At 37.1% G+C, this 247,120-nt stretch overlaps 3 protein-coding genes, 1 long non-coding RNA gene and 1 pseudogene across 6 annotated transcripts; 2 read left to right on the top strand and 3 right to left on the bottom strand.

Moving 5' to 3' along the window:
- Positions 1 to 1,538: 1,538 nt before the first annotated feature.
- Positions 1,539 to 151,301, bottom strand: Cftr (CF transmembrane conductance regulator). 3 transcript variants are annotated; one of them, XR_013049668.1, is made up of 29 exons: positions 148,392 to 151,301; positions 147,971 to 148,133; positions 122,882 to 122,992; positions 113,133 to 113,241; positions 103,294 to 103,509; positions 97,467 to 97,556; positions 96,451 to 96,614; positions 95,582 to 95,707; positions 91,504 to 91,750; positions 89,726 to 89,818; positions 86,369 to 86,551; positions 82,934 to 83,125; positions 61,439 to 61,533; positions 58,833 to 58,919; positions 55,354 to 56,062; positions 53,475 to 53,603; positions 50,190 to 50,227; positions 49,159 to 49,409; positions 45,864 to 45,943; positions 43,285 to 43,435; positions 41,777 to 42,004; positions 39,538 to 39,638; positions 27,295 to 27,546; positions 20,314 to 20,469; positions 10,694 to 10,783; positions 5,717 to 5,889; positions 4,588 to 4,693; positions 2,665 to 3,530; positions 1,539 to 1,684 (listed from the first exon to the last, which is right to left on the bottom strand). XR_013049668.1 is itself a non-coding variant. In XM_006991234.4 (28 exons), exons 1-28 carry the CDS (start codon positions 148,984 to 148,986, stop codon positions 3,330 to 3,332), a joined length of 5,136 nt encoding a protein of 1,711 aa, XP_006991296.3. In that variant the 5' UTR covers positions 148,987 to 151,301; the 3' UTR covers positions 1,539 to 3,329. The 3 variants fall into 3 exon arrangements, 2 of the variants coding, with proteins under 2 accessions (XP_006991296.3, XP_076422285.1); XM_006991234.4 differs by having other exon boundaries at positions 1,539 to 3,530; XM_076566170.1 differs by lacking the exon at positions 97,467 to 97,556 and having other exon boundaries at positions 1,539 to 3,530.
- Positions 151,302 to 156,564: 5,263 nt separating this feature from the next.
- LOC143272264 (uncharacterized) lies at positions 156,565 to 159,450 on the top strand. The gene is made up of 2 exons (XR_013049669.1): positions 156,565 to 156,690; positions 159,306 to 159,450. It is a non-coding gene; the product is annotated as an uncharacterized LOC143272264 (long non-coding RNA).
- A 13,921-nt stretch (positions 159,451 to 173,371) lies between these two features.
- Positions 173,372 to 174,329, bottom strand: LOC102924688 (glyceraldehyde-3-phosphate dehydrogenase pseudogene; annotated as a pseudogene).
- Positions 174,330 to 184,075: 9,746 nt separating this feature from the next.
- Positions 184,076 to 189,635, bottom strand: LOC143272263 (uncharacterized). Its single transcript, XM_076566171.1, has 2 exons — positions 189,088 to 189,635; positions 184,076 to 184,131 (listed from the first exon to the last, which is right to left on the bottom strand). Exons 1-2 carry the CDS (start codon positions 189,475 to 189,477, stop codon positions 184,123 to 184,125), a joined length of 399 nt encoding a protein of 132 aa, XP_076422286.1. The 5' UTR covers positions 189,478 to 189,635; the 3' UTR covers positions 184,076 to 184,122.
- On the top strand, positions 189,159 to 230,274 carry Asz1 (ankyrin repeat, SAM and basic leucine zipper domain containing 1). Its single transcript, XM_006991231.4, has 13 exons — positions 189,159 to 189,851; positions 190,263 to 190,362; positions 194,802 to 194,924; positions 196,787 to 196,898; positions 212,953 to 213,064; positions 213,555 to 213,689; positions 214,346 to 214,470; positions 215,330 to 215,405; positions 216,317 to 216,373; positions 217,251 to 217,360; positions 225,804 to 225,909; positions 226,685 to 226,798; positions 229,835 to 230,274. Exons 1-13 carry the CDS (start codon positions 189,747 to 189,749, stop codon positions 229,985 to 229,987), a joined length of 1,428 nt encoding a protein of 475 aa, XP_006991293.1. The 5' UTR covers positions 189,159 to 189,746; the 3' UTR covers positions 229,988 to 230,274.
- The last annotated feature ends 16,846 nt before the right edge of the window (positions 230,275 to 247,120 follow it).

The raw sequence follows: 247,120 nt of genomic DNA on the forward strand, positions 1-247,120 counted from the left end.
ACTCTTTGCAATGAACACTTACAAGTAAAGATATATGGACAAAGGGGTTTACTGCATGACTCACACTACAGCTTTCATGATGAGACTATTCCTTTTTTTAAATTTTCTTTTTTTCTCTCTTAATTTTATTTTATCTTGAGGGGGCTTGCAAGGGAAAAGGGTGGATACAAAGGTACAGGGAAATTAATGGGATAGAGATGCATGATGTGAAAGACAGAAATAAAAAAAAAGAAAGCTTAAAAAATAAAAGGGGGGTTGGAGATTTAGCTCAGTGGTAGAGTGCTTGCCTACAAGGCCCTGGGTTCGGTCCTCAGCTCTGGAGGGAAAAAAAAAGAGGAAAAAATAAAAGGATGAGCTCTGTTGTAAATTGTCCTGGATAGGTTTCTATTGTTGTGATAAAACACCAACTAAAAGCAACCTGGGAAGGAAAGGATTTACTTCAGCTTACAGTTTATAGTCCATAATGGAGGGGGGAATCAAGGCAGGAGCTGAAGCAGAGGCCATGAAGAGAGCTGCGGACTGGCTTGTTCCCCAAGGCTTGCTCAGCCTGACTTTTTATACCATCGAGGACCATCTGTCTAGGGGTTGCACCACTCACAGTGAGCTAGACATTCCCACATCAATCATCAGTCAAGAAAATGAACTACAGACTTGCCTGTAGACAACCTGATAGAGGCATTTCTCACCTGAGGTTCTCACCCCAGATAATTCAAGGTTGTGTCAAGTTGACAAACAACTAGCCAACCCATACACCATTCTCATTGTGGATAATGATGTATCAATGTAGACTCATTGGTAGTAAAAAAAAAAAAAAAGTAATGCATTTTTTTATATAAATCTTTTGTGTTCTCTATGCCTCTATTTAATATAAAAGTTTACTGAGTTTTGAAGAGATGTTTGTATACTCATGTTCACAGATGTATTTACCATATCAAAAATGTGGAATTAACTTGAGCCATTTGTAGATGAATGGCTATGCAAAATATTATATAATACATATTACATAAAGTATATAATTATATACAATGCCTATCATTTAACCTTGAATAGGAAGAAAATTTTGTCATATGATACAATGTGTCTGAGTTTTCAAGACATATGTTAAGTAAAAGAAGCTAAATACAAAGGGACTAATATTGAGATTGCATTCCTACAAGATATACTCAAAATCATAGACCAAACATGGAATTTGTGGATTCATGGGTGGGAGGGAAAGAGTTATTATCTAATAAATAAAGACAGTTTTTCGAGATGAAAAAAAATCAACTATAAATGAATAGATCAATAGTGGTGATAATTATACAGCTATGTGGATTTACAAAATTCCATTGAACTATTATTTAAAATGTTGAATATGGTAAACTTACTATGAATATTTTATTGAAATTTAAAGAGACTACTTGATGATTTGTACTCTAATTCATTTGGGATTCTTAAAGAGATTATATCTAAAAGGGAGATTTGTGTCCCACGAAGCTTACAGACTAGAGCTAAGGGTTCCAAAGACACACCCAATGAACACATCTGAAAAGACAGGGTTCACACAAATAAAAGGATTTTATTGACACATGATATTCTATTACAGTAATAAATATAGTACATTCTTCTAAGGCTTAGTTTGCAGTTCAGAAGCTGATGTGCCCATAACTGGACCATCCTGACTTTTGGTACCATCTTTTCAAAGCTGCATTAAAATGGAACATGTGTTGTCTGAGAACCACACACGTGTTCAAGATTTGCATCAGTCCCTATGCTTCACACCATGAAGGTGACTGGTCCTCATCATCCTTATTATCCTCACTCCCCTTTTTAAAAAACAGCTAATGCCATAAAAATTCAACATTTCAAATAAAAAATTATTTTATACAAATATAATTCATTATGTAATCATTCTTAAAATACAGCATTGTAATATATGAGTTTGAAACATTATTACTAAAATAAATACTTCCCAGTGAAAATTTCATTCGCATCACAAATTATAAAACAGAGCATATAAAAGTAATTAATGATTAAGTCTTTTTCAGTGTCTCCCCTACAACTGTGTGGAGACAGTATGCAGTACACACAGCTAGCTGAGAGCACATGAACATCCTACACATTTCCATGAGCATCTACCCACACTACTCCTGGGCCTGGCACTGTGCTGTGTTAGTTTGCACCACACAAGCCTCCTTTACTTCAGAAGTCTTAAAGGTCTGTTGCTTTCTGGGAATATACATGTGTCGATTTCCACATTAAGGAAATTATCCTGGCCCCTTCATGGGACTGTAACAGTTCTTTTCCTAGGTCAGGGACACATTGATGAAAAGGATGTTTAGATGTGTGGGAGTAGGGCTGAATGGTCTTAACCTTAATTCCCAAGATTTGAGAATGCTTATTACTGAAGGTAATTCAATCACCAGATGCTGGGTGGGGCATCTTTCATTACCACCCAGTGCTTCCATACTATTCTAGCATTTGCTTGGAGTGGGACACACAGACTGTGTAGCAGGTAGTACAGCCATGTGTCTAAATACCTAGGATAGAAGAAAGGTGGGATATGGGCTATAGAAGCCACTGTTTCCAGTTCTCATTACTTCATTCTATCTATAAGCATGGTGACTTAAGTTCTTCAATAATGCAAATTCACCACTGCACTGAAAAATAAGCTGAATAACTAACCTGGTTGGCATTTATGGCTGCCTTTCCAGCTATTCCTAAGGGCAAATGTTTTCAGGAAAACATGGTTTGTGAAACACAAGTGGTCCGTTGTCAAGTATCTGAAGTGACTTTCCAACAATCTGACTGCTGCTAGAGAGCCAGTTACCCAGACCCAGATGAACACTCTTGATTTTTCTTCCAAAACAGTCTCTTAAAAAGCAGGGATGTGGACTTCACCCTGTTTTCGAAGGCACAGACAGTGGGGTTCTCCTCCTCCGAGTCCATGAACAGAGGTCTCTCACGTCATCATTTGCAATCATTTGTACTTCTTTCTAGAGTCTGATTTTCTATCTTTTCCTTTTTCCTTTGTTCTTCTGTGTGTATGTCCATTAGTGTGTGTGTGTGTGTGTGTGTGTGTGTGTGTGTGTGTGTGTGTGTGTACACGTGTGTGTATGTTCATTTTTGTATACGTGCGAGAGGATAGCCTCAGGTATTGTCCCTCAGGTGCCTGGCCTGGAACTCTCTATGTGGGCTAGGATAACTTGTCGCAGAGCCCCAAGGATCCATCTGTCCCCGTGTCCCCAGTACTGGGGTTAGCAGCTTGGGGCATGCCTGGCTTTTTCATTTTGCACGGGTTCTGGGAATGGACTCGGGTTCACTGAGCTGCTTCTGCAGCATCCCAGCCACTAGAGACGGGTTTCTTGCACTTCTTCTTCTGTCTCCTCTTTCAGAGCAGTAATTTGTGGCCGAGGCTTCTGCCTGCTGGAGTGGCGGCTCTGGAAGAGCTTTATCTTCTCCGAGGAGCTGATGGCCTGCTGGAAGATACTCTTCTCGCTCAGAAGTGCCTGAACGGAGTCATATTGCCACACGTTGCCCTCTTCTATGACCTAGGGAAAAGGCCGTTAGTGAGACCTCATAGAGAGTAAAGATCAAGCCAGTGCAGGGACAGAAACTGACCTAGGCCCAAAGGAGAATAAAAGTCCAAAGAAAACACAGGATTCAGAGCCATGTATATCTACTTAATTTTCACATCTGTGAAAGTAGCAATTGGAACTTTAAAAATTCATCTAATACCAGCTGTTACACTCTGTCAGGGAACTGTAGGACAATTGAAGAGCTTTGGAAACCTAAATAATCCATAATCCATCTCTTATAGACTCTTAAGATGAGCTATGTACACAGCACCATCAACTTTGAACTTCTTCAAAACTGAGTCTGAGGCCTAACAATTACAAATTGGCTATGTATGACTGAGTATAATGCCTACAATGCATGCTAAAGTTTTGCAAGCTTGAGGCCAGAGAATAGAGAGCTTGACCCAGTCCCTGAATTTGACCACAGGAGAACAAGAGATGAATCTACTGTCTAGTCACTTACAGCCAAGTAATGACAATAGAATAAAAATGCTTCAGTAAGAAAAGCATTTACCTCCAGAACATTAAAAAGCCTTGGGAAAGTGAAAATGCTCTATGTTCCTTGACCTCCTTTGTGATTAAACAGGAAGGAATTTGTAAAGACCACCTGAAGGAGCCGTGACAAGTGGGAAAGAAAATGAGAAGGTGGCTGACAAGGACGCTAACCTGACTTCCAGTAGTAATGAGGTCAACGAAACAGGCTTCTCTCCTACTTCATTAAAACCACTAGAGTAACACCCATTCCGTGCTTTCCCCAGGGGAAGCTTTGTTATGGAAAGAAACAGGTTTCTTTTTGTTATGGAAAGAAACAGTCCATGATGCCAGCTGGTAATACGCTAGCACCGGAGGTGTGCTAGATTTCAACACCGTGCCTAGCTCAAGGTACAGGAAGAGGACTCATGCAGCCACCCCAAGGGGAGTGTGACATATGGATGAAGGAAGGGTACATGACTATAGTTTATAGTAACTGTTGTGCAAGATTGCTAACAGAAATGGGCAATGAAACGGGGGAGAAGTTTAAAAGACTCACCAGAAACCGCTGGCAGTCCAGCATGGCCTCTATCCTGTGCTCGCAGAGGATCACGGTGCAGCCGCGGAAGGCATGTTTCAGAGCTCTTCGGATGACTTGGTACGTCCTAGCAAAGCAAGAAACCACCACGTAAGACATTACAGAGTAAGAATATCTGCCTTTATCTTTGACAATATGCAGTGACCTATAGATTTAGTATTTTTTACTAAAAAATACTTTTGGCATTATATTGATACAGAATTACCCACAGTCAGCTTTCTAAGCAAGGGCTACATTCTAAGTATTTAATACATTAATAAGACAAATGTTAATAAGAAAATTTCATGAAAAAATGAACTTTCTAACCAAGGGCTACATTCTAAGTATTTAATACATTAATAAGACAAATGTTAATAAGAAAATTTCATAAAAAAATGGAACTTCAAGTCAGGTGGTGGTGGTGCACGCCTTTAATCCCAGCACTCAGAAGGCAGAGGCAGGCGGATCTCTGTGAGTTCGAGGCCAACCTGGTCTCCAAAGCAAGTTCCAGGAAAGGCGCAAAGCTACACAGAGAAACCCTGTCTCGAAAAACCAAAAAAAAAAAAAAAAAGAAAAAGAAACTTCATTTTATGTAGATTCATCATCAGTTCTTGTTTTTTTTTTTTTGTTTTTTTTTTTGTTTGTTTGTTTTTCAAGACAGGAACTCACTTGGTAGCCCAGGCTCTGCCTCCCGAGTGCTGGGATTAAAGGCGTGCGCCACCACCGCCCGGCTATTTTGTTTGTTTGTTTGTTTTTGTTTTTTTTTTCATCATCAGTTCTTTATTCTGTACTATTAATGTATTTACAATATAAACAGGATCCAGAGGGAAACTATAATATGCACACATAACTAAATATTTCATCACATGTTGATGAGGTTGAAAAGTTTATATGAAATTCCAAACTCCAGTCAGGAGAGTAAACAGGGCTCTTATTGAATGAAATAAGTTCTTGTGCCCATGTTAAATAGTGACTTTCTCCTGGACAATTATTTGGTAGCCCCTACTTGCAGGCATGGCAGCTGAATGGGAATTTGTATCAATATGAAGTAACAACATTCAATACCTCTAATCCTATTATGTTTTTACATAACAGAATTTCTGGAACTCACTTGGGGTCCAGATGGGCACTAGGCTCATCAAGCAGTAAGACCCTGGCCTTACTGAGAACAGATCGGGCCAAGCACATTAATTGCTTGTGGCCATGGCTTAGCACATAACCCCCATCCACAAGGGTAAAGTTGAGCTGCCCAGGAAACTGCTCTATCACAGATTTGAGTCCAACCTGAAAAAAATAAAGAAAAACGCTGTGCTTAGAAGGGGCACTTGAGATACCACAGAACTAAAATTACTCAAGAGGCTGACATTCTAAAAATACACATGAGTTTGTACAGATTAAATTTCACCCTCAACTTCCAACTCCAACTCCCACTTAGTTTCATTAAGCAAAAGTCTGTTTACAGTACTGGTAGCCCTAAGCTGATTGGAGGATTTCTTTCAGCCCCATACTTCATTCAGGAGTCATTCAGTGTGCATCTGTTAAGTGCCAAGTTCCCCAACAGACAGTGACACACAATGATACCTGCTTCCCGAAGGCTCTGGATTGACAAAGATGTATATAATAATATATGATTAGAACGTGATTTAATATGTGGGTTAAAGATAATAGATACAGACGAGTTATTCACACCATCAGGACATCCTATGTATATTGTATATGGCAAATGGTTCACAAGCAGAATGGTTAGAAGACATGACATGACATGATATAATATGTTTACCTTCTATCTGTAATAAGGGATGAGAAACATCATTAAAGAACCAACTGGTGAAGTTTTAAAAATTAAATGACAGTTTAACAGTCATCTCTTTCACTTACAAAAACTGAGAAATTGATAACTTTCTCATGAAGTGCAAAATTAGTAAAAAATGGAAAACCACTAAAGTTTAAAGTTTCTTAGGTGTCGGGGTAGAATACAGAGATTCATTTAGAGTTAATGGCTTATATTTTTAAACTGCAATTTTAAAAGATTTATAAAGTAAAAGATGAAAAAAATCTGTCAAGAATAAAGCATAATTATAGATGTCTTGTTGGTTATTCAAATACATGTGCATTATGTATTCTTGCTAAGAACCACTGAAATGTAGATATGACTGTCTCTTGCCCTTCAGGAATCTGGAGTTTAGTATGTGCAGGTAAGATATATACCCACATAACTCTAACATAGGCAGATTTAGATAATGGCCTTCAGAAAGATCTCATGATCTTAGAGAGGAATTCAGAAATGGCTCACATCACAGTTTATGCCAGGCTCCTATGTGCTAATTATGGATAGTTCAAATAAGTGGCTTCTTAGAAGTACCTTTTATGTAAACATGTTAAGATTTAAAGGTGTCTGAGATAGGAGGGAAGGTAGGCACATTAGACAAGAAAGACTGTCCTGATGCATCCAAGGAGACTTCATAGAACACTTCATCCCTTGTACATGAAGTTTCAACCCCAACTCCAACTTGCCTACTGTCTCCAGAGTTTGGCTATTTACATAGGATCGATGTCTACCATTAAGCTGATGCTTTAAAATGCCTATCTCTAGCCTAGAATTTCTCCCAGTTATTTCTGAAACCTTTCTCTTTGTCAGTTATGGCATAATGAACCTTGTCTGGACTCTTGTCATTTCGTAAGCATCATACTACAAGTATCAATGAGTCAAATTATCAATCCATCACAGAAACATTTAAGAGATCTCCCTAAAATGCTGATCTGAGATTAGATTATTTCTCTGTTTTAAATCCTATGGTAGCTCTTTTCCTGGATGAATAAAATATAAGTATTCTCATGGGGCACAAAAGACATCCTGAACCACCCCCTCCTCACCACACACACACCTACTTTACACATCTCAACATTCCCATGGTTTATCCTACTGCTCAAGTCTGAATACCTCCATTGTCCCTAGGACAGCCAGGCATCCTGTATTGTTGAATTGTATGTTTCCCTACATTTCTTGAAAGTGAATATGTGTTCTTCATTTAAGAACACTCTCAACCTCAACATTCATTCATTCATTCATTCATTCATTCATTCATTCATTCATTCATTCATTCACTACTCTGATCCTCCAATGCTGTAGCCAAACAAAGCAGTCTTTATGCATTACAACTTAAGGAAAAATGAATTACTGTTAGGTTTAGTTCTGACATTATATACAGTACTCTATAATTCTTCAAGACTCTACAATCCCCCCTGTATCAAATTACAAAGTTAAATGTTTCCAAATATGGTTAGATAAATCAGTACCCTATAACAAACTATTTAGTAGTGTTTGCAGGTTTTTTGTTTTATTTTGTATAATATTTTTTAAAAAGTTAAAAATGTGTATTGTGCTTTTCCTGCAAGTCCACTAGTGGGCAGTTTAAAAATAAATATCCTTAGCTCCTTTTGCTTAAATTCTGCAAGTTTCCCAGGGCAAATTTCCCACTTAAAAGGCCACTGTTGTTTCTATAACAGTTCACTTGACTATTAATGTATAAAGATGGCAACTTCTAAAAATAATGTAACAAGCAAAAAGAAAGAGCTGCTGTTCTATTTGGCATCGTGGAAAGGCTATTCATTACCGAAAGGAAGATGACAATACCTATTATGCATCAAGCATGAGGATATTTTCATGACACATTTTACATGAGGTAAATGAATCCTTCATTTATTCCATCATTCAATCAGAACGTATCAAACACCACTCATGAGTTCAACTACTTCAGGCATGACAGATATCACAGAGAGCAGGGTATGATGCCATAATCCTCGTGAACTTACAGTTACATAGGAAATATGGAGTGGTCACTAGGTGAATTTTGATCCAGTGCAGGGAATTTTGAGGGACTGGAGGCATGGGATATACCTAGGAAAGTCTCTTTTCTCAAAGCTGGAGGGTCAGGATGGGTTTCATAAAGAAGAAATGTGTAGCAAAAGGCTTGAATGATAAGGAACAGGAGTGGTGGACTGGGGGGGGGGGTTCCCGGGTACAGAGGGAACAACAACTACTACCCCCAGTCCCTACTATAGAGAGAATTCTGTGCTTTAAAGAAAACTGAAATTCACAGTAGCTGAATCACAGGACACAGGGGAGGTCGGAGGCTGAGAGTAGAGTGGAAAGACCAGATCACCAAAGCCCTTGAAGCAATGTCCAGCAGGTGTCCAGCAGACAATAGAGAGGCACAGGGAGGGTGGGAAGCAGAGGAGATGCAGGCTTTAGAAAGCTCTCCAGAGCCAGGTGGTGGTGGTGCATGCCTTTAATCCCAGCACTCGGAAGGCAGAGGCAGGCATTTCTCTGTGAGTTCGAGGCCAGCCTGGTCTCCAAAGTGAGTTCTAGGAAAGGCACAAAGCTACACAGAGAAACCCTGTCTCAAAAAACAAAAAACAAAAAAAAAAAAAAAAAAAAGAAAGAAAGAAAGAAAGAAAGAGAGAGAGAGAGAGAGAGAGAGAGAAAGAGAGAAAGCAAGCAAGCAAGCAAGCTCTCCAGAGCTGCATAGGGAGGGCACTACCCTGAACCAGCCCAGGAAGGTTGGACTTTTGTCCCAGTGTCTTAGTAGGTTGACACACCCCCCCAACATGTCCCTGTTTGCATCCACCATAAAGGATTAAAGCCTAGGATTTGTGCCTTTTAACCCACATCTCCTTTCTGCTGCTGTAGGCTAGGGCTTGGTGCTTCTGTTTCTTTGTGGCCTCTTCAACAAAAAACTTGTCACTCTTACTCAAACCATGGGACATTTAGTTTGGAACAGAAGCAACATCTTTATGATTATACATTTAAAAGGAAGATCAGTGTAGCTAGAGTTTTCCTGCCTTGCTACAGATCAGTGAAAAGATACATCTAAATATGGACTGACAGCCAAAATCTAACCATGTGACTTTCTGTATTATATTGGAATCCAAAGTCTTAACCATATCTTCTAACATTTTAGATGATTTTATGATCCTGCTTTCCTGCAAATTTTATGGGGACTTGGCAATAGGTGCAGGTTTTATAAAGCCTAATACCTTCTTTCCCAAGTTCTCTCTAGCACATTGTATTCTTACAGTTCACTCTGTAAAATCACATCAAGGATCTTACAGCATGCCACTTGCAATTTAGTTAATGTTTTCTTTAAAAACTTTGCATTTGCTGGGTAATAAAGAAACCTTGATAATGAAAAACAGTTAATCTCAGTGCATTTTATTAGGGGGAGGTTAGGGTTGGTTACTCAAGGGGTTAGCATTTAGCACTCAGAGGCTTCAAAGTTCCTGGTAAGATCTGCTCTGGAGGAAGGCAGAAAAGGGAAACACAGCAAGAGAGCAGCAATGACCAAGGGGCAGGAAATGCTGGAATGCCAGTACGACAAATCCAAAGCCCAAGGACTCATGGATCTGGCTGAGTTGAGACTGTGGAATTTCCAGCTGCAAACTGATACTGGATGATACTGGAATGGCTTTGGGGTTGTTGAGATGGAATAATATCTTTTCATAAGAACAAGGCATGACTTTGGAGTGGAGTAAAGGAGGGAGGTCTAGGTCTACACATGTAAATCCTTCAGAAACTCACGTTAAAATCTTAACACCCCAGGTAGTGCTAGTGAGAGATAAGCCATGGGGTCTGAGTCCCCCACCGATGGGATTGGCCCTATAGTAAAAAGAGCCTCCTGAGAGTTCATTCACCACTTCTACACAGTAAGAAGTCCATCTGTGAACCGACAGGAAGTAGGGCCTCAGCAGACAACAAGTAGTGTCTCCTGCCTCTAGACTTCTCAGTCTGCAAAGTGAGAGATAAACACACCTTGTCTATGAACAGACGAGTCGATGGAACTTTATTAAAGCAGCATGAACAGACTACACAGTAAGGCCCGACTGCCCTGAGGAGATGGATCTGTCTAATTCAAAACATGACTGTGCTAGGTAAATTAGAGCACTGCGCTTACAAAGTATGTACACATCCACACATGCGTCCACACACATACACACACAGGCAGATGTGTAAAACTGTATTATCACCTATGGCAACCACACTTGTGTGTATGATCTGCCTCTTCAAAACTATTACATTTAGCATTCTTACCTCATCTGCAACTTCCCATATTTCTTCATCTCTCCATTTCCCATTGGGATCCAGGTTTTGTCTGAATGTTCCAGAAAAGATAAATACTTTCTATAACAATAAAGAAAATTAGAAAGTATGAAAACTTATACATCTTTTTATTTTTTCCTCTTTGTTCCAAAATATTTCAAGTAAGACATGAAACAAAACAAACACCCATGTATTCACTATCTATTTTTCTTAAATTGTAAGAAATTGTACTTTTATATCACTTTTAAAGTAAAAATGTAGCAGCGTTTGAAATTCTCTTTGACTTTTTTTTTTTTCTAATTTCAATGTCTTTGGGATAAGGAAATTGAGGCCACTGTAAACCGTGGAGAATGGACTATTTTCTTTTACTTATATTCTTCATTATAAAAAATGTAGAATCAGAAAAATTAAAAACAACATGTGTATGAGTTAGAATTAAATTTCCATAACAAAGTCCTATTTTTAAATGTATCTTCCTTGGATTTCACTGATGAAGTAGTTCCCTAAGTTAACACACAGAAACTTATTCAAGCATACATGCTCATTTAGTTTATAGACTTGTGCAGCATCTTACTTAAATAAACAGAGAGTACCAGAAGGCAGGACAACTTAGGAACTCCTAAATGATCACAGACCAGCCATTTGTTCAAAGGCACTTGTGCCGGGGAGGAGGCAGATGCTCCAGGTGTGGAAACAGCCCTGCAAGGCCACGGCCGAAATGCTCCAGGTGCAGTGCCACTTCCCCTTAGGTGGGCCATGCACATAAAAGAAACCCAATCTTAACAAGGAATCAGGCAATAAGGAATGTTTTAAAAATAATATTTAGTACTCTCTGTGCCATAGAAGACTGGCAAAATAATTTTGATGTTAACGTCTAAAATAACTTTCTTGCCTTTTCTTCTCCTGGTTGCCTCTCTGTAACTTTGAAAGAGCGATATATTCAGCTGAAGTACACAATAGGAATGTTTACTTTGGCCAAAGAGAATAATGCCATTATTCTGGAAGACTGAAAGGAGTGGATAAGATGTTTTATTTTCAAAACAGACAGTCACTAAAGGAAATGTGACTTGCAAAGATGCCTTGGTAGTTTGGTTCTGGTTGGGTAGGTCTGGCTACAAACAGGAGCTCAGTCTCTTTCATTTCCATGCTTTGTAAAACAAAGCAAGTGCATCCCACTTCATTCTCCCTGTGTCTCCATCTCAGAGCATGGCATCTTCACTTTTTCAGTTTAAGAACTGAGAGGCATTCCTGATTTACCTCACTCCTCAGCCTACCTAACTGAAATGAGCCACCAGTCATTTATTTTACCCCCAAACTATATGTCAAATCAATTTATTTCTCAATTTCTGTTCCTACTGAGTGCTCCACACCATCGCTAGCTCTCTCTGTGTCACTGAGAGAGTTTCCTAATTGGTTTCTTTCTTTATACTCCTGCTTCTCTTACAATGTACTCAAGTAATTCATGATGAATGGAAATGGGTCGTTTCATTAACCTTTTAGAAAACTTGAACTGATTTTCCATTTCACTTAGGGCACACAGTCCTCTCGATGGCCACAAGATCTTATGGCCCCTTTCCACTTCATCCTAGTCTAACCACATAGACTTTCTTAACTTCTTCACATAACTTATTCTTCTCAACTAGAAATATCATCTTCCATGTTCTTCACATGGCAAGCTCCCGTTTTCATTTTCAAATCAAATTTCATTTCCTAGGGGCACTGTTCATTATCATCAAACCAAATAAGCTCCCCCAATTATTTTGTATATTTTCATTCCTTAAATAATGCTAAGCTTATGTGCTGGAGATGTTGCTCAGCTGGTAAAAATGCTTACTTAATTTGCAAGAGGCTTGGGTCTGATCCCACAAGCATATAAACTGGGCACAGTCACATGTGCCCATAATTCCAACACTCAGAAGGTAGAAAACAAGAAGATAAAGGTTTCAAGATTACCTTCATTACATGGGAAGCCAGAGGCCAACACAGGTTGCATGTCTCAAAGAAAACAACTATGATTATGTACACATCTATGAATGCTTGGTTTCCAGTGTTCTTCTCTCCTGAAGACCATGTCTTTACTTTATATTGTAGACACTAGCTTTGTATAAGTTCAAAAGATGTTGCCTGAATGAGTGTGCTCATATGGAGAAGTAAAAGTACAAAATAATCACAATCGGAGTAAATGTTACTTTTCCTCAATTGTGAAGGTAAACTTCTATCAGCTACTGTCTGGCTAATAAAGGTGTGTGTGTGTGTGTGTGTGTGTGTGTGTGTGTGTGTGTGTGTGTGAGAGAGAGAGAGAGAGAGAGAGAGAGAGAGAGAGATCTACTAAATATGACCCAACCTGCAAGTATCCCAGTTCCTTAAAGTCTAACATTAGCAACCCACTGAACCTGTGAAGATTCATCATAGCTGCTTCAGAAATAGAACGCCGAATTTTTATTCATAATAGTCTATAATATACATTTAGCTTATTAAATTTATGACATTTTAATTTATTTTAAACATACACATTCAAAGTTATGAAGGAAGGAAGTTTTCTTTTAGGAATCTAAAAGCTTTAGCTGTGGTAGATTTATTACAATTCAGAAATCTGGCAAGCCTTTTGTTCATAATTTCTTGTCTAGTGAAAGGTAATGAACTACACATTCAATTTTAAAGAAAAATTGACTGGACAAACTGGTTCGGTTAGAATTCAATTGTATGCAATCAATCAGACATTCCATTCCTGTAATTCAAAGAGAACCTGGCAGTCACTCGCTCTCGCGGTGCCAGCAGATGTCTTGCTTATGTTTCCTAAATGGTTTGGACACCCCACAAACCCCTCTGTATAACTGAAAGGTCCCTGGAGCTCAACCTAAGCTCCTTCTCTCTGGTTTACAAGTTCAACAGTCACAGCCCTGGGAAGTGGTATGGTTTGGCCAACATGGCACTCTCAGATCCATGCACCAAAGAAATGCACCTGGAACTTTCAATCACAGGATCCCCTACTGGTCTTGTAACAAACTACTCACTAATGAGAAAGTTAGGGCAAGCAAATATTTGATATTTATTTAATGTCATGTATGGTATAAAGGGCAATTCGTGAGACTCTAGGCAGAATAAAGAGATTGCCATTGTTCACCCCATGACTAATCTCTTCCCTGAAACTGACTCCTACATTCCTCAACTCTGTGGAAGCAGCTGAACCTACATGGACTTCTCATGGCTGGTCTACCATTGTAACAGACACTATGCTTTAGTACTAGATGTCAAACGAAAACAAAAGGGCAATTCAGCTTATGTGACGACTGAATTTAGTATAAAGTAAATGATGGGAGAAGTGAATGTGGCCCAAATGCTTGGCGATATTAATGTGGTAGTTGAAGTTTCTTATCATTTCTGTAGCAGCTTCTGTACAGTAAAAACCCATCCAGGAAGAACCATCACGATTCTCAGTTGCATTAGAATGCTTAAAATTAATCATTGTTTTGCTATAAAGAACATCCATCAGCCAAAAAATTATGAAGAATATATTTCTATTCAGAACTATTAACAGTTTATAACAAATATAGATTGTCATACCATCAGTGTGTATGCCATTTATTTAAATATAGAAAAATGCATATAAGATAGTGGAAGTATAATTTCCTGGAAATCCATTCAGTGAGTCATAACATTTTCTATACTACAAAGTTTTAGTATAAACCTTTTTAAAGACAGATAAAATGTTTTTCTTTCCTTTTTATTAAATATTTTTATTTTATAATTAACTTAATTTCACATATTGACCACAGAATCCCCCGTCCTCCCTTCTCCCACCCCCAGCTCTCCCTCCTAATCCACCCCCCATTCCCACCTCCTCCAAGGCCAGGTCTCCCATGAGGAGTCAGCCCAGCCTGGTAGATTCAGTTGAGGCAGGTCCAGTCCCCTCCTCCTCACACCAAGGCTGAGCAAAGTGTCCCAGCATAGGCCCCAGGCTCCAAAAAACAGCCCACACATCAAGGACAGGTCCCGTCTCCACTGCCTGGGGGCCTTCCAAATAGTTCAAACTAATCAACTGTCTCATTTATCCAGAGGGCCTGGTCCAGTTCCATGGGGGCTTCTCAGCCATTGGTTCACAATCCATGTGTTTCCACTAGTTTGGCTATTTGTCCCTGTGCTTTTTCCAATCATAGTCTCAATATCTTTTGCTCATACAATCCCTCCTCTCTCTCTTGCCAATTGGACTCCTGGAGCCCCACCTGGGCTCAGCCATGGATCTCTGCATCTGCTTCCATCGGATACTGGATGAGAGTTCTATCATGACAGCCAGGGCGTTTGGCCATCTGATCACCAGAGCAGGTCAGCTCAGGCACCCTATTGACCATTGCCAGTAGTCTATAGTGGAGGAATCTTTGTGGATTCCTGGGGACCTCTCTAGCAATCGACTTCTTCCTATTCCCATGGGGTCTTCATTTATCATAGTATCTCCCTCCCCATTTTCCCACTCTGCTCTTGATCTAGCTGGTACCTCCCGTTCCCCTAAGCTCTCTTTCTCCCAACACTTGCTCTCCATTATCTCCCCACCCCCAGGTTGCTCATGTAGATCTCATCCACTTCTCTGTCGTTGGGGAATCCCTGTGTCTTTCTTAGGGTCCTCTTTACTAGGTAGCCTCCCTGGAGTTGTGAGTTGCAGTCTGGTTATCCTTTGCTTTACATCTAGTATCCACTTTGAGTGAGTACGTGCCAATTAATAAATGGGACCTCTTGAAACTGAAAAGCTTTTGTAGGGCAAAAGACACAGTCAACGAGACAAAATGACAGCCTACAGAATGGGAAAAGATCTTCACCAACCCCACATCTGACAGAGGCATGATACCCAGAACATATAAAGAACTCAAGAAATTAGACATCAAAATACCCAACAGTCCAATTAAAAAATGGGCTATAGAGCTAAACAGAGAATTCTCAAGAGAAGAAGCTCAAATGGCTGAAAGACATTTAAGGAATTGTTCAACATCCTTAGTCATCAGGGAAATGCAAATCAAAATGACTCTGAGATACCATCTGACACCTGTCAGTACGGCTAAGATCAAAAACACTGAAGACAGCCTATGTTGGAGAGGATGTGAACATGGGGAACACTCCTTCACTGTTGGTGGGAATGCAAACTTGTACAGCCACTTTGGAAATCAATATGGTGCTTTCTTAGAAAATTGGGAATCAACCTCCCTCAAGACCCAGCTATACCACTCTTGGGTGTGTACCCAAGGAATGCTCAATGATACCACAAGGACACATGCTCAACTATGTTCATAGCATTATTTGTAATAGCCAGAAGCTGGAAACAACCTAGACGCCCTTCACCGGAAGAATGGATATATAAAATGTGGTACATATATACAATGGAGTACTACTCAGCAGAGAAAAACAATGACATCATGAGGTTTGCAGGCAAATGGATGGAACTAGAAAAAAACCATCCTGAGTGAGGTAACCCAGACTCAGAAAAAAAATTTTTTTTTCTAATTAAAGTATATAATCAAAGGTTTTGAATTTTAGGCTCAGAAATAGCTAAATTGTGTTGTATTTATTTGAAAATAGGACACATCAGTTATTTTTATGCCCTCCCTTGAATTCTGCACTGTGTCTATCTATATCAGTAAGTTCTAATTAATCACATCACAGTGTGATCATCTGAGGGTCCATCATGTATGTACCAATGCTCAATATACCTTCTCCAGGCCCTTCCTTACTCCAGGAGAATCAGTCCCTAGCTGCTAGACCATGCCATGACTTCTTCTAATACTCCCTAATCTGTGATTGCCTCTGAGACTTCTTTTTTTCCTCTTCATATTGACCTGTCTTGTTCAGAGTCTCCCTGCCTAGAACCCCATGTACACAATCTTTCTAAACCTATAAACTTTATGACACTTTCTGACGTGTGTTCTTTACAACTTTCTTTGTGAAACTGTCTACACTCATTTATTCATACTTATAGAACATACCTCAGTCCAATAACAGACAAAGGAGGCATGACTATTTTCTTTATAGAATTACAAATGATAATAATAGCCATCACATACAGAATAATGCTAAAGCAATGTGGATAGGAGGAATCTAAACACTTTTCATTTGGTTCTCACAAAAGTACAAGGAATTGTTATTATCACTATACTCATTTTACAAATAAGGAGACTATGACACAGAGAAATAAAACAAGTGGCCTAAGATTATACAGATTAGAGCCCAAACGCTGACAGAGCCACAAATGTGAGACAGCAGCATTTAGTGATTCAGCATGGAACAATGTATTTTGAATTCCACTCATGCAAGGTGTTATGTTACACATCTTATACAGAGGGAAAATTTCAGAAGAAAATTATTTTATTTAGTATTTCTATCATTCTTTTTGTAATTTTGCTACAAATTTTTTGATCATTGTGTTTAAATCTTGCATTTTAACTAGAACATCTACAATGTGTTCAAATTTTAAACATAACTTAAATGAACATGCAGATAATTTGAAAATAAGACCTATCAGAAGTACAAGAAGAAAGTCATAAACAAGGTTTGAGACCCCATCTGGGTGTGGACAGTAAAAGCAGAGCATTTGCATTGGAGAAAAAAATCCTCAATTATTAGTCTGACTAGGAAACAGTTACATGTTTGCTGCAGACAGATGACAAGGAAAGAAAGGAGACAAGCAGCAGGGAAGGAGGCTGTGACAGCAGCTTTGGGGTCTGCTCATTTGTCACTGTCCACACACTGGCCCAAACCTCGACAGACGGCTCTGTTCAATTAACATTTTCAGTTTCTCCCTTTGGTCTCAGTTGTTTCTTTAATCCCCGTCATATGACAATGAGCATCATTCTGAGTTTCTCATTAGAAGTTTACAGGCTGGACTGGAACTCGGTGGCATAACAAGGACAAGTGGTATCTCTACATTTGATATAACTAAAAAGTCCGTAATATAGCTACAAGCACAAAGTTTAGTAATTTTATATGGCACATTTTAAGCCGTCACCTGTTGCCCTAGCAACTTCATTGTTTATATCCACACATGCTATCTGATAGCTTCCAAAGTGAAAGATTCCCCCACTCTGTCTGTGGTAAGAATGATGGGTGGATGTTGGGTATTTTCAAACCACTAAGAAAAGAAGCCAGCGAGATGGCTCAGCGGATAAAAACATTTGCCATACAAGCCTCATGACCTGAATCCAAATTCCACATTCCATGGTGGGAGGAGAGAACCGATCCTGAAAGTTGTGCTCTGACCTCTGCAAGTGTTTCAAATCGTATATACAGCCACACATTCTCCTTTCCTCTCATACACATACCATGTACAATAAAAATAAATGAAAACAAAAAATAAAAGTTCTCGTCATTTACTCAGAAGAACTTCCAGTCTTCCAAATTTGTAACTGCAGCTTTAAAACAACGGTTTTTCACTAATTTTCCTGCTTAACAAGGTCCACAGTTCGTGAACATTTTCATCTTGGTATTCTAATTGTTTAAGCCAATGAGATGCCAACTATGAGCTTCAGTGTCTTCTCTTCTTGACTCGAAACTCAGAGCCAAAATAGAACAAATGGAAGAGGCTCTGCTTTGGAATGTCCGTGACAGCCTGTCTTCTGGGCTGCAGGTATTCCGAGATTGCTTTCTAGATGCTAAACTGTGACAACAAACCAAACAAACAAAAACAAAACACCTGCCAGGAACTACTCTAACCACTGGCAGCTTGGGACTCCACAGCTAATGCTTCAGGATCCCTTGTATGAGAGAGGGGATGTTTTTCACGTGTCCGAAAACCAGTGGCCAATGAGCCTAGCGTATTACACTAGCTCAAAGTAGAGTGATCTTCAGAAGCATGCCCTTGTAAGAAGAGTCACAGGAGAAAGGAAAAAATGTAAAAGCAAACAAAATTAGTTCTCCTTGGATATTCGGTACTCTCTTGAGTCTTTGTGTCTGTCTAAAAATCAAACTCCAGGAAAGGAAAAGCATGTTAGGAAAAGTAAAGTAGCCCTTAGTTTAGATGTCAAGTATGTGAGGACGTTGTCCTCTTCTCTTTCTTAGGTATTTCCATGATGTTCAAAATGTGTCATTGAGACAATGTTAACCATGCGGGCAGATGTCCTTGAGACACTGAGCAAAACTACTCTATGGTCCTCATCAGCATCTCTGGAGGAGCCTCTGAGTACATTTTCCCATGTTTTATGTAAACCTTGATGCTCTAAAAGAGCAGAAATGAAAAGAGGCAAGTCTGAAGATTCACTTACGCAGAAAGGCAAGACAAATTTCCCTAACTCCGGCCCATTCTGTTGTCTTCTGGGTCTTGTTTCTGTAACTTCCTAAGCAGAACTAGCAAGGAGTAGAGAGTCCTTCTATTGTGTGCCAGGCACAATGAAGGGCAAGAGGAGTGACCTTTAAGAGTCGGCTTTTCTAGTGGGTAGTTGTGTGTGAACAGGGACAACAGAGGCAAAGATGTCACTGTGTTCTTTAGAACTGGGAGCAGAAGACTTAGGGAAACTCCATGGCAATGCTTCTCTGACAACCACACTGGCCTCCACTGTTCTCAGCATTTTTACTTGCCTAGTTCTATCACCTCAGGAAACCTGCCTGCCTAATGTTTCTTTATCTTTAGACAGTCTGACAATCCCTTTTGTCTTTTTAAGGAAAAAAGGATGTTTCCACAACTCCAGCCAGGATGCAGCTTCTGGAGAAACGGCAAACTATAGAAATGAATTGAAAGCATCAGTTTGGCAGTTACAATATTTAGTGCCTCACCACGTGAAAGGAGCAAATGTTTTGGGAAGACCATTTGTCAAGAATACAAGCATTTTCTTGGTCTAGATTTGCAGTTGGTCTACCTGGTGATGCTTCTGGCATGCTAATTTTGTGTTAAAAGTACAGGGGTGCTTAAAAGAACCGTCTTAGTGGAGTGGGTTCTGTGCTTAGCAGAACAAAAGGAGGAAAAGTATTGGAGAAAGGGCAAACAGCAGCCCCAACACTGCCAATGTGTTCTGGCTTTGGTCTCAGTAAAGATCTCTTGGTTTGCATTTGGGGCACTTTGGCAAATGTTGCTGTTCTCTTCTGTACAGGAAGGATGTCAGCTTGTGCAGTAACACACACAGAACGACACTGTACAGTGAGAGGAAAGACCCTGCATGACCCAAATCAAGGGTGGAAATTTACAGGCTATAGATTAATCTGACATAGTTCTTCCTATTCCAACTCCAAAGGACAATCACTGCACTTTTGATTTCCATTTCCACTGTGTTATGTCAAGAGCTCGTGATTTCAGAAGCATTTTTCACATCTTGCAAAGCATTTACCCATGGGCTGCTATTGCTCACTTGGAGCTCTGAACACTGACACAGGACTATGAAACCAGTCATAACAACGCCCCAGGCTGCTGCTACAGACTGTGCTTTAGGAAAAAAAATAAAAGCACTACCAAAACATTTCAACAAATATACATCACACAGAATTCCAAACTTTGCGAGGTGTTTTTATGCCTTATTGTACATTTTTCTTCCACAACAGGAGAGATAGCAGAACCCACCAAATATATTTTGCAGAGTGATAAGAATTTCTTAAGTACATCAAACAATGATAAAAATGTTGTGTTTTTACATTTTTGTGCTCACCTGTGGAATTACTCCAAAAGCTTTCCTCCATTCCTGTAAGGTCATGGAGTTCCACGAGACGCCATCGATCTGTATATCGCCTTGAACGTTCAACAAGCGTAAAAACGCTGACAGCAGAGTACTCTTCCCTGAGCCAGTTCTTCCTAAGAGGCCCACCTAAGGTGTAAGTGATGGGGTTACTCCTGAGATAAGGAAAGCACACAGCAGATTCCACTCAGGACTGCTCCTCAGTTAAAACCAGCAGGACCGTTTCTCTGGCTACCCAGTCATTTAAACCTTTTACACACTCCCAGTTCTCATCATTAGCAATACAGGAAAAATAATCAGGAACAGAAATCAGAAACTGGCCATCAGGGATTGTATTCCTGATGCTGGCTTCATTGGCCACTGATGAGAACAAGGTGAAAAGTGCCCATTTTTACATCAAGAAAAGGTGAAAATAGCCTATCTAGATGTACATCAACTCTACAGATGAGCTCAAACTAAAACCAGGGACCTACAGCTAGATGTACTTTTGAACATGGATAAAAACTTGAAAACTGACTCAAAACAGGCCTAACATTTATTTATTGCCCCCGGACAAGGGAGTGTGGCTCATTAGTTGAGCCACACTTTCTAGCATGTACAAGGCCCTGGGCTTGGGCCCCAGCATTGAAAGGGGGAAGAAAGATTCTACCCCTAAGAAATTAAACAGTGTCAAGTTTAGACCTGATGATAAAATAAGATAAAGATAAAATATGTTCAGGAAAGTATATATTCTCATAGAATGCAGGTTGATCTGAGGTTTCAATATAGCTTAGCTCTGGCAATGTTCAAATCAAGTGCTAATATATGACCCTAGTGGCAAGAAGGGAACTTCAAGAAGCTGAAAAGGAACTATTATTAAAGAAACTATTCTCACTATCCAAAGACCAAGGCTACATGAGGACAGCATTGGATCAAGGCTTCCTCCAATTACATGAGGAGATCAGCAGTCTAGGCAGCCCTCAAAACTCACACACTTTGTTCTGATAGAGGCTTGGCTCCCTAAGATCGTTAACTGACCAAAGAAAAACCTGCTGAATATCTGTAGCACTTAAAATGTGTTTCATCCTGTTCACATCGCCCCTTCTTTTCTTATGATCTGACCTCTTTAGAGAGAAAGTGTCATCTATAAAAGTGCTCTTCACATAAATTCACTGCAAATTAGTACTTTAAATATATTATAAAATGAACTTCTAATTATTTGAAGATCCTGTACTTATTTCATCATAGGCTAGTAATAACTTATAAACCCAAACCATGGCATGGGGCTCAATAAATGAAAATAATAAAAGTAACTTACAAGGTATTTATTAGTAACTTGGTAACAATGTAGGCCTTTGTGATAAGCTGATAAAGAGTAATAACAATAATCACTGCCTTCCTAAGCAACAGAAGAACTCTGTAAGGTAATTTTCATAAATCTCTTTTCTTGGGAAAATATGACCAAGCAAATATTATGCAGAAGTTGGCAATTATTTATGTTCTCTATTCCTTGTGTTTATATAAAAAATATATATTCAACAAAGGTTGCATAATTTACCTATTTTTTCTGTTTCTCCATCAGGGATAATGTGGTCTTACACAAGATCCTCAATAAATACTTACTTGAACTGAACGAGGGATAATTAGTTTGGAGGATAAAGGATGAAAAAATGGATGGATGCAAGAGTGGATGAATAATGGACCAATGTGCAATTGGTTTACAAAAGGTGCTCAATAAAGACTAGGGTTGGCTAAGACAGATAGATGAGCCAATGAATGAGCGGATATATATTTATTTGACCTTACAAATAAATAATAGACTTATTTAATTTTGTTCAATTACTAGATCAAATCTTAATTTTAAAACTTTGAGGAATTCCATGTGTACGTTTCTATTTCTGCACTAGCCCATGTTGAACATGTACATGTACATATTTGCCATATGTTCTAATTTTTCCAACACTGCAGTGAAGCATTACATAAGAAATCAGAATGTATCAGTGCAGGTGATATACAGGAGAAAAAAAAATAAAGTGAAATTCAACAAATGAAAGTGATATTTGGTAGAAAGAACCTTGAAGTACAAATCCCTAGTAGGGTAAATGACCATGCTGCATTTCTTCCAAAAGGAAATTCTGAAATATTCAGATAATTCAAATAACTCAGTTCTTATGTTGGGATAATACTGGGCTGAGAGGCAATTAATAAATATTTTCTTTAGCTTTAAACCCTCCAGCTATTGCTCTGGTTTCCTCACGTCAAAGTGCTGACATGTATTATGTCTGACCAGTTTTTCAACAGCAAGGAGCCTAATTAGTTTATACCCTAACAAAGTCGTCTTGTTGAATAATTGTCACATAATAATTATCTTATTTGTAAGAGTACTCCCTGCAAATAAGCTCTTAAGATGTATCCTAAGCTCAATTCAATGTTCTTTAGTAACTTCAATGTACCTCATCTCTGGAAATTTTGGATCAAGATAAATCAAACTATGATGTGGAGAGCTAAGCAGTTCTGAACTGAGTATTAACAGGAGTTGCACTGTGTTCTGAGTACAGCAGTTGTGGTGTGGTCCCTTTAAAGCACTGTACCTGCACTTAACAGGCGGCAGAGGGAAATGCACTGTAATTATCTCATTTCTTTGTGGTCTACGGAAACCAAGACAGCCAATCAAATGCAATGTAGATTCACAGGTGATTATAACTGAGACCCTGTTTCGTATTAGTAAGACACATGGGCTACTCAAATGATTGACTGACTCAGCAGCTTCACTCCAGATTTCATAAAGACAGAATGAGGTGTATGCTTAACAAATCAAACACATATTTAGGTGTGTTGATTTGATCAGAACACAGATATTCTAATGAACAATTTTTTTGTATTGCAGTATTTTGAATAGACTACAAATGGAGACAGCAGCTAAAGTTATCAAAAATAGATCCTGAAGGAATAGATCCCTAAGAAGGATTAAACATCTAATTACAGGACTATTCAGTACTATAATATAATGCAATGTGCTAGCTGAAGAATTTGGTAAGTACAGAATTATCTATTAGGACAGATCTAACTCACAATTAAAACCCCTGTCTTTATTTTGTGTGAATATAGGGGCCCATGTGAGACACTTAGATAGATAGATGATAGGTAGATAGGTAGGTAGGTAGGTAGGCAGATGATTGATAGATAGATAGATAGATAGATAGATAGATAGATAGATAGATAGATAGATATAGATGATAGATAGATAAACAGATAGACAGACAGACAGACAGACAGACAGACAGACAGATAGATAGATGGAGATAGAGAGATAGATGATGGACGGACGGATGGACAGACAGACAGATTGATTGAATCCACTTCAGAAAAGTAATCTGGCTGTTAAAAGTTTAGGTTAAAATAATCAAATGCTTTTAAGGAAAAGTTTGAGATTAAAAAGGAAAAAAGATTTCTGTGTTTGTGTGTGTTGTTGGGGACTGAAGCCAGGGTGTCAGTTTGCAGGGTAAGCAGTCTACCAACTCAGCTATGCACCAAGCCACAAATGTATTTTTAAGGAAAAAATTGTAAATTAGTTGTTATATTCTTCATGCATTGAAAATGAACAACAAAAAATAAATTTTGTGAGATATTTGATTAAGAGCTAATAAAAGAAAACATTTTCACCGGGCGGTGGTGGCGCACACCTTTAATCCCAGCACTCGGGAGGCAGAGCCAGGTGGATCTCTGTGAGTTTGAGGCCGGCCTGGGCTACCAAGTGAGTTCCAGGAAAGGTGCAAGGCTACACAGAGAAACCCTGTCTCGAAAAACCAAAAAAACAAAACAAAACAAAACAAAACAAAAAAAAACATTTTCTCCTGAAGTAACTTTCATAAACAAAGTAGTTTAATACCAAGATTGAATAATTTTTCTACACAAAATATTTACTTTTTCATATAGCTAAGAACACTAAATTCATTAAAAATCAAAAGATTAATATTTAAGCCCAATTTTCAACTGCCTTTTAAATAAGCAATTTGCCTGAAATTGACTGTGCATAATGTTTTGCAATATCAAAAATATTCAAACATATTTGAATGTATTCCTTCATTCAATTCAGCATATGAGAAATATGTTTGAAACATCCTTTTATAATTTAAAGGCAAGGCTGTAGAATTGATATTCTGGAGACAACTGTTCAGAATGCTGTTTTAATAGTCAATTCCAATTCTAAGGAAGAATGTGACCTACTAGTAAGATTAAGTCATTTATTCATGTGGAGCTTGGAAATAAATCACTCTGGTTTTTCCTTTGTGTTTTTTTGAAACAAGGTTTCTCTGTATAACATCCTTGGTTGTCCTGGAACTTGCTTTGTAGATGAGGTTAGCCTTGAACTCTCAGAGTTCACCAGCCTCTGCCTACTGAGTGCTGGGATTAAAGGCGTGCGCCACAACTGCCAGGCAAGTCATACCACCTTAATTAAAAAGACTGAACAGCAGATTTTCTGTCAGGGAGGTAAAGCCACAGAGCAAAGGACTGTGCCCTAGAACTAGAGAGAAAGATAAGCAGATACAGTCACACTTGACAAGCAGAAATCAGCAAGGAGAAACCTCGAGGGAGCCAGTACCAAAAGTCTACTGAAAAATGGCCCTGGCTAACTGTGGACTATGGAGAGGGAAGCCATCTCCAGCACCCTCCAGTGACCACTCTGGAAGACTAGAGGAAGTTCCCTTAGGTTTCAAGCAACCACAGGAGAGAGGGATCATTCTGAGATAGGTCAGAACATTATCTTCCTTTTAAGACCCGCTCTTGAGTGACTCTATTTTATCATATCTACTTCCTGGAGATTTGTTTCCAGAGCCCAGCCTAACTTTAGGAAACAGAAACATTTAGTGCCAGTCCACTCTAACTGTCCTGCACTATCAAAAGGGGGTGAACAAGCTGTTGGCACTTTCACATTCACAGCTGAAGGCATAATTTCTCCAACCTACTAAGATGTAATCACAGAGCTACAGAACTCTACATGCTAACATGAATCCAGTCAATTACTAACAGCCTATTATTACAGTCCATTACCCAAGCAGATCACATATGTTTAGCTTTCATGAGAACAATTACTAAACATGGTAAAAAGAAAAAAAAGTAAATAATAAGCAATATTAGGAAAGAAGAAAGTCAGATGTGACAAAGACACATAATTAACATACTAGGAATGGAAAACAACTATGATTAATGTGATAAGGGTTTTATGGGAAAGTTAGCATATAGAAACAGATAGATCATTAGTAAAAAGGGGTCATTCCAAGACAGAATCAAAAGAATTCTAAAACTATAACAAAAAAATTGCTCCAACAAAGATGAAGAATGCCTTGGTGAGGTCATCAATAGTTTAGATATGTCTGAGGAAGGAACCTTTGAGTGTGAGGATGTCAATAAAAGCAGCCAACATCAAAAATGCCTCAGGAAAAAAATAACAGGATAGCCAAGAAACATGAAAAACTAGAAAAAAAGTGTAACATGTACATAATGTAAATTCCAAAGAAAGAAAGAAGGCAAAAAAGGAAGGAGGAAGGGAAGGAGAAAAACAGGAGGCTAGAAATAAAGGACTGAGGGGATTATTTCAAACACAGCAAGAATCCCACCCCTCACAATCAGTGTCATCTACTCCACACATAGAGAAAAACATGCAGAATGTTGTTCAAAGCCAAAGAGTCATACCACAGCAATCATCTTGAAACTACAAAAATTACGAAAGAAAACCTTTTGAAGAAAGCCCAGAGGAAAAACTCATTATTTACCAAAAAAAAAAATTGTGATAAGAATTACTTAGAACTTTATGAACACCATAAAATCAGGAAATTAATGGAGTGAAAGAGAAAAAGAAAATCCACCACCGTAGGATTACATAGCTTGTCACACTGTCTTTCAACAGTGTAGGTGATATAAGAAGCTACCAAACAAACCTACAGGCAATGTGCTGTCAACAGACTTATCTTGCTAAGAGAACTTCTTCAGAGAAGAGGAAAGATGCAACTTAGATCAACAAGAGACTGCAGACTTGGACCTCAATGAATAAAGGAAGCACTTTAGAAAGTAAAAGAAGTGGCAGCAAAATGAGAAATCTTACTTTTCTCTTAGTGGAACATTTTAACATGCATTTGCTCACGTAGAATATGTAAATAAATGAAACGAAGCATTAAAATAATGTAAAACACAGGAGGGAGAAACTGAGACGATAAGGTATGATGCTACTTATGTTATTACACATTTTTAAATGGACCTGGATTCATTGTAAATATATACTGTCAACTCTAGAGAAAACTTTAAAAGTTCACAAAAGTAGAATTACTATGATAAGAAAAGAGAAAGACTTGGCATCATAAAATACTAACCACAACAGAAAGAAAAGGATTGAAAATAAAAAGAGGAATAAAGAGCAAGAGTACAGAACAAAAAGCAGAAATGAGCTGGAAGTACAAATGTGATGTGCCTGCCCCTCTGGATGTACAGGGTCTAAATGCACCACTTGAGAGACAGAGGTCGGTAGGGGGCCCAAAGAACTAAGACATACCTACACATAGTCCAAAGAAAGTCAAGTTTAAAGTTTCATATAAATTAATTAAGGCATGGATAAAGTTACACTGTGCTGATTAACCTATTTGTTGCTACCTTTTATAGTGATGGTTATATTTTTGGTACATGTTACGTGTTTAATGGCATCTACAGTTGGAAAATCAGTAATTAATTACATATTTAGCAAGAACACTCATGTTCAAGTACAGTCACATTTATAATAAGCTATTGTATAGATTCAGGACTATGCAATTTAAATTTCCTAAGAAACATAATGACTTCCCACAGCAACACATTCAACTATGTATACAGAATACTGATTCTATAATTATGTTACTATTGGGTTTTACTAACATGGCAATGGTTGTTGGGACTCACTGAACATATTGAAACTCACTAACAAAGCAAGTAATGTTGAAATCTTACCCTTTGGCCAGGACTTATTGAAAAAGAAATGTTCTCTAATATGGGATTCCCATCATCCCCGTATTTCACAGTGAGGTCTTTGACAACCATTTCACCCCCAGAGGGCCAGATATCAGTTTTCTTCACATGTTCATTCTCAATAACTAAAACTTTAGATGGGTCTTCAGGACGTAGTCCTTTCATTATCTTGGTACACTCACTTTCTTCTTTAGGTATATCAATAAACTTAAAGACTCTGCTCACAGATCGCATCTGAAATGAAAATAACAGCATTTTTGTTTGGTTGAGAACTGTAGACAGTACCATACTTAGAGTTTGGTGTAGCCTAAAAAAAAAAAAAAACAACTTCAAAATTATGACGCAAGTTACACCCAGCACTTGGTTATTTGTCAGGGTTTTCAGTGAAGTATCAGGAAATAATTAGATATAATTAAAAGCTTAAGCAGAGAATCAACTAAGACTTATATAATTGGGTTCTGTAGAAACCTGTTTATTTTTGAGATTGCTTAAATCTCAGTTACAAAGTCCACACACAAATAACCAAAATATTCTCAAGGACGTAGATGATGTCAAAGAGAAATATTACCCCCCTTATGACAGTACTGAACAACACTGTACAGTTAGTATGTTGTAATAAAATGTATCATATTTTTAAACCTCTGCAGAGAGTTCTGTATTTCTCTACCTACAATTTTATATGTTGACTCAGTTATGAATAGATGCTTGATGCTTAGTCAATTTTTAATGAGTCCACACTGCTCAAATTTAAGTCATTGCACAGACAGGAAGTTAAAATTTTATACTGTTAATAAGTTACTTAAAAATAAATTTCCATCATCAGCAAAATGTGACTATATATAAAGGTTATATTTTCAAGTAAATATGCATCTATAGTTATTCCTACTATAACATGATTATTCCATCCCCTTAAAGTAGAAATATCCTTGGGTCTGGTGGCCACATGGTAAAATAAGCAGAATAATATACACTGACAGCTAGGTCAATGTAATTGTGATAGAGCTTTTGACACTCCCTAGAAGGGAGGAGAGGAGAGTCCTGGACCCTCACCTGGGATTCCAACCATCAGTCCCTCTTGCTTCCCCTCTGCAGTAGTTTGAATGTAATTGGCCTCCACAAGCCCATAGGGAGTGGCACTATTAAGAGGTGTGGCCTTGTTAAGTTGGTGTGGCCTTGTTGGCGAAAGTGTGTCACTCTGGGGGCAGGCTTTGAAGTCTCCTATGCTCAAGCTATGCCTAGTTCAGTTCACTTCCTGTTGCCTGTGGATTAAGATACAGGACTCTTCTCACCTTCTTCTCCAGCACCATGTCTGCCTGCACACCACCATGTCCTGCCATGATAATAATGGACTAAACCTCTGAACTGTAAGCAAGCCTAATTAAATGTTTTCCTTTATTAGAGTTACAGTGGTCATGGTGTCACTTCACAGCAATATAAACCTTAATTAAAACACTCTCCCTTTTCAGCTGCCTATGATCTTGGGAGACCCTAGAGTATTTAGGAAAAAAGGAAGTGGGAAGTTAAACAAGAGGAAGACTTGTTGGGGCAGCTTTTATGAGGTCATAATCCATGATGGAGTTGAAATTTGTGGTAATGAAATTGTTTTACATTCACCTATGGTCTATAAGTAACTTGTCATCTAGGTTTACTGTAAGGCTAGTAAAGTAACTCACTGTTCACCAAGTCAGACTTTATCTTACTTTTGTCTGTCTTCAGTGTCTAGTTGGGGATAAAAAGATATGCTCACATATCCTCAGGAAAAGGATTAATTAATGCAACAATTTGACTTATAAATCCTTTAATACAATATTCAATAACATGTATATATAATGTACACAGAAATAAATGAACTTTACTACTTTTAAGTGTAGTCAAGATTTTTAACAAAAAATACTGCTCTAAATAATTATGATTACTTTCTACTCAATACTTTTGAAACACACTGACATACAATATATACTATCTGTTTGAGTGATAGTAATTGGTCCTATTTGAATGAAGACATGAATGAATATATGAATGAGTAAATACAAGCAAATAAATACCTAAATCTTGGTAGTTTTGAAATGTAATATACATTTTTTGGCACAAGCACTATAACTTACATTCTCCATCAGTAACAGGCACCATTAAGGACAAATCCAGAACATCTAGCATTAAATGTGCAAAATGGGACATACTTATCAGGTGTTAAAAGTGAAAGTTTGTAGCTTGTTTCTTACAGTCTAGATACTTAAAATTACTCTAAAGTATGACTATTCCCTAATCAAAAACACTTTATTTCTATAACAGTGAGCACCCTCCATAACATAAAGCAAAGTCTAGTTCTATTCATTATCATGGAACATTTTCTTACAGTCAGATAAAGTAGCAGGTGCAGGAACTTTCTACACTGTCAGTTTTATTACTATTGAAATGCCATAATGGAATTGGTCAGTCACTAACCAATTCTTTGAACCATAGGGCTGTCAGCATGTTGATTGCCTCTAGAAAGAGAACTCACATCAGAACCAAAGCAGAAAATTCAATGATGGTCTTTCAAGTTTCAAAATTTGGCTTTTCAAAGTTAAGACATAATGAGAGTTTGACGTTTTCAGTCATATGAACATTGGCTTTTAAGATCTCAAAGGCCAAGGCCCAAGTAAGGTATATCACTGTAGGTATTCATGGCTTCCAAGCAACTGACCATTTGAGCTCAGGCTCTGGTGTCAGAAGCATGAGTTCAAGTCCTACACAAATGAAAATCACTAGCCTAAAACACTGAAGACAAAGTGTTTTTGCAAAAGTGTGGCCTGAGACGAACTTAGAATGGCTGGTAAACAGCCTTCTCATCCTACAATATGAGGCAAAAAGAGGCTACCCATGAATAAGGGCAACTTGGAAGCCTTAAATACTATGGTGTTGCCCTAAAAAGTGTCCTGTCATGTAACCAAACTTCAGTATCCCAAGGGGCATGGAAGAAACCAAGAAAAAGCTCAGCAAAATAAACATGACATAACAGGATTAAGTCTCCCAGACAATTCTTCTAGACAACCTAGGAACATTTGTGAATCAGAGACAGAAAGCCTCGACTCTACTTGGAACCTGGCTAGATCTCTGAATTAGCCAGAATTCTTCCCTCCACTCAGAAAAAAAAAGGCATGTTCAAATAGTAAATAACTTTAACTACAGCAAAGTTGAAGCCATTGTATACTTTACTGTATGCTTAATTTCGTTGTATGCTTGATTTCATTGTCAGGGAGTCACATCTTCTATAAAAATGGATCTCAGGTTTGTGGAAAGCTCAAGCAATTTGGTAGATCTTTCTTAAGAAAAAGAATTCAAATTATACATATCAAATTAAATATAGAGCTGTTAATGTCAAACCATAAAGTGGGGGGGCCCATCCTTCTTGGAAACAAAACTTCCAGATCCAAGACTAGAGGCAGCCCCTGTCATGCTAATGACCCTCTCACTATCTGAAGGAAGATTCAACTGATGCCTCTCTTGAAGCCACCCTTTCCCTAAACCTAGTAGTTATGAACTGGATTGTAAATGCCCCTCAAAGCTAAAGTCTTGGTCCCAAGATGATGGAGTTTTGGGGACATAGTAGAAATAATGGGAGGTAAAGCACAATTGGGAGATGCAGGGCCCTGTGGGTTCATCCTTGAGGGGATCTTTACCATCCTAACTCCCTCCTCCAACTTCCTGGCTTCCATGAGGTAAGCAGCCTTCTCTGCCACATATACCTGTTGCCATGATATTCTGCCTCACCAAAGGCCTAAAGTAGAGGCAGTTAATCCTGTACTGAGACATCTGAGACTGTGAGCCAAAACAAATGCTTCATCTTTCCATGTTGTTTGTATTAGGAATTTTGTCACAGCTACAGAAATCTGACTAATTCCAGGGCCTCTGAAAGGGCTTATGCAAATGAGAAGACCTGAAGTTTATATTTCCTGGTTTGGTGATTAATCCATTCTACTATTATAGTAATTGTTCACAGTATTTCTTGTTTTACTATAATAATGGAATATTCAGACCATCTAGTGTTTAACACCTTTTATATCTTTGTTCCTAATGAATAAGGCCATTGTTTTCTCTCCTATGCAGTGATAATGGGAGTACTGGGAGAATGTCAAGGTATGTCTTCAAGCCTGGGGATTTATAGCTCAGCCTCTCAATCTAAGAGTAAACACTGCTGATTGGATTAGACAGAGGTTACAACATACCAGACTAGTTTTAGTTTCCCCTATTTGCTTTCATGGAACTTTTAAAATTCACTTAATTCTTTTTAAAAGAATGTCTATTATACATTTCTATGTGATATATAAGAACCATGGAGTCATAGTGCTGGAAGGTGGCTCAGAGTTGGCAGTTATCATAAGAGCTGTAGACTGACATACTCCCCAGTATCAAGCTGTGTTTCCTATGCATAGAAGGGTTAAGAGGGAAGTAGTATGGGCAGCCCTGCCCAGGAAGGTAAGTCAGCCAAGGACAGGAAAAGTCTCTCTGTGGCTACAGTTTAATTACAATGAGGTTAGACAAGGGATTAGCACCTTTTGCTCTCATACTTTGAAGGTAAAAGACAACATAAGAGCCAGGTGCTAAAACACTAAATATATTCATTATCAATGGCAAGGAAAACTTAACATAACATAGATTCTATATGATTCTATAAAATTAGAATTTAGCCAAGATGAAGTGAGAATTCTGCTTGAGATTCATGTACTTCAAGTAATGTCGGTACATTACTTAATTTCATTAAGAGCTAAAACTTTCCACTGAATATCTTGAGGAGGAGTTGATCCATAAAACTGAATGTCATTATCTTTATAATAATGTCTAAAGGTACTAATCTAAGCATCGGGATAATAATGATGATGGCAATAACAAAAAGTCATTCAATAGCTTCCTCTCAATGCTACTTTAAGAAGGAAGCATTTCAGTCAAATGAAAACAACTCTAGATTTTCCTGCTCATCCTTTGTTGCTAATTATAGAAATCATCACAGCCTGTTCAGGAATCCAGAAACACATCATAAAAATATTTGCTATATTTACTTCAATTGTTTAGAAGCCAGGACAACAAAATTATGTTTCAATGACCAAACACTCCAAAATCCATGGCAACAGAGACATTACTTCCCATGCTTGAAATGTTCATCAATACTAGACAAAAATGCCATGACTGAATTTAGAAAGACTGTGAGGAGAATGGAGTGATGTCTCAGTAATAAAGAGCATTGGGTGCTCTTCCCGAGTACCTTGGTTTTGATTCCCAATATCCACAGAGCAGCTAGCAACTGTGTAACCCAAGTTCCAGGGGATCTAACACCTCTCCTGGCTTCCATAGATATCAGGTATGCATGTGGTGAATCGATGCAGGCAAAACAGCCATACACATAAAAAATAAGATCAGCAGTATCATCCAGCTAAAAATCCTACAACTGCAACAGAGACCTGCCTGCAAGATACATTGGTGCAATAGTGGCACTGGGCTTATGGACTAACCAACCATTGTGTGGTTGGAGTTAAGGCCTATTCCATGTGATAGAATCCATACTTAACACTGCTAAAGGGGACAAGAACCTAAGCCTGGATAGGTCATGGGCCATAGAGGAAAGCCTACTGCTATTATTTACCTAAAAAAAATATAGCACTAAAATGGCTCCTAATGACATATTGCTGTACCCATAGACCAGCACCCCAATCAGCCCTCATCAGAGAAAGCTGTGGGATCTATAAGAAGGGGAGGCAGCAAGATATAAGAGACAGAGGTGGCAGATGACACCAAGGAAACCCTGTCATCCAGATAAAACCGAGCTGACACACATGTAAACTCACAGAGACTCTGACAACATGCACAAGACCTGCACATGTCCAGACCAGACAAAAATTCAAGCATGAGAGAAGCACAAATGTCTCACTCCTGACCAAGAAATTATTTGCAACTGATGACTGCTGGGAAAGGGAAAAATCAGTTTTCTTCAAATCTACCACACTCCAAAGCAGGCCTCATGCACAGGAGTAGTTGGCCAAGACAATATATAAGCATAAGGAGCAGAAGATGGCATATTGGCCATATTTCTGCTGACCCTTGGTCTAAGGGTATAATTACTAGTAGATGGAAGAACCACTAGCAAATCGTTCTTGTCCTCTGTCAACAATGTGTACATAAATATCTTCACTATATACAAAGGATAATGCTGACTGACAGAAGACTTTGGAGACATTATAATATTTAAAATCTAGATATTAGAAAAAAACTATTGAAATTTTGATAACATATTTTGATTTGCTGCTTTAGATTTTTTATTAAAACAATAGATATATTTTCATACAATATATTTGACCATATTCTTTCCTCTCCCCCACCTCCCTACCCACCCAACTTCATATTCCCTCTTTCTCTTTTCAAACCAAAACCAAAATAAAATAAAAATACAAAAATTACCAAAGAGAAATGAAGCACACACACACACACACACACACACACACACACACACACACACACACACACACACACTTGTGGCCTTGTCTACAAAGGTTGGGGTGAGTTGCTGTCATAAACCCATAAGCTTACAAAGCTAAACCTATTTCCTATTTCACCCTTAATAGAAAAAGTTTGCTGATGCTTATGATATGACTCACAGAAAATCAAAGCAAAAATGAATCTGCACAATCACCTCATCCAGTGACTCAAAAGCCCAGACACACATTAGGAAACACAGACAACAGGTCCTGTCACCTTGCCCCAGGAGAACTAAGTTCACTGGTCTCTGTGAACGTCAAGAAGCTTTATTCTAGCATTTTTTTCATGTTCAGCAGACTGAGAGCCCATGATCTAATCCATTCTTTCATTGTACAAATGAGAAAATCTAAACCAGGAAGTAAAGTGGCAGGGACAAAGCCCTCCCTAACCATTTTCCAAGCTTACCACACATTTTTGTACACTCCAGCAATTCCTGAGGGAGCTAGGTTCATGTACTAATTCAAGGCATGAGAACATCAGCCTATGTCTTTGTTGGCTGCAGTAACACACTGAGTTAAAGTTTTTAGATCAGCTATAGTAACTGCAGCTATAGTAACAGTCAATGGATTTCAGCATTCAGGATGGGTTGGTATGTGGTTTGGGTAAGATCTGGAATAATGCCTATATACACCTTAAGAGTTGCCACTTTCATGTGAAATGGTTCAGAAGACAGAGAGTGTCAGAGCTGCCAGCAACCTGAACAAATTTGTAACCATACCATTGCATTTCCCAGAAGAAGAAAATAAGGCTCTGGAAATGGGGAACAATGACTAGCCTAAAGGCACTCGACTTTTACGTGTCTGGGCCAGAATGAAATACAAGGCTCTCTGTGGGTGGATGGGTACGTGCCTTGAAAAATCCACTACAGAGATTTGTAAGAACAACAACAAACCACAATAAAGCTAGCATCAACAGGAGGCAAAAGACAAAGAGGCTAAATGAATTCCTTGGTCAGATCCTTCTAACAGAAACTGCTTTCAATACAAGGGCATCCTGTATCAGCAGCCATGAAGAAAAGAAAAACTTCCTCTTTCTCCTCCCACCACACTTCACATTGCTCCTTCTACAATTACTGGAGCTTCAGTGGAACCCAAAATAAACACAGGTGAGCAAAGGACAAAGGAGAGACACAGAGAGTTCGTATTGACAGAAAACTCTTCTCAGATTGCACCAACCATTCAAGAACGTTCTGGATCTTCATTAATGGGGATCTAAACAGAAGCCTTGTAAGTTCATTGTCCTTAACCTAGTGGCTTCCTCCCTTTTACTAGGCACAAACAGTTCAGTTCAATAGTGTGGTGATATACTGTGTACACTAATAAATTTGCCTAAAGATCAGAGAGACAGAGAATGAGCTACCTCTTACCTCTAGGACTCCTCAGCCTGAAAAGCTTTCCTTAGCCAAAAGACTTTAGTTCCTGTCTCCTCACACCTTATATACTTTTCTCCACCCACTCATATCATTTCCTGTCTCAGCTTTCCTAGTGCTGGGATTAAAGGCATGTGACTCCCAAGTATTGGGATTAAAGGTATGTGCCAGCACTGCCTGGCTTCTATGTTTAATCTAGTGGCTTGCTCTGTTCTCTGATCTTCAGGCAAATTTTATCAGGGTACACAATATATATCACGACACCATAGAATAATCATCTAGTGGAAACAGGGATGTTTAACTGTTGGTCTTCCTAGAAAACTGAGGCAGAACCATCACATATTAAGATGGTTCACTTCTTGTTCCCTCTGTGGTAGATAGTTCTGGAAGGATATGAGTTATCAAATGAAGAAATGTGTGAGCAACCCCTTAGTCACCAGGTGGTGTAATAGTGCTAAGTTTAAAACATTGCCTATTACACCCTTGCCAGTTCTTTTGAATTTATTTAGTCTCCCAGACAAAGGGAGTAGAACCTTTGTTTCATTTTAATGGTCCCTTAAGATTCTGTGAGTATTGGGGGGAGATGTATAGGAACCCATACCCTAGCATGGGTCAAATCTACTAGAAAATAATCTAGCTGTGTGTTTTATAGATGCATGGAGGTGTCAAGATGGTAGCTGGATATGTTTAGAGGGCAAGAGAGAGGTATACACTAAACACAGGCATCTCTGATTCATCAAGAGACAGCTTCTGAAGCATGGGCTTAGATAACAATAGCTAGAGAGAATGCAGATAGAAGACAGCTGTAATACAGGTGATGTTTAAAAAGGTACAAGAGATGACGGGCCAGGAAATGACAGGAAAATGAAGAAGTATAAGGATTCACCCATGGAAAATGCTTCTCAGCAAATACAAGAGACAAAGATGTGGCTTTGTGCATGACATGGTGTTTATTTTGAGTCAAGTCGGTGATGAAAATAAAATAAACTGTGTGAAGAACAGAACATGTAACAGAGAAAGGCAATTCCTTGGGAAATTTTGCTGTAAACAGGCCAAAGAAGTAGGGTAGGAACTGGAGACCAAAAAAAGACTATTCACTGATAAGACAAGGCTCACAAAGGGCAGGGAACTATACAGTGTTGGCCTGTATATAGGAGCAAGGACATGAGGGGGAAGGGTACATATAATTGGAGGGGCTATAAGCTATAAGAACTCATGCTCTGAGATGGTATGTCCACTGGAAGATAATTTAGCAGTGTGAGGCATTAAGAAAGAGATGGTAGAGGACAGTGAAGGAATTATTTCTGTGAGACATGTAGCAAGGTCACTGGCTGGGAGTTCAGGGAATTATTAGGATATCAAAAAGGGCACAGGAATAAAGGAAAGAGCTATCTTTGGGAATAACGAAGGAATTTATTATGGAAACATAATAGATGGGTTGATGGATAGCTGGGTATCAGTATTCCAAATATGTAATCATAAATACAACATAACTTGAGTAGCAGTTGTGTAGTTATGATATTGGATTTAACAGTTGAAAACTGAAGGAAGCTAGGGGCCTGTTGGGTAACAGTAGAGAATGAAAACCAAGTTACACAGCCATATTTACAACTTCATAGTTCAATTAACTTTGCATTCATGTTTACATTGGGGCAGATGAGTAAATAAAGTCATTGTTCCAACTCTGAAGACTCTTTCCTGAGTAGCCCTGCACATAGTTTTAAAATGAAGTGTGTGGCACAGAAAACATTGTGTTTGTTCCATTTTAAACTCAGATCACTCTGAATGCAGTTAAGAACACAGTAAGGAAAAATGACATCACACTGAGTTTTTGCTTGGTGGTTGCATCAGGTGGCCATGAATCTGAAGGCATTGTTCAGTCTTTCTCCCCTCTGCCTCCCAAAGGAAGAGGTGAAAATAAAAGCACTATTAGCTAGTTTTGGCAGCACTGTAGGTGAGAGGAGCATGATGGGAGTTAATAGCAGACAGGGACCACAAACAGCCAGGAAGGCCCACCAGCAGTGCTGTCGGGGAAATGACAACACACATATGGTCTTTGTTATCAAACCAAAGAGCATAACCTTTAAAATGAAATCAAATGCAAATATTGATACTTTTCATAGACCATATCATAGATACAATAGGTCCTTGTAAAGGTCCTTTCATACACCATGAAAGATACAATGTCGAAGAATACAATACAAAGTCCAACATACCCATGGAAAAATCTGGAAAAGTAAAATGCTTTAAAGTGTCTCTCATAGACACTAGACATGTGGAGTAGAAATTTATTGAGCAAAGGTTTTGACATTCAATGTATAGGCTATTCTGACAGGGGTGTCTAAACTGCAGTTCAGAGGCCACATCCAGCTGCATGTGGACAAACAGAGCTGTACAAGAAGCCCAACATAAAACTATAAACTTACTAAAAACCATATGTTGTATGTGTGTGATTTTGTTTGGAAGCTCAATTGTAGAGATCATGAGTGTGAACTCTGTAGATGACAACATTGTGTCACAAGGTCAAAAGTTTGGTTACGTCATTAAGCCAAAAAAATTAATGTTGCAAAGAGAATTGTGAATGTACAATGTAAAGAGATGTTTTTATGTAAAGAAATAGGTTATGTGCACAAGTGGTTTGAATTATAAAGTCACAGTTGTAAGAAATTAAGGAAATAAATGGAAATACAGCATTTATATAATATTCTCCAGCTTCTTCTAACAGATACATATTTCTTTGTAAGAGCTCTCAAAATACAAAATACAAAAATATAACCAAGCAGAAGTGTGGAGAAGAAATGAGGAACTTGTCTGACTTCAAAACCAAGGAAACTGTATTTCAAGGAATTATTAAGATATCTCAGAAAACTATGAAGACATATAGACAAGAATAATATTTAAAAGATATTTTATGTTTTGCCCTTGAGATATAGTTATGACTTTTGAGAGATTTGATTATAAAAATTTTACAATCACATGAGTGTGTGTCTGAAAATCTAAGTTGTATAATGATTTTTAACTGGCGGTTATAGACTCCCCAGGAATGAAGTAATGAATGAATGAGTGTAGTTCAAAAGCCTAAGAGTCAATGAAGGGTCAGTGAAGATGACTCAGCAGGTAAGGACACTTGACTTAGGTCCCTAGGACCCATGGTGAAAAGAGGGAACTGACCCCAATGAAGTGCCCTTTGACCTCCACATTCATGTTGTGGCATGGACATCACCCACATAAGTACATGTAATAAAAATTTTAAAAAGAAATCAGTGCTGAAGTTCTTAGACCAACTCTAAAGTGTAACTGAAAACATATCTTTTATTAAACTATAAATAGGGACATGTGTAGCTTCCTTTCATTTCTCACCCTGGCCATCATACAGTTAAGAGTCCTGGACACCACTTTAGCACATAAATATCACTTCGGGCTCTCAGTCTATGGCAGAAGGCACAATAAAGCCAAAATATGGTCTTTGGACACACAAAGAACACGAACGCAAGACAACATCAGTCAAGTAAAAAGGAGAGGAGCATGATAAATGCTTAGAAGGGAACAGTCACTAAGACTAGACATTTTAAAAATAAGACAAGAATATTATGAAAAGCATCAGGCTGCTAAATGTAAAAACCTAACATATAGAAGAATTTCTTAAACAGGAACCAAATGCATAAGCCATACAGGAAAAAAACTAATAAATTAGTCTCTATCAAACTTAATGTTTCCTTTCATCAAGAGATACTATGGCTCAAGAGCCATTTAAGTGTATAGAACTGATAACTGATCTAGGATTCATAAACACTTACAAATCAAGCGAGAAAAACAAACAAATACAAGCACAAACCCATCTAGTTGAAAAGCAAACAAACAACATAAACAAGCACTTAATAGAAAGAAAAAACAAACAAACAAAAATGGTCAACAAAAAACAGGCATTAAGTTATCCTGACATTTCAGTAGTTCCTTCACACTCCTCAGAACGGCAAAGTTACAAAGATCTGAACAAGAATACTGTTGGAAACATTCACATACTCACTTAGTGGCGGTATATACTAGCACAACAGACCCCAGAGTCATTTGGCATCAGCTAGTTAAAGCTGAACTTGGGGAAATTCTATTCCCAGCAGTTCCTTCCACTTCTAGGATTTTCTTTGGAAGAGACATGTGCAAGAGTGTTCACACTGACAACTCATGAGGATGAAACATAAATGATGTCACTGTTTAATGCATGATAAAGAATGTCTTTATGTTTGCCTGAACATTGTATTTCTTAAACTGGCAGATTATATATACATATTACCTACTCTTTTTGTTTTTTTCCTCAACTTTTCATAAAATTAAAAGCAGTAACTTACCAAGCTATCCACATCAATGCTGGTGTTTACAGCCCATTGCAAAGTACTCATGATATTCATAGCTAAAGTTAGAATAATACCAGCCGATCCTTGTCCTTCACCTAGACATGGAAAAAGGGTTTGAACAAGTGCATGTCATTTCTCTCTTCTGTGAATTACTTTACTCATAACTCTCTCATCACACGTCATTTCATTCAAATTTGAATTTAATGCTGATGTTAGTGACTCCTAGGAACAATAATGCCCTCATAGAAAAAGCTTTCAGCCAAGTTTTAAAATCAACAGTGACTGAATATTGGAAAATTGTTACACTTTTAAATGCTGTTTATGTCCTGAAGGTAATGTTGGTATCGGGTATACAATACATTTGTCTCTTCTACTATTATTCTGTATGTAACAATAAAAAGCAAATACTAGATTGAACACCAGAAAAAAAAAGGCCCTGAGTCCAAATGAGCTCCTCTACAGAAAGTCAGAGGGATGCATACATTTGAGTAGCATGGGCAGACAGGCTTAGCACCTTTGCAATGGTCACTGTTTCTGCTAATCAGAGGTTATCCAGAAGAAAGCAGACTTTGTGTGTTACCAGGCAGTCAGAAAACTAATGTCAGCTTTTTCTCAAGAGAGAAGTTTGCCTATTATAATAAAAGAAAGAAGAAAAAAGACTAACATGCTTGAAAGATAGTGCTAAGATGTTTTGAAGTAAATTTCTTTTAGGATTAGGAAGGACAACTAAATAAAATTTTTAAAAAATTCAGAATTATGACCATAAAAATTTTCTAAGATAAATGTTCATCAATTATTATTAATTCAGGTTATTATGTCCCAACTGATAGTGCTTGAATCTAGCACTAAATAACTATCATAAGGTTAAACACAGAGATGAATAAGCCATAGTATTATTGACTGAAAACTTTCATGTCTACATTTTCTCCAATTTAGCACAGAGGATCTCTACTGTTAATTCAAGCCACATGGAGTTCATGAGGTTGTGATACTTGTAAATGAAGACAACTAATCTTAAGGGAGTAAAGGAGAGAGGAGAGGAAGAGGGAGGGAGGGAGAGAGAGACACAGGCAGGAAGGGAGGAAGGAAGGAAGGAAGGAAGGAAGGAAGGAAGGAAGGGAGGGAGGGAGGGAGGGAGGGGAGAGGGAGGGAGGGAGGGAGGGAGGGAGGGAGGGAGGAAGGAACAAGGAAGACCCAAGAGTGGACTGGAGTGTCCACAGGAGGAACTGACCCCAGGCCAGCATCTGTCTGAGGACAGAATCATGCCTACGCCCGACTCTCCAGCTACCCCAGTGTGACATCCACCCGGAAGCTGTGTGAGGCCTTCTGTTAACTCATCAAATGGTGCTTCCTCTGGGGGTCAGCAATTCTGTTCTTATAATCAAATAATGTTGCAAATATGGCACTGGCATGGCATTCACTCTGAACTTCTGTCATATATAAAATAATATGTAGTGTTTTATACATAATAAAATGTTATATATAAAACATACAGCTTTTTGACTCAGAAATCCAACACCTTAAAATAGAGGTACTCATTTATCTGCATAGATTTTTATTTTCTTATTGTAACATACATTATGTCACATACTTTGTCTTTTTTTGCTCAAAAATCTTAAATTCCAGACCTATGTCTTTGAAAAATGATGCAGCTTTATCTACATTATTTTACTTCTGTGGCAATTTTTACTCATTCAAAATTCATATAAAACAAAAAAATTTACAAATAAACAGTTGTTAAAAGAAAAAAATTTACAGGAAGGGTGAAAGGAGGAGAGAGAGAACGTGTGTGTGTGTTTGTGTGTGTGTGTGTGTGTGTGTGTGTGTGTGTGTATGTGTGTGTGTGTGTGTGTGTGTGTGTGTGTGTGTGTATTCTCTTCTCCCATTCAGATAATTCTTTCATAAAGAAATCTATTAACTCTGGAGTTAGGGCCCTTTGTCAACATTACCATGAAAAGATATTTTTCCTGTCAATCACATTTATGTTGTCTGAATCAGTATCTCATCATTTTTAAAACAGTGGAACTAGGGAAAATACCATATAAACCTTTAAACCAAGTAAATTATTTGGACAAAAAACAACAAGATTGCAAAGAAATTGCTTGTACTGGTTAATAAGCTCCACAAGTCTATTTTAAAATATCTAAAATTTTAATTTAAAAATATGGCATTTTAGTCATTGACAAAAATTTTACTTAAATGCTCAGCAAAGTTGTTAATAAGTTCACAGTACCTGTTGTTAAAATGGAAATGAAGGTAACAACAATGAAGAAGAGGACAAAGATCATGTCTATTCTCATCTGGAACCAGCGTAAGGTTGACAGATACATAAACCAGTTGGCAGTGTGCAAATTCAGAGCTTTGTGGAACAGAGTTTCAAAGTAAGGTTGGCGTCCAAAGGCACGAAGCGTCCACAGTCCTTTTAAGCTTGTAACAAGGTGGGTGAAAATTGGACTCCTGCCTGTGAATCATCCCAGAGGAGATAATGTGAAGCTTGTAATACAGAATAGACTTTCACAGTACCATGTTTGTGACAAAGATTAACTCAGGGTTGGAGGGGCTCTCACCCCAGATGATAGCTTACTTCTATAATGCATGGCCGTTCGCCGTTCGCTTTTACCTGCCAACCATGGGTAATAACAGTACAAATTTCTCCTCTATAACTCACATTTCTTGGCAAACAATGGTCATTATTCTTGGCTAATCCCAAATTACTAGTGGCTGAGAAAATAGGTTTTGTCCTTAAGTCATTTTTCTAAATTTCTCAATGAAAAATTTCTTTGAATTGATTTAGCTTTTAAGTTTCAAAGAAGGGGGAGGTTGGTGGGGCAGGAGAAGGAAAGAGTGGGACCTTTTATTGGTATGAAAAATGCATAAAATTTTTTCTTAATTAAAAAGAGCACAATTTAAAAAAAAAATCACTCTTTCTGAAAGACATGCTCCCTGAAGAACTCAAGCAAAGAATAACCAAAAGGAGCCAGGACATCAAGGAAAGGGAAGAATTCTGTCTGATTTCCCTTGAGACCTTGTAGAAACTGAGGAACAGCAGTATTACTGTTTTTACTTTGACCAATGGAAAAAATTATGAATGTCTATGCATAACCATCGTAAGGTTATATATTTGTTTGAAGGCCAAAACAAAGTCATATTGATTGGCAAAATTAATCCATACTTTATAAGTATGTACCTTATAAGTTCATTACACATCTCAAAAATCATTGTTGGGCTGGGGAGAGTTCAGTAGAAAGTATCCTTGCTACACATGCGTGATGACCTCAGGTTATGAAACATTGGGTCTGGCACTGAATTCTGTAATGCTAGAGGTCAATACAGGTGACTCCCAGGGCTTCCTGGCCAGTCATTCCAGCTGAAACAGCAAGTTTCAGGTCTGTGAGAGACTCACTCACTCACTCACTCACTCACTCACTCACTCACTCACTCACTCACTCAGAGAGAGAGAGAGAGAGAGAGAGAGAGAGAGAGAGAGAGAGAGAGAGAGGAGAGAAAAGAAAAAAAGTAGAAAAGCAATTGACAAAGATTTCTTGACATCAGCCTTGAGTTTCCACACATGCCTGCATGGGCAAGCACACACACACACACACACACACACACACACACACACAACTGTTATATAATATTAGAGTTGGTGTTTTTTTTTGAAAGTAGGATAATGGTAGTGAGTCACAAAAACGCCCTGTGGCTCCCCTAAGCCCAGGGGAACCCTGCATATCCATGCTGTACCTTCAGATTCCAGTTGTTTGAGTTGTTGGGAGGTATGAAGGAAATATGCCCTCAGTAAGATAAAGGCCGCTAACCCAGGCACGGTTGCCAGGAAGATGTAGGGCTGTAAAGCCGAAACCACTATTATAGCTCCAACCACAATGAACAGCAACTGTGGGGTCAAGGAAAGCATGGTGGTGAGTGCAGATTTTCACTTCATAAAGTACACAGGGTGTACTGGTGACTTATATCTACACATGTTCTTGCACTTGCTCCATTCTTAATAAGAAAACAGTGCATTCTCTGAAGAGAATGCTATCTCAAAGGCAGTTTCTTCAGTTTACATGGAAACAATTTTTATAATTGTTTAGTTTGCTGATACTTAAATTGTTGAAGTTTTACATGGTGCTTTCTGATCTTGGGATATTTTTATTTAGGAGATATAAATTGTATAATGAGTAAATTTTACATGAATATGATTTTCTTTATCCAAACCTTTGAAAAAATGAAGCTTTTGAAATAATTTAAGTATAAATGTTATATTCTGTGATTTTGTTAAGAGAGTTCTTTAAAATGGAGAATTATTCACAGAGCATTTTGAGTGACAAATATCTTATTAAACATAGGTTTAGTCATGTAGGCAAGCTCACTTTTCTGACCCAAGTTTTTCATATTTAATATTGAAAGGAGAATTATTTAATGTTTTACTCCCTTCTCAAAACTCACCTATTCCCTTGTAATAACTGGAGATACTCCAATAACTCAAAAAGATTATGAGATGGTGGATTTAATTTGAAATTAAGCATTTTTCCTATTCATACCTTCAAAATGAGTTTTGTCTACCAACACAGACATCTCTCTATATTACCTCCTAGAAAATTAGGATGCTGTTTGCAATATTGGTACATGTTTACCAGATTGATGGTCTACAAGTTATCAAGCACCCATTATTTTTAAAAGATAAAACATCTCCTAATATTTATTTCACTATGTCTCATTTGAATATGCTAACCATAAATAATAATCATTTTAAAACCAACCTAGTGTAACTTCCATATGCTAATGAGTGAGCCAATTCTTCATTTGTTTCTATGGGTTTACTAGCTGATGCCTTGCTGGGAAATGGTCAGGGTGGATCTCAGATCTCTGGAAACCTTTCAGTTGTTTGCTACTTCATGAAGCCTTAGCAGCTCTAGGACTTGAGCTGAAACTGTTCAAGCTGCATAAGACTTGAAAGCCAAAAGAAATATAAAAATCTTTAATTTGTAAGTTAAGTATTTGAAAATTATCTCTCCCAGATTTCTGAGGTGAAATTTAAATTGACAGAAGACACTCAGTAGACAATCAAAAAAAGTAAATATTTATCACACAGCACCATTTTTAATACTTTAGCATACAGATCCAGATAGACGTCCACATTCCAGTGAATGTCTAATTATATTATATTGCATTGTGTTATACTGTATTTTATTAGTATGCTCATATTATACACCTATGATTTATTCTTCTGGAATGCAGAACTAATGTCTAGTGTTAAAGACACACAAAATGACACTTTTGAGCATCTGAATCAAAACACGGGTTAAAAAATTCCAGCAGGTGCTGCTACTGCTAAGTTATGTCTTTAAACACAGTAATGAAGGAAATCCAAAACACATTTCACTTAGAACAGTAAGTGCATTTGATTATGTCAGTCATTTCAGAAGAGGTCAGCCAATAGCTGTTTTTTTTTTTCTTTTCTGTCTACTGTTGTTGCTATTGTATACACCTGAGGGTGATAGTCCCTATTTTTTTATTCAAGTTCTTTCAATATAGTACTGTTTTGCAGAGAAGAGAAGGGGACAAGATATAAGAATGAGTCATCCCAATAAGGGCAGTGTTGTGTTCCAACTATTTCTCCAAGTGCATTTGCTCTCTGATGCATCAGGAAGCCATCAGGGAGCTCAGAAGGCTGTGCCTGGTTCAGCAGGCAAGGATATCAGCTTACAACTCCCCTATGTCCTGTGACCTTGGAGTCCTGATGTGGCTAAAGGTCACTTTCATTAACTGACAGTCAACCTTGCAGCATGGTTATCCTGGAGGTCTAGTAACACCTGCCACTGAGGGATAGCCCTCCTAGAGTCGGAATATTTCTTTTCCTTCATGTTTTCATCTTCTTTCTGTCCCTCCATTGAGTCCCATTTTGTGGGGAAACTTGTTTACCCAATTTGTACTGCTCATGGGTAAGGCAGGACTGGAATATAGCCTATCCAGGGACTCCATCTTCATTTTAGTGTGGGACTTAAGAAATGGAGGGTGCTGTCAAACAGGTTTTATACCCAATGATTGGTGGAAAATGTCTTTTTGAGCCCTTCATATCAATCCAAGCAGATAGTATTATATCTAAAGGTGGGCCTGCCTGAAATAAACAGACCTGACTAGTTACTGAGTTTGTTAAATTTGTGACTTTTAAAGACTGCTCTCTAAGAAACTTAGCCATTATCCAGGACTTCAACTATTATAGGAAAAAATTAGCAAAAATTCATTTGCTTCTGTTTGAAACTATTGAGAAAACTTTACGGCAAATGGAAAACTCTTCATTATAGGTATTCTGTACAAACCTGGATGAAGTCAAATATGGTAAGAGGCAGAAAGTCATCCAAAATTGCTATATCTTTGGAGAATCTGTTAATTATCCCACCTGTGATACAAATGAAAATTCTCAAAGTTATCACTTTTAAAAGGACACCAATATATTCCATACTAAATTTGAACTACAGCAAAAGCATTTAAAACAAGAATTATTATCTAATCAGAAAATTAAGGACTTATCAAATATTAGATTTGCTCAAAATTCTGACTACGTACTCAAGTTATTGTCTCCGACTTTTGACCTTTTATAAAACACAGAGCCCTCTAATAGTCAGCTCAAACCAATGTCTTTAATCAGGTTCTTATAACTAAGGTTAGGTATGACTGGTCATCCTACTGCTCAGACCTCACTTCTGCCACTCTGAGTTTCAAGGTACATTAATGGATGTGTTTTTATCCTCTCTTTATGTTCATCTCTACCACATAGGGCAAACACACCCTCCCTTCTGAAGTCCGTACCCTCCAGATGCAACTCTCCAGAATCCACAGCTGTCTTTCAGTACATGCCAGATGGGATTCCTTTTTTTTTTCTTCCCTATCTTCTTCACATGTATTCTAAATTCCAGACTCACCATCTAAGTCTTGAGTATTTGTTACCTCGGTGAACTAAAAATCCCATGTCTACTACATGCCTGGGACAATGCTGGGTACAGAGATTACAGAGGTGATTAACTCACTCTCCCTGGCCTTGAGGGATTCATTGTCTAAAAAGGAGCTAAACAAACAATTTGATAAAGTGTACCATAACGCTATGACAACATTGTAATAGTTAACCTTATCACTTACTATTAACTGCAGGATAAAGTCCAAAATTCTTTGTTTAATATTTAAAATATTTAATACTTTCCCTTAATTTGTCCTTAAGTAACCTAGATTCCTCTATTCAAATACATGGATTCAGGGAAATGTGTCTATTTTTTAGATAGTCTACCCTTTTCTACTTTTTTAGTTTGCTTATGTGTTATTTCCTTCTATCTAAAACTCTTTCTCCTCATCTCCTCTTGTCAAATTTGTACCTCCTTCCTAGCTCAACCCAAATGCCCTATTTTCAAGACAGATTTGGTATTTGCTGCATCTAGAAACAATCTCTTCCTTTCCTTATCTGCAGGCCTGAGTTGCAGAGACTACATACATGCTGTATATCATAGTTGCTTGTATGTGTACATATCTTATCTTTTTTCCCACATGGTAGAATTTTGAGGTGAATAGTATTATTCCATGTTTATTTTATATGACCCAAGACCAAGGCAAAAATCCATATGTAGACAGATGATATATATTACTTAACATATTCTTTAGCATATTCATTAAAAAATATTGGTATATCCTTCCATAAGTAACCCAGAAAAGGAATGTACAACCCCATGATATTTAATTGCCATTTAGAAACTGAAAGTCCACTTTGGCAAAAGAGTATCATCAAAATGATATTTCTATTTCAAATTTTATTTCAGTCAGTACTGTTCTATCTAATATAGCCACACTTCACTGAGGAGCGATATTATTTGCTATATGGGCACAAAGTCATTTGAGTGTGACAAGGTGAGGAAAAGTAACAAAAGAAAGTCAAAGAGTCAGAGGAAATTAAGGTCAAGGAAAATCAAGGTCAGTGTACAATTTTGAAGAGCACATCTAGGATAAATTCCAAGTAGTTACTGCCAAGTATAACAGAATAACTAGGTAACAGAAGGAGAATCATAAACCATGAATCTAATAGCATTTTTCAATGGAAAGCAAAATTCTTATGTACAACAACAACAACAAATGAGAGCAAGCCAAAGGGAGGTGTTCTAAGATCAACTGGCTCTTTTAGTTATCAGGAGTGAATAAGGAGGACACAAAGATCACAAGGGTGATTAGGAATTAACCTAAAAGCAGATGGAAGCTTGGGAAAACAAGTGAGAAAAGAAGAGTGTGTGCTGATCAGTAAAACGTGAAACAGAGAAGGCTGAGAACGCACTGTAGGGGGTGTTAGGGGAGGGGCAGTGAAAAATGCGCTTCCTTTGGTAGCCACACCCCACAGAGAAATGGCAAAAAGAAGCTGATGTTTATTTCACATAGGCTGTTAACAGCCATAATAACCATCCCTATGTGGCCAAACCCAACCTCAGATGTTTGTCCTTCTCCCTCTGCTTCATGGCCCATGTTTCAGGATGCCAGAAACTGGGGTAACCCTACCCACTTGGGGTCTCAGAATTCTATAACAGCAAACTCACAAGATTGGGTGAATGGCCATTCCCTTAGTTCTGAAGGTCTCAGAACAAAGGAGGATAGCCAGGAGAATGTGCGAATGCGGCAGACCTTTGGAGAGACATAGAAAGGCTCCAGAACAAGATAATTATCTTTCTGGTACACCAACACTTGACTTTTGTCACCTTGAAAAACTGATGTGCATTTATTTTGAGGGTTTTAAGAAACATGCTAAAAATTCTCAATTCTGCAGCTTATTCTACATTTAGTGTAACTTCTATGCCTGACATCTCTCCTTGCTTGTGGGCACCTCTGGGGCAAGAATGAAATCTTATTCATGCTATGTGCCTGGCTTTCCCTGGCTGAGCACCATGGAGAAGGATCTCCAACTACTACCGTCGGCGCACCTAGGAGACTCATCATCTCACAGTCTTTAAATGTGAGCTTATCCATAGACAAAGCCACGCAACACATTTCAAAGACCCTTATTACCGCAGGTTGAATCAAACGTTGGGTTCTTTTTCCCAATTCTCTTACTTCCTGTGACTGCAACTACAATGATGTCAAATGCATGATACCAAGTACCATGTGCTAGAGTTGTCTCAAAATATATTTAAAATCTTCCCCTGCCCCCAAAAACCTTTAGTACATTCTTATGACCACTCTTGAAGTGTCTCAGAAACAGTTATTATCCCCTCATCAAGATACTTTTCATAGTAGACTTTAATATTTTTTCATGACAACTTCAAATTTCTTCCTCCTGTGAACAGTATTATAGATGACAACATGATGTATGGGAAAAAGCTAGACCAAGTATGTGAAAAGAAAAATGCCAAGTTATCCAAAAGAGGCTGCGGCTACTGAGGCTATTGCATCAGAATCACATTATGACAAAATGAGTTATCCTGTTAGGCTGACAAACACTGGGAACCACAGGTCTGCTTGCTTGCAATACCTGAGATATATGGGACAGGGCGGCTGACTACAGGGCAGATGTCTGTGTTCAAGCCCATGCTGCTGGTAGAACTGCTGCTAGTGAGCGGCAGTTCCATTTTTACACCTAGTCAACAGTACCTGCTTTCAGCGTGCTGATAATTGACATTGGTGCATGAAGAATAGAATGTAACATTTTCTGGTGTAAAATTCTTGATGCTGTGATTAGTGTGTGCACCAGTGGCAAACCTCGGAACAAGCCCAAGGCAAGCAATGTGTCAGCCACTCCCACGTAAATGTAAAAAATGTAATAGAAGCTGGTACTGGTGATAATCACAACGTAGCTGTTGTTTGAACTTTTAGTATCATTTTTTCCATCATGAGTAGGGTTGCTGTAAAACAAAAGAAAAGTGTTATTTTACAACCAAACTTGTCAACAGAATCATAATAAAAGTAGTAAGAAGCACGAATTATTGGCTTAAAAGAGACTACTCCTTTAGTTTTAAAAATTTTGTCTTGCAAAACAGTTTTAAGTTTTCTTATAACTGAAACAGATGTAATTGATACTTATTTGAGCAAAATACCTAGTAGAAATGATTAAATATAAAATGTTTCTTATGTATTTTATTGCATGTCATGAAAACTGAAAACAACTCGTATTTTTTTTTTTTAGAAATAAGTAAAGAGCTAAAGACACCAAACAGCTTTCAACTTGAACAAATATAGTAAACTTTACGGATCTTCTGAGTATCCATGGATTCAGCTACTAGTGGATTAAGGAAATGGTTCTTAAAATTGTATCTTTACTGAACATGCACATACATACTTTCCTTGTCATCATTTCCCTAAATGATTCATTAATAGCCACTTAGATAAAACTTACACTGCACCAGGCACCATGCAAATCTGGAGCTATTTTAAAGCATATGTGATGACATGTATAGGCTACATGCAATTATTACATAATTTTACATATGGGACTTGAGTGCAGAATTTAGTATCTTTGTCCTGGAACCCACTCTATTCATAAACAAAACAAGTAAAACTTGATTTTCTCCTCTCACAATTTGGAGGAATGTGGTGGATACAATGAAACATAGTAAATATGGAAATATTTTATAATCTCCTAATGGAAACAAAACAAAATCCACAATAATGTGTAGAATACTCACTTTTTAAGCAACCACAGCACAAATAAAGACGCAGCCACCTGGAAGGGAATAATCCAGAGTTGATTTTTTATACATCTTTATCTATGCTTCCCACACTCATTTCTATATCAACATGACCAACATCAAATCCCAGAAATACATACTTATGAATGGAACAACAAATGACTTTTCTAAAGAATGGGCCTAGATCCTAATGTAAAATTATTTTCTAGCTGTCACATGAATTAATCAATCCAAACTGTTTCTATTGACTATAGTAAAAACATTTTCAAAGTCTTGGTAGGAGGCCTTTAGGAAAAATATTTGAGGGTTAAAGAAACAGTGGAGTAACTCTATCATTTCACTCCAGAATGCTTCAAGGATATAAAATTTATATGATTTTTGAAATAGGGACACTCCTTGATGATTAAGATATAGCAGCAACAAAATAAATAGTAGACATTTTCCATTTCTAAACATGATGCCATATCAAATGGAATGCAGTATAATTTAATTCACAGATTTTTCACGTATTTCATGTGACAAATCATTCTCTAAAATACACATCCACCAAAAAAGTAGTATTATGGGAACACTCTTTTTCTATTTTATTACTGATGCAAAGTCACTCAGGGACTCCTGATTAACAAACAAACAAACAAACAAACAAACAAACAACAGCAGCTCTCTGATGCACACTTAAAGACCATAAGACAAAACAGTGAACAGGATCTTCAGATGCTGCACTCAAAAAACAATCTGGTTATTGTAAAAGAAACAGGAAACATCCCTTAATCCATTGTTTACATTTTCCCTTTCTAGTGCATGATACACTGCCAAGAAGGGCCACTAGAAAGCATAGCATAATAGAAATATTAGTCTCTGTGTTTAGTGTTACTAAGAACTATAAAAGACATTGCTTTTTAGACAAAATATATAAAATATACACTTTTTCAAAATGACACATGACTGAAAAATGTTAGCAAATTAAATATTCTTTTTTGTTCTGGTTTAACAACTGTGAAGAAATAGGAAAAGACTGGTTGGGATGCTAAATTTATTTCTTATTTTAAAAAAAACACACTGAATGAATGCTACAAAATCCTAAATATAAATGAAAATACAGTCCTTGTTTTTGTTTTGTTTTGTTTTGGTTTGTTTGTTTTTGTTTTTTCAAGACAGGATTTCTCTGTGTAGCTTTTAGAGCCTGTCCTGGAACTCACTCTGTAAACCAGGCTGTCCTCGAACTCAGAGATCTGCCTCCTTCTGCCTCCCGAGTGCTGGGATTAAAGGCCTGTGCAACCACTGCCCAGCTTGAAATATAGTCTTTATTAAAGCTTAAAATAGGTAAACCACTTTGACAGAGGAGGATATGAGTCTTGGTGTTTCTGTGGTTATTTTTTATCTTTAAATATAAGGATTTATCAGTGCTTATAAAAATTGAACACCATTGTATTGACACCTGTTCCATAACGGAATGTACCAGGAAACACTTCAATAGTTAAAAGAAATACACGAATTGATAGAAAGAAGTTTAGTCTAAAGAAAAATATATGTAAATTTTGATTGAAAAAACACAAGTGTAGACATTAGCAAATATGTTGTTTAGTTGTACAATTGTACAAATCATTTAAAAATTACTATATTTCTATTATTGCTTTTCTTGTTATTCAGCACTTTGAGAGCTATTTAATTGGCCAATGCCTATAAGATATTGGGAGAAAAATCATGTCATTAGACTGTTTCCTGTCCCCAAGAGGGCAAAATCACTGATGTTTGTCCATCGTGACTTTTCCCTTCCCTTCCCCTCCCTTCCCTTCTTCCCTCCCTTTCCCTTCTCTCCTCTCCCTCCCCTCCCCTCCCCTTCCCTTCTTTTCCTCGCTCCCTCCCTCCCTCTTTTCTTTTTTCTTTCTTTTTTTCAGTAATAGTGACAGCTCAGTGAATAATGGGTAGTTACATGGCTTTGCTTTCTCTTCAATATTTAATTTCTTGACCAATGACAAGATGTGTTTTCTTCTTAGGTGAATGTTGATGGTTGGGATATAAAACGGCCAATGGGCTCATGTGTTTGAATACTTGGTCTCAAACTCCTGTACCATTTAGGAAGGCTGTGGAATCTTTAGGTTCTTGAGCTTTGATGGAGAGTGTAGATCTCCGGGTACAGGCCTTCAGGGTGGTTCTACTTCCTGTCGTCATTTACTTTCAGAGTACTCATACAATATGACCCACCACCCAACCATCTCTGCTGCCGTGCCTTCCCAGCCTCCAGGAACAGATCCCCTCAAGCACAAAGCCAAAATTAACCCTCCTTTCCTTAACTTATTGGGTGCTTTATCACAGCAACCGGAAAAGTAATAGAGAGAAGTAATACTACTGCATACTTGTGTAGTAAGTAGGTCAACATACAATGAAACAATGACGTCATTGTGAAAGGCATTCAAGCCTCCCTCAATGGAAGCTTCCTGAGACAAAGGTGCCACAGATGAACAAGAACGACCACCACTATGAGTCAGTACCTGCATAGTTAGTAACTAGACTAATATCTAGAATTCTTTTCAGTGCTTAATTTCAATTAACATTCAATTTCAATTAATACTCCTTATAGCCTGAACTTTCGGATCTAGTAAAAACTAAGTATATGGAAGATATAGTGAATGACATGAGAATTATAGGTAATAAAACTATACTGTACTTGGGATTCATGCTAGCTGTGTGGATTTTAGTGGCTCTTATCACAAAAACAAATGTTTTTTGAGATGACAGTTGTGTTATTAGCTTTGTTATAGTAACCTTTTCACAATATGTATGAATCTTTAAATATGCTGAACATATTAAATATGCCCAATAAAATTTATTTTATGACAATTCTTCATATACAGTATTGGTATTAGAGTATATTATGTTATGTCTGAAATACTAAAGTATCAATAGTAATTCTAATTATGAATTTTTTTAAAAATTATTTTACTTTTATGTGCATAGGTGTTTTGCCTACATATATGTCTTGTACCACATATATGATACACACAGAGGCCAGAGAACAGCATCAGATTCCCTGGGACTGGAGTTACAGATGACTGTGAACTACCATGTGGGTGCTGGGAATCTAACACAGTCCTCTGGAGAAGTAGCCAGTGCCCTTAACCACTGGGCCAACACTCCAGCTCCTGTTGGCTTTCAGAAGCTATGAACTATCCAGACAACTACCATTGCACAGATACATGTGTGCATTTATATGTATGTGCCCATACCATTGTAATCCTTGATTTAAAGTCACAGTAACAGTTTACAACCAAACATTCTTACCTCAACCAGAAAAACAACCAAGCACCAAATCAGCACTACAAGCAATCTTTTATGGAGAGTAAAGTATCGGAGGTATGTGTTCCATGTCGTCACCGGGGGTATCTTCACCATATCGTCAAAAAAACACTCCTGAGAAAAGAAGTGTGATTCTGAAACAAACCTATTCCATGTCACCACTGAGGTATTATTTTTAATTCAGGGAATAAAGGAATACTTGCGGCAAAGTGGCTTTTAACAAATATAGATTATTAGAAAAGCCATGTGTGATGGTCATAGCAAGCAGGATGTCTGCTGGAGCAATGGAGTTTTGAAAAGTAAGAAACGCAGTGACTCGTGTAGAATGATGTTAGCATGTGAACACTTCATAGCACCACGTGTTCTGTCATACGAGTGGGGCCACCAGACTGAAGTCCTCAAACTCTCCTTGACTTAACTTGTTTCAGTGATCCATGGACAAGTTTGGAACTTGCTAGCTACTAAGTTTTTATTTTAAAAAGCTGGCTTGTATTTGCATATTCCTTAGGCATTATGTTTTTTTTTTTTAGTTATTACTTAAATTATAAAATTCTAATCCTAAATATATTCCGTTATAAGCCTTTGTCTTTTGGAAGTTATATTTTTAAAATGTGAAAAAAAAAGATTCCTTATATATTCTAAAGGAAAAAGATGGGACTATTCCTCATAAAAATCCATGAAGTTCCTAAGTGGTGTTAGATTCACGGAGGAGTCCTGTTAACCTGGAGTAAGATTCACTGATTAGAAATTAAAGATTGTGGGACTGGATTGGCTTTATTTGAATTCAAAGCCTACAAGTAACATCCTAAGATGCTTGAACGGGTATCTGGTGCTGCATTTCTCAGAACTTTATTTTTTTTTCTGCAAATAGGGGCAATGATATGACCTTTTATCACAGTTAAGGGGATAAAGTGCGTTGCCTGGAAGGTGAAGTAATTGATGACCTAGTAACATAATTAGTCAAATAAATCATTTGTTACAATGCAGACTGACTAAAATTTATAGACTTTAATTTGGAGTTTCACTTAGATGGACATTAAATCATATAGATAAATTATATTTTAGCAAACCATTTTAAGAAATAAATGTATATTTGGAGGAATTACTTATCCCTTTATTTCACAACACACTGAACTCTGACCCAGAGATATGAAATGACTTGTGATTGGCCAAAAGGTAACTTTCTATTAAAGACTGGCCCTTTAAACATGTCCATCTACTAGGACTGCTTTTCACTCCATCTCAGCCACAGGCATTGTTTAGTAAACAACAGCCCTCCTGGTTTGCACTGCTTTCTATTTTAAGAAGTTCTTTTGCTTTTTAACACTCAGTCTGAATATTGGCAGATATATGTTGAGCTTCACATATCTTCGTTAAAAGAAACCCTTTCAAAAATGTAACATAGAAAAGAAATCTGAAAGATTGAAAGGTACACATTAACTAAATTCAGGCATGAATGTGAATCAGTCTGGTCAAGGAGCCGGGTATTTGTAATCCTTGTCGAGGCCATGCCTGTTTAGAAACACTTCTTGATGTCTACATAAACGCAACCATTTGTTTACTCCATTATGTTCTAAGAAACCACTAAGTCTGACAATTACTAATTTATAATAATGAATCTCATATCATGGGCCTAGTAAAGGGACTCAGTACTAAGCCCCTGTTTGGCTTACAGCTTTTGTGGGGAAGTGACATTTCAATTACAATCAGAAATAGTTATTTTATATTTTGAAGTTGCTTACATGCTTTGTACCCTTGAACCCAGAGACTGCAATGGAATTCTATGCAATATGTAATATGTATCAAAACTTATTGAAATTATGGAATTAGGATGAGGGCATCTTAAGACATAGAGGGGTCATACCTTTAAATCGTCTTCATTAACTTCTTCAGTGATGTTCAAGGCACTGTCTTCAGATAGCCGTCTTGAATATATATCTACTTCATTTAAGCTTATCTGAGGGGCTAAGGAGATTTTTCGAATGGAAGTCCTTGTCCTCTGGAGGCTGCTGAAGCCCGGGCTAGGTGTGTATGTCATGAGGTCCAAAACAGACTGTCTCCTTCTTCCTGGAAGTGTGGGGCCAGAGGGGATAACGTTGCTGCGAGGCAGGACTGCCTCTCCCTGTTCAGAATCTGGGGCTAGGGAGAGTCTCCTTTCTTGGGGCTCATCAGAATCTCCTTCTGTGCCTAAAGGAGTCCTTTGTGCAATGGAGAATTTCCTCATAGCGCTGAATGAATTTAGAATAGAGCTCTTCCTTTTCTCTCCGTACTCTCCAGTCTGTTTAAATGACTGTTTGGTTTTGGTCCAGGCAACCGAGGAATCATCTACTGAGAACCTGCGTAAGGTCTCAGTTAGAATTGAACTTCTTCTATCCTCAGTAAACTGGTCAAAAGTATCATACCCCATGAGTTTCGAACTGAAGTCTGGACGCAGACTCTGTAATTCCGAAAATGTCCCATAGAAATAGGTGCTGCCCTCATGCAAAATTAGTATTTTGTCAGCTTTCTTTAAGTGCTCCATCTTAGAAGTAACCAAAATCCTGGTTTTGTTGGCCATCAATTTACAGACACAGCTTTGGGAATATAAAAATATATAACATTTTACTTCATACATAGTGGTGTATATTTAATTTTAGCATCTTATTAATGTTTCACTGCATAATATCTCTACCATGGTATCTTGTTACTTTACTTAATATGGTTATATGGATATACACTCCACAGTAACTATTAGGTACCTCTTGAATTGCAACATGAAGGTGAATACTAGTACACATAGAATGAAATTCAATTTTTGATAATCAATAATTACATGATTTCAACCAAATCATTATCTCTTAGGTCTTGGCTTATTTCTCTAGAAAATAAAGGAATTGTTAGATGATCTTTAATGTTCCTGGAAGTTTGTATTTCCATATATCTTCTAAATGTCAGAGATTTTCTGTCTTTAATTTTTATATTTTCTCTTGAATTGTATGTTGACTAATTTGTTTCTTAAAACATAACAACTGAGAAATATGTAATCAATTTAACTCTTTTCCAATAAAATTTTCCTATACTTTAAAAGTAAATCTTGAAGTGTATTTTCTAAGGGAAATCAGTTTCTTTTATCTATTAACTCTCAAAAATAAGAGCCATCACTACATCCTTAAATATAAATAGCTAATTTTATGAGAGTAAGACATTAGCTATTACAGTCACAACATCATAAATATAGTATTGGTGGAGTATTAAATTTAATGGAATTTTCTCTCTCTGTCTTAAACTACAGAGGCCTGTTGAGAACAGACTTCTAAAAGGCAAAAACATGTTGGAAGGCTGTGGTACAAGCCCATATTGCTGACACTAATCGAGGTCCCAGAACCAAAGGACCATCCAAGCTCTTAAAATCAAAGCTGTTTTTCCCCCAGAGTGAAGCTAAATTCTATTGTATGTAAAACAAAACAAACAACTGAACAAAAAAAAAAAAAAAAAAAAAAAAACAGCACAATGACTCCTGGAAGAGTTGAACAAGCAATCTAGGCAAAGGTAACTGGTGCCCCGACCCAAGAGAATGGTTCACATGAAGTTCTGGAGCAACCTTCCTGCTGAGGCATCACACAGAACCTGTATCATTCTGTAATACTCAAGAGTTTGTGCTCTTGTATTTGTATTTTTATTAATGGTTTAGAAAATGTTTGTCTTAAGCTGAGTATATTTGCTTAACATAGTCATTGGCCATTACAGAGCAACTTTTTTTTTTCTTCGAGACAGGGTTTCTCTGTGTAGCTTTGCGCCTTTCCTGGAGCTCACTTGGTAGCCTGCCAGGCTGGCCTCGAACTCACAGAGATCCGCCTGGCTCTGCCTCCCAAGTGCTGGGATTAAAGGCGTGCGCCACCACTGCCCAGCCAGAGCAACTTTAGAGATTCAAGATAACAGGTATGTTAATGCAAGGCTGTATTGAAGAAGATGATGCTTTAAGGGAAGTAGAAATATAACTAGGGCCTTCTATAGTCTTTTTCATTAGATTAAAATTAAGTAAGAAAAGATTGAAGCAAACTATTAAGATGCCTTATCATGTATGTACTTCTTCACTATAAATTAGTTCAGAAACTGATGAGCAAAACTGGGATTGGGAAGTATGGAGTGCAGATGTGTTGATGGGACTTGGCATTTCATTCAGAGATCAGGGATGACATGTTTTTGGGATTGTGACTAGATAAACCATGTTAATACATTCCATTTAACTAAGACATAAACTGAAAATGTCAAAACAGTGCAACATTATTCTACCCCCAAATCAAAGTAGCTTCAGACAGGGGGCTTCTGTTGGCTTCATGTATTAAATGTAGTGAAGTCCAGAATTAAAATACATTACTTAATATATCATACAAGAAAATAAGCAGGAATCTAGACTATTTCAACCACTGGCAATGTTCTAAAGTAAAACTTTGAAATAAACCAATAAATAATGAAATCATTTAACACACACAAACCATAGCCTACCACTTTAAAAAAATCCTTTGTTTCTAGAGCACTATAAAGTCTATTCTAATAAACTACTTTGTTGTCCATAAAGTTATTTTTAAAATTTGAAATCAAGTCATATGGCTAACTGCATCTCTTAGGGACTTCACACCCATTGGGCTCTGCTAAGTACTTCATGGAAGTATATATCCAAGTTCTCTGTGACCCGGGTGGGGCTGAGTCCAAGAAAAGACTAAGGCAGATGTACCAGGATAGGCATTCACCATTTTAGACAACTCACTAATTTTTATCAACAATATAGAATAAAATACTAATATAGAAAGATAAATGAAATTTTAAAAATATAACTATTTAAAATACTGGAAGACATGTCTCAAGATAGCAATAATGTAAAAAGTATTTAAATATCAATTGTTATAACAGGACAGCAATCAAAGAAATTGGCTTTACAAGTGATCATCATAAAAGGTTTGAATAGAACCTTGGCCATGAAGGGGAGGCCAGAACTGAATAGTGTTATAGTCTTCTGTTCTGAGTCATAAAAATGGTGAGCATATTGCTCTAGCCTAGTGGATCTCAACCTTCTTAATGCTGTGACCCTTTAATACAGTTCATGTTGTGGTGACCTCCAACCATAAAATTTTCGTTGTTACTTCATAACTGTAATTTTGCTACTGTTCTGAATCATAATGTAAATATCTGATATGTGGGATATCTGATATGTGACCCCTGTGAGAGGGTTGCTTACTCTCCAAAGGGGTCATGATTCACAGGTTGAGAACCACTGTTCTAGAGCTAATATGCAGCCTATGATGATACAGACATTTTGTTATATTTTAGCATGAGCATTATACATAACTCAATCAAAGAACATACTTTTCAAATATTTGTTCTTCAGTTAAAACATCTAGATATCCAAAAGGAGAATCCAAGAGGTACAAATCAGCATCTTTATATACTGCTCTGTAAACAAAGTAGAAATGAAGTTAGGGTTGCATTTCATTTAGAACTGATATTTTAAACCCCCGACATTTGTTACAGAATTGTCATCAGATCCCTGCACTGAAATGCACTTTTCACAACTGTTAGTGACTTCTTCCATCCCTATGCTATTAATAGTGCAAACTGTATTAAGTGAGGAATAATGATACTTACTTTGCATCTGCTCCTTATAGTCTGTCCCTGAACCCCTTTCATGACTGTTACACACAGGGAATAGAAAACAGTACATATGCTATTTAACTTTCTTTTTAAATTTTTCCTGTGTTTGAATGTTTTGCCTGCATATGTGTGTACCACGTGTGTACAGTGTGTGCTCAGGCAAAAAAAAAAAAAAAAAGTATCAGGTCCCCTGAACTGAGTTACAGATAACTGTGAAGCAGTAATGTTAATGCTGGGAATTAAATATGGATTCTCTGGAAGAGCAGCCAGTGCTCTTAACCACTGAGATATCTCCCCAGCCTTTTTCTTAACTTTAAATTAAAAATAAAAAACTGTAAGCAATTTTATTCGACTTACAATAGTAAAAACATAAAGATATATTTTCCAAACTAACAATCTACTGTAAGTTTCTGTAAGAAGACAGAAACCTTACTCCAACAGTGGTGCTTGGAGGTGGGACCTTTGGAAAGTGCCTAGGATTTAGGAAGATCATCAAGGTGGAGTTTCATGATTGGATAATTGTGGCTTTATGAAGAGAGGGATACCAGAGAACACTCTCCCCTCTTCTCTCTCTCCTTTTTACTTTACATGTGATTTTCCATGCTGTCTTAAGACTCTACCAATGAGATACTATCACCAGACTTGACTTCTTAACATTAGACAATAAGTGGAAACAAAAATAAAGTGATTTTCTATAAATTTTACTCAGTATGTATTGGTGGATTATTAGCACTACAGGCTAAACACTCCCCTTCACATGTACGACCAGTTTCTCAAGATTAAAATGTGTGTGTGTGTTTGTGTGTGTGTGTGTGTTTGTGTGTTTATGTGTTTGTGTTCATCACACAGAAAGTGACATATTGCACATTTGGATGAGAGTAACAGTAAACAACTGTTTTCAGTAGTACTATACATTGTACATGGCAAGTATGACTAAATCTTGAACTAGTACAAATAAATACTACGTTGAAGTCACATACCATATTTAACTTAAATCTCAAATGTGATGCTTCAGATATGATCATTTGCTCACAGATAAGGGAATTAACTTCCAAGTGATTATGAAGCCATCATCTCACCTGTGAATTTTCTATATCAAGTGAACTGATTTTCCAGTGTATTCTCAAGATCAGGGCACAGTTGAATATAAGGAGTCAAGATGACCTGGATTAAATAGTGACTGTACCATTTCCTTGTGGCTTTTGGCAAGTTAATGTCTGACTACCTCAATTATCTTGTGATTTCTTCCAGAAAATGAAGAGAACAATTTCTGCTTGTAGGGTTGTGGGGTAGTGTGGGGCTTGAGATCACACACACACACACACACACACACACACACACACACACACACACACACACACACGAGAGAGAGAGAGAGAGAGAGAGAGAGAGAGAGAGAGAGAGAGAGAGAGAGAGAGAGAGATGGTATCAAGATATCAGTTGTGGGTACTCAGTGTTTACTTTTCCAGGTTTGGGAAGGAAAAGAAAGAAAAAAGGCCAAGATGCTACTGAGTCAATGTAATTTCTCATTAACAACTTTGGTAACTTAATAAAAAGAATTTTGTTTGAAGAAAACTAGAGAACATATGAAATCCCATATCACCAATTGTCTTTGAACAGGGATACATTTAAATAAGATGTTTTCTTCCTGACAAGAACTGTATATGCTTCTTTTTGACAGCTTCTCATTTTTCAGAGTACTTTCCAAGTATTCACACGGCCCTGAAGACAATCAGAATCCTGAATAAAGGCATGTGCTCAGTATATATCACAGCTGGGTGTGACGGCATATACCTATAATCCTAGTACTCAGAAGCAAACACAGGAAGATCATGAGTTCCACATAGGGAGACCTTGCCCCTTGTCTCAAAACAAACAAGAAATCTTAGTCCTAGTGACATCATTTGCCTTATTACTTTTGTTACAAAATCATAAATTATATTCTAAAATTTAAAAAACAGAAAATGTATATTGTCAAAACTGAGAAGCATTGAGTGAAGGAATCTGGGGACAGGGAGAGGAAGGAAATGCATGATGGAATTAACAGAAGTTCATAATTCTCCTCCTGTCCTTTTCAGAACTCTATAGTTTTCTGTTCATAACAATATATGCAACATAACAAACAAGTATGAACAATAAAAATACAAGTATGTATTTTGAAAAAAGCTACCATCTTTACCAAATCTGAATATTATGCTGTCTTTAGTTCTTAAAAGAAATCCCAGAGACAAAACATGAAGCATTAGAGAAATGCAAATATATAATTGTATATGCATGGCATTTACAGCAAATGCTCACTGGAGCAACAGGTAATTGTTCACCTTGCTAAAGAAATCCTTGCACGTTGACCTCCACTCAGTGTGACTCCACCTTCTCCGAGAACTGTGTGGTCTTTTCCTGCAAACTTGGAGATGTCCTATTATCAAAAGCATGACACCAGAAAGGAAATTTAATACAGTCAATCTGAAATTGAAAAGCACATTTTCCTTCAGATGCAATTGTATGGGAGATTCCTGCTTCAACTATTCAAATGTTTGAATACTGCGTCTTAATTATTTCAAATGCAATGCACTCAGGTGGTTAAAATAACATGGCCAAAATTTTGGACATACAACTTTTTTTTCATTTATTCATGATCATTAAATAAGATTTGGAAAATATAAGGAGTAAAATGCATGTGTATTTGTGGAATATTTATGTATGGAGACTATCCATAAGCTTATCATAAAAACTCAAATCCTATTCAAATGTTAAAATGCACTTTCAATTTCAATTTAAATTTAAATCACTCTTTAAAAAAAAATCTCAATTTTTTTTAAATAAGTGTGTTAATAAGAGAAGCTAAAACTATTCACACCCCAGCAATACATAGGCATATTCAGTGGCTGTGAAGGGAGAAAACAAGTTATTTCCACATTTCTCTCACTCACCTTCCCAACAACAGCACAAATATCCTTATCCATATCTATTATTCCTGTGTCCTCACCCACTCACGCTACCTCTTCTGTCACCTTCCTGCCTCACGTGTCATTGGTCCCCCCATAATGAGTGTCTCTGTGGCAACAATCATGAAGGCACAGTAAAAGAAGTTTCTAAGACATGGTCCAGGACTCCAGACAGTGTAAACCTCATTAAGAAAGTAAGCTATAATCCTGGAGGGAGAATTAACCTAAACATAAAACAGACCATTTTACAGCTGATTAGAAGATAGTACATAATTAATTGGCAAGTTAACTGTTTAGCTAATAGAAGTGACCACAGAGCTGACAGAAAATATTAGAAGCCTTTCATAAGAGTTTTCACCTCAGATGTGAATGATGATAAGCGTTAGGTACGGATCTTCAGTTTCCTCTTTCCCCCGGCCCCATCTCTTCTTTTCTACCACCTCCTCATCTTCTCACTGTACTTTCTTACATACTTCTTACATACTTTCTTACATACTTCTGACATACTTACATACTTTGCTTCCTTTGCTTTTGCAAGTCAGAATAATCTATCAACATTTTATTTTCCATAAACATTCCACATTTTTTTCATTTATTTTAGCTAATATATGAAATTAAGCAGAACTCCATATGCAAAACTATAAACAGAAAGCATATAAACTAAAAAAGTAATCACTTTCATTAAAAGCTATTGAAAGGTCCTGGTAGGCTAAAGCTACGCTATTGACCGTTACCAAAGAACCCTTTCTGACAGCATTCCTGACATGGAGTGACCAAAGACTGGCGATAAAACATTAACTTTCCAAATACTACCATCGCAGAGAGGGTGTCTTAGTTAGGGTTTCTATTACTGTGCTAACACATAACCAAAAGCAACTTGGGGAGGCAAGGGTTTATTTCATCTTACAACTTTTATGTCCATCACTGAGGGGAGCCAGGGCAGGAGCTCAGAGCAGGAACCTGAAGAAAGGAACTGGAACAGAGGCCATGGAGGAGTACTGCTTACTGATTTGCTTCCTATGGCTTCTTCAGCCTGCTTTCTTATAGCACCCAGGACCACCAGCCCAGGGGTGGCACCGCCCATGGTAGACTGGACCCTCCCACATCAATCATTAATCAAGAAAATGTCTCATAGGCTTGCCCACAGGCCCATCTGGTGGGGGCATTTTCTCAATTGAATTTCCCTTTTCCAAAATGATTCTTGCTTGTGTCAATAAAACTCTAGCTTATGACATAAAAAGTAGCTAGCACAGATGGCTGGAGAATTTTATTTCACAAGGATAAATTAGGTAATTATATTTCCATTTTCTCTATTATCCTATTACTTACAGAAAAAAGAAAAAAAAGGAGAGGATGCAGTATCACTCCCAGAATTTTTCTAAAACAAACCCAACACCTCTTCCTGTTCATAAGATGACTAATAATTGATAGAAAATTTCCATTGGAACAAAGTGTTTTCAATCCTCACACTCTCTGCTAACTGAGTAACATACTGTGAGATGAAACACATACTAAATAAATGCTCTAGTGCTCACACATAGTGACCACAGAATACCATGAGAAAGTAGGTACATGCAAGCTGCCTTCAGGCAGTTCTATGAGGTCATTTGTTGCTTTTTGTTTGTGGTCCAGACTAGATTAAATTGTGAGATGTGCAATTTTTCCCTGGCATTTGCTCCCACTTCCCTACAAAACCTACCATTAATATCATCAAATATATTTATGCTTTTGTGATTTGTAGCTGGAAGACATAGACTCAAAAGTGGGATAACTGTATCAAAAACATATGTTCTATTTTTACAAGTTACTGCTACATTGCTTTACAAAGCATTTTACCACTAAATAATTACATTTTACAAAAAAGAGAATTATATTTACCACTAAGTTTTAATAATACCATTATATTTATGATTAAACTAATTTTTGCTAATTTTCTCTTTTACTTTACATTTTTCTTAATCTCAAAGATTTTAAATATTTATTTGCTATGTTGCTTTCTCTTCCTTGAAATGTCTATTATTTTTCATGTAATGGATTTTAGCAACTTTCTACATATCAAGAACATTTTTCCTTTTCTCTTATTTTCATTACACATATCAATTATATGTAAAAATTTAATTTTTGTGAAATCAATTTATCTACTGACTACATGCTGGTTTTATGTATTATCTTGAATTTTCTTTTCTTTTTTAAATAATTTATTTAATTTTATTTTATGTGCATTGGTGTAAGGGTGTCAGATTCCCCAGAACTGTAGTTACAGACAGTTGTGAGCTGCCATTTGGGCTCTGGAATTTAACCTGGGTCCTCTGAAGAGCAGCCAGTGCTCCTAACCACTGAGCCATCTCTCCAGCCCCTTGAATTTTATTTTCAAAATAAAACTTTTAAAACACTTAAGGCACAATTTTATATTTATCTAACCTTATTTTAATTGTTTAAGAGGCAACAATACTCATCAAATGAATAATGTTTAAATGTTTATCATCTGTCATAGTTCATATTTTAGGGTTGTCTTGTTTTTCTTGTCTATTTTTTTCCTATATTAATACCATTCTGGAATTTGGATATCGTGATTTTTAATGGATTTACATACTATTTAATCCTTGATAAGGCATAATCCTTACTTGTAAAATAATTGGCTTTTATTGGTTACTATCCTTTGACATAATAACCATATCAACTATTAAAACAATACATGCCATCAGACAAGGAGCTGACCCAGTCTCAGGTGTTGACTTGAGCATGTTCTTCTTCCTCACTAACATATCAAATACAAGGAAGATTAATACCATGGTATCAAGGACATAGGTGATGAAGCCACAATTCCAGCCAAAGCAATTCATCCATACAATAAGTGCTTCTAACATTTTATATTAAGTTTAGTTTAAGATAACCTCGTTAGAAATTATTTGCAACTTTAAAACACAATACATTTACATAGAATTCTAGTTTGCAACACTAAATTTAATTTTAAAATGTCTTTCTCTTGACTCAGATGTTATATTAAATAATTCAATAAGATTTAAAATTTTCTTCAGATTCTGTCATGTAAATGTCATACCTATCACTATCACTAAACATTTTAAGGTTTGCCACTATTGTGAACTGAATAGTTGTTCTCATTTATATTTTTAGATGATTGTGTTTCTATGAAGAAGAACTAGTTATCTTACACATCTGTCTACAATTTGCTAATTTGATCATAGAAATAATATGCTAAGTCAATTTTTTTCATGAGAAACAGCAATAAATTAATATTTCTGAAACAGAAGATATAAAATCTGCAAAACTACTTTGAATATGATGAAGAGGTATGATATTAAGGGAGTTTATGCACATAAACATATATCATAAAATTTTAACAAAACTTTAGATATCATTAATGGAACCTAAAAATATTTGGTTACCTTGTTGGGACAAATTTAGTATCCGAGGTTTTGTTTTCTTTTGATTTTAAAATCATTTCAAAAGATCTATTAGGATAATGAAGATACTGAAGCTTTAGGCAATTCTCTACCTTTCACATTGCTTTCCTAAGTAGCAAATGTGACTGTGAGCATGCCTGAAGCCCAAGTAAACAGATGCTGGTTAATGTCACGATATAAATGAGTATTTATGTATTTTTGCATATGTATGTAACAATAAGAAAAAGAGCCCATCAATTTGAGAAGGAGAGGGAGACATGAGGAAGTTAGAGGGAGGGGACATGGGAAAGAATGTAGAGCACAAAGGGAAGGGAGGAAGAACATAATTATATTTTAATTAAAATTTTAAAATGTGAAAAACAAAGCTTCACCTCTAATTAACGCCATATAATTCTAATGATCTATATGCTTAATAAATGAAAACGTAATACTATTAGGACAGAATGTCTTTGGGCTAAAAAGGGTATCTTTAAAAGAAGGCACAAAAGTCAAAACATAAAATTACATTGAGACAAAACTGACTACATAAAAATTATAACAAAAGATATCACTGTAGATGATGAGAATGTATTGTATATAGCTGCTGGGGAGGTCTTTCTGTTTGCTGTGAATGTGTTGCTCTGATTGATTGATAAAACGCTGATTGGCCAGTAGCCAGGTATGAAGTATAGTATAGGCAGGATAAGAAGAGAGGAGAATTCTGGGAGGTGGAAGCCTGAGTCAGGAGATGCTGCCAGACCCCACCGCCATGAGAAGCAAGATGTGAAGGCAGAACTGGAAAAAGGTACCAAGCCATGTGGCTAAACATAAATAAGAATTATGGGTTAATTTAAGTGTAAAATCTAGCAAGCAAGAAGCCTGAGCTACTAGGCCAAACAGTTTTAATTAATATAAGCATCTATGTGTTTATTTGCGTCTGAGTGTCTGCAAGCCAGGTGGGACCAGGAAAACTCCAACTACATATAGCTATTAGTCTAGATTCTCCAAACAGATAACAACATGGTATTAAATATCCAAGAGTTTTATTAGGAGAAAATACTGTGGAAAACCAAACACACAGGGAAGGCAGAAGGCTGAAGAACTCAGTGCAAATCTACCTAAGCAGAAGGATAGGTGGCTGGTAGAGAAGAATCTTACACCACTATATCCAAGGCAGGATTTGGCAAAGCAGCCTGGGAGTCTGCAAGTCAAAAATCAGCTACCAAGTTTCGTGTTTTCAAAAGAGAGATCTACTTTAGGAATCCTGCCCAAAACATTCAGTTCCTATAGAGAAACATGTAGAAGTAGTCTCAAGACAAACTCAGTAAAGGACTTCAAAGCACAACTTGGTGTCTTCATTAAACTATGCTTCGTATAGCAATAATCTATACAACATGTATCATGTTCACCCTAATAACTTACAAGAAATGGCAAAGAGTAAGGGGTAGGAAAACCAGATGGTTAATAAACATGAAAATATGTTTATAATTGCTTACATAACCATGTAACTGTAAGTTAGAATGATAGAGATAGAACAAGAAACATTTTGATTTATAAATCAGAATAAGCAAAAATATTAAAGTCAGTAGCAAGAGTTTTCATGATGTGAGTAAATGCAAATTTTCATTAGTGGCTGACAAGGTTAAAGATTGGTACTGCTACTTCAAAGTTTAAGTTGGCAACATCTAGGGAAAATTTAAATATGTGTATTTATCTTACGGCCTTGCAAATCAACTGTTAGATATCTTCTGAGACAGCAAAAGGCATGCCTGTATGCAAAGGAGAAGTATTCAGAAATATTCATTATGTATACAGCACAGCAGTAAAAAAGGTCAGCAGGTAGAGGTCTCTGCAACCAAGGAGAGAACTGACTCCTGCAAAGCTCCATATGAGCCCTCTGCTGCACAGCCACACTCTTTCCTCTCTAAATAAATGAATAAATGATATTCATTTATTCATAGATATTGCCATGCATTAAAAAAAAGTAACAGGAACCACATAAGTCAGAGAAAGATGTGTGCAATTTATATTACTATGTAGATTTTAAAGCTAAATAATTATCCTATAAAATACGGTTCACAGGTAAGCACATGCATATATGGGTATACATTATTTTAAGTGAATTGGAAAAGTACATATTTCATCATTCTAATTGCTGGAGCTTCAGGTTTTGTAGCAGACCTGTGATAATGGGGAAAAAGGCCTACTAAGACGTTGTCTAGGTTTCTAACAATGCACATAATAGGGATACTGACACACGAGTATTCTCTTCTAAAACACACATTAGTTGTATGAATTAACTTTCAATGGTATGAAAATAAAGCATTTGATGTGCTGAGCCAGGTGTGGAGCCTCCTTTTATGGACTGAAACCACTTGTGAAAAGAAATGTGGATAACAATCACTTAGTGAAGATCTCCAACTCCATGGTTATCATGAAGCTGGTGAGACTGAAATGAACACACGCAGTAGAGGTATACTGACAACCGAGACTAGGCTCATTAAAACCTAATGCACCAGCATCACCAATGTCCTTCTATTACTGGAAGTACTTGGTGTGATTGCTCAATTTATGCCTCATCCATTTGCAGATTTATGAGTACTTGACACTCTATTTGATTTGATACAAAGCGCTCTGTTTTGTATGCATTATTAAACATTGATCTTTGCTACCTACTAAGGACACTCAAATCTGGTAATATATTTATCTTAAGGGTGTTGTTGGTCTCAAACTTCATAGTAGATTTTCCCCATCTGTGAAAGTTACAACTCAAAAACTGCTATACTACTCCTAGCTATCATGATGGTTTTATTGTTTTTTTGTTTTGTTTTGTTTTGTTTTATTTTGTTTTGAGACAGGGTTTCTCTGTGTAGCTTTGCACCTTTCCTGGAACTCACTCTGTAGACCAGGCTGGCCTTGTCAAACTCACAGAGATCCACCTGCCTCTGCCTCCCGAGTGCTGGGATTAAAGGCATGTGCCACCACCACCCGGCTTATTGTTTTGTTTTTTAATCTTTTGTTTTTATTTTGGAGATTATAATATACTTACAACAGTTATCTGTTCCTTTTCCTCCCTTCAAACCCTCTCAGATGGCCGTTCTTACTCTCTTTCAAATTCACAGCTTCTTTTTTCACTAATTGCTATTGCATGCACACACATGTATGTATATGCACATATATTCTTAAATATAGACTGTTCGGTCACATAATGTTACTTGTATGTATGTTTTCAGGGTTAACTGTTTGGCACTGGACAACTAATTGGTATGCTCTTCCCTGGAGAAGACTATGGCTCCCTCTCCTAGCTTTCCCTGGTTGCCTATAGTTCTTTGTGAAGAGTTGAGGTGTCTTTGGCTTTTACTAGTTCATTTTGGCATGTCAATTGGTGCTATCCTTGTTCACTTCACGTTTGGGTAGTCATATTGGGGAGGGTTCCTTTGGAATAGTATTTTTCTTTTTGAAAATTCCATACATTAATACAATGTATTTTGTTCATATCTATCCACAACTACCTCCCTCTAGGTCCCTTTAGTGTTCCCCCTTCTCGCTCAACCTTTGTCTTTTTATTTTTATTGTTATTAAGAGCCGCCTTAGTTCAGTCAGTGGTGCTCGATGCACACATGGCTCTGTGGTCGTCCATTGGAGCATACTGTGTGCTCTTCAGATGCCACACGAGCACATGTGACTTTTAGAGCCATGCTGGCGCAGGGCACAGCCTCGACTCTACCGAGATGGAAATCCTCTGCCTTTTCTTTGGACTGATCCACAAAACTGGAGGAAAACCATCCACTAGACAAGGGTCCTAGATAAGGGCATTAAATCATATTTGACTATATATAAAATTAGCTACTGAATTTTTTTTAATGTTGGTGTTATGGATGAAATACAGGCCCTTGCACATGCTAAGTGCCTAGTAGATGGTTCTTTAGTTAAAGAAAACTATTCTAAAATATAAATGTGTTAGATCAATCAATATTCTTATTGAAGGAGAATATTAGAAACTTCTTTCAAACTCTTCTCTACTGCCATTTTAATCTAATTTTTAATCCTTTATTTTGAGTTTTTTAAAATAAAATTTTAATTAAAGTAGAATTAGCTCACTTTCCCCTCCCTTCCCTTTCCTCTGTCCAGCTCAGTGTAGATTATCCACAAGTAACATCAAATGCTACAATTGCCAAAAATACCCAGGTATTTTGTTAAAGTTGCTACATCTGTGATTCAGAGGCATTTGGAAGGGACCTAGGAATCTGTATTTCAGCCCACAACAGTGGTGCTTAGCAGTGCTTGAGATCCTCATCTGACGCTTGGTCTTTTGGTTGACTTCCTTTATTACAGGCTAGTCAGAAAGGCAAATGTCAACTTCAAAGCAGTCTGTGCACACAACACAATGTGTGTGTTTGAGGTTGTAAAACACTTGAAAATGCTGAGATAAGCACACTGGAGAGGGTCAAAGTAATATTATAATAAGTGTGTGATAAAGATTAACTTATTTTATTATTAAGGAGTGGAGAACATGCGCATTGTAGTATATTCCACTTACTAACATTTACCACTTGACTTGTTTAAAAAAGTTAAAATTTATCATCTCAGCTTCATTCAACTATATCAAACAAACCAGAAGTTATTCAGGAAACTTGTTAATATGAAGCTCATTTGCTCTGAATTGATTACACAATAGAGCCATAAAGATACAGGCTATTCTACTGAGAAAGAAAGAGGAAAGAGAAGGAGGGAAGAGGGGGTGTTTTACAGAAGAAAGGGTGGAGTGTTACATTTAATAGTCTTGTGTAATTTAGCAATATTTGCTGAGTACATTTGAGCTTCCTGTAGCTTTGAAGATAGGAAAATACCATAAACTGATTTTATGGCTGGCTTATCGCTTTTGGAACAACCTTGACAATACAGATGCTTGTGGGAAGGAGAGGGTGAGAAGCTAGGGCTAAAGGAACATTAACTTCAGAGTAATGCCGCTCTATAAAGCATATCTTTAACTGTGAATCACTGGGTGATTAATACCATTGTTATTAATGTTTAAAAATCACTAAACACTGCCTTGCTTTATGCATACAGAAATGAAGCAATGGAAGAGATATGTAAGTTAAAGGCAGAAGAAAACAGGTAGAAAGAAGTCTAGGTAGAAGAATGTGAGACAGCCAAGAAAGTGCTGGAAGGAGAGAGAAATCTAGCAAACATCTCAGAGCCAATTGTACATGGGAGTGTATATTAGCCAGCCACCCCATTGTCTATAATACAGATCAACAAAGCTATGCTTCATAACAGAAAGCAGACACTAAGGAGTTCATAAGTTTAGTTATGACTACTAGATAAGACAGGCTGTTGATCTAAGGCAAACTTTTACAAATAGCTACACGTGGAAATACTGGCAAAAGACTAAGTCCTGCTAGAAAGCAGAGGATATAAGAATTTTCATCAATTTTAAAGATCAAAGAATATACCGTCACTAGTACATACTTACCAAGTTTATAGCTGAAAACTCAAACTCAACAGTTGATATATTCTTTATCAGAACCAAGAAAAATATACAAATCAATGTTGTAGTATTTATCAACACTACAGGCTTGGGTCTGGGTGGGAAGATGGTTTGTGAATCATGCCGGATCCCCACATGAAAACTAGACATAGTACCTCAAGTGTCTGTAATCCAATGCTGCTCGCACTGGAAGATGAGAAGTAGAGTCAGGAGAACTGCCCGAGGCTCAGGAGCTCACAAGCCAGCTAGGCTGGCATATGCAGCAACAAAAACAAGAGAAACTCTGCCTCAAACATGGTACAAAGTGAAGCTCAGTCCCCAAGGTTGCCCTCTGACCCCCACACATTTGCCACCATATGCACACACTCACACACAGGAGAGCACAGACCTACAGCTATCATAGACATAAACACACAAACTAAATTCTTGTTTTATAACCACTTATTATATTGTGTGACCCTGTGAGTATAAATATAACTACTAATATGTGTGTACTTCTTTGGTGTATAAGTCTGTGTTTATATTCAGAATGGATAGCTCACGCATTCCTAAGAGAACTGAAAAGTACAGTGATTTAATGTGTGCGTGTGTGTTGAGGGGGTGGTCTCTAGGAAGAGAAGTGCTGGGATTCCTGAACTCCCCAACAGCTAGAGAATGGTATGAAAAGTGGATTTCACTGGCTTTTATAAAGGGAAACCAACCAACTGCAAACATTCCCTTCAAATGCCATATATTTAGACTCATTTAGTCACAAACTTCTGGGTAGCACATTTCAAAACCTCCTGAATTATCCTTAAAACTAGATTCAGGAAAAATTCTCTGGATAATTCTTACCTAATTGGCCTTGTAGACATTTAAGTAGTACTAATTCCTTATCTTCTCCTCTAGCTAGGCCCACCTCTAATGCTCAGGACAAATCTAATATTTCAAGTAGAATATCCTGTGTTACCTTGAATTTGTTCCTGCTCTGAATTTCCCCAAAATGTTTTCTGGTCCCTACCACTAAACCTCTTGTCACTCAGTCCTGAGAAGGGCTTCAAACCCACCACCTCTGAAGTTCCTATCTAACCTTTTGTCACTCAATACCTGACTACAGTTGACTTTTGTATCTACTAAAGTCTAAGTCGAGTAGAATTTAAATATCTAAAAGCAGAGACCCTTGTCTAAGTATGCCCTTAGTTCCTAGAATGATGTCTAAGTATGCCCTTAGTTCCTAGAATGATGCCACAAAGCTGCTCAGTAAATATTTTTAGATAAATATGAACTCCTTCAACTTCCCACTACAATCTTATATTTCACATGTAGTATCTTAGATTTGTTCTCTTAATTCTCCGAAGGAATTGGAGACCCATCACTTCCTGGGTCTCAGACTCAACATGCTCTATGGATTTGGTCTTCTTATTGTAAGTCATCTCTACTCTTCTGTACTGAGCGTTCGGTTACTCCTTCTCCTTGGACTGTCTCCTACTGCCACTCAGCCATGCTCATTTTCTTAATTATGAACTAGCTTCAATAATATTTACATGTTCAGTTATTTTAGATATTTTAAATATTCTGCTTGTAAGCCCTGCCCACTTTTTGCCCTTATTAAGTTGTATACATTGCAACAGAACTAACAAAATTAATAAGTTCTTATTCATCTTATTGGATCTTTCCAAAGGAGATGCCATTACTGAGTAATGTCTATTAAACATGCTCTGCTCTTTGCTTTCCCCAGCACTACATTCTTTTACGTTTATATTACTTTCTGTCCATTTATTGTGTTCTTTACCTTTAAGTCCCTTTCCCTTTGTTATTTCTTAAGTATTGATATTCTATCCTCATTAAATATTTTGTCAATATTTAATGTGTTGGTATCATCGTAGACTTCTGTGTCTTCATTCATAACCTACAGGCTGAGGACTCCCTTATGTCCATCTCTAACCAACAACCTCCCCAGCAAGGTCCCCTTCAAAGTTCCACATCACTTTCAGACTTCCATGAGGCACAATGCTTTCATCTTACCAACTTGTCTCCCCAAATAGTACCATCACCTACCTGGCTGCCCACGATAGAAGTTTGTCATGGAGAGGAGAGAGGAACAGGGAAGTATTGTGTAGCATGGTGGCTACAGTCAATACTACATCATATACTTGAATATAGCTCAATCAATAGATGTTCATTTTTTGGTGGTTTTTATTTGTTTTACTGTTTTTAACAAGCATCACTGTGTAGCCTTAGCTTGCCTGGAACTCACTACACAGACAAGGATGATCTTGAAACTGGAGAATCCTTTTGCCTCTGTGTCCTAGTAATGAGATTACAAGTGTGGTTGACGATGCCTGACCTAGAGAGTAGAACCTAAATGTTCTCACTACACAAATGCAAATGACAGCTATAGAATTGATAGATGCATTTCATATCACACTGTACATAGCATATACATATAAATTAAATGTGCAAATTATGCCTTAATACACTTTTAAAATTCTTTTTTAAACTATTTTAAAATGTAAAAACTTGGCACCATCTTGATTAATCCCACTTCCTTATCCCGTATATCAAATAGTGGCTACTGTACTCAGTTTTATAACAAGAAATGCTTTGCTTTCTCTTCCTCCTCCCTAGTAGGTCAACATTATTTGCCATTTGAATCATCAAAACCACCTTCCAAGTTATCAACCTGCCACCAGCTTTGCTGCCCACTGTATTCAGAGTATGGGTGTTCACACTATAGCTCAAAACATCTTTGTAAAAGGTACATCTGATGGTATCACCTTCTAATTTAAAACTCTTCTGTGAATCTCATGAACCTTACATAAAGTCCAAGTTCCTGAATGTAGCACATAAGGCTCTTCAGAATACAACTACCCTTTCCCAGTTCACCTCTCATCACACAGTCCTTCCTTTCCAGACCCCCATGCTTACTACACTACATACACATAGCTCTCCAAGTGGCCAAAGGGTCCATACTTATTTCGAGTTGTAGTGCAGTGACATACAACCGACTTGAGCTCCCTGGTACAATATCTTCTTTCGGTTCTCGGCCCTTGTCCATTCCTTTCCCTTTCAGAAATCGTCTTCTGCTTCTTCATTCAGCTCTCTCTTTGGATGTCACTTCCTTGGGGAAAACTTCCATGATCTTTTAGGCCACATTGTTACTTCCTTTACTTATGTAAAAATGCTAAGAAACATAGAATGTATTAACCTATGCTAGTCTTTAATTGCTCATCCTCTCTTCTAGAATAAAAAACTCTGAGAACAAGAAGTTTGTCTTGCTCATCAATGTAATTCCCAGAGTTTGGTGTAACTATTAGTTCAATGTTCATACTCATGTTTACTGAATGAATGTATGTAAATTTATCTATACATTTCTGTAGCCAAAATGTCACTATAGACAACTTCCTTGCTCTACCTGCAGACATCATCTGGGGTGCTTAGCTCAGTGTTGTGTTTAAGTAGGAACTCAACAAAAAGTTGCTGAGATCAATTTCTTTTTAATTCATCAATCTGAACCAAGAAGAGCTAAACAATATCATAAAAAATACTTACCCAACATTATGGAATTAATTCTAAACAATGACAATGGTGGTCCATTCTGCCTGTCTAGAGAAGACTTTGCACTCATTTTAGGAAACACAATGACTCCCTCCCTAGGAAAGCTTCTATGATCATCTCTATCTATAGAGTTGCAAGTCTGGTAAGATGTTGAAATCTTGCTGCAGATAGGAAATTTAGCCAGGGACTTCTGAGGGTCATCCTGGATCTAAAATTATATTTTAAAAACTTTTCTTGGTTTATAATGAAATTATTCACCACCCAAATATGGCAAATTCTGAATCTATATTCTTGCTCCTTTAAAAAGGTTGAAAACAGAAAATACATAAGGATTTCATAAAATGATTTTTATCTTTGGAAAATTTACTGTTTTAGTTAAATGTTCTGTTTTAAACATGAAGGCCAGGCTTAAAAGTCCTAATTTCACTATTTATTCATGGGGTAGTTTGTTCTCAGACAGTTGTAATTATGTTCATACACTACTGTTCTGTTGACCTGACCAAATCTCACTAGGAGTGGCAATCCCAGGGCTATTTTGGTTTTAGAGACGTAAGAACTCTGATTTGTTAACCTGATAATTACCGCCACTGTTGTGGTGGTAGTCCCGAAACTTTAGGCTTTTAGGACCTGAAGCCTAGTTTGCACTCTGAAATCAGTCCATTTCCACCCTGACTGCAAACTCTTGCTAAAGTTGTCACTAAATAAATCGGAAGTTCGTGTTAGTGCTTAGCACAGTGCTGCCATGTATGCTCTTTTCCTGGGTATTAGCTAGTATTTACTTCTTAAGTTCCAGGACTCAAATGAAGTGAAATAACAGTGAAGTCCATAAATCACTATGGCATTCCCATTTAGTTCTGGTTCAGTAGTTATATAAAGTAGTCCTGGCTTCACATTACAGTAAATAAGATCCAGTGTCCTCTAACCACCTACCAACAGAAAATTATAGGTAGTCGAGGGTACAGTCAATGTGATTTATTCTGGGTGAAAGGGACATAGTTCAATGTGTTCCAAATATCTGCTTTAGATATCTATTATGTCTGAGCTACTGCAAATGCTAAATCCTATGGCACCTTTATCTTTTCATTACTTCTAACTGTAGAGCTGTGAATTATCCTACTTTGGGAAATTGATATTCAAAGGTTAAGTCTCACCTTCTCATAGGTTAGTCTTGGCAGAGCCACCTGGAGACCCAGAGGTCAAATTCAAATTCAGTTAGTCATGTGGAATCTCTATGATGGAATTTATTTTTCAGAACAGCCTTGTTTCTCTGCTTCTTTCCCTCCCAGGTTTTTTCATTACTCCTTGTCAGTTTCTCTCCCAAGTTTCTTTTTTTAATATATATATACATTTGTGTGAATTCTTGGCAATTTCCTTCTTAGCATTTCCTCTAGCAAGTTAAATATGGAAGAGAAAAATATGCAGAGTTCATATTCTTCAGCTTACATAGTAAATATTTTTGCTGCAACTCTTATGTAATGGCTGTCATAGCAGATGCTTGCTTACTGGGGATCATTTTGTGGTTTCAAAAGCATCACAGTAATTTCATGAAAACTGATTATATATCCTAAACCCCTGACCTCCTTTGCAGTCTCCACCCCTTGTCCCCACCATACAGTATTATAAAAGTCAATTACTTCTCCAAACCCAGGTACTTTTATAAGAAAGTGAATCACTGAATCACTTATTACCCAAACACTGGCCTGTCTAGAATTCTCTTCTGTCAGTGGGGCTAAGTGAGGCTTATGATAAAAAGTGATATAGGAAGGTAGACAAGAGAACAGTGTAAGCTGTCTCTCTTGATATTAAAATAGGACTATAATTTCATAAGAACATGTAATTTGACTAGAGCTTAATTACACTGTTTTTTTTTTAAGCTAGCATAGTCTCTAGTGCTGGGCTCTGAAACTTTAAGCAACAAGGGAAATCCCTAAGGCCCATACGGGGAAATAAGAAATCATCAATGGACACAAGAATGTGGAATAGTATTTTACGAGTGACTCTTAATTCACCTACAAGTCCATTATACTATAATCTAGATTCAATTTGTTTTTATAAAGCAGGACATGGAGATTTTCCCAACGAGAGGATAAAAGTAAAAAATACCAACATAACTTATCCATTTGAGACTGCATGCTATAAATTATTCTATCAACACAGAACTACCACTGTGCCCTTCCCCATGATAAAGGCTTTAGCTGTCTTATCTGTGAATAATTTCCAACAACAAACTGAAATCAGAAAACTATGTGAAATATGTTGTGCATGCTTTGCCCTTCCAAACTCACACATGCCTGCATACTCCTATGACACTGAGCATCTTGACATACGTGGTACACTGAAGATCTTAGAGCTGAACAAAAACACAAACATGAGGAAGAGGATCGTCCATCCTCATCTCCAGTTCCAAACCTAGATGCAGTACATTAAGAAACAGGACAACTTCATCAGTCAAAATGAAAACAGGATCACGAATGTTTGGATTTGGCAAGAGGGACCACCCAGAGATTATGCTGAAGGATTCTTGTGTTGGCGCCAGCTGCTTAGCCATGGAGGACTCTGTAGGTATCCTGCGTTCCTGTGATCAACACTCCTACATGCCTAAAAAGTAAAATCTTCATAGGGATTATATACTATACTGAAGCTCTTTCTGAACACGACCAATGGTGTGAGTATTTCTAGAACAGACATAAACCTGGAAGCCTGAGGCACTGCAAATGAGGTACACCCCAGTGCTTCCCTCTATAGCAAGACAAGCACTTATTTCAAGTCCCCGGCAATTGTGTTATTTCATGGAACTGTCTGCTCAAGTTCTGAGACAGTGACATTCACAGAATGTTTTGTGAGCAAAACACAACATGCTACCTCAAACCAATCCCAAAACAGTCATCCAGTAAGAATTTCCTATTCTATCGGTGCACTAGGTAAAATAAATTAAAATAACATTTTTAGAGTTGACATGTCAAGCACTTTACTCTGTAGTTAAGATAACCAAAACATATGTGAAACATTCACATCAATATAACAGCACAGCATACACTTATTAGTTCATTGTAATACCACATTTGCCATTTTAAAGAGCAAGGTGATTTAAGAAAAACCCTGTGTGCCTTTGCTTTCACAAGGTAGCTAAAAACTTCTCAGTTGCAAAAAGCAATAGAATAGACAAGAAGGAACAATGGCTTAAGGATTCTTTAAAAATTTAAAAAAAAAATACTTAACTCAGAAAAAGAAGGGTAATTTGCAAATCAAAGGGACAAGCAAGAATAGCAGTGACCCCAGTGGACATGTTAACATAGAAGGGAAAAAGTTCAGGAGCCTCAACCCTCCACAAAGAACTACAGGCAACTAAGGAATGCTGAAGGCAGTCTTCCTAGGGAAGGGCGCAGCAATTGGTTATCCAACAACAAACGGTCAGCCCTGAACACATACTTACAAGTAACAGCATACGATGTGGACTGAACAGGTTATATATATTTAGGAATATATTTTTTTCCTTTTTTTAAAAAAAAATTATTTTATTTTACAATACTATTCAGTTCTACATAATAGCCACAGATACCCTTGTTCTCCCCCTCCCTGCCCCCCTCCCCTTCCCATTATTTTACATATATACGCAACAACAAAGAAAAAGAGGCCATGAATTTGAATGAGAGTAATGGTGGGAGGGGTACATAAGTGGTGTTCGGAGGGGAAAAAAGGGAAAGGGAAATGATATGATAAATAAGTCTCAAAAATAAATAAAAGATTTTTTAAAAAGACATAACATAGATAACCACTCAGAAACTAAATGGGACACATTAAAACAGTTAAAAGAATTCATGAGGGCTTGGAGGTATAACAAATATCATTATATCTAATGATAGAGGTAAAGCAAGGACCTGAATTCAACCTCTAGCATTGGAGGGAGGCAGGCAGATGGATAGTTTGCACGAAGTGCTTTATTTTTAATGAACTTTCTATGTACTAGAGGACTCTACAAATGCTATAGAATAGGCAATATTAGCTTCATATGGCAGAGATTTAAAAACTTAGTATAACTTTATGACCCAGCTTTGTACGATTTCGCAATACATGCTATTTCTTCCATACTAAACTTGATATAATATCCACCTTAATTCTGCCTGCCATCATCACAGAGCAACAAGGATAAACTTCAAAGTTCTTATAGCACTCTTGTACTTAATGTTCTCCAAGACAAAATTCTCGAGACTGGTATCCATGAGATTGCTCCCCATTCCATTCCTGCTCATTCACTCTCTTTAGTTTTTTTTTTTAATTTTTTTTTTATTATTTTACAATACTATTCAGTTCTACATAACAGCGACAGATTCCCTTGTTCTCCCCCTTCCTGCCCCCTACCCTTCCCCCCAGCCCACCCCCCATTCCCACCTCCTCCAGATCAAGGCCACCCCCGAGGACTGAGATCGACCTGATAGACTCAGTCCAGGTAGGTCCAGTCCCCTCCTCCCAGACTGAGCCAAGCATCCCTGTATAAGTCCCAGGTTTCAAACAGCTATCTCATGCAATGAGCCCAGGACCTGGTACCACTGCCTAGATGCCTCCCAAACAGATCAAGCCAATCAACTGTCTCACCTATTCAGAGGGCCTGATCCAGTTGGGGGCCCCTCAGCCTTTGGTTCATAGTTCATGTGTTTCCATTTGTTTGGCTATTTGTCCCTGTGCTTTATCCAACCTTGGTTTCAACAATTCTCGCTCATATAAACCCTCCTCTTTCTCACTAATTAGACACCCAGCGCTCCACCCGGGGGGGGGGGGGGCTAGCTGTGGATGTCTGCATCCAGATTCCTCAGTCCTTGAATGGGGTTTCTGGCACAACTATTAGGGTGTTTGGCCATCCCATCACCAGAGTAGGTCAGTCCTGGCTGTCTCTTGGACATTGCCAGCAGTCTTTTGTGGGGGTATCTTTGTGGATTTCTGTGGGCCTCTTTAGCTCTTTGTTTCTTCCTTTTCTCATGTGGTCTTCATTTACCATGGTCTCCTATTCCTTGTTCTCCCTCTCTGTTCTTGATCCAGGTGGGATCTCCCGCTCTCTTTTCCTCGACCCTCGCCGTTCATAGTTTTACTCTGGTTCTAGCAAGATGCTTATAATTCCCTGCACTAAGTGGTTTCATACCCTAAATTTCTGTTCAGTCTTTTATAATGTTATCTTTTTTACTTATTCTTTAAAATATCATCTCTTAGAGATGGGCTTTCTGGATTATCCAAGTAGGCACAAAGCCCACCATCAACTCAAACCCAACAACTGCAATATCACACAGAAATTGAAACCTTAAGTTTGTTTCCCCAAAATTTATCCTATTAATTCTTTGATGTGAGGAATGATTGAGCTTTCATTTGGTACCCACCATGCCCCTCCTAAAGTGAATAGTCAGTTTTTACTGTCAATTTGACACAACCTAGAATCATTGGGAAAAAGAAATCTCAACTGGGAGATTACCCAGACCAATTGGTCTGTGGATGTCTGTGGGCCCTTCTCTTGATTGCTAACTGGTGTAGGAGGGCCCAGCCCACTGTGGGCGGTGCCACTTCACGGCAGGTAGTCTAGGTTGTATAAGAAAGCAAGCTAGTATAATCCTGTTAACAAGACAAAGAGAAAATTGCATTCCTTCTTGGTTTCTGCTTCAGATTTCTGCCTTGAGTTCCTTACTCTAAATCCATTAGTGAGAGGCTGTGGAAGACCTGGAAATATAAGCACATAATCCCTTTCCTCCCCTAAGCTGCTTTTGGTCAAAATCATAGCATCAGAAATCAAATCAGGGCTGTCTGACATAAACGAACCACACGGATAATTTTTATGAATCTAAAAGAAACACAAAAAGCATGATTAATTCCAACTCTCACTGATACTTATTGAGAGAAGAACCAATGTGTCCACATTCCAAACCTTCAGGACTGCTATAGTTTTATTTCTTCCATAGATTCCCAAACTTTTACTGACTATGCCATGCAAGCCAAAAACCTGAAAATGTATTGTTATAATTTTTCCATGGCCAGTTTTGTTAATATCAAAATTCATATTTATTATTGTTTGGTTTCATGGTTCTTCTCTCCCTTATCCACTTTCTCTCTGTTGTGGTCACTTACTAATAACACTGGCTCTCAAAGCATTCCTCCTGTTTTACTCTGTAGTGGTATTGTTCGACACGTCAAAAGAAGCAAAACTAACTCAGTGCTTACTGAAAGGGCTTTGTGCCAAATGCTCTCTTGGGCACCTATCTCACTTAATCTTCCCAATAATCAGACCCAATTTTCCTACTGCTTAAATCCAGACTTTCTCTCTGCTTTTTCTGAAGCTCTAATGTTCCTAATAAAGAACCCTTCAGGTCACAAGCTTTTCTTGTGATCCTTAGAATTGTATAGATAATTACTTCATCAGGGATATTACCCTTTTCTCCATCTGGAGGCTGCTCTTCCTTAGGCAGACCCAGAGAGTCTCTGATTCTTCTTTTTAGTCCTAAAATATTAATTTTTCCATTTTCAACTAAATTCATATTGCTGCTTCTATCATTCCTGTTATACTGTATAAAACACAAAATGACTTCGTGGATGTTTTCTAGATAGACTCATTATTTCCACTTTAAAATTTCTTTAATGCTGTTAGTATATGCAAGGGGGAAAGGCCATTCACTAGCAGCACTGACTGAACTCAGAGGGTTACAAAAAGAGTACAGATGTGGTTGGGCAAAGTGGTTGGAGGGGGTATGAGAGAAGTTAAAGGGCATATAGTTTGGGGTGAATTAGAGAACAATACGTTGGATACTTGTATGAAATTCTCAATAAATAAAAAAATTAACTTTCATTAGATATGAAAGACTTAGTGAGTGATTCCCTTTATGAAAAATGTAAAACACAGGAGAATTTATGGAGATAGATTGTTGGTTGCTTAGAGTTGGCACACACATTAAAAAATAGAATTTGATTCTTAATGAGTAATGGAGTTTCTTTTAGAGATGCTGTAACAGTGGTCATCATGTACAACCCTGTGAATATACTAAAATACACTGAATCATACATTCTAAAATAATTTTAATATGGCCATACAAACAGAAGAACAATATGTTTTGCTTCTCCCTTTAGTATTTTTAACAGCTTTATTGATATATAATTTATATTTCATAATATAATAATAATAATCCTCCATTATTAATAAAGGGCATTCTACTATGAACCTTTTAAAATATACAGTCTTCTTCAACTAAATGACCTTCCAGTGTTCAGAATGTTGCAAATACTTGTCCCAAGGATGAGAGAATCACAGCTCTAAGTTTATTACCAGTAATATACATATGCTATATTTATTACCAGCAATATACATATACTACATTTGGGTTTTATATATTTTTGTAGATTGACTTTGGGGACTCAAATACCACCTGTAAAATCATTTCTTTGGGAAAATACATATTCAAAGACAAAACTAAAATCTAGATAGAAACTACCAGTCCCTCCACCCTGCCATCCCATAAATAAGCCAGGCAAGACCTATCACTCCATCCAGTTCCTGAACACAAAAGCTCACCTAGAATCAGACCTGGAAACAAACCTAAAATGTGCCAACCTCACAGTTATGAAAAAGGACTTTTGAAAAATCATGGCTATCTTTTTCAATGTTAACCCAATACTTTATAGGACAAACTCTCTTTTCACTGTGATCTCAGAGTGTACACAAAATACTACCATTGAATTCATGAAGAGTTTTGGCTTTTTTGTTTTAGCATGATCATCACTACCATATGACCCAGACTGGCCTAGAACTCATTATACAGCTAGATTGGATTCACCTCATGATCATGTTTCAGTCTCCTGAGTATAGGGATTGCAGGCATGAGGTACCACGTCCAGTGCATAAGGATTTTTTATTTTTACAAAACCCAAACATAATTTTTAAAAATAAACTATTATTTATGAATTTTCAAGCGGAGTCATGGGTTATATTCATTGGCCCTCCCACTATAGCTTACTCCTAGAGGAATCCTTAATATGTGTACATTAAAAGAACGGAGATCTAAACATGTGATTTGGTTAGTCTTAAGATTTGATGAGCATACTCAATGTAGTGATTTGAATGTGAAATATCCCCAGTGGGCTTAAGTGTTTGAACACCTCATCTCCAGTTGGTGGTACCACTGGCAAAGGTTATGCAACCCTTAAGAAGTGGAGCTTTGCTAGAGGAAGTGGGACAGGGAGGATTTATAGCCTAGACCCCAGTTCCTGTTCTTGTCTGCTTCCTGAATATGGAGACAATGTGACCAGCCATCTTCCTGTCCCTGCCACCCCTCTGTCATAATGAGCAGTACCTCCTGGAACAGTATAAGGTAAAACAAACCCTTCCTTTCTTGAGTTGCACTGTCAAAATATTTTGTTACAAAAAGAGAAAAGTAGCTAATACAATCAGCATTTTTTCATAAATTTGCTTACCTCCTGTAGTTGGCAAGCTTTAACGATGCTCTTATATCTGTACTCGTCATAGGAAACACCAAAGATGATATTTTCTTTAATAGTACCCGGCATAATCCAAGAAAATTGAGAGCAGAATGAAATTCTTCCACTGTGCCTAATTTTTCCCTCTGAAGCTTCCAGTTCTCCCAAAATCATCATCAGGAGTGATGTCTACAAATAAATATCATTGCTAAGTTGTTTGATCAAATTACTTAGTTTTTGCTCACCTCTAATTATTCTAATCTCAAGTCTCCCAATGTTTAAAGAGTCTATTAACTCATTACTATTAACTTAGTAACGATGTTTTCAGTACTTTGTGATCCAGGGAGTTTTCTAGGCACAAAAAATACAAAGGGGATGAAAGAGACAAAGGCAACGCAGAGTGAGAGTGAAAATGCTCCTTTCAGGATCAAGGTTCACAGAAAGAGTGAGACCCTCCTTAAGTCTGCTAGGAGAGGTTTGCAGGTAGGAGACCGGAAACAGTGAACATCTGCTGAGCGCTCCTGGCCTAGCTGCTGCCTGTATGCTCTAACTGTATGAGTGTGCTTATTCACCACAATAAATTAACACAGAGTCAGTGCTATCTTCCTCTTTTATACGGAGATTAGACTGAAAGAAAAAAAAACATATTCAGATAGACTTTCTTGATATTTATGACAACCTAAGGAATAAACTAAAAGAACTATCATTAAACAAAGGCTCATTGATATTATACTTCCATCTTAATGAGAATTTCCCCAGGCAAATAATTAAGTTTTCCCTTCCTATTATTACCAAGCAGCCGTCTCCCTGACCGAGTTGTGAGACTCCTGAGCAGAAGTGGACACAGATCTTCCTGTCTTCATAGCAGCTTGGGACTTGCCTGAGAGTTGATTACTGCTACATTCAACAAATTCATAATTCCAAAGCTATTTTTACACATATGTCATGTGATGATCTTAAGTACACGAACAATTCATTTTTAAAATTCTATGTAACACAGTAATCCTCTCCCAAGCAGGTAGTTTGGTGTAGGTCATCTGTGTCTTCTAGAACATCAGCTACATAGACTCCTGGGGTATCATTTTCTTTTAATACTGAAATTGCTATCAATTCCATATCAGAAAGTGAAGCAAAAATAACATTCTAAGGAACAAGCTTTTATTTAAAAGGCCCATGTCACATATGGGAAAACAATTGGAGAGAAAGACATACAGTAATTAGAAATTTTCTGTGGTATTTCATTTCCAAAATCTCAGATAAAACTATTCATAATACAGCTTTCCCTGTTTAAGATACAAATATAAAATAGATACAAAACTCTTATTTTCATTTCTATTTTAGGACAGCACTGCCCCATCCCTCCTTTCTTCTCTCCTCGGTTTTCCTCCCTTCCTTCCTCTATGTCCCAGAATAGAATTTAAAGGATTAATCAACACCTAAATGGCACTCTAACTGGAACAAGGATCTATTTTATAGGTCTCCACAGCAACTACTCATTGCCCAACATCATGAAGCATGTACTCACCTCACCTCAAAGTCCGTTCCTTTGGTCCTTTAAGGTGCTATCTAATTACTAAAGAACAAGCATCTACCAATATCTGTATGACAGATTATATCTGAAACATCATGATAAAGCCTCTTAATGGTAAAATTAGGTCTGGGGACAGTTTTCCCTTCTAGATTAGATTTCGTGAGCTGTGTCTCCAAAGGCTATACATTTATATAAGCCTAACAGGTTGTTCTTGGGACTGGGTGGGGAGCAGGAGAGCCACAGAATAACAGTTTCTTGACTATCTTTCCACTTGACATATTTTCATAATATATAATAAGCAAAATTGAGTCAATTCAACAAAAATCTGATATATACATACATATATACATATGTGTGTATGCATATATCAGACCTTGTGTCTACAGAGGTCAAATCTTAGCCATTATTTTCTTGGACCAACTCTGAAAATAAATCTATAGTAAAAAATGTTTAAAAGGATAGTTTTTTTAATCAATAGTTATTGAAAGTCCTCTATATGTATGTTATAGTTAAATTCTATACAAAATACAAACATATAAAAAGAGTCACAAGAAATAATGGGAAAAACCAAAACCCTGGAGGAAACTATTACTGAAGCAACTTCTAGTTTAAGAAAACACTACACTCAAATATTTCTATGTCTATATAAGAATTTCTCTGAAATAGTTCATATACTGAAAACTAGATAAAAAGGAGAAATGAATTCTAAATTAAATTCTTAATAATGAGAAATAAAAGGACAAAAAAAAAAAAAAGACTGTCCTAGCAAGATATAACACCAAGAGTGTACAACAGTGGCATCCTGGGGACAACCAACAGCTGCCTAACTGGACCTATGACAAACTAATTAAGAGAGAATTCATACCTAGTTCTGCAAACCTTACTAACTACCCACAGCTGGAGAGGTCATAGCCCTTAGACGAGATCCCACTACTGTCATTTCTGTAAGCTGCTATGATTTCTAACTGAGTTCTAGGTACTTACCCTTAGACCCACAGGTAAGTGTAGATCTCACCTCTTATCCAAGTCTCATCTTTTTGCAATGGATGGAAACTACTACAGAGATCTACTACAACTAGTCAAAATGCAGAAAATAACTGACCAAAGGGGTTTCAGCCTCAATTGATAAATCTAAAATGCAACCTCTATACTTAAGGCTCAGGACAAATTGTGGAAGCAGGGATGAAAGATCTAAGAGCCAGAAAACAGGAATGTCTGCTTCTAGAAAGTATCTTCTAGACATGAGACACTACATCTATGAAATATCCAAAATATTGTTACCTAAACAAGTCCTACATGATGACATTACCAGTTGACTGTAGATGCAGTGGTTCTCAACCTTCCTAATGCTGCAACCCTTTAATAACCCTCTGAGGGGTTGCGACCCACAGGTTGATAACCACTGCCCTAAATGAATGATTACAGGCAAACAAAAGTTGCTGAGAGGGAGATTCAATTTTCACTAAAAATGAGCTCTTTTATAGGTCATCCAATATCAAGTGATCAACTCTAAATACACGTGCATATAAGAAACACAAAGTGGGGGGTGGAGAGATGGCTCAGTGGTTAAGAGCACTGGCTATTCTTCCACAGGACTTGGGTTCAATTTCCAGCACCCACATGGCAGCTTACAAACTGCCTGTAACTTTACTTCCAGGGGATCTAACACCCTCACACAGACAAAACATCAATGAACATAAAATAAAAATAAATCATTTTAAAACATTAAAACATAAACACAAAATTGATCCAAGACAACATATATAATAATAATTACTGAAACTCAGGTCATGAATTGGAATGGGAATGAGGAGGGGTATTAGGAATGGGGTAAGGAAATGGGTATTAGGTAAATACAGTACTCACATACTACTTTCTCAAAACATTTAAAAAGACAGTACCTTTCCCGCTCCAGTAGATCCAGTAATAGCCAGCATCTCTCCTTTCTCTATATTAAAGTTGATGTTTTTCAACACTGGCTCTCCCAGAAAGCAAAGATGACCCAAACTGTGGTTGTTATCACCATTGGAAAGCTTTCTGTCAGCACCATTTAGTTGTACTTTCTCCAATAATTCTCCAAATCCCTATTTAGACACATCAGAAATAAAAATGTTTTCAGATATTTCACTAGATAGCTTTCTGTGCAGTCAGTTTAAGAGACACCTGGCACACAATCCATTACAAAGACACACACATGGTTAAATTACTTTATAATACACAATTATAAAGCACATGGTTTCTAGAGAGCATGGTTCAAAATATTTGAGAAGCGGATATATTTAATGAGGATACTCAATTTCCCTTTATCAGACCTTTGCTTACCATTAAATTAATTTCATACTATTAATGGCTAAAGTGTGTGTGTGTGTGTGTGTGTGTGTGTACCACGACTATAGGGAAGAAGAGAACATATACTCTTTTTCCTACAGACTTGGTACATAACATTAATTCAGCATAATATATGAGGCCGATTTCATAATCTTCCTTTTTTAAAACTGTAGACTCTAACTCAGAATGGATAAATGATCAGTCACAAGTAGTCCAGAGTCAAATTACAATGCAAAACTGATTTCTGTTCTGTCACACTGGTAGGTCTTTCCTTTAAGATTTTCTCAAAACATTTATTAATTATCACTGGCTACAAGTATGATGAAGTTGCTAGAAGACTTGAGGGAATTGATCTGTACAAGAGCATGTGTGGGGTGAAGAGGAATCCCCTTTAAAAAAACAGCTTGCTTCTCCACTGCCCATGGAAGCCCTGAGATATTGTCTTCAAAGCAAAATAAAGCATTAAATATTAATCATGAAGAAGCCTGTGTGTCTAGTTTTAAGGGAATCTATTTTTAGGTCTTCAACATCCAAAGAAACTCTTTCCTGAAGTTAACCTGCTACTTCTTATGAGCCACTGGCACCTCACAATTGTTCTTTCCTCATTTTATACATAAACAAGTATCCCCTCACTACCACACTCATCTTACTAATGTACACTCCAGCATGTGAAAAATCTCTTGAGACCCAAACAATGGCACTAAAAGGAATGATGATGTCTTGAAACAAGAGAGGCCCATAAAAGAAAAGGTAAAAATACTGAAGGAAGCAACATTGTATTTCACCTAGATTTCAAATGTAGAGATTTATATATTTCAAAAATAGTACCTCTGCATTAAAGACTACTTCTAAAATCCAACACTGGGAATTTGATTAGGAGGAGTTAGGAGGAAGAGTGGAAGGGAAGTGTATTATATACATGTATAAAATTCTCAAAATTAATAAAAGTACTATATTTTAAAGAGAAAGAAAGTTTAAAAGAATAGCTATAATGCCCCAAGTAGACACCACAGGGTAACAACTTTAAAAAAAAAAAAAAGTCAGGTGTTGTTTTTAGCAAAATCTCAATCATTCAATTTTACCAATAAAGACCCTGGTGCCATATGCTGGGGTGACAGGCTGCAAGTTCAGAGGGGCAGAGAAAGCACCCAGCTGACCTTTCTCCTCTGCTGATGTCACCAAAGCCCCCTTTTTTCCTACTGTCTCAACCAAGACTCACAAACTCAATGTCCCGCCTTCTACTTCCTGTGTGTCTGTCTATCCGTCCTCCTGTCTCCCTCTAGCCCTCCAGAACTTGATAGTCAGATTCTGTTCCTGAAGAATCTGCACATTTAATAGAACTTGGAGAAATTAAGCTGGTATTCACCCAGATGCTTCATCACTACTGAATAGTTTTCATAGTGTTGCAAGGTGTTATGTATACTACCACAGGAGGAAAGTAATCATCAGTCTTACTGACGTGCCTGTTGGTGCAATAATAGCACAAGTATCATGGTAGTAACTAACCACTTTCTGATTGGATTTAAAGTCTAATTCACAAGATGAAAACCAACCTTCACAAATAATGTAAAATGTGTGGTCTGCTTTTTCTTGATATCTACTTCCAATTATTTTCACATTCATTGAGCACACTGAAGTTTAATTATATTATAATGTATAAACTCTAAAAAGTTTTCTACTAGATGATTCAGCTTTTAGCTTAATCAATACTGTGAAAGAAATGCAGAGGGTCATTGTCTTTGCTCCTGTTATTTAAGATAAACTCCTGTAAGTGGGCCAATTAATATGTAAAATTCCTCCAGCCTTGTATGAGAGGTGTTGAGGGCACGAATAGGTAACACATGGGAAATACTTTTGTAGACATTAAAACAACAGTTTGCTCCTCTTCCTCCTTCTACTTTTGATCTTTTCTTTTTTCAGCTCTGGGAATTGAATCCAGCCCACTGTCCATGCTAAGCAAGTACTCAGCCGCTGAGTTACACCTCTACCCCTTTATTTGTATCCTTAAATAAGTAGCATTATGCAGTGTGAGGACTTGGAAATGGCTCTGGGGTCTGAGAACCAAGACTGATATTTTAGCTCTGCCCTAGGTATTTGAGCAACTTCCTTAGTTAAAGTTGAGGCCTCAAGCCTCAACTGCCTAATATGTAAATATAAATTTTATCTAATCAAAGTATGATATGCAACTCACCCTAGACTTGCCTCTCAGGTGCTGTCATCCAAGGAGGTGGAGAATATGCTGGAACAAGTGGGACAGTAAAGCTTGGGGAATGATTAATATGAAGTGTATGAGGAGCATGCAAGGTATTTGGAATAGCGTGCATGAAATTCAGGATTGAAACAAGGACCAGAGATTTGCATTTGCACATCATCAGTTCACTGATGTTGAACCTGAGGGAGCTCACCCACACCACAGAGAGTCAAATGCTGGAAGCTGCTCATGGGGACTCAATGGCTCATAAACACTGAGTGACAGGCAGAGGAGACTTGAAAGTCATGATCAGAGAAGTTAATCTTCACTGAGGAACCGCTACATGAAAAGTGTACTAATGGGCAATCCATGTAAATCATCTCCGTAGGATGAAGACACTAGGGGCTTGACAACTTGAGAGTAATATGATTTGGACTACATGGAAAGTGAATTACAGAGACAACATTCAAACCTAGTATTGAAGCCTATCATCTTCCTGGCCTGTTATATGAAATCAGTTAAATGACTTTAAAGAAATAAAGGGGCCTTTATGTTGCATTTATGATCCTTGTTTCTCACTTTTCACTTTTATAAAACAGAAAAACCCTTCCTTATAGCTCTATCAGTTATAGTATCATTTGAATCTTATATTTTATTGAGTAGAAATGTAGATGCATGAAAAGCAAAAAGTTCAATTGTTTATATATTTAAAAAATCAACAACGTTTAGAAATTCTCACCTCTTCCCAGAATGCTGTTACATTCTCCATGATCACACCTGTGGTCATTAAGTTATACTCCAATATCTTATATTCTTGATACTGCAGGAAATCCTAGTCAATGAAGAGTGTAAAAGCTTTTAATCATAGAATTGGAATAACAAGAATGCATTGTTCTGTCTTCGTACACTCTAATACTGCACTGTCTTAAATTATAAATTAGTTAATAAAATAACTTTATAATTGTCCTAAAGTTAATGTACCAAACAATAGGATTCATCATAGTAAAAATATACTCTTTAGATATATTAATTTATGAAACTAGTTTTATATATTAGATATTAGTGCACAGTTGCTTCTTTCTTATATTATTATATGAAATATTAATCTCTAATGGAACCCTAACAATTACTCACTCATGTCTCAGTTCAAGGCTAGTACAAAGGAAAAGAACCACAAATTGTGCTTGTTTTTTAAACAATCTCTTTACAAGCCATGTACTATCACCACTTCTCTAGATGAGGGAAAGTATAAGGATTTCATAGAGCTGCTTTGAAGTGTTCTAAGAAAGGGCTCCGTCAGTGACTCCCACACATTCTTCATAGGGAAAGGGGAGCATAGGACTTAAATCTGTGCACCTTCACTGGTCCCTGCCTGCTCTCTTTTCTCTCTTTCCTCCTTCCCACCCGTTTTTCCTCTTTCCGGTGTTTTTTGTGTTACTGTGTAGTTTTATTCTCACGTCTCTTTTTTATCTCTCTGCCCTCCTCTCCCTCTTTCTTCTCATCCTTTCACCCACCTATGATGACATCAGCAGAAAAATAAGATTAACTACAGAGCTATTATGATCTTAAGTATCACTACTTTATCTAGTCACACACTCGGTTCATCTAATCTTGGGGTACAACGGGTGAAAAGAAGGGACTGAGATTGGGATGAGCTGGACCAGGCAGACACCCTTCAATGGCAGCTGCCACAGCCATGGGGACACAAATTACTAGACAATCTCAATTTGTCAGAAGACACTCAACACATGTACGTGTATATATATACATGTACGCCGTGCATAAGGGTACACATGGTCTCTCTCTACTTCTAATCACTAGCAACTAATTCAAATTTTCAAAGGCAAACAGAACAGATATAGAAGCTAAAATTACATGTTGCCACCACTTGCAATATCAGACCTAGGTAAATAATGGGAGGACCGCTTTCTAACCAGTTCACGCACCATCCTACGTTTTATCTGTCATAATGATTACTTTCTGTGTTAAATACTTATATATTTTAAAGTATAATGAGACATTTTCTCACAAGCTTACTCAGTTTTCTCTGAAGAAACTACTACTTATCACCTCAAAACTTGAGGACTTTTCATCACTAGCAGCTATCTTGGAGTACAAAATGCCATTTGCAGCCATCACACTATCCAGGAAAATGCTAGAGAGTTTAAGGTAGGCATTCCAGGATTAGCAGAAACATTTTATAACTTCCTGATGAAGTCTATTTTTCAATGTTTCTGGATATTTACAAGCTCCCTAGAACTGATCTATTCACTGGTTACTTGGGTGGGATTTTCAAATTACAGAAACAATTGTTGCAAATTTCTTTGATTTACAAAATCTCATAGGATTTCACTAGACTTTCATTGTAAGGATTCATGAGACTATGTATGAAAATGAAGAGAGGACATCTTATCCATTAATAAATCCAAAACCAAGAAATTCATGTTTGAGTGTTCTCCCACTATACTAATTCTACAATGTTTCAAAATCATAGAAGGATGCAGTCATGGAAATTACCTGTACTTTCCTTATCATCCCAACAGAATCATACCAGGTCTGCACAGCAGTGGGGAACTGTCGTGTGACTGCCATCCGCAGGACGATGCAGAATGAAATGGTTGTGAATATTTTTCGGAGGATGATTCCGTTGATGACTGTATAGGGAAGCACAGATAAAAAGACTACAAAGAACCCTGAGAAGAAGAAGGCAGAGCTAGTCAAGAACCTCATATAGGCTGCCTTCCGAGTCAGCTTCAGTTCCACCCTGTGAAAAATGGAAGATGGGAGATGTTATTTCCTTTTTAAACATCAGGCGTCATAGAATATAAAATCTGAACATACAGATTACAGTTTGGGCAAGTTATAAAACCTCTCTTGGCCTCAATTAGCTTATGTGACTATTAACGAATATATCACCTTTTTTTAACTGAATACTTGTTAACACTGCTGTAAAACAATTAAGAACTTCAATTACTATCATAATTAAATTTTTAAATATATTATTAACATTAATTTAAATTGTACTCAGTAAATTTCAACTTTATCTTATTTTTACATCTTTAGTAACTTCATTACTAAAATGTGAAATAGTGTGTGGAATGTTACAATGTTACAAGCTTTATGAACAAAACAATGATTTTGTGGTTCTCCAACAAATTCTTAACATTGTCAAGACTCCAGCTTGGTTTTAAATAACTCTGACAATGGCATGAGGAGAGGTTCTCAGATGCTGACATGGATACAAAGCACCTAAGGACATGTTATTGGGCACTCTCCTCTCCAAGCCGTATCTGCTGATGCTGAGATGCTGCACTGGTTTACCAGAAGCTACTCTAGTCAAAGAAGCCAGGTCATTCTATTGTAGGCGGTTCTTCAAGACCAGGGACTAGCCACATCCCTCCTCTTCCCTCTCATTTCAGTGTGATTCAGCTGCAGTCACGCCTTAGCACAGGTGCAGTCCTCTACTCTGAAATCCAACTGTGAACTAGTATTTTTGTAAGACATAGAGGAAGGGGTCAAATGCTGTGACAGGCAGAAAGCAAGGAGCCCAGAAGATAGTGACATGATTGAGATGTCACAAGCTGAGAACAACATTGCCCTCACCCTCAGCTGCACTCTTCCTGCCATAAAGCTTCAAGTCACTTGTGATCATCCACAACTAGTTCTTGTGCAGTCAAAGCCCGATGCTAAATAAACACAAAATGAAGGCTCTGTCCAAAAAGAGCAATAGCTTATCTATAGTTTGCTGCATGAGGGCACCTGGCATGCAGACGCTGCATTTCCACATCTCTCTAATTCAAAGAAACAACTGTCATTCGCAAGTGGTAGAACTAAAAGGAAATCTTTTTTAAGTCCTCAAAAAAAAACAATCCTGAGCTCACTGACAGAGGTCATGTGTATAACCTATATTATGATCAGCCTAATTAGTTGCAGTGTTTTATCTCTCAGTAAATTTGTGTTACAGGTGGACTGTGGTTTGGGTTCTGCCTGTTTTACCTAGGTCAGCTAGAGGAAGGCAGTCTTCCCTCATGATTCCATCACTAAAGAGAAACACAGTACTACCCTTGTAGAGGTGTGGTTAAGCTTACATGACGACACAGCAGACATAGCAGAAAATCTAATAAAATGCAATGTGTAGCTCTTCTAGAGATTAAAAAAAATATATTGATGAGGTTGGCATTTATGAAATAGTAGAATTGTTTTAAAAATGTTAGCAAAGTGTCAAAGTTGTTCAAATATATTAGAAACAGCTGGCAAAGTTGGAAGGAGAGATCACATAGGAAAAATAATGGATGCAACATCAGAATCACCTTGAAACTATAAGATCCTAACATTTTTTTATGAGTCATAAAAATATTCTGTTTCTCATAAAAAAATTAAAGTCCCTTTATTACAAGAGCAATAAAAGGCAGATTTTTCCCCCAAGGAAATTTGCACAGCCTTTGGCCCAGTTCAACAATGGCTCAGGCCGAGGGAATCATCCTTCTGAAGAGCATCCTGTCAATCTCTCCTAGAACAGTGCATTTGCTCTGCTGAGTAAAAGCAGCTCTTCCTTTTCCTTTTATGTCAGCACTTTCCAGCTTCTTCAGGTAACAATTTCATACTGTATCAGACAGGTTACAACCAGACAAATGCTATCAGAATTGGCCAAACCGAAATACAGAATAGGAAAGATGGATTTCACCTTTTGAGAAAGAGAGGGGTAAAATACCAATGTCAGAAAAAGTCAGCCACAGGAAAGACCTGTCTCCTCTGATAACCTCACAACCCCTGCCATATCTGTGTTTATAGGAGAGTGCAGTGGAGCACTTAGCTTGTTAATGTGAAAAACAACTCTCATCAGCTGAACAATTCCCCAAGACCTTTCAGGATGTCTCTGCAAAGAAAATGCAATGCCTTTCCTGGGTTTATCTTGAAAGGCATAACAAAAACAGGTGACCAAGAATGTTTGGGAAATAAATACTCTTTTGCTCCTTCTGTTTACATGGCAAAGGACTTAAGGCTGCAGCCTTTCCCTTGTTGTCCCAATCACACACCTGTGACTCCTTTACCATTGTCTAGGGGCCTCCAGCAGCCTGACTGTGAAATCGCCCAGACTTCACACCATCCCAAAGAGCACTTTTTCCTATGAAATACCTCAAGTGTCCTACTCTTTAAATTAGTAGTCTCTTTAATGATACACCCGCCGCCAGAAGTCTAAAACCCTTCCTTGACTGTAGTCCGCAGAACAGAGAAGTCAAACTGAAGAACAAGACAGTTTGCATGGCTAGAGCAATGCTCCATTTTCTTTTACCCAAAATCATCTCAGTGACTACATCTCAGTCTGCGCTGTACTTTGTTCTTGCCAGATGTAATCTTTACTAATCTGTGAAAGGTCACCCCAGGTGAAAGAAGACAACACGCACAGGCGCCAAGGACTGGCTCTGGCACAGGAGGTGGCTGCTGTGGGATGTTCTGTATGTCCTGTGGGAGCCCATTCTTGGGTTCCTCGTGGCTTTACCCAGCAGGTCCAAATAGAGGATGATTAGGACCACGGGCCTGAGTGCAGGTGTCTAAGATGGTCTGCACTTGGCTGTGCTGGGAGATGGTCTGTATGTCAAGTTGCTCTGATTGGTCAGGAAATAAAACACTGATTGGCCGTGGCTAGGCAGGAAGTATAGGTGGGACTAACAGAGAGGGAAAAGAAAGAACAGGAAGGCAGAAGGAGTCATTGCCAGCCACCACCATGACAAGAAGCATGTGAAGACACCGGTAAGCCATGAGCCACGTGGCAAGGTACAGATTTATGGAAATGGATTAATTTAAGCTGTAAGAACAGTTAGCAAGAAGCCTGCCACAGCCATACAGTTTGTATGCAATATAAGTCTCTGTGTTTACTTGGTTGGGTCTGAGCAGCTGTGGGACTGGCGGGTGACAAAGATTTGTCCTGACTGTAGGCAAGGCAGGAAAACTCTAGCTACAGGTGGCTTTTGCTACAAGGGCTGATTTCACCTCCTGTGAGCAATTTACATGAGCAACACTGAGGAAAATTCCTTTGTCATTACTCCTAAGGTTCAGAACAACAGGTACAATTTGTCCAACTGTGGCTTCCCCTCCCACTTTTTGTAAGTCATAACATGTGAAGTACAGTGTCATACAGTATCTCCCTTTTCTCTCAGAACTATATATTTTAGCAGCTCCATTTCTGATTTCAATTAGCCTCCAGCATCTTCATCATTGTTTTCATTAAATTAAGGGTATTAAGTAATTATGAACAACTCTAGAAGACTCATTAAGAAGGGATACATCATTTTGCAGTTCCAAGGAAGCACTGGATTAAGTATGTAAAACCATCATAAGCCGGTACCGGGCATGGCGGCACATGCCTTTAAGTTCTAAGTCAGCCTGGTCTAAACACTGAGTTCCAGGCTAGGCAAGCCTATATAGTGAGACCCTGTCTCACAAAAATACAAAAACATTAACTCATCAAAATGATTTTATGCAAATGATGTATAAACAATGGTATACCTCAGGACATATGCTTGATTTCTATTGGAGTATCATTTTTAAATGTTAAGTATAAAATTGGAACAACAGTGTAATGGTATCAACTTACTCTCTCAGGTTTTTTATTATCTTTTCCATCGCTGATTCCCAACAATATGCCTTAACAGAATGGATATTGTCAATAATTTCTGATGTGATCACAAGTCTTTCATTGATCTTTGCAGCTCTTTGATCTCTGAAAACCAATCACTTGATCAACCATTCAATAACAGAAACAAGTAAAATTATCTAATAACTACTCAAAATTTTAAGGAAATTAATACTTTTTATTACATAGATAAGCATTTTGCTCTTAGACAGACTGCAACCAATGTAATTCTATCATTTAGTAGATGCCTCCGGAATGTCAGACACCCACCATTAGATGAATTTTGGACTTTGTCCTCAATCCAATCCTTATCAAAGAGGTAATTATTTCCAATTTGTGAAGCAAATGAGAAAGTATATAAAAGCTTAAAAACAACAACAACAACAACAAAAAAAAACACCTGAGTCCCCAAATTGTAGCTTTCTATTGACATTTCAGCTGGCAAATTCTACATGTTCTTTATCATAAGCATATCACATGACTCATACCACAGATTCATTCTGTAATAAAAGTAATAACAGCTTTGGTAGAATGACCTACAATATGGAGTGGAAAAAGCAAGTAAGTTCCATACAAAATTTAGGCATTCCTTCCATTTCATATAAATACTATAACTACTTTACCTAATTTTATGAGTATAAAAATGTACTAAACCTAAAAACATTTGTAAAGAAATTTTGTAGACCAATATAGGAAAAATACCCTTTTTGGTATATGATGTATTATTTACACCATTAAAATAATCCATTTTAGTGATATAGCATAGTTTTCTGGTTAGGGCATAGAGAAGCCCAAGTTAAATTCCTTTAAGCTGTAACAAAGTACACTACCTGTACTTCACCATCATCTTCCCTAAAATAGCTTGAAGAACGACCAGGATTATCAGTAAACCCAGGCCACAGAAGGCAGAGAATTGTAACAAGTCCCAGAGAAGTCCCATCAGGAGAGCAACTTGTAAAGGAGCTATCCATACAAAATGTGCCAAGGCAAGTCCCTGAAAAATGAAAACACAGAGAGAAACAAGTGGCATGTTATACTCCACCCTCAGAAACCAAGCAAAGAAACACATATTGGGATGGGGGAGCATTGACGATTCATCCAATCAAGGAATTCATGGTTCTGAGTACACTGAAATGTAGATATTCTTGATATGGAAGGATAGTACTGAGTTTAATCAATGCATAGACCGGGTTCTTCAAGGTAAAAATTTCAAGTCATTGCATTTCAAAGTATGTTTTTCCCCCTGTAGAATGGGATTGGATATCTTAGGAATTGTTTCTAGATTTTAATTAATATCCTTTTTAAATAAAGCTAGTGTCCTCACATTAGAACAAGTGAGAATAACACACACACACACACACACACACACACACACCCTGTACAGTTCAGCATCTGGCACTCAATTTAACAGTAATTTATTTAACTCTTGTTATGTTAAATACTGGAAATGCAAAGATAAATAAAACACACTATCTGTCCTCAAGGACCTTGAATTTACTCATGACATAAGACAGAACAGAATAAGAACTGCCCAGAGTATCATATTTAGCCAAAGTAAATAACAATTTAAAGTATTATATTAAAAGGAAGCAAAGTCTGATAAGGATTAAGCTTTGAAAAACCTTATTAAGAGCAAGCTGAGGTATGTTTGAGTTTGGCAAGTTGACCTGACCTCAGAATGGTGCTCTGCTACACAATTTAGCCTTCCCAGTTTCCAGAAATAGCCAGACTGGGGATGGATGGAACTTGACTACTTATCACTGGTATCTGGTGCAGGATAAATCTTCCTTTAGGGTTGTTTGATTTCTGATAAAATGTATAAAATATTTGATCAGTGGGTACATACTTCATCAAATTTGTTCAGGTTGTTGGAAAGAAGACTAACAAGTTGTCCAATACTTATTTTATCAAGAACACGGCTTGACAGCTTTAAAGTCTAAAAGAAAAATGGGAAGTTAGGTGATATCAACAAACAAAAGTAAAATGTATTTATAAGTAACACATTAGTAAAGTGAAAGGTGACTGCATATACCGTAAGTGACAGATCAGCCTTGTTTCACATTCATTAGTTTCATACCTTCTCAGCTTTATGAATATTCAACTTAAAAGTAACTATTACATTGAAGTATTTGTTTTTTGTTTTCTGTCATATAGAAACTAACCTTTTTGTCTTCAATAATACAAATAATATTGTATTTTAATATCCATTTGTAAAATGTAAGCTTGAGATTTTTGTTTTGTGTTTTGAGTCCTCTTGTTTGAGCTTTAAAGACTTCTTTTAAACTTTGTTTTTACAAACAGAAACAAATATTATACTGAGTCAGGTAAGTCCAGGTCCAGAAGGACAAATGCTACCAGTTCTTCCTTTCATGAGGATCTCAGCTGTGTATGTGTAGAATATTAAGCACGACAATGTGTTGGTAAAAATCAGAAGGACGACAGAGAGGCATTAGAGAGAGGGAGGGAGGACAGTATTATATACCAGACATGAAATGGGGGACAGGGCTGAGGGATAATGAGGGCAGAGACATCTCCGCGGGAGTGGGGGAAGAGAGGAGAGAGCAGGTAGAGGAGAGAAGGTAACCAAAAGTAAGGGTAAATGAAAAAGCCACATGGAAACTACTATTTTATAAGTTTCCTTTAAAAATACAATCTTAGCCTTTCTGAATGCTGGCATGTCAGACAGCCAGGTTCACAGGACAGGTTGAGGAGTGGGGGACAGTGTCCTAAGTGAGGTGTGAGAGTTTACAAAGCAGTGGGGTAGACGACAGCTGCCTTCCTTCTCCCTGGGTGGCAGAGGCGTTCACTGTGTTGAATGGCTTCAGAAGTGCCATTACCTAGATTTAACTAAACTAGCTTTAGTAGAATGAAGTTCCATATAGGACTGTGAGGTGAGGATACTATTTGCAATAATACTATCTAATAAGCATACAAAAGTACATTGGCAGACACTCATTTACTCATAATCTGTCTCTGTCAAATATAACACTAGGAAACACGTACCATGCCATGTGATAATGAAGTGTGTCTCCAAACTGCAATTATCTGGATAATTTAATATAGAGATTTGTAAACATTATTATTATTGCTTGTCTTGCCTATAATATATACCATGCCTTGAGAAATCAGTTAATAGCTGGACATGTATAAAAATTATATATATTAGAGTTTAAAATTTACAGTTTGAGTATCACTACTGTACAAGTCTAAGAATAAAGGGTTTTCTTGTTTTGTTTTTGGTGTTTTGAGACATGGTTTCTCTGTGTAGCCCTGGCTGTCCTAGAACCTGCTCTATAGACCAGGCTGGCCTCGAACTCAGATCCAACTGCCTCTGCCTCCTGAGTGCTGTGATTAAAGGCATGTGCCACCACTGCCCAGCTAAGAATAAAGTTTTAAACTTAAAAATAAAATCTTATAAAAGTTTAAATAGAGGTATCCTCCATGGGTGATGTTCCTCTCAAAAACCACGAATAATCAAAGTTCCAGTGCTGGGTACGGAATACCCTCCTAGGAGTGACTGACCAGGAAGATCTCAGAAGTTCCTCAAATAACACAAGCTTTTGACATGCACTTGGCTGCCCTTCAGAAGTTGATGGTAAGATGCTGCTGCTGAATATACTGTATACTAGAGTCACAGGACGTGGAGCTGAACTGCAAGCTTCTTTCTCCCCACTGAGTAGACACTGAGGTGTCTGTAAACTGTGACTCTTTTAAGCTACAATAACCATGTATCTTTGTAAAATGTGTCCTCCAGTGCATAGTAGTATGATTCTTATGGGAGTAACTTGCTGCTTTCTGATGGAATCTGAAGCCTGCTCCACAATAGGGAACTTCTGTTTGGTTATGTAACCCTGGTTAAGAGTCTCTGGCTAAGGAGGTCAGAGGGCCACAGGGGATCAGGCAGGAGGAAGTATAGGCGGGACAAGGAGGAGAAGGATTCTGGGAAGAGGAAGGCTGAGTCAGAGACACTGCCAGCCTCCACCATGACAAGCATGTGAAGATGCCGGTAAGCCACGAGCCACGTGGCAAGGTATAGATTTACAGAAATGGGTTAATTTAAGATATAAGAACAGTTAGTAAGAAGCCTGCCACGGCCATACAGTTTGTAAGCAATATAAGTCTCTGTGTTTACTTGGTTGGGTCTGAGCGGCTGTGGGACTGGCGGGTGAGAGAGATTTGTCCTGACTGTGGGCAAGGCAGGAAAACTCTAGCTAGAATAGATTAGAGCTTACACTCAGCCATTATCAGAAAAGTTTCTTATGACAGTGGGTGCTGGTGACTGCAGAGACCTAGGACTGACCAAAATGTGATAAATAAGTGATGGTGAATGTTTGGTCATAAATGAGATAGCTATACCACTCTCCACCCTGCCCCATGACTCAGAGAAAATGGCAGAAGAGGGGGCATGAAGAATATAAGAGCTGAGCTGAGGAAAGGCAGACAGTAGAAGGAAGTGTTCTCACAGCACCTAACAGTTGTACTCATGAACTCTTTGCAGCTGAGGTTATCTGCACAGGATGAAACATTTCAGGATGGAAGGGGAGGCTCCTGCTTGTTAGGGAGGACTGCCATATTAGTTTGTCATTGGTGTAACACACACAAACTGCCCCTGCTCCACTAAATCATCTCCCACTATGCTCTCACTAAACTCAGTGGACCACACACAAAAAGACATGGAGGAAGGAAGGTACTTGCTAAGATGAGTTACAGTGGGAGAGGGCCAGGAATGATAGAGCAAATGAGGATAAAGATGACTGAAGTTAATTATATATGTATATGAAAATAATGAAAAAAATTATAAATTTAGAAATAAAAGATGAAGCCTAAGGTAGTGAAACCTGATCTTAAATTTTTTCATAAACTCCTTCACCAACTCTGTTGACTAAAAGTACTGTCAAAGTCAATAAAAGTATGTTATGAACAAATGAATCAATATTTTTATGTTAACAAAGTCTTCAAATTTTACAAAAAAAGAACATAAAAGATCACTAACTAGAAACATTTATAAATTAAATGATTTAACATTATTACATAAATTATGATCATGAAAGAGAATAATTCTTTGTGAAATTTAATAGTTTATTTGCGGTTAGATGGTTTTGGCAACAAAACACTCATTTATTATTTGTTTCAACCTCATCACATATTTGTTGAGTATTTAATAGATACAAACCATTATCCTGTATGCATCAGGAATTAGTATTTATTAAGATATAATACTTGCCTGGGAGTAACTTAGAAATATATATATATGGAATATATGTATATATAAAATATATATATATATTCCTTATAGATTATAATTTTAACAAGCTTAACTTAGTTAAGGAAAGCAGAGAGTAGAGTAGGTTCATACTTTGGATTAGAAAAATATGAAAGTTTTATAGACAACTAAAACTATCGACAGGCAAACACAAAAAGTCAGGATAGTTAATTACAAAATATTACTAGAGCAACAGGAGTGGGGGAGAACTCACTGAGGTAGATGACATGCATCTTAGACAAAGTTTCAGCGTCACGAAAAGTTATATACAGAGTAAAACATGAAGCTGCATGCATAATATACATGTGGTAAGTATTCAGTTATTTTTGTAATCTTCAAATTAATAGGCAAAGTTCAGTTTGTGTTTGTATTCATTATTTCAGTATAATGTGTATGCTTTCAGAATTTTAAAGGGAGGGACTTTATTATAAAATTTGAAATGTTGTAGGAAGGATCCTGTATGTCCTTGCTAAAGGCCTGAAACAGGATAGATATGGACAGGGATATAAGACATGGGAAGAGCAAAGACAAAGTGCCACTAGGGACCAAACTAAGAGCAACATGAAGATGCACTCACACTTATCTAGTGATAAGCCAACATAGGAATGTAAGTGTGGAATGTATGTGGTAAATGATCAACCATCACAGGTAGTTGAGGTTGAGATGGAAATACATATGGAAGAGCTTCAAACTCTTCATCAGCGTGTCTAAAGGAAATAAATTACTGATTTGTGTTAAATATTACATGAGGGCTTGATCACAAACCACACTCTTTATTTTTATTTTACTTCATATCCCCTTTGCCTCAGTACTGTATTTCCATACTTTTGTTTTTCCTAATTCCTAGAAACCATTTTACTTCAAAGATTGTGATTTATCTATTTTGAAAGTAGTTTTATATAATGTACTTCCTTTATAGGTTTTAGTTTCCTTAAAAGAGAGATAACAGTACCTACAGTAGAGAGTTGTCAGATCAAATTAGATCACATCTACATCATTTATTAGTGTCACACACACACACGTGTGTGTTATCATTATAATATGTACTTCCTGACATATTTATTAGAGTAAATCCAACTTTCTTTGACAGCAAGCCCAGTGATTCTCATTACAAATGTTCTCTAAACAGGTTTGTTGATTTATCATCACATTTGCCTGGGACATATAACTTGGTGAGACTGGAGCCTTAGAGATTCAATTAAACTTATGACTCCTTTTTATTCTTCTCTGCCTCCATAAAAGCCTTTTTTGAACAATAAAGTATGGCTATCAAGATTTTATTACACAGTCGGCCTTGAGTGTGTACCATAGTGGTGCTATGGATTACTTGTTAGGGCTCAATTTCAGATCCATAGTCCTTATAAGCCGAGTATATAAGGTTTGTCATTGAAGGAAGAAAACAGCAAAGAATAAGGTTAAGTATAAATGGTTCCACCAATGTATCTTTCTTTGATCACTTGGTAGACTAAAGCAGTCCACATACACAGACTGAAGAAAGCACATGCCATTGAAATGACTATGAATTTTGTCAGAATTTTAGACAACATTTAGGCAGCTAAATGTTCACTTGAATCAATTTAAATCATTCCTAGATAATTTAGGCTCTTGTCTAGCTAACATATGCAGAAAAGCAAAATAAGTTCTTATGACTTCAATGCATGTGCTATTTCAAAAACTTTATAGTTACAGAATTCACTGGATGACAAAGGTCCACAAAGGTCTTACTCACAGTAAGACAGTGGACGAGTATTACCACTGTGACACCGTCACCATTTGTGGCAGCTGGGTAAGGTGAAGTGTATTGCTTAGATTATCACTAATGATGACATATTAAATTATTATTAGTAAATATAAAGATAGATAGCATTTGACCATAGGATGATATTTCATCAATGACTTTCATACTGACTATTTGTCATTTTAACTGAAAAAAGTGAATTAAAAAAATTGATAGTGACTTATCCCACTGCTATAGCACTTGTCTATTTTGTGTGAAGCCCTGGGTTCAATTTTCAGTAATTCAAGAAACAACAACAACAAAAACCAAAACAAAACCACTCAAATCCTTCCCCTAAAAAAAAGGTATCTGCAATATTGTTAAGTTATAGAAGGTACTTAATAATGGTCTATTAAAGCAAACTGAATTACTAAGAATAAAAAAAATACTTATTCCTGTCATTTATTTCATAGACACATGGAATTGAAATCAATTTTCATACTTATCCTTTTTAGAGCTCACAATCTAATTCAGGGTATTGAAGATATGCCATGTAGAATACCTGGGGATTCACAGGGGGGCAAACCCAGCAAAGAACTCGCTGGCACTGGAAGCCCTGAGTTCAATCCCCAGCACTGAAATAACAAAACAAAGCCAATGAAAACAATCAAAAACACCCCCCAAAAGTATTACCTTCTTATAAATCAAGCTAAACATAGCTATCCTCATTTGCATTCCAATGCGATGAAGTCCAAAAATGGCTGGGTGAAGAAGCAGTGTCCTGACAATGAAGAGGAGGCATAAGCCTATGCCTAAGTAAATGGCAATGGAGCGCTCCATCTGGTTATCTGGGTCATAAGAAGCTATGATTCTTCCCAGCAAGAGGGGCTGGACGGCCTTGGTGACTTCCTGCAGAAGGAGAAAGAGATTAAATTTCATTTCCTTGTCTTAAAATGCCCTTACAATCTAACTGTGAGATATTTTATCTTTACAGAGGGTTTGAAATGGCTTTATAGAGAGGGTCAAACCATCTATGCAAGTGCTGATGCTGTATTAAGTATTACTCTGAAATAAGATTTGGCTATTCGTCTACAGCAAAAGCTACTTTGGAAACAAGTTCGTTGGTTTTTCTTTTTGTGTGAGGTGTTCACTAAAGTCTGAACGTACAGTGGCTACAGAAAGGTGTACACTACAACACACTGCCTTGGACCAGTTCCCAACAAACTCTTCAACTTTTCCGTAGTCCTCAACTGACTTCCAGCCAAGCTGTTCATCCAGTTAACCATCCCTTCTAAATGTACATGGACAGGTTTGAGCCTAGGAACTCTAAATCTCATCCATCTTGCTAAACTGCCTTCAAGTTAGGAAAAGACATTATCTCCCAACTTTTGTCTTACAATGACTTAGTAAAATAGAGATTTGGGGCTAAATCCCACAAGATTAAGACAGATGTGATCCTAATTGGTTATCTCTGACTGACCCACCCCAGTACTGCTCAGCATTCCTAGCTCTTCCCCTTCATCTGCTTTTTATTGTCCTCTGCAATGGTCTTTCCAAATCTCAAGTGTCAATACTACCTGTCCCACCATTCCCAAAAGATGACCATGGTTTCTACACCACCTTCCTCCCCACAGGTAATTACAATCTACTATAACTGTCGTTGATCATTTGTAGAGTTGCTCATTCTGTACTTTATATACAGTTCATTTCAGAACAGTATAAATCAAAGCTCTGAATATAAGAGATTAAAACCTTTAAGAAAGCTTCCAAATAATCACAAAGATGAAATATAATATTTTCTTTCACATGGCAACATTTTAAATGGATTTGAATTATGGTAAATCAAAAGTGAAGTATGAAAAAGAAAAAATTTACCCTCCTTCCTAGTTATAATATGCTAATATTTTGTGATATCTAGTGAATAAAATTTGATTTTTAGAAAGTATACAAAATACTTTTTAGTGTACATCATCTTACACATGCTTCATTCTTGATTACAAGCTAAACATCTTTAGCACATTTAGATGGAGAATTAAATTAAAGACTAAGCAGACACATTCAGGGAGTTGTAGTGGGTAGCCATTCCAGCTTGGTTCTGGAAGTTCCAACCCCCATTGAGACTCTGGCAACTGTCACGCCTACGAGGCGGGGCGAGGGGAGGTGCCTGGGGACCCGAGAGCTGGAGGGGCGAGCGCTCGCTCTGGGCGCTCTCTCGGTGCCGGAACGCTGACCGGTGCAGATTGACTGTGCAGAGCTCCGGAGAACACCGCTGGACTGCATTACACCTTTCCCAGACCCTGCGACCTACCCATTACTTAATTTGTGAGTTACGCCATTAAATAAATATCCTTTTAACTACGTGGAGTGGCCAAAATAATTTCTCCAATAGGGAGTTATGGCCTAGATGTGATTTTTTTAAATGTCATATAAATGTCCTCATAATGCTTTTTACCTAAAAGCATTTTTTTACATTTATCTTTATACATATCATATAGCTACCGCATTTGCTCTAAATGCTATCTAACATGCCTTCTTATGAATAAATAAATCAGGTTGTCTGCCTGCATGGTGGCAATGTGTTGTTTTTATATTTGGATATTATGATCTTGGTTGTTTTGTAAGGTGAGAGAAATCAAGGGACAAGTTAAAGACTATATTTAATATCATATTGCACAATATATATAGCTATTTCTAAGAATTAAGTCTTGTTTATGAAGATAAAAAAGACCATTGTGAGTAAAAATAAATATTAAAAAAACTTACCTTGAACACAAATTTTCAAGTTACAAATTATAAGCTTACATGTTTTTCTTCTGTAGACTAGTAAGAACTAAGCTCCCTGCAGATGTTGGATCTCCATTACAATTATCTATAACCTACCATCTTTATCATAATGGACTTATTTGCTTAATTATTTCATTGCATCATAATACAATAATTATGACTTGTATTACCCTGAATGGAATGCCTATTTTACATATTGCTATTACTGATTTAGATTTCATCTTGCCTCAACTAATAGGACATACTCCTCTTTTGAACAACACAGGTCATCCCACAAAGACACCTGATATATTACTCTGGAAGAGCAGGTATTTAGTTTGTTTCTTCACTGAAAAATTCCAATGACAGGACCATCTGTAGATCACAGCATAAACCTCACTACCACATAGTGCTATATCACTCAGTGAGAAAACTAGCACTTCTAGCCTCTCTCCTTCTACCATTTTTCCTAATCTTTTTATCACGTTCTCTAATATTTACAATGGAACCATTCACAGATCCACCTGACATTTTTTTTTAATGTGGAAAAAACCACAATGATAATTGATACCTAGCTTAATCTATAAAGTGAAGTCCTTCTCAAAAATCACCACTGGTACATGGAAGCTGAATGTCCTCTGTTGCTCAGACTATTTCTAGAAATACAAGTGCCCTCATTTTCACCACATGAAATAGTAAACCCAAAAAGAATTGCATCCAATGGAAAATAATGTAAAGCTATTTTAAATAAGATAATATCCAGTTAAATATTTAAAAATTTTTGTCAGGCATAAAACAAGATAGAATATACTTACTAGTCCCTTGGAAAATAGAAGAAGCTTAATACCAATGTTTAAGACAGTTTAAGACAATATGAACACTAAACTAAGGACATAAAACTCAAATTCCCCTTTTACATTTACTTTTGAGAATTTTATACACAAACACTGTATGTATCACTTCTACAACTCTCTCCCTCCCTTCAGACTCCATCCATGCCCACCCTGGGTCCCTCTTAAGTTCATGACCTCATCTTCTTTATTATTCTTATTCCAGTGTATCTACTCTCGGTGTCCCTTCAGTCACTTCCATTGTTTGGACAGTTCCCCTAATTGGTAAACTCTGGTTTTCCAGAAGGTTCTCTCCTATAGTATCATCCCTGAAAGTATGACCTGAGTTAAGAGTACTGTGCAAAGGCTGAAGAACACTTAGGTAATTGGACTGGTCCATTTCTTTCCACAACTATATGTATTTTTTCTGCTCAGAGAGGTACAGAACTGAACAGTGTAAGTTCAAAAGACCATCTGGGGCCAGGAGTTTTGACACATGACCATAATCCTATCTTGGGAGGCTGCAAAAGGAGGAGTATGAAATCCAGGCCAGTCCGCATATGCTTCCTTCCAACCAAAGACCAACTGTCATCTGGGTAAGTGATCAAGTAAAAATAGCTAAAGGGATTGCACTCACGTGGGAATTATTTTAGGTCTCAGAGTAGCCACCCAGGGGAAGTTTGAACACACTTCCTGGTGGATATACCTGGGCTACAGCATAAGATTTTCAAGACCAGAGCTCAAAGTCACTGTAGTTGACTGCATCTCCTTAAACCACTCCCATTGTACCTGACAAAGTGAAATGTTTCTAGAGAAAGGAAAGTCTACGTTGAGCAGACAGTCAGACTATACAAAGAAGTTCCAACAAAAACAGAAGGGCAAACTCAGATTTGTAGCTAAATTACATGGACTTATCCCAAGGCATCTTTATACAACAACAACAACAAAAAGCCACAAGTTGTGGAGCAGGGAGCTTAGCTCAGGGGTAGAATGTTTGGCTAGCACATGAGGTTTAAGAGTTCTTTGTTATGTCTTGGGCAGCCACTAAGTAACATCATTATTACCTCCACCTGTTTAAAGCATGTTTTATATAGCTTTACCTTTAGAATATTAGGGCAGGTAATACTAAGGAGTCAACTTAACAGAATACCAATATACTATTGAACAACCTGTGAGTATCACAGTGACAACAGAGAAATTAATTTGAAAAACAATATCTGTATCTGGTAAAAGTTCCAACAAAGCTAAAGGTTAACTCCTTGTTAACCTAAGAAAGAAGCTCCTTCAGAATCAGGAATCAGCACCACAGTTGATAAACACAGACTTTGAAGTCAGGAACACAACAGAATACTAGCTATTATAACCACTTAATAATATCTTTCTGAAACTCCTAAGGTAACTTAATAAGAAAAGTGATTGCTATGAATATATAAAAAGTAAAAAAGCACCATTATTAATATGGATATAACTGGCTCCAGAGACTATTAAGTACACTAACAACTAACTGAACTAAGAAAAAATAAATATTGCAAAGATTATGGTTCCCCTAATATATTGTATAAGATTAATGTACATTTTAGAAGTAAATTAGCACCAGGACAGGGGCTATCTATTCACATGGCCACAAAAGTTCCAATCCCACATACAATATACCTAGTAAGTGTACCTAATCAATAAATATTTGTTAAATAAAACTTATTAAATAAATAACATTATTTATTTGGAAACAAATAATAATTGAAACCATCTGAAGAATAAAAACAATGTAAGGGTTTAAGTTAATGGATATTAAACCATAAAATTATACATGTCACATGACAAGGAAATCTACTGATTTATCTGGAAACTCCAGGAAAGGATGCAAATATATGTAATAACTTAAGATATAATAATGTGTGGCACTTAATTCAGTTCAGAAAGTAAAGCTTATCCAATCAAGAATGGAAAAACTAAATCTGAGCTTTAAAAAATTAAATTCTATTTTATATATATACACATCAAAATGAATTCTAAATGGGTTAGATATTTAAATATAAAACATGATATAATGAAGCACAGACTGGGGCTAGAGTATTGGGGGGCCATCCCACCCCCATTTTCCCCCAGGGTACTCTTGAGTAGGAGCAGCAGGAATATTAGATAGAAATATAGCTGGAGAGAGACACCGAGAGAAATATAGAATAACCTCAGGGGGGTCTGGATCCTTATCCACTGGGCCCTGACTGTATCTGCCAAAGGACTTTTCAAGGAATGCCAAGGGGTCGAACAAAAGACCTCCCTTTACCACAGCCAAGTGCAGATCATTTCAGACACCTCCTGACCATACATGTGATCAAGCCATCCCCTAATGCAGCCTTGCTGTGAAAAGCAAACTCAAATCTCACTAGGAAACCTTTATGGGCTCCCACATTAGAGAGATGGTTCCATGGTTAAGAGGATATTGTTCTTCTGGAGGACTCCAGTTTGGTTCCCAGCACCTTCCTAAAGCATATTAAAACTGTGACTCAAGTCCCAGGAAACATAGCACCCTCTTCTGGCTTCTGTGGCACCTGCACTCAACCAGTAAACATACAGACATGCAGGCACACATACATACCTATAAGGAAACAAATCTTAAAACACTAAAATTAAAGTAAAACCAAAGATACCCGCACTTAGCATAATATTTGAGTTTTATAGAACTCTGAAACAAAGTATAAACATAAATAAAAATATAAACAAAAGCAAAAATACAAAAAATTATATAGATTGTGGAGCAATTAAAAATTATAATGGTTAGAAAATAAGAATTTGTCCACATGTGGTGGCACATGCATTTATTTTGACACTCAGGAGGGAAGAGCAGGTGGTTTTCTGTGAAGTCAGACCAGTCTGAGCTACACAGTGAATTCCAGATGAGATAGGCCAACCAAGGTTACATAATAAGACCCTATCTTTAAAATGTTTTAACTAATTAAAAATTACTAGAATAAAGTTGCAAGGCCAATAAAGTCTAGAGAGAATATTCTAGTATCAAACAGACAAACACCAAAAAAAATTTGAATAACAGAGTAAAGGGGCAATTCATATACAGAAAAGGAAATGTAAATGGATAATGACTATATAAAAGCATAAAAGTAATGCTGGTAAAAATAATAATATATTCTTTTAACTTAGAAATTTTAAAGATGATAATATCAATTGGTGGTAAAGACTCAACTTTTCCAAAGTTGTACTAGAAAATTAAATTACATATTTTCTAGCTATATTTGTAAACTTTGAGTCTAGAAGTTACACCAAGATTTAATTTTTATCAAATCGGTGTGTACTGAAGGACTACTTTCACTAGCCATAAAATGGAAATAATTTAAATACTCAACTTGTAATTTAATTTCATACAATTAGAGAATTTATTAACTAGGTAGAACATCTAATGACATAGAACTTCATTCACAAATACATGAAGAACAGAAGACTTGTTGCACATTATCTAAAGGAATGCTCACCCTCCCTTTCATTAAGCAAATGTTCTGATAGAAAATGAAGGGAGAAGTATCGGATTATCTGGAGTGGATACTGGTCACTGTGAAGACGAGTGACAATTCCTTACTTTTCAAAAAGGATGCTATGAACTTCAGTGTTCTGACTGCAGGATCTAGGGAAGACAAATGAGGAAGGAGCTCTACTCGGAGAAGAAATAAATACTTGAGATACAGCAGGCTTATGGAGTGTTCAGAGTGCAAAAGTCTGCTGCAGCCACAGAAGCAGCAGATATGGGGAACAAGGGGGTGAGACAGAAGGAAAAGAAGTGAACCCTAGACAACAGGCCTCCAGATTTTCTAAAAGCATTCATATTGAAGGGATATATAAAAGTTAAAGTGCCCAAGGAAGAGCCTATGCGTGTGCAGAATTACCCAATACACCCTTCCATCAGTAGCAAGAGGCTTGGATTCAAAGGCTCATGTTTGTCTAAATACAAGAGACAGATCCTCCTTTCTAGCAGTCTGAGGAATTTAAGAACTATGGCATTGTGAGTACCAGGATTTCTTCAAGCCCTTTAGCTTTCTGGGATGATTTAAGGCGAACTAATATTTGCCTCTGTTCAGGGATGGAAACATGGAATCAAGAATACTTCATAGTAAACACTTGTGAATTCTTACAGTAACAAATGCTCTCTGGTGATCATATTATGTCAATGACATGTTTACAGATGCCCTCTACTTAGCTTCCCTTAAATTGACTCTCATACTCAGGTTTTCAATAGCCCATTGCTCTTCTGCACTAGAAGTCTTAAATATTAAAGGCAATGTTGGTCTGGCTGCTGAGTCAAATAAAGAAAAACAAGTGCATAGTTAATGGGGACGTGCCATAACTAATATGATTTAAAATTGCATCACTGGGGCTGGAGAGATGGCTCAGCCATTAAAGGCTATGCTCACAACCAAAAATATAAAATTGCATCACTGTTGTAGAAATAAGGGTCTTTGTGATGGTATTTCCTTTTTCTTAACCTTTCACAGTTGAAAGCAAATTTTATAGTGCTTTTTTTCTATCAGTACTGAAACCAACCAAATCGTTATTATATCACAATTACCATGATATACAGAGACCAAGGATATAAACACGTATGTTTGTCCCTCCCAAGGGAATGTATGTCCCTCTACGTCTTTACAAGAATTGCAACAGTTTCTATAATCTTTGCTTATTTAATAGGAAGTATAAATGCCCAGAGAGAACACTACAAACAATAAAGCAATGGCATCAGTTGCTTGACAGATAGAAGCTTATTAAAATGGCTAAACTTTCTCCCACTCTCACTGCAAGTCCTTAAAAGAATAAAGAAAGCAGAGGCTGGTAAGAGTAGTAGAGATGAGGGTACAGGGATAACTTGATTAACAGCTACAAATTCACAGGTGGAAGCAATATGTTCTACTATGAAATGTTAGCAATAATATTTCAAAATAGCCAGGAGAGATTTTCAATTATCTCACCACAAAGAAATGATAAATGTTGGAGTGATTTATATGTTATTCTCAATAGATCATGAAAAATGTATACATATATTGAAATATACACTGTACATTTTATGAATAAAGACAATTTGTATATGTCAAATAAAATTTTTAAAATAAAAATTAAATTAAAAAAATTAATAGATGAAATGCCTTGGAAATTATACTTACCTAAGTAAGATCTAGTTTTCAATTTTTTACAACTTTGAACCGTGTGGCCTTAGTGAGGCTTTGTGTGGGCTGGGTGAGGGAGGACGAGAAGGGTAGAGTACCTTCAGCATCACTACACTGTTCCCTGTTCACTTTCTTCCTCATGCCTTCTCACTTTGCACATTCAGCTGCTCTTTCCCATCAGGACCTTTCCTTACCAATATTCTGCTGGGTACTGGCAGAAATTTGATGTTTAGATCTAAAAGCTATGATGGGTCCAGAGAAACATGCCAGGATTCTGGCTAGCTCAAAAGCACTTTTAATCACTCAACTCACAGATAATTAATACATTGTGAATAACTTTGAGATTTTTCAGCTAGATATTTTTAATTTTGAAAAGTGTTAATATTTCTCTTTATTTACTGCATTTCCCTGTTCTGAGATTCTACTCACTAGTAGATCTTGACTGAAAATAGCTTCAAATTCTCTGGATGTGGTCACTGATAAAAATGGCCTCAAAGATACCTTTAAAAGATAATTCCTTCTTCTCTCCCTCCCTCTCTCTCTATATACAAATATTCATATATATATACATATATATGTGTGTTTCATAACACATACTGTAAGAAATTTTATCATCTTTCATACATAGAGATCTATAGATCTAACCATAGATCTGTATTATATAACATAAAACATATTATTTATTATATATGAATATGATGTATATGAATTTATCTATATATAAATATGTGATGAGACTATAATACACATGAATTTACTTACAAAGAAATAAAAATCTATGCACTCATATATTTTTATTCGTGTGTGTGTGTGTGTGTGTGTGTGTTGAGAAAAGCCCCAGAAAAATTTCTTCTAGAAGATAACAGCATTAGAAAACATTTTGTACCTATTTTGTCAATATAAATTGTTAATGAATTTTTCTTGGGCAGGATAAAGTAAACTTCTTTAAGTAGTATAGCTGTACATGGATGGGTTCATACAGATCTGAGGAGAAACCAAAGCCTGGCTAGCTGAGGGTAAAGTCCAGAGGAGATACAACACAAGTCAGTCCAACAAAAGAGAACACCCAAAGCATTATAGTGCTGAGTTTTTAAAGCAGACGACATATTTCCACTGTCACCCTCTTTTACAGGATGCAACTAAGCATTCAAGTGACACTAATGATACAGAAAACAACACCCAAGTCATTTTTGAGATGACCTAGGAAGCACATCCTAAGTCAATGAACACCACAAAGCCTGGGTGTCCAGGCTTGCTATTCTCCTTATACTGATGAAGCCAGGCTGCTGATAAAATACACTCAAGTGTACCTCACTGCTTCATTTAAAACCTGTGCTATGTTTTGGGAAACAATTCAGTGTGTGTGTGTGTGTGTGTGTGTGTGTGTGTGTGTGTGTGTGTGTGTAATCAAAATATCATAAACATCTCTCCACATATTGACTGAATGGATCCTTACTCTTGTCACGATACTGTCTCCCAACATTTTCTTTTTGAACACAGAAAAGTAAAGGTGCAAGTAATCTCATAGACTTTCAAGATGTTGTGATCTAGATTCATAAGAGAAAAAATTTTAAACAAGTAATTTGCTTTACTGGATCTATTTTAATTACCAACTGTAAACTGAAACCTGCATTTCAAGAGTTTCCACTTAATTTTAGGTGGTTTGTGTTTATAGTTGTAATAGAATCTTATGATAACCTTTTATCTTTCTACAATCACAAAACTACTATATCTCAATAATACATGACACTATATTTACCAGTGAGAGCCTTACCCCTAGGTATAACAAGATTCCATAGAAGATGAATCTCCAGAAAAAGCATCGCCGAAGGGCATTGATGAGCTTGGGGTTCTTCTTTGAAGCTTGTTCCCTGTCCCATTCTCTGCAAAGAATAAGAAAATTAGATTAATGAGCTGCAGGTGCAAGTTTCTGAGTTACTCTATTTCCCTTCATAGCTTCCACCCACAAGTATGTTCATGGAGATTAACACACGATGATAAAAGGACAAAACCTCATGAAGTGTCCCCAGTACCAACTACTCAATCAGATATTTAGTGGAATTTGATGCTCTGTCATGTAATATCTCTGCAGAGCTTCATTTCATGAAACTACTAAGTTGTGTGTGTTAAGGAAGTGGTGCACTAGGCTTCTTCAGAGTGATGGCGAGGGTGAACAAATAACAGATAATATTTAGAATGCATTTGTGCTCAGAGCAAGATCCAAAAATAGATAGATTATTCTAAGCATTCCCCCTCATCTCATGATATTTATATGTTTTTAACTGTCACAGATTTCACAATATTTAACTTTTAAGCAAAATAATAAATTAAAAAATCAGGTGGATCTTTTGTTTTAATTTTTTTCAATTTTAATTAATATAATTTCATCATGTCTCCTCCCTCTAACCCCTCGCCACCCCTCCTCTTCATTCCTTCTCAAATTCATAGCCTCTTTGTCTTTGACTGTAACACATGTTATTGTTGTAACACACATATGCAGCCTGCTGAGTCCTTTTATCGTTGCTTATGTATGTGATTTCAGGGCTGAACCCTTGGTATTGGATAGCCCACTGGGGAGCTCACCTGTGGGAAGACCCTTTCTCTCTCCGTTACCTTTATTTCTTTGTCTAGAGGTGGGGCTCAGGAAAAGAAGGGGGTGAGCACTGAAAGAGCCCCCGATTGCCAGAAAGCCTACTGTGAGATGTGTCTCCTAGAAATGCCAGGTATGCTACACCCATGATACTCCAATAATCTGGTTGCCTAAAACAGGCCTGAAAAATGACAATACCAATAGACGTGCTAATGAAAGGGGAACATCAGGTGAACATTTTAATGATTTAACACAAGAAAAACCTATTTGGATGTTTAAAGAAAAAGCATGAAAGAATCATCATTAAACTTTAGCATCCAACTACTGAAATCATTTATTAGTGTATAAGTCTTTGAAAAGAGAAAAATAACAATGTTTTATAGTACGGATAGGTACGAAATAGGATTGACAAACTAGCTGAAATCTAATACTTGAGTTTTATTTTCAGTACTCCTAGAGCATCAGCTGGTTGTTTTGAGGTTGTTGCCACTGCTGTCTATTAAGGAAAGAATTTTTTTTTTAATTTTTGCAATGGAATAAAATATGTCTCAGTGTCACCTTCACGTTAATTTTCAAATTGTTCTGAGATGGAAAAATCCCATGAACTACAGACAAGAACTGAATATTTAGATAATGGTCTTGTATTTCATGAATGGCTATTCTCTTTATTACCCAATTTTCATAACTAAATTGGTTCTACATCATGTGAGAGGAAGAACATACAACTGAGATTTGATGAAAAGCTTGGCAATTGCAATACAAAGACCATGACTTCCCCCATGAAACCTGCCAATGGCAGCCTATCTATAAAGCCTAACCCACCCATGTTCCTCTTCTGCTCTTCATTCACATACATGGAGCCTGTTTCTCCATCTATGATATTTAATGAATCAAAAATAGGGCACAAAATAAGTATATAGCAGCAGCATCTTCGCCATGCAAGGAATAGGTCTCATTAAAAATTCTCATTAGTCCTGAGTGAGGTAACCCAAACCCAGAAAGACAGTCATGGTATGTACTTACTCATAAGTGGATTCTAGATATAAAATAAAGAACAATCAGACTACAACCCATAGAACCATGGAGGCTATATATATAGCATGGAGGTCCCTAGGACTGTGGCTTATAATAAATTTCGGTTTTACTCAATTATTGAAAAAAAATAGCCAAATGAATGGAAACACATGAACTATGAACCAAAGGCTGAGGGGCCCCCAGCTGGATCAGGCCCTCTGAATAGGTGAGACAGTTGATTAGCTTGATCAGTTTGGGAGGCAACTAGGCAGTGGGACCAAGTCCTGTGCTCATTGCATGAGTTGGCTGTTTGAAACCTGGAGCTTATGCAGGGACACTTGGCTCAGTCTGGGAGGAAGGGACTGGACCTGCCTGGACTGAATCTATCAGGTTGATCGCAGTCCTCGGGGGAGGATTTGCCCTGGAGGAGGTGGGAATGGGGGATAGGCTGGGGGTAAGGGGAGGGGGTGGGAGGGGGGAGAATAGGGGAACCCGTGGCTGATATGTAGAACTGAATGGTATTGTAAAATAAAATAAAATAAAATAAAAATTCTCATTAGAACTTCAATTAGAACTTAGTGATATCTAGGAAATGCAGGAAAGGGACTGTCCATAAACCAAAGAAATAGTTTCAAGATAAAGATATCAATAACAGTGAAGTAGTAAATACAAAAAAAAAAGCATCACATTTGATAAGAGGTCTCTGGTATCCCTCATCAATGCAATTATAGGAACATGGTCAGAACAGAAACCTTATTACAGGTATTGAGATATAAATGGATGATAAACCAGTGAAGACCAGAGCAGCGGAGAATCATCAGCTATGAAATGCGAGAGATGTAGTGACTTGAGAGAAAAGAAAGCTGTTGTTTTAATTGGTGGGACTTGAATAATTTGTAACTATAGAGGAGGAATTAACAACAAGATAGAATTGATCCAGCAGCACATTCAAAAGGCTTAATGAGGGAAAAGAGTTCTAGACTTGCAAAGCTCATGAGTGGGTATGTGGTTTTCATACTGCAGTGATACAGATGATTCAATTTCATGGCCACAAAAGTGAACCAGTGGAGTCAAAGTACCTCTACCACCAAACTAAAAACTTGGGGTCACTTCCCAAGGGTATAATTTCAATTTCAATAAATTTCTAATACAAAATAAGATGAAGAGATATAAAATTATAAGAACAACAATTATAAGTGTTAGCATTTATTTGTTATTAGAATTTATCTATTCTTAGACAAAGAGGTTGAATTAAAACAAAATAAATGTATTTTAAAATTATCAAAATGGGGGTCAGAAAACTAAGCTGCAAAATAATGTTGGGTCAGATAATCCTATAAATTTGGTGATAAAAGAAAAAACAGAGAGGGAGAAGAAGGAAGAGGAGGAGGGAGAAGGAAGGAGGAAGGAAGAGTTTCTGTGGCATAGAAAGGTATGAGCATAAGTTCTGAGAAGTCCACCTGAGAAGAAAGCTAGCCTAAGGAAAAAAGCTAGCACAGGGCAAATGTCACAGCAGATATTTGCACGCTTGGATTCATTGACTCCCATGACTAGTTCTCTACCTAGACATTCACAGAGTTTAGGCTTCATGAGCTATTTATTAAATGTCCTCCTTTTAATTGATAAACCTAGGTGATTGGGCTTCTGTCACTCATAATCTCAATGGCCCCAACAAATACTCAGAAAAGGGAACTATGAAAAATTCAACTGGACTGAATTACAGCTTCATCATTCAGTGGTTGGCAAATTACATTATCTCTAAGCTGTGGCTGATGATAATTATGGTTTTCTTCTGGAGGGGTCAAGACAAGAAAAATTATGCATGATACATGACAGATCCTCAAAACTATGAAATTTTTAAATTTCTTTGATATTCAATAGCTATTACCCTTAAGGTTTCCATGAGGTAGAATAGCATCCACACATTCAGATTTTGAAGGTGACACTCCAGGTGCTCACCACCAGCAGCCTACACAAGGCCTGAATACAGCTCGCAGGAATTTGGCACCAGATGCCCAGACTCCAAGTCCTTGTGCAGTCAGCAGGGAAGTTGGCCACCCTTTATTAGCTACCTACTCTTCCCCAAATTTCCTGCAACAGCCTTACAAATGGAAATGGCATTCTTAACCCTGCTGAGACTTAGTCCTCTCATGAACATTGTAGATACCTACACTGAAAGATGGTGACTTGAATGAAAATGAGGAGGAAGAGGAGGGATCTCAACAAACCACTTCAAATGTACAAGTCCCAACACAGAAATGAAATCGACATGAAAAACCAAGGTGCCATGTTTCCTCCACAAATTATTAATCCCACAATTATGGCACCTAAATAAAGATAACCTGGAAGATTATAAGTATATTCAAACAACTAAAAAAAGGCATCAATATACTACAAAAGAACAAAGGGATTAATGAAATAAAGGAGTCAATACAAGATATGATAATAGAATTCAACTAACAAAATTGCTGGGGGAAAAACAAACAAATGATTCTAGAAATCAAAGAAAAATCAATAATCAAAATAAAAATCTCAGTGGGAAGTCTCACCAGTAGAATGGATCATGTAGAAAACAGGATTGGGGCTGGAAGACAAGGTACAGGAATTGGATTACTCAGTAAAAGTAATCAATGCGTCTTAAAAATATATATGACCATAATGTGTGAAACCTCTGGAGCCCCATAGTGAATGCTTTGCAAATACTGTCCTTAAAACCATATAAGAAAACGGCCAAACCTAGAGAAAGAGATGCCAATCTAGGTACAAGAGGCCTTACAGAACACCAAATAGACAGGACCATGAAAGAATTCTCACTACATATTATGGTTAAAACATTCAATGTACAGAATAAAGAAAGGGATTAAGAGGAAAACATATTAAGTCACCTCTAAGGGCAGGGCCATCAGAATAGTACCTGATTATTCAATAGAAACTTCTATTTTAAAAATGTATTTGCTTTTTAGATTTTAGATCAAAATATAAGTATATCAATTTGCTCTTTCATTTCTCCAGCCCCTCCCAAGTCCCTTTCCTCCAACTCCTTCCATTACCCCATACCTCACTCCCAAATTAATAGCCTCATCCTCATGAATTATTGTTTCTTCAGAAAGGCTTGGAAAGGTATATCCCAAGTTCTAAAACATAACTGTAAACACACACTATTATATTCAGCAAAATTATCTACTAAAATTTAAAGAAAACTAAAAATTTTCCATGATGAAAGGAGAGTAGAGGAATTTACCAGCACCAAGCCAGCTCTGCCGAGGCTACTGGGAGGAATACTAGAGTCTGGAAACAGCATCGATAGAGTTCACAAGAAGCCGCAGAGAATAAAGAAGTCCAAGGCAGTTAATCAAAAGTCTAAAAACCACCATAAAACAACAAAATGACAGATATTAATATACACCTTTCAATAAAAAACTGTTAATAGTCTCAACTTCTCAATTGAAAGATATAGACTAGGAGCTGGGATTAGAAAAAAAAATCCATCTTTTTGCTACCTCCAAGAAGCATACACCACAATCAACAATAGATACCAGCTATAAATAGATAGCATAAAAAATGGTATTCTAAAGCTGGGCGGTGGTGTTGAACACCTTTAATCCCAGCATTCCAGAGGCAGAGGCAGGCAGATCTCTGTGAGTTTGAGGCCAGCCTGGGCTACCAAGTAAGATCCAGGAAAGGCGCAAAGCTACACAGAGAAACCCTGTCTCGGAAAAAATAATAATAAATGGCATTCTAAGCAAATAAAACTAAGAAACAAGCAGGCATACCTATTCTAATACCTGACAAGAAAAACTTCAAACCAAAACTACTCAGAAGATAAAGAGGGTGACACATCACATCCATTAAGGAACAATCCATTAAGAGGATATTACATTTAGATATTACAATTCTAAATCCATACATACCAAACATAAGCACACGCAGTTTCTTTAAAAAAAAAATGAGTGGCTTCAAAACTCAGTTTCACTAATAGACAAGTCATCTGGGCAACAACTGAACAGAGAAACTTTGGAGTTAAAATGATACCATAAATCAATTGGATCTAATAGACAACTGCGAGTAAACCACAAACTCGCAAAGAAATGGATAATTTGAGGATACATATGACCAATAAAGCTAAATCAATATTAAATAAATAATTTAAACTACTCCATAACAGCCAATGAGAGCAGTAATTAAGCCACCCTACTAAAAAAACATAGCACAGAATTATATTAGACCTTCAAAGAATACCAACATCCCTCAAATTGTTCCATAAAATAGGAAAAGAAAGAAAATTCCCAAATTATTTTTACAAAACTTTTATTAACCAATCTCAAAGACCCAACAAAAATGTGAATTATAGACCAGTCTTACTGATGAACACAGAGTGAAAATTCTCAATAAAATACTTATAAATGAAATTCAAGAACATATAAAAATATCACCTATGATGATTAAGCCAGCTTCATCCTAGTGATGCAGGTAGTACTCAACAAACATAAATCAATAAATGCAATATATCAAAAAAATACACCCAAGGACAGAAACCACATGAATAAATCCTTAGATGTAGATATACCTTTGACAAATTCCAACATCCCTTCATGATAAAAGTCCTGGAGAATCTAGGGATACAGGGAACATGTGTCAACATACTAAAGGGAATATATAACAAGCCCACAGCCAACATCATGGTAAACAGAGAAAACTCAAAGCATTTCTGCTATAATCAGGAAGATAGGATGTTCACCCTATCCTCTCCACTACTGTTCAATACAGTGCTTGATATCTACTACAATAGTAGTATAGAAGGTGGATATAAATAGAAAAGGGATAAGTCAGAGTATTCTTATTTTTAGATTGTATGAATCTTTCCATAAAAAGACCACAAATATTCTACCAGAAAACTCCTACAGATGATGAATATGTTCATCAAAGAAACAGGATACAAAATCAACACACAAAAATAATCAGTAGCCTTCCTACAGAAATGACATTGCATACAAAGAAATAAATGAGGGAAAAATTACACTCACAATAGCCTCAAAAAATAAAGTATCTTGGAATAAATCTAGTCAAGGAAGTAAAAGACTTATACAATGAGAACTCTAAGACATCAAACAAATAAATTTAAGAAGATAACAAAAGATGGTATCTTCTATACTTAGATGGGTAGAGTTGATATTATGAAAATGGCTGTTCTATCAAAAGCATTCTATAGAGTCCTTGAAATTTTCATAAAGATCCAATGTAATACTTCACAGAAATAGAAAAGAAAACTTAAAATTCAAATGGAAACACAAAAGACATAAGCTAGCAAAAAATTACTGTAAAAATTTCCTATAATTTATACATACATGTAAATAAGGAACATTTAAATGGAGTTACCATGTAATAGAGGGATAATGCCTCTCTTAGACACCAAAGGCTAGCAAGTAAAAATCCTAGTGCCAGGTATTGGTAATAGTGCTAGAGGTTTTGGTCACTGGGATCCCATAGACACCCCCTCAAAATATTAAAGGACATAAACTGTCAATGTTCTTGGTTAGCTTCCAGAAATTGATGGTAAGATCCTACTGCTGAAGTCACCACATACTTGAGTCATAGGGTGTGTAAAAATCAATAAGGTACCAACATAGAAGCTTCATCCTTAGAGGCTAGTGATCATAGTGTGGAAAGCTCTATGCATGCTACTAGAGGAGAAAAGTAACAGTCATATGCATTTGTAAACCATGTGATTGACAATGAACATGAGCTTTGGAAAGGTATGTCCATGACTAGGATATAGGAAAAATCAACCCCTTTCTGATGAATTGAAGGCATACTTTATGAGATAGAAATTATGCCTGGTACCATTAACTGGACTATATCATAGCCCTAGGGGAGAACCTAATACTATTATTCTGCCAAGTGGACATAGTATTAACCTACTACCTAAGTTCTTATCTTTTATCCACAGACTAGTGCATGTCTCAACCCTCATCAGATAAGGAGTAGACAGCAAGTAATTTATAGAGCCACAACTGACCAGTGTATAGAGAATAAGTGACTGTGGGATCCTCAGCTCTAAATGGGACACCTATCTGGTCAGAGATCAGCATGGAAGTGGGTAGGGATGACTTTCAGAGCTAGAGTTACTGGATATCTCTAGCAAAATAGTTTGTGCTGCCAGTATTGGCTGGACATGGCAGCACTCTTACACAGCCCAGGTCCCATGGCCATAGTCTGGCACATGTGCTGAGGAGGTGCTGCTTAGGCTCTATACTCATGCACTAAATCCTCTTATTAATAGCAAACCTCTCCCCTTCTCTCCCTCTCTCTTTCCATGAGGCCATGTCTGTACCTCTTCTCTTCCCCCTTTCCAGTCTTCTCTTCTCTTCCTTTCTGATTCTTTCTTTCCTCACCCCTTATCTCCAGAGGCACACTTGGCATTCCCCCTGGCCCAATACATTCTCCACATAAGTTTGTAGTGTGGCATGGCTTTCTAAGGCCCCTTGGCTCCAACCCATGGGTTTTTTTTTTTATAACAGGTGGGGGAGGGGTTCATGAAGTCCCAAACCCACCTGGGGAGCTACTGGTAGTTGATAAAGAGTCACTTTTCTTCCAGGGGGTGTGGTGCAGCCCCTGAGAGGCCACCGATGATCCAATAGATGTTCCTATACCCATCCACATATTGGCAGCACTAAGTGAAGTCAATGAGTTTTTAAAAAGAGTACACAGAAGTTGGGAGGGAAAGGAGGTAGGGAGGATAGGCCATGAATTGGATAAAAGTAGGAGATGGACTTGACAAAAACATATTATATGCTTGTATGAAATTCTCAACAAAATAAACCAAAATTGAAAAGAAAAAAATACAAACTCTAAGTTTTTTTATTTCAAAGAATCCTAATATATTTTGTTTTAACATCAGAAAGTTAAAATACTCCTACTTTATACATTCATAATAGAAACCAGAAATATTTTAAGAATATTCAACCAACATATAGGTTTTGATTAACATAATTTTTGTTACTTTTATACTACTGTGACAAGGCACCATGACTAAGGCAACCTAGAGAAGAAAGAGCTCATGGGGGGCTTACAGTTTCAGAGGGTGAGTTCATGACCATCTTAGTGGGGAGCTTAGCAGCAGGCAGACAGACACAGTACTTGAGCAGCTGAGAACTTACATTTTGAGATGCATCCATGAAGCAGAGAGAGCTAATTTGGAATAGCATGTGCTTTTGAAACCTTAAAGGCTACATCTCCTAATCCTTCCCCAAAAGTTTCACCAACCAACTGGGGGCCAAGCATTCCAATATATGAACCTATGGGGGTGACACTCATTCAGACCACTATAAAAATAGACATTTTCAACTAAAAAATATTTTGAAAGCAAGTCAGACATGGTGGCACATTCCTATAATCTCAGGACTTGAGACGCTAAGGCAAAAAAAAAAAAGGTGGCTTTGAGGCCATCCTGAGTATGTAGTCACATTAAGGCTAGCTTGGGCTAAGAAATAAGATCTTGTCTCAAAAGATCAAGGCTAGGAATGTACCTCATTGTTAGAGTGCTTGCCAAGCAAGGACAAGGGCCTGCATTTCATCCCTACTGCCACATACATTTTGGAAACAAATTAGATAATCTGCTTTACAATGTTGTTATTTTAGCCTTTCCAAATACTCCTTCATGTCTTTTAAAAATAAGTCAATTCTCAGAATATACATCATTTATTTTAGTAAAAGAGGCCACTTCCTAAGAAAATGATTATTTCTCACTTATGGTTTCATTGTTCAATTCTTGAGTTGATCAAGATTCAGCAAGAGTATAAAATGCTCCTATTTTAAATGTGCCACTTAAAAATGAAACCTCTAACATGTCAGTTTTCTGTTCTCTAAAAGACATGAGAAATGTCTTTCTTCTGCTAGTAAAGTCATGGATAAGTTCTTACCTTTCTACCTTTTCAGACACATGATCAGCTGAATCAGATGAAGGGGCTTGGTATATGTCTGACAACTCCAAGCGCTGTCTGTACCCTTTTCTCAAAATCGGTGTGGTCCAGCTAAAAGAGAGGAAGGCAGACAGATATATTCAGTTGATTAGATCTCCAATACAGACATGATTATGGTACTAACTGTCATGCAGAAAATACAGTATGCATAAAGAAATATGAAAGTGAAATAAGACAACTTATGTAAATATAATATTCATCTCTTACTTGATATACTCATATAAACCTCAACGCCTCTTAACTAATGCCATTGCTTCTTTTTTAATAGAGAAGTGATCTATTACAGTTTAATCTTGCCTGAGAGGAAAATAGACTGAGGAACATAAGACAGACAATCAATACTCGTAATTTGTCACTGCAGCCTAGGGTATTCTGAAATGAGTTATCTATTAAAGGAACTGAGTATAAATATAGACAGCGAATAGTTGATACCAGTTAGCTGATACAATTATCTCTACATTGGTGCTTGAAAGTAGGGATCATCAACTCGTTTCTCATTACCCTGTAGGTATTTCTTAGGAATTTAGTAAATAGCAATTTATGATGGAAACTAGAGAAACTGATGGAGGAAAGCAGAGTAGTCCTGTTTGCTCAAACATGCTGCTTCTAACTACTATGGAAAAGGCATGATAAACTTCACAAAAACAGAAATCTGAAATTCTAATCACACACACACATACACACACACACACACACACACACACACACACACACACACACACACAAATTGATATATCATCTGCCACTAGTGACAGTTCCTCCAATAAGCCCACACCTCCTAATCCTTGCCAAATAGTTTCACCAACTAGAGACCAAGTATTTAAATACAGGAGCCAATGGGGCCCATTCTCATTCATACTATCACAATCCTAAACATTTTCAAATATACGTATGCATATATGGTTGAAGAACGGCAGAGAGGGAAAGGAAAAATGTAAAACATAAATCATATATCATGAGAAAATTCTAAAGGAAATTAGAAAGAAAGAAGTTTTTCTCAGCTTAAATTTTACGTATTTGTTTAAGAAAGGAATTCATCAGAATGTAGTGGCTTGCAAAACCGATTTCTCCCTCAGCACTTTTTGTATTCCAGAGATTTCTAAGATTTATTATCATTGAAATTTTGTAATAATGTAAAATAAAAATGCATGTTAAATGACAAAAAGTCAGTATCTGAGAAGATAAACACGTAACAGAAAAGCATACTCTATCAAAGTCATTCAAGAGAGAGTAACGAATGTCATGTCAAATGTCAACATACTTTTCCAGGGCATAATGCTCTAGGTGGCCCTCATGATTACCCTTATCCCTCTCATCTAAGGGTCCACATTCTTCTTTATACTACCTTAGTCTCTGGCTTGCTCACTAGGACCAGCCCTATGTCCTTAATTCTTCTGTAGTTTGTCTTTAAAAATGATCCGAATTTAGGTTCAACCCTAAGACTAAATAACTTCATCGGCCATTTCTTGCTAAGATATTAGTGACTATGGTTTAATGTGTCACTTCCCCCTTTAATTTGCAAATGTGCATTTTAACAAGAGCCCTCTTTAACAAAGGGCAGTAACTAGCTTTAGTCTTCATAACCCGCTGTGATTCACAGGCCATTCGTCCTGGAGGAAAAAAAATAGTGAATATACATGATAGTGGTCTGGATGTATCAGGAAAAGAAGTGCTGCAGCCATGCAGAGCCTCTGGTGACGTCATCTGAGAAGGAGTGGCACAACTAGGTCCTCACTACCCCAGCCAGTATCTCACCGACAGAAAGTGAAGTTGAAATACAGGTGGCAGCTAGTATAGAAGCTAAAACGGAGGCAGCAATGGGGGATGTGATTTTGTGACTTAGGCATTACCCTTTAGAAACTTGAAGCAGGGGTTACTATCAATTTTTTTAAAGTATCTATTTAGCAGTTGCCAAAGAACTTGCACAATCATTGGCATGTTGTTATTTTCATTTTGAAACTTAGTTAAGCAAACAGAACAAAAGGGGGTGTTGTCTTATTACCCAGCTTAGGAAACGGTACTCAGAGATGTAAAACTCTTCTGAATTATTAATGTAAAAGATTCTTCCACATTCTTTTGAATTCATTTTTACCATGTTCAACTTTAAGAAAATTAGTGGGTTGTAATAAAATGAGACACCTAAGTAGGACAGTGAAGGCAGGGGAGTGAAAACTAATAGGAAATAGGTAGAGGTGTGGTCTGCAAACAAAAATAATCCTTTTTCCAGAAAACAAGTAAAGGCTGATCATTCATTGCTTCATAAATACTCTTACTATGATTAATTCAAGATACCAAAGATGAGATCACTGAACACAGAACTGGGAAGAGAACTGAACTGCATATAATATTAGTATGTCTACCAACCTCAGAGACGATGAACGCAAATGCCCTCAATACCACAAGAGCGAAACATAAAATAAATGCAAAGTGATAAACTCTTGAACTTTTGTTTACCATATTGTAATGTAAGTTCTATAATTTGATATTTAATGACTATGTTTAGCAGCAAGCTCATAAATCATCTCAGTTAGAGAGATTCAAGTGTGTGCATCACTCCTGGCAGACCTTTGAAATCTCAGAAGGCTGATGGCATGGGGCAGAAAGAATGATGGTCTGTAGAACACGGTAAAAAAGAAAATGCATTACACCTACTAGCAGTCTTGTGCTCTCAGTATATTTGAAATCATTAAAAGCATGCATTTAAAAAGTGTTTTAAATGAGAACCTCACTGTCTTCTAATGCCATTCCTCAAAAGGCATTTAGAAGAAATTTTAAAATCTTCTTAAGCCCTTAAAAAATTGTAATTCTTTTGATCCATGTATAAGATTTAGTGGCCATTCTCAGGAATGAGATTCCAGCTCAGTTCAAAATTCATAATCTGTGGGATATTTTTAGAAAACTCATCTTTGTTATCTCAGAGTATTTTAAGATATTATATTACACTATGACTAGTTTTTATCAAGAGAACCATAGCCCAACAACCATCAAGCCAAATAAATTCAGTAGTATAATATCCAAGCTCACCATCTGTAATTATTAGTTAGTATTTCTTGACAGTTACACTGCAGTTTGCCTGAATTTATGTTTCCAAATTAAAACCGGTTCAAAATTGTAAAAACTAAAGTCTAGGGACAGGAGCGATAATCACTGGTTTAAAGCAGTTGCTGCTCTTAAAAGGACTGGGGTTTGATTCCCAGCACCCACATGGTGACTCACAACTGTCTGTAACTCCAGGTCAGCGGGATCTGACACCCTCTTTTGACATCTGAGGGCTCCAGGCACACATGCAGTGCACATATATATGTGTACACACACACACAATTGATATGAGGCAAAACACTCATTCACATAAATAAATCTTTAAAAAAGTTTAAAATCAAACTAAAATCTATTAATCTTAAGCTGTCTGCAAAATAAATCAATTTCTCCTAACAATGAGTTTTCTATGTCAACTACAAGACAGTCTAAGAGATATAAAACAAAATTGCAGAAACCAGGCATCCAAGTTTTAGACACTATGCAATGTTAATGTGAAATTCAAGCCACTCTTTCTTTTCAGTGATGGACTTGTGTAAAATGAACAGTGTTCAAGCCAGGATTTTCACCTCAGTATTTCTTCCATTAAAAAGCAATATACACTCAGGTATTTCGTGAGTCTGAGTAGGTTCAACTGGAAAGACATAAGGCATTACATTGACAAGCTCCTCCTCTGTCTTCTACTACCCCAGCTAGTTTTTCCCTTCACATCTAAATGACCTTATGACCAGCCACTAAATATGTTCAGTGGATTTACAAATTGGTATTCCTAGAAAGTCTGATGGTTTTCAAAGTTAGGGGTTTTCTAACAGGAACTAGTTAATCAATCACGAGGTAGCGGACTTCAGCATATGCATATTTTTAAAGTTTACTAACATTCAGGAAAAAAGCCCCATCTCAGATATACTGTTCTTTTCACTTAACCATAGGGAGCTTCAGGTTTTATTATGAACAATGGTAGCATTTTAGTTTTTAAAGACGCACACACTAATCTTACTGTGTTTAATTTGGTTCATTTCTTTTCTTTGGGAAAACTCTAATTCTATACAGAATGATTTGTAATTTCTAATGAAATAATTTGTTCCCAGAGCTTGAGGGCAGAAGTCCCTGCTCTAGCAGTGCCAAAAACAATGCTTAGTCACCTGTCCTACTATGCCAAAGAGATGAGCAGTGATAAAAGACAGAGAGAGGAGATTTAATCTAAGTGGGCAGAGTGAAGAACAGAAAAGGGGGTTCTGTAGCTCCCCACCCCAAGTCCATCCTCAGGATACTGACAACAGCTTAGACTTAAAGAGAAAAACCAAAAAGGTAGGGGCAAGAAATGTGTATCACTAAAGAGTATGGTGGTATTGTGTTCCCCAAAATATTGTACACCCTAATAAACTTATCTGGGGTCAGAGAACAGAACAGCCACTAGATACAGAGGCCAGAAAATGGTGGCACACACACCTTTAATCCTAGCATTCCAGAGGCAGAGATCCACCTGGATCTCTGTGAGTTCAAAGCCATACTGGAAACAGCCAGGCATGGTGATTCATGCCTTCAATCCCAGGAACTGAGGGCAGAAGGCAGACAAGTATTTAAGGCACGAGAATGAGGAACTAGAGGCTGGTTAAGCTTTTAGGCTTTTGAGCAACAGCTCAGCTGAGATTCATTCTGGATGAGGACTCAGAGGCATCCAGTCTGAGGAAACAGGATCAGCTAAGGAATTGGCAAGGTGAGGTGGCTTGTTCTGCTTCTCTGATCTTCCAGCATTCACCCCAATACCTGGCCTCAGGTTTGATTTTATTAATAAGACCTTTTAAGACTCATGCTACAAAAGAGTCTTGGTCAAACTGTGGTCTGGTCTCAATTCTTGTTCTACAAGGCAGTACAAATAAGTCATTATTGTTTGCGAGAACCTGCCAGTTCCTGGGAAAGACAGCCCCTGCAGTGGGCCTGATTCTTGTGCATAGTGGTCTGTCTGTGTGCTTCTGCTCTCCTGGAATCCAGAGTGACTACAGCCTCACAGCAATCCCTGGAGAAATGCAAGAGCATCTTGGAAGTCTAGACAGGTGCTATAGAAGGGGACAGCAAGATCAATCACTCTTGTCTTTGTGCATTAAAAGAGGACAAAACAACTTAGGTATCATTTTTTAGACAAATACCACTTGAGAGATGTAACTACCTACATGCAAAGTTAAGACTCTGATTCAAAATTTTAAGACAAGGAAACAGATGCAAAATGTAGGCAGGGGCACCAGGCTTTTAGCCTGTTTATAGTGACCTGTGAGCCAAATAGGGAGTCAGGGTTCTTTAACAAGAACAATTTCTAAGTTTCTACTAATAATTTGTCCATTATAATGGCTATTAAAACTTTGATTTTTCTCAAAACCTATCCTTCTAAAAGCCAAATATTTAAAGCTGACATTTAGCTTAATCTAACAGAGACATCTGGCATTTTCATCTACTACAACTTGATATGAAGATTATATTTCAGATATTTTCAAAACCAAAGCATCATTTACACAGAGAAATACTTTCACAGTATTTAGCATTACTTTTTATTAAACTAGTCAAGTGAATTTAAATACTAAAACAACCAGTTGTATGACATTTCTATCACAACTGACATGTTAGCTCACACTCATGACCTTTTTCCTTTCTCATGACCTTTTCCTTTTTAGATGAAATAGTTAAGAAATCAAGTGAAAGTTATCCAAACACTAGAAATTTACTTATCACCCCCATAATTTTACATGAGTTCAAAGTATCTCCCATTGTCTATATAGTCCTAACCAGCTAGAGCCACTGATGGCAGCCAGACACAAAGAAGTCGTTTGAATCAGTTGTGTAGCATAGCTCTGTCCTATCATTTTGCTTTAGCTATTCTCTAAGTAGTTATGAGGAGGTAGAATTTAATGCTAAAAGTTAACTAACCTCTATAAAGTCTTTAAAAACTTATGAATAGCATTTTGAATGCCACAATTGTTTTATCAACTTAGATTCAAAGTTCTTTTATAGCCATATGTAGTTTTTCAAAGAATTTTAGGAAAAAAAAACTAAAATAGAACCCAGTTAATAAAATTTCTATGTAAAACAAGTAGACTTCAGGAAGTCAATCTAACTTTAGACCTGCATGAAATCAAGCCAGACAAAATCCCAGCATGAGGGCAGGAGTGGTTACGATGTCCTGTGCTTAGCTGAGATGCTACTGGCAACTGATGGCTGTGCACAGAGGGAGAGCCAGTTTGTTCGAGGACTCCAGAACTGAGAGACTACACGTGCCACAGCAGGTGGTCCTACATTCATGCACACACTGGCAGCACTAAGTGGACTGGCGGCGGGGTTAAAAACAAATGGTACACGAATTCGGGAGGTTTGGTGGTGACAGTGACAGAGGAGGAGTTGGAGGGTAGAGCATGGGGCAGAATTGATCAAGACACACTATATGCATATATTAAACTCTCAAACAAAAAATAATGAAAATAAAAAATTCATTCTAAAATCACAGTAATGCTGTCAGGCTGATAGCCTGCGCTCTGATGGTTCCATGAAGAATTTGACACTGAATTTGCTACATCTCCATTATAATGCTGAATATATAAGCAATGACCACTAGATCAGCATGACTGGCTTTACGAACACTATGCATGACTGCTAATGCTCAGCCATTTGTGTTTGAGAGATAAATTATTCACAAAGCTCTCATTTTCAAAGGGATTATAGTTATTCTGTTTTAGATGGTTAAAATAGAATCTAATCAATGAACTTCAGATGTGGACAGCTAATTACTTACTACTCAACAAAATGATCACAAATTCTAAAAAAAAAAAATCTTCTAAAGGCCTAGGTTTATAAGCATTCTGGCAGTCTAATGGAAACCAGTTTGTAACTTTGTGGCAAAATGAATCCAAACTTTAAATAATAAAGTAAGTCTATCTATTTCATGAGATACCTCTAAATATTAACCAGGGAGGAGATAGGAGAGAGTGTGAATGGGGAAAAGGGGAAGGAAAGATAGAAAAGAAGAGAGGGGAAGAGAGGCAGCAAGAGAAAGGAAGAAAAGGTTAGGGGAAAGCAAGTCTCTCTCTGGAAAGAGTGTGTGTGTGTGTGTGTGTGTGTGTGTGTGTGTGTGTGTGTGTGTGTGTGTGTGTGTGTGTGTGTATTTTCTTTTCAGTTGCCTTTTCTAATATTTATCAATGGACATATAACTTTAGGAACAGGAAATAATTCTTTAAGTTATATAAGAAGTTCTGTATGTCCTTACAAATGCATTAACTAAATACATAACAATGATTAACTATAAACAAACTTTCTGGTGAAATAAATATGTTTTACCTCTAAGACTACATAATACATATATCAATATTACTTTTTCATGAAATCACTTATTCTTTCTTAAAATGTTCATCTTGGCTAATACTTCCAATGGAATACAAAGCAATTCTTCCTGACTTCTTCTACAAATCTAATACTAAGAAAATTTCAAAAGGTTTCTTTTTTCTTTTTTTAAGGAGAGAGAACCTTAGGTTACAGCCCTATCTCTGTCATTTTCAAGCCTTGCACCTTTGGAAAAAGCTCTTAGAATCAGTCAGCTACCAATTCTACTAAACATAATAACTACCATAACTACTACACTTGGCTTTCATGTGAGCCAGATTCAATGTTGTCTAGGAAGCATTGCATCTATATACTTGCTTCTTCATATATTTTGCTTGGATTTGGTTAAATTTTCATATCAATAGAGTTTATTATTGGGATTAGAACATAATAATAGCTAAAGTTAGCAGAGTATTATAATAGCCTCAATCATTTTAAAAAAAAAATCATATAAATTATTTCACCTATTTATAACAGTCTTACATCTATATATACATCATATAGATCTGAAACTGGATCTAAGGATGCTTAAATAATTTGTTGATATGGAGTTAGAATTTAAAAATAGGTCTGTAATATCATAGCTTATTTTTTTGTCGATTTTGGCATCTTATAACTTCTTTGAAAAAGTAGCACATACTTGGAAGATAACACCAGAAGCATAAGTAATAATAGCAAAATGGATAGAATGAACATGAAAACTTTAGGCTTTAAAATATACCATAAGGAAAGTAGCAGATATTCTACATAATTAGGAAAAACTTTCTGCAAATCAAATTTATAAGGTATTTGTATATGACATATAAAATAATAATAATAGACAAATAACCAAAATTTAAAATGGTCAAAAGAGCTGAATAAAAATTTATCCTAAGTAGAAATTACACAAATGGCCAGTAAGCACATGAAATATCTTCACAAAGTAGGAAAATATAATTCAAAACCACAGCTAGATTCCATTTTATACCTAGTAGAAGGGTATAATTATGACAATTGCAAAGGTATGGGAAACTGTAACACTTGTGTTCTGCTAGTGAGAACATAAAGTGGTATGTATATTTTGAAAAATAGTCTATAAGATATTTAAACATTAAACATAAAGCTACTGCAAGACTTAGCTCAATTTGCTTTCTTATACAACCTTGGATCACCTGTACAGGGCAGCATTGCCTACAGAGGACTTGCTCCTCCCACATCAACCTTTTATCAAAACAACAACAACAAAAAATATGCCCCCATAAACTTGCTTATGAGCCAATCTGATGAAGGCATTTCCTCAACAGAGGTCTTCTCTTCCCAGATAACTCTATCTCACTTCAATTAGACAAAGCACTGACCAGCACGTAAGGTAAGAGAGAGCTGAGGAGTAATTATTAAGGGTTGTGCAGTTTTTTTTCTCATATAATAAAAATTGCAATTGCTACAATTTGTCTTAATGATAGTTAACCAAACTGTGACTATGCTAAAATCTTCATTGTTTTGTATACTGTAAGTGGGTATAATGTTTGGTATGTGAATTAGCTCTCAATCAAGCTATAAAGAAGAAAGCGGCATGGAGACATCAGACATCAGTGTTGGGGTTGAGGGTTTTCCAAATGGGATATGCTTCTACAACTGGTAAGAATTTTCAATAGTGATTTCAAACTCTAATTGTTTCCAAATATGCAAATGTCTTGGTGGCTACTAAGACTGCTATCAAAGTGTGTGGGTAACTCATGGGAACATCTAATTAGTGACATGCCACATGCATGGTATACATCATTTTTTTTCCTGTCTCCCAAAGCAAGAAACTTAAATGCTAGAACTACTATGAACTGTGAGAGGGAAATGGTATCATGTTATGATACTGTAAAGAAGCTAAGAATTGTCAGCACTGTAGCAAGAGGACACTTGCAAAAGCCATGTCTAATTCATTCACATGACTTGCATTTCTCAACTTCAGAGGTAACAAGTAAGGCCACAAGAAAGAAAGGAAAAGAAAAGGAAAGGAAAGAAAATTTCCTGGCCATTTTAGGAGATAACAGAAGACACAAATAGTGTAATTTACAGTCGAGTGCTCATGTACCCTAGAAAAGCAGTCTCACTGTGCCTTTGTAAGAAGTCACAAAGAAAAACCACAAATATCACTGTAGCTTCATGGAAGGCAAGAACAATAGACTGAATGCTTCATGAAGCTGCTTGCAGCCTGCAAGGGGTCCACTTTAAGGAGCTTGCCCAGCAAAGCCCAGTCAAGCCATGGCCTTCTAATTTCTGAGTGATATTTCCATTGGCAATAAAAATATATTTGAAACAAAAAACAAACAAAAATAAATAAAATAAGGAAGACAGGAAAGAGATGGCCTTACAATTTTATAGTAGAAATGCTACAGGCATGCATGAAAGCTTACATATGGAAAGCTCTGTGCTATCTGGATATCCACATATAGTGTTAACTTTTCTGGAGAAAAGAGGAGAAAAGCCCTTTCAAGCATCCTCAGGGAAGAGAAAAGGGGGAAGAAGGGCACAAGCTTCCCCATCCTATGACTAGGCAACTAAAAAAATAAACTGGACATGAGTATCATACAAAGACATCTCCTATACGGTATATACATGCTATGCTGGTGGTCTTTGAAAAATAATTATTGTTAGTGAATCCACGAGATTCTGTTAAAGGACATCAATGGATTTATTAAGATATAAAATGGGGGAGAAATACACTCAAGAATACAGAACAAAGTAAATAGCTGTCGCTGTCCTCCGTTCTACCTGGCCATCAGGTTTCCAACCACCTCAAGAGAAAGAGAGCGCTTGCCTCCTCCTCAGTTTTAAGCAGTCATATGCCCAGAAAAACCATGCCTCTATAGGGTCAGATACCCAAAGGTCATTAGCAGAGATAATTCCCACAACAAATTATACAATTTATTTTGGTGTTTTCTCCCTTTCTTTAGAATTCTTTATTATGGTTCTGTTGATTTTTCTTTTTCAGACACCATTACTAAGATCCAGAGTAAATACTTTTCTTTTATCAGGGAAATAAACTTGTCCTTTACTGAGCCATGACTGTCATTCTGACAGAGGCTAAACATTTGGAATCAGTTACTTGATTCTCTAAGGTATGTCCTCAAATGGATAAAGAACCTCTATCTTTTAGAGACAGACAGAGGCTCTAGACAGATTCCTGGTACAGCCAGGCATCATGTGGTATGAGCCATGCCACGTAAAACATAAAGTACACTTTCTTTGTGATACCTTCAGTATCTAAATGATTTAATGACCCCTCATTATGTGGACAAAAAAGTCCTTTTTGTCCCATTAAGTCCTTTGTGATGCATGTTTGCCATTCATTACTTCAAAATGATGCCTTCCAAATCAAAATGTTAAAAAGTACATTCCAAGGCCAGCAGACAGCCTGGGAGGTAAAGAAAGGTACTTGCTGCCAAGTTTGATGACCTATATGTTAACTAACCAGGAACTATATAGAAGGAGAGGGCTTACTCTTACAAGTTGTCCTCTGCCCGCCATGTATCACTGCACACACATACATTCTACCCCACAGTTTGTCTGAGAGTATTTTCTCATTTAATTATTTTGCTTGGTAGATAAAATGATACAGCAGAGGCTAGAGGCAACTACAAAATGTTTTATGATGCAGACAGTACAAGAGGAAGCCAGCCAAAACCCTGGCATGGACAGAGAAGGGCCTCAGGAAGTCTCACCTCTATCTGAGGAGTTACTGATAATGCACTGGAGAGTCAGTACTCAGGGATGCTATCCCTAAGACACTACCCATGTTCTAGTAGATGGTCACCCATGGACATATAGACATATACAAATGCAAGATAGCACTGAATGGACTCTGTGGGTGGTAAATTTAAAATAAGTAAGAACACATGAAGTTGGGGCTGGGGTGAAAAGCAGTGGAAGAAGACACAATATGGGAGATGGGAAAGGAGAGGAGTTTAATCAAAACACACTACATGTCGGTATGAATGTCAAATTCTTTAAAAAGAACCAGCGCTGCCCCAGGAAGACGAGGTTCGTGGAGTTTAAACTTCAGCTTGTGACAAACACGGTCTCCAGAGTTCTCTTTGCATCTAGTCGGATGGCTTAGCTCTTGAATTCCCCTCACTGTCTTAACATCCCTTCCCCTGAGTGTATGTTCTCTGCTCTACGACAGTGCTAAACCAAGTTCACCCATGCTGAATCCTCAGAGAGACTGAAAGAGCAGTGTGCTATTTGATTCGAGCTTTCCATCTCTGGATGTTTCCCATCTCCCAACTAAATATGGAATTTGGTTAGTAATGACAATTTAACCCTTTTTATTTTCTATTATGATTACTTCACCTTCTTTTAAAAATACAACAACAAATTGCAAATTCCAACAAACTGAATTGAAGTTTATCATCTTTATGCCTTTTTTTTTTCTTTTTCTTTTTAAAGTGATGGGAGGATGTAGCTAGGCACATTTTATTACTCGGAATTTAAGGTTCATATCCTGTTCCTGAGTTTGAAAGGCAAAGTATTTCTACTTGCATTGTCCAGAAACCTTGGTATCACCAAGAACAAACAATGCAGCTCCCCAGAGCCTCAGAGGAGGGACATTAGAGGCTCTCATTTGCCCTCCCCCACCATGCATTCCTGGGAAAAGAGGAGGCAGGGAATCGAGTCAACAGCCAGGTCAGTTCAGGATTTGCTGTGAAATAAAACTACTCCAAGGCCTTACTTTAAGTCTTCACTTAATATTTGTAATCTTTCTTTAAATATATTAATGCATATTAATACAAGCCAGCTAAGGTCTACTAAAAATTAAAGCGCCAAATTTTTCAAGATTACAACACATTTAAAAAAAAGGTAATGAATTCATTAATTGTTCCTAATAAGCAATTTAAGAGTTCAAATTAGCCACCTTGACAATCAGATAGTTAAAAGGGCATTTCCTAACACAAACTATGGTAGGTCAGTGAAAATTGTTTTTATAAGTATTCAGAGTTTGCTTAGCTTTTTTTTAAAAAAAAAAAAAAAAAAAAAAAAACCTCAAAATGTCATGATCTCTTGCTTCCATTTAGGTCTTAAGAAAATGAACTTTAAAGGAAACATTGAGCCAGAGTCTCTTGCTTTTGAACTCTGCAGGAGTTCAACTGGATGAAAACACTGATAATAAGGTGGCTCTTAATTTTTAAAAAGATTCTCCTATCACCATCACTAGACAAGTTAATCTTCGATTCAGCTGAGTCACACTGAAGAAAAATAGCTTCCCTCAAAGCCTGAATTCTATTTCTAAGAAGTTTTATGTACGTTGATATCATGTCTTAAATATTATTCCCAGTGAGCCTCCCTCCAGTCTATGGTTAATGTCCTTCCTATGTACACTATTCTACTCTATAGGTCATCTGAGCCTCTATACAAACAGCCTAATCCTGTCTTTATCAATCCTGTGTCCCCAAACACAGTAAACTATATGCCACAAGGGGAAACATCTTATAGAGCTATGTTTAAACTGCTGCATTTCATGAACTGAGCACTGGACGTCGCACATGCCTCTCAGCCAATTTTTTAAATTGTTGAATTAATGTTAACATATTATATTATACTTTGCTAATTTATTTTGCTCATAAGGACAATATGATGTATAATTTATCTTCCTATCTCCATTGTCCTGTTCACTACATCAAACAAATTAAAAACTTGGTGAATTGATCTGTTAATAATTAATTCCACAAACGTAGTATTTTGTAGCATCCTGAGGACAATGATTGCAAGCAGGTGTTACTTGTACATTTCTCCTGGTCAAGGCATTGGAAGAAAAAAACACTCAAAGCATTCAAGTCTATAGGAATGCTATGCAAACATGAGGCATTTGTATTTGTTCAGAGATAATTCTTTAATAGCAAGTCTTTTTTTATCACTTAATGGCCCACAATATTAAACTTTCCACCAAGATGATTTAATTCTGTTTAATAAAACTTTATGAAACATTTTTCATTATCAAAACTTTCTTCCTAATATTTGGTCTTCATTAAATTTTTAGTACAGATGTACTAAAACTTCATAAACGACTCGCCTTGATAGTTCCCGTATCCTGCCTTATAGATGTCCTCTGCCCTGTCTCCATATTGTTTATGGATATATGTGTTTCCTTTCAAATATCTGCATTGTAACCTCTGAGCCTCAAAACCTTTGGAGGAAAGACATTTAGCAAGTGCCAGCCACCATGATGGCTTCTCTTACAAAGGAATGGATTTTGGACACTGGTCTGAGACATAGGGAGAAATCTGCAAAGGCGGCTGAGATCAGGGTGATGCCTCTACAAATGTTAAAATGCTAAAGATGGACACCAGCATGCTGACAAAGCCAGGGGGAAGCAGGGAACAGACTCTCCCTCAATCCTCCAAAGAAACTGAGTTAGCTAACACTTTGATCTCAGACTTCCAGCTTTCAGAATTGTAGCAATAATCTTTGGTTATTAATAATCCATTCGGTTTATAGGACTTTGTGATGGCAGCCTCTACAAACACACATGCTCCAAGCAGAAAGGAAATCCAATGTTATTTCAGATAAGCTTAAAAATTTAAATGTGGGTTGGAAGAATAGCTCAGTAGCTCAGAGCTTAGTCTAGCATGCTGCATGTAGCCCTGAGTTCAGTCCCAGCAACACACACACACACAAAATTGAGGATGAAAATCAATGGCAAACAAAGGGTATAGACCGGGCAAAGGCATTTGTGGACGTGGGATCATAATTCAGTGAAGTATTGCATCTCCTTTATAGGAGAGGAGTGTTATATGTAGGAAGGAAAGAGCTACTTTCTTACACACTGGACAGAAACTGAAATGTGTTAGTGCAACAACACTGCTGTAGCTAGTAAGAATGTTATCATTTATTTACTAAAGGCCCATTCTATATCTTGCATAATATCTTATCACTTAATACACAGAAAGTCTTCACTGGAGTGAAGGCTATGACAATTGATAAGGTGAAGGAAGGTTAGATGACATTAAACCAGAGCATTTAGGTTACGTCAGATTGGCCTCCCTAATGTGAACAGACTTCCCCTAATCTATTGAAGACAAAAAGACCAGCCGTATCTGAGTGTGGTGGCACACGCCTTTAATTGCAACACTCAGGAGGCAGAAGCAGGAATATCTCTGTGATTTCAAGGACAGCCTGGACTACAGAGTGAAGTTCCAGGACAATCAGAGCTATTACACAGAGAAACCCTGCCAAAAAAAAAAAGAAAAGAAAAGAAAAAAGAAGAAGAAGAAGAAGAAGAAGAAGAAGAAGAAGAAGAAGAAGAAGAAGAAGAAGAAGAAGAAGAAGAAGAAAAAGAAGAAGAAGAAGAAGAAGAAGAAGAAGAAGAAGAAGAAGAAGAAGAAGAAGAAGAAGAAGAAGAAGAAGACGACCAGCTTCCCCAAATGAGACCGAATTCTAGAAGGCTGCATTTGAACTCAAACCTGAACATTGACTCTCGCAAGTCTCCACTCTGAAAACCAACCCTTCAGTTTGAACTTGCCACTTTTCTTAGTTATGGGAGCTAATTCTTTATAATTAATCCTATATATTAAATATCTTTATTATTGGTTCTGATTCTCAGGGGAACTCTAATTTACAGAGTAAGCACCCAAAGAGCATTGGATATTATTATATTCTTGGGCCAGGTGGAAATGAAAATGCCTCACTGTACCAATGAGAATAATTGAGTATGAAAAAGATTAAGTAAATTGCCTAAGATCACACTGTTAATAAGTCACAGAGTGAGGATTCCAGCTAAGGCTGATTCCAAAGTACATGTTTCTGCTACATATTGCTACCTAAGAACTGACAGAGAGGCTAGACATGAAGTAGACTGAGAGACTGTTCCTAAGAATATAGATAAGTGAAGAATGGGACTCAAAAATTACCAGGCACAATCAATACAAGAAAAATTAGGTGGCCACTCCACAGAGACCTCTCACCAAATTTTGATTTGAAATGTACCAAATTTTGATTTGAAATGTCAATCTTTTAAAGTGATTTCATTAATTTTTTAAGTAGGAATAAAAAACTCACATATTCTCAAATGTGTTATATGCTAATATTAGTCCCTTCAACAGGAAAACGTCACTGGACATCTCTTTCCACATACTGAAATTCTTGTTATCTCTGCGTTGTATAAGTGAGCATGTCCGATAGCACAGGTGAGCCAAGCTCAGTTAACAGCCTCGCTTGTCTGCATCACACCTGCTGCCACAAGGTCTCATGGCAGGGGGACAGAGAACTACAGGATTCCAAGGAAGTGATAAGTAACAAGCCACAGATAGTATTATCATAGTTTTAAAACAAAGTGGCTCATGCACTTGAAGATGGCAACGATTAGAAGACTCACCATCATTCCAACACTTGCATTCTCAAAAACAAACAAACAAACAACAGGACATGACATCGTTTTTAGAAATTGTCACTTTTAGTACCATAATTAAAGTTTTAGCTTAATCCATTTTCATACTCAAGAAAAAAAATATTCTGAATCACTCTTGGCCTTTCGTATCTATGAATAGGTTTATAGTGAAACTATGCCTTCAGAACACCTTCACTTCTGGGGCAAGTGTATAATTTCAAGGTATGGCAGAGTGCTAAACTTGAGGGACTTATACTGCAATTACCTTGCCTGGTATGCCAGACAAGCATCCAAGTAAATATTACCTGTTTTTTTTCAAAACTGGATCACAGAGTACTCTTTCTCAAGAAATACCAAGCAACCAATTAAAATTAAAAGTCAACCTTGTAAGTTGAAACTAATGCAAAAAAAAAAAAAAGTTTCTATGTTATAATTTATTCCTGGATCTGATGGCAAAGTTTGAAAAAAATCAATTATAAGAGGCACTTCAATTTCAGAAGTAGAACATTGTACAAAATACAGAAAAATGGAATCAAGAAAATAGTGCTTAAAATATTAATAACTACTTTCACCTCTATTTGGGAGTTTATATCTTTGTATTTATGGAAAAGTGATTCTTTCATTGTCATATATACATGTGTTAAATAGGAATTTCTTGAGAGACTTAATTTGAAAACAATATTCACTGATAAAAGCACCTTTAAAAAGAACTGTGGATATTATTGTATGAAGAAAATCCAACGTTTGTATATATAAAGTGACAAGTATCAAATTGAAGAACTATTTATCAGTTGTCTCTACCCCTTTCTGCAACCTTAAGAAATATATAAGAAAGAAGACCAACAGAAACACAGGCAACATGAATGATGAGGAACTAGTTCTCAGTAGTAATGGTGGAATTGATAGCCAAGAATGCTATGGTGTGGTGAGAATAGCATACTCAAATGACTGAACCTGAAAACATGGCTTAGAAAGTAAAGTAGTGTTGGGATGTGAAAACTCAACCAAAGGCCTTGCAATCACATTTTTGTAATTGAGCTGTTACTATGTCAGTGTTAGGCTACTGCCATGTTTTTTGGCCTACTGTTTCTTCTGTTTTTTCAACTAAACATTTAGAGTAAAAGATAAGGATATCATTATTTTAAAATGTTCCATCCTGCCTCCTGGGGATGTTATAAAGACCTATATCAAGAAACGAGGTGAATAAGCGGTAGCTGGTGAGATGACTGGCTGCTCTTCTGGAGAACGTCATTTCAATCCCAGCATCCTCACAATGTCACGGCCATCTGTAACTCCAGTCCCATGTCTCACAGCTGTCTCTAACTCCAGTCCCAGATGATCCAACACCATCTTCTGGCTTCCACTGGTACAGTATGCACATGGTGCACAAACATACAATCTCCCAACACATAAAAACAATGATTTTTTTTTGTTAAAGCAGCAGGCATGCTTCCTTGGCTTTTCTAAGAAGGCACTAACTGATGCGTTGTTTACTGTTATACATAATCAAGTGCATTAAAAAATCATATCAGAGACAAGAAAAAAATTAAAAATCTATAAATAAGCCAAATTGAATAATATGACTTATTGATTCCATTCCAGATGTATGATATATTAATTAAAATTATATGTCTGGATTTATAATAATCTAAAGATACATTCTGAATTCATAGTAGTTAGCTTGGTGATTGTTAAAGTGTAGCTTTCTAAAACCTTATGTGTCTTATATGTAGAATTAAGTAAAACTGGTCAAAAATTCATTGAGATTATGTATGTAATCTCTTGAGTGTATATAATAAGGACTGAGAGACAGGCAAAACTACAGAATTCAAGAACTACCCATGAGAACAATTCAATTTGTGGCAACTTGACCTATTTCTGTATCTCTGTTGTTAATTTACTGAAGAGTGGTTAATAGGGGTTTGTTAGACCAACAAAGACTTGTTGGGTTATCCAAGCCTGTGTTAAGATTGAACTGATCATTTTAGATGTTATTCAGCAAATGAATTGCCTGAGCATTTGTTAAAGTAGATCACAGAAGTTGTTCTTTCCCGTAAATTTGATTAACAGTACGTGTGGGATCTAGGAATCTTCATATTTAATACATTTTCCCATGTTATGTGTGTTGTATTCCACAGAGAAACTATATAGATATGTAGTATATATCAGATAGAGAAAAGCTATAGAAATGGCTGTTGGTATGAAGCAGGATGTTCTAATTTAAGAGCAGAAAAATCAGCTCAAGAGTTTCCTCATCCTGTTGCAAGCTGGGTTCCATGTCAGCACATGACTGATGCTAAGCAAGTCTCCATTGGATGTGGCATGCCTGACAATGTGTCACTTTCCTAACAAGTCCTAGGTTGACTGGCCTTGTGTCTGATGCCACTCTGCAGAAGCAGTGGTGACAAAGGAGAATGAAACTGAGAGGGACTCTTTCTGACCCCTTTTGTGGCAGCAAAACATTTAGGTCTCCAAATTCCACACTTTAGGGCATTCATAGCCAGAGTCAAGGATTAAACACACTATATATTTCTAAACGAAATAACTTTATGTGAACAATGTGTGCGAAACTCACATTTCTTTAATTTTTCAAAACATCAAATAATTTTTGTTGTCAAAGAATTATATTGGTAGCTTTGGAATATTTTATTATATATCAAGTCCTTTACATAATCAATTGTTTTTGTGAATCAAAAATTAGTGTCTACTCTAACTGAACTAAGTAATATAATCATAAAATCTAAAAGTGAATGGGATGGCCTTTTTATTTCAAAGAAAAAAAGGTTGCATGATTAAAAATATTAGGATGAAATCTAAACAGAATAAACAGAATCTCTACATAGGTTCTAAGACTGCTAACTACTAGACACCTGGCAAGTTTGAGGCTCAATAGTAATGCTAAACAAATATGCAAACATATGCTTGCATGAGTAAATAATTAATGAATAATTAAAAGCCACATTTGTATTTCAAGGTTATTATCCTCACCTTAAGGAACTCATCTTATAGAAATTATCTGGTTAATCAAATTTTACTGCAAAGATCCTTTTCTCTGCTTTGGGATTGCTGCCTCTGACCCTTCATTTCAACAATTCTATAAACTCTTAATATAGTGAATAAAATTTCAGGTCTCATTGTAGTTATGTATTTGATGTACTGAATTAAATTATGGAAATAGATAATGTCTTACTCTATTACTGACTCTGATCCATGATGGTTTTTTAATCTAATTAACCCGCAGGAAATTTGCTGGTTTTCTGCACTCTTTTTCACAGTGCAAATATACATATACTTATGTGTGTATGTATGAGTGAGAGTGTGTGTGTGTGTGTGTGTGTGTGCTAAGAAAACAGTGACTACTAGACATTAGATGAAATGGAGTAGCAAAGCAAATGTGAGTTTTTAGATTATAAATCTGCCTTTGAACTAAGTTATTTCTTTGTTAGTAAGTATTTTTTCAGGGTTGGGGATGTAGCTGAGCACATGGGTCGGGGGCTCAGTCCCCAGTACTGCCAAATAAAATATTAGTTCTGCCTAATTATTACTTATTGAAAAGAAAGTACTGATAAGTCAAAGAACGTATTCAAATGACTGTCTAATGCCACCTTGCCATTTGCTTTTTCATTTGATAGACATGCAGGACTTAACCAAGCTTCCATCCTCACACCAGGCAGGCTTCTTCTCCAGTTGAATCATTTCATTTCATAAGACCCATCACCCTCCATGCTATCCTCCCAGTCTACCAATCCACCTCTTTCTTCTTCTCTCTTTCACCTTCTACCTCTAGTTAAGAAACGTGTCTATTTTACTTCCTGAACATCTTTCAAACCCATGCCTTTTTCTATTCCTTCTGCCACTCTTTTAAAAGTCATCATTTCTTTTACAAAACTGCAACAAGCTTGACACGGTCACATCCCTACCTGCATAAATCCTGTCCCTTCTTGCTGGCAGTATGATAAAGCACTAAGGACTTTACCAAGTCCCTGGTGATCTAGCCCCTTGATAGTTTCCAAACCTACCTCCTACATCTCTTTCACATGTTTTCAGGACAAACTCAAGACCTTCTCTGAAGCCCCGAAGGTCTCTTGCTTGGTCTTTCCATCATTCCTAACTACAGTCTGTTCTGTGTTTCATCTTTCTCTGAACTCATTCCCATTTTCTTTGTCTAGATAATACTTGCAGAATGACTTCCTCTGGGTGTGACTACAAGAATATATCTCCAGCAAACTAGCCTGGCCAAGCATCAGTCTGGCTTAGGGGGTCTCTGCTGAAGGCTTCTACAAGCCCTTAAGATGCTCAGTGTTAAGATATTTATTTGTTCATAAGGCAACACCTCTACCACCTTAATGCCTAGCACAGAATACAGCAGTGCTGAATAAATGAATTAAAGCGTCCTTCAAAAATTGCTCTGAATCATGACCTACAAGGAAATAAGAGATGTGGCTCTTTGTGGCAGATTATCTAACAATATCAAGAGAATGTCTTCCTGGCTGAGAATCCTAACAATGCCAAAGACTTCAAAAATCTCCAAACCATCTCCTCACCCTAGATCAAAGAGTCATCAAGTCATCTTCTAAAGGGTCAGCCATAAGCATCACAAGGACAATCCCAAGAAATACTTACTCTATTGAAAATGGGTCAACAGTTGTTTCCCTTGATCCATTTTATCAGAATGATTGTCACCATGTCAGGAATGCTAAACATCATCAATATATAATATACATGGGTCTCTAGAGTTGACCACAATGTATACAATTTCAACAAGAGATAGTTATTAAAACCATGTGATCCAGGAGTCCTGAAATGGTCTGAATACTACAATACAAAAGTTACTTTACAATGTCAAATAGCCCTTAATGCCAACAGATAGCTATTAATAAGCTGCACAGAAAATTTGACAAGCCTCAGCACATGGACACAGTTGTAAAACCCACATCTTTAAAAGCTCTGAAGAAATATAAGCCACCTATTAGAAAAATAAACTTTTACAGGATTCTTGCTAAAAGCCCAAATTCTCTGATAATCAAGTCTATGAAAAGGCCACTTTGTAATGCTGATTTGACTCAGAAAAACAAACAAAACAAAACAAAACAAAACAAAACAAAACGAAAACAACTTACATGCTGCATCCATTCCATTCTTAAGTGCTGAAGGGAAGCCACTAAAATAATGTTTCCTTCTGTGATAATGCTATTTATGAAATCACCCCGTCAGTGTCTCCAAACAGTTAAGACTTCTTTCATAATTTACCCCTCTTAAACTCATTGCTTTGCAGGGATTTGGCTCTGAGGAAACGCTCCACACAAGATGCATCAGGGAACAGAAGATCAAAATGGCCAAAACTGCTGCTGACTCACGGGTATTTAAAGGTTTCAACAAATGATGTCTAACTGCATGCTAAATGGTTAACGCCCTTTCCTTATGGTTTACCAATCCTATACTTATCTATAGTGCTATCACACTGAAATGATAGGTTCTTGTGAAAGGACATTAGCGATAATAATATACTTTATGGTAGTATTCATTCGTGGACCTCTTAAACAAGTTTCAACACTTATAAACTGAATATTATCACAGCAAGCCCAACTTCCATGAAGAAAACCAAAAGCCTTGACTTCCCCTGTGTATCAGCATTAAGTGTGCACTGAGGGGTATTTCATTGTTACATCAAACAACATGCTGATGAAGTTATTTTTAAAATAATAGCTTCCTCTGCTCTGGGTAGCAAGGGATTGAATATTAAAAGTGTATTGTGTAATATGCACTGTAAAACCATGGGAGAAATTTTAATAATTGTGACATCAATTAAAATAAATTTAACTGTATCAAGATGTTTATTATAATACATACTATAAATGACAATTTTCATCACATCATGTACAGGAGGTGCTCTTAGATATGTGCATTAAGTCAAGCAAAACTGACATGAAACTAACATATATCCCAAGTTGAAAACTCGAGTTGTGTAATATCAAAACATGGTCAGCAAAGGAAGAAGAAACATAAGAGAGTCCCAAGGGGCTGGTACAGATCCAGCATTTGTACAATGTCCAAATAGACGGTCCCCATTCTAGATGTGGCTTCATCTAACTCCTAATGGAGAAAAAGCCAAACGATAGCATGGAAACCTGGAGGGATAGCCACTGGATGGCCTCTATCAACTAACTAAAGAACACGTGGAATTCAGCTCTCCCAGGTTTTCTAAATACCATGACTACCTAAACCATCAGTACATCAAAACTGGCCTTTGGATTTGCATAGCCTAAGTCTTGCCCAACAAACAAAAGTGTTCATGGATCAGAAACAGAATGGATATATTGCTACCCAATATTCTGTAAGTATTCATAGCTCAGTCAGTGAAGTGCTTCACAAGCATGAAGACCTGAGTTCAATCCCAAGCACCCAAGTAAAAAGGTGGGCAAGGTGGCACACGCTTATAATCCCAGTGCTGGGAAGGCAGAGGTGGGAGGACCCTCGGGCTCCCTGGCAAGCATGTCTAACATAATTGGTGAAATTCAGGTCAATGAGAGACCTGTCTCAGAGGAGATTATGGGCTTTCTGAGGATGACACCTTATATTGCCCTCTGGCCTACACACACAAACACACATACACACCATACACATGCACATACACACTAACAGGTACACATCAGGCATGATCTTATTATTACAGTTATATAAAAATGTAAACTTCAAAAATTTCTCCAAATCAAAGGTTTTTATAAATTAATCCCATTAAAGTATGCATCATAAATTCTATGCAAATATATCACCACTTGTTTAAAAACAATTTATTCCATAAATGTTATCATAATATCTTCAAGTTAATGTATGTGTTTTCCAAGAAGGTCACAAAATACTCGAAATTTTCATGGTTAAAATTGTCTTCTGTGTTAGGAAAGTTCCAATGTCTTCCAAATTTTTACTTGCTGCAAACTCTTGCAAAAATAAAAAGTACTGCTGGGCGGTGGTGGCGCACACCTTTAATCCCAGCACTCAGGAGACAGAGGCAGGTGGATCTCTAGGTGGAGTTCAAGGCCAGCCTGAGCTACAGAGTTGAGTTCCAGGAAAGGCTCCAAAGCTACAGAGAAACCTTGTCTTGAAAAACCAAAAACAAACAAAAAAAAAAGTATGTATATTTTTATTAAACTTCTTTTGGTTTTACAGTGACATAACCGAGATAATTAAAATGATACTTAACATAATTCATAACCCAGACCATAATAGTGGATAGATGTAATTCAGCTTTTTTTTTTTAGTCTTTTATGACCCGAAAACTGATGGGACAGTACTCAGAAAGTCAAACTCCAAGACATTTAAGGAGATCTGAGCATATGGCTTTCCCCTAAATATCTAGTAAATCCATATTAGATGAGATCATCCCCTACATTAACTACTCAAACATATGATGCACATACACATCACATATACAGGTTGATAGTCACAAAATTATACCCAACAGAAGTAAACTCATTGTCTTACACGGAGGAGGAGCATGGTACTGTAAAGAACACAGAAAGTAACCATAGCAGCTAGCATTTCCCCAGTAAGCCCAGGCCATATTCCTCAACAGATTAACCACTATGTTATATGCAGATTGACAGCCTTCAAGTTTTCAAAGTCAAGTCACACAGAACACAGAGATGTGAAAGGACCTGCCGCCTAAGCAAGCCTAAGTCTGGGCAAAAGGAACCCAGAGCCCACTGTCCTTGACACTAGGCGGCACTGTCTAGTCCAGTGGACAAAAGGTTCCGCCTTTGAAAGTACAGTCCAGAAGGAAGTTTCTAATCACTGACTGGTACTTTAGCTGAATGTCAGTTCCTATAAATAGTAGGAACTTAACTCTTAAAAATACACCTATTCTTAAAGCAACTGGTTATGAAATCGTTTGGAGAACAGAAATAAGTATGCTCTTAACAAATTTCACAGCCATTATAATATTTTTCCATTCCAAATCAACCTAAGAGCATTTGTAAAGCACACTAAACTAAATTAGGTGGGTTATAAAATGGGGAGATTTTTGAAACACTGATAAATGAACAGTCTAAGTTTCTTTCTTACTACTAAGTGGGAAAAGTACACAAGAGACATTCATTCTCCTGAAGACTTGACTTTTCAGACATTGACATTTAGGTTCCTCAAAAACGCTCTCATAAAAGTGTACAACTTATGACAATTAACACTATGATGCTGTGAATAGTAGGCAAATAGATCAAGGCACTGTGAATACAAAGGTAATTCCAAAGACCTTCTCTCCCGTCCACCGGGAGGAGCTCTCCTACAGAGGCTCTTGTCCTCAGCCCTGAGCTCTAACCTGCAGCAAAGGGAAGAACATCAGGAAGACTGAAAGCTGAGCCTTGCCTCCTACCCACACCACGGGGCACATTTAGAATGTATGTGACACTTGTGATCCTTTCGTTTGCTGATTCACTGAGGAGCTGTGAGTCAAGTGAGGTCCCCTGAGAGAGCTGTCCTTTTCATTCATTCACACTAGGGAACGGGGTAGATGAAGTACCGCAGAGCACGTCAAAGGCAAAGTGCCTAATTATTCTTGCTGAGGTCTTCCAACTTCGACTCTAATTTTAAAACCCCACTAGACTGAGGTTTTTGGCTCATACCATGCAATGTCGGTTAAGAGAACAATGTCCTGAGTGTCAATGGATATCATTTCAGTAGCTAGAATCCCAGCTTCATATCCCCATGGTAACTGCTTTTTTAAATGCATTGCTTTTAATATTTCTGCTTCTTAAAGATAAATATTTTAACTGACTTGTTCACATTCTTAAAAAGAATAATGTAACTGTGGTGAGCATGCTAGACTTACTCAATATTACAACAGCAAAAAGTACAATATACTTCCTCGACTTTAGTAATTCAGTCAACAAATGTTTTCTGAGCACCTACTACATACATGTATGACACCTGCAGACAAGCTTCCTGGGGAGAAAACAATGAACCAATCTTAAGAATTTTTTATTAAGCAAATTTATTATTTACAACTTTTTCAGGAAAAAAAGCCTCAAGAAATCTATTGCTCTGCAATATATTTAGGTGTTTCAAGTCTGATTCTCAGTTGCAAGTAGATTTTGTTTTCTGTCTAATCAGCTTCATTTTATTCTACAAAACACACATTTTCTTTAAAACAATGAATGACAACACACCTTTAAAAACAAAACGAAAACAACAAAAATCTCTTCCTGTTTTCCCAAAGCCTGCCCATATTCATTCCTTTCTCTGGCATGGGCACACCTGCAAAGATCCGCTGGACACCCTCTCACCTGAAAAAGAGTTTGGAGATAAAGCTGGCTTTCTCCAAAGGCGACTTCTGCATGATGTCTCCGTGGTGCACTGAGGTCTGTGTCCCGACAAGTAAAGGTTGCACTCGACCTCTGTATATCCAGGACACAATCGATCTTTTTGGCTCTTCCCTTTTTCTCGGACCTGCGGTGATGTCATTTGCTTCCAATTCCCCCCAACCAACTGGGTCCCACACACCTCCCCTTCCCTCTGCCTTCTTCGCCCGCCTCCACAGCCCAGGTTAAAAGCCAGCGCCGGCTAGCCCAGCCCCACAGTCGCTGCTCTCCACGCCCCGCGCCCGCCCCGTGCGCTCCTTCCTCCTGCGCGCCTTGCGCATGCCGCCCGCGCCTCCTTTTCCCGGCTCTCACTCCCGGCGCCCTCCAGCGCCCCCCGCGCCCCTACCTTCAGGCTGCAGCAGCTGTGGCACCTCAGACATCAGGCCCAGGAAACCGCCGGCCAATCTGTGGGACTTGCAAGTCTTCACAGGTGGGACCAAGGACCACCCACTGACCCCCTTGGCTTCCTTGAGCCTTTCTTCTCCGGCTCTTCCTTCTCTTTCTCCCTCTTCTTCTTTTCCTCCTTCAACTCTTTCTTTTTCTCCCTCTTCGCTGCCTTTTCTTTCTCCTCCTCCTTCTCTCTCTCCTCCTTCTCCACTTTCTCCTCCTTCATTGCTTTCCCCCTCTCTTTCTCTTCGTTCTTGTCCGCCTTCAATTCTTTCTCTTCCTCGGTCTCTTTCTCCTCCTCCATCTCCTTCTCTTCCCTCTCCTCCTCTGCCCTCGTCTCTTTCTCCGTCTTCATCTCTTCCTCCTTCATCTCTTTCTTCATCTATTTCTACTCCTTCCTCTCTTTCTCCCTTTTCTTCTCTTTCTTCCTTTCCTTCTCTTTCTCCCTCTTCTCTTCCCTCTCCTCCTCTGCCTTCATCTCTTTCTCCTCTTTCTCTCCTTCCTGCTGTCTCCTTAGCTTCTGGCTGAGTTACAGTTAACTTTTCAAGATCCATTTTGAACAAAGATGAAAATTTGGCTCCTCTGTATCAAAGCACAGACTCAGAAAGCTGTAAAGTTCCAGGGTAGTCTGAGGCATCCACCTCAGCAAGCCCTTCAAGAGCTGGACAGGACCGAAGCTCTCTTGACTGAAGGCTCTGGGGTAGCCGTAGCGGCACAGACTCCTATGAGATACATGTGTGTCATACACATATGTCACAATCCCCTGACATGTCATAATTACTGCAAAAGCCCTACCAAGGAAAGGGGAGCTACTGCTTTCCCCTATGAGGTACATGTGTGTCATACACCAAATCACAATGTCCTGATAGGCCATAATTACAGCCATAGTCCCTGAGGACAAAGGGAGTTACTGCTGTCCCCACTTTCCACTCAGGATGTGTTTGTTCAGTGTATGCTGTGGTTTGTGTTTCAGAAGGCTTTTACGTGTGTGTGCTAAGAGTCACAAGTGGATTGTCTACTAAATGACCTTCCTTTAGATTTCCTAGTCTTGCTAAGCATAATATCTCGACTAAGACACTGACAGAAACCCAGGGTCACTGAAGCAAAGGTATCCTGTTCACCAAGAGCTCCCTGAGAGAAATGCCTGCCTGTGTCTTTAGCTCCCTGAGAGCTTTGAGAGTTTTCCAGGCTATGTGCCTTCCTTCCAAGCTTTTGGTGTGAGAATTTTGTGTCCAACAGAAAAACCTGCTGGGTTTTAAAAGACCAACCCTTAAATTACTGAACCCTGTTATGCCAAAACAAGTATAATAGAATTTGAATTATATTTTTCCTTTTATTGAAAATAGAATTTTCTTTTTAGCCAAGCAGTGATGGAACAGATCTCTGAGTTCGAGGCCAGCCTGGTCTACAAAGCAAGCTCCAGGAAGCCAGGACTACACAGAGAAATCCTGTCTCAACAAACCAAAAAGAAAATAGATTTTTTTTTTACCCTCAGAAAATATATCCTGATTACTGTTTTCTCTCCCTCTGCTCCTCCCAGTTCCTCCCCACGTCCCCTTCTATCTGGAACCACTCCCTTTCTGTCTCTCATTAGAAATCAGGCTACTAAGGAATAATAATGTAATGTAATATAATAAAACAAAAACTAACACATCGGAATTGGACAAAACAACCAGAAAACAGCCTAAGAGAAGGAAGGCACAAGAAAGAAAATTAACTTTTCATCGTCCTTTCAAGAGGAAGCACTAATCTCAAAGCCATAATATACACTGGGAGGAGCCGGTACAGGCCAGGCAAGCCCTGTGCCTACTGCCTCAGTCTCTGTGAGTTCATAGGAGCTTTGCTCATGTTGATTTAGAGGGCCTTATTTTCATGGTGTTCTCCATCCCCTCTGGCTCTTACACTCTTCATGCCTTCTCTTCTACAGGGTTCTCTGAGCCCTGAGGAGAGGGATTTGATGGAGATATACCATTTAGGGCTGAGTGTTCCAAGGTTAGAGTCTGATATTTAAAAAGAATCAAAAATTAAAATGTTCTGGCCTGATTCTTGCCTCACCATCTAAACACAGGGGTGTTTACTTGTGGATTATCTGATTTTTGACTTGGGGACATCCAACTAACAACACAAATAAAATATGTATTTCATAATACTGCTGAAACAAGAAAATACATTTAAATTAATGAATCATGACCAAGAGGCTTTACAGCTCTACTTCCCGTAACTACATTACCCTTTTTCCTTATCTTAAAACAGTTGTAAAGACATTTAATTTTCAGTGTCCTAAATTTGATTTTAAAAAGAATAGCAAATTGATAAAGTTCTTACAGACAGTAGGGGAAGCTTCAGCATTTTCTAGCTCAGTGTTCTGAAGTACTGTACTTGTGTTTTTCTCTCTCCATTATGACAGACAACGTTGAAACTCAGTACTCACATTGACTTTGCCCAGCTATGCTCCTGAACTCGTCCTGTCCTATCCCCACCCTCCTCTGTTGTGTCTACGTACTAGTGTGACCCATCACATGTGATGCACAGATTCTGAAATTAATCTCTTATCAGTTCCTCTTTGTTCTCACCACCATGTGACTCTAAGATGAAGACATAAGTTCATCACTTTCAATCAAAGCTGACCAAGCTCTAAAACTTCAGATCCCAAGCTGCTTCCTCTTGAAAGGACAATGAAAAGTTAATTAGTTCTGGCATTTCCCAGGGATCATTCTTTCAACAGCCATGTGAGTATATGTCAGCATGCCTATTATGCCATTTCCAGTTGATGAAGCATCCAAGTGAATAAGTGTCTGGATTAGTGGATTCAAAGTCAGCTGTGGTCCCAAGCATTCAGTCCCATCAGTGTGCAGCATTACTTCTACTCAAATCTCCCATCATGTATTCACATTCTGTCACCACAGCTTTCTTTCTCCCCAGATTAGTTTCATGGAGTTAAAACTTCTACACCTGCTCAACAATAAGACGGGAAAGCAGAAACCTACAGACCAAGAAGCCACTAGAAATATACATCTTTGATAAATGTTATGTAAACATTATAATCCATTCTAAGTGTATACACATGAGCACAGGAACACCCTGGATTTTTATAATAAAACATCACATCCCAAACTTGTTTGGGGAGAAGATTTCAACAAAGTAGACATGTCCAAGTGAAGTAATTGAGATATGATATACAGAATTTGTATCTATTTGTACCTGATACAAGTGTGAAAATGCATTAGAAAAATGTTCAGATGTAAATAAGGTTGTGAATGAGAATCTCAAGGGAAATCTCAGGATGAACAGAAGAGGTGAGAGTAAGCTATAGTGACTTTTCTCTTCAAGATAATCAAATACCAGCTCATATCATCCTATAACATTATTACAACAGCTTACATTCATTAGACATTTACTATATATCCTGAATACAATTACAAACATACAGTGATTCGCCTCATTTAATCCTTAGGACACATTCATGAACAGGTAACTAATATCATGTGCTGCAGAGGAAGAACCTGAGGAACAAAGATTTATTAATTTCCAAATTAAGTTTTCTGGCTAATAATAACAGAGGTGGCTAGGGGTGCAACTCAGTGGCAGAGCATTATTTAGCATATACCACATCCTAGGTCCTAGTCACAGAGTGATCAATCAGTAATAATAAAAGAGGAAAATGGCACTTGAAGCTAAGCAGTCTTTTCTGAGCCCTGGGACTCAGTGGTGGACTCAGACAATGGTCTGCAGGATTGACTGACATTTTGGCAAGAGCTGATCTTCAGTACAGATGAGTAACAGGCACTCTTGTGTCATACTTCTAAAGGTATACTAAGAAGAGAGGACTGCCAGAGGAAGAGAGAAAGGAAGAGTAGGAAAGTGGATGAAAAGAAAGGAGAAAAGGAATCCATATCTATTTGGCACCTACTGTACGCTCGCTCACCAGTGTGCCAGGCGCTTTCTACAAATGACCTTAGCAATATAAGCTTCCTGTCATATGCTTGTCCACCAGCTAGAGAATGGCTGAAGTTCTCCCCATCAGAGATCCTACGAGTGCACTCATACTACACCTCACTTTGATCCATCATGTTCAGCATAATTTGAGTGTATCCAAATCTTTCCTGAGGGAGTTCTGTCCTAAGTGGGTAGCAACTGTGGATCCACTGAAATCTAGAGAAGTAGAAGGATGAGAATGTCCTTCCACAGCAAGATAAGCTCCCAAAATAAAGGCAGACCTCACCAGCTTCACATGTACAGTATGGCTGTGCTTAAAAACTTATCAAAGGCAGAAGGCAGGGGCAATCACAGCTCCTCCACAGCTTGTCACAAGGATCATTCATGACACAAATACATATCACAGGCTTACAACGCTGTTTAAGGCTGGAAGGAGATACCCTGGTACACAGCCCAGTTGGCCATCTTTTACATTTGGTCCAACAAATCTGTTTACACACACACACACACACACACACACACACACACACACATACTTGATATACACATAGAATTCTGCTTCCACGTACCCTGCTTCATTTTAACTCATTCCTTATGAGTAATGCAGCAAGGACAACCAAGCAATCATTCTCTCTCGTAGTTCCTGACTTAATAGATGAGATGACATCCTAAAGGGGTCTGAAGATACTCAAGCAGGAATAGCTGCTGTTAAGCTTTTGGGGAAAAGGAGCCTGATAGTATGGTTGATACACAGAGTGGGATAGTATCTGCAACAAACTCAGAATTTACTCATAGTCATCAATTTTTCTCTGGAAACTGTACCAGAGTGTATAAAAGGCACTTGAGCTTTAAGGAAACAAAAGCTAAGTTCTCAAACCTGGTACCACCAATTACTTAACTGTGCGACTTGAAATAAGTTTACCCTTAAGAAAAGTTTCTTTCCTAAAAATGATTAATCACTCTCCCAAACTAGATATTTATTTAGTGGGTTAGGAGAGAAATGTCTCTAGCTCTGTGCCATTACACACATGGTTGAGTTATGCTTTGAAGTGGATGTTTAGTAGCATCTCTATCCTCTACTCAAAAGTGTTACTAAAACCAGTTCACAATCCCCAAGTAGTAACAAACATCATCTCAAAAGAGTACCATATATCTAGGGGAAAGGGCTGAAAATTGGCCCTTAGTTGCAAAATGAACTACTACAGAAAGCTGAGACTATCAGAGGTCTCAGGACTTTGGTTCCCACTCCTTTTGATGTTATTTGGCTGGATAAAACTGGCAGGAAAGTGAGTAAGTCAAATACTCTTACAAGGGTAAGATAATTTTGATTTATATGCAAAGCTGCATTTTATAGACACACTTTTGACCTCTTCACGCTGAAGACTTTTTCTAGTTCTGCTTCCTGGTTCCTCTGATTTTCAGCTCAACAGTGGGATATTTGTTAACAACTGAGACCAGATGGAATTTGGTACCCTGGCACGTCTTCTGAATTTTAAAGGTTTCCTTATACAGAAAGTCTAAAAGATCCTACAGCTATGTCGAACAGGAACATCATTAATGCTACTAATGAGCTGGAACAATTACAAACAATATTCAGAACACTCCTGCTCAGTGATTAGGCCCTCTCTGCCTAATATTATGTCACCAAGATAGAAACTAATAAATGTTCTGGGATTTCCTAAAGTTGTGGTCCTGAAATGTTCTCTTCTTTATATTCATTCTCCTCTTATTTTCCCCTGAAGCTTTCACACAAACAAGAGAATTCTTAACAGCAAGTTAAATTGTATTGGTGACCTCATGCTGGAAGCCAGATGTTACCTACACAACTGAAAAAATAGTTTGATAAGTTTGAAATCCAAAGGGGAAAATGATGAGACTTTTTCCATAAGGTCTAGGGCACCTATATGTTTCATTTAACTAGTCAGTGAAGCACAGTAAAAACAACAGCAGATAACTGACTTATTTCTAACTTCCCCTCTAAGTGGATGATTTACAATCAAGCAGGTAACATAGTAAATTAGAAATGTAGATTATGAACATAGATTGATGGAAATATTTATTGCACATGGGTCCTGATCATAATTCTTAAAGCCTTGGTTTATCAAAGTTCAGTACAATATATGATCCTCTGTCTAACATCTAGAAGATAATACATGTTTAACTGGAAAGAACCCCCCCAACTCATTTATGGAAGAGCTGTACACAGAGATTTACAGAGTTATCTGTTACACTGTCATCATGTTCAACAATTTCAACTCAATTTATTAAAATTCACTTTATGTTCATTTTGTACTAATTTTTATTTAAAGGGGGTATGAAGGACAGAAAGTAAAAACAGTTACCCATTAAATAATTTTTGGCCTAGAAGGCTAAAATTGAAAATTCACAGGTTTAAAGTTCTCTTTCATGGTTTAGTCATACTCATAGACAGTCTAAAAGACCTTGTTGTTTCAGGGCTCTCTGATGGCTATTTACTGATCTTCATGTTCACTGTGATTGGTGCAGCTATGGTGATTAATCCAAATGGTCAAAAGGACAAGCCACTCCTGCTCAGTGATTAGGCCCTCTTTGCATTGTGGGAGCTAACAGCAACTGGGATTGCTCTTTTGCTTGTACAGCTATCAAGCAGCAACCCTGACAAAGGATGGCAGGTATTTAAGGTTCTCTTTTATATGCACAAAACTTGTATTTAAAGACATATGGATGTTTACATGTTTCTGGAAGCATAATCATGCTAATGAAATAAAATCAAATTGATGAATTTACATCATTTTTCATCTAAACAAATTTGACCACTGTAAAGTTTTACCTTCAAATACAGATTCCATTATTAGTGAATTAAAACTAAATTTAGCTTGGTACTATCTTTGCAAGAAAGTACTTGTAGGTTGTATACATCATTGTATGTCTTAGGAAATACTGTAAAATTAGTATGTTCCAATCACAAAAATACATGTTTTCAAATGAAGAAATTAAGGTACAAAAAGTGAACACTACATAAATTCAAGAGAGAGCACGTGAATTTGAATAAAGTCAATGGTGTGCCCCACAGGTGAATGCGTAGTCACTGTTCCGTATATAGCTAGAACAGGAGCAACAGTCTTGACTAACTGAGAGGACCTGCCTTTTACCACTGTGCTCCTGCTTCTCTGTGTGGATGAAAACAAGGACTTATCACCAAGAGAATGTTTCCTTTCTTTTTCTTTGGACTTTATTGAGTAGACCCAGTTCCTAGATGGAAATAGGGATGGAACCCAGGATGTAAATAGGAAGGAAGCAAAAACAGAATAAGGTCTTCCCTGTGACTTGATGAGGATTGCCCCCTCTATTTCTTCTGAGGTTCATTGTAATTGGTATTCACTTGAGTTTTCAGATGACTTTCTTGAAGTGCTCAGAAAGAGGTATCAGACATCCCAAAGGAGAACCCATTCCACCATTAGAGGGAAGCTTTCAAGCTAGTGTCTTCTGCATGGTGAGAAATGAGCCTGTGTAGCTAAAGGTGGAAGCTTGGCTTTACCCACACATCTTGAGGCTCTAGGAAGGCTCTAGAAAGGACTTTACAAGTCCATGTATAAGAGAATACTAGCTAAGACTAATAATGGGAATGAGAGAACCAGCTGAGACCTGGGTGAGAGTCTTTTCCAATAAGGTGTAGTGGAAGCAGAAACTGAAAGAGCCTCTTTTCTCTTCTTCTTTGGCAATCTCATATATTTATAGGATGCATTTTTGTTATTTTCACCCCTCCCCATCATCCTCTCATCTCCTTCCCTCTCCCGCTGAAGCTCTCCTAGCAAGTCCAAGAACTAACTATTTTCATCAGGCACGTGGCAGCAACAGAAGCCCCAACAGCAGAAATAGCCTAGACTGGTCAGACTCCACTCATCTTCCCTGCTGAGTGGAAATGAGATTATGCCACTGGAATGAGGAAATCCTGACCCTGGGCAGTTGGAGTGGAGGACATTCTTAAAAAGGGATTTCTGGATCTATTATAACATTAATATTCAAAATTTAGTGAGACCTATGACCTTATGTATACTCCAAGAAGTGAATGAAAGGTATTATATACACTCCATATTAGTGTATAAACACAGAAAAATGCATAGGTGGGCATATATTTCTGTCTATAGAAATTTTAACACAAATTTCTAATGTTTTTCAAAGCAAAGAAAAAGAAATGAATCCCCTGATCAAGGAACCTTTCTAATTCCACCAGCGTTTTGGGAAAGCCTGTCAGCTCTGTGTCAGGCTGGGATACAATAGAGATGGCAGTGTGCTGCAACGTCTAACATCTTAGAATGAAGTTCCACTGAAATCTAGACAAGGTAAAACATTAGCTTCCTGAGCTCAAAGTAACTGCTCAGCATCAGTGTCATCTTCAGTGACCACATACTCATCCCGGTCCTGTAAAATATGGTAGCCCCAAGTCTCCCCCAGCTTATCCCCACCCCCACATCCCAGGACTGCATCCTTACCCCACTTGTGGATTAGTGTTGAAAATAAGATCTTCTCTAGAGCCATCAGATATAGCACAAAAATGCCCTGTTGGGAGTAGGAAAATATCTCCCTCAGATAACTTTGAACCATTTATATAACTACATTCTTTCACCACGAGCACTAATTCATTCTGAGTTATTCTTGAAAAACAAAGTGTGTGTGCAACCTCTATTGCATTTCATTTTTACTTACTGAGAATATTAATTTTAAATATAAAACAGAAACAATTTTTAGAGTTGTATTTGGCTTTTCATCTAAAAAAAAAAAATCCAGAAGCTTCAGAAAATGGAAACATCTCAGTCCTCTGTGTTCTACAAAGATCCTAGCCACTCTTCTCTCATCTCAGGGGCAGGCTGAGGAATGTGAAGAGCTATAGCAGGTTCTGGAACTTATGTCAATGCACAGCCCTTCCTTCCCTCACAGCAGAGGAGAAATTCCACCCCACCACCCTCGTGTCAGATGAACTGCATGCCCTCAACTCTAATGGGGAACAGAAACCTTGAACCTTTCTGCACCTGCCTCCTGCTCAGCACTGTGGGAACCCAGATACTGACAGCTCCCTGGAGGAGTGCCAGAGCCATGGGGGAACATCCAGTCCCATGCTGCAGGCTCCTCGCCAGCCACAGAGCTAGCCACAGCTGCGACGGAGCTGCTAAGTTTTCAAGACCTGATCTGGCCATGATTCTTGCTGTCTTTTAGAATTCTTCTTGTTGGTTATTTATCAAATAGTAAAACAAATCACTTCTGGAATTTATTTTTTAGCCAAAAATGGAGAGGGGAAAAGGAGCCTATTTGATTATTATACTCTTGCCGTACTTGCTTTCAGTAGAGTGACAATGACAAAAAGGATGAAAATTCAATAGCATCTGCAAAAAATCAGAACTTTACTCATTCACCTAAGTGTGTTCTCATACAAACCCATTCATGGCTGATAACTATAATGCTTTTGATACAATCTCTTATAAAAATCTGCTTTTACAGTCACTCATAAATTTAAAATACTCTTTCCTTCAAATATGTAAGTAGCAAGCATTAGATCATCTCACTTCTAAAATATTGTCTTAGACTTACGGTTAATCTGGGCAACATAGTGAAATCCTGTCTCAAAAAATATATGCAGGAGTCTCGAGAGATGGTTTAGCACTTAAGAGCACTTGGTGCTCTTCTAGAAGGACCTGGATTTGCTTCCCAGTGCACATATGGTAGCTCACGGCCCTGTGTTACAGCAGTTCTAGGGCATCCAATGACATCTTTTTTTTTTTTTTTTTTTTGAGACAAGGTTTCTCCATGTAGTTTTGATGCCTGTCCTGGATCTCGCTCTATAGACCAATGAACAGAACTCATGTGAAAGATGAAGGTTGTCTTCTGTGTCTTTTTGCAGAGTAGTTTCTCTAAGAAGCTAGGAAGAGATGCAGGACAAGGATATCTACTAAGGTAGCAAAGAGAGTATCAGGATCCTATTCTGTCTCTTTTCCTCTTCTATCGCTTTTTTTATAATACTTAAGACTTCCTTTATTTTAGAATATATGATTTTTGAAGCTCAGAGGTACTCTGAGAGTGAACTAAGATATAGAACCAAAATTTGGGAGATCATCAGTAGAGTAACAAAATTTAAATTTTGGACTTGTTTTTATAGCTTTTTGAAGAGTCTCTGTTCTACCTACCTGCCCCCAACCCCTTCACCCCCTGGTTATGAAAGAAAAGACGACTTCGACTTCTTCTTCTTCTTCTTCTTCTTCTTCTTTTTGTTTTTTTTTTGTGTGTGTTTTTTTGGTTTTTTTTTTTTGAGACAGGGTTTCTCTGTGTAGCTTTAGAGCTTTTCCTGTAACTCACTCTGTAGCCCAGCCGGCCTTGAACTCACAGAGATCCACCTGGCTCTGCCTCCAGATTACTGGGATTAAAGACGTGCACCACCCCTGCCTGGCTCAACAATTGCTTTTTATTGACTTTCTTCATTAATAATGGAAAATAAAACTCAAAAAGAAAACAGTCCAATTTATTAGGTTCAAAATTTTAAAATATGATAACAAATACTAGTGAGGTTAGAATATACAATGGTACGGCTAGTACTAAATATAGCCTTACTATATAATCCAACAGTCATTCTCTTAAGTATTTATCAAACTGACCTGAAAACTTTGTCTACAACAACAACAAAAATCTGAATCCCAATGTATTTAGCAGCTTTGTTCACAATTGCTGAAAGCTAAAAGTAAACAAGGTGATGTTCGATCAGAAAGTAGACAAACAAACAAAACAAAACCTGCCACATCTACATAATAGAATAAAAAGGAATGAGCTATAAAGCCAGAAAATGACATGGATTAAACTTCAAGACAGATTGATAATAGTAGTAGTAGTAGTAGTAGTAGTAATAATAATAATAAAACCAGCAGTACGAAAAGTCTACATAACTGTATTATTTTTATTATATACCATTTAGGAAATTTGTGACCATGTAGAGATGGTAAAATAAAAAATCTGGAGCTTGGAGTGGAGAAGAAATATACGGAAGAGTTGAAGCACAAGGGGATGTTCAGAGCTGTGGAACTATTCTGTATGGCTGTAATAAAGCCTATATGACATTATGCATTTGTTTCAGCCATTTGAATTATACAGTGCAAACACTATATCTTAATGTGACTAAAAAGAATCATTTAGAAGATAGAAGGAGGAGGGACACCAGCACACAAGGCAGAATACAACAAAGGAAATTGTTAAATGCTGTGGGATGGTCTGTATGTCAAATCTGTTGTTCTGATTGGTCAATAAATAAAACACTGATTGGCCAGTGGCCAAGCAGGAAGTAGGTGGGACAAGGAGAGAGGAGAATTCTGGGAAGCAGAAGGCTGAGGCAGAGAGACACTGCCAGCCACTGCATTGACCAGCAGCATGTGAAGTCGCCGGTAAGCCACCAGCCACGTGGCAAGGTCTAGATTTATGGAAATGGATTAATTTAAGCTGTAAGAACAATTAGCAAGAAGCCTGCCACGGCCATACAGTTTGTATGCAATATAAGTCTCTGTGTTTATTTGGTTGGGTCTGAGCGGCTGTGGGACTGGCGGATGAAAAAGATTTGTCCTGACTGTGGGCAAGGCAGGAAAACTCTAGCTACAGTTAAAAGCAGGAAATAACTTCATTTAAGAGAAAGATTTGGAAATGAGTAAATCTTGTCAAGTTAGAGGAATGAAAACCAATATAGGTACTATTCTTTTCAATGAACTTGCATCTGCCAGTAATACATGTGATGATCATGATATCACTAAGTACACATTCTGAAAAAGAAAACTGAAGTCAGTAGATAGTGGATGTTGGAAGCCAGGTTTCTCACTGTTGGAATGGGAAGTTACAGATAAGTAAAGGGAAGAGATAAAATGGTAATAAATTAGAATTCAAGATATGTCATGAACTCTTATTGAACTTGTTAACTTAATAAACAGTGGAAATACGCACACACATACATACACACACACCTAAAAATCGATGACACCTCATCAGTAGTTCCCAGTACACCATAATGTCTGGATCACCATTTCAAATATCATTCTCCAATAAAAAGTCCCATCACTCCTTTTAGGAATGAGGTAGGAAATATGCAAATTGACCCAGAATATAGTGTCTTTTCAGGAAGTGAAGAAAGCAAAAAGGAAATTCACAGTGCTAGGAGTATCTCAAAGAGAGCCAAGAACACAAACGAAACCTTCCAATCACCAAAGCCAGAATAATTTTGACAATAAATCAAGTAGCATTTAATTATAATCAAAAGTATACAATAAATATCCATGAGTCAACACTGATATAAGTCAACAATTAAATAAACAGGGGAGAATAAACTGACTTCTGATAGAGAAATCCAAACAATTAATTGGATACTTTCTTATGAAGGAGGTGGAACTCACTTCCTCATTCCTTAAGCATGGGCTACTTACAAAGAGTTCCTTCCAAAAAATACAGTATTGGTGACAAAGGAGAAGGGAATGACTTTATAGTGGAGGAATTCAACAATACCACCTCATCCAGGTCATCCATGGCAACACCAAGAGCTATATCCTGACAGTCTCGATGGGAGGCGATGAAAATGGTGCTTTTTTCCTCCCAAATAATTACAGTCCCAGGCTAATCATGAGAAAGACAAATCCAAATGAATATATATTCTACAAAATATCTGAACAGTATACTTCAAAATTGTCAAGAAAAATCTAAGAAGATCACATCCAAGTGTATATAATGAGACATAAGGACTAAATACAATGTAGAATACTGAAGATGATCTTTGAGCAGAAAAGGTCATTACATAAAACTGGAAAATAAAATTAAATATGAACTTTAGTTAATACTGAATATATTGATATTGCTTCATTAATCGTAGCAAATGCAGCACACTAATGGAAAAAGTTACCAGGTAAAACTGGGTGTGGTTTTAGTAATGTCACAAATTTTGTTAAGTCTGAAACTATCTTAAAACTTTTGTTTAACCCCTCTTCTTCTCTCCTCTCTTCTCCACGCACGTGTCTCTCCCACAGGCCTGTGCACTCTCTATCCATGTAACTCTAATAAACTCTATCCCTGTAACTCTAATAAACTCTATCCCTGTAACTCTAATAAACTCTAAAAAAAAAAAAAAAAAAAAACTTTTGTTTAAAAAAATAAAAATATTTTAGTGACCTTTGGCCCACCTTTCTATGCAACAAGCAAATATTGACAATATAAATGTTTAATAACATTTAATAACTATCTCAATTCCAGTGCAATTTTTTTTCATTTGGGGCTTTTTCAAAATTAATTTTCTGCTTATTTATTTTTCTCAATCAATTTTTTTCATTGCAAAAGTGACCATAGGGTCCAGGTTTAGGCATGAACTATGAAAGTCAAACAACTGATATCAAATTGGGTTATTCTGTGACCTTGAAAAATCTCTTTTAGCAGTGGGAAATAAATAGCAAAACCACCCCCATAAAAGAGCAGTCTATAGCTATTCAAAATTGGCAGTCATTATTAAAACACGGAGTTCATACACCAGGACTAAGTTTCACCATGAAGAATGAGTTTGGCTACAAAGAGTGACAAATATCCATTCCCATTGTACTATGTTCTAGATTTGGATTCCAGAAACACTGAATTAAGAGTTTCAAGTTTGTTTCATTTCCAGGAAAATGTTTTGCTTAAATAATTGCATTCTGTTTTATCATTTCTCTCCATTTCTCGACTCCCACTCGCCATTCCCGTTTGCCAATACTTTCACCTTTAGTGCTTACCCAGGACGGCTGCAAACTAACAAAGGCAGATCATATTCCACTCACAAAAAACGTACTTTTGAAAACAGTGTGAGTTGTATAGTAAGAATTTTTACCTCTACTGTTTAAATATGGTTTAGGAAGCATACTTAGAAAATTAAACCTTTTTCTTGGTGGAACTGACGTTATTTATAAGTCACCGAAACAACGGACATGCGATTTTATTCCTGTTTTATTTCCCAGTTTGAAACAAACTCGGAGTAAGCTAAGAGCAGGAAATTGACTTGTGTTAACTCTCTAATATGCTAGGGCATTTTTGTGGTTTTAGTACTGTCATTATTTAAAAAAAATTTTTATGAACTGGGCGGTGGTGACACACACCTTTAATCCCAGCACTCAGGAAGCAAAGGGAGGTGGATCTCTGAGTTCGAGGCCAGCCTGGTCTACAGAGTGAGTTCCAGGATAGCTGGGCTATACAGAGAAACTCTGTCTCAAAAAAACAAAACAACAACAACAACAAAGTGCATTTTATGCTATAAAAATGCCTTTTAGTTTTGATAAATTTAAAGATATGTGGTGAGAAGGTGGGGTGTGTATCTTTAATCCCAGCACTCGGGGGCAGAGACAGGCAGATTTTTATGAGTTTGATGCCAGCCTGGTCTACATAGCAAGTCCCAGGCCAATCAGGGCTACAAAGTAAAGCTTGTCTCAAAAAGATTTTAAATACTTGGGTGAAAAATTAAAATATGACAGAGGTATAGGTTCGAATTATTCAACTGATTCATAGTTCGAGTCATTCTAGTCAAAGAAAAACTTTTAATGTTCATATGGATTTAAAATGTTTTATACATAAATTTTAAAATAGATATTAAATAATAAACTTCAAAACAACTTTGTTCTTCAGTTTATCACATTCCTAATCATTTATGTCTTAGCAATGAAACTAGGAAAATGTATTAACAGAAATCTCTGCATTCACAGAAAATTAACTAATTCAAACTTCACCCTCCTGCCTTCAAGTCCCAATCTGCCCTTGCTCAGTAACTTACCCCAACTCCTTTAACAAAATATCAGTCTTTTAAGAATATTGGAAAAGAAGAAAAGGTTGATATTTAAGATTTAAATAACCATTTTTTAATGCTGAATTACAAGTAACAAAGTCTTCATTTCTTCTTTTCATTGTAAGATAATTTTATAAACACTGTGGGTTATGATGGTTTAGGTATGATCTGAGTGGATCCTTTATGTATTCTTGTACTGAAATTCAATCTTCATTGCAAAGATTTTAAGATAATCTAAATACAGCTGTAGGTGGAGCTTTAGGGAGGTGACTGCAATTGGATAGGATCATCAAGATGGAGTACCACAATTTAATATTGGCAATTTTATAAGGAGAGAAAGAGAGAAAATGTGCTTAAACGATGTAGGCACACATGGGTTCTATGCTTCTTGTCATGTCATGTGTTGCACCAATTCGGTACTTCAGACACAAGTCCTTAACCCTGAACTAGAACCATGAGCCAATAATAATTACTTTTCTTGTAAGTTTTTCAGTAATAGGAAACACACTAATACAGATGGGTCTAATTAAAGTAGCACTTCAAGCACTCCATTCTAGTAATTCATCTAAGGGAAAGAGATTGTATCAGGAAAATACCTACATATGTACATGTCTAAAACAATAAAACAGCGATAATGGTTTTCTTCCTAATTTCTAGGCGTGCCTGATTTTGGTACACTATACTAATGGAGACTCAGAGAGACAAATAATCTATATATCTCTGCTTCTCAGCATATAGACACACTTCTTAGGCAAATTAAGCTTTAGTAAAATAACAAAAAAAAAGTTTGTCTATTGACATCAGTTTTTACCCTTATAAAAATGGTTACCAACTATTTTTAAAGATTTTATTTTATTTTTAATTAGTTATGTGCACATGTTCATGTCTGTGTGAGGGCTTGTGAATGGAGGGGCAAAGCTTGTAGAGGACAGAAGACGACATTGTATCCTCCAGAGCTGGAGTTAGCAAATGGTTGCCAGCATACAGACACGGGTACTGGGAACCAAGCCCGGGTCCTCTGCAAGAGCAGTATGTGCTTTTAATTGCTTAAACATCTCTCTAGCTCCCCAAATATTTTAAAGTTTGTTATTTTCACCCTTATACTATTTCCAAAAAATAAATAATTTAAAATCTCATGAGCCATTAAACCATTTACTAACTTAGAAGGTGAGTCACAGAGAACACAATTCATCAGGTTATGTGTCTCGTATTACAAAGTAATCTGTAGTTAAAGTAGTGAAAATGAGCTTGTTTTCCTCCATATCTAGCTTCCTGGTCTGCTAAATGAAAAATAATTAAAAATTTAAGTTCATGTATCAAGCTAGACTTTAATGTTAACTTTCAATATTGTTTATGAATAATAGTATGATCACATTGAAAAATAGGAGTTAGAACATATTATTTGTATGCAGCAATTTTTGGGAACAAATTTAGATTTGCTTCTTATCAAATAATAGGTATCAAGTGTTCATCAGGCATGATGGCACCTCACAGAGTCTGAAAGGCCCCTTGGTCAAAGCATTACCTCAGATTACACAGACACTGTTAGTTATTTTTAGGAAGTCTATGATTGTTTCATGAATATCACAGTTACTTTGGGGACTATTATGAATATTTATGTGTTTTCATAGTATCCATTTGTTAACTGTGACATTTAAAATACATAATTTTGTGACTTTGGAATTTCTTTCTTCTGAAGGCCTGGGAAATGCTAATAGCTCTGGTCTGGCCAAATGTCTCTGCTTCCTGCAGGGCACCATGTGGATTTCTGGGAATGGCACAGTCTTTATTCTCTAGGAGCTTATAGTCAGCATAGAAAGAAAAACACATATATAAATAACCTTACTGAAAGGTAAAGAAAGATGAAGGCCATTCTCAAAATACAAATAGCCATGAGAGTCAATGATACCTAAGATATTTCTAGCTAAGAATTGGGATGTCTTCGAGAAAAGACACGATTGGAAATGAATCTTGAGAGACAGGAGCCACTGGAGGGCAAAGATTACTTAGAAGTTTATGAGCAGAGAGGGCAGACTTTATGAAGGTGAAGGAGGAGGTGGTTATAGTAAAACAGATTGGGACTATGTTCTTCAGAATCACAATTGGTCAAATAAGCAGCCAATACCTACTAACCATGCTAAGGAAGTCACACAGAAGCACCTGGTTTCTGATGAGGCCACATCCAGGTAAGCCCACCTTAAATGGAAAGAAGCATGAGTCAAAAGTGTGCATGTAATACATTTAAGTTCCTGGACCATAGCTTAGCAACATAGTTCACTATAAGATATCAGTTAGGTGCCCTGCATGAAGAGAGTCTTATTGCACATTAAGAGAATGAAAAATTCAAACCTTGAAACAGTTTCTACTATATAGCACACTTTTGTGTCATCACAAAGTCAAAAATCTGAAAATGAAAACATCAGAAGTTTGCGGGGCTTTGATCAAGGAAATAAAAATCAAATTGTATTTTAGAAAGGTAAAACTGGACTCAACAGGCACACTAGCAATGTACAAGAAGAGACAGTTAAGAGAAGTTCTCTGTGGACCTGACCAGGATTTCTTGCTCACTAAGTCCTCAAGATCCTCTCCTCAAGTTTACACCTGTGTCCCAAGCTACAAGCTTGTCTTCAGTAGATAGCACCGGGGATTTATTTCCTGCCAATATTTAAAATTCTCTTTTAAGAACAAGAGGTTTCTTTATCAAAGGTAAAACTTTTCTTTCTCATCCATCTTGGTTCCCTTATTTTAAAGAACCTTATCTTATCCTAGCACACTTATTACATGTCAGAACTCCAACACCAGTTTACCACACCAGGAAGCATTTATGCTAAGACAAGGACATGATGGTTTTGTTCCTCCTGTTGCTCAATGGAGCAACGTGTTTGACTCACTCCAGTTCAATGTATCTTTTCTCATCAAATACAGGAAGGATAGAATTAGAATGTTTTCTAGCTTTTTTATTATTAAAGAATAAATTCCCAGCTATATTTTATTTGCTCTTAGTTAAATAAATGGACTCAACTAAAATATCTGACTTTGTCATAGTGACTAATACAAAGCATTTTCTATGTTATCAGTGATTCTGTAAGTAACCTTGATTGTCATTTAAAAAGAAGATTCTTAAGGATGAAATTCTCAGCAAGAAAAGGAAAGGATATTTCTAGTAGGTAGAATGAGAAGTACAGAGATTGATCTTCCCAGGAATAGAGAGAATATTCTATTTTCTCTGATATCAACCAAAAAAGAAAAAGAAAAAGGCAAAAGTCCAAGTTGCACCTTTACCTTTCACTGAAAATGTTTACTTGCAAGCTGAACTGATCTGTTGGATGACATAGCTTATCATACCATCTAATGTTCAGGAAATGATCTTTTATTGTTGATTAAACAAACTCAAAGTTGCAAGAGAAAACATTTTAGTACATTCCTACAACAGTACTTACACCTTCCTGTGGAGTACTTATTGCCAAAAAGAAAAAAAAATCTATTGTGTGTCATTTGAGTTACTTTCAATTATTTTTAAGATACACATTACTCAATTAATTAAACTGCAACAATAGGTAGTAGCTACATTTTAAACTGTAGAAAAGAGTCACATAAACTCACCAGAATTGAATTCATGGAAGAGAGAAGTCTAATTCTGCCCAAAGTAAGAGGCGCTGCTTCACCACATCATTTCAAAATAGAGGATTTAGATTTTAAAAATAAGTCACTGATTTTTAAACAATTAAAAATTCAAAGTATTTATTTTATTAGATGCTTTAAGTTAAATACCTGTGTAAGAAACTAGATTTTGCTATTAGATTATTTTTAAAAGAAACACCAACTAACTCACTTTGTACATGATTAAGAAAGAAGTGTTAACCACTTTGAACTGAGGTCAGTTAGAGGCCTTTAATCTCTTTTCTCTTTCTTATCTGCCCTCTGCTGGTCAAAAAGAAAAATTAAAATTAAAATCAAAGCCCCTCAGATAGCATGTGAAATAAGTACAATTTAAACAGGAAAAAAATAGTTTTATAAAGTTTTTCATTAGGGATCTGATCTTCTTTTAAGCTCCATGGGCACCAGGCATGCATGTGGTACAAGCATGTGGTACACACATGAAGACAAATATCCATCTACACAAAATAGTTTTAATTGGAAAAACAAAAATAAAATTAATAAATTCACATATGCACCTTTTTACTGAGGGAACCAAGTATCAAAATTTTCTCTTAGATAAGTAATTATCCCAACTCTGCTACTGGTCTCTAAATAAATTTCCAAATAAAGCCCTATTGATCAATTTTTAAAGACATAGTCTATGTGTGTGTGTATGTGTGTGTTAGGATATGGGGACAGGGAGTACAACAAAGAGAATGGAGACTTTGTCCAATAAAAATGTTAATAAGTTATATCTACTTGTTCCTTTTTAAAGAAACTCTTTATCATTTGTTGAGATAAACTTGATTGGTTGGTATGAGTTCCCATTACGTAAATCATATTATTCATTCCCAAGTAGATTTTATGTTTGCTTAAAAGTTCAACAATTATCCCATTCATTGTAATTCTGCCTGCCACTCTGATCTTGGAGTAAAAATGCACAATCTATAATCAACAAGGACGTTCATTGGAATTCTTCATGTTGGTCAATTAAACAGAAGTTATTTGTAATGATAAGATTCAAGTTTTAGTCACTTAGTTATAGAGTACTGATGTGTGCTTGGAAAAATGAAATCCTCTGTGAATCACAAGGAAATAAAAACTAATTCCTAACCAGACATTCAATACACTCAGTACTTCTCCCTCTCCCTCTCTCTCCCTCCTTCTCTCTCTCTCTCTCTCTCTCTCTCTCTCTCTCTCTCTCTCTCTCTCTCTCTCTCTCTCTCTCTTTCTCTCTCTCTCTCTCATTTTTTTTTTTTGGTTTTTCAAGACAGGGTTTCTCTGTGTAGTTTTGCTCCTTTCCTGGAACTCGCTCTGTAGACCAGGCTGGCCTTGAACTCACAGAGATCCCTCTGCCTCCCAAGTGCTGGGATTAAAGGGTTATTTTTTGTTTAGTTGGGTTTTTTTTGTTTTTTGTTTTTCAAGGCAGGGTTTCTCCATGTACCCTTGGCTGTCCTGGATCTCACTCTGCAGACCAGGATGGCCTCAAACTCACAGAGATCCACCTGCCTCTGCCTCCCAAGTGCTAGGATTAAAGGTGTACACCACCACAACCCAGTCCAATATTCGTATCTTATTATTATCTATTTTTAAAATCCTAAATACATTGAAATGTTTCACAAAACTCTACATTAGAGGCAGAACCCACAATTTTCTGGAAGGGACACAAAACACACTTCTCCCTGAATTCTAGTTTGATGTTATCACTGTTATTAGCAAAAGTACTTACATTTTGTTTAGTAATATAAATTTTATTATGAAAATGCAAAAACATGAAAACTAAGTCTACTCAGAGCAACATGCTTGGGGCAGCAGTTTACACGATTACAAGAACTCACCTATGTTCAGCTTTAAGCTATGTTCAGTGGAAAGGACAAAGCACAATGGTACTGAATGTGATCCTAAGATGCATTCACTATAGGAATTCACTCTTTCAAGTGATCCATTTATACCTAAGGAACCTTATCCTAAAGCAACAGAGATGAGTATATACTCTTGAACTAACACAAGGCAGTATACTATGGTGCTTTGAACAATGGGACTCAGGTCCACTGGAATATTTGAAATGAGATTTTTTTCCAAGTGACTTATTAGGCTGATTTCTCAAGATAAGTGAGGGAAATTGGATAGAGAAGAAAGAATGTGGCTGAGTTAATGATGAGCATCATTTTGATCCCATAGGTAAGTTCAGGAGCATAAACCACAGTGCCCTTGAAAAAGTGGTAAGGCCTTTGTTGATCCCTATTAGGCAGTCATTGGTCAAAATCCACTAGTCAGAATCTCCCAGAAGAGATAATTGTGTGAGACATCAGTTCACAGTCCTATTAGGTAGAAGATGGATGTTCCAACAAGATAAAGTGAATCTAATTGCACATCAACATTTATTATGGGGTCTGACTGTTGGTTTTTAATTCTACCACGTAACTAAGCAAACTTTTAAACTCTTTGATCTGGGTTCCATATGTATAAAGCTGAAAACTCTTCTCACTTCTCAAGGTTGTTCTAAAAATAAAAAGATATAACAATGCATATGTCACAGTTGAGCTGGTACTGATAAAACAACTCAATAAATAGGTATATACAGAAAAAAGTACAATGTAGATTAGTCAGGAGAAATGATTAAAAGAATACTATGAGTTCTTCAGTTAAACACAATGCCTGACAAAACTCCTCAAGTAAAGGAATAATTCTGGGCCTCTTTCCAGGATAGCATTACACAAACAACCTATTTTTGCCCATTTAGCATACGTATGTGAAATCACCAAGTCTGCAGAAAGGAGAGGCACTCGGTGAAGAAGCCCACGTGGTGAGATGGATGCTGTGAGAGCTATGACTGCAGCCACCTGGCCCACAGATAGCGGTTATTATCAGTGGCCATACCACTTAGCAGAAGGAACTAGATTTAGAGAACAGAGCAAATGCTGGAGCTCATTTAATAATTGACAAAACTTGTTTGGATAGCTGGTGATTGGGCCAGAGCAGGGAAGGGAGGTTGATACAAGAGACCTGAGTTAGCTCAGGTTAGCCCTAGATCCCTAGGAAATGTTGCAATTCTAAGTGTATATTTGACCAGCTTAAAGTACAGACACAGATTCAGAGATGATTTCTGGTTGGCATCAGCTTCATTCCCCTTGCCTAGAACACTATATTCGGGAATGGAACACAAACTGAATGAGCTTTATACTGCAGTAGGGAATAAACATACCAAGTAAGTAATATCCTGTAGTATGTTAGAAGGTGACAACACTATAAAAAATAAGAACCAGGGTAAGGACCTAACAGAGGGTTGGAATATTAGAAAAGGCTGGAATATTAAATATAGCAGCTATGATAGGTCTTACTGAGAAGACAATATTTGAGCAAAAACATGAAAAAGATGCAGAACCAGTCTAAGATCTGGTAACTGGGGAGAATATTTTGGACAGAAGAAATAGCTACAGTAAAGGACTTCAGATGGGCAAGAATGTAGTTTAGGAAGACAAGGACAGGATAAGCAAGACGAGTGCTAAGAAATGAGGTCACAAAGGCGTCAAAAGGAGGAAGGAATGAGTAACACGAGGAAATGAAAAGCGGGGAGGGATCCTTTGTCTGATGCCATTGACTGTACAGTCAGGCTCCTGCTCCTCATACCTGCCACATTACAGGAAGCTGCTACTGCTCACGTGTCGAGTGTGCTGCTCATTTTCTGTTGCTGTGACAAATACCTGTCACCTTCACTGAGGGAAGAGTTCTTTTGGCTTATGTTTCTGAGGAGAAACTGAACATCATGGCAGGATAGCATGTAGGCGAAATAAAGGTACTCACTTCCTATAAACAGGAGAAAGAGAGAAGGGCATGGCGAGAAGGGATGAAGAGAGAAAATGAACCAGGGAAAAGATACACCTTTCAAAGTACAATCCAGGAACCCAACATTGTTCCTCCAGTTACGCCCTAACCCTGATAGCCCATTCAACTAGGAATGCATAGTGAATGATTTACCCCTTGATGAAATTACTCCTTCATGATCTAATCACATCCTCATAGTAGCACCAACTGATGGGAACTACGTCTTTAACACTTGCTAGGTTTTTTGAGGAAGCACTTCGTACCCAAACCACAACATCATTACTACCTGTTATCTATGATTTCTTTTAATCATGCCACGTCTTACTACCCTTTTCATCATCCTTCTGCTAATTCCTACTCAATTCTGTGATCTTCTTAGGGTTTCCTACAACCAACATTTTTTTTCCATCCTTCAACCTTCCCACTTTCCGTACCACCATACTAGCTTGGCCCAAGAATGACCTTCCTATATTATATGTATCACAATAACATAAAGTCATCCTGTATTCTTGAGGTCCCTGCAAATAATATATAAATAAGTTTAATAGGGCTTTCAAGCTTCTTACAGACATCTTCAACCAAAACAATAAAAATGGACCTTTGCTTTCCAGTAAATGGATCATTTGATGAGAGGACTACATTCTGACATATAATATTTAAATTGGCATAATATTCTTCCTTGGTCTTTTTCAAAAGATAGTGTGGACAGATATTTATTGCACAGCTATGGGACAAAAGATTCCATTTCAAATCTACACTCAAACAGAGAAATTCCAGGTAAGGTCACTGAAATCCATAAACTCAGGCTTCTTACTGGCAAGGAGAGTCTGACTCATAATTCTCAGGGTGATTCTCAAATATAAAAGCTTCCACATTTTACAACGTGCTTAATAGTAACTCCATTTCTACTTTAAATATTGTTTTCTTTTCATGGTGCTGTTTCCAGGGTACCTTGCTCATAATATCATGGACCTGTGAAAACTCAAAAAGCCCATTCTTACTCCAGCTGAATGCCTCACATATGTCTGGTCTTTTTGGTTTCTTTAAGAACATACGGAAAACATTAACCATGAGGCCAGAATACAGCAAGAAGATAGATGCTTTTCTTCTAAAACATAATAAATAGTACTCAAATGGTTCCACTTGGAAGATTTATTCTTCCCTAAATAACAAATTATGACAGACACATTTCTAAAATTTTTCCCAGACATAAAAACAAAACCTATACTACTGGTCTATTTTACTGTGACAATTCTAAATATGCTTTTAAGTTAAACGTCTTCAGGTAAAATTACAATGTGCATATAAACAAACACAAGGTTTTTAGATGCACCAAAGTTCCTTTTCTTCAGGATAATAAAATTGTGTTATGAGAATTCTTTGGTAGAAATAAGTGTGTAAATTCTTTTTTTTTTTTTGGAGTAAACTGCAATCTTCTATACATTTAAAGCATTCAGAATGAGAGCTATTTTGACACTATGGTATAAATATAAGAGAAATCTACTAAAGGAATGATTATTTCAATTATATTTATAAAAAGCATCAGAGTTTTTTTAATTCCTTTAAACAATAACAATGAAATATATAGTTTATTTCCTGCATACACTTTATAGTTAGTGGGGCAATTCCTTTATAAAATAGACCTATAAAACTAGTATGCCTCTATTCATCATCTTCTTCATTTCTATTGTTACTGTTGCTTTATTTCATATTAATTATCACTCAAATTGCACATACTTCTAGATAAGACTGCAATAATTTAATATACATATAATAGTATATTAATTAACTAATTAAGCATTATTAATAATAAATATATTAATAGTAAATTAAGAACAATTTGTACAGATTCTTTTAATAAACACAATTGCTTTCAAATTCATGATGTACTTTGACTATATTCACCTTCTCCATCATCTCCACAGATGAGAGCAAATGTGATATTTGTCCTTCTAAGTTGGGCTTATTTACTTAAATAGGATGATCTCCAGTTATTTTATTTTCTTTAGGGCTGCACAAAATTCCATTGTGTATATCTACATTTCATTTATCCATTCATCTGTTGACTGATACCTAGGCTGATTCCATAACTTGGCTATTGTGAATAGTGCTTAAAGAAACAAGGATGTGCAAGCCTATCTGTGGTATGTTGACTTAAGAGTCCTTGAGTATATGTCCAGGAGTGGCATATCTGAATCCCATGGTAATTCTAGAGCATCTGGAAAACCTATGTATTGAAATACATAAGGATTCCATTTTACCAACATCCTTTCTAGCACTTATTGTTGCTTTCTTAACTATAGCTATTATGACTTGGAGTTTTCAGGGAAAACACTTTATACAAACTGTAACACTATTATCTGTTACCTATGACTATTTTTAATCATGCTTTGTCTCACCACCCTTTTAGGTCAATCCATGTCTTTATATTCCATAGTGTTTGTTTTAAAAGTTGGGTATGCCAATGTTAAATTCATCTATATTAAGAATATATGCATTTTTATATAATTAACAATTTGAGATTATACTTTGATTACATTTCCCCCTTCCCTTTCCTCCCTCCAAATCCTCTCAATATATTCTCGATGTATTATCCCTTAAATCAACATGAAGTGACCATTTTGGGGGGAGTGCAGTGAACTTTATTGATGGTATTCAAGAGAGTAGCGCTCCCTAAGCCCCTCCTGTTACTCTGGGGGTCTGGGATGGAAACTGGGGAAGATGCTCAATGTCAGGGGCTGAGTTGGGACAGAAACTGCTCAGCAGCCAAGGGTCTCTCTTGCTCTGTCCTTGCTACGGTGGGTGGTCCAGGGTGGGCTTCTTACTCCTTAGAGGCCATGTAAACATGAGGTCCACCACCCTGTTGCTGTAGCCGAATTTATTGTTGTACCAGGAAATGAGCTTAAGTTGTCATTGAGAGCAATTCCAGGCCCAGCATCAAAGGTGGAAGAGTGGGAGTCACTGTTAAGTCACAGGAGACAACCTGGTCCTCAGCGTAGCTCAGGATACCCTTTAGTGGGCCCTCTGATGCCTGCTTCACCACCCTCTTGATGTCATCGTCATACTTGGAAACTTTCTCCAGGCAGCATGTCAGATCTACAACGGACACACTGGGGGTAGGAACACCGAAAGCCATGCCCATGAGCTGCCCGTTCAGCTCTGGGATGACCTTGCCCACAGCCTTGGCAGCACCAGTGTATACAGGGATGATATTCTGAGCAGCCCCACGGCCATCATGCCATAGCTTCCCAGAGGGGCCATCAACAGTCTTCTGGGTGGCAGTGATGGCATGGACTGTGGTCATGAGTCCTTACACAATGCCAAAGTTGTCATGGATGACCTTGGCCAGGGGGGCTAAGCAGTTGGTGGTACAGGAAGCATTGCTAACAATCTTGAGTGAATTGTCACTATGGTTCACACCCATCACAAACATGGGGGCATCAACAGAAGGGGCAGAGATGAGACACTTTTGGCCCCATCCTTCAAGTGAGCCCCAGCCTTCTCCATGGTTGTGAAGACACCAGTAGATTCCACAACATACTCAGCACCAGCCTCACCCTACTTGATGCTGGTGGGATCTCGCTCCTGGAAGATGGTGATGGCCTTCCCATTGATGACAAGCTTCTTATTTTTAGCCTTGACTGTGCCATTGAACTTGCTATGGGTAGAGTCATACTGGAACCTGTAGACCATTTAGCTGAAGTCAAGGAAGGGGTCACTGATAGCAACAATATCCATCCACATTGCCATACAGGATGGCAACCCTGGTAACCAGGCATCCAACCAATTTGGCCTAATCTGTTCACTCCGATCTTCATCATTGTGTCTCAGGAACGAGGCTGGCACTGCACAAAAAGATTCGGCTGTCTCTGGAACAGGGAGGATCAGAGAGCCGAAGTGACCTTTTTTAATATCTTCTAAATTTAGATTGGTTTATTTTCCGAGATATCATTGCACTGTAGTTCTGTTTGCTTGAAATGACTTTTACTATTCTTTCACCCTAAGTCTGTATTAGTCTCGGGTACATTTCTTGCAGGAGACAAATCCATGGATCTTTAAGAACAATCTAATGAGCTAGTGTATGTCTTCTGATTAGATCATTCAGGCCATTAGCATTTAGAATTATTATTTTGATTTTGTAGTATCTGATACTTTACCATTCTCCAATTCATTTCTGGTTTTTTGTGGTGTATTATTTCCTGTGGCCTCATAGATGCATTTATCTGTTTAACCTTTCTTTTAATGTGTAAGACTACTTTAAGTATCTTATCTAGTGTTTAATGGTTATGAATTCCTTGTGTTTATGTTTATTATGGAAATATGTTCTCTAGTTATAAAGGACAGCTTTACTGTATATAGAATATAGTAATCTAAGCTACAAATTACTACTGTCTTACAGAGCTTGAAATGGATCATTCCATGCCTTCCTGAATTAGAGTTTGTTAAGAAATCTATTGTTATTTTGATGGGTTTACCTTTATATGTAACTTGCTTCTTTATCGTAACTTTCAATGTTCTTTGTTCCATACACTTAGTATTTTTAACATATATGAGGGAATTTTTTTTCTTGTCTTATCTATTTGTTGTTATAACTGTCTCCTAAATCTGCATAGCCATTTCCTTCCCTAGGTCTGGGGAATTATCTATGGCTTTATTGAGTATATTTCCTATACCTTGATTCTGAACTTTTCTCTTCTCTATGTCTATTATTCACAGATTTGTCCTTTTCTGGGTTTCTCACGGGTATTTATGTTCTAGTTATACTTTCTTATTTCATCTTCATAATTTCTGGTGTTATATTTCATCTAACTTGCCTTCAAGCCCTAACTCATCCCATTCTACTGATTACATCTTTCACTGGGTTTGACTCACTGAAGTTTTCACTTCTAAAAATTTAATTTTTCCAATATTTCTATTACTTTATTGGATTTATTTTTGTTTGAATTCTCTTTGAATTTAATTTGGTTTATTCATGTCCACTTTCATTTTACTGAAAATTCTGTTTTGCCTGAATATATGTTTGTACTCTACCTGCATGCCTGGTGCCTACAGAAGCCAGAAAAGGGTGTTGGATCCCCTGGAACTGGAGTTACAGATAGTCATGAGTCACCATGTGGGTGCTAGGAATAGAACCTAGGTCCTTTGAAGAACAGTCAGTGCTCTCAACCATTGAGCCTTCTTATTAATTCTACACTGAACATTGCTTTTATACTCATTCTTTTGGATCCTTTGTTTTTAATTTCATCTAATTCTCTAATTAGAATTCATTACTGCAAACTGAGTAACTTTGGGAGGTATGATGCCTTTATTTGTTATGTTTCTTGGTGTTTCTGTGATGGACTTGTGAATATGGAATAGGCCATTGGTTCTATTCTTTGACAACCTCTATTCTTTCAGTTGAGGCATCTGCAATGATCAAGTGGGACTAGATTGTAGTTGGTTGATGTGTCATTCATTGTCACTGGACTAACTAAACCCCCAGTTCACATGCTCACACACCAAGCACAATCTCTAGTGCCTCCCAAGAGAGTCAAACACTGACTACAAAAGCAACCACCATGTACTGACAGGCTTAGTGTAGAATTAGAGTAATAATAACCAATTTAAAACATCCTTTCCAATCTAGTAACTTTTGGGGATAAAGGAACAATTTAACATGGTCAATAGTAAAATATTATTAGTCACTATGGGTAAGCATAAGCTTAGTAATACTAATGGTTAGTACTCAAGGAATAGATAAAATAGAAGAGAGAAATGTAATAGAAAGAGAGAACAATTAAGAATAAGGGAGGAGATAACACACCTACAGTAAGGATAGAATGAACACAAGGAAGGAATAAAGGAAATTCATCACATAACCTAAAGCATCTTGGGAGGCTGATCAATGGGATTCCTCAGCTCTAGGCAACCTGTGCCCATTGGCACTGCATACCTAATGAAGTAGGGGAGAAAGACACTCACTGAGCTGGACAAAATAGTCTACAAACTTACACACAGATAATAAAGTCTCTATATGCAGTCATTAGTATAAGAGAAGATCCAGACTGTCTCTTCATCATTATTTGCATGTGTGAATGTAGATTATCTCTATGTGGTTGCTTGAGTGTGCACAGACAATAACATGTGCAAAAGTGCAAACTGCCTCTGTGTAACCAAGTCTGAGCATAGGTGCAATGTCTCTATGCCATCATTTGTGCATAGCTAGTCATCCTACCCTTAAGCTCTTTTCCTTTTCCGTGTCTATTTGGATTTGTATCTTTTGATGACAGCAGAACCTTTGTGGTACTAAGCTTCCAATGTTTATCTCTGTTGTTTGCCATGCAACCAGAGGGTATGGTTCATGAGTCAGGTGGTGGGTATTATACTTGCAGGTGTTTTTAAGGCTCTGATTTTGAAAGGGGCTGTTGGAAAACTTTCCACCGACATCTAGTCCTTTTGAGCACTCATTACTTCTTGTCCTTCAAACATAGAGCTACTGAATCTCATGCCAGTCTATAGTTCAGACCATATTTCTACCATATGAAATACTGCGCAGTTCTGTCTCTGGGTTTTTATCCTCTAGGTAGAATTATTCTGCATACCAGCACTCAGGAAACAGATACTTGTACCATGAATCTTAAACATTCTTATTAATAAAAATCAAACCCGGAGCCAGTTATTGGGGTGAATGCTGGTAGATCAGATGCAGAACAAGCCACAGCTACCTCACCTTGCCAGTTCCTAAGCTGGTCCTGTTTCCTCAGACTAGAAGCCTTTGAGTCCTCATCCAGAATGAATCTCAGCTGAACTGTGTTGCTCCAAAGCCTGAAAGCTTAACCAGCCAAATGCTTAACCAGCCACATGATTAACCAGCCAAATGCTTCTAGTTTCTGGTCCTCACGCCTTATATACCTTTCTGCTTTCTACCATCACTCCCTAGGATTAAAGGCTCGCTTTCTGGGATTAAAGGTGTGAGTCACCATGCCTGGCTGTTTCCAATGTGACCTTGAACTCACAGAGATCCCAGATGGATTTCTGCCTCTGGAATGCTAGGATTAAAGGCGTGTGCTATCACTGCCTAACTAGTGGCTTTTCTGTTCTCTGACCCCAGATAAGTTTATTAAGGTACACAATATTTTGGGGAATACAATGCCACCACATTTCCTCTCTTTTTGTCTAAAATTAAAGAAAGCTTATAACTAATACAAGAAAAACTATCCAATAAATATATACAATATATACAGCCAAAAATTACATTAATGATGTCTAGTCCATTAACATTGGACAGATTCAGATAAAAACTCCATTATATATATAATGTCCAGTCCAGTAACATCTGATAAACTCAGACCAAAAAAATTTTCATTACTTATCTTATTTAAAACAAGTAGTTCCTTTTTAAAAGTAGATTCCATAATCTCCCTTTTTATCTTATCATATCCATATTCTCTCTTTTTTCTTTTCTAAAAGATACAGGAAAAAAAGGAACTCTTGCACATTATTGGCAGGAATGCATTACTTAACAATTATAGAGAGTAATATGTAATGTTTTTAAAACTTAAAAGTATCTACAAGATCCAGCAGTCACACACCTGAGTATATGTCCAAAAGAAAGGAAATTAGAATGTCATGGTTCATTACAGTACTACTCATAACAGCCAAGAAACACAACTGCCTAAGTGTCCATCAACTTATGAGCACATTAAGAAAATGTCACACACACACACACACACACACACACACACACACACACACACACGACACATACATGAATAGGCACACAAAAAGAAAACAGTATTATCCTAAAGAAAAATGTCTATTCTAGTTGATATCTAGTAGAAATAAGAATGGTCTGATACCATGTAAACTGAGTTTAAGGTTCATTCAAATCTCTTTGAAACAGCCTTGTTCTTGAAAAAATAAAATAAAAATTTACCTGTTTGTGAGATACGTATATATCTGTCTACCACCTTCATGCAGTGCCTGTTGAGGCCAGAGAGGGTATTCCATCGTCTGGAACTGGAGCTACAGACAGTTGTTAGCCACTATGAAGGTGCCGATAAATGGACGGACCAAGACAAGAGCATGTCAACTCTTAGACCGAGTAGGATTTTGTTAGAACTATTTAGGCAAGGGCTGGCTAGAATTTTCCCCAGAGTTCAAATATGCAAGCCAAGCTGGGGACTTACACTGTTAGCACAGATACTGGCCTGGTGTTCTTGAGTCTCTAAGCACTTTACATGCACTGACTCAGTCCATTAATTTGCTCTATCCATGCAGTCTATTCACCCTGTAGCCAGTCAACTTGTATAATGATAAATCAGAACTCTGTAACTTCTCATCACATTAAAAAGAGTACCTCAGAGAAGTACTCCTGAAATTAGGATTTTAAATGCCTCCTTGCTTCCCTTACCTCTTATCTTCTTTGGTGATGATTTTTTTTCTTTAAAGGACTTGACACTACTGATATTAAATTATAGATTTGTTTGTTTCTTTTGCTACAGTAAAAATATTCTGAGATCAAGACTCTTAGCTGATTTTCTTTTTAAAAAAAATTTTATTTTATAATTAATTTAATTTTACATATCAGCCACGGATTCCCCTGTCCTCTCTCCTCCCACCCCCCAGCTTTCCCACCCCAATCCACCCCCATTCCCACCTTCTCCAAGGCAAGGTCTCCCCTGGGGAGTCAGCCCAACCTGGTAGATTCAGTTGAGGCAGGTCCAGTCCCCTCCTCCCTACACCAAGGCTGAGCAAAGTGTCTCAGCATAGGCCCTAGGTTCCAAAAAGCCAGCTTCTGCACCAAGGACAGGTTCTGGTCCCACTGCCTGGGGGCCTCCTAAACAGTTCAAGCTAATCAACTGTCTCACTTATCCAGAGGGCCTGGTTGATTTCCTTAAAACTTCTCTGATGCACAGAAAATAGAATAGTATGACAACAATTGTAGTGTCAGTGCTATATAAAAACTAACTATATTTCTCATCTCCTAACTATATTATGAAAATGAACTCTAATAATTAAAAATGTTTTAAATAATTTTATGTCTCTGACACAAATAATTTCAGAGAGGATTTCAAATCCCAGTTGTTGTTTTTGTTTTTTAATATCTGGAAAACAAACCACATGCACTCCCAAAGAACAGAGCAGGGGCTACACAACTGTCACAGCATTCCTTTTTAAAGACAAGTTTGCCACAAAACACAGCACATTTGCCATGGTAGGAATTAGCTGCATTACCTATTCACCACTAATGGCTGAGCCAAAGTTTGAAAGTTAATTTTCAAAACTCAGGAACTAGGAAGAGCCCGAATTGGAGCAATGTGTATGTCTGGCATGCAGCTGCTTATGGCCTCTTTCTGTTCCCGGGCTCCTGTCATCACTGAAGCAAGCAGAACACTGTGGTCTTCAATGCAGTGGATAACTAGTTTCTGATCCATTCCAGGAAGTCCCCTGGGGGAATTCCCAAATATTTTCAGACAAAGGCCTACTTACCAATTTCTTATCTGGCCAGGAATAAAATTTGTGACGTACCTGTAGATGAATCATAGTTGGTTCTCTGTCTAAGTTTCCATGGAAAAGATGAAATCTTTGGAAAGGAATATATCCTTCTAACGTGTAGGTAAAACACATAGTAGAAATAAGTATCTCCCAAAGGAGAGAATTCTTTGGAAGGGTGTCAAACTTTTCCCAATTAAGTTTTTCCTCTATTATGGAGCCAGAAGGCTGTGAATGAATTCCATTTATCCCACTTAAATGATCTTGAGCCGTTTATATAAAACCTTTCTATACCTGAGTTTCCTCATTTAGACAATGGAGAACTAATATCACCTGGAGTAAGCAGAACAAAACTACAACATGAACTCTGTGAATTAGTGGACATGACACATGAGAATGCTGCAGAGGTAATATTATAGATAGCAGTGACTTAAAAATATGGACGGTTGCCGGGTGGTGGTGGCACACACCTTTAATCCTAGCACTTGGGAGGCAGAGGCAGGAGGATCTTTGTGAGTTTGAGGCCAACCTGGGCTGCAGAGTGAGTTCCAGGAAAGGTGCAAAGCCACACAGAGAAACCCTGTCTCAAAAAACAACAACAGAAAACTATGGACAGTTTGCTGTCTTTCAGGTAGGCAGCCTTTGGCAGGTTACTTGAACTACCTGGCCTTTATACTCCTTGTGTAGCGTTTATTCAACAGGATTGTATGGGGGTGAGCTGACTTAATGTACGTAACACTCATAGGACACTGGCATAGAGAAAGCACCATAAAATGACTGTTATTGTTGCTCTGCTTACTATTATTGTGTATTATGATTTAACAGAACATTTTGAAGTACTGACTCTTGATCTCACTGCCTATTTGACAACTATTTAAGCCCCTTTAGCATTGCCTTTTCTCCGTTGTTTCCAAAAGGAACAGTAGATACATAAGGATATCTTCCTTGCTCCTTGATTTCATCTTCTTTTTCTCTTTGTAATAATCCCTTTGCATGTTGTCTATTCCTATGTCTTAGGAAGATGAACTCTACAATTAAGTCAATAGCCATGACCTCACGAAGAGCTGCAGACTTATCCGAACCCTGGTGTTCCTTAGGCCATCACTACAGCAAACCCTGCTTGCTTCCTTGAACCTGTACTCTCTTTGTACTTGTCATGTAAGTTCCGGCTTCCCTCTCTTCTTTACCCTCCCTTGTTTATGCAATAAACAAGCCTCTTCATATTCATGCCGTCCTCTATTTTGCAACTATAACATTTTATAGGAAATGCTACCCCTCATGAAACCACATAATATTCAGCAAAGCAAAATATGGATATATGCAACATGAGTCTTAAAGCATTGTGCTGAGTGGCATGTATGGTATCTAAGTACTGTCCCATACTGTCCAATAAAAGTGCATGCTCATCTAGAACCTGGGAATGGGATCTGACCTGGGTCATTGTAGTAAATTAAGTAAAGATGAGCCATGCTGGATCTGTGGTGAGTCCTAAATCTCATCTAACTAGTGTGCTTATAGGAAGGGGACATTTAGAGATGCAACCAGAATGTAATCAAAGAGAGAAACACACATTAAGTGAGAAATCTATGAGCCAAAGACTGCCAAGGATAGACAGCAATCACCAGAAGCTGCAAAGAGTCAAAGAAGAATGTTCCCCTATAGCCTTCAGGGGAATTACAGCCCTACTGAAACTTGCATTTTAGATATTTCAGCCTTCACAACTATTGAAAAGAATTATGCTATCATAAGCTACCCTGTTTGTGATAATTTGGTTCAGTATTCCTAAGAAACTAATATTAATGGCATATATGTACAAATTTCATATAGTGAGATATATATATATATAATTTTTTGTGTTTTCATCATTTGCTGTACATTGCTTTTGATTTTAACTAATAATATTGCTTCTATAATGCTTACATATATCCATGATCAATTTTTAGTTAATTTCTTAGGAGAAGTAGCTTGAGGTCTGTTTTTTAACCTAAGAGCATTTAGAAACTCTATTACAACTTTTCACTATTTCTATTCTAGCTCAATTAAAAAAAAAATTAAATCCAAGACTTTATTTTTTTCTCAGAATGAGAACTGGGGAATTGCTGATTCAAATCTCATGATGGAATATTAAAGACAAAAATTTACTTCATCATTTAGCAAATATGCACGGAGCATGTATAATACATAAAATGTAACATTCTAGAATTCGAGGTTTGTCTAAAAGTAAAACTTAGATATATAGAGAGTGTCTCAATATAAGGCACCACAAATAGAGCTGGGCATTGTGGCCCAGGATTGGAATCCCAGCCCTTGGGAGGTAGAAGCAGGAAGACGGTGAGTTCCAGGGCAGTTTGAGAAACACACTGAGTTCCAGGTCAGTCTGAACTACATAGCTATAGCTTGTTTCAAAACACTGAATTTAAAAATGAAAACAAGCTCAAGTCACCTCAAAAGATTAAACAAATGGCCGAGAAGTATTTTTTAAAATGTTTGTTATCCTTAGTCATGAGAGAAATACAAATTAAAACTACTCTGAGATTTGATCTTACCTCAGTCAGAATAGCTATCATCAAAATCCCAAATCACTACACAAGCTGGCATGAATACGGAGAAAGGAAAACACTTACTGAATGCTGGTGGAGAGCAAGCTGGTTCTATAGTGGTATTTTATTTGTACTGAAATGTGATTTTAATTGTATGTTAATAAATAAAGTTGCCCAGGCGTCAGAGCTATTAGAGCCATAGCAAGAGTGTGGCGGTGGTGGTGCATGCCTTTAATCCCAGCACTTGGTAGAAGAGCTAGGTAGATCTCTGTGTGTTCAGGGATACAGCCAGCATTTGAGACACACGCCTTTAAGACCTGGAGGGCTGTACATACAGGCAGTGATGAGGCAGTCACGTGTTTAGGTTAACAACCAATGAGAAGGCAGAATAGAAAGACTATGTAAAGACATACATACAAGAAGTAGGTCTCTTTCGGAGAGGTAGGAGCACTGCAGGAGGAAGGGTAAGATTTTAGCTCTGAGCTCTGACCTCTTGGCTTTCTCTTTTATATTGGTTCTATGTTTCTTATTTAATAAGATGGTTGGTTACATCTACATAGTTCAGCCACTATGGAAATCTTTGTGGAGGTTCCCCAAAAAGCTATAAATAGATCTACCATAGGATTCTATTATACCACTCTTGGTCATATAACCAATTGACTCTATATCCTACTAAAAACAAACCTGTTCATCCATGTTCATTGTTTCTCTACTCACAATAACCAAGAAATGGAAATAACCTAGATTTACATCAACTGATTAATGGATAATAAAAACGTGGTATTTTTACACAGTGGAATACTACTCAGCTATTATAAAGTTTGTAGATACATGGATGGAGCTCGAAACAAGCATTCAGAGTGAGGTAAATTAGACCCAGAAAACAAACATTTCATGTTTTCTCTCATTTGTGAGTGTTATCTGTCAATTCTTAGATATGTTTGCTCCATCTGGAATATCCATAGAGGGCAGGGACTTAGGAAGGGGCCACAGGGGAGGGGGAGATTAATGGAGAGGAAGGGGCATGGAATGCAGGTGTAAAGGCTTGAGGGGATTTAATGGAATAGAAACGGTTAAATTAGAGGGAGCAGAAGGGCAGGGTAAAGAATGGAATACAGGGAGAGATAAATAACAACAAAGAAAAAGTCATATGGAAATGTACCTAATACTGATAGTGTGTCTGAGAGTTAAAAATGGAGTTAACTTACAATGGGATGAAAAAATCCTACTAGACACCATAGGCTAACAAATAAAAAGCTCATAGCCAGGAATAGGTTAACAACAACTCCGAGTTGTTGACCAGTGAGGGCCCATAGAATCCCAAACATTACAAATTATTGCCAATCCTATCAGTCTCTGGAATGTAACAGTAAGACCTATTGAAAATAGATTTACTTCAGTCACAAAATATGGAGATAAAAAGTTGGTACTGGTACTGACCTGGAAGCTTCATTTCTACTGGCTGGATTTCATATTCCTGGAAGGTACTATGCATGCTACAAAAAAAGAAAAGTCATTGTCAATCTTACACTAGTATTATCCCTACCAGTTATAACTACAACAAGACATGCCCACTGATGCAATAGTGGCATGAACATCATCAACATAACTAACTACTTTCTACTGGGATTGAAGTCCTAATGCACCATTAGTAAACCAAGAACCTGTGGTTAGGTAGGTCATAGGCCATAGGGGAGAAGCTACTACTATTATTATGCAAAAATGGACATAGTATTAAGCCAACTCTAAATGACTTATCATATATATATATATATATATATATATATGATATAGATAGATAGATAGATACAACTCTCAACCCCCATCAGAGAAGCTTGTATTTTCAGTAGATGGTAATTAACACAAAACTCTCAACTGATTAAGATGAAATTAAGAAACTATAAGACTGCTCAGCACTAAATAGGCTATCTATATCACATCTTCTTCCTAAGCTCAAGAATTATTTCATAAGAGAAGATGAAAAGACTGTAAGAGCCAGAGGTAGTAGATGGAAATAAGGAAATAGTGTCCTCTGTACACAGAGATCAAAGTATCTGAACATATGAACTCAGTGATTGTGACAGCATGCACAAGCCCTGTGTAAGTTCAAGCCATGTCAAAGCCCATCATGGAGATGGAAGATAGTCACAAAATTCAACCCCTAGCTGAGGAGCTATTGGCAAATGACAGCTGCTAGGAGAGGAAGAGACAGTTTTCTTTAACAGGGTTCTTCCTGATAAGTCGGCTATGCACCAAGAAGGCCACATATCCAAGAATATTTCAGCTGCGCAAATTGGACTTGATGGTTGAGAAAAATGAAAAAACAAAAATCACACAGATTGGGATGGGTCAGGAAATAGGGATGAATCTGGGATGATGGTGAGGGGAATGCTTATGAGCAAAATACATTGTACAAATATTTCAAAGAATGATTTTTTTAAAGAAAGAGAAAAGACTTAAATTACATTACATGACAGAAGTAAATGCAAAGGGACCCTGAAATATCAAAGATTAAGATAAAGGTTATTCTATAATGGCAGATAAACTGGACTATAAATGCTAGGTGAAATTTACAGATGTTCATAAGCTGCAGAAGATATTCTAAGAAAAAAGACCTACTAAAAGCATAGAAACTAGAAAGTGTAAGGTCTACAGAGGTCTTGTTCAGTCAATATGGACTGACATTGTCTGAATGTGGCTTTGGAAAGAATAATCTAAAAGTTGCAATTATTAAATAAACTGAAGGACCAAAGCAGATATAGAGACATTCTGGAGAAAATAGCATAAAAAGTAACAAGAAGGCCCTAAAATGCTGAAAAATGAATAGAAGGATCAAAGGTATAAGTTTAAGGTGAAAGCATCAAAATTTGGTAACCAATTGAATGTGTCAGGCAATGGAGAAGAGAACAGAGATGTCTTCTACAAGCTAGAAATTCTCCCTGGAACTCAGTTGTTTCTCAAAATAACTCAATAGAAAGGACTATTTATGATTAAATTAGGGGCTAATTCATAATATATATCCCAATGTGGTGATATTTTGTCCCCCAATGTATTGTGCATCCTAATTAAACATATCTGGGGTCAGAGAACAGAACAGTCACTAGATAGACATAGAGGCCAGAAAATGGTGGCACACACACCTTTAATCTTAGCCTTATAGAGGCAGAGATCCATCCAGATCTCTGTGAGTTCAAGGCCACACTGGAAACAGCCAGGCATAGTGACACACACCTTTAATCCCAGGAAGTAATGGCAGGAAGCAGAAAAGTATATAAGGCAAGAGGACCAGGAACTAGAGGCTTTTTAGGTTCTATTAGACTTTTAGGCTTTTAGCAGCAGTTGAGCTGAGATTCATTCCAGATGAGGACTCAGAAGCTTCCAGTTTGAGAAAACAGGATCTGCTAAGAAGTTGGCAAGGTGAAGTTAGCTGTGGCTGATTCTGTTTCTCTGATCTTTCAGCATTCATCCCAATACCTGGCTCTGGATTTGTTTTTATTAATAAGACCTTCTAACAATTGGTGCTGCATTCCAGTATATGTATAATATATAAACTTATATAATAAGAGTAACTTTACTTGATTTCAAGACCTATTTACCCTTGCATTCATGACTTTGTAGTATAGTATACATAATATAAATTATGTATATATATGAAAATTTATCTACATAATCTAATAATGAAATATAAAGAGCAAAATTATGTTGGTAACAGGAAAATGGATGAAACGGGGATTTTATTAAGCAAATTAAGCCAGTCTCAGAAAGACATACATTGTATGTTTTCCCTTATTTAGGAATTCTTGATTTTATATAGAAATAAAATCATGTATGTAGAATAAAATGAAAGTAAGAATGAAACTGTCTAGCAGAATGAAGAAAGTTATGGACAGAGAATATGGTCAAAGCACATTATACCCTTATATGAAAATGTCCTCATAAAATGTAGTACAATATATAATCATTATATAATGAAAAGCAGGGAAATTAGAAAGACAGAGGTATTCAATTGGTTTTAGTAAAATCTAGTATCATAGCCCACAAAAGCACACCCATCATATACTACTCTCTTCATAAAACTCCAGCATCAGACTTTTGTTTTGGTCCAAATAGGGCAGAGATTAGAATAAATTATGTTATCTCATTAAAAATATTATCCTTTTTCCAGTGACCTGATCTCAGTTTTGTCCACCCTCAGCTGGCCATAGTGTACTTTCATTGTGCTATCTCTAGGTCTATTTTCTATTCCATTAAGCTATACTACAAAGGCATTAAATGCAAGGATAAATATGTCTTGAAATCAAGAAATGTAATTCTCACTTTATTCTTCCTTCTTCAGAATGTTCTTGGGTACCCTAGTTCATTTGACTTTTCACATAAATTTTAGAATAATCTAATTTGTATTTAAAAATAATCTTTTGGGTAAATCCCAAAGTCTTTAAAACAAGTTGTATATAGCTAATTTCCTAGTATATATATGTATAAGGTAGATTCTTTTGAGCTCCTTGTTTAAACATCCAACTACCTATTTTAAAGGTTCCCTTGGACATCTGGTTTTTAATTAACTTGGGGATATTCACCACATCTTCACATGTATCCTGCAATTTCCTCCCATCCTAGTAAATGATACCAGTATTTAATCAGTCAACTGCTTAAACAGAAAACCTCTACAAAAGGGATTAAGCACCTTTAAAACACACACACACACACACACACACACACACACACACACACACACACACACGCTCAGAAATGTTTTAGCATTCAATTCATCATGAAGTAAAATCCGGTATCATGGCCCACAAAAGCACACCCAATCATAACACACACACATCATAGGGGTCTTGATCAGGTTTGTATTCTCTGCCAGTTAAAGAATTAAAAGGCAGGGAAAAACAGAAGCACAAGAGTTAGCTGCAGAAAAAAATCTCAAGCACCTCAGACAGAAATCAGCAGTTGAAAAAAGGCTGTTATTGAAGTGAGGAAACACAAACACACAGCAGACACACAGAAAAAGCCACCCTCCACAAAGTAGGGTTGGGTTGAACATTAAAGCCAGGGCTTTAAAGCCTTTGAAAAGTTTTCCTCTCCTAATTCAGTGTTGGTCAGTTTGAAGAAAGCTGGGGTGGTTGATTTGCCCAGATCTGTGGTGTGACATGTCTTGATCCAATCTTGAGCTCCTCCTTGACCAGTCCATCAGCAGGGGAACTGCTGGTGGGAGACAAAATCTTTTGTCTCAAGTCAGGAGGGTGACGAAGAAGCTGGTTATCCTGGAAATTTGTCACCTTTCTTACCCAGCCATGGCCTCTTTCCCTATGTCTGCCTACCAGGGAGTCTGGCTGACTCCAAGTCTCTCACCCATGTTTTTTGTGTACTTATTTTTGTCTCTCTGTACAGGTCGAACTACTATGCTGAAATAATAATTACAGCTACATTCTACTTTTCTCTTCGGTTCAAAGTGGCTCCATGCTGAACCCTCTGTTTAACTCTCATACCAACTCTTTCCATGGACACGAAGGTGTCTCCAATTTTCAGAAAAGATGTGTGGTGCAATGGGAGAAAGAAGGTAATAAATTGGTCAAGGGCACACAGCTACAGCTAATGATTCTACCAGTAAAGAATCTAATTGATTTGGTTCCAGAACTCAAGCACACTTACTTAATCTGATTTGAGGGCACTTATAATCTCCAGTCTTGATTAGTTGTATATTGTTCTCGTTTCTTCTCTCTCTCTCTCTCTCTCTCTCTCTCTCTCTCTCTCTCTCTCTCTCTCTCTGTGTGTGTGTGTGTGTGTGTGTGTGTGTGTCTGTGTCTGTCTGTGTCTCTGTCTTTCTGTGTGTCTTTCTCTGTCTGTCTCTTTCTCTCTCTGAGTCTCTCCCCCATCTCCCTCCCTCCCTCCCTCCCTCCCTCCCTCTCCCTCTCCCCCCTAATTGAAATGTGACCCCCATCAGGCACCACAGTTTGTCTTTAACGCTGTCTCCTCTAAAGCCTGGTTTTGAACTATAACTGATCATGGTGGTGTGTGACTTAGGGTGAGTATTCTGGAGCCCAGGGTAAGGGAATCTAGAATTTACAGCAAGCCTAGGCTACATGGTGAGACAATCTTGCGAAACACACACACCACACACCACACACCACACACACACACACACACACACAAACTCCAGTTATCCTGGCTGTACTCAATGATCCATGACATTTACTGAATTAATACATTTAGATGGACTAGTGTTCCCTCCAACCCTAACTAACCTACTTAAAAAGACCTTTGAGGCTCTCTGAAGTGATTTATTACATGAAAAAACCTTCAAGGGAAAAAAAAAGTACTGAGAAAGAATGGTACAAGACTACCTGTATGTCGTTGAGATAAATACTCTCCTTTTTAATCAATCAACTTTTTCCTGTAGTGGGAAAGATAATAAACAGATCAATGGGATGCAGAAAAGTGGGTCTGACCTTGGGCTGCTTTTTCACTCGAAGTTGTCGCTCTCCGGATATCTGAATCAGTGTGTTCTTTCTGCCCCTCCACTCTCCTCTCGTGCCTGACTGGTTCTGCTGGAGCATCCGAGTCACAGCAGGAGAATGTTCTGAGTTTCTAACTCCAAGGGGAGACCTCTGATCCGTGAGAGGAGGCAAAGAAGGAAGGAGGGGTACACCTCCCTCTTCTGGCGGCTTCTGGAAAGTCTGCGGTACCCGGTCGCGACATACCCGAGCAAACGGGTCCTTCTTACAGGCACTTAGTGTGGCAGGAGTCGGTCTCCCCGGCACACCGTTCCAGACGGTTCGGCAGGGGCCGGGGACGGCATGGCCAGAAGAACTCAGTGGCTCCTTCCACGAGGGCGGCATTCTTGGACGCCGTGATCAAACTTTCTATCTTCCTTTTTTTAAATGAAACAGAGCCCCCTGAGGTCCCCGGCGGAGCGAGGCTGCGGAGCCTCGTGAGGCTCGAGGCCACCGGCCCCGGTGTGAAAGGCCAGTTCCCTCCCGGCACGCTTTCGGTGGGAGGGGACGCGGCCCATGCGCAGCTGTGCGCCTGCGTCAGAGGCCCCACGCGCTTGCGCAGGGTCACCGTCCTGCTCTGGTGGCGCGCAGGCGCAGAAGAGCAGCTTGGGGCCATGGCGGCGGGCACGCTGAGGGCCTTGTCAGTGGCTGGCGGAGGCGAGAGCAGCGACAGCGAGGACGATGGCTGGGATATTGGGTATCTGGACCGGTCATCTCAGGTAGTAGGAAAGGCGACGTCTTGATGGCACTTGGTTTGCGCCCACCGTGGCTTTCGAAGGACAGGCCCAGACACACCAACCCCTTTTCCTCATGCTCAGTCCCCTAAAATGTCCCAGGATCGTGAATGACGCGTGTTTCCGGTTATTAAGCAAACCAGCAAAGGGCTCCCTCGTTCGCCAACTGCTGTTTTCATCAGTGGCGTCTTTTAGGCCTCAGACGTAGCGCTTGGCTTGGATTTGGCTCCTTGTTACCCATTCCCGTTAAAGATGATTTGAGATGTGGATTCTTCGCGTATTTTATTTGCTGGCCAAAGCCAAACAACCCTATGTACTTAACCAAACGTTGTTATTGCCTGATGCAATGGGAATGAAAATACGCCTAACGAGAATTTTAACTTCCTGCTCTCTTAGAAATTAAAGAGGTCGTTACCCGTTGAAGAGAAGAACGAAACATTTAAGAAAGCACTGACCACCGGAGACATTTCCTTAGTGAAGGAACTCCTAGATTCTGGTGAGAGTTAAGAATCCTGTCAAGCGAACAGAGTTGTTTAAATTAACTAGAGTGCCTTATTTTTCAGTTTGTGCTGTTTTCCTAATGAGTGTTAGCGTATCAGTTGTATTATCCATGTCTTAGTTGGCATTTTTGTTTACTTGACCAATTTTCGTCATCATCTGCCCTCTTATTTGGAATGGGTCACCAATTATCTTCCATTGGTTTCTTGCACCTTCTTTAAGAGACCTGTTCTGATTAATCCTACCCCACCTTAATCATCCTTTTAAAATATTTACTTGGCAGCCGGGCGGTGGTGGTGCACGCCTTTAATCCCAGCACTGGGAGGCAGAGGCAGGCGGATCTCTGTGAGTTCGAGGCCAGCCTGGACTACAAATCGAGTTCCAGGAAAGGAGCAAAGCTACACAGAGAAACCCTATCTCATAGAAAAACCAAAATATTTACTTAGCTATCATACGCTTCTTAAGATCTTCTTCAGGTTCTGTTTCCTTCTGTGTTTTGTTGCATAAGGCTTGATTGAGTTCAGTATCAAAATGAAGATCTATGTATTTCTTCTAGTTTCATGGCATACTGGGTGTGATTCCTTGGGGATGTCACTTAAGCTTTCAGAGAGTCAGTTTCTTTATGTAAAATATAATTTTATCCTGGGTCCCATAATGCTTTCTTAAAGAGTAAGTAAAACTTATTTTTAGATTACCTACACATGCAAATTAAATTGTTGACTCAAAAGGTTGAAATTATCCAAGGACTAACAAGTGTTAAACAACTACAAGATACAAAATACTCATACATAAGACCTAAGAGGTCATGAACAGCAAGTGTTTTTCTTCTTTGCTAGAGACAATATATCGTTTACTGAAAATACATCATTGGGAAACATCACTTGATGGTCCTGTAATATTAAATAAGCTGTCACACTTTTGTAAGCTTCAGTTTCCTCCTTTTTAAAAGAATCACAGCATTATACCCAAGACTATTGGAATTAAAATAAGACAATGTGTAAATAATGGGTTAGAATATATAGTTTTTATGTCACTGTTAGCTTAAGATATATGTAAAACTTCACTGTTAAATTTGTAACAGATGAGGTAACTCTGTCTCACTTTGTGAACAAACACTGGACCTTGATATTCACTTGATGAAGTTCAGTATGATTTAAATAAGGAAATAAGAGGACTGGATATATAATATGAATATGTATGTGTAGTGAGCATAGTAATAATGGGGTATAATAGGCAAAAGTTTTAGAGACGAGAATTTGTCCTCAGAATAATGGGACCAGGTATGTTGGAACAGGAACTTGAAGTATTAGGACTTAATATGGTCACTGGCAAATGGGGGCTTTTCAGCCTCTTGAAAAGAGCTTGCTGCTCTGTAAGTGCTTGGTTAGCCATTTGAAAGTTTTCCTGAATTACAAAATAATTTAAAACTCATTTTTAAAAGCCAGTAATAAATGTATAGGCATAAGGAGAAAGGTATTTTACCTTTGTTTTGGTTTTTGGTTTTTAGTTTTTTGAGATAGGGTTTCTCTGTGTAGTTTTGGTGCCTGTCCTAGATCTTGCTCTGTAGACCAGGCTGGCCTCAAACTTACAGAGATCTGCCCGCCTCTTTCTCCCAAGTGCTGGGATTAAAGGCGTGCGCCACCACCACTGCTGCTACCACCACCTGGCTGATATTTTACCTTTGTTTCCACAAAACAAGTACTAGAATTGATAATCAGTAAGAACTTTTGTACCAAAAGTCAACATTTACTTCTCTTTTGTCATACTTTGTCTATCTTTGATGCCACAGTTTTGGTAACAACTACCACAGCGAAGAATAAGCAAATAATAAGAAAATAATAATAAATAATAAGAACAAATAATAAGAAAATAATTATTGTTAAAATTGAAAAAAATGATTGAAAAATGATTGTTACTCTGAACTCATTTTCTGAATATTACAGCGGTTTAGAAAGGAAAAATTGTTAGCAAGAACAAACTCAAGCCCCACCCCCCACACACACACACGCTCTAAATATATATAGTTTAGTACTGCATTTCCCCAGTAATTCCCATATACATTATGACAATTTAACTAAGACAGTTGGAGATTTTACTTTTATAGTCTTCAGTGGCTTACTGCTTCAACATAAAAAATGTGAGCCTCAGAGCATTTCCTCAGTGATAGGACTTCTGTCTTTCTAAACAGAATACTGTAGCTAAAAACCATAAAAATCTGTAAATTATAAAACATTAATGCCAATGCTGTTTGTTACCCATACAATTTTCTTTGAAAACAGAAAAGCATTCTCTTTGCTGAAATTGGCAAGTATTTATTATTATTAATTATTATTAATTTTATGTGTATGGATGTTTTGCCTGCATGTAGGTCTGTGTACCATGTGTGTGCCTGGTGCTGGGAAAGGGCGTTGGATCCTTTGGAACTGCAGTTATAGACAGTTATGAGTCACCGTGTGGGTGCTGAGAGTCAAACCCAGGTCCTCTGGTACAGCAGTCAGTGCTCTTAACCACTGTGCCACTCCTCCACCCTCCCCGCCCTGCAAGTGTCAATGAGAAATGACCACTTTACTCCTAATCTCTCTAGAGGAAAAGGTTTCTATTAATTCAATGGGTTGGGTTCATGGCCTTATTGTATGTTTGTCCTTGTTACGCAGCTTCTATACTTTTTAATCCTGGATTAGGCCAACCTCTTTTTATTTGTTTGCTTTATATTGTCAAGCCAGTATTACTAAGGAAATTCCTAATAATTCAAGGGATTTGCTGCCTTCGTGGTTTGAAGGTTTAACCATCGTCCTTTCTTGGCAGTTACTTCCTGTCTCTGTCACATTCTAAATGTGATTTAATATATAGTGTGTGTGGATGGTTCGTCTGCATGGCTGTAACACATGCCAGCAGTGCCCCAGAGGTCAGTGAAGGGCATCAGGTAGCATGGGACTGGACTTAAAGATGGTTATGAGCTGCCTGCCAGGTGGGTGCTGGGGATCAAACAAGGTCCTCTTTATCCCTCCCTCCAGCCCTTCTCATCTAAATAGTGACTAATTTAAACTTTATTTTACATTCAAGGCCTGCCATTTCATGCCTCTCCTTATTCCAGTTCACTGCTTGTTATTCATTTTTCTAAAGTAAAACTTGATATTGATTTTCTGCTTGTTCTTTTAATCACACCTCCTCAAAGTAATTTTAAATTATAATGTTGCTATCTTTGAATTTCCTTTTATTTTCCACCCTGTTCCTCTCTCTTCCATGTTCTTGTTTTCATTTTTGTATTATATATTTCTGTCTTCCTATTGGTTTCCTTGCCTCCTGTCCCATTCTCAACAGTAGTGTGTTGTGTTTATAAGATAATTAAATGATAATATTGATCCTTGGATTACAAATTGAGCTCTAATGGTCCAACACTAATTTTCAGTTTCATGCTTTATCAATTTATCCATGGGTTAAGTTTTGTGTTGGTGCCAGGCGGTGGTGGCACACACCTTTAATCCCAGCACTTGGGAGGCAGAGGCAGGTGGATCTCTGTGAGTTCAGGGCCAGCCTGGGCTACAGAGTGAGTTCCAGGAAAGGTACAAAGCTACACAGAGAAACCCTGTTTCGGAAAAAAATAAAAAGTTTTGTGTTGATAAGAAGGTAAGGATGTCTTGAAGGCATATGTGGTATTTGCAACCATATAGATGTATAATACTGCTCAAATCTTCCTCAATGTCACCACAAAAAAGTAGCATGGAAGTCCCTATCATATTATAGATACTATATTTATTATATTACGTGGTAAACATTGTTCATATTGGGTCTCATGGAACATAGTGCCACCATAAAACTGAAGGTAGCAAGTTTTAGCAATACCAATACAAGAATTTTTGAAGCCTTTCTTATGAAGAAATGTCCTTCCATAATACCTACATATATCCATATAATTTTACACTTACTGAGGTAATAGGCTTTTTATTTGTCCTTATTTTGGTTGTAGGGCTTTCAAAAAAAATTTTATGGAGATGAATGAAAGATAGCCCAGTGATTAAGAGCATTTGCTGCTCTTACAGAAGACCCAGATTTAGTTCTGTATACACTTAAGGTGGCTGACAACCATCTGTAACTCCATTCCAGTTTCTGGAGTTCTGATGCCCTCTTCTGGCCTCTGTGGACACTGCACACCAGTGGTGCATATACAAAATAAGTCTTCAAAACAATGTTAGGCTGGAGAGATTGCTCAGTAGTTAAGAGCTCTTCCAGAGGACCCAGGTTCAATTCTCAGCACCCACATGGCAGCTCATAACTATCTCCAGCTCAAAATGATTTGACACCCTCATATAGACATGAATGCAAACAAAACACCAGTTCACATAAGATAGATAGATACATACATAGATACATAGATGGATACATAGATGGATGGATAGATCAATAGATCATTAAAACAAGGTGTCTCTACATCAACAGGCATTAATGTAGATTCCAGCTTCCGGTATGGATGGACCCCTCTTATGTATGCGGCTAGTGTGGCCAATGTAGAGATGGTTCGCTTCCTTTTGGACAGAGGTGCTAATGCAAGCTTTGATAAGGGTAAGATGCTTAAGAAAATTTGATTGACTGTACTGTGATTCTTTGATTTCCAAGCAATGGTTATACTAAATGAGAAATTAAAGTTTTTTAAACAAACATCTACCAGTTATATTATATAAAAATGAAAATTCAAATGTAAAACATACATATTTTGTAAAACTATCTCTCCAAGAAGATAGCTTTAGAACCTATTATTTTTGTTATCTTAATAACAGGTTATATTATTATGTACTTTTAAATAATATGCTAGATGATTTTGGTTGTTTTTAAAGGAAAAGTGCACTGAAAGGAATATCAAAAAGCAGTAATTTTGTGAAAAATTACTTGAAAATCACTTTGTATGCTTGAAAACTGAATTATATTAAAATTGTTTCATAGTTTCCCTGTTATTCAACAACTTCCATTTAGTGCTATGAGTCCATTCTTAAGAGCAAGAGTATATATGTATATCCAGTTTGCTACATTGAAGCAGTAATTATATTTTATTAAGATGTTTCTAACAGGCATTTGAATTCATTTCATATTTCAGATACGTTATGTTTCAGAATTAATTTTTACATTTTTAATCTATGTGAGACACTCACAAAACTATTACTATAATGTTCTATATAGTTTACAGAAATTCCTCTCTTTGTTGCATTCTTAGGTTTTGCTTTTCATCATGTCATTTGAAAATATCACTCAATGAAAGCCATATTTAAGAAGGAGAGTTTTAAAACATATAGACTACTCTGTTCAAAAACCATGGTTTTCTTTTTTGTTTAAAATCAGAGAAGTACTGTGGTTTAAAGGTATTCTATTTTCACAGTATGTGCACATAAATTCCTCTGTGTCTATGTAGCCTCATTCAGTAGTGAGGCCAGTTATTAATTTAATGTCCATCAATTGGTTCTAACAAAATATTGGACATCCTGGTAGTAACACTGTAATGATAAAACTGGGTCTAGTATAATTATGGCTTATCTGTATTGAGTCATTAGTGTAAAGCATGGTTATGATGTCCTGTTTTATATTTCTAATACTAGAGAAGGGTTTTTGGTGTGGTAGTGTTGTATGTCTTTAATCATCCCCCATTTCCACCACTTTTAGAAAACAGGGTGAGTTCACAGAGTAGAAATGACTGTTAAAAAAAAAAAAAGTGCCGGGCGGTGGTGGCTCACGCCTTTAATCCCAGCACTTGGGAGGCAGAGCCAGGTGGATCTCTGTGAGTTCGAGGCCAGCCTGGGCTACCAAGTGAGCTCCAGGAAAGGCGCAAAGCTACGCAGAGAAACCCTGTCTCGAAAAACCAAAAAAAAAAAAAAAAAAAAAAAAAAAAAAAAAAAAAAAAAAAAAAAAAGTACCAATGGATGGAGGCACCAGCAAAATGGCTCAGCAGGTAAAGGCACTTGCTGCCAAGCCATGCCTGATTATGTGAGTTAAATCTGTGGAACCCCCACACTGGAAGGAGAAAACCAATTTCCAGGGGTTGTCTTCTGACCTCCTCATTGGTACAGTTTACAAACAAATTTCAAGGATTGTCAGAAGTGAAGTAAAGCCAAACACTTACCTTTATTTTCCAATCACAAATTGAGCAAGGCATTTTTTTAAATTTTTTAAATTAAAACTTCACATGTAGGCTATGTGGATATACAAATTCATTGTGCTTAACCACTTTATATTTTCTTGAAGAAATGGCAGTAGGAGAAGAAAGTTAAGATATGAGTTGAACATACACTTTAGAGATGCAAAAGGCCCATTGCTGAGATGGTGAGATGGGAAGAGGTTGGGAATTTTAGAGTTCAATATATGCTTAGCATGGTAAAGAAGGCATTTAGAGATGCTTCCTAATGTGTGGGGATTTCTTTGCTTTTCTACTCATATAGACAAGTTAACCATCTTGATAACTGCATGCTCTGCTCGTGGCTCAGAGGAGCATGTCTTGAAGTGCGTAGAGTTACTACTTTCACGAAACGCAGATCCAAATGTTGCTTGTAGGTAAGAGCCTAATTCTCTGATGAAAGTATTATACTTTATCAACCTGTTAAATTTGATAAAATAAATTTTTAAAAGTCAATAACATTGTTTACTTGGCCAAGTAGTGTATGAAAATGCATCATAAAGTTATAGTTTCATTGTATAAGATTATCAAAAGGAGATAACATGAAGGTAAACTTTTGACTTTTAAATTTTAGAGGACTAAGAATTTGTAATTACAAGGAAAGAACTGTAAGCCTATTTCCTGTGAATCATAGCCTCAGAAGAACATGGTGTTTCAACTATAGTACAGTAATAAAATAAATCAAAAAAATAAACAAAGTTTCTTAAGTTTTTTCCATCTAAGAATTAAGAATTTGGGTCTGAAAAAAAAAAGAATTTAGGTCTGACAAGATGGCTCAACATTTAAGAGATGTATATACTGCTCTTGCAGTTCCCAGAACCCACATTGATTGGCTCACAACAACCTGAATCTCTAGCTACAGGGAATCCAACACCTACTTCTGAACTCTTTAGGCACATATACTCATATGTACATACCCACACAAAACATTTATGCACATAATTAAAAAGAATAACAAGCATTTTTTAAAAGAATTAATAGTTTTATTTATACAAATACTAAGAAAACACATTGTAAGCAGTTTTTCTCTGGCCCACCTGTCAGCTCCCAAATAGCCACACTGAGACTTCTTATTAATTTTAAAAGCTCAGCCAATAGCTTATGCTTGTTACTAACTAGCTCTTAAAACTTAAGTTAACCCATTTCTTTTAATCTATGTATTGCCACATGGCTCATGGCTTTACCTATCTGTGGTTGATACATTGTGCACTCTAATAAAGCTTTCCTAGGGATCAGAGAACAGAACAGCCACTAGATTAGACATAGAGGTCAAACAGTGGTGGCACACACTCCTTTAATCCTGTCACTCAGGAGGCAGAGATCCAGTTGGATCTCTGAGTTCAAAGTCACACTGGAAACAGAACCAGGCATGGTGGTACACACCTTTAATCCCAGCACTTGAGATCTCATGTCTTTGCTTGGGAAGGACACACACCATTAATCCCAGGAAGTGATTGGCAAGAAGCAGAAAGATATATAAGGCAGGAGGACCAGGAACTAGAGACTTTTAAGCAATTCATCTGAGATCCCTTTCAGGTGAGGACTTGGAGGCTTTAAGTCTGAGGATTTGTGGAAACAGGAAAGGCTGAGTTGGCGAGGTGAGGTTGACCATGGCTTTTTCTGTCCCTCTAATCTTTCAGAATTTACCCCAATATCTGGCTCTAGGTTTTTTATTAATAAGACCATTTAAGATTCATGTTACTCCTGTCCTCCAGCATATCTTGCTCCTTCTGTGTCTCCTAGCAACCCCATCTTTCCCAATGTCTTCTGTGCCCAAAATCCTGCCTAGCTATTGACCATTCAGTTTTTTATTAAACCAACCTAAGTGACAAATCTTCAGTGTACAAAAAGATTATTCCACAACAGTACATAGAAGTGTTTCCCTTCCCTAAGACTTCATCAGTTAGATAATTGTGTATAGGGAATGGTACTAGATACAAACAGTAAATATACCACATATATGTTGAAAAGTTACTACTAATAAAAATAAATTGCTTAAAATTTTCAATTGACTTCTTGCCTGGCTTCATTTTTCTACTCAGCCTTCCTATTAAATCTCTCTTTTTGTTTTAGCTAATCTTCAAAGTGAAGAAAATAGGAATTAGTACACATAAAATTAATGTCTAGTGTGGATAGAATCATTCATAATTTATTATTCCTAGTAGTTACTATCCATGGCCTCAAATGTAGTAATAATTATGCTTAACTCAAAGTTTTCTTCCTAATTTAGTTTGCTACTTATGAGACTAAAATAGAAGCCTTAGAAAGTACTTAGATAGCATATTTAGATCTCCTCTAAAATAAAAAAGATTTTTATTTCATTGGAGTACTTCTCAAGCTATATCTGTGTTAGCTTCCATACCATATTGGCAATTTTTAAAGATACTTTTGATTGTCACACCTCAAAAATCACTAGCATTTAGTATTTAGAGGTCAGGGATGGCCCAGTAAAATATCCTATTATTCATAGGATATCCCCTCCAAGCAAAGAATTACTAACCCCAAAATGTCGATAGTGTTGAAGTTCAGAAACTCTGATACAGTATTAAAAAGGCCAAGCTATACAGATAATCATCACCTAAAAATTAAAGATTAAAAAGAGTAGATATTAAAACTATCTACAAACGTTTAATGCAACACTTCATGGGAGTACTTTTATTCTGTTTAGAGAATAACTCTTAAGTGTAAATTTTAAATGGTTGTACCTTGAGATTGAGACACACATACACAGTTGAATTGAATCCAAGTGTGCTGTCATTTAATTTGTACCTTTGGAAATGGCCTGAAATAAGACTTGCCTCTCTGGATTCAGTGAAATATTTGATTTTGTGGTGTGTTCTTCAGCTTTTGCTTTTGCTGTTTTTTTTTTTCTTTCATTACTTTCACAAGATGTTATAGGTAGCCAGGCATGGCAGTCCATGCCTGTTAGTCTTAACATGCAGGAGTCTGAAGCAAGGGGCTTATGAGTTCAAGGTCAAGCCTGTACCACTTGCAGGAAGACTGTGTACCAATAGCAAGTGGTGAAAGCTTTGCCTTCTTACTGACTGACTTATAAGCATACTAAAGGAGACATCAAGGCAAATAGTGTCATGGGTTTATTCTGCCTCCTTAAGAACTAGATATCATCTTTCAGATACATAGGATAGACCTTAAGTGATGTGTCATGTAAAAGGAAAACAAACCCAAGACACATGAGAATACAGTGAGGTTTGGAGGGAACTGGATAAGTAAATCATTAACAATAGGAAAAAACCTGAAACCTGTTTGAATATTGGGAGTTTTAGTTTGATGTAATATGTACAAAATATACCAAAAATAAATGTAACAGAAATTATTATCCAGCTGTCAGAGGAAAAACAGACTTTTAGATGAATTTATTTTCAGTCTCTTGACTTAAGAAATGGTTTTGCTCATAAAAATTACCTCTTAGAGTGATAGAAGAGATACATAAAGCTTATAAATGACTAATTTTGTAAAAGCTAGATTATCGCCAAATTACTACTCTTCTAGGAAGATTTTCTTTTAACTAAAATGAGATCTGTAGACTTCTTTCATGAATAATAACCCTATAGCTAAGCCTTATAGGTCAAGCTGTAAGCTAAAAACTGAACTTTGAGTTCTGATGTCTGGTGTGGCTAGAGCACATGTACGCCTTGTTGTAACAGCTCTAAATACAGTCTTTGTAGATAAACTAACAGGGTGAAGAAAATGAGGAATTCACTTGTATGTTAGAAAGAAGATTCTTTAGGAGTTTGTAGACTTTTACAATGGAAATGAGTTGTTTGAATCAAATTGCTTTGTCAGTTTTGCTAAAATGAGTAGAAAGAATGAAAGTTAAGAGTAAATGTTGAATTTTCTATTACTTTATTTTCTAGAAGTCATGTGTTTTATCACAGCAATAGAAAAGAAACTAATACATTGGCAAAAATAGCTGATAAAATCAAACAAAATTTATTGGCTTAGATATTGAAAGAAAGGGCAAATATATAGTAAATTTCTATGAAGTTACTTGCTGACTTTAAAAGGCAGAACTTAAAGCATTTTAGGACTAAGCTCAGGGAGCAAGCGTGGGAAGGGCATCTCAGCCAGCATTGCACCTTTCCTTACCCCACCTGCCTAAGTGGACACAGGCCCTGGCATGGTTCCGGGGGCACCACTGACTTCCCCACACCTCTAGTTAACTGCCTTAGTTGCTTATTGGGAGATACCATTCGTGCTTGTTGTGACTGTTGTGTGTACTACTTCAGCAAACCACTTTGTATGGGTGCTGCTTATTACCACCAAGTGTTTGCATATGTTTTCAGATTCTCTCTTTGTTAACCATTATAGTTTATTGGTATATTTTCCTCCCTCCTTCCTTTTCTTCTCCCATCTCTTCCTCTCTCCCTCCCTACTTTCTGTCTGGATTAATTTTTTAGACTGTCTAGAGAAATTACCATTTTATTGTTTGATAAAATTCAAATCAGATTGTTGGTATGTAGTAAAGGGAACTCTTGTAGGTGGTGTTCTACCTTCATTGTTTGTGGGAAGTCTCTACTTTCGGATGTATTGTAGCCATCAAGAGAGGGCAAAAAAAATAGATCACACACACTGTAAATGTTAGCTCCCAGAGCATAGAATACAGAGTTTCTCTTGTCTCACAGATCTATGAATTCTAACTTGTTTCCAGAGCCAACAGCCCTTACATTAGCATGCCTGTTGGTCTGAGTTCTGATGATGTTCTTTACCGACCTGGTCAGGTGACAGCAGAAAAAGCTTTCTCATATTCAGAGCCATATTCCTGTTGATCTGTGAAGTAGCAAGGGTCCAGAGGCAAAAGCAATTATAAATGTTAGCTTTCACTCTCAGGTTTTGCTCTCTGGATTTCAGCTCAGTGACTCCTTGGTGTCTTTGTTTTTAAGAAAATTTAAAAAATTTTAAATACAGCTGTTTTAGGTGCCTTCGCAGCTTTGGTCCAAATTATCTAACTCACCGTGTCTACAAGAAGAAATTAGCATTTTATAATTATAATATGTTTTTATATTTATTACTGTTTTAGTGTCTACTCTTGCTTTTATTTTCTGTGTGGATTTCTTTTGTAGTTTTTTTTTTTCAAAAATTAACATTAACATTTCATAAGTTCTCCATATTGGTACAAAGAAACCTACATCATTCTTTTATCATTTTCTCTATTTTTTTCCTCTCCTTTCTTTGGGATTAATTGCAAAGAACTAACAACTTGAAAGTAATTTTTGAAGTTAAAACTCTAACCATACAAGAATGTCAAATTGCATACAGCTTAATGCTGTCAACATGATAATGTGTAATAAGGACAGTGTGCAAGCAATATGAATACAGTAGAGGTCTCAAACAACATAAAGTTATTAAGTATGACAGAAAGATCCCACACTCATTTTTGAGTTTCACAATTGTGAAACTCAAAATCACAATTGTGTTTTTCTTCAACATTGCTGATTTCAGTGCTTAGTAGGCGAAGTTTTTCTCCCACTCCGCAGATTCCTTTCACTCTGCTGATGTTCCCTTTGCTCTGCAGACACTCTTTCCTTTCCTGTGTCCCCTTAGTTAATTCTCCGGGTAATTTCTTGTGCTGTAGGAGTTTTGTGCAGAAATTTCTCGCCTATTCCTAAGTCTTTAAGTATATTTCCTATGCTTTCCCCTAAAAGTTTCAGTGTTTCAGCTTTGTGGAGTGTGTTACCTTCTTTCACCTTTATATGGGTTCTATGGATATGTCTTCTGTAGCAGGCCTCTACAGCCAGGGCTGTTACCCACTGAGCATCTTATCAGACATGCTGTCTTTAAAGGAAACATTTGTCTCAACATTTGCTGCCTCCCAAGTACTGTGTTAATTGCTTTTAAATACGTGGTCTAAATAATGGTTATAAATCAGTGGTAAATGGAGCTGACACTTTTATTGTTAAAGTAGTAATAAGCTTTGTAAAATCATATGTAACTTAATATTTTTTTTGTTTGTTTTTAGAATTTGTGAGATTTCCCCCTAATTTGCTGAAATGTTTTCTTTTTTTTTAAAGGTATACTTATATGTAGAAGGTACTTTATCTGGCAAAGAATTATGTTAAATTCAGATTTCTCAGCCATGAGATAAAAGTTTTATAAACTTGTGTGGCATTTTAACTCCAGTAAATGTTTTATTACCATTGATAAATAAGGACACATTCACCAATGCTCAAGGTTTTGATGTAATCATTGAATAGTTGTTAACTTGTTGAATAGTATTGCCTATTCTGAAAAAGAAGAAACCTTGGGAAAAACTTCACCTTTCTCAGGGTATAAATTTAGTTACAAATTTCACTGGAGCAGCTTGGTAGAGTGAGTATAATACTAGTCTTGTAATGAGAGCATTCTTCTAGTTTAAATAAATATGTGGCACAGCTGCTTCTGACAACACAAGCAGACATCATGACAGTATTCTTCCAAAAGCAGTTCTTAAATTGCTAACTTAGAAAACATTACTAGAAATGACCATTAACTTCCTGATATTTTTCCTCTTCTTTTTAAATCTGCATATAAATAATTGCCACATTTTTGTTGTGAATATTCAAATAACAAATAAGTTCATGGAGTAAACACAAGTGTTCTATAACTGAAGAAATTTGTTATGTTCTCTCAGATAGTAACTAAATGGTTTAATGAAGATCCCAATCCTTTTAAAAACCAAACCATATTTACATACAACTGTATATGTGCATATAATTTTTTTTTCACTCAAAAATGAGTGTGGGATCTTTCTGTCATACTTAATAACTTTATGTTGTTTGAGACCTCTACTGTATTCATATTGCTTGCACACTGTCCTTATTACACATTATCATGTTGACAGCATTAAGCTGTATGCAATTTGACATTCTTGTATGGTTAGGAGTAATGTTTCATGAACTAGATTTCTAAGGTTTGAGCTTCCACTTTATTTTTTTCTAACTCTGTAATTTTGTTATTTATCTTTTCAGCTTTGTTTTTATAATAAAAGCATCACATCATAAAGATGTTTTTCTGTTTTGAACTGTTCCTAGATAGGGAATAAGGATGTACTACTCCTAACAAGATGTACACGTGAATTATATAAAAGACTTCCAGAAGTAGATTGCTTTAAAAGTTCATACATTTAAAATGCATGAAGAATCCTCAAAACCTGTTTGGCAATTCATATTGTAAGCTCTCTGAAAGAATATCTACTTTATATCCTTGCCAATGTATAAATAAGTTTGTGTGTGTATGTGTGTGTGTGTGTGTGCATATGTGCCTGTGTGTGTGCGTATGTGCCTGTGTGTGTGCGTGTGTGTGCGCGCGCGCTGCTGCTGCTGCTGCTGCTGCTGCTGCTGCTGCTGCTGCTGCTGCTAGGGATTAACTTTTATTTGCTTCTATTTAAAATAAGAATTATAGCTTCCCTTTTAAGTAGATTAATTGATGATATTTCTTTTCATTGGCCTATTTAGTCCATTATCAATATATGTGCTACATATATATGAACTTTTTGTTCTAATTTTGATTGAAAATCCAGTTTTTTATTATTTTACTCCTTATCTTGTCAGTTATTTGTTCTTTCAGTGTTCTTTGAGTGACTACCCTAAAAATTACCACACCTATTCTTTATTTATTAATGTCTACTAAAAATTAGTGCTTTTATGTATCTATGCATACTGTTAGATACTTAGAATGTTTAGATTCCATTTGTCTTTTGAGTGTATTATCATGTATTTAAATTTATATTTACATGATGCTCATAATTCATTATTACTATTTTAGTATTAATGGCAACTTTGATGTTAACTTTTAATTTTACCCATGTAATCATCTTCTCTGGTGTTCTTCACTCTGTCCTGTATTTTGTTTCAATCAAGAATCATTTTCCATTTAAAACCTTTTCTTAGTACATCTGTGTATTAGTTAAGGTTTTATTGCTGTGAAGAGACACCATGACCACAGCAACTCTTACAAAAGAAAACATTTAATTGGGTGACTTAGAGTTTCCAAAGTTTAGTCCATAATCATCATGGTGGGACATGATAGCATGCAGACAGACATGGTGCTAGAAAAGGAACTAAGAGTGGAGAAGGAGCTACATCTTGATCCCACAGGCAACAGGAAGTAAACTGAGACACTAGGTGTAGCTTGAGCATATATTAGACCACAAAGCCCACCTCCACAGTGACACACTTCCTCCAACAAGGCCACACCTACTCCAACAAGGCCACACCTCCTAATAGTGTCACTCCCTTTGGGGGCCATTTCCTTTCAAACACCACAATCTGTAAGTAGAGTCTTTTGAAGACATTTTGTTTACAATTTCAAGTTTTTTAGTGGAGATTAAAATTCTAGGTTATCAATTACTTTCATTTTTAAATTTTTTTTTTGAAATTAGAATATAAATACAGTATTTCCTTCTTACCTAGGGAAGAGTACACCAGTAACAAGTGGTCAGCCCTGAAAATATACATGCAATACAATACATACATACAAGTAACATACAAATATAATTGTATTTATGTATTTAGAAATATGTGTCTGTACATATGCATATGTGTAAGTAATAATAACTAATGAAAAACAAGACCATGAATTTGAAAGTTACTTTTTTTTAAATACTTATCAAAACTTTCTCTTGTACCATCTGCTGTTTCTTCTGAAATGGCCATCCATCCTTATATTTGATCCTTCTAAGATACTTTAAATTTACTCATTGTTGTTTTAATTTTCTGGGGGGTTTTGAACTGGGATTACAGATGTGCACCACCATACTAGCTCTATTGGCTTTTTAAAATAATAGCAACAACAAAATCTGTTTTATTGTATTTTTTGTTATGTATCAGTTTGTACACATAAAATAGTGTACAAAAAATATCATATACACTATTTTATGTGTACACACAAGCACACTAACACATTTTCTAGAAGATACAGAATGAGTTCTGCCTCTGAGCTCATTGCCTATGGTGATTACTTATTGGTTTCCTTGCATGTCTAGATCTGTAATTATAGAAATTGAGAATGCTTTTTTGCCTTTCTAAAATTTGTGCTTAAGTTTCTCTTTTTCAGTACTCATAGGCACCTTTTCAAATACAAAAGTTCCTGATTTGAGAAAATTAAAGTACATATTCTTTTCAGAATAAAAGGAAGTCTAAACATACTAAGTTTGTGTTTAGACACGAAGCCCAATATTATTAATGTTGCCTTTGTATCTTCTTGCAAGGCTAAAGATTAAAACAAAACAAAACAAAACAAAGGCATAAGTTTGAGATTCTAAAAGTCTCTGCTAATTCCCTGAGCATTCTTTTTAAAATGTGTTTATTGTTGTACATGTGTATGGCGTCTCTGCATGGGCAGGTAGGTGCATGCTACAGCATCTGTGTGGAGGTCAGAGGACAACTCTGTGATAAAAATTCTCTCCTTCCACCCTTACTGTGTTCTGGAAATAAACCTTGCACCACACAGCAGCAGGTGCCTTTATGCACTGAGCTATCTCACTGGCCTTATACATTCTTAATACATTTTATTAACCTGAGTCTCCTTTATTCCATCTCTAGGTTAACTTTTACTTTCTTAAAGCTATTTCTTGCGTCCTAGTCTTTGGTGTTTTCAACAGAAAAGTTAGCTGTTCATCTTATCATTGATCTTTTAAATGTTTCCTCCCCAGCCCTAGATTCTTGGTGCCAGAATCTGTAGGGAGGAGGGTTCTTGCCACAAGATGCTGTTTTCCTTGCTATCCATCCTTCCCACACTTCATCTCCAGGAGAGAAAAATGTATCCTCCTTGAGAGATGTGGTTTTGAACAGTGCAGAGCAGGTGATCTGTCACTTGTGAATTGTAGACTTCTTGAAGTCTGTTGCTTGATGTTTTTTATTAGTTTGGGAAATTCACCCGCCAATAAAATGCTGTCTTTGCCTCGTTCTCTTCTCTGTAACTGGAATTGAGACCATTGCACTTAGTCTGTTACATGTAGACCAATTGTACTAACACTCTCTCCTTTTTGATACATCCATTCCCTTCCTAAGTTTACAGTGGATATTCTCTCCTGTATATTTTCCTAATCACTAAACCTGCATTAGTTAGTGCATCTACTATTAAGGCCATTTATTAAATTTTTTAAATTTTTTAAATTTTCTGAGTACTTTTTATTGCCGGATATTCAGGTCTCTAATTAAATTTTTCTTTTAGTTTTTCTCCTTTTATTGAAAAATTTTTATCATACAATATATTTGATCATGTTTTCTCTTCCCCCAACCCTTCCCTAAATCCTACCCACTTCCCTGTTTTTTTATTCAGTAATGTTCTATTGTGAAGTTGAAGGCACTAGAATTTTATGTGTATGTGTTAGAATTATAATATCATCTTGAATTATTGTTCTCTTTATCAATATGATGTAACCTTCTTTATCTTTTTTGAATAATTTTGGCTTGAAGTCCAGTTTTCCAATATTATAACAGTAATGTCTGCTTTCTTCATAGTTCCATTTGCTTTGAGTGATTTTTCCAAACTTTGCCTAAGGTTGCTTCTCTCTGATGGTGAGGTGTGTCTTTTGACTGGGTTAATGAGACAATTAATATTTAAAGTTATTATTGAAAGGATTATATTAACATCTGTCATTTAGTTCATTTTGTAGCTTTTGGTATTTTCCCATTCTTCATTTGCCAAATTTCTGTCCTAAAGTAAGGTTTATTCTTTCCTATAATCTCAGGGATTTTTTTTTCAGTGCAAAGGATTCCTTTGGGTATTTTTATAGTACTGACTTAACAGTCATGAATTCCATTAGTTGTACTTATCATGGGAGGTTTTTCTTTCTTCAACTGTAACACATAGTAATCTGGGTCCTTCAGTTCTTAGAATAAATCATCTACACTGTCCTGGCTCCTAGGGGTCCTGTCTTTGGATCTGCTCTAATTCTGGCATATTCATCTCTGTCTGTGATTTGGTTCTTCTCTCTTTCATCTTTTTGTCCTCTAGGCTTTGCATTTTAACTAGAATGTAGCATGGAATGTTTCTTTTCCTGTCTTGTCTGTTTGGTACTGTAATGTCTCCTGAATCCTGGATGGTCAGCTCATTCTCTTGATCTGCTAACTTTTCCTCTGTGATCTTTATTGAATGTATTATTTGTGTCTCTAGTCTGATGTTCTTCTCCTTGTTCATCCCCATGATTCATAAATTTTTCTTTTGATGGTGTCCCCTGGGTTTTATATATTATTTTTATACATTCTTACTTTATCCTGATAGATGTCTTGATATTCTTCTCCATCTATCTTGTTCTCCATCTCTGATACTCTCTCTGTCTTCCAAGTGACTCATGGTAGAAGAGAGGCTTTCTACTGAGGTTTTTTTGGAGAGAATATAGGACTTAGTTCCACACCAGGGGCTTGGCTTTCCTGCTCTGGAAGCCTTAGTGTTGCTTCTCTACCTTCACATGGATTGGATCCGCTCTGTCACCATACAAATCCCTGAGGTGGATTACTTACAAAAATTAGAGGGAAGTGTGTGTGGGTGAATGAGCATGTGTATTTCAGGAATCCTAGTTTCTGATAGTTCCCCCCTCCCTGAAGTTTACTATGTTTCATAGAACACTAATCCCATCGATCTGAAGTATAGTTAGGATTCTCACACACATGCAGCTTTGAAGCTTCAGAGATGTGGCACTCTCAACAGCTCAGCTCTATGAGGGTCTATACAGTTAATGACATGGAGGGGTCTCATGTGCCAGCAGAAATCTCATCTCAAACTGGAAGCCAGCATCTGCATAGGGCCAGGTTTAAGGGTTGTCCCAGTTTCCATGAAACTTAACAAGATCCCCACAAGATACCCTGGTCATTATCAAGTACTTCCCCCAGTTAACCTGGGGACCTCTTACTGTGCCCCATTTCTTAAAGGTTCCACACCTCTCCCTGGAGGAGAAGACCAGCTTGCAACACTTGAATGTTGAGTGAACACCTAGACCACTAGAGCACCTTTCCAACATCTTGTAGGCCCCTCAGTGCTGATCTAAAACTGTCTTACTCCTGGACGTAGATGTCCAGTTCCCAGCACTTTATCATTGCCCAAACTGTGCTTGTTTCATTATTCTTCCAGCTACACTTGTGAGCAGAGTTTAAAAAAAAGAAAAGAAAAAAGAGTGCATCAAATATGTATGTGAAGGTGTAGGCAGATTTTTCTTTGGGCCTCCAGCTCATTAAAATAAAAAATTACATAGAAACATTATTAGTTATGAAAGCCTACAGCTTAGGCTTATCCCATTAGCTCTTATAACTTAAATAAACCCATTGCTATTCATCTACGTGCTGCCATGTGACTCATAGCTTTTGCCTTTCCTTTTGCATGTCTTGCTCCCTCTGTGTACGACTGGCGACTCTGCCTATCTTCTTCCCAGAGCTCTCTCTAGTCAGAAGTCCTGCCTATACCTCCTGCCTAGCTACTGGCCATTTAGCTTTTTATTAAACCAGTCACAGTGACACATCTTCACACAGTGTAAAGGAATATTCCATAGCATGAAGGTAAAACAGTCATTTAATTTGTAGTGCGAAGAAACTGTTAAGTACATCATTGTGAATGAAAATTCCTATGAACTTGAGTTTTGTTGCCCTCTAGTGGAAGTTTTATTGAAATGAAATAACCATAAAGTCAGATTTGATAAAAGGTTTAGAAAAATGATTTAGTTACAAATGCGCATAGGCTAGCTTTGAACTTAAGCTAGCTGACCTTACTGCTTATACTCTAAACCAGAAGTTGGTGCACCGAGCCTTTATTAGAACACAGACATGCTCTTTTATTTAGTATCATCTGTGGCAGTTTTCATACTGTAAGAACCGAGTTGAATGCCACCACCGTGGCACATCTATGTGTGCTCACAAAGATTAAGGGATTTACTCTGTTGTCTTCTGCAGGAAAAGTTTGGTGAACTCTGACCTAAACCATTGAACTTTGTGGTTTCTGGTAGAGCTACTACCTATTTGTTTTCAGTTATGAAAGGAATAACAAAATTATAATGCTAAGATTATATTGGGTTTATACTTGGAAAGTCCAAAGCAATCAGCTCACAAAGTGTTAGACATAGTAGAAGTAAAAGCATATCATTTTCTAATGCTAATGTGCAAAATTCAGGTGACTATCTAGAAAATACAGTGATATTGTAGATCCCACTCTACAATGAGAGCAAATATATATGTCTAAGATAAGTGGAAAAGAAAATTGAAGGACTTAAACGAAGACAATTTTAAATTATATTCCATGAAATTTTAGAAGACTGAATAATCTTGTCATTTCTTTGCTGAGATGAGACCATTTAAAAAAGATACTTTATATAATTTATAAAATTAAGTAGCCTATTCAAAGGACCAAGGGTATTGTGTCAACCTTATGAATAATTATAAAATTTCTAGAAGAAAATCTGTCTAAAGTATCAATAATTTGGGTGAAATTATAACCGAAACATGTAAGCTGAGGATATGTCTTGACCTTCCACAGCAAATTTAGATGTCATACAACTAAAATCTTTTTAATAATGTTCTATTTAAAGCAAAGGGGAGTGCTCTGCCTGGAAAAGGCGTAACTGTAGAAAGAGATGGGACATGTAGCAATACCTAAGGGGCAGGACAGATAACTTGAGTCTTCTGTGTTTGAATGGATCAGGCTGGTAGGCCAGTAAATAGGGTACATAGCCACTGGTTACTAAAATCCAGAGAATACCAGCATCATAAGATTAAATATGCACAGCAAAGCCAAAAAAAGTGACTTAGACTACAGAAAGGAAAAGTAAAACCTGAAAAGGACATTACCACTCTGAGGGATGGAAGAGGGATGTGCTGCCACAAAATAACAAAAGGCTTTAGGAAACAAGTACGGCAACGTGTGGAACTGGTCCTGTAGTAAAGCTAAGCATAGCTGCATAATTTTAAGTGGGTCGATGCCGAGAGCAACTAAGTGAATTAGAAGCTAAATGCTAGGAAATTTTCTAGGATAAAACACAGCAGGTAATAAAAATGGAATCTATCAGGAAAAGAGAAGAAACATGAAGAACATTGTCAGAAGTTCTATTGTCTATCTAATAAGCTTCCAGAAAGCTAAGGTTTGAACTCAGGAAGGACCTGGGTTGCATCTAAACAGAAGGTTCCATGTGAAAATAAAAGGTAGATTTGCTACATTTGAAGCACTAATGGCCAACAATCATCATATACCGAAGACACCATTCCTTAATATGAAAAGATTCTTATTTCCATGACAAAATGTTTACACAATAAGTAAATACATGTAGGTGTGATGATTAATATTGATTGTCAACTGACGGGATCTAGAATTGCCCAGGAGACAAGTGTCTTGGCATGTCTGTGAGCAAGTTTCTGTGTCAGGTTAGCTGAGATGGGGAGACCTCCGCAGACTAGGTGACACAGTTCCATGGGCTGAAGTCCCGGACTGAGTGGAAAGGAAGAAGTGAGCTGAGCATTATCATTCTTCTGTTTGTGCTGTGGATGCGATGTGACCAGATACCTCAAGCACCTATCACCATGACGGCCCCATAATTGACTGTGCTCTTGAACTGTGAGCCTAAATAAACCCTTCCTTAAATTGTTCTTGTCAGGTGTTCTTCACAGCAGTAAGAAAAGTCAACTAATCAAGTAGTATGTGCATTTTAACTAAGAATTAAAATACATAGGTATATCACAATACACTTCAAAATATCTTAAAGAAATTTAAAACTTATTAAGGAAATAAGTTTCATATGAAAATACTTCCTATGAAGAAATGACCATCTATTGTTATTTGACAATTTAGCAACTATATATGGAAAAAGACAAATGGTCTGAGAAATCAATTTGTATTTAGTCTTTGCATCATCTAAGACTGAAGGTAAATATTTTGTAGTGTATATGGGAACTCGAAATGATTTTCCTCAGCAGAGACGCTACTGATATTTTAAGTGAGATCATCCTGTGTGCGGCAGGATGCATTGACTGGTCTAGGTTTTCATCCATTCATCCATTTAATTCCAACTCATTCCCTCTGGTGATTATGCTGACCACTAGAGGGAACCAGTAGACCTACTGTGAAAGAAACTTGATTTTCAGAATCTGCATGGATTTTTGCATTAAAACTATTTCAACAATGAGACAACACCTAGAGACAAAATAGAGAATGATTCTTTCCCAAATCTTGGGAAAGAATTAACAGAGTTTTCACAGCACACAAAATTGTTCAAGGAGAATGGAAAAAACTGCTTTTAAAATGATGATTACATAAGAACTGAATAAATATAACATGGAAAATAGCTCCTGGAACTTAAAAACATATTTGAATCCAAAATATAGAGAAGAAAAGAGGACAGGTGTTTTTGCTAAAACTATTGGTGTACAGAAGTCACATTCAGGATATACCTTCTGCTAATAAACTTTATGGAGAGATAGCCTACTTGTTGATAACATAACTAAAGTGAATAGGAATACGAACTTCAGGTCAAAATTCTTAAATCTCTGAAGTTTTTCATATATAAATCAGATAATGTGGGTGACTCCAAAGCACTGGGCCAAGAACGTCAGATCCTCCTTAAGAGAGATTGTTACATTCCACTCACAACAAATAGAATGATTCTAGTCTCCTTTGAATGGGCCCAGAAACTAACCTCTGTGGGTAGAGGGGTTAAATTTCTAACTGGAGGAAGTGATAAGTTACATAAAAACCACTAATCACTCTCAGAAAATACTCAAGAAACAGTTGGCAAATTAAATGAATGATTTGATCTCTTTCTGGATTGGCATAAATCCTAGTTCAGAATAAAATTCTATCTTAAACTAAAATAGAATGATAATAGACTGGATTAAAACATGAAAAGATCCAATGAGATCTTTGAATTCCCAGCATACTCAGAATGGGCTCTCTGACTAAATTCTGAAGGAAGGGGTAAGTTAACTACTCATGTTAGAAGGCGGGATTCCTTAAAGATGTGTGTACATTTGTTCAGTACAGGGTATGGTATAAATATTCATTAATCACTACAAGGCTGGACCTTTTAATTTTATATTTTGCATACAGTATATTTTGATCATATTCTTTTCCCCTCCTCTAGCTCCTCCCAAATCCTCCCCACACAACTTCATGCTTTATTCTCTCTCTCTTTCTCTCTCTCCTCTAACAAAACAAAATACAAAAAGTCAAAACAAACATAGCCAATAAGACAAAATACCAAAGCAAAACAAAAATCACACATAAAAAGTGTAGTTGAATTTGTTTTGGACATCTACTCCTGGGCAAGGGGCCTGCCCTGGAATGTGGTTGATAAACCTGTGACACCCAATTGTGTTTTTAAAAATCACTTGCTATATCTAAAGTTCTTGTTTCCTTCTCTTTTCATTCTTGATGACATGTGTGTGCATACTTCTATGAAATTGAGTGGCTGCTAGTGGTAGCATGGACACAAATGTCTCTTTCCTTCTTTCTCCGTAGGAGACTTATGACTCCGATCATGTATGCTGCCCGAGACGGTCACACGCAGGTTGTTGCTCTGCTTGTCGCTCATGGAGCAGAAGTTAACGCCCAAGATGAGAATGGTTATACTGTGAGAAATGCTTTTTCTGAGACATTGAGACTTTGCTCTTATACCAATACCCTCCACAAATGGCTAGTGATGTTTATTATCAGTGAGTTAAGGAAAGTTGTAGAAGGCGTGGGCTGTAGTCACCACTAGGTGAAAATTCTGTGAGAGCAACAGCTTAGAGAAAGGGGGAATGATTTGATACTTGATAAAAGAGGCTATAATGCACACCGAAAACCAGGGCTCTAGAGAACGCACATGAGTTCTCTCACAGAAAGCACCTGGAATGGCAGATTCGTTCTTTATCCCATGACATGACTTAACTGTGTAAAACAGTGCTACGTTCATAGATCAGTGAGAACAGCCGGAAATATGTTTACGTTATACTTGCAGTGCGGAGACTGCATCCTTCTGCTAATTAGCCCTGCTCTTTTTTACTGTGCCATAAATACCGGTGAAAATACTTATCTCACATGCACTCCTTATTAAACAGTCTTCTTTCCCACACTTACAGGCCTTAACATGGGCAGCGCGTCAGGGTCATAAAAATGTAATTCTGAAGTTGCTTGAACTTGGAGCTAATAAAATGATACAGACCAAAGATGGCAGGACACCAAGCGAGATTGCAAAAAGAAATAAACATCTTGAGGTATTCACCTGTGTACTTTCTGCGTTGTTGTATTGTCATTCAGAATTTTTATATTATTTGTTACAGTTCCTAAGTATAATAATAACAACATTTTGAACAATTATTAAATACTTGAATAGGTTTTCTTCTCCAAGCAAGTAAGGGAAACTTTATTTTGCTAGAATAGTCATCTTTTAAGTCACAACATTGATATTGCAGTCATTTAAGTCATATAAAAGACAGTAACTCCTATTCTGTCCCTGTATGTAACACTGTAATGGCATAGACTGCTTTGAGATGAACACTTGGGGTATGTGTACATGTAGTCATGCGGATTACTTCACCCCAGCGTAGCCATGTGTTTCCAGTACTGCCTGTTTAATTTATAATAATTTCTCTAAAATGGTTCATATTATCTTGAAAATATTAAGTAAAAATACTATCCTTGATTTTTAAATTTCAGAATTAGTGTGCTTTTATTATTATTTTAGGTTAAAAAAGAATTTACTTGATTTTACAAAAGGCTTTCTTGGAATACCGAGTTATAAAAACTGAACCACTCATCTTGTTAGCATTTTTTTTTCTAGATAGAAAATAATAATATGTTCACTTTTATTTTTAGTGTAAGAGATAATAATAATGTTAACTGTATTTGAATGGCTTGGAATTTTTTTCAGATCTTCAACTTTCTTTCTTTTACTCTAAATCCATTGGAAGGAAAACTTCAGCAGCTAACCAAAGAAGAGACTATTTGTAAACTGTTGGCCACAGATTCTGATAAAGAAAAAGATCACATATTTAGGTAACATGTTTTAGTTCAACAGAATGTATATAAAATGCATATTTTATTACTTATAGTAAATTTGCAAGCTTTAAAATATATGGTATTTCAAACTTTTATAAGCATTTTAAAATGACACTTAAAAATGTCTGGATTTTAGATGCTTTGTTCTCCAGAATTTTAGAGGAATTTTATTTAGTTATTTGCTTTATTTAATTCTGAGTTTAATATACATTTTTAATACAATATCAAATTTTACTTTTAAGAGACTCAAGATTATATCTGTGTTCACACTTCTTTGTGTTAGATCTTATTTTCTAATTATTTGTATCATCTCTCTAGTTTTATAAGCTAAAATTTGAAAGAACAAATCCCTAAATCCTGCTGTTCAATACATGGCTACAAACCATCTAGTTACTACATTTGTAGTTATCTTCTAATTTATGTTTATTAAATTGAAAGATGCTTCTGTTTGCAATATTTCATAACAAATACATACTGATGAATACTTTAAACCTTAAGAAAAATGAGCTGAATATTACCACTCATGTCTTCCCTTCATTTGCTTAAGAAATTTTATTTGGGATTGGGGATGTAGTTCACTGCTTAGATTATGGGAAGCCCTGAGTTTAATTTTTCAGTTTTAGAAGGGAAGAGAAGAAAGGGTAAGGAAGTAGGAGGAGAGGGAAACAAGGGGACGAAGAGAGAACCTAGTTTATTCCTTTGATGCAGCATCTAAATGTGCTATGTAAACTTATAAATATATTCTGCCTGGATTCATTCTTGCCCATTCCTATGCTTGTTGTTCAATAGACATGCATATATATTACTGTGCATATATAGTCTATTCTGAAACTGATCTTGCTATGATATGTTATAGCCCATATACAGCGTTTGGAGATCTGGAAATATTTTTACATGGTCTTGGACTTGAGCATATGACAGACTTATTAAAGGTAGGATTTCATATAAAGCAGATAAAGTTTTGTATGTGTGCTTATATTAGAATAAAATTAAATTTTAGTTCAAAGCATGCCATTTATTTCTCCTTCATTTGTAGAGTACCCTGTTTTAAATTTATAATAAGCACTTCCAGAAATTATTAACCTAGGAATTTATATAAATTAGAATCTGTCTGAATTTCACATCATCTATCTGATATATTTTTACACATTTAAGACCTATGTTTACAGCTCTTGTGTTTCTTGTGTGGAATACATGCATGATTTTGAACCACACAATCCTGTATTAGATATTTGCTCTGATTATTAACTGGAATATGCTACTTAAATATCAATTTTTCCTTAAGGACAACTATAGGTTTACATGAAGCTTAAGTTAGGTCACACACCAATAACTATCTATGCTTTAAGCATACATATCAGGAGTTGAGTAGATGACAATTGTTACCAGGTAGATAAGGATACTGAAGCAAAGAACTGTTCAAGATAGGTTCTCATAGCATTATGAACGTTGGTTCAGTTATTTCAGAGTTGGATTCATTGTACAATGCTGAAACTTCTATCTGAGGAAACCTTGGGTCAGAAATCATATTATTGATAGCTTAGTCTGATGCCATGTGAAATATAAATACTTGTAAAATATAATTTCTGTCCAATTTCCAGAACATTCTCTTTTTTCTAAGCAAATATGAGTGCTAGTCATTTTCTTTGACTCTGGGAAACTAGATACTGCATGCTTTTGTGTGTATATACTATCTAGCCCGTGATGTAGCCCTTAAGCTGCATACCCTCCGAAAAACCGGGAACTGTTTGAGAAAGCAGTTGAGTGACAGCTGCTGTGTCCTTCCTACCTTCCTTTGAATTGTTCACACTGAAAGGTGGTGGGGTTTTTGCCTTTTGTACAGGAAAGGGACATAACTTTAAGACAACTTCTGACCATGAAGAAGGACGAACTTACAAAGGTAAGTATCACTCTAAAATGCCAGGTGTATTCTTTTATTTTCTTGCATATTCTTTTATTTTCTATTTTAAAAATTCTAGGGCTATGTAGACTGATCTTTTATAAATTCTTGGTTAGGAACAACTGGATTACCATGTGTAAATTGTACAGCAATACTAAGTTGCTTAAAGAACATTACAGAGTTAGAGCATGGGGCTTCCTAGGATTGTTACTATATCTCAACTAGAACTACTACTCGTTTGCAGATGGGAAGTGGACTTATAAAACAGACAACTTAGAAGTAAGAGGCGATTTTTAATGTGGGCATATACGTTTATCTTCTAAATCAGCACCAATTATGTTGTCATCTATTATCATTAATAAATTCAGAATCGGTGTGGGAAGTTTTAGAGGTACTTTGATAAGTAATGATCTTGCTGTAATAACATATTGGATACTTGAAATCTCTACTACCACTAAAAACCAAAATAACAAATTTCTTAACTAAATCCAGGAAAGAAATGTACTTTAACATTGAAGGTAAAATACAGGTAAAAAAAAATTGTCACTTATAACTAATAACACACTAAACAATATTTTGAAGGAAAAACTATTTGCTATGTGTTTTGAAATGATAATATTTTAAATTCTAATAATGTCACTTTTGAATCCATCACAATTATCATTATACATTGCAAAAAATGACTATAGTTAACTATATGCCTAAACCATTTATGGTATAATTTTGTTGAAATACAGCCAATGTATTTAAGTGTATTATTTTCTAATATTTGTCTGTTTTCCAATATATAAATTAATCTAGAAAATGGCATTAGTAGTCTTAATGAAATTATTCAAATATAACTCTCGTACTGAAACTTTCGATTATTTCTTCTTAGAATGGAATTACTAGTAAAGATCAGCAAAAAATTCTGGCTGCTCTCAAGGAACTGGAAGTAGAAGAGATAAATTTTGGGAAATTACCTGAAGTGGCAAAGCTGGAAATCAGGTAAAATTATTAGTTTATGTTGATGTCATTTACAATCAAGTATTCTTTTTTAGCTTAGTGCTAAGTATTTGATTTGATGCTACCATTTTTCCAGGAAATCGGTTTTTAGATATACAGTAGTGTATCTATTATTTAGACCCAGATGCACTTTATAAAGTTAATTTTCATAAAATTATTTTACAAAGAATCAAAGCAGTCTATCTTGTTAACTTGCATACAAACAATTTGTATGTCTTTTTTAGTGCATCTTCCTAAATCAAACCATATAAAGACACCACATTATTCCTAGCATAATTCTCATTCTCTTTAAATCATATTAGAAGCCAAACTGAAAAGTATGAATCACTGACCAATTGGTAGAGTGATTGCCATGCACACATGAGGACCTGGATTCAGTCCCTAAAGCTCCCCAAACAAGCCCTGCATAATGGTATACACTTGTAAACTAAGTCCTGGGGAGGAAGAGCCGGGCAGCTCCTTGGAACTCTCTGGCATAGCCTAGTCGGTGAGTCACAGGCCAGCAAGACATCCTGTCTTTAAAAAAAAAATAAGATGGACAGTCCTTAAGGAGCAATGCCTGAGATGCCTGGGGCGGTCCTCTGGCTTCCATATGAAGTACATGTACACATGCATACACACACATGCACACAAATACACACGTATACATACATGGACACTCACACAAACAAAAAGAAGAAATGAAAAAAAGGTAATATTTTCACAATGGTCACAAAGAAAACATTTCTCTTGAGTTCATTTCCATTTCAAGCTTTACTATGTAAGAATGACATCTGAGTTTATGAGAGTATTACTCTAACTTTCTCTTTAGTGTTTTGTCTAGTTTAAGTGTTGGGGTGACAGCATTACAAACTGATTAGGGAATTAATATTCTTCTCCGCTTTCTGGACAAGCTTGTGGAAACAAGCATTTTTTTCAAACGTTTATATAGATTTTTTTCCCCTGAAACTGTTGGGTCTGGGGTTTCCTTAGGGTATGCTTTTCATCATGATTGTGTCTTCTTTAGTAGTTACAAACTATTGAAGCAGTAGCTATTTTATTTTGGCTTTATTTTAGTAATCTGGTCCTCAAGGACTTGGTCTATTACTAAGTGGTTGAATTTACAAGCATACAGGGTTGGTGCTATCTCCTGCTACCCTTTTAATAGCTGTGGACTCCATTATAATATGTCATTTCATTACCAATATTGATGTTTTCCTCTCTTTTTTATCTCTTTTAGTCTTATTAGAGGTTTATTAATTTTTAGATAGATGCTCCTTTTTTAACTTCATGTTTATTTTGTGTCTATAGGGGGTAGAATTTGTGCATGGCACAGTGTTCATGTGGGAGCAGAGGACAACAGATGGGATTTGGTTTTCTCTTATCACCATGTGGATTCCAGGGTTTGAACTCGGGTCATCAGGCTTGGCTGGTGCTTTACACACTGAGCCACCTCACCAGCCTATAACTTTCTTTTTGTTCCATTACTGCTTTTAATTTCATTGATTTATGCTGTTACCCTTGTTGTTTTCTTCATTCTGCCTGCTTTGAATTTGTTTCTATAAGTGCATGAAATAGAATATTTTGATTTCTCCTTCCCTCCCTTCCTCCCTTTTTTTTGTGACAGGATCTTCTATAACCTAAACAGGCCTCAGACACTCAATCTTCCTGCCTTAGCTTCCCAAGTGGAGATTACTGGTGCATACCACCTTGTAATATTGATATTTCTTTTTGATTTCTTGATATTTCTTTGTGTTATATAAGCATATGGGTGGCCATTTGTATTTTCTTCCCAACATGGATGTAATTGAAAGTCACAAAAATTTTAATACATTGCATGGTCATTTTCATATACTTTTATGTATAGTGTTTTTCCTTCAAGACTTTGTCTTTATTCATGTATTATTTAAAAGTATGTCCTTTGATTTATGTATGCTTAGAAACTTTTCTATTGACTTCTAGTTTGGTTCAGCCTAGTAACTGTGTGATAGCTACAAAGAATAGATAGAATGTAAACATAGGCTAGATAAGCTTAAAGGCTTCTGACTTTTAAGTTGTGATTGACTTTCTGGTACATTTTGTAAATATTTTTATATGTCAGTATTACCTGTATTTAAAAATAAAACACATAGATTTTTGAAATCCTAAATAACACATAATAATTGTGTTCCTTCCGACAGCATGGTAACTTTGAACACCTATTTAGCAACAGCAGCAGATAACCAGCCTTTCTGTACTATAGAAAAATACTTACAAATGCAGCCTTGTCATCATTTATGTGACTGTGATTCAAGTAGACTTTGGTGTTGTTTTAGAGCTTAGAGAATTTTTCCAAGAACCTATTTATATGATCCTGATGTCTTAAAGCCTATTAAAGAGGCCATGTTATAAATACTCTTTTCCCATTGTTTTGTCTTAGTTTGCCTCCATATAACAGGAAGGACTTAAGTATTTGATGTTATCATTTCTAGATAATATCATAGATTCTAAATATTTAAATGCATTATATTGGTTCTCAGGCATGAGGTTTTAAAACAACAACCCTTCTTAAATATCTCTGTTGTTTCGTCATTATTTCTAATAGGCAGTATTTCAGGTCCTTGGTGACTAACATGTAGATTGGAACCCCCAATGTTACTTATTTTTATGATGAGAGCTGCCTATACAAATGTTTTTGTGGGCTTTAATAGACTTAAAGAGTATAGAATCATGATTAGCTCACTTATTAAAACTGCTAAATTTTTTTAAAAATTAAAAATGTCAAGCACATATTCCAGGAATTTGACCTTGTTATTAAATCACAGACTGTTTACATGATTGTAAAGACAAGGTTTTGCTTCCCATTTGTTTAAAGCCATCCTTTAAAGAAGAAATTAGTCATTAAGTCATAAGAAAACTAACAGCAGGAAAAGTTGAATTGATTGATTGTAATCTCCTGATAATTTTATTTCAACAATTAAGCCACTGATTTATTTTAAAATACTTTGTGTGTGTGTCAGATTTCTAAAATAATCTGTTATTAAGAATACACATATACTGTTCATTTACTTTTTTATGCCTTGGCATGTTTGCAGAATTTAAATTTTAATTTAAATATTAGTTTTGAACAAGCTAACCAGCATTCAGCAGTTTCTTCTCAGCCATTTTCTTTGATCTCTGAGCTAACTAAAATCCACTTGAATGTGTCAAAAGTATCTCACAACTAAGTTCATCAAGAAACTACTCCCTCTCAAAAATCTGTATAGGTCCAGTGTGTTATGTGGAATATACTGTTCATGCCTGTTATTTCTAAACATTATAGAATTGGAATTTCTAAATAATTAACAGCAAAGAAATGATTGGCTTAGATTGAAACTTAATGTCTTGGGGAAATATCCATAATAGCTTAAAAGCACAATGTAAACTGGCATATTAAATATTATATTAGTTGTAGAAATCCAAAGAAGAAATACTGGGGGGAAAAAACTATAAGAAAAAATCCTGATAGAATAATGCCACATTTATCTATCTCTGGGTGGTATGATTTTTTTCATTTATTCTACAATAAGTATGTAGTACTTCTATTTATAACACATTAATCACAGATAATAAATTTTATCTAGACTTCAAATTTTTAAGATATGGCCTAATCTGCTTATAAATGTTAAACCACAGTGAAGTTTGGTTCTTTGATTCTTTTTTTTTTTTTTTTTTTTGGTTTTTCAAGACAGAGTTTCTCTGTATAGCTTTGGAGCCTGTCCTGGAACTCTCACTCTGTAACTCAGGCTGGCCTCAAACTCACAGAGATCCACCTGCCTCTGCCTCCCGAGTGCTAGGATTAAAGGCATGCACCAGTGCTAGGATTAAAAGCGTGGCCTTAGTTCTTGATCATTCTTTATCATTAGCTTTCCTCCTTGTTATTCTGAGACCAAGCTAGAGGAGCTGTTCCAATCTGGGGCATGTTCCTCCATGGCAAGAGAAGATAAACAACCAGCAGAACTAGTCAGTGGCTCTCGAAGCTCAGAGGAATAGGAATTTTGCTGTGTGATCATGTTTCCTAGGAATGTCAGAAGCCATACCCATGAAGTCTCACAAACATGGCTGCCTAAACAGGAGCTGAATATGGATTATACCAATAGACATGTTAGTGTGGATGGATATAACATATGTATATAACAACAGTTAATGAAAAAAGAGGACATAAATTTGAAAGAGATCAAAGAGACTGTTTAGAGGAGGAAGGGGAAGTGATGTAATTGTATTATAATCTCAAAAAAAAAGCTTTACAGTCTTATTTTATGTGCCAACATAGATCACATTGTCAATCCTTGTGTTACTGGGACATAAAATACAATCCCCTGAAAAGGAAAAGATAGTACATACACACACACACACACACACACACACATTTGATTAAATAATTTATCTTACCATACCTTTGTCATATCTGCTTATTTAGAATTCCTTAATTCCAAATTGTAAACAAATTGTTAAGGCTGCATGCAACATTCTGTAGGTTGTGTATTGTACAGCACTGGTAGAAGATACCATATGCATGCTATATGACATGATTGGTGCTCTCTAGAGCTGTGAATTATGTAACTTGCCTATTACTATTCAGTGGTCTGAAAAAATTATATGTCAAAAGAAAGTCTTATGTTTTCTTCTCATTTATTATCTTAGTTACTTTTCTCTTGCTGTGATAAAACACTGTGGTGCTTTAAATAAAAGCATAGGTTCATATATTTGAACATTTAGTCACCAGGGATTAGAACTGTTTGAAAGGATTAGAAGTGTGTCACTTGGTGTGGACTTGGAGGTTTCAAAAGTCCTCACCAGGCCCAGTGAGTGAGTCTCTGTCTCTGTCTCTCTATCTCTCCCCCCTACACCCCCCCACCGCCTATGGATCAGGATGTGGAACCAGGCCCAGTGAGTGAGTCTCTGTCTCTGTCTATCCTCCCCACCCCACCCCCACCCCCGCAACCTCCCCTCTGCCTATGGATCATGATGTGGAACCAGGCCTATTAAATGAGTCTCTGTCTCTGTCTGTCTCTGTCTCTCTTATCTCCCCCCCCCCATTGATCAGGATGTGGAACTCTTAGCTACTTCTCCAGTATCACATCTGCCTGTGTGCCACCATGTTCCCCACCATGATGATAATGGACTAACCTTAGAAACGATAAGCAAGTACCCAATTAAATGCTATCTTTTATAAAAGTTACCTTGGTCATGGTGTCTCTTCACAGCAATAGAACACTAAGGCACACAACATGACCAAGGTAACTTATAAAAGAAAATGTTCAGTTTGGACTTATGGTTTCAGAAGGTTATAGTCCCTGATAGCAGAACAAAGGCATGAAGTTAGTAACAGCTGAGAACTTATATCTTAATTCTTGAGCAGGAGGGAGAGAGAGAGAGAGAGAGATACTAGGAATGGCACTAGTCTTTTGAAATCGCAAAGCCTGTCTCCAGTGATACAAAAGGCCACACCTCCTGATCCTTCCCAAATAGTTCTACCAGCAGGGGATCAAGTATTCAAATATGTGAGCCTTTGGTGCCATTCTCATGCAAAACTCCACATTTAATAAGACTGTAATTTTGTAAGTAGTACTATTCAGTTATTTTAGTTGAGCTGCTTACTGTCTTCAGAAAGTGCTTAAGACTTTCTATTTCACATATATTATGGATAAACTGTCTATAGTTTTATACCTACTATCATTTGATGTTTTAAATTATAATTCTCAATGAATACTAATCTTCTTGAACTTGTTGAATTAAATATATATGGCATTAATGAGTCACCTGTTGAATACTTAACTGTTTTTATTGATAGTAAACAAAATTCAAATATCAGAAAAGCACTAAACTCTAAATTATATGCATACTGTATACAAACATCATATAGACATGAATCAACAGGAGTAATCACTCTTGTTGCTCTGCATTTTCTTCTGTTCTTTCTAGAGTAAAAATCAGAACATGTGCCGGGCGGTGGTGGCGCACGCCTTTAATCCCAGCACTCGGGAGGCAGAGCCAGGCGGATCTCTGTGAGTTCGAGGCCAGCCTGGGCTACCAAGTGAGCTCCAGGAAAGGCGCAAAGCTACACAGAGAAACCCTGTCTCGAAAAACCAAAAAAAAAAAAAAAAAAAAAAATCAGAACATGTAATAAAGAAAAAGAACATGCATTTTGAGAATACTTTTAGAAACACTGTTTTTGTTGCTAAAAATAAAGCAGTAAGACCTTAAAAATATGTTTTTTCACTTTGGTTTTGAAAGGATCCAAACAAGGGGGTGGACCAGACCTATAGCCCCTGTGCTTGGGAGGTGGACATGGAGAGTCAGGAATTCCATGCATCCACAGCTACATAGTGAGTCCCAGGCCAGGCTAGCTAATGAGACCAAACACAAAAGAGAGGAAGCAGCCATGGAGTCAGTGCCTAGAGAGAGAGTCTGTTTTGTTCTTCAGTCTGATAGCTAACAGGCTTCCCTGAAAGGAAAATGCTGTGTACATCCTACTGAAGTGCTGTAGAGAATAGTTTGTTTTTAGTTTCATGGGAAGTCGACACTGTTTCTGTATAGACTTCATCCTACTGTGTAAAACTCTACAGTATTTGGCCAGAGATTACATACAGGAATGTTGTTTGGAGTTAAAAGTAGTTTTTGGTCTCATAGTTGAGGATTTTTTTTATGATTTCTATTTTAGTAGATACTATTGACACATTATACAGATTTTCCCCCCATTTATCTAAGTATAGTAGCATTTTATGGTAATGTGTTCCCATTTTATCCATTCAAATTGTGTCTTTTCTATTTCTCTGAATTAGTTATTTAATTTGACGCTTATTTGTTCTGTTGGGTTGTGTGGGTTGCACTGTAGATTGGCCTGTCACTTACTAAAGCCAGTCTAGTCCTCTCGTCTCCTGTCTAAACTGATAGATATTTAAGTTACTCAACCTTCTTTCCTGGATGCCTTCCATAAGAGTGGTCAGCTCCGATTTCCTTCTGCTTCCCAGGCTACCTTCCTTTTCCCAAACGCTGTGTTGACTGCTCTCAGTTCTCTTCTCCTGTATCCTTTTTTTTCCGTGACCTTCAGAATCATGGTTTTGATACTACCACTACCTGGTTTGTGCTCAAATTCATGCTAGAAGGAATAACTGGTCTAGTTAGATGCTAGTGAATATAAGGTAAGTTTTTTTTTATTGATGTTCCCTCACTGTCTCTGAACAGTCTCTTAGAGTCTACAGATCTCAGAATAGACATGAGTCGAAGACTTACACTTTCTACTGTTTACTAATTGTTACCACCTGCACATCTCATATCATTGAAGTTACACCATGACTTATCTCACTTGGATGCAAGCCTTTTGCTAGACAGAATGCCAGGTACTTTATATTGTCTTCTTTTGTCCTCCTGAAAGTCTTGTCTCCATTCTAGAGAATTGGAAGTATCTGACTTAAGATTAGGCTTGCTCAAGATCTGAAAGCTCCCTACATATGGATGCTGAGTCCAAACTCAGGTCAACCCAACTCAAGAGTCTGTGTCCTTAGTTAGGCTATAATGTTTTCTTCTCATCTTCTATATCTGCTCTTATCCATCCCCAAAATCATTTCCTTGCTTAATGATACATCCATCTAGTGAAACAAAAAATGAAAACCATCCTAGGTTGTTTTTGTTTTACATGCATTTCTATTTTTTTTTCTGGTTTATTTCCTAAAAATTTCTAAAAACAATTCTGTTCCTCCTTTCAGTTCTTTACCTTAAGCTGTCTCTCTCTGATATGGAATTTCCCAGTTCTTCCATTTTTATTTTACTTTAATCCACAACAATCACCAAGTAAAATTTATACCAAGTTTTGACTTTCTCCCTTCCTGTTTGAACTCCTTTAGTAACCTTACATTATGAGAAATAGAAAATCCTTTGGAAGGTAGTCAGCTGTTTCTAATTCCTTATTCCCACCATAGTGTGTAGTACTAAATTCTAAAACTCTGTGAGTTTTAGATCGTTCACCAATGAACAAGTGCTAGCCACATCAGACGCTGGTAGGGATAAATAAAATTCATGTAAAAATAATCAGTGCAGTATCCTCCATGATAGCTACTCAAATAATGCTTCTTTAATCTTCTTTCTTCGTGTATCCCTTCACATAATAATTTCATGTCTATATCTCACCTTGGAATTTGAGATTCTTGGAGCAGGGGCTGTAACTCAGTAGCAAAGCTTATCTGGCAAATGCAAAGTCCAGGGTTCAATTTCCATACCACAGAAACTTTGTAATAAATAAGGAGTGGTAAAGGAATCCAGCGTTCTTGGGAGTCAGGGCTTGGTTTTCTTTTACACTTAGTGCATATTTCAGTTCCAAATACATAGTGGGTAGTCAATAATTTTTTAGACCTCATTAATGTTAGAAGCAGGCTGGTAAAATGAAGTAAAGCACTCTCACTGGTTCCTGTTTGTCTCCTTTCTTCAGTGGTGATGAGTTCCTCAACTTCCTTCTGAAATTAAACAAGCAGTGTGGCCATTTAATCACAGCTGTGCAGAATATCATCACCGAGTTACCTGTAAATTCTCACAAGGTATTTAAGCAAGATTTGCTCCATGAAAGTGTGAGTGTTGAAGAACAGTCTAGATGGATTCGTAATAACCCATTAGGCAGTTCTGATCTGACAAAATCCCACCACTTGTTCAGCATGAGACCCAAAGCAGTAAATTTCATATTCTCTTCTACATTTAATTTATTATAAAACCTTGTACTCTCAGCCTCAAGCAAAGGGGAAATAAGGCAAACCAAAATCTAAACTGATCTCTGTATTGAACTTGTCATTTGTTGTTAATGAAGATTTAAGTGATTAAAATGAGAAGTGTTAGGAGACTCAAGTGAAAGATGAGGCAAAATGAATGTTATTTAAAAATTGCATTGATGTATAGTTTTTCTTAATTAAGGAAATTGTAAATAGATACTGACTTAAAGAAGCAGACCTTTTGATTCTTTCCTTATTTTGTTGTGCCTGTTTGTCTAGAAGGAAAATTTTTAAGCAGACTTGTTTTCCTATGTTAATGTATACTAGTCTAAGAATGTCACTTTTTAAGTTTTTGAAAACTTATTTATTCACCACAGATATTACTAATATTAACTTCTACACATAAATATATATTTAGGAAACTAATATAGCAAGCTGATTCAACTGTTTGTATAAAATTACTAACTTACTTTTGTTGCCAGGATTTATTCTGTAAACAAAAAAAGGTCAGTTACATAATGTAATCTTTTAGAATGTCAAATAATCTTTGTGCATATAAATTGTGAAAAGTCATTTCTGTTTTTAATGTAACTTTTGGAAATCTCAACAGATAGTGCTAGAGTGGGCTTCTCCCAGAAGTTTTACTTCCGTTTGTGAAGAACTGGTCAGTAATGTTGAAGATTTGAATGAAGAGGTCTGCAAGCTGAAGGATTTGATTCAGAAGGTATAGATTTAACCTCCGCATGGCTGGGACTCTTTCACAGCGGAATGTTAGAACATGAAACAGTTTAACAAGGGCACCAGTAGGCATATAGAGAAATGGTACAAGGACAGTTTGCAGAGGGAGAGGTTCACATAAGAAACAGCTACTGGTGGCCATTAAAGGAGCACGTGCTGAACGAACATGTGCTTCCTGTGCTTCTGATCAACAAGAAAATGTCCCAATTCAATGATGGTCTGTCTAGAGTTCATTAGACATACCCTCATGATAAGCTGCTTATACACCACCTAGAAAATAATGCTACCTCTTGGTAACAGTTTATTCCAAAATTGTATGGACCATACAAGGTGTCCTACACAAGGCAAATAGTGTAATAATTATGGTATGTTTATTTACTAATGTGTGCACCCAGGAGCTTGGGCTAGAGTTTAGGGGTAGAGTGTTTGCTTAGCACATGCCAGGCCCTTGGTTCAATCCTCAGCACAGAAAACAGAAAAAATAACATGAAACTAAGGGAAAATAATTAAAACCATTCATCCACTTGTGAAAGATAGAAATTACACTGTTACTTATAACTGTACAAATGCAAAAAGGTCCCATGAAATACTTACTAGCTCTGTTAATGAGATAAGGTTGGCAATGAAGTACTATTTCTACTAGTCAGACTCTATATCATCTCTTATAATTTAACTGTTTTTAGAATGTGGGCATTTTTATCTGTCTTTATATTCATATAGAAATGGCATATGTCTGGATTTAAAGGCAGGTTGTTTTTCCCCTTTAAAAAAATTATCTATACCTAGGTGCAGGCTACTGAAATCGCAACCTTTATTGAAGCTAGAAAATAAAGGGAAACCCTCTGAGTTTCCTAAAAAACTCACTGTGAGTCCCTGTCAATTTAATAAATAAGTTTGATGTCTGCAAAACTTTTGTGATACACCTGAAATTTATAGTTCTATTAGCCTAAGATTCATTTAATATTTTCATCAATGTCTTATCAAAAAAATTTAAAAGCAAACTTCATGTTCAAGGTCATTTATCATCTCCCTTAGTAAAATATATTTAATCAACAGAAATCTTTTAAATCCAGAACAAAGTTGTGAAGCAAATTCTGTAATAGTGGAATGAGGATGCTTTAAATGAGAAACTAAGAAATACATTTCAACCTCTGAAGCACATCAACTCCTTTCCAGTGACAGAGGTGCTTCGGGAGTTGTATTGTGTGTGACAGTCATCCACTGACCAGATGCTGAGAGCCTGCACAAGCTAGTAGAGTCTGAATTTGCTGAGAGCACAAAAATGATAGCGCCGTTCATCCTTACTTCCTCCATCTCATTTAGAATGGAAGAAAAGTGGGATTTACCCAACATGGTATTCTTCATGAGAATCAAGGAAAAGCAGAAAGATTTGTGTATAGAAACTTCCTTGAAAGCATCACTTTAAATACAGGAAATTCCTGAAAACATATTTGTGGCAGGAGTGGGTACTCATTTAACTTTTCAAACTAAAACCTGTATGTAGGTAGAGCAGTTAGATGCAATTAGAGAGAAAGAACCAATAATTCTTTGTCAGATAAAAGTAAGAAGAATTGTTTTAAAACTTATTGAATCTAAAACATGGATATGATTAGATACCATAATATTTAATTTAATAATATATGCCTGTGTAAAGAACCTTCATCTTTTCTTTTACTACATGGGTAGTATTTTTTCTGTGAACATTATCTATCTATAATTCAAAATTTCTGTTTAAAAACTGGCCTGGAAATATGTTGATTGGCCCATAACATTGGCACATACTATTCTTTAGTCAGAAAAGTCTTAATTTTTGAGCAAATGAATGGACTGATTTTTCTAAATTAATCTTACATGAACAGTACTTGATGTAAGGAGACTTTACTCAGAAAATTGGAGAGCCTTTTGTATTTGGGAATATGTTATCATGCTTTTTAAACTTTTGGAAGTTTAAAATTTATTAATAGGAACTTTTCAAAGAAGTATACGAGTTATCACAGATAAGTGTATAGAGGTAACAGAGAGGGTAGGAGAGGTCAAGGCTAGCATTTAACACCACATCATTCTCTTTCAAACCAACACACTGACACTCTTGTTAGGAAGGGTCATTGGCTAATAAAGGAATGACTGTCCTCGGATTCAGTAAATGGAGCATCAGTGTCAGAAAAGAATCTGTTGCTGAATGAAGCCATTTGGAAGTTAAACCAAGATTATGGTCTTAATGAGATTGGCATCAGAGTCTATTTTTCTACTATAAATTTGAAATTAATTTTGCAGACTTTTAAATTAAATATTTACACTGTAGAATTTCAAAGTCATTATTCCTGCTATTGTTGAAAGTATTTCTATCGTCACCCCAGTGCAGGATGTTTCTAGTAAATATCACTCCATGAATGTGTCCAGTTCTTTTTATCTTTTAAAGATCTTTTGCTTTCTGCTCATTCTCCTCTTGACCCATTCCAGCAGCTATCTCTCACCTCTTCCCTCCAGCCCCTGGGAGGCTGCTTCATAGAAAATGTCTCTCTCTGTGGGAGTTTAGAAGCAGTCTAGGAAATTGACTCTCATTGCTAAGAACTGCTATATACATTCTTTGACACATTTGTTCCTGCAGTTACAACGCCATGTCTTCTGATGTTTACTAAACTTCTGTTGTAGACTTGCTATAAAACTGGCTCTGTCTTTTATGGGATACTAGTCAAATTTAATACAGAAGGAAATAAATTCCAGTTGTTATTCATTAAAGCTAAAATAGAAACATTAAGTTGACGTGAAAGGAACTTTGCCTCATGACATAAAAACACCATTTTAAAGTGTGATAATCTATAAAAGTATTTATTATTACTGTAAAAGTAATAATCATCTATGAAAGGATTCTGGTAAGAGGCATATATGTTCACTTTAAATCTGTCATGGAGTCTTGAGAAAAAATTTCTAAACCCAGTGAGTTAATACGAACTTTTTTCTTCAAATGTTTTAATTTTCAGTATCTTGTCCCCTAACTCTTGTCTCCCATACTAAACATCAGATGCAGAAGGAACGGGAAAATGATCCAACTCATGTCCCATTAGTAGAAGAAGTATCTACGTGGAAGAGTCGAATTTTGAAGAGGTCAGCAGTTACAGTCTGTGGATTTGGGCTGCTGCTTTTCATCTGCAAGCTAACTTGCCAGAGAAAATAATCCTAATATTGATTTAAGTTATGTATGTACATCTTATTCAGAGTGTCCTAGTATTGCTTTTAATCATTTGTTGTACAACACAGCTTTATTTCCTTGTGCATACTCCATAGGAAAAATTATGATAACATAAAACAGAGTTTTTCTTTAGAAGGTGACTTCAGTTTGAATTATATAGTTTATTACATTTTTATGTTAATTCAATCAAGAAATTATGGCTAATTCTTTCATTTAAACCTGACTAAATCACATGCAAAATAAACGTTTGGTATTCTTTACATTCAGAGAAAGTGTGTTCACTTGTCATAAAGAAGTTTAGAGTGTTTGTAAAGAGTTCATAAGTTGATATTCCTTTTAGGCCTTATTCATTTCTGGTTATTATATAATTAGGATCATCTTACTGCTCATTTATTTATATGACATTGCTAAGAAAATTATGAATTTTTGTGAAAGTATCAGAGAAAACAAGATAATAGTAAAACATGAAAATCTTTATAAATACTTTTAAAAAATGTTACATGCAGAATAAAAAAATAAAATTAAGAAAAAGGATGTAAGGCATAAAATATGTTAGCATTATGGAAATTATTTTTGCTAAATATTCTATAATAGTGTTTTAGGAATATTATGAAAATGAATGGCATTTGGTATATAATTTCTCATCTCTAAGAATGTATATATTTTATTTCTCAATTTGAAATATTGATATTCAGATTTTAAAAGTGAACTGTAAAACAGCAGTAGCAGGTAGTGTGGTATCCAAATCTTGGCTGACTTAGTGCCTTACTGAAAAGGGCAGTTATCTACCATTAAAAGTAACAGCAAACGAAGGGGGAGAACTGCAGGACGAGAGGAGAGGGTAAGGACTAGAAGGAGTAGCAGTTCCCGCCTAGTCTTAATCCCAAAGCTGCTAGGTTCAAACCAGGTTCTGTAGAGGTACTCGGCTGTGTGTCATTGGGAAGTAATTACATGGTGAAGGGCATCCAACACTCAACTGTTAAAGCAGGCATGCTTGTTGTGATATTTCCTATTTAAGCAAGTTCAAGACATAGACAGAAAGATGGGATTTGTTTTAGCATAGTGTATCACTCCCAACACACACTTACAAGAAGTCATTTAATACACATTACTTTTATTTTTCTTTTAAAAATAAATTATGAAAATGATAGGCATTTACCTCATTAACCATTTGGTGGTCTTTTACTTCAGTGCACTTTAAAAAGAATGCTTGGTCTTCTTTTGGTTGGATGTGTTACTACTGTTTTTACTTAACAAAATCAAGCTCCAAATTCAGCTCTCAGTTGTGAATTTACATTACTTGTTTTCCAGAGTTATCATATAGTTCTTTACAATGGTGAAGAACTCTGTTCCAGTGTTCTTCAAATGTGAGGAAATTAATACTATAGATTTAGTAGCAGCCACATCTTCTGAAAGTCTTATTCCTGCCTTGGCAAATACAGTGTGATTTCCAAATTACAGGCTAAAAATAACTAGGACATCATTTTATATTTGTTGTAATTGATAAGGACTTCCTTATGATTTAAAATCAGTTGATATCTAGAATGTAATTCCCTTCTCACTCTGATTAGTTGACCTTACAGGCTTGAAGGAGTATAAATCGTTACTGCTCCTAAAATAGGGAACTTGGTGTCTCCTTCAATCACAGAGACAGATGTTGTCATTGGCAGTTACGTTAATTAGTCTGAATCAGAAAGTGTTCCTGTATTTGGAACCAATTTTGGGATTATAGCCATGTGCTGAAATGAAGTATCTGAAAAGTGAGTATACTTCCCCTCAGTTTGGGTTTCTACAGCTGTGATAAAACATCATGATCAAAAGCAACTTGGAAAACAAAGATTTTATTTCCACTTAAAACTCTCAGGTCATACTCCATCACTGAGAGAAGTCAGGCCAGGACCTGGAGGCAGGAACTGAAGCAGAGGCCATGAAGGGGTGTTGCTCACTGGCTTCATCCCCATGGCTTGCTTAGCCTGCTTTCTTACAGAACCAGACCCCCAGCCCAGGAGTGGTACCACCCACAGTGAACTGGCCCCTCCCATATTCGTTAATCAAAAAACTGCACCACAGGCCTGCCCACAGACCAGTCTCATAGGGACATTTTTCTCAGTTGAGGTTTCTAACAAAATGCCAAAATGACTTCAGCTTGTGTCAAGTTGACATAAAACTAGCCAACACACTTGATTCTACCCTATTACCACCATCTTTAAGACAGTTTTCTTGTCCTCAGCACATTTATTACTGGTTCCTTCTGCTCCCTGGCTGCCCTAGGCAGAGCAGCTTCACTCTGTCTACATTCTCAGCCATGGTGTTTGACCTTGCCACAAGCCTAGAGCAATAGAGCCAGACCTCTGAAACTTTTGGCCAAAAATATTTTGCTTTTGAATTGCTTTGGTCAGGTACTTTGTCATAGTCATGGGAAATCTAATATAAGAGAGAGAGAGAAAAAAAAAAGTACTGGAATTGGGTATACCCTGTCTGACCATATGAAGTTCAGGGAAATTTAGAGAAGCCAGCTAGAAAAAGTTCTGAATGCTAGAAGCAGAGCTTGGCTGGCAGTTTGGTGGGAGCCTATAAGAACCAGATTTGTCAATAAACATGTAGACAATAAAGGCTTTACCTATGAGGTTCCACGTGGCAATGAGAACTCTGTTGTGGATTGGCCTTTGTATTAATTCTTGTAAAGAACTTAAAGTTTATCTGTATCTCTAAGACTTTGTGTGAAGCTTAATTTAAATATGGGCTAGTTAGTCTGCTTGCAGCAAATTCAAGTTCACAATGTACAAGCTATAGTATGAGTACAGCTTGCTGCTTTTAGCTAAATTTACTGTGAGAATTGTGAGCAGAAAACAGAGGAGGAAGAGTGGGAAAAGTTATAGGTTGGCCAGAAGGGGGCCTATAAAGTTGAAGCCTGAGAGATTAGTCACCACAGAGAAAACAAAACAGTAGGAAAGAAGAGGCATTACAGGTTTCTCAGGAATTGTCCAGAACCACCCATTGTAGATTCATGGGGCAGAAAGTATCTAAAAATTAATTTGCAAGAGTTTGCTTTGAGAATTCAGGACATGGATGTCCTGCTTACACAGAACTGTCCGGGCAATTCTTTGTCTGAATTCAACCCTCCAGGCCTTCGGAGACTACTGCAGAGATGGCCCAATTGAGCCCAGCTACTGGCTGAGTTGTTGGCCAACCTTGGCTTCGTCCATGTGGTGCTGGCTCTCCGGGCATACAGAACACAGGAGCTATGGGATCCTCCCCTCAGATTTCAAAAGAGATTCTGGGAGATCCAGCAGTATGTGACAGAACCAGAGTACTTCCAGGAAACGTGAGAATTTTATGTGAGTTTCTGTGAAGTCAGGCCTTCAGGGGGAGACACCACAAAGTTACAAATCCTAGAGAGATGGATTATCTACCAAGAGAAACTAGACACTGAGCAGAGCTAGCCGAAGAGATGTCACATGGGCTACAGCAAGCAAAGATGTAGTACAACTTTGCTCACTGGTCATCAGGAACAAGAACACTTTTTCAGAAGTTTACCAGTGTTCTAATTCTCCCAACTCATTCTTAGAGTTCCTTTTCATAAGGTTGGGAGACATCCTCTACCCTTTCTGACCCTTGTTCTGGGCATAACAGTTTCTTTACAGTTAGTTTTTTCAAAGAGCAACCTTGGGTCATGTCACGTTTCTCTTGTTCTTATGTTTTCTTGTTTCCTTGGTTACTTCAGTCCTTGTTATACACATTCTTCTGCTTGGTTTGGGTTTAATTTGCTCTTCTTTTTCCAGTGGAAACTTGTTGTTGGTTTGGAGCAACTGATAGCTTTTAACATTGGTACTTATTGCTCCAAGTCTCCAAGTACTTATTTAGATGCATTCTGGGTGTTTGCATGGTGTAGCTTCACTTTTATCATGGAAAGTATTTTCTAAACATTAGCTAAAATTCTTATATAAAGTCTGTGTTAACCTGATAAGACAGTGAAAATTCTAAGAGTACCTTAAAACACTCAGTTTTAGCGTGTGTGTGTGTATGTGTGTGTGTGTGTGTATGTGTTTGTGTGTTGTATGTTTAGCATATATATGTTAAAATATTATATAAGGCTTAGGTAAGTGGTGAGCGCAATTCTAAAGGCTGTCCTGTGGAAATTATTTCAATTAAAATCTGATTTTAAATGAGTTAAATAAATTTGTTGAAAAGGGTATCACCCAAAAATGAAGCCAGCCACACTTTCAAGTACCAAATAAAATTGAGGGTTTTTTAATGGGAAGTTTTATAGGGCCAGAATTTATTTGATCTTAACACTAAGCTGACTGTTAATCTTTGAGAACCTAGATAACCATGATGACTTCTGTTTTACACTCCAAGTCCCTCTGTCACTGCCTAATAAATAATAATTTGTGGCTCTGAGGGGGTGGAAATAGGGTGGGGACTTTTTTGTTGGCACATCCACTAGTGAGTAATACGTTCACTTCAAGTGCCAACAAAAATGTTATACTGGACTTCTGTGACACATTTGTTAGTTATTAGAGAGACTAATTCCAAACTGTTGGAGCAGTGCTTTATTTCTCTACCTGTAAATGCAGATTACCTTATCAGTAACCTAAACAAAAGGAACCTGTTTTTAGTTCTGTGGGATATTTCTATGTAGAATTTTAAGAGTGGCACCATCTCTGGGCTCACCCCACTAGCTAATGTTTTCATCATTATCTTTTCTTTTAAATGGCCCTTTCATGACTATTCTATGAATTTTCTTCCCCTTTTTTTGTTTCTTTATAACATTTTAGTCTTTTCTTTTTGCAGTCTATGTCTGTTTTTGCATGCTTTCTCACAAGTCCTGATCTGCTGCTGGCCTCAGTGTTAACAGAGAGACAAATGAGAAGAATCCTGGGGCTGAGCTCTCATGTCACTACCTTGTACATTTTCTGGGTCTTAGTTTGCTTGTCTTTAGCATAGACTGTCTCTCACACTAAATGATCCAGAGTCATGTCATCCTAATAAACAGATTCAATTTGGAATTCTGAAGTCAGAATAGAACTGTTAGAGTTTATGCTTAGGCAAGTTGAACCCTTCACAAGTGCTTTTGTGGTTGTTGTTGCCCTCACACTCACAGTTATTACATTGTGAGAGTTATTGTTAATACCTGGTTGTTGCCAGTATCTTACAACCTGTAGTAGCATTTCAACTCATTCAAACAATTACTGTTTACTATGTATAAGTACTGTAGCTGCATACATATTATATTTCATAAGTGATCAGAAGACGTAAGTACTATTGCTGTTAAGAGAAACAGTAAGTAAACAATGTATAAGACTTTTATAGGAAAGAATTGTTTTATCTTTGTCTTGTTATACTAATTTTCCACAGTGTGGCAATAAATTGGCTTATCTTTCTTCCTAGCAGTAGGACTCAATCTCAGTCTACAACCCTCCTACAGAACAAAAACAGCTTAAACAAAGGGGAATTGGCAAAGAACACTATGTGGGAACTCTCTAGAGATATAGGCCAAATGCAAAGGCAAATTTCCGTCACAGATTCAAGGTTTATTCAATTAAACCAATTTGTGGAACTGCATATGCACAGCTTTCCCTGCTGCCAGTAGAGGGATTACAGCAAGACTTTCAGTGGAAAGATACATAAACGTCCATGTGAGTAACAATGTTACAATGAACACCATGCCAGTGTGATAATACTATTAACACAGTTTTTCTGTAGCAAGACTGAACTTGAAATACAAACAGAAAATTTAGAGTTATGCAAAGATTTTACATCATTTTCTAGATAAAATAGAAGTAATAGCATAGAAAAAATGGAGTGCATTTGTTCTTCTTGATGAAGCATCCTGAAGTGAATGCACAATGTGCCCTCCAAATCATCTTTTAGGACAGTTCTTACCTATCAGCCAATACTTTGAAAATTTCCTCTGCTTATAGGAGCCATGTTGCCTAAGCATGTTATATCTCCAGGAAGACTAAACATAGAAAGGCTATATGAGGAGAACAACAAGGGCTAAGGACACGGCTTAGAAGGTAAATGCTTACTGACCAAGCATCATACCTGGGGCCAGATCCCTAGCACCAATGTAAAGCCCAGGTACAGTAGTGTGTGCTTATAAGCCCATTATTAAGGAAGCACACACAAGGATTTAAGGGATTTACTGGCCTGCCAGGTAAAATTGGAGGGTTCCAGGTGCAGTAACAGACACTGTCTTGATAAATAAGTTGGAGCCCCTACTGGCCAGCATTCAGAATGCTGGAAGGTACTAATATATGAAACCAAAAGAGAAAAGTAATCATCAATCTCTCCCAACTATGAACCGTGTGAGCTACAACAAGAGCCTTCCCATAACACATGCCAATTGGTATAATACTGGCACAAACGCTGTAGGAGTAACCAACCACTTTTTTTTAAGTTGGGTTGAAGGCCTTCTTCGTAGGATGAAACCCATACCTGATACTGTTAATGAGGCTGAGAACCTGAGACTAGATAGACTATGGACCATAGGAGAAAAAACTACTGTGATTACTTTTCTAAATGAACTTAGTAATAAAATGATTCCTAAGAACATTGCTATATCCATAGATCAGCACACCACTCAACTCTCTTCTGAGAAGCTTCTTTTTTTTTGGTTTTTCGAGACAGGGTTTCTCTGTGTAGCTTTGCGCCTTTCCTGGGACTCACTTGGTAGCCCAGGTTGGCCTCGAACTCGCAGAGATCCGCCTGGCTCTGCCTCCCAAGTGCTGGGATTAAAGGCGTGCGCCACCACCGCCCGGCTTCTGAGAAGCTTCTTACAGTAGATGATAATTAACATAGAGACAACTGGACAGTGTGCAGAGAGTGGGAGAATATGGAGCACTCAGCCTAAATGGGATGTTGGCATTCTACCCCTCCCCTAAAGGGTCCGCATTATACCCCCTCCCCTAAAGGGTCTGCATTATACCCCCCCAAAGGCTCAGGGCTCTATGCAGAAGAGGGGAAAGAAAGTCTGTAAGAGCCAGAGGTGGTAGACAACTTCAAGGAAACAGCAATTTCCATACACGAAAAGAAATAAAAGTAAGGTGGAGAAGCAATTGAGGAAGACTTCTCATGTCAACCTTTGTTCTTCAAATGCACACTCCTACACCCCACACACAAACACACATGAAGAAAATCAATTAAAACCGTTACCTTTAGTTGAGCATTTAGCTAACATCAGTCACTTAGCTAATTTAATAAAACCTGTATTTGAATAAACATTTAATGAAACCAATATAAGAATTAAGTGGATTAAGAATTTTTTTGACAATACCTTCTATATGGTATAAACTGAATAAATGGTGGCACTTGTAGTTTTTATTGCTATTCTAATAAAACAGTGCTTTATGTGGGAAAATATATTCTATATGAGAAGTTAAAATTGGCAAATTGCCAGAACCAATATTTTTCATAAGTGATACATAATATTGAAAACATTTAAAATCTCTCTCCTTTTTCTCCCTCTGCCTCTCCTTTGTCTTTCTCTCCTCTCCCACGTGTGCTGGGAATCAAACCCAAGACCTGGTGTACACCAGGCTAGAGCTCATTTCCTAGTTGCCAGCCTTAAAAATACTTTAATGCTCTAAACTGACACAAATGTATCAGAATCCACAAGACAGCACTCAAAGGTCAAGTGAAGCCTAAATTATCTGATAAGGTGTTTTCTGTTTCTCTTCTCCCTCTCAGTCACTTGTGTGAACTCAAAGGCTGAGATTTGCCATCTATTGCAGATCTGAAACAGAAAACACCTCTATAAAATTTAAGCCATCTGTGGTCTTAGAGCCAGCAAGATGGACTGTAGATCATCACACGTCCATCCCACTCCATTTTACCTGCCTATTCCCACTAATAAATTTGTGTTAGATTTCCTCTAGTCCTCTCAACAGACCTGTACTCTATACTCCATGCATACATCTGAACAAACGTGACCGTTTCTTTTCTGTACAAACACCAAATATTTGCTAATCAGGTACCATATTTCCCCCTCTCCAGAGCCTCTTTGTACCTGCTCCCACTCTGGGGGGAGGGCACACCCTTCACCTGCTGGTTAGATTTAGCCAATGAGGAGACCCAGCAAAATGACTGCTGGACATGTGATCCAGCCATTAATTTGTTCACCTGGCTCCCTCCCTGCAAGATTTTTATGCTGCCTGTGTCCCTTCACTGACAGGCACAGCTCGTCTCTTGACAGAGTCTCTAAGATTTGCTCCTTCTGGCTCCCAGGACCCTTCTTCCCTTCCCTTTGCCCCTTTGGGTCTGGGAGTGGTAACAGCTCCTTGGCTCACACCTTCTTAAAATGTCTTTGTAAATCAAACCTCCTTGAATTATCCTGCCATCTGTTTCCAGGTGAGAGCCTGACAGCATTCCTGCTATATGGTTCTTAGAGGAGCTCGCATTAATTTACAGGCTTACTAGCAGTACGTGTGTTCATTATCCTCACAGCATGCCAACTGTTAATATCAATGGACTTAAATTTTATCCTGTCTGCTGCAGTCAGTGAAGGGAGTTTGGTGTTTTTCTGCTTCTTAGTGAGATGAAGCTTCTCTGTGTCCACAAGTCATTTTCCCCTACACAATGAGTGTTTTACTTTCACTTGCCTGGGTTTCTATTGAACTGTCTTCCATCATCTTAATGCATGTCTCTTAACTGTTACACTACTGCTCTAGCTCCCCCCTCCCTCTCTCTCTCCCTCCCTCTTCCCCTCCCTCCCCCCCCTCTCTCTGTGTATGTACCTCCATGATGGCCTCAGACTCCTCAGGCATCTTCCTTGGTCTCTGTAGCTAGCACCTCAGGTGTCTACCACACACACGGCTTTTCTTTTGTCTTTGGTAGTCATTGTTGTCCATACCTTTAAAATATCTACCTATACTGTGTTTTAAAGTTATACTTTCAATATTTCTGTTCCTAATATAATATTTCCAATGTGGTGTGAAATGCTAATTGAATTGCACTTATTTCCCCATTGTGAGCCAGTTGTAACATCAGACTTGTAATTGTTCTGTCTGTTAAGACTTTCAGGTTTTCTGTAAATGTTCACTGTGGATAATAAAAATTTACCTCTTTCCATTTTTTATACTTATTTTTTAACCTTGCTTGGAAATTTTAGCATTTCAGCCCCATAGTTAATAATAGTAGTTCTAATAGATGTCCTTTGATTTCTTTGAAGACTACATTTATAGTTCATCATTGAATATGATGTTCTTTTCAACTAGTTAAAAGTTTTTATATGGGATGCATGGAAGGCATTTTATATTAATATATACATGCATAGTTTATGTAAATGTTGAGTGTAATCAAGTATTTGTTCTGTTTATTTTGAAGTAATCAAATTTTCCCTTTCCTGTGTTTATATATCAAATTACATTGACTTTTTTAGACGTTGAGGTATTCTTGGCTTGCTGATTAAGATTTGTACATACATCTAATAATTTGTGCCTACTATCTATATCTCTTATAAAAGTTATTGCATCATACTTGTCTAGTTTTATTAAGGTAATAAATAGTACTTCAAAAAGCTAGTTAGTTTTTCTAGTTTCAATACCTTACAAAATCTGTAATTATTTTCTTTCTTTCCTAATGTTGAATGCTTTTATCTTTTGTTGTTGTTTTTTCTAGTTATTTCCTGTAGAAACTTGTATAATTTGCTAATATTTCAAAGAGCATTTGTTTTTATTGACCTTCCTAATGCATCTGTGGTTTACAATTCATTAATTTATATTCTTTTTCTGCCTTCTAGTGTCCTGGGGTTATTCTGTTATTTTTCTAACTTGAGGGGAAGTGTACAACCCACTAATTTACAGTGATTTGTTGTTGTTGTTGTTGTTGTTGTTGTTGTCATTTTTCTTTTCCAATATAAAGATTTAGCACTAATATTTTCATTAAAGTATAATTATGCCATACTGTTTTTATTAGTGTTCCATTTTAAATGTTATGATTCCTGTTATGGATTCTGTTCACATCAAGGATGTATTTAGAAAGATTTTAAAGTCTGTTAGTATGATTTTCAAAAGGTTATCTTACAAAAGAATTATCTTAAGACTCATTCCGGGTTTGATTGAGTTTTAAAATAAAAATGGGGTTTATGAAAGAACAATTCTAAATTGAATACGATGATGTATGTCTGTAATCCAGCTCTCACTTGCAAGCCAAAAGCCAGAGAACTGCCAGTGCAGACAGCTGCATAGTGAGAGCATGCCTCAGAAACACAAAATGATTATTTCACACTTACTGACACTGTTATATACCTTTGTCCATGAACAACTTTTTGTTAGGATGTCATCACCAGTTTAAACCTCTAGTGTTTTTTAATTGTGAAGACATGTTTTATGCACACTAATTACATGGCATTCCTGGATGTTCAAGTCTTTTTTTTTAATTTGTTTACAGCCTTACTAATACATTTTGCTTTCATGCTTTCTCAATATGTAGATTATAAAAATCTTTCCCCTGCTCTATGCCCTTGCAGTAAGATAGCAGATAAAAGTCTTTAACTTTTTATATAGATAGGCTAGGTGTATTTTTGAAATATTTTTGTCAATGGGACATTAGCAGATATGAGTAAAAGCTTAAAAGTTGTTTTTACCTTTTGGTTTGCTCTCTTCCTACAAAGTTCTTCTCTTTCAGAACTTTCATTGCATGAACAAGTTCCAACAACCTAATAGATAATAAACAACTACCACCAACTTATTTCCTCATTCCAGAAAACTCATAGGAATATTGACCATCATACATCCATCCATCTTCTCAACTTATACCAGAAGAAAAATTGTCCACTTGGACCTAGTTTGAATTTCTGACCCAGGAAAACAATGAGCTGGCAAATGACTGCTCTTTTAAGCACCTTAATTTTAGGTTTGTGTGTTACAAAAAAGAAAAGAATGAATGACAGAAAAAAACTGATACAATCAATTAATAAGAGAAATGGACTGGACTAGACTTTCACTAAGATTATGGTTTGTTCTATTAAATTTTTCTGTGAAATTTTGAGACTGTGATTATTAGTAATTTTAAATTATTACTGCCATCTGGGCTAAAGGTATCTTTGTCATATGATTCATCTTTTTATCTCTTCTAATATTTTGCTTTAAAATCAAACTGATTCTAATACTTATGTTTTGATCCTGTGTCCTTATGCTTTAATACTTATTTAAAAAACATATAAGTGGTTTTAGAAGGAAATCTGTCTCCCAGTCCCTGCCATTAAACAGAGATAGAAAGTTTAGTTCATTTACATTTATTGTGATTATTGATACATACATTTATTTCTTCCATTCCTTCCTTTTAAAGGCTTTTCTCTTTTTGTACCTTCTTTCCTGCAGATTTTTAGAAGTTTTGTTGTTCCTTCTCTTCTGTCCCTGCTGCCATGTAAATTTTCATTTTTATGGGATTATCCTTAAATCTGTGACACAATATCAAATAAATCTAAAAGGAGACAATTCCTCTCCCTTTCCCTTAAGATTGCAGGTGGGGAAGCCCTAGCTTCTATCATTCTCCTCCAGTTCTACTTGGCTTGGAGTGTACTTAGCCTGGAATGTTCTGTGGTGTTTCAGGCACCAACACATACCAGTTTCCTCCTCTGTGGAGTGCCTGTTTCAAACTTGTTATAATTATCCATGTTATAATTAGAGTGTCTTTCTCTTTGTGACCCACAGTTCTTTTTCTTCTTTCTTTTTTTTTTTTTTTTTTTTTTTTGTGTGTGTGTGTGTGTGTGTGTGTGTGTGTGTGTGTGTTTTTTGAGACAGGGTTTCTTTCTCTTTGTAGCTGTGGGCCTGTCCTGGATCTCACTCTGTAGACCAGGCTGGCCTTGAACTCACAGAGATCCGCCTGCCTCTGCCTCCCGAGTGCTGGAATTAAAGGCGTGTGCCACCACCGCCTGGCCCCACAGTTCTCCTTAAAAATCATGATAAACATCTTCATTAATACAGTATTATTCTAATTATTGTAGCTTTATGAGAAGTAAGCTTCCTATCCACAATGTAAATCTTCCAAATTGTTTTTTGTTTTGTTTCTTTTGAAAGAGCCTTGACTGCTCTAAATGTATTGTATTTGCTAGTACATTTTAGAATCAGCAGTTCAGGGACCTCATTTCCACCTGAAAATCATTTAGATAATAAGGTCCTGGACACCAGACCACTACAATATTACAATAAGATTTTGGTGGACACAAGAGAGATTCAGTTTGTTTTGCATGTGGAAAAAATGTGAATTGTTGTGCCAAAGGGAACATTGGGAAGGGTTGTATTTTCTAGAGATAGTGCTGTAATATCTTCTATTGCCACATTCTATTGTTATTTTCCTATCAAAAAACAGATGGTATTTCTTGTCCTCCTCTTAAATCTAGACAGGCCCTGTGCCTACTTTGATGAGATCCAAATGCAGTTCCTAACTAGCATGCCAACATTTACATCCTCTTAATTAGTCTTGTGCCAGCTTGTAAGAAGCCCATGATATGGAGAGGGTCACAGAATTGCCAGATATCTCAACATATGAAAGCCATAGGGGCCCTCGAGTTTAGCCAAACTCAGGTGAATCTAATCCCAGCTGCAGCTGTGTGGAGGACCCCTTGCATAAAATCACCAAGCCAAGTCTAGTCCGTAGAACTATGAAAGGCATCTTTATGTTTTAAAGCTCTGAATTTGGAAATATTTAGTTATAAAGCAATAGGTAACTGAAGCAGCTAAATATTTTGCTTTTTGTTAATTATCTAGCACATTATAATACATTTTGACTTATTAAAATACAGATAAATTTTGCTTCATAATAATGCAGTTTTATTCAGTTCAAACATTTCCTAACGTCACTTAAGACTTCTCCCTTAACCTAGAGATCTTTACAAGAATATTGTTTAGTTTTCAAGACTAAGAGGTCCTTCTTATTCTTTCTCTTAAGGAGTTTACTTATAATTCCATTATAATCATGGAACAATCTATGAAAGATTGAGTCCCTTAATTTGTTAATGTTTTACCACCTAACATACAGTCTATTGGTGAACATTTCACATATAGTTGAGAATGTGTATGCTGCTGTTGTAGACTGAAGTGTTCTGTAATTATTAGCTAAACTCAATTGGTTGCTGGTACTATTGAAGTTTCTGCAACTTAGTGATTTTTCTGTGTAGTGGTATTAGCAATTACTGAAGTAGAAGCTTTAACATCTCCAATTATAACTGTATGTTAGTCTATTTTTCTTTCAGTTCTGTTAATTTTGCTTCACATATTTTGAAGAACTGTTGTTTAGTGTATACACATTTAAGACTGTTTCTTATTGCAGAATAAGTTGAACTTTAATCATTATGTTATATTCTCATTATCCTGGGTAACTTTTTCATATATACCTATCTAGTTTGATAGTGATAGGTATATATCAATTTAAGCATTCTTTCCATTAGATTTGCATCATTTATCTTTTCTAGCCTCTATTTTCCTACTATATAATGTTTGGAAAGAATTTATTATAGAGAGTATACAGATGGATATTTTGTATATTTTTACCGCTTTTAGCAATGATGCCTTTTAACTATATATGTTTTAATTAACTCTTATGTTGGGATTTGAATCTACCATCTTATTATTTGATTCTTCTTTGTGCTAATAGTGTTTCAACCTTGTTTTCCTTTCTACCGCCTTTGGATTTGATTGGACATGTGAAGTTACTATATTTTTGAATGTTTGTACAGTATTTAAGTAGTTACCGTGTGTCATGTATACTAACTTATTGCTGTGGATTTGGAATCAACTTCTTACCATTTTTACAATAGAATGCAGGACGTTGTCACCGTGTCTCTCCCTTTTCCCATCCTCTTTAAATTGTTCCTTTTTAGGTATTACCTCCACACACAACATAACCCTATCTGACAGGGTTAGAATGTGTGCTTCCAACTATCAACATACTGACTGACTGGCTGCCTGCTACTGGAGTGCACACAATGTGCTGTGGCCCATGTATGGAGGTCAGGGACAACTTTCCAGAGTCAATTCTTGCCTTCACCTTGCCTTTGAGGCAGAGTTTCTCTTCTTTCTGTCGCTGCCCTGCACTCTGTCTACTAGGCTATCTGGCCCACAAATTTCTGAGTAATTCTTCTGTCTCCTATCTCATGATAGGAGTGCTGAGATTGCAGGTACACACCACTGCCATGACATCAGGCCTTTTATGTAGGTTCCAGGGATCAAACTCAGGTCATCAGTCTTATGTAGCCAGGGCTTGTACTGGCTAAGCATCTCCCTGGTAAAATATATTAAAGACCTGGAAAAAGTCTATACTTCATTATATTTACGTAGACATGTATCATTTCTCATGCTTTTTCCTTTTTCCAAATTTCTCTTTATTTCTTATATTTTTTCTTATATTTGAGGTGTGTATTTCTTGTATTTGGGGTGTGTATTTCTTATATTTGGTGTGTGTGTGTGTGTGTGTGTGTGTGTGTGTGTGTGTGTGTTAATGCATCACTGCACTTGCACATTGCATGTACACAAGAGTACCGGTATATATAAAGGCCAGAGGCTGATGATGAGGATTTCTTCAATCACAGTCTACCTTATTGTTTTAAGGTAAGTATCCCACTAAACACGGAGCTCGCCAATGCAGCTAGGCAGGTGGGCCAGCAATACCCAGGGATCTTGCTGTCACATAATTACATATATGGCTACTTTCCCTGGGTTTTTATAATGAGTGTTGAGAATCTGAAGTCCAGTTCGTCGTGTTTGCACAGCAAGTGATTTACCAGCTGAGACCCTATCTCCTCCAGTCAGGTTCTGTTTTTGCAACATTTCTCTTCTGCTTGCAGAACCACTTTTAGCAATAGTTCTCAAGGGTTTCTCACAGTGAATTCTCTTTGTTTTCCTTTTTCTGAGTCCATGTGTATTTGACTTTTATTCATGAAGAATATTTTCACCGGATATAGAATTCTGGGCTGATGATTCTCATTGCTTTATACAAAGTCCTTCCTATTTTTCTCTCCCTTTGTAATTTATGAGAAACTGAAGTCATTCACACTCTCATTTCCATTTTCTCTTCATAATGGGTAATAATAAAATATTTGTCATTGCCATTTATCAGAATTTTCTTTGCATTGTATTTTTTTCAATCTATCTTCAAGTTTCTTCTGTCCTCTCAATATTGTGATTTTCTCTATCTGGTAAAATAGGTATTTCAGTTACTATATTTTTCAATTATAAGATTTTTCTGGTCCACCTTTACATTTTCTGTTTCTTGCTGAGAGCTTCTCTCAACTCAGAAATTCTACCTTGTCAGTTTGGGCTGTAGCACAAATTCTTCTCTCCTTCATTAATGGAGACTCCTGCTTTTCTTGGGTTCTGTTTTGCACACACGGGGAGTGGTGGGGGTGGTGGAGGTGGTAATCTTAGCAGAAAAAAGCAGGCCATTCATGAGATAGATGTAGGGATCATAACATGTGTTTTCCTTTCTCTGAGGGGTCCACTGTGTGCTGCTGACTGTCCAGTGCCTGGAGAGACAGATGTCTCATAGTTTTACCCAGCTATATACTTCGAATCTGTATAAAATGTCAGGTACCTGTTGCTCTCTTGGGCTTAGAAGCAAGTCTTTGGCATCAACTTGTTGAAATACACACTGGGACCTAGATGATTTTTTTTCTTTGGTTAAGAAATGGTTGTAGGGGGCTAGAGATGTGGTTCAGTGGTTAAGGACACTTGCTGCTCTTCCAGAGGACCAGAGTTCAGTTCCCAGCACCAAGGTCAGGCGACTCACAATTGTAACTCCAGCTCCAGGCCTCTAAGGGTTCCTACAGTCATGTGCACATACCCACATGCAGGCACACACACACATACATATAATTTAAAATAATAAAAAAATAAAGAAAGCTTTAAAAAGTAAATGGTTATATTGGAGATCACTGCCTCAAGAAGTAACTCAGACTGAAAGACAAATGGCCATGAAGTTGAAGAAGTAACTTCACTTTTGAAGGGTGGAGATAGTCTGGTAGTAAAGTAGTTCTCTTCTCTGCCCTGGGAGATTAGACAAACAATGGATCTAACTAAGAAAACAGACTGACTCATTTGGCTAAAATGCCATACTGAAGTTATAAGCAAACTGACATTAATCTTTTTTTAATTGGGGGTGGAAAGAACTGGATTCTGTATATTGTAGTAAGTTTTATGGTCAATTCGGATATTTCTGATTGAAGAAATAGAACAGTCAGACATTTAAGTTGATAGATATAAAGCGTTGTGGATTCTGCCTGTCACCCTCTGCTATACCCAGGGTGACGTGTGGAATTTACCTCGCCATTTGTTAACTCTCTTCACTATGGTCATTTCTATGATGAACGAAAGGCTTGCCTTTCCTCCTGCGTGCCTTGAGCATTCCCCAACTCCCTGTCCAAGCGTGTTTAAGAGATGAGATGCATACAAGAAGGAAGGTAGGAAGAGAAGCTGTGTGGGACTACACTATGTAATGGGTCAGTAGGGGTGGAGTAGGAAGAGAAGTGGAGTCAGATCTGGAAGAGAGCAGTCATCGTCCTCGGGTCCAGACAGGTCAGGAGGGTGTTTGGGTGGACCTTTTCTACATCTGGGGTGAGCCTCCCTTGAACTTTCTTAGTCTTTGCTTTTGACCAAACTGAGTTGTACTCTGCAAGGCATGTGGCTTCCCCTGTGTTCCTCCCATGAAGCTCTTTGGGGAGGATTTAATTGGCTCTGAGGATGGTCCATCCCTTTTCTAGGAGGCCTGTTTCAGGTTTAGGTCATTCCATTGGCCTCACCATCAACTGAAGGGCAGGTCTCCCGGCCATATAATTCCCTGGGCGGAGAGGAAAGGAACCCAAATGGATGGTCACACTCCATGTGTTCCTAACAGCCCCTGAGCTGTGAGGACAAGATGTGCTGGGATGGGTGGGACTTGTGAGCTGGAATTTCAAAAGCAGTTAACGTTCTCATTGTCCATGTAACCTGTCTACCTTTCCGAAATCCACATATATTGCCTGGTTTTATTTACTGCTAGAAGTGAAACTGCAGTACTTTAAGAAACTGAGACAATGGTGAATGGAGATAAATTTTAGCTTGTCCCTCTGCTTCCTTCAGAAAGAAGGCTGGTGACCATAAATTGAGGTGCACGAGGTAAGGCTGTTGGGAGTGATCCCAG

Source organism: Peromyscus maniculatus, chromosome 3 (assembly GCF_049852395.1).
Source record: "Peromyscus maniculatus bairdii isolate BWxNUB_F1_BW_parent chromosome 3, HU_Pman_BW_mat_3.1, whole genome shotgun sequence".
Classification (NCBI taxonomy): Eukaryota; Metazoa; Chordata; class Mammalia; order Rodentia; family Cricetidae; genus Peromyscus; species Peromyscus maniculatus.

What these genes read in the sequence shown, in the direction of transcription:
- Cftr (XM_006991234.4), bottom strand. Translation starts at nt 148,986, where the DNA reads ATGGATCTTGAAAAGTTAACTGTAACTCAGCCAGAAGCTAAGGAGACA. An exon ending in GTGTCTGAAAAGGTAGAAAG is followed by an intron (nt 113,242 to 122,881) that starts GTAAGAACTTAT and finishes TATTCTTTGCAG; the next exon opens with AGAATGGGACAGGGAACAAG. An exon ending in GAATCTTGTTATACCTAGGG is followed by an intron (nt 103,510 to 113,132) that starts GTAAGGCTCTCA and finishes CTCCTTCTGCAG; the next exon opens with GAAGTCACCAAGGCCGTCCA.
- LOC143272263 (XM_076566171.1), bottom strand. Translation starts at nt 189,477, where the DNA reads ATGCCGCCCTCGTGGAAGGAGCCACTGAGTTCTTCTGGCCATGCCGTC.
- Asz1 (XM_006991231.4), top strand. Translation starts at nt 189,747, where the DNA reads ATGGCGGCGGGCACGCTGAGGGCCTTGTCAGTGGCTGGCGGAGGCGAG. An exon ending in GAAGGAACTCCTAGATTCTG is followed by an intron (nt 190,363 to 194,801) that starts GTGAGAGTTAAG and finishes CTACATCAACAG; the next exon opens with GCATTAATGTAGATTCCAGC. An exon ending in ATATGACAGACTTATTAAAG is followed by an intron (nt 215,406 to 216,316) that starts GTAGGATTTCAT and finishes CCTTTTGTACAG; the next exon opens with GAAAGGGACATAACTTTAAG.